The 261,710-nt window shown below is 54.1% G+C and overlaps 61 protein-coding genes across 61 annotated transcripts; 36 read left to right on the top strand and 25 right to left on the bottom strand.

Annotated features, from left to right (window-relative positions):
• The first annotated feature begins 1,028 nt into the window (after positions 1 to 1,028).
• On the top strand, positions 1,029 to 3,281 carry GGS23DRAFT_527644 (putative glucooligosaccharide oxidase). Its single transcript, XM_051514698.1, has 6 exons — positions 1,029 to 1,055; positions 1,191 to 1,509; positions 1,582 to 1,589; positions 1,657 to 1,856; positions 1,917 to 2,042; positions 2,109 to 3,281. The coding sequence occupies exons 2-6, from the start codon at positions 1,259 to 1,261 to the stop codon at positions 2,946 to 2,948; spliced, it is 1,425 nt and encodes a 474-aa protein (XP_051372029.1). The 5' UTR covers positions 1,029 to 1,055; positions 1,191 to 1,258; the 3' UTR covers positions 2,949 to 3,281.
• A 2,950-nt stretch (positions 3,282 to 6,231) lies between these two features.
• Positions 6,232 to 6,952, bottom strand: GGS23DRAFT_566410 (uncharacterized protein; the record flags this gene model as incomplete). Its single annotated transcript, XM_051516268.1, has 1 exon — positions 6,232 to 6,952. A coding segment is annotated over exon 1 (620 nt), but the record flags the coding sequence as incomplete, so codon positions are not given.
• Positions 6,953 to 8,486: 1,534 nt separating this feature from the next.
• GGS23DRAFT_527683 (voltage-dependent anion channel-domain-containing protein) lies at positions 8,487 to 10,193 on the top strand. The gene is made up of 2 exons (XM_051514699.1): positions 8,487 to 9,533; positions 9,610 to 10,193. Exons 1-2 carry the CDS (start codon positions 8,624 to 8,626, stop codon positions 10,077 to 10,079), a joined length of 1,380 nt encoding a protein of 459 aa, XP_051372031.1. The 5' UTR covers positions 8,487 to 8,623; the 3' UTR covers positions 10,080 to 10,193.
• Positions 10,194 to 13,763: 3,570 nt separating this feature from the next.
• On the top strand, positions 13,764 to 16,819 carry GGS23DRAFT_604933 (subtilisin-like protein; the record flags this gene model as incomplete). Its single annotated transcript, XM_051519684.1, has 8 exons — positions 13,764 to 13,892; positions 13,958 to 14,314; positions 14,365 to 14,486; positions 14,542 to 14,573; positions 14,682 to 14,740; positions 14,796 to 15,440; positions 15,498 to 15,592; positions 15,646 to 16,819. The coding sequence occupies 8 exons, from the start codon at positions 13,764 to 13,766 to the stop codon at positions 16,817 to 16,819; spliced, it is 2,613 nt and encodes an 870-aa protein (XP_051372032.1).
• A 487-nt stretch (positions 16,820 to 17,306) lies between these two features.
• Positions 17,307 to 18,530, top strand: GGS23DRAFT_566427 (bola-like protein). Its single transcript, XM_051516269.1, has one exon. It carries the CDS (start codon positions 17,638 to 17,640, stop codon positions 18,163 to 18,165), a length of 528 nt encoding a protein of 175 aa, XP_051372033.1. The 5' UTR covers positions 17,307 to 17,637; the 3' UTR covers positions 18,166 to 18,530.
• A 3,178-nt stretch (positions 18,531 to 21,708) lies between these two features.
• On the top strand, positions 21,709 to 22,875 carry GGS23DRAFT_566432 (uncharacterized protein). The gene is made up of 2 exons (XM_051516270.1): positions 21,709 to 22,364; positions 22,462 to 22,875. The coding sequence occupies exons 1-2, from the start codon at positions 21,962 to 21,964 to the stop codon at positions 22,539 to 22,541; spliced, it is 483 nt and encodes a 160-aa protein (XP_051372034.1). The 5' UTR covers positions 21,709 to 21,961; the 3' UTR covers positions 22,542 to 22,875.
• Positions 22,876 to 25,813: 2,938 nt separating this feature from the next.
• Positions 25,814 to 27,552, top strand: GGS23DRAFT_604934 (sugar transport protein; the record flags this gene model as incomplete). Its single annotated transcript, XM_051519685.1, has 8 exons — positions 25,814 to 25,887; positions 25,957 to 26,180; positions 26,210 to 26,244; positions 26,275 to 26,598; positions 26,639 to 26,756; positions 26,786 to 27,076; positions 27,133 to 27,291; positions 27,395 to 27,552. 8 exons carry the CDS (start codon positions 25,814 to 25,816, stop codon positions 27,550 to 27,552), a joined length of 1,383 nt encoding a protein of 460 aa, XP_051372035.1.
• Positions 27,553 to 35,057: 7,505 nt separating this feature from the next.
• GGS23DRAFT_528181 (amidase signature domain-containing protein) lies at positions 35,058 to 36,717 on the top strand. Its single transcript, XM_051514702.1, has 2 exons — positions 35,058 to 35,362; positions 35,431 to 36,717. Exons 1-2 carry the CDS (start codon positions 35,273 to 35,275, stop codon positions 36,568 to 36,570), a joined length of 1,230 nt encoding a protein of 409 aa, XP_051372036.1. The 5' UTR covers positions 35,058 to 35,272; the 3' UTR covers positions 36,571 to 36,717.
• A 1,213-nt stretch (positions 36,718 to 37,930) lies between these two features.
• GGS23DRAFT_528159 (histidyl-tRNA mitochondrial precursor) lies at positions 37,931 to 39,745 on the bottom strand. The gene is made up of 2 exons (XM_051514701.1): positions 39,480 to 39,745; positions 37,931 to 39,424 (listed from the first exon to the last, which is right to left on the bottom strand). The coding sequence occupies exons 1-2, from the start codon at positions 39,584 to 39,586 to the stop codon at positions 38,095 to 38,097; spliced, it is 1,437 nt and encodes a 478-aa protein (XP_051372037.1). The 5' UTR covers positions 39,587 to 39,745; the 3' UTR covers positions 37,931 to 38,094.
• A 645-nt stretch (positions 39,746 to 40,390) lies between these two features.
• GGS23DRAFT_566445 (uncharacterized protein) lies at positions 40,391 to 41,929 on the top strand. The gene is made up of 3 exons (XM_051516271.1): positions 40,391 to 41,261; positions 41,329 to 41,467; positions 41,564 to 41,929. Exons 1-3 carry the CDS (start codon positions 41,060 to 41,062, stop codon positions 41,679 to 41,681), a joined length of 459 nt encoding a protein of 152 aa, XP_051372038.1. The 5' UTR covers positions 40,391 to 41,059; the 3' UTR covers positions 41,682 to 41,929.
• A 4,245-nt stretch (positions 41,930 to 46,174) lies between these two features.
• GGS23DRAFT_528251 (uncharacterized protein) lies at positions 46,175 to 47,213 on the top strand. The gene is made up of 2 exons (XM_051514704.1): positions 46,175 to 46,762; positions 46,873 to 47,213. The coding sequence occupies exons 1-2, from the start codon at positions 46,260 to 46,262 to the stop codon at positions 47,066 to 47,068; spliced, it is 699 nt and encodes a 232-aa protein (XP_051372039.1). The 5' UTR covers positions 46,175 to 46,259; the 3' UTR covers positions 47,069 to 47,213.
• GGS23DRAFT_528249 (NUDE protein) lies at positions 47,068 to 49,964 on the top strand. Its single transcript, XM_051514703.1, has 2 exons — positions 47,068 to 47,610; positions 47,734 to 49,964. The coding sequence occupies exons 1-2, from the start codon at positions 47,359 to 47,361 to the stop codon at positions 49,240 to 49,242; spliced, it is 1,761 nt and encodes a 586-aa protein (XP_051372040.1). The 5' UTR covers positions 47,068 to 47,358; the 3' UTR covers positions 49,243 to 49,964.
• A 6,204-nt stretch (positions 49,965 to 56,168) lies between these two features.
• Positions 56,169 to 63,201, top strand: GGS23DRAFT_604938 (acetyl-CoA carboxylase; the record flags this gene model as incomplete). Its single annotated transcript, XM_051519686.1, has 4 exons — positions 56,169 to 56,360; positions 56,418 to 56,683; positions 56,752 to 61,598; positions 61,664 to 63,201. 4 exons carry the CDS (start codon positions 56,169 to 56,171, stop codon positions 63,199 to 63,201), a joined length of 6,843 nt encoding a protein of 2,280 aa, XP_051372041.1.
• A 906-nt stretch (positions 63,202 to 64,107) lies between these two features.
• GGS23DRAFT_566460 (ERG4/ERG24 ergosterol biosynthesis protein) lies at positions 64,108 to 66,257 on the bottom strand. Its single transcript, XM_051516272.1, has 4 exons — positions 65,895 to 66,257; positions 65,462 to 65,766; positions 64,198 to 65,377; positions 64,108 to 64,169 (listed from the first exon to the last, which is right to left on the bottom strand). The coding sequence occupies exons 1-3, from the start codon at positions 65,963 to 65,965 to the stop codon at positions 64,281 to 64,283; spliced, it is 1,473 nt and encodes a 490-aa protein (XP_051372042.1). The 5' UTR covers positions 65,966 to 66,257; the 3' UTR covers positions 64,108 to 64,169; positions 64,198 to 64,280.
• Positions 66,258 to 66,662: 405 nt separating this feature from the next.
• On the top strand, positions 66,663 to 68,888 carry GGS23DRAFT_566461 (mannose 6-phosphate receptor domain-containing protein). The gene is made up of 3 exons (XM_051516273.1): positions 66,663 to 66,822; positions 66,917 to 68,298; positions 68,385 to 68,888. Exons 2-3 carry the CDS (start codon positions 67,375 to 67,377, stop codon positions 68,538 to 68,540), a joined length of 1,080 nt encoding a protein of 359 aa, XP_051372043.1. The 5' UTR covers positions 66,663 to 66,822; positions 66,917 to 67,374; the 3' UTR covers positions 68,541 to 68,888.
• Positions 68,889 to 69,263: 375 nt separating this feature from the next.
• GGS23DRAFT_566462 (glycoside hydrolase family 5 protein) lies at positions 69,264 to 72,017 on the top strand. Its single transcript, XM_051516274.1, has 5 exons — positions 69,264 to 69,741; positions 69,820 to 69,861; positions 69,926 to 70,028; positions 70,118 to 70,731; positions 70,857 to 72,017. Exons 1-5 carry the CDS (start codon positions 69,673 to 69,675, stop codon positions 71,580 to 71,582), a joined length of 1,554 nt encoding a protein of 517 aa, XP_051372044.1. The 5' UTR covers positions 69,264 to 69,672; the 3' UTR covers positions 71,583 to 72,017.
• Positions 72,018 to 72,693: 676 nt separating this feature from the next.
• GGS23DRAFT_528382 (DUF1760-domain-containing protein) lies at positions 72,694 to 75,102 on the top strand. The gene is made up of 2 exons (XM_051514706.1): positions 72,694 to 73,805; positions 73,883 to 75,102. The coding sequence occupies exons 1-2, from the start codon at positions 72,963 to 72,965 to the stop codon at positions 74,954 to 74,956; spliced, it is 1,917 nt and encodes a 638-aa protein (XP_051372045.1). The 5' UTR covers positions 72,694 to 72,962; the 3' UTR covers positions 74,957 to 75,102.
• A 492-nt stretch (positions 75,103 to 75,594) lies between these two features.
• On the bottom strand, positions 75,595 to 76,515 carry GGS23DRAFT_528384 (acyl-CoA N-acyltransferase). The gene has a single exon (XM_051514707.1). The coding sequence runs from the start codon at positions 76,328 to 76,330 to the stop codon at positions 75,716 to 75,718; it is 615 nt and encodes a 204-aa protein (XP_051372046.1). The 5' UTR covers positions 76,331 to 76,515; the 3' UTR covers positions 75,595 to 75,715.
• Positions 76,516 to 77,086: 571 nt separating this feature from the next.
• On the bottom strand, positions 77,087 to 78,864 carry GGS23DRAFT_528501 (uncharacterized protein). Its single transcript, XM_051514708.1, has 5 exons — positions 78,659 to 78,864; positions 78,317 to 78,499; positions 78,068 to 78,242; positions 77,876 to 77,996; positions 77,087 to 77,813 (listed from the first exon to the last, which is right to left on the bottom strand). Exons 2-5 carry the CDS (start codon positions 78,382 to 78,384, stop codon positions 77,371 to 77,373), a joined length of 807 nt encoding a protein of 268 aa, XP_051372047.1. The 5' UTR covers positions 78,385 to 78,499; positions 78,659 to 78,864; the 3' UTR covers positions 77,087 to 77,370.
• Positions 78,865 to 79,715: 851 nt separating this feature from the next.
• GGS23DRAFT_596522 (Ribonuclease/ribotoxin) lies at positions 79,716 to 80,318 on the top strand (the record flags this gene model as incomplete). Its single annotated transcript, XM_051518489.1, has 1 exon — positions 79,716 to 80,318. The coding sequence occupies one exon, from the start codon at positions 79,716 to 79,718 to the stop codon at positions 80,316 to 80,318; it is 603 nt and encodes a 200-aa protein (XP_051372048.1).
• Positions 80,319 to 81,238: 920 nt separating this feature from the next.
• GGS23DRAFT_528786 (glycosyltransferase family 1 protein) lies at positions 81,239 to 85,063 on the top strand. The gene is made up of 2 exons (XM_051514709.1): positions 81,239 to 81,314; positions 81,447 to 85,063. Exon 2 carries the CDS (start codon positions 81,526 to 81,528, stop codon positions 84,868 to 84,870), a length of 3,345 nt encoding a protein of 1,114 aa, XP_051372049.1. The 5' UTR covers positions 81,239 to 81,314; positions 81,447 to 81,525; the 3' UTR covers positions 84,871 to 85,063.
• Positions 85,064 to 85,236: 173 nt separating this feature from the next.
• Positions 85,237 to 87,438, bottom strand: GGS23DRAFT_596524 (cytochrome P450; the record flags this gene model as incomplete). Its single annotated transcript, XM_051518490.1, has 5 exons — positions 85,237 to 85,880; positions 85,982 to 86,530; positions 86,681 to 86,871; positions 86,970 to 87,198; positions 87,306 to 87,438. The coding sequence occupies 5 exons, from the start codon at positions 87,436 to 87,438 to the stop codon at positions 85,237 to 85,239; spliced, it is 1,746 nt and encodes a 581-aa protein (XP_051372050.1).
• Positions 87,439 to 88,015: 577 nt separating this feature from the next.
• GGS23DRAFT_596525 (alpha/beta-hydrolase) lies at positions 88,016 to 89,725 on the bottom strand (the record flags this gene model as incomplete). Its single annotated transcript, XM_051518491.1, has 1 exon — positions 88,016 to 89,725. The coding sequence occupies one exon, from the start codon at positions 89,723 to 89,725 to the stop codon at positions 88,016 to 88,018; it is 1,710 nt and encodes a 569-aa protein (XP_051372051.1).
• A 463-nt stretch (positions 89,726 to 90,188) lies between these two features.
• GGS23DRAFT_566484 (amidase) lies at positions 90,189 to 93,129 on the top strand. The gene is made up of 6 exons (XM_051516275.1): positions 90,189 to 90,244; positions 90,323 to 90,427; positions 90,579 to 90,852; positions 90,901 to 90,978; positions 91,061 to 91,665; positions 91,719 to 93,129. Exons 3-6 carry the CDS (start codon positions 90,797 to 90,799, stop codon positions 92,831 to 92,833), a joined length of 1,854 nt encoding a protein of 617 aa, XP_051372052.1. The 5' UTR covers positions 90,189 to 90,244; positions 90,323 to 90,427; positions 90,579 to 90,796; the 3' UTR covers positions 92,834 to 93,129.
• A 1,643-nt stretch (positions 93,130 to 94,772) lies between these two features.
• GGS23DRAFT_566494 (uncharacterized protein) lies at positions 94,773 to 96,126 on the top strand. Its single transcript, XM_051516276.1, has 4 exons — positions 94,773 to 94,896; positions 94,968 to 95,387; positions 95,460 to 95,604; positions 95,670 to 96,126. The coding sequence occupies exons 1-4, from the start codon at positions 94,798 to 94,800 to the stop codon at positions 95,849 to 95,851; spliced, it is 846 nt and encodes a 281-aa protein (XP_051372053.1). The 5' UTR covers positions 94,773 to 94,797; the 3' UTR covers positions 95,852 to 96,126.
• Positions 96,127 to 96,233: 107 nt separating this feature from the next.
• Positions 96,234 to 97,439, bottom strand: GGS23DRAFT_596528 (uncharacterized protein; the record flags this gene model as incomplete). Its single annotated transcript, XM_051518492.1, has 1 exon — positions 96,234 to 97,439. One exon carries the CDS (start codon positions 97,437 to 97,439, stop codon positions 96,234 to 96,236), a length of 1,206 nt encoding a protein of 401 aa, XP_051372054.1.
• Positions 97,440 to 98,604: 1,165 nt separating this feature from the next.
• Positions 98,605 to 100,609, bottom strand: GGS23DRAFT_620973 (uncharacterized protein; the record flags this gene model as incomplete). The annotated part of the gene is made up of 5 exons (XM_051521141.1): positions 99,784 to 100,609; positions 99,640 to 99,724; positions 99,382 to 99,560; positions 98,724 to 99,074; positions 98,605 to 98,652 (listed from the first exon to the last, which is right to left on the bottom strand). Exons 1-5 carry the CDS (start codon positions 100,456 to 100,458, stop codon positions 98,605 to 98,607), a joined length of 1,338 nt encoding a protein of 445 aa, XP_051372055.1. The 5' UTR covers positions 100,459 to 100,609.
• Positions 100,610 to 102,269: 1,660 nt separating this feature from the next.
• On the bottom strand, positions 102,270 to 104,314 carry GGS23DRAFT_528886 (FAD/NAD(P)-binding domain-containing protein). Its single transcript, XM_051514710.1, has one exon. The coding sequence runs from the start codon at positions 103,987 to 103,989 to the stop codon at positions 102,406 to 102,408; it is 1,584 nt and encodes a 527-aa protein (XP_051372056.1). The 5' UTR covers positions 103,990 to 104,314; the 3' UTR covers positions 102,270 to 102,405.
• Positions 104,315 to 105,033: 719 nt separating this feature from the next.
• Positions 105,034 to 108,003, top strand: GGS23DRAFT_566499 (FAD binding domain-containing protein). The gene is made up of 5 exons (XM_051516277.1): positions 105,034 to 105,814; positions 105,910 to 106,800; positions 106,898 to 107,063; positions 107,149 to 107,265; positions 107,319 to 108,003. The coding sequence occupies exons 1-5, from the start codon at positions 105,293 to 105,295 to the stop codon at positions 107,399 to 107,401; spliced, it is 1,779 nt and encodes a 592-aa protein (XP_051372057.1). The 5' UTR covers positions 105,034 to 105,292; the 3' UTR covers positions 107,402 to 108,003.
• Positions 107,531 to 122,618, bottom strand: GGS23DRAFT_620977 (midasin; the record flags this gene model as incomplete). The annotated part of the gene is made up of 3 exons (XM_051521142.1): positions 107,531 to 114,930; positions 114,979 to 115,296; positions 115,362 to 122,618. The coding sequence occupies 3 exons, from the start codon at positions 122,616 to 122,618 to the stop codon at positions 107,659 to 107,661; spliced, it is 14,847 nt and encodes a 4,948-aa protein (XP_051372058.1). The 3' UTR covers positions 107,531 to 107,658.
• A 306-nt stretch (positions 122,619 to 122,924) lies between these two features.
• GGS23DRAFT_566502 (ClpS-like protein) lies at positions 122,925 to 124,062 on the top strand. Its single transcript, XM_051516278.1, has 2 exons — positions 122,925 to 123,332; positions 123,404 to 124,062. Exons 1-2 carry the CDS (start codon positions 123,102 to 123,104, stop codon positions 123,731 to 123,733), a joined length of 561 nt encoding a protein of 186 aa, XP_051372059.1. The 5' UTR covers positions 122,925 to 123,101; the 3' UTR covers positions 123,734 to 124,062.
• On the bottom strand, positions 123,885 to 125,319 carry GGS23DRAFT_528945 (6-phosphogluconate dehydrogenase C-terminal domain-like protein). Its single transcript, XM_051514711.1, has one exon. The coding sequence runs from the start codon at positions 125,197 to 125,199 to the stop codon at positions 124,036 to 124,038; it is 1,164 nt and encodes a 387-aa protein (XP_051372060.1). The 5' UTR covers positions 125,200 to 125,319; the 3' UTR covers positions 123,885 to 124,035.
• A 545-nt stretch (positions 125,320 to 125,864) lies between these two features.
• GGS23DRAFT_528953 (CTD kinase subunit gamma CTK3-domain-containing protein) lies at positions 125,865 to 127,158 on the bottom strand. The gene is made up of 3 exons (XM_051514712.1): positions 126,781 to 127,158; positions 126,514 to 126,690; positions 125,865 to 126,437 (listed from the first exon to the last, which is right to left on the bottom strand). The coding sequence occupies exons 1-3, from the start codon at positions 127,150 to 127,152 to the stop codon at positions 125,997 to 125,999; spliced, it is 990 nt and encodes a 329-aa protein (XP_051372061.1). The 5' UTR covers positions 127,153 to 127,158; the 3' UTR covers positions 125,865 to 125,996.
• A 288-nt stretch (positions 127,159 to 127,446) lies between these two features.
• On the top strand, positions 127,447 to 128,616 carry GGS23DRAFT_566507 (histone chaperone domain CHZ-domain-containing protein). The gene is made up of 3 exons (XM_051516279.1): positions 127,447 to 127,868; positions 127,952 to 127,961; positions 128,036 to 128,616. The coding sequence occupies exons 1-3, from the start codon at positions 127,707 to 127,709 to the stop codon at positions 128,239 to 128,241; spliced, it is 378 nt and encodes a 125-aa protein (XP_051372062.1). The 5' UTR covers positions 127,447 to 127,706; the 3' UTR covers positions 128,242 to 128,616.
• An 867-nt stretch (positions 128,617 to 129,483) lies between these two features.
• Positions 129,484 to 131,895, bottom strand: GGS23DRAFT_529037 (carboxylesterase 3). The gene is made up of 2 exons (XM_051514713.1): positions 130,848 to 131,895; positions 129,484 to 130,786 (listed from the first exon to the last, which is right to left on the bottom strand). Exons 1-2 carry the CDS (start codon positions 131,478 to 131,480, stop codon positions 129,629 to 129,631), a joined length of 1,791 nt encoding a protein of 596 aa, XP_051372063.1. The 5' UTR covers positions 131,481 to 131,895; the 3' UTR covers positions 129,484 to 129,628.
• Positions 131,896 to 134,719: 2,824 nt separating this feature from the next.
• On the bottom strand, positions 134,720 to 136,345 carry GGS23DRAFT_529062 (putative hydrolase). Its single transcript, XM_051514714.1, has 3 exons — positions 135,937 to 136,345; positions 135,754 to 135,838; positions 134,720 to 135,662 (listed from the first exon to the last, which is right to left on the bottom strand). The coding sequence occupies exons 1-3, from the start codon at positions 136,200 to 136,202 to the stop codon at positions 134,844 to 134,846; spliced, it is 1,170 nt and encodes a 389-aa protein (XP_051372064.1). The 5' UTR covers positions 136,203 to 136,345; the 3' UTR covers positions 134,720 to 134,843.
• Positions 136,346 to 137,173: 828 nt separating this feature from the next.
• GGS23DRAFT_620991 (uncharacterized protein) lies at positions 137,174 to 139,787 on the bottom strand. The gene is made up of 2 exons (XM_051521143.1): positions 139,238 to 139,787; positions 137,174 to 139,158 (listed from the first exon to the last, which is right to left on the bottom strand). The coding sequence occupies exons 1-2, from the start codon at positions 139,650 to 139,652 to the stop codon at positions 137,453 to 137,455; spliced, it is 2,121 nt and encodes a 706-aa protein (XP_051372065.1). The 5' UTR covers positions 139,653 to 139,787; the 3' UTR covers positions 137,174 to 137,452.
• Positions 139,788 to 140,629: 842 nt separating this feature from the next.
• Positions 140,630 to 141,688, bottom strand: GGS23DRAFT_529116 (DASH complex subunit Dad2-domain-containing protein). Its single transcript, XM_051514715.1, has 2 exons — positions 141,285 to 141,688; positions 140,630 to 141,228 (listed from the first exon to the last, which is right to left on the bottom strand). Exons 1-2 carry the CDS (start codon positions 141,508 to 141,510, stop codon positions 140,933 to 140,935), a joined length of 522 nt encoding a protein of 173 aa, XP_051372066.1. The 5' UTR covers positions 141,511 to 141,688; the 3' UTR covers positions 140,630 to 140,932.
• Positions 141,689 to 142,268: 580 nt separating this feature from the next.
• On the top strand, positions 142,269 to 144,711 carry GGS23DRAFT_604956 (uncharacterized protein; the record flags this gene model as incomplete). Its single annotated transcript, XM_051519687.1, has 3 exons — positions 142,269 to 142,317; positions 142,383 to 142,836; positions 142,896 to 144,711. 3 exons carry the CDS (start codon positions 142,269 to 142,271, stop codon positions 144,709 to 144,711), a joined length of 2,319 nt encoding a protein of 772 aa, XP_051372067.1.
• Positions 144,712 to 145,391: 680 nt separating this feature from the next.
• GGS23DRAFT_529157 (vacuolar protein sorting-associated protein) lies at positions 145,392 to 146,654 on the bottom strand. Its single transcript, XM_051514716.1, has 3 exons — positions 146,419 to 146,654; positions 145,886 to 146,296; positions 145,392 to 145,742 (listed from the first exon to the last, which is right to left on the bottom strand). The coding sequence occupies exons 1-3, from the start codon at positions 146,485 to 146,487 to the stop codon at positions 145,620 to 145,622; spliced, it is 603 nt and encodes a 200-aa protein (XP_051372068.1). The 5' UTR covers positions 146,488 to 146,654; the 3' UTR covers positions 145,392 to 145,619.
• A 1,030-nt stretch (positions 146,655 to 147,684) lies between these two features.
• Positions 147,685 to 149,916, top strand: GGS23DRAFT_529181 (alanine--glyoxylate aminotransferase). Its single transcript, XM_051514717.1, has 5 exons — positions 147,685 to 147,834; positions 147,873 to 148,276; positions 148,372 to 148,997; positions 149,091 to 149,449; positions 149,507 to 149,916. Exons 2-5 carry the CDS (start codon positions 148,008 to 148,010, stop codon positions 149,588 to 149,590), a joined length of 1,338 nt encoding a protein of 445 aa, XP_051372069.1. The 5' UTR covers positions 147,685 to 147,834; positions 147,873 to 148,007; the 3' UTR covers positions 149,591 to 149,916.
• A 1,518-nt stretch (positions 149,917 to 151,434) lies between these two features.
• GGS23DRAFT_566549 (uncharacterized protein) lies at positions 151,435 to 157,607 on the top strand. The gene is made up of 5 exons (XM_051516280.1): positions 151,435 to 152,119; positions 152,176 to 152,633; positions 152,682 to 154,993; positions 155,110 to 155,889; positions 155,937 to 157,607. Exons 1-5 carry the CDS (start codon positions 151,954 to 151,956, stop codon positions 157,378 to 157,380), a joined length of 5,160 nt encoding a protein of 1,719 aa, XP_051372070.1. The 5' UTR covers positions 151,435 to 151,953; the 3' UTR covers positions 157,381 to 157,607.
• An 894-nt stretch (positions 157,608 to 158,501) lies between these two features.
• GGS23DRAFT_529332 (CRM1 C terminal-domain-containing protein) lies at positions 158,502 to 162,661 on the top strand. The gene is made up of 10 exons (XM_051514719.1): positions 158,502 to 158,709; positions 158,827 to 158,856; positions 158,923 to 158,995; positions 159,063 to 159,134; positions 159,197 to 159,918; positions 159,970 to 160,726; positions 160,785 to 161,255; positions 161,321 to 161,550; positions 161,608 to 162,173; positions 162,231 to 162,661. The coding sequence occupies exons 1-10, from the start codon at positions 158,644 to 158,646 to the stop codon at positions 162,472 to 162,474; spliced, it is 3,231 nt and encodes a 1,076-aa protein (XP_051372071.1). The 5' UTR covers positions 158,502 to 158,643; the 3' UTR covers positions 162,475 to 162,661.
• Positions 162,662 to 164,138: 1,477 nt separating this feature from the next.
• GGS23DRAFT_596545 (P-loop containing nucleoside triphosphate hydrolase protein) lies at positions 164,139 to 165,076 on the bottom strand (the record flags this gene model as incomplete). Its single annotated transcript, XM_051518493.1, has 2 exons — positions 164,139 to 164,207; positions 164,321 to 165,076. 2 exons carry the CDS (start codon positions 165,074 to 165,076, stop codon positions 164,139 to 164,141), a joined length of 825 nt encoding a protein of 274 aa, XP_051372072.1.
• A 1,364-nt stretch (positions 165,077 to 166,440) lies between these two features.
• Positions 166,441 to 167,512, top strand: GGS23DRAFT_529384 (uncharacterized protein). The gene has a single exon (XM_051514720.1). The coding sequence runs from the start codon at positions 166,731 to 166,733 to the stop codon at positions 167,280 to 167,282; it is 552 nt and encodes a 183-aa protein (XP_051372073.1). The 5' UTR covers positions 166,441 to 166,730; the 3' UTR covers positions 167,283 to 167,512.
• Positions 167,513 to 168,699: 1,187 nt separating this feature from the next.
• On the bottom strand, positions 168,700 to 170,051 carry GGS23DRAFT_529451 (uncharacterized protein). The gene has a single exon (XM_051514721.1). The coding sequence runs from the start codon at positions 169,812 to 169,814 to the stop codon at positions 169,095 to 169,097; it is 720 nt and encodes a 239-aa protein (XP_051372074.1). The 5' UTR covers positions 169,815 to 170,051; the 3' UTR covers positions 168,700 to 169,094.
• GGS23DRAFT_566562 (arad-like aldolase/epimerase) lies at positions 169,787 to 172,582 on the top strand. The gene is made up of 5 exons (XM_051516281.1): positions 169,787 to 170,618; positions 170,733 to 170,841; positions 171,004 to 171,216; positions 171,678 to 171,748; positions 172,147 to 172,582. The coding sequence occupies exons 1-5, from the start codon at positions 170,456 to 170,458 to the stop codon at positions 172,554 to 172,556; spliced, it is 966 nt and encodes a 321-aa protein (XP_051372075.1). The 5' UTR covers positions 169,787 to 170,455; the 3' UTR covers positions 172,557 to 172,582.
• Positions 172,583 to 178,282: 5,700 nt separating this feature from the next.
• On the top strand, positions 178,283 to 178,831 carry GGS23DRAFT_529499 (uncharacterized protein). Its single transcript, XM_051514722.1, has one exon. The coding sequence runs from the start codon at positions 178,413 to 178,415 to the stop codon at positions 178,746 to 178,748; it is 336 nt and encodes a 111-aa protein (XP_051372076.1). The 5' UTR covers positions 178,283 to 178,412; the 3' UTR covers positions 178,749 to 178,831.
• Positions 178,832 to 182,390: 3,559 nt separating this feature from the next.
• On the bottom strand, positions 182,391 to 183,356 carry GGS23DRAFT_529567 (uncharacterized protein). Its single transcript, XM_051514723.1, has one exon. The coding sequence runs from the start codon at positions 183,201 to 183,203 to the stop codon at positions 182,727 to 182,729; it is 477 nt and encodes a 158-aa protein (XP_051372077.1). The 5' UTR covers positions 183,204 to 183,356; the 3' UTR covers positions 182,391 to 182,726.
• A 7,920-nt stretch (positions 183,357 to 191,276) lies between these two features.
• GGS23DRAFT_566588 (uncharacterized protein) lies at positions 191,277 to 191,800 on the bottom strand. Its single transcript, XM_051516282.1, has 2 exons — positions 191,672 to 191,800; positions 191,277 to 191,586 (listed from the first exon to the last, which is right to left on the bottom strand). Exons 1-2 carry the CDS (start codon positions 191,681 to 191,683, stop codon positions 191,302 to 191,304), a joined length of 297 nt encoding a protein of 98 aa, XP_051372078.1. The 5' UTR covers positions 191,684 to 191,800; the 3' UTR covers positions 191,277 to 191,301.
• Positions 191,801 to 200,217: 8,417 nt separating this feature from the next.
• Positions 200,218 to 201,445, top strand: GGS23DRAFT_529686 (uncharacterized protein). Its single transcript, XM_051514724.1, has one exon. It carries the CDS (start codon positions 200,552 to 200,554, stop codon positions 201,203 to 201,205), a length of 654 nt encoding a protein of 217 aa, XP_051372079.1. The 5' UTR covers positions 200,218 to 200,551; the 3' UTR covers positions 201,206 to 201,445.
• Positions 201,446 to 205,980: 4,535 nt separating this feature from the next.
• Positions 205,981 to 206,877, top strand: GGS23DRAFT_566597 (uncharacterized protein). The gene is made up of 2 exons (XM_051516283.1): positions 205,981 to 206,702; positions 206,855 to 206,877. Exon 1 carries the CDS (start codon positions 206,209 to 206,211, stop codon positions 206,524 to 206,526), a length of 318 nt encoding a protein of 105 aa, XP_051372080.1. The 5' UTR covers positions 205,981 to 206,208; the 3' UTR covers positions 206,527 to 206,702; positions 206,855 to 206,877.
• Positions 206,878 to 208,893: 2,016 nt separating this feature from the next.
• On the top strand, positions 208,894 to 211,401 carry GGS23DRAFT_566603 (chaperonin Cpn60/TCP-1 family). The gene is made up of 5 exons (XM_051516284.1): positions 208,894 to 209,180; positions 209,266 to 209,332; positions 209,380 to 209,588; positions 209,644 to 210,872; positions 210,930 to 211,401. The coding sequence occupies exons 1-5, from the start codon at positions 209,156 to 209,158 to the stop codon at positions 211,020 to 211,022; spliced, it is 1,623 nt and encodes a 540-aa protein (XP_051372081.1). The 5' UTR covers positions 208,894 to 209,155; the 3' UTR covers positions 211,023 to 211,401.
• Positions 211,402 to 212,243: 842 nt separating this feature from the next.
• Positions 212,244 to 215,402, top strand: GGS23DRAFT_621021 (uncharacterized protein). Its single transcript, XM_051521144.1, has 2 exons — positions 212,244 to 212,934; positions 213,226 to 215,402. Exons 1-2 carry the CDS (start codon positions 212,561 to 212,563, stop codon positions 215,051 to 215,053), a joined length of 2,202 nt encoding a protein of 733 aa, XP_051372082.1. The 5' UTR covers positions 212,244 to 212,560; the 3' UTR covers positions 215,054 to 215,402.
• A 778-nt stretch (positions 215,403 to 216,180) lies between these two features.
• GGS23DRAFT_529841 (uncharacterized protein) lies at positions 216,181 to 217,321 on the top strand. Its single transcript, XM_051514726.1, has one exon. It carries the CDS (start codon positions 216,338 to 216,340, stop codon positions 217,238 to 217,240), a length of 903 nt encoding a protein of 300 aa, XP_051372083.1. The 5' UTR covers positions 216,181 to 216,337; the 3' UTR covers positions 217,241 to 217,321.
• Positions 217,322 to 233,307: 15,986 nt separating this feature from the next.
• Positions 233,308 to 235,803, top strand: GGS23DRAFT_566615 (argininosuccinate lyase). Its single transcript, XM_051516285.1, has 5 exons — positions 233,308 to 233,572; positions 233,631 to 233,848; positions 233,902 to 234,098; positions 234,155 to 234,638; positions 234,732 to 235,803. The coding sequence occupies exons 1-5, from the start codon at positions 233,512 to 233,514 to the stop codon at positions 235,176 to 235,178; spliced, it is 1,407 nt and encodes a 468-aa protein (XP_051372084.1). The 5' UTR covers positions 233,308 to 233,511; the 3' UTR covers positions 235,179 to 235,803.
• A 5,300-nt stretch (positions 235,804 to 241,103) lies between these two features.
• On the bottom strand, positions 241,104 to 243,239 carry GGS23DRAFT_621027 (phosphoglycerate mutase-like protein; the record flags this gene model as incomplete). The annotated part of the gene is made up of 3 exons (XM_051521145.1): positions 241,104 to 242,565; positions 242,657 to 243,112; positions 243,185 to 243,239. The coding sequence occupies 3 exons, from the start codon at positions 243,237 to 243,239 to the stop codon at positions 241,598 to 241,600; spliced, it is 1,479 nt and encodes a 492-aa protein (XP_051372085.1). The 3' UTR covers positions 241,104 to 241,597.
• Positions 243,240 to 245,269: 2,030 nt separating this feature from the next.
• GGS23DRAFT_596558 (DUF1168-domain-containing protein) lies at positions 245,270 to 245,944 on the top strand (the record flags this gene model as incomplete). The annotated part of the gene is made up of 1 exon (XM_051518494.1): positions 245,270 to 245,944. The coding sequence occupies one exon, from the start codon at positions 245,270 to 245,272 to the stop codon at positions 245,942 to 245,944; it is 675 nt and encodes a 224-aa protein (XP_051372086.1).
• A 228-nt stretch (positions 245,945 to 246,172) lies between these two features.
• Positions 246,173 to 246,838, bottom strand: GGS23DRAFT_530173 (uncharacterized protein). Its single transcript, XM_051514727.1, has one exon. It carries the CDS (start codon positions 246,774 to 246,776, stop codon positions 246,414 to 246,416), a length of 363 nt encoding a protein of 120 aa, XP_051372087.1. The 5' UTR covers positions 246,777 to 246,838; the 3' UTR covers positions 246,173 to 246,413.
• Position 246,839: 1 nt separating this feature from the next.
• Positions 246,840 to 253,886, bottom strand: GGS23DRAFT_530178 (uncharacterized protein). Its single transcript, XM_051514728.1, has 2 exons — positions 247,489 to 253,886; positions 246,840 to 247,425 (listed from the first exon to the last, which is right to left on the bottom strand). The coding sequence occupies exons 1-2, from the start codon at positions 253,504 to 253,506 to the stop codon at positions 247,207 to 247,209; spliced, it is 6,237 nt and encodes a 2,078-aa protein (XP_051372088.1). The 5' UTR covers positions 253,507 to 253,886; the 3' UTR covers positions 246,840 to 247,206.
• Positions 253,887 to 258,902: 5,016 nt separating this feature from the next.
• GGS23DRAFT_530228 (uncharacterized protein) lies at positions 258,903 to 259,504 on the top strand. The gene has a single exon (XM_051514729.1). It carries the CDS (start codon positions 259,131 to 259,133, stop codon positions 259,455 to 259,457), a length of 327 nt encoding a protein of 108 aa, XP_051372089.1. The 5' UTR covers positions 258,903 to 259,130; the 3' UTR covers positions 259,458 to 259,504.
• The last annotated feature ends 2,206 nt before the right edge of the window (positions 259,505 to 261,710 follow it).

Here is a 261,710-nt window from a genome sequence, read left to right on the forward strand (position 1 = left end):
CACGGGCCTCTTAGCGGTCTTGGATGGCACCACACATCGATTGTTAGCTGTTTAGCATGTCTAGCATCCACTGTCCAGCATCCACTGTGGCCCCCCGCCTTTCTCTTGCCTCGCCCTCCTCCCTCTTCCTCTCCCTCCCCCCCTCCGTCTTGGTCGACGGCCGCGTGTTCGTTAGCATGACATGACATCCCCGACACACCCATCCGCTGCCGTACTGCGGGCGGGAAATCAGGCTTCCGGTACCATCATGTCCTATCAGCGAGTGTGTGGTTTTCTCGGATGTCTGTCTATTCGAGCGGTTCAGAGCATGCCTGCCCCCGTCTAACCTACATAAACAGTCACAAGTTGAAGGCCCGATGACGAGGTCACCCGTCCGGCCAGGTCCGCACGTCTGTGGTTTGTCGTTTGTCCTGGTTGTTCGTATTGGGGCCAGTTGCAATTTCCTTATGCGTCAGGCCTCCGCCAGCGCGCAAGCGCTGAGGCGATGAAAGCGACGAAACCACGGCGCAAGCAAACCACCACATCACGGCAAACCCCCCCTGTCGTCGCCTATCCCGGCAACTGAAGGCATCGCGTCGATGGTGACTGGCCTATGGCCGGTCGAGGATCCAATGCGCGCGAGACGTCCGTCCAGACTTGTTAGCCTTTCTTCGCCAGGAGGTGCCGGGCTCACCGTAGGATTGGCTGGTCGACCTGGCCGGACGCCAACGGACAGCGACGATGACTAACCTACGCCGCCAGCGAATCCCGCGGGCCCGTCCAGCTGGAGTGGTCACGCTAAGAGAAGAGCCTGCTAAGAGCCTGCCGTACAATGCCAAAGCTGCGTGCAATGTGGATCGGTAATTAACGCGCTGGAGCTTGGCTGAGGGGGGAAATCCCCCTGGTCGAAAGCCCTGTCGCCCGTCGCCCCGTCGCCCCGTCGAGCTCCCCATTGGGCAAGTAGTTATCTGTCCCGCGAAACGACGATATTACCGACATGCCAGGGCAACCTAATCAATAAGAAACGGTGACGAGAACCGGGTTAGTTGGGTTAACGGGCAGACTGGGCTAGCCAGGTAGGTTGCAATCGACTTTTAATAAGTTGGTGCCGCCTCCCCAATCGCTTCCATACCTGTCGAGCCTCTCTCTTTCCTCAAGCTCCCCCTCCTCGCTCTTTTCCTAGGGATCGGGTTCATCTTCCTCTTCTCTAGAGCTCCTACCACCGCAGATCTCGTGCCTCCCTCCCCATCATATATGTCTTTTGTTGTTGGTTAGCATCATGGGACAAGCACCGAGCAATCCGCTGTCAAGCTGCCTTAATGCCGTCTGCAACGGCCGCAGTAACTGCGTGGCGTACCCCGACCACCCCCTCTACCAGATCTCCTGGGTCAACCGGTACAACCTCGACATACCGGTCGAGCCGATCGCCGTGACGAGGCCACAAACCGCCCAGGATGTATCGGATTTCGTAAAGTGTGCCGTCACCAACGATGTCAAGGTGCAGGCAAAGTCCGGTGGCCATTCCTACGCGTAAGCCCACCGCGTTTCCTCCCGAGCTGGCACGTTCGGATCTTCCGGGATTTTAGGCTAACGCGATGGTAGGAACTACGGTATGCACAAAGACAGACCGAGACGAGACCCCGCGCGGTGGAAAGGAGACTAACGCGTAGGTAATAGGCCTAGGCGGACAGGACGGCGAGCTTGTCATCGACCTCGTCAACCTCCAGGACTTCTCCATCGATCGAAATACGTGGCGAGCGACCATCGGCGGCGGTACTCGACTCTCCAAGGTGAGCGACCTGCTCCACGACAACGGCAAACGGGCAATCTCGCACGGAACCTGCCCTGGTGTGGGCATCGGCGGCCACGCGACGATCGTAAGTTGTAACGTGACCTATCGCCGCGCGCACGTTCTCTGCTAACGGCACCGCTGCAAGGGTGGACTCGGACCCTCCTCCCGCATGTGGGGGTCCTGTCTTGACCACGTTGTCGAGGTCGAGGTCGTGACCGCAGATGGCTCTATCAAGCGGGCTAGCGAGGCCGAAAACAGCGATCTCTTCTTTGTACGTCTTTCTGTCGTGCCTATCCTCCCCTCCTGCTCTGCTGCTCACACATAGACAACAAAACAGGCGTTGAAGGGTGCCGGCGCAGGTTTCGGTATCATCACTGAGTTCGTCGTGAGGACGCATCCGGAACCTGGCAACATCATCCAGTATTCGTTCTCGCTCACGTTCGCCAAGCACTCGGAGCTAGTCCCTATCTTCCGGCAATGGCAGGAGCTCATCTCAGACCCGAACCTCGATCGGCGATTTGGCACCGAGTTCGTGATGCACGAGCTCGGCGTCATAATCACGGCCACATTCTATGGAACTGAGGAGGAGTGGAAGGCGACTGGCATCCCCGACAGGATTCCCACCGGCAAAGTCTCCGTCGTCGTCGACGACTGGCTCGCCGTCATCGCCCAGCAGGCCCAGGACGCTGCCCTCTGGCTTTCCGAGATACGCAGCTCCTTCACAGCGCGGAGCTTGGCGTTCCGCCCCGACGAGCTGCTCTCCTTAGACACAACCACCAAGCTCATGAACTATATCGACCGTGCCGACCGCGGTACGCTTCTCTGGTTCCTGATCTTCGACGCGAGTGGCGGTGCCATCAGCGACGTGCCGATGAACGCGACTGCCTACTCCCATCGCGACAAGATCATGTTTTGCCAGGGTTACGGCATCGGTATCCCGACCCTATCTCAGAACACGAAGAATTTCATCGGCGGCATCATCGACACGATTCAGGGAGGTGCGGCGCAGGCCCTGACGACATATCCCGGCTACGTCGATCCGAACCTGCTAAATCCCCAACAAGCCTACTGGGGCCCCAACCTCAACGCTCTGGGTCAGGTCAAGGCCAAGTGGGATCCTAATGACGTCTTCCACAACCCGCAGAGTGTGAAGCCGGGAGCGGCGGCGAGCTCGTAAGGCGCAGGCAGATTTAGGAGTTGATACCCCTCCCCCCCCTCTTCACATTAATAATGTCGCAGTAGCACCTAAAGTAATGATATCTCCTTTGAAACATACTCTCGTGAACTCGCGAACCGGACGAGTGGTGATTCGTCGGCTAAAGGCGCGTATGCTCCCTCGTTGTATCCCGTCTGGGCCACCGAGGGTATTCCAGATGGATCATTTCTGCCTTCGTGGCGCCGTTAGCGATGCTTCTTCGTAGGGCTTGGTGGAATGTATACCAACGCGTTTCGTGCGTTCCGATCTCGAAGTTGCTTGCTCGCCTGCCTACCTGTATCGGGGAAGCCGGTTGACGAGGTGCTACTCTCCGCCAGGAACAGGTGAACGTCGATCATCACAACAGGGAAGCCGATTCATCCGGCGGCAAGGCGGGCGCCCATGCTTCACCTCTCATCCCTAGCCAGGTCCTACAATATCTCGACCAGGTAAGCTGATCAAGTCACCAAGTCGCTGCAGCGCTGCGCCACGTCGAGCGGGCGAGTCGAGTCGAGGGCGCTATACGCAATACACGAGTCGCCCCAAGACGGGACAAGACGGCATCGGCTGGATAATAACTCGGACACCGGCATTTTTAAGGTGCAGTCCTAGGAGAACAGCTGCAGGATGACGCTTCTACACGAAATATCAAAGATTTATCGCAATGTGTTGCATGGAGAGAATTTGACCGAGGAGGCCGTATAGGCTGACACTGTACCTTCGGTTGGACACAACAGTGACATACGGCGTACAGATAGCACACGGCATCAACTGTAACGAATACCACGTAGCAACAGACACCTGTGGCCACGGCACAACGCATAGTGTGTTCGATGTCAATACTCGCATGGTAGGTGGGCAATGTCTTAGCCATCGCACGCCGATCTCCTGACGGCTGTACTCCCTACGAGACAGTCGAGCTATGATCTCTAGGGGTATATGTTTCGTAAGGAGGGGGGGGGGCATAATCTCTTGCCCCTATTATTCCCTCCAGCAGAGCCAAACAAGTTTAGAAAGGACAGATAAGAAAGAAAGAAAAAAAGAGAAAATTTTGAAAAATTTTTGTCATTTTGGTGGACAGTGGCGAGATCAACGAAGAGCACATACCTGGCAATTTTAATAACGTACTCCTGAGTTCCGGGAAATATTCGTAACACGGCGAGGGGATGTGCTCGCTTCGTCGATGGACCGACCCTCTCCCACATCCCCCTTACTCATCGAAGTATTCATGCTCGCAGCAGAGATCGAAACGGAGTAGCGATGATGCCGTCTGGCTACACGTCTCTCTCGTTTGTATCGCCGCCTGCCGGTTCCCTCTCCATCTTCGCCTCTCTCTCCATCTGTCTCTCTTTAACATCACATACCGCGAACTCTATCGTAATTCTACATAGCAGGGACAGCTCGCGTCGGCTTCCCCTGTTGGGACGTGCGGTGGCATTGGCTACCTAACACAGTTCTGTACATATACGTACTTGCGGGAGGGGAGAGGAAAAAATATTTTTTAATGAAGAAATAAAAAACAAGCATTACCAAGACCTGGACGCCCACCGAGGTTGACGGCGCCAACTACATTTGTACATACATCTGTATGTAGGTGTTGACACTAGGCTGGTTGAAACTCCCGTCTTACCGCCTGGCGCTGGTTGTTGACGATTATAATGTAGGGGTCTCTGATATAGCGCCCTGCCCGACGATACGTTTCGTTCAAGCCCAATTCAATCCCTGCATTAAGCCAGCCATCTTAAGACTGAGAATATTCCTTGGGAACAGGTCCCGATGCAAGGGGCAGGGTCCCTCTTCTTCTCTATCTACCGGGATAATACCGACATGGTAGAAAACCAATCACCGAACACGTACTAGGTAGCAAGTATCATCGCCTTTTGGACCCCTCAACACCACGCCTAGATATCGCGAGCGGGACGCCCAGATAACGGAACCATGCCATCGAAGATGAGCCAAGTCCGATCACTTCCATTGCAACCCAACCAGGACGAGAAGGGAGGGGATACAATTACATACGCGCATAGACTCGGTAGCCGGTCAAGAAACTACGGAGGCGGCTTACCTGAGCACATCGTGCCAGTGTCGTTCGTGGCGGATGTGTCGGTCCCTTTGCGCCAAGCCCCTGCACATTCTGCACCGCCCTTCCTGAAGCTTCAGCTTTCACCGGGGGAAGGGGGGGGACACGTCTCCGCCAAGAATACCTTGACGGGGAGGGGGGCGGTTGTCGGTGATAGACCGATGCCAGAGTAACGTGCGGATTCATCGTCGAGTTGTATATGCGTAACGCAGGTATAGATAGCTATATAAACGAGCAGGCATGTGAAGAAGCCGCCAAGAGACCCTCGGTGGCGCTTCGGCAGGAATGGCCAAGGCCTCACATCCGGGAGTTATGCAACGGAAATGAAGTCGGGCGGCGAAGATGGAAGGTCGTTGTGGGATGCCGATGGTGCCGATCCGCGAATCCCAACGGCCGCCTGCGCTCGTTCTCGGGGAGAGGCAAACCAGTGGGAGCAAACAGACAGGATGCCAAGCGTGATTAACAGAGTGTAACTGTCCCTCCGCCCGCCTAGAGCAGCATGTAAGCTGGTCTGGAAAGGGGGAGGGGGGAGCACATTGGCCAGGCCGTTGATCTGACAGGTTGCGACGAGATGCAGTGCCAGCTATCCATTTCACTGATCGGCCTGTTTATGCGTCCGACTTCGTTGGCGGGCAGCACCGGAGAGCCTATGCGTGTGTGAGAGAAAGGAAGTGAGAGAGAGAGAAGTGTTTCGAACATGCCACTGTCTTCACACCTACCCACTATATCGATACGCACAGCCTGAGGATCTGCGCAGCTTCAGCCACCAACCGGGCGGGCCACAACGAGCAATATCTTTCGACGACAGAGAGACAGAGAGAGAGAGAGAAGGCTGTCAAACTCCGGACACTCCTGATACGCGAGAAGCGTCTACGGCGAACTCCGGCGGCCTCTTCCGCGCAGCAGTCGTCGCAGGGACGAGGAGACCCAGCGAATCGGGTCGCCGCGGTGTGATAACTCGATCCACTGTAGCACCCGCGAGTCCGCGCGCACGCACGGGAGAGAGGGTGGCTGACGGGCACGAACCTCGTCGACGGCGACAACCGTAGGTAGCATCGAGTTTCGGCTAGAACGTTCGCGGACGAGTGTCCCGAAGAGGGCAACGACAGCGAAAGCAGGGACGGCAGCGGAACTCGGAGCCCTGGTCGGTATCGAAACGGGGAGGAGAGGGGGGGAGAGATAGAGAGATAGAGAGATAGAGAGATAGAGAGATAGATGAGAGATAGATAGACCTTACTCATTCACACGTACAGAGAGAGCGACGGACGAGGAGGAGGGATAGAAAGAAACACATTGGTTCGCATCCGGGCCTTGGCACGCGTCTGGGCAATCTCCCGCGCATGAAGCTGGCTAGATAAAAATATCCCGCGCGCTGCGGGCGCGCCGCCAAGACGGCGCCGAGATCCACATCGAGTCTGTTTCGCATGCGAGGGCACTTCCCTCCCCCGGTCCTCTGCGCGCGGGAGGAAGAAAGGGAAAAGAAAGAGAAGAAAGAAAGAGAGAGACGAAAAAGAAGCTCGCAGGGGTCGCGCGCGCGACAGGGTCCCGGAGACAGTGCCGGCTCTTGCTGCCCGAGAGATCCACAACACCGCCCCCCTTGCCTGCTGCGACATGGGCAAGCCTGGAAGAGATCTACCGCCGCCGGCCGCTGCACGTGTACATCATGTACGTGTGCGAGCGTGTACGTGAGATAGAGGCTGGGCCTGCGTAGCGCATGTGTGCGCCATGCAGACAGGTACGTGGGTATGTAGGTATGGGTATACTGACGTGAGTGGTGTATGTACGCGTGTAGGTGCGCAAGTAATATACCTATGCGCGTCTGTATGTATGTATGTATGTATGTTGGTATTATACCTAGCATACGCACACGTCTTGCTATCCCTCGGTGCGAACTTGCGTGTTGTTCATATAAGTGCAGGCTAGTTGTACCTACATGAGTATGTCTAGAGGAGGCAGATCGGAGCCACTATTGGACGGCGGCCCAAGACAAGAAGGTCTTGGCTTGCCCACCGTTCATTGCCTCATTAAGCGTCGACCACGGTAGGACGGATGCCGAGCCAGGCTCACTTGTGGCTGGCAGGCAAGGAAGATTCCCAGAAGTTCGCGCGACGTGTGCTGCCTGGGTGTGCCTGTGCGTGTTGATTTGTTGAGCGTCCGTGTGGACTCGTGTAATTCGAGAAAAGCCTGTCGAGAAAGGTTCGTGACGCTCGTAGCCGTGAAGCATCATCATCATCATCATCGTGTGAGGGCCTTCCTGTTGGTTGCTCGTCGCCGAACAGGCCGGATCTTTTCGGAATCACCCTCGCCTTCAGCGACCCAACGTCCTCCCTCCCCCCCCCCCCTTTTTTTTCTTTTTTCCCTCCCGTCAACAACGCCCCATCAATGTCGCAGGGCCAAGGCGGAGCCAAGAGTTTACTATTATTGAGGCTCAAGCCCCCCCCCGGTCCCGGAGCCACACAACCCAGTCTCGGCCAGGGTAGTTAGGGCCGCCATCTCGATTTTCGTTGCGCCCAAGGTCCACCCGGCCTCAGTCGTCTTCACGCTTGACGTTTGACGTTCGCCGCCAGGAAACATCTGTTAGGATAACGATAGACGCGGCCCACTGGGCGTCTCTCGTCGCACCGTGAGGCTCCCGTGCTGATCTTCCTCGCGCCAAGAGCGCCATATGCTATCGTCACTGCTAATCTCTGACAGAGTAACGAAATGACCGACAGAGGGTGTCTCGTCTAGAGAGGTGTGAGTTGGGTATGCAAGTACGCGCGTGTATGTGTGTGTGTGTGTGTGTGTCCCGTGGGCCGTGGCTGTCGCGGTTTGGCGAACCAGAGAGAGGGACCGGGGAAGGGAGGGTTCTATTTTCGACGCTGTCGTCGTTTCTGGTACACAGTGAGCTTCATAATCCCCGTCCACGTCGTCGTCGTCTTCTCCTCATTCTTACCACTGCAGGTCACGCACAAGAGATATCCCGCAGCGGATGCTCGTCAGATCCGGTGAGGGCTAAATTGATCTCGACATGAGCCGGGAGATGGAATGTATGTCCAGGTTGGGTGGACGGTGGAAGCTTGCGGATCCATTCCACTACACATCTGTCTCATTGGGCACCGTCGAAGATCGCAATGGAAGCTCGGTCTTCTTCACGCGGCCTTGGCTCGACCACCTACCCAGGTCCTCCGGCATGATTCGGATCCCAGGAGATGCCCATCGTGGCCCATCGTTGGTTGTTTCCCTCTTCCCAGATATGTTTTCCCTTCTTGGCTTGTCCCAAACAAGGGGCTGTGGTCCCAGTCTATCACACAGTCGTCGTAATTGCCCACTCTCCTCGGACCTAATACCAAGAAATTTGTTTCTGTGGTGCTACTCGACCTTCTTTTGTTTTTGGGTATTTCATCTCGGGGGGCCGGTGTCCCATCTCTGGAATCTTTCCTGTTTTTCCCTTTTCCCATTAGCTCCTTTCCCTTCGTCTAATTCCTCTGGGTAGTTCGTGTGGCTTGTTTACCCTTTTCTTCTTCTTCTTCTTCTCTCTGCTCTTCTTTCTTGCCGGCCCCTTCAAAACGGACCGTTAGTATTCGTCTGTGTGCCAATGGAGCGGTCGCAAGACAATACTCCGTCCTCTGCTGAGGCCGTGTCGTATCCGGCATCAGGACACTCGTCGTCGCCCCCCGACTCGGAGCGGACGACAACGGGGCTATACATTACGACGTATTCGGACAATAAGGGACATGAAGGGCAGACGGCGGGCTCGAATGCCAACTCAGCCGCCAGCTCCATGATCGAGGGCAAGGAAGGCCATAGCAACAACTCCGAGCGAGGAGGCCGTGGACATAGCGAGCACATAGATATTTACGACCCGAATCGACCGAAGTTGGGAATCCGCCAGAGGCTGCACCATTTCACATGGGCGTGGTTTACCTTGCCTATGAGTACGGGCGGGTTGTCGTTGCTGATCCACGCCCAACCTCATCAGTTCCCCGGGCTTCGACAGATCGGCTTATTCGTTTACATCGTCAATATCGTCATATTTGTCCTCCTGACCGCTGCCATGTTAGCACGATTCTTCCTGCATCAGGGGGACTTTTACAAGTCTCTGTCTCACCCTCGTGAGGGCTTCTTCTTCCCAACGTACTTCTTGTCCATCGCCACCCTCATCACCAGCACTCAGCGCTACGCCATTCCGGAGCACGACACGCCGCTCGTATGGGCCATCCAAACCGCCTTCTGGGGCTATGTGATCATCACACTCATACTGGCCGTCGGCCAGTACAGCTTCGTATTCGCAAAGCACAATTTCGAATTGCAGACCATGATGCCGACCTGGATCTTACCCATCTTCCCCATCATGCTGTCGGGGACGATCGCTTCCGTCATCGCGCATACGCAGCCCGAAATCTCAGCCGTGCCTATTGTCGTCGCTGGCATGAGCTGCCAAGGGCTAGGACTATCGGTCGCCATCATGATGTACGCGCATATGGTCGGACGTTTGATGTCAGCAGGTATGTGATATTACCGGGTCCCCCCCCCCTCGGGGGTCAACGTGGGGATGTGGCTGTAACTAATTCAAGCCTCCAGGTCTTCCCAATCGCGAGCACCGCCCTGGGCTATTCATGAACGTGGGCCCGCCAGCATTCACCGCGCTGGCTTTCATCGGTATGGCGAATGGCCTCCCCGAGAACTTCGACAGGGAGATGGACGGAATTGTTGATGCGCATATCATCCGGACGTTTGCTCTCATCGGCGCCATCTTCTTGTGGACCCTGTCCCTCTGGTGGTTCTTCATCGCCTTCATTGCCGTGGTGGGCTCCCGTCCCAAGTACTTCCATCTGGGTTGGTGGGCCATGGTTTTCCCCAACACGGGCTTCGCTTTGGCGACCATCTCGATCGCGAACGAATTGGGAAATGCAGTGGTGCAGTGGATATCAACGGCGATGTCGATCTGCCTACTTGCCACGTACTGCTTCGTCTTGTACAGCCACATCAGGGCTGTCATCGTCCAGGACATCATGTACCCTGGACGAGACGAAGATGTCAACGACCATTAAATCACATAACACCAACACGCAGTTTGTTCTCATTATTTTTTTCTAGTCCTTAGCTTCGGAACGGCTATGCGGACGATGAGTGACGCCTTTTTCTACTATATCGCAGTTGTTTTTCGACCATCTCCTATTCAATGACGGGCTACCTCGGAAAATCAGTCGGCTGGTTTCATTTTCTGAGGGTTCAAGATATCCAAAGCATATTCTAGATGGGGATAGGTGATTGTTCGGTTACTGGTTTATGGGAAAATAGCCACATGGGCAAGACCCAAATGTGCTCTTTTCTGCATAATACCTTAGGGTTAGAGTGGTTATAGAGAAAAATACGAATATGTTACCAGCCTCAAACTCCTAGTGACCCACATACTTGGGAGCTACCGTAAGTATCGTATTGAAATTACCACGTTCGTGCTGCTCCCAGGATGATGTTGTGTAAATTCGCAGACAACTTGCAATAGCAGTTCCGACTAGTGTTTATATTCTGTTGGCAAAAAAAAAAAAAACGTTTCACATCTCCGGACCTTGGGCTGAGCAGCTTATGCCAGCGCCTGTGCCTCTTTCATCATATGTGCTTCAACGAGGACAGAGGAAGCGGTGTGAGAAGTAGAAGGGAGAAAAGAAGAGGAGGGAGAGGAGGAAGGGTGGAAATAGAGCCAGGAGGAGAAGGGAGGTTGAATCTGACAAAGGTACATCTCAGCAGAGTATCCTCTCCTTCTATCTCCCTTCGGACGAGTTGATAAAAGAAGAGATTCTTACGCCGTACTCAAGATATATATAAAATCAATGAGCGAAGCGGGCTTCGGATATGTCGCGTAAAACGTAGACGCCTACATTCACGCTTTGCGGTATGCAGGCTTATATAGGCTGGTTCAATTACTACGTGACAGGATAGTAGCAGTAGCAGCAGCAGCAGCAGCAGCAGCAGCAGCAGTAGCAGCAGCAGCAGTAGCAGCAGTAGTAGTAGTATTTAACGCCCGTGGGACCGCCTATGGCTATCCCGAACCTCCGGTGGGGTACTAGGGGCGTGCTAGTCTAGGATATTCACAGCATTTAGCTCCCTATTCAGGTAGTACCGAGCTCGCATTCTTGTGTCGCGCTTTTGTGCAGTTCAAGCTGTATCCTCCCTGTGAAGGCAGTTCCCAGTCCGTTTTGGTGGCTGTTGGTCGCAGTTTTTAAGGACGTACACGGGTCCCTGGTTTTAACCACAGCAGGATTCGAACCTGGGCTTCGGGTGGAGGGACTGTGAAAGGATAGTCCGATTATTTCCGCGAATCATATTACCTGCCTATATCGTCCTCCGAGTATTGTGGCGGCAATAAGAGTGACTAGGATTTCGATGGGTTGAAGTTGAATGGGTCCTTCTAACGTTCCGCGGCCCAGCCTCGAAGAAAAATCACTGCTTCTCTCACAGTTTATTGCAAGTCGCTCATGGCATGCAGGCCAACGAGGCTATACCTATCAAAGAGACTGCTTAGGTGGTTGTGCTCTCTAGAGCCAACTCTCTACATGCCCAATAACGGCGGGTACGCAGGATGTTCCCAGGGGCGGGGTGGCACGCGGGCACGTGCGAAAGCCATCGAGCGCTTATCGCGATTTTCACCACCAATACTACGGCTGGGTTTATTATTATTCCATTTCGACGTGGTTTACCGGGGGACGCCATAGGTATCTGCGTAGGTACATCTTCGCGTGGAGTCTCAGGAGTTAAGCAGGGAGCATCATTATTACCCACATAGGTAAGTATCCTTTCCTAAGCAGGCTCGGAGGCCCGAAAGGCCCTGTATTCTCACTCAGTGCCTAGATAGCTAGTTATCTCAACAAGCACGTTTCGCAGTCATCTTAGCTTCAGGGCGCGTGGGATAATATCGTCCCAAGTTGAGTGGGGAGCGCTCGACTCTGCCGAGCTTCAAAAGAGAGAAGTGGATACAGGCGGGATGCTTCGAGGGTGCCTGAGCATTCGTATCGATATAGGTAATACGCAGTGTACGTGTGAGTAAGCAGGCCAGGTTTACCCCAGACCACTCAAAACAAGCTTCTTTCTCGCGATGCCCAGGTGGGATGTTGACGCCGAGCCAGCGCCGCCTTCAATCGTTGGGTGCAAGGCACGCTCCGGTGCAACCTCGAATGAAAACACAGGGAAAGAGATCCAATAGGCAATTCGATTCCTGCCGGGTCTGCTTAACATCCCATGATTACAGGAGGGTTGCCGAGAGCGTTAGATCCTAGATCCTAGGGTGGGAGATACGCAGGAGGGTCCTCCGGGCGGCACATGCATATGCTGGCGGCGGCAGCGACGGACCGCGACTGGTGAAGTGGCAGATTTTCGGGCTTGGCTAGAGGCCTAATAACTTGTTCTCTTAGAGTCGTCGAAGCTGCTTCTCTAGAGTTGCGCGAGTTGAGATGTGAGACGTCGTTCCCTCGCGCCGCCCTAAGACGGGAATCGAATACGCCTGCCCATTTGCGATCCTCGCGATGTGATAATTCCCGTGTCGTAAGCATTGGCTCTTTGGGAGGGACGGTTCGTTCGTCGATCTATCCAGGCCATCTTATCTCAAAAAGGGCAAAGCACCGCATCAGGGTGCCATCGGAATTTCGTCTTGGCAGAATACCACCGTCAGGACCTGCATCTCGCTGGCACATACCTACGGCACATGTGTACACCAGTACGCTTTGGGCCGCTGGCTGGATAACCAGTTACAAGACTCTTATTACGTGGCTTTGTGTCTAACCAGCCAGATTCCTCACAGGCGTTGTTTTTGTTGTTGTATGGATGATAATAATGGCCTATCGGTATTCCGCCTAGGGTTGGCACGTTGCGAATCGACGACTTGCTCTTCGTGTAGGTAATCTAGAACCGCCTTCTTGGTTCTACTACCATTCCTTCCGCACCTATTCCGGCCATATCGCACGAATACACCCGGGAAGCTCTGCCCGATAGCTGTCTCAAGGAGGCATGTGCTTGGGTGCATCTCGTGCTGTGATGGAACCTCAGGCCCTACCTACTCATGCCATTCGCAGATTACGCCATGGTCTGTAGCGAGTAGGAACTTGTACAGGCCATGCGGCCCGGCAAGGGTTACATAACAACGGAGGAAGAGAAGATGCTTCCCCTCTCATAGCTTAAGCGCCGTTTCTATCCAAGCCCGATGCCTTCTTCCATGCGTAACTACTCGAGAGACTAGGCGATCAAATGTTTATGAGGTAAGTTCAGATGATTTCATTCAGATATTTCGTTTCTACAGTGTGAGATTCGGTCCCCAAACCGACGCGCTGCTCCCCTGCCAAGCTTCTCCAGAACTTGGAGTCGTTGTAGCCATCTACCCCCTTGTCCCATCTCCCATGCATCTTGACACTACCCAGAAGGTTGCATTGATAACGACGGTCCATCCGGGTAACCAGCCAGCTTGGGGAGTTTAAAATCTTCACTCGCGGTGCAACGCAATGGTGCAATGACGCGGCTAATCTTGCATACCTTGGCCGATGACCTGACAAGCCACCGATGCCCACTGCCCTTCGGCGACTACAAATACTCGTAGCATCTCCCGTTTTCAACTAGAAGAGATAGGCCCCTACGACCTCCGGCTCTCCCCACCAGCATTGAGCCAACTCGGGCTCCTACACTCATTCCCATCCTTCCTCCACGGATACCCTTCCGGTTGCCGGCTTCCGCAAAGCGGCTCATCGAAAATGGTTAAAGGCCGTACCCTGATGTCGCTGCTCGCTGGCGCGGCGAGCATACTCTCAGCCAAAGCCAGCGTGAAGCCAGAGCCGAAACACCTTGCTGGGTCCTACATTGTAGAATTCGAGGACTCTCAGGTATTTTAGCCTAAATATAGCCGTTGGTGCTGTATTCGTACTAACCGAGGACGATCCGCGGATAGAGCTCGGCAGAGTTCTTTAACCATCTCGGATCCAAGGCGGAGACGCGTATGAACCTGAACTATAAGCTGTTCAAAGGGGCGTCTATCCAATTCCGCGACCTCAAGACAGCCGAGGAAGAAGTGGGCAAGCTGGATTCCCTCCGCAGCGTTAAGCAGATATGGCCAAACAGGGTGTACACGCTCCCGAAAGACGAGGTTGTCTGGACCGGGCGTATTGGAGGGGAGGACTTCGTCAAGAACGTCAAGAGGCAGCTGGGAAATGACACATTCACCCCCCATGTGATGACCCAGGTCGACAAGCTCCAGGCTAAGGGTTTTACCGGGAAGGGGGTCAAGATCGCGATCATCGACTCCGGGGTGAGTTGCGGCAATTCTGGGTGACGGAAGCATCAATTGACGATTGGCAGGTTGACTACACTCACCCTGCGTTAGGCGGCTGCTTTGGTCGTCCCGATTGTTTGTTCACCTTTGGTACCGATATCGTTGGCGACGACTACGATGGCACCAATATTCCGGTGCCCGATGCGGAGTATGTTGCACCGGTCCTGGTGGCATCGTGGATCAAGTGTTGACCTTCTGGGTAGCCCATACGATGACTGTGGTGGCCATGGTACCCGTAAGTAACTTGTTCAGCTCATTAAGCCGTCTGCTATAGGCTATACATATCCTTCTTCTGCAGCCGGAAACTCGGAGCCCGGGGGATGCTAACCTAGGTCTCTCGCAGATGTCGCAGGAATCATTGCAGCACAAGCCAACGAGATGGGCTTCGGGGGGGCTGCCCCTGTAAGCCGACCAGACTTCAATAAACGGGCGGTTCGTAATACTGACAACGGTTTAGGATGTTGAGCTGGGCATGTATAGGGTGTTTGGATGCGTAGGTAGTGTCTCTAACGATATCTTGATCGACGCCTACATGCAGGCATTCGAGGCCGGGTCCGACATCATCACGGCTTCAATAGGAGGCGCCTCAGGTTGGAGCGAAGATCCGTGGGCCGTCGCCGTATCTCGGATCGTCGAAGCGGGCGTTCCATGCACTGTTTCAGCCGGTAACGACGGTTCGGCTGGTCTGTTCTACGCCAGCAGTGCATCCAACGGCAAAAAGGTGACATCTGTAGCTTCGATCGACAACGAAGTCACACCACTACTCCTTACCGAATCGAGCTTCAGTATCGACGACGGCGAGGAGCAGGACTTCGGGTATAACCTCGGGGATCCGGGTAGCTGGGCCAACGTGAGCCTCCCGCTCTGGACCCCGTCGTTCAACACCGATGACCCGGCGATGGCCTGCACCGCGCTGCCCGACGACACCCCCGACCTGTCCGGGAAGATCGTCTTGATCCGCCGTGGTTCATGCACCTTCGCCGACAAGTCTACCAACGCGGCCAAGTTTGGAGCTAGATATGTCATGTTCTACAATAACGTCCCAGTTGGAACGGTCGGCCCTGTGATTAACAGAGTCCCCGGAATTCTAGGGATCGGCATGGTAAGGAATTAAGCTTTGCTCCCCTTCCCAGACCTCGCCACTCACTGATCGACATAGGTAACTGCGGATCAAGGCGCGGCTTGGATATCCTCCTTGCAGAGCAGCTCCAATGTCACTCTTCACATGCTTGACCCCCTCACCGCGCCTGTTAGGTAAGAGTCGAAGAGGACGATTGCGGTAGGGATGGTTGTCTAACATGTAGAAGCTTGATTCAGCCGAAGAACACGATCACCGGCGGGTCCCCGAGCGTTTTCACAACCTTAAACCCAACCTTCGAGATGGACGTTAAACCGCAGCTCGCCGCCCCGGGCGGCATGATCCTGTCGACATACCCGACCTCCATGGGTTCGTATGCTGTCCTGTCGGGGACATCGATGTCGTGCCCGCTGGTCGCCGCTATCTACGCCCTGCTGTCGAACGCCCGCGGCACCCTTGACCCTGCTACTATCGAAAACCTGCTGTCGGCCACGGCAAACCCGGTGTTATTGAACGACGGAACTGGGACGTACCCGGTGTTGGCTCCCGTCGTACAGCAGGGCGCCGGTATAGTCCAGGCATACGATGCTGCTTTTGCGACAACACTGCTGAGCAAGTCGAGCCTCTCCTTTAACGACACCGATCACTTCGTCGATACGCTGAATTTTACCATCCGAAACTTGGGCACCGAAGCTGTTACCTACGAGCTCGGGAGCGTTGGTGCTGCCACCGCTTACACCTTCTCAAACTCGATCAACCCGGACCCGTTCCCTGGCTTGACGCTTACGGATGAATTTGCTACCGTCGCCCTGAGCGAGGCTGAGGTTGAGGTTGCAGCTGGCGGCGAGGCTACCGTCTCCGTGACGGTGACCCCTCCCGCCCTCGACGGCACCTTCTTGCCAGTATATTCCGGCTACATCACCATTAACGGCACCAACGGAGACAGCCTGTCACTTCCCTACAACGGAGCCGTCGGCAGCCTGCGTGAGAGGCAGGTTCTCGAAAGGGGCTATCTAGCGCTCTCGACGGACCAGAACTACGACCCTGTGGAGGGAAATACGACCTTCACACTGCCCCGGACGAACGGCACGATCGATACCACATACCCCGCTGGTGTAGCGATATTCTCATTTGGTTCACCGCGGGTTAACGTCCGAGCCGTGCCGATTAACAGTAGCCAGAACTCTAGTGCTGAAGGCAGCGAGATTTTCGGTTCTCCGACCTACTATGTAGCTCGAGATTTCCTCATCACAGCTTGGGACGGTAGACTAGCGGATGGCAGCCTCGCACCGGCCGGCTCGTACAAGCTACGCTTCGAAGCGTTGCACGTCTTCGGAGACGCCGGCAACTCATCCGACTACGACACCGCGGAATCTGTTCAGTTTTCCATCCGTTATGTGTAGGGATGCCTGGGAAAGGAACTAGAGGGAGTCGGAGGCAGAAAGAGCTTATCATAGGACCAATGCTGTTAATTTCTCAGATGTCCATAAGTAGGTAGAGTGTGAATTTCACCCACCAGGGGTTTTTATACATATACTTGCCTATATCTGTATGTGTGTACCTTTCACTTGGGAGTGTTATGAGGGTTGCTTGTTGTGATCTGGTCGATTGGTTTAACGCTGCGTAGCAAAGCATTGTGACACCCGTACCTAGGTAAGTATGTGTAGGTAGGTAGGTAGCTGTTTACCACGAGTAGACAGTGAGGGAGACTCAAGTCCTCATTGAATGGCCTCGTGGGTGGCCTCTAAACTGGGTGGAAGCTTGAGGTGGTTAGGAGGGGGGGATGAGAATGGAAGGGAAGGGTAAGGGAGAAAGACGTTGGCAAGGCTTCATGTTTAGGGCTGCCATCTTACGTCATTATATGGCACTGCAGGCTACTTGCTCTTGACGCTCGGTTGAATGTATATATTCTTCAATGGCATATTCATCACCTCCGCCTCCACTTTTATTTATTTTTTTGAGGACCACAATTCACTTAAGCAGTCTAGCCAATTGACAGCCTCCGAGACAGCAATTTTGAGCTTCGACTTGATCAAATCTTCAAGCTGCCATTTCTAATCCATTCACTTCCATCCGCCCCGCCGCAGCTGCACAGCATCCAGTCTCGTCACGACAAAGAGCATAAATAGGCGTCGACGTGTTTACCTTTTCCTCTCTAGCCTGGGAACCGCCTGCTCTCCATGCCGCCATCTCCTCCTTAACTTCCTGCCCGACTCCCGAGATGTTGTGGCACCAATGCCGCCGCCTTGAAACGGCGATCATCCGACGAAGCTCCCGGTCGGTATCACAACTACTCAGCAACCGGCCTATAAACACCTGGGCGATCAGTCATCGGGCAAAGGAGGTCATCTCGTCACCGGCAGGCAAGGGACACGGTTACCAAGCTCGATACCCCATCGCGCAGCGACTCTATTCCGCCGCATCCTCCGGCTTATCAGATTTGGGTCCGACAACGACGTCCTCGCTCGAGCCCCCCACGCCACAACTCCCCGAAAAGCCCGACTACCTCAACGACGCCGAGTCGGCGATATGGGACAGCCTGGTGGCGGCGTTCAGCCCGACCGAGCTCACGGTGCAGGACATATCGGGCGGGTGCGGATCGATGTACGGGATTGAGATTGCGTCGGAGAAATTTCGAGGCTTGAACCTGCTGAAGCAGCAGAGGATGGTCAATGCTGTGCTAGGCGACAGGATGAAGGACTGGCACGGCATCCAGCTCCGCACCAGAGTCCCCCTGGCTCGGACGTAAGAAAAGGGGGCTCGGGCATGCTCGCACGATCGGCCGTGGTGGTCTGATGGAGTATCAAGCCACGAGGCGTGGTGAGCATCGAGGATGTCGTGTTATACTCGGGAGTGATTCCTCGAGGAGGCTTTCACCGCCCTGCTCCCGACGGCAAGGCCTGGGACTCGGTAACATGGGTATGTTCATACCGCGTCAGCATAAAACTTGCACTTTACATACATACGCCGCCTACCGCCTGCCTACGTAATGTGTGTGTTGCGCGTGCGCGTGGGGTGGAACTTTTGAAGGTATTTACTACCTACCTACCTACCTACCTAGTTAGGTAGTCCGTAGGCGTCGAGGGGCAGCCGGAGATGTTAGCACGTTTAGGTACGTGACCGAGGTGCCTGGTTCCTCTACGGTGTACCTGCGGAGTGCCTCCGCTCCCCTCTACCCTAAGTACCTCTCTATAAGCAGGGTGCCTCCGATAGCTCCATTCAAGGCTTAGTAGGTACCTAGGTAGGTACCTAACCCACCTACCTACCTGGGTAAGGTACCTGTAAGCACCTCCTAGGCTAATTCGGGTACCTCAGCCATTACCTATATTGTTCCTGCTAGGGGTACCCAGGTAGGTATGCAGGTACCTAGGCCGGTATCCTCCAGGCTAATGCCGACGTACCGGAGGCGCTGCCCCAAGGGATCCCCTCTGCCCAATCTATCGAAGTACATTTGGGCCAGTCCATATATTGGAATGTACATGCTTGGGTAGGATCCGTCGCAGGATGCATTTCCGATCCTCCATCCTTCTGCGCTCTGAGTCAGGTTGGAGGTGTACCTAATGTGGTTACAATATGTAGGCGTGTACATGCGCTACCTCTGTCGCCAGCCAATCGATCCCGCCACATCCAGTCAGCACCGTCCGGGGCACAGAACATGCCCTCCTCCTCCACGCCTCTCTGCCGCCCACCTGTCTGCCTGGCTACAGAATCCAATGCCTGGGGCGCGTGGCGAGGACAAGGGAGGCCGTCTCGATTGGGTATGTATGCACCATGTTAGCATGTATCACCACGCATGCCATGCCCTATGACCAAATGTGCTCCCTACCGGCGCGCACTGAGATCTCGAGATCTCCGCCCCCTTCCCCGGCACCTGGCTCCCGGCGCCTTCGTATTCGCGCCGTCACCGTGCCACCAGGGTCCGCGGCTGCTAGGCACGACTTGCCTAGCAAGCAGCCCGTGGGCGGAGTGCCCCCGTTGCGCTCCATCGAGCGACGCCAATGGCAGTGTTGTCTCAGATCGCTCGGGGCTCCAGGTCAAGAGCCGATCTAAAACATGGTGATCTAGATCTAGCGCGCCAATATTACATGCCCAGCTGAATGCCAGATTTGAGGCAGCTGGGCCGGTCCCACGGCTACATGCCTGCTCTGCTACTGGCTCCCAGGCGCCTCCGCAGCATCGTCCAGGCCATGTGCCGACATCCTAAGAAGCACATCCTCACCGCCGGGTTCTTGTCCGCTAATGCGACCAATGCCTAAATTTAGGCTCCGGCTCCCCGGGTCCAGGGCGGCGGTATCGTCCTCGATGGCCAGACGTGTGTGTGCCGGTGCTCGATCGCGAGGTGGCAGTCCTATAGACTGTCTTTCGCCTCGTTGTCGAGAAGATGCGGTTCCAAAAAATGTCCGACGTCGTGCTACATCATATGATTCACAGGCCTGCCGCCGTGCCTTATTGGTTTCGGATGTGGCGTTGCCGCGGGACATTTGCTACCTGACTCCGGGCTCGAAAAAGGGGAGGGGAGGAGAGGCGACTGTGTACCGTCTGCCTGTGCCAGCGGGGGTTGTGGCGGTCATGTCTGGGGGGGGGGAGTGGGGAGGAGAGTCTCGGATGGGGCAAGTTGACGGACAGGTCAAGAATAGAGGCTAACATAAATGCGAGTGTTCTCGGACGCACTGCTTAATCCCGTATACCCGCGCGATGTGAGGCAAGGGATTCTCGCCCTCCCAGCATCAGCACCGGCGAGACAGCCTGCATCTTGCCCGGGATCCTCATCCTCATCGCCTCGGCCAGCAGCCACCTGCGAGACGTTGGTACGCCGATAGGTACATCTCGTCAGGACAACGTCAAACCCGCATTGTTGCGGCCGCCGAGCAGGTTCCGACCTGGCCCGGCGATGGATCGCCTCTCCAGGCCTTGCGCGAGGAACCGATATCACACCCTCCTGGCGAGCATCACAGGAACCAAACAAATAAAGTCGTATAAACAAACGCTCGGTCTCTATACATATATGCATGGCTGTCGACGTTGCTTGGCAAGTCCATCAGCGAAACTGGCATGGCTCGTGCCAGTCCTGTGGTTAAGTCGCCGATTCGAGCCGTTCGTGGATATAGGCACGGCACCCCCGTCAATTAATACGCCGCTCGGCCCAATAGGTCTAGAATTACCAAGAGCACCCCCCCTTACCCACCGGCTTGGCCTGCTCAGCCGATTTCTCGATCAGTCGAGCAGCATTGGTCTACCACAAGTGACAGATCTCGACGCCGTACATGGGCCCAATCACCTGTCACCTGGGGAGATACAGGGCGAAGATCGATAAAACATCGTATTGGTAATTAGACCTTGCAAGTGATGTTTCTGTAGAAGAGAAAAGAAAAAAAGGAGCCCCTGACGTAAGTGCCCGGGAATTCCGAGAGCCTGGTACCCCTTGCCATGCCCCCCTTGCTCCCTCTCTCTCGTGCCTATCGTCCACCCTGGCCGGGAGCCGCTGGTTATTGCTTCTTATATAGGGTCTTACGAAGGACTGACGTTCTCCTATTCGCGCTTCTACCAGATCCACAGAGACCCCAAGATCGTGCAATGGATAGGCGCTAGATGGCTAAGAAATAATAGGCTCCGGCCATCCCTGTTCAGTTGTACACGTACGCCCCTTTAATTTGATCATTGATCACTTTTTTTTTTTGCATTCTATTTTATCCTATATTTTTCTTCATTCCTTTTTTTTTTCCGGGCTTGGTTTCTTTTTCTTTTCTCGGCAGTATGTAGCTTTGCGTAGTACAGGGTTTCTTGCTAGTATTATTCAGTTCGAGGACTCTCCCATCGTTTCCTTGCTGATCACACACAGCCTTGGCTCCGAGCCTGAACATGGCCTGTTCCTCGACATCTCATTAGGAGAAGATCCTAACGCCATTTATCGTCAAGGGGGAGGGGAGGGGGAGGGGAGGGGGGGGGGGGGGGGGGGCTAGAGCGGTGAGGTGCGGGCAGGACCGCAATTGTGCGCATCGTGAAGTAGTTCCGAGGCCAATCGCTTTCCCGACCTAGTTAGACAACAACACTTCTTAACTAAATAATTTGCCTGTGTGGTACCTGTGTAGGGTCAGAGTCGATAGTTAATGGAGGCTCTACCTGGTATTGGCCCCGTCTGGGACTTGATTCTAATATGCCACAACTATCTGTGTTGTGTTTCTGGAGCCTCACCCCTGGCCTCGTAGCCTATCATGAGTGGTGATGGCTCTCTCACGCCGGCTACAAATGACAGATAGACGTAGGACTTTCCTAGGCGGGACTGATCCGGTAGGCACTGGGACGTTCTAAGGTAATTCATTGCGATGATACTACGGTGGGAAAAAAAAGCATCCCTGATGAGAACATGACCCTCGACAGACTTCACTGGTGTGACTCAAATACCTTTAAAAAGCCCCAAGGACATTTCCATCTAGATGCAACTATGCCGTCCAACCAAGCCAAGAAGGATCTCGATTCGCCACACACCTAGATAATCTAGTCTCTAAGTCCAGATTCGGATCGTACACGACATAAGCACCGCAGCCATGGTCACGGTAGAAGTTCAACCTCCCACACAAGCCCAAGCCGGGACGGTGCTGTACCCACCGCTGGTGGTTAGCTCCGACAGCAGCGCCGCCTACGACTTTGTACAGGTCGTGCTCATCGACCCGTATGGGCGAGTCCTCGAGGACCAGCTTTTTGGCACACTTACAACGTCCAGCCAGACCCTAGACGATAGGGCTGGCTCCCGAGGCAGTAGCAGCAGGTCGTTGGAGTATGCTGTGTTTCCCGACCTGGTCATTAGCTACGCCGGCTCCTACGCGCTCCAAGTGAGCGCCATCCGCATGGACTACAGCTCTCCCGACGGGCCAGCTGCCGTTATCGCGATGTCGACAATAACCACCCGAATAAACATCTATGACGAAAGCGTCGCCGCGGAGATCCCGTGTAAGTACCCACAGGCCGCTCTATGCGGTTCTTCCCCGCCGCCGCTACCCCCCCATTCCGTAGGAGAGGAGCGGAGTGCTAACCTGGTAGGTTCTAGCCCCTGACGAGCAAAGCCTACTGCGAAGACTGCGTCGCCATGGTGGTTTCGGCGTCCCGCGTTCCCCCCACAACACATGAAGATACAATTTGGGCATGACGAGTGGAATTGTAGGCGTATGGGTTATTTGGGAATCGACTTGCTAGGGAGCGGGTGTTTAGGGGCAACTCAGTGGGCATGGTATTGTGTAACGGGATATTTCCTTGCTTGTGTAAACTAGAAACTTATAGCATTGACTGCTAGTCATGTCGTTCGACATCACTGATATACTACTTGGGAGACTCTACTGGGCGGACATCTCGGAAATTTCAATAGCTAAAGAAAGTATCAGCGATGAAACCACCTCGCTAACCCCATTCGCGTCTTTCTTCTGCTGATTCTTCTGTCAACGATAGCATGCGCTTTAGGCAGGCAAAGTTTGCACATTCGGACTTTACTATTTCGAAAGACTGCCTATTATCACATTATCCACGTACGTATAGATGGGAAACTAAACAGAATGACACGTTTCGTTAGCTGTGCGAGGATTCATCCAGCGTATAATTCTCTTCAGCATCCATTACAAAGACTCGTCGTGTATTTACTCTACTTTTAAGAGAATTTCTACCCCGTGTTTCCGTTGTAGCCTGATCCTAGGCCCTTGTGAGGCTCCCCGAGTTAGTTCCTTAGCATCTGCAATGAACCGGCAACGGCAGTAAGGGTGGTTCGACTTGGTGTTGTATCGGGAAATAGCTCACGGGATTCGAGGTGTTAAGTGCTGACTTAATGGACCGACATTTTCACAAGGGACATCCCAGCACCTACCTACGTAAATACACCCATCCTCTTTAGGGCCCATTTTGGCATCCCGAATTAAACCCTGTAGCCGTTCGTAGACATTCTCGGCTATCTCTTCGCTTGTCTCGGGAGGCCGCTAGTAGAAGGGGCGGGAAAAGACAAGAGGCATCTTCCCGTGTGTCGATGATATCCACCAATGGCTCCCGGCCTCACGTAGCCTTTAACCCTGTCCTGGGCGCATTCCTGGTGCCGGCAGGGAAAGGGGGCGGGCATAGATTTCTTAAGGTTAATTGTTGAAGAGCTTGTTTTGCCCCTATTTCTCGCCATCGTGAACTTTTACCTAGCCTATCACGTGTGGTTCGCTTACAAGTGCCCAACAGCTGCAAATATTTCGCCACCACTGCAGTGCCTCCATCTCTAGACGGCGCATGATGCTAGGGGGCCAGGTTGGCTGTCTCAACAATACCCAAACGAGGGGATATCGAATAGGGATCTCGCGCAGAGTCATCGCGACGACCCTCGCCGTTGCGTTTTCTCGCTCCATCGTATGCCTCGCATCATAACTTTGGTTGACTGTTGTTCGATTAAAAAAATACCAAATACAAAGGTAATTAAAGAGAGCATTTTGGTGGCCTGTGAATACGGCCCTTCGAAATACCGTTGCACTCGGTAAGCTGCCTCTTTAGTTGAGTACAGATGCATTGATGCGTAATGAATCGATTTATACAACACATTATAGGTGCATATCTAACAATCCGTACCTGCCTTTTATAGAAGCGGAGAAGCGTTGACCCTATTATCGGAATTTCTTCGGGGATTCTGCCAATTACTGGCCGATTTGCTTAGGTGGTTTTAGGACCTACCTACCTACCTACCTTTTGATGGTCTTCCTACCAAAACTTCAACTTTGCACTCTCAACCATTCCGTGCCTCAGCTCTAATCTATGCATGTCCATCTCGAGAGCCTCTTGAAACGTCACTCTACTACCAAATCACGGCCATGAAAGGCCCGGTTACAATTGGTGCAGTACCCAGGTCCCGACGACCTGTGCTACGACGCCAATTGTGGGAGGTGTCGCAGCACCGCCCGAGCTGCTAAACGCACCGTCAATCCCCCTTCCATTGAACCTCTCTTGCCTCGCCATCCTGTGAATGAAGGCCACTACGGCCCAAGGATAAGTCGCCGTAAGGTGTAATGGCGACGGGCCCTGTTGGACCTACAGCGCTTCAAACTAATGGCACAGGCGACTAGAACCGATCGCGCCCAAAGGTCTCAACGCAGACGAATGGTCGCTCACTGACGCGTCCCGGAAGGGTGCACAGAAGCAAGCGCCTGGTCGTCATCCCCGTCCAGGAACCTGCCGAGACGTACCCAGCATCGTCTTAGTCGTCCTCCCACACAGATAAGGAAGGATAAGATGCAACCCGAGATGCGAGCTCCGGCTCTCTCCTACGCAAAGAAGGATAGTGCACTGAGGAGCACGACGCGGGTCTGCGGGGAATCAGACGTGGTCGGCAGTTGAATATCGAGCCTGAACACAGTAGTGGGCCGTCGGTATGCCGGTTGTGTTCACGTATGCAATGCCAAGAGCACTAGGTTACCAAAGCCTCACTGAGAAGTGCTAGGCCAAGAGCGATGCAGTAATACGGGCACCATGGGACGCTGGCCTAGGCGATCAGGACGGCAACGGTCCGAGGGGCTGGGTCAGCCCGGGCCAGCGACGTGGCGCACTGAGAAAAGCGGCCCCGGAAGTGAAGCCGAGGGCGTTCCCGACGATGGGCGACACGACAGTATTGCCGATGCCGTAGCGCCCGGCCTCTACGAATGGGCTGTGGAAATGTTGAGGGACGTACATCTACATGTCCACAATCGAGGCGCCTGGTGCAGGGTCGTCCATGCCGTTTGCGAAGATCACGAGGCCAGACGCTGCTAGTCGAATGCAGTTTATGGCGGAGTTGATGAAATCTCGTAGAGGACAGCGCTGTTTCTTGGCTCGGCCGTCGACGGTTGAACTGTCTTGACGTCATCAGACGATGGTTATTGTAACTGAGAGTTCGTCCAACGGGCGTCGCTCAGCGCCATCATGGGGTGCGGCGAGTCGATCCCGAGTTGAATATGTCTAAACGCTGCAACGCCGCCATCATTAGTGCGGAAAGGGGGAAATATCCTAGGGAAGCAAACGGGACTTGACCGCACATGCATATATGGAGGCGCCCATAATGATGCTCCAGGGTCGCTACGTTCGCGATGTTACCCGGATCCAGCCTACTAAAGATCGACCACATACAAAGTGCAGCCCGCAACAACGAAGGTAGGTCGTATCAAAGATCCGGACAGCGGGACAGAGATAAGTTTTCGAGGCTCCACGCGGATCTCGCGTGCTCAGCTGCGACGGAGCAGCCGAAAAAAGAAAGCCCGCCGCTAGCCTAAGGGAATCAGTGCTTCAGCTGCCCTCTGCCCTTCTGATCGTACCGACAGTATACATATGGTAAATTCGTTTCCTTACCATCCAGCACCTCGAAGCGACACCTCGCTCAGTTCACTTGGGCTCGTTCACTACGCCTTACGTATCCCATGGAGTTCTTCGGCCGGCTTCCTCTATATCCCAAAGCGAGTTACGCCGTGTCTTTCGCTGCGACGTTGTTCGGGTCTGTTCCCGCTGTTGTGCCTCGCTTACCGGTCGTGGCTGACGCCCCTTTTGCAATTTGGATACGGAGCATCGGACCATCGACGACAACGCCGGCCTTTCGACAGCACTTTGGTCACTTCTCACCTGCCATGCACGACGTGATCGTCTCCTCCTTGCTCCTCCCCGGAACCATATCGGCACTCTTTGGCGGCATCTTGGCTGATCGACATGGGCATATCCGCCTCATCGGTGTTGGAACGACGATCTATGGTGTTGGTGCCATAGTCGAATGCGCCGCCCCGTTGCTAGGGTGTCTTCATCCTTGGACGTCTTGTTAAAAGGGCTTGGTCTAGGGCTGTTTCTCAGCAACGTCTATGTCTAAGGCTCGGAGATGTCACCGCGTCAGGTCCGCGGCGTAATGACCGCTGTGCCACAACCCCTGATTGCCATGGGTATTGTGGCAGGCTACTTCATCCGCTATGGACACACGAGGCTTCAGAGTACCTCGTTATCGTGGCGGCTGCCTCGGACGATCGCCTCTGGGTTGGCATTCATCAACTCGGCGATCTGCTGGTGGGTTCCGTCGCCGTCGCGATGGCTCGTACGACAAGGTCGACATAGAGAAGCTCGACAAATTGCCCAGAGGTTGGGCCTGGACGAGGTCGAGCAAGATGAACTCCTATGCCAACCACTTGACGACGCCGACGCTTCCGTGTCCGAAGGGTCCCTGGTTGAAGCTCTACACCACACCCTAGTCAAATTTCGCGAAGCTTTTACGCCTCCCTTTCTACAACGGGCGCTTTTGGGGGTGCTTCCTTATGGCTTTCCAGCAATTTAGCGGCATTGACGGAGTGCTATACTACGCGCCGATCCTCTCCCGAGAGGCAGGTCTCAAGGCTCTGCTTTAGTCATCTTAGCGGTGGCAATACCGGCTACGCTACTTGCGGACCGATGGGGCCGCCGAACCTCGAGTATCGTAGGAGGTTGTGGTTGCTCGACTCTCATGCTGATTGTTGGATCAATGCATGCCGCCGATCAGGTCAAACCGGAGGCTGGTGCGGGTAATCGGGTGGTCGTAGCCTCCATCTACCTATACACATTTATTTTCAACGGGACCTGGGCCATCGGATTCCGAACATCCCTCATCGAAAGCGTACCGAAAGCAACAAGCAGCGCCGCTGGTCTAGCCCAGGCCTCTAACTGGGTGTGTTTGATCCATTTCCACCAACCCCTTTCAACAGCTTCTTATTCTTGACACGGTTAGCCAATTATCTCGTCGCCCTGATTACCCCATTGCTCATCTCCCAGTCGTCGTTCGGGGCATACTTTCTTTTCGTATCTTGTACTGCCCTATGCACTGTCTCTATTATTGTTTTCATGCCTGAAACGAAGGGACATAGTCTAGAGACAATAGAGCGAATGTGTATGGATAGGGGCTTGGAAGCAGGGATGTCAGTACTAACCAGTCAGAGCTCGACCCCCCCCTCGGAGCCACATCAAAGGTAGTGATAACTTCGTCTCGGTAGGCTGCTCAAAACAACCAGGACAACAGTTGGCTAGATTGCGGGCACAAACAGGCCATAACGGAAACGGCAACATATCGATCCCCATTCGTTCTACATGCGCCTCCCTCCCCCGGCCCCCATCTTCCATGCCCTCCCAAAAGGAGAAAAATGAGGGGTGACAAGGATTAGCCATGGTGTAACTAGAAGATAATGAAACCGGTCCCGTAAGTGTTCATCCGACAGTACGAGCGCGGAATCCGTAGCTCAAGAAATCCTGAAATGCTTCTCATACGAGTAGGTAGACTCTACCGTGACTGTTTAAGTCGTGGCATTATCTTCCTAAGTGGCGGGACAATCCGCTCAAAGGCCGAGAGGACGCACAGGAAGAAAAGTTAGAGTTGTGTAGAGAGAGGGGAATATACTACACGCCATTCACTCGGCTCGGTTCACGGGAGGACTTGCCCTCTTGAGTATGTCCGTAGATCTGTAGACATATCTGGCCACCAGTCAGGGTCTTGACGAGAGAGATAAGAGGTGCTTAAATAGCACCAACTCTTCGAGATGCCTTCCTGCTTACTTGTCTTCGACGGCCCATATACCAAACCCGACCGAAGCCGATTTCAGCTTTTTAACCTTGAATACCGTAGGTCAGACAATAGGGGAAGAGCCTCAAGGGGTCGCAAGGAAGTACGTGGGCGCTTGAAGACCCCCACACTGCCCGCCGCGACGGCAACAACAATCGTGTTCTCCAACACGCAGCATACCCCCCGAATCGCTTCGGAATGGGTGAACGCCTAACTTGGGAGGCTATCGCGGCAAGAGAATGCAACGAGCGAGACGGGAAAATCCCGAAAAAATGGCTGCTCCGAGACCCTCCCCCAGCAACGAGGAAGAACGTCATGAGCATCCCCTATGAGTGCGACATCATGACGCCTGAAGAGATACATATCACCGAGAAGGATGCCACCGAGCTTCTGCACCTGATCGCGACCGGGAAGCTCAAGAGCTACGACCTGACGCTGGCGTTTTGTAAGCGAGCGGCAATCGCTCAACAAGTGGCATGTTTATTTGCCCTCCCGTTTCCTTTCGCATCCCCTTTTATGCATGAATTAACGTGGGATGGTGTTACACGGGGATGGAACCCTGCGCTAACGAGTTAGGCCATAAAAGGTTAGGAGGATAATATCGGGCATTAAGGCCGTTACCTCGGCGATCTACTAAGGAAAGTCCTAGATAAGCTTCGGATAGCTTCGGTATTAAGGTATAAAGGTATAAAGGTACAAAGGTACTTCCGGGTTATATTAAAACGAAAAGGGAACGTAGAACTTAAAAGAAGATAAGGACCTAAGAAACCTCCTATAGAATTATTAATTAAATTAAACCTATTTTAAGTATATTCCTTATTATAAATAATTCTATATTACTCTTATCCTTATAACTTTACTATAAGTTAATAATAAAAAAAGCCTACGCCTAAGCCGGCGTTATACGTTAAAGCCGCTACCCCGGTATTATTACTACCGGATTAACCTCGACCTTTTATTAAAGAACTAAAGCCGTAGGCTTTCCTACTCCCGCGACTAGCCGCTTCGGGGATAGCGCCGATCTCTATAGCGGAGGTAGCTTAAATAGTAGCTACGATTAATAAACTAAAGGCCGCTATAACGGAATTAAAGGTAAAGAACGCCGAACGAATTACTCTAACGCCCTAGCCGAAGCTAACCCCCGAACTAATTAATAAATCCCTCGTCGTATATTAACCCTAGGAATATAAGGTAGTTATAACGAATACTCCGGAAATCGCAAACTTAGGAATAATTATACGTAATTCCCCGTAGTAAATCGTAAATTTATATAAGTAAATAAAATAAGTATATTAAAGCCTAGTAATATTAATTAATTAAATCGACGTAAGATACCGATAAAATACGATCCTAAAGAAGTAATACGAATAATTACGATAGCTTTACTAAACCGCTACGGTAATATAAACTACCGGTATCCGAACTACGAAAATATAGATCCACGAGTTCTAGAAATAAGTCGTAGAATAAAATACCTACTTCGCCTAGAACGTATAGGAAACCGTAGCTAAGTTTACCCGGTAAGATAAAGTACGAACGGCCGTAATAAACTAACTTCGAAACGCCGTATTATAAAACTAACGAGCCTTAACCTAGCTACGTAAAAAGTATAATAAATTAATAACGAACGTTAGCTCCTAAGCTACGTAAAAGGATAAATAGATTAACGAAATCCTTAGTAAAGAATACCTTACCCCCGGGGCTATAGAAGAAAAAACCTAGTTAATTAAAAACGACCTTAAGGCTTACGCGGCTAATTTAATTAAGGAATACTAATAACGACGATTAAGTAATAAACTAACGGATATTAAGTTTATTATCGTAAAAGCTAACCAAAGAATAAGAACGCCTACTCCCGCGCCGGATATCCGAATTACGATAGCGTCTACCGGAAGATATATTAATAGCGAGGCTAAAATAAGGGAAATTATTTCCGACGGCGTACTTTAAAACGCCGCGGCTAAACGTACCGCCGCGCGCGTAAGAGCCCGTTTTTAAAACGCCGCGATAGGCGCTTTTATATTAAGAAGAGCCGGGTAAGAACTACCGCTATCCCTACGGATCCCGCGGAATACCTTAGGAAACCTAGGGAATTCTAACGACTCGGATAACTTAAAATCCGGGAACCTATAAAGGCCGCGGCGCCTACCCGGCGCCTCTAAAAAACCGCAGGAGCCTCTCGATCCGGCCGAGGAACGTATAATTAGGGCTTAAATTAAAGCTATAAATAATCGACGAAGCATTACGATAACGATTAATTTAATATACCTTATTAAACCTACGGCTTATAACGGTAAGGACTTAGTTAAGTTCCGATTATAATAAATTAAGGTTAAATTTTATATCGAAACTTATAAAGAAAGCTTTACCCGGGACGTTTAAAAGATTAACTAAATAAGATCGATACTTACCGAAAAGGCCTAGCTCTAATATTAATAACGGCTAGCCTAGGTAAAAAGGTTAATAATCGTCGATACTTAAGCGGGATATTCCTAAGTACTTTAAAAACGGTTTAAAAACCCCGCCGAACGATATCGTAACTTTAAAAAGATATAGAAACTAAAGTATTAAGGAGATATCTCCTAATACCTTACCGAGCTTATAAACCTTAACGATATCGTTTAATAATCCGGAATTACCTTCTAAAATTATATCGCCCGTACCTTATCCGACGAAATAATTAAGCTAGTTTACTTACGATTAAGTCGTATCCCCGAAAGCGACGAAGCCTTCCTTAAAGTAATTAAGGAAGCTAGTTAAATCTACGAAAACATAATAACTAACCCGGGAATTTCGGAAAAAGAAAGGTCCGCTTCGTAAAAGAAGCTTACGAAAGCGGACTAATAATAGCGGTAACCCGTAAAAGAAACTCGCTCCCGCTTAGGTTAACCGATAAACGAACGTAAGGAAAAGGATAATAAGAAACCCGTACCGGCTAAGGACTTACGATAGGTAGGTAATAAGGAAGCTTTAGCTAAGATTAACTAAGCCGCTATCGATTAACGAAAGAAGGATAAAAAGGCCTACTAAAGATACGGAAGAAATAATTATTAAACCTTAGCCTACTTCGTAAAAAGGGACTTAAAAGGACGGGACTTACCGGCGCTATCTAAAAAAGTCTTATCGGGAAAAAAAAAAGGAAGAAGTCCGAGCTATTATCTAATAAAAAGACTAAAATCGATACTACTATACGATAAAAGGAAACTCTTTCCCGTATTATAGAGCTATCCGACTCCGATAAAGAACGGAATTTTTAAATGCCCCCCCGTAAGCGTTAACGGAAGAAAAAAGCGATAAAAATAACGTAAAGATTACGGCTATTAAGCGGCCCGGAACGCCAAAAGTAACGGAAGCGGTACCGATAACGAAGAAATTATAAGTTCCCTAGCGTAACTTAACCGAATTAAGGTTAAATAAACGGCTTATTTATACGATATAAATAAGATATTAAGAAAAAGAATACCCCTTACGAATCCTCTTAAATACCGGTAGTAAGGTATCCTTAATTAACGCCGCTAAAGTCGAATAATTACGCCTTCTTATTAATTAACGCTTTAGGGCTAAAACCTTAATAAGATTCGACGGCTCGGAAATCTCGTTAGGAGGACTTTAATATATAAATAAAACGAAGCTCCGTAGCTACGAATATATTTACCGTATCGCTTAAGAAGTTAATAAATTAAATAAAAAGGTCGATATTATCCTATCCTAGTAATAAATAAAGGAATACCTCCTTTAAGGATTATTTATAAACGGACGGCTATACTTTAACTCGCTACGGTACTAAAGTTATCGCTTACGGCTAACTCGCGTAGGAATAGCACGAGAAGTAGAGGCTCTAATATAAGTACCGGAATAATTTCGTAACTTCGTTCCTATTATAACTAAGGAAGCCGGATAACGGTTCCTTAATCGGTAACCGTAGGACTACGTTATTAAGCTCCGACCGGGAACTACTCCTCCGTAAGGACCTTTATATACTATAAGCGGACGATAGCTAGATGCTTTAAAACCCTAACTCGACGAAATAATAGCCATGGAAAGAATCCGAAAATCTAAGGCCCCCTATAACGCATTTATAATATTTATAAATAAAAAGGACCCGGGCGCCTTAAGACCGGTAGTAAACTACCGGGGGCTAAATAAAATTATAATACCCGTCCGATATCCGATCCCGTTAATTAACGAACTATAAAACCTATTCTAAACGGCGCGGTAGTTTACTAAGATTAATTTAAAATCTAGATTCTATATAGTACGGATTAAGGAAGGCGATAAATAAAAAACCGCCTTTAAAACGCGCTACGGGTTATACGAATATATAGTTATACCTATAGGATTAATTAACGCTCCCGCTACCTTCTAAGCTATAATAAACCATATCTTCCGCGACCTTTTAAACGCCGGAGTTATCGCTTACCTAAATAATATCCTAATTTATATTAATACGCTAGAGGAATATAATAAACTAATTAAAAAAGTCTTAAAACGGCTTATAGAAAACCATTTAGCGGTAGCCCTAAAAAAATATACCTAGCGAACGTAAGAAGTTAAATTCTTAGGATATAATATAAGCCTTAGAGGTATTACCATATCTAAAGATAAAGTAGAAGCTATCCTTAACTAACGTATCCTAGCTATACTTAAAGACTTATAAAGCTTTATTAGGTTCGCTAACTTTTATCGTAAATTTATACGTAATTTTTCGGGTATAGCTAGGCTAATTATTAGCGCTAATAAAGGAAACCGTAAGCTATGGAAATAAAAAATCGAAATAAAGAAGGCCTTCTAGAAATTAAAAGAAACCTTTATAAAGGCCTCGGTACTTATATATTTTAACCTTAACCGAGTTTTAATTATCGAAGCCGACGCCTCGGATTTCGTTATTTTCGCGGTCCTCTTATAAAAGGATAATAAAAGGAAATTAAAACTAATAGCCTTTTTCTTACGACGACTTATCCTAGCGGAAATAAATTATAAGATATATAATAAGAAATTACTAATAATCGTCGACGCATTCGAAAAGTAGCGATACTATCTCGAAGGTACTTAGCATTAAATAGAAGTATATTCCGATTACTAGAACCTAACGTACTTTATTACGGTAAAAGTACTAAATCGACGCTAAGCCCGCTAAACTTAATAGCTCTTTTCGTATTACTTTATAATATATTATCGCCTAGGGAAGTAAAATAAAAAGGCCGATATTTTATTTAGATTACTATAATATCGCCTTAAAAAAGGAGGAGCTAAGGACTAGCCGATAGTAACGGTCCTATAGGAAAAGCATTTTTTAAAAAATTCAGGCTTACCTACGGTAATACTCTTTAACGTACGACTAAGTAACATCCTAATACCCGCTTAAATTATAAAATTCGTTAAATAAGTTAAAACGGTAACTATATAGGACCCGGAGTACTAAGCCTAGCTAACTAAATTACTCGGTAAGGAAATAAAGCTCTAGGAAGGCCTTTTCTATTAGCGAAACCGTTTCTAGATACCTAAGGACCTATAATAAAAAGTAATTAAATCGAAATACGATACTAAAGTAACGGGATATATAAGCATAAATAAAACCATAGAACTTATTATTCGTAACTTTTAATAACCTAACCTAGAAGTAATAATTAAGGAATTCGTTAGGAGATACCGCGAATACTAATAAAATAAAATACCCCGATATATCCCGTTCGGACTACTATAGCTTATGGAATTATATTATCGACCATAATAAACGATCGCGATAGACTTTATTACGGACTTATTAATATTTAACGGCTACGATTTTATCTAGGTTATTATAAATCCCTTTACTAAGATAGCGTACTTTATCCCGCTAAAAAAAGACGGTAAAAAGGCCGAAGACCTAATACCTATCTTTATACGTAATTATTAACGGCTATATAAGATCCCCTTAGATATTATCTCCGACCGAAACTCGCGATTTACTTCCTATATATAAAAGGGCGTCTTAAAACTCCTCGGCGTTAAGCCTAAAATAAGTACCGCCTTTTATCCTTAAACGGATAAATAAACGGAAAGATTTAACTAAATACTAAAAGTATACCTACGCGTCTTCGTAAATTACGAAATAAATAACTAGGAAAGCTTATTACCTACTACCGAATTTACCTATAATAATACCGCTTTAATAACTACCGGTATATTATCCTTTTACGCTAACTATAAATAATACCTAATAATATATAACCCCCCTTTAGGTACCCCTAAGAATCTAAAAAGTAACCTCTATACTTACTAAATAACTCGGGTATATAACGAAGCTAAGTAATATTTAAAAAAAGTACGGTAACGGATAAAAGAATAAGTAAATAAATACCGAAAAGAAGAACCTCCTTTAAAAGTCGGATAATTCGTTATATTAAATACCCGTAATATTAAAACCAAACGTCTTATAAAGAAGATAAATAAAAAGATATTCGGTTCCTTTAAGATCTAAAAGGTCGTCTTCCCTACCGCCGTAACTCTAATACTCCCGAAAGGCTAGCGTATTTATAATACCTTCTACGTATTCCTTATCGAACCCTACCGCGCTAGTAATTAGGAATTACCTAACCCTAATTAAGTCTTACGGAAGGTAGCCCCGATCGAAGTAAAAGACTACGAGATAAATAAGGTATTAAATTCCGTAAGAACCGGAAAAGTTATTAAGTACCTAATAAAGTAATAAAGCTAACCGATTAAGCGCTACTAGACTTAGGAACCGTAGGAATACTTTACTACCGAAAGAGCGAAGGAAATCGTTAAGTTATTCTACCTATAGAACCTTAATAAACCTACTAACCATCGGACCTAGGTACTACGCTTAGGAACGAACTCCTCCTAAGAGGGGAGATAGTATTATACGGGAATAGAACCCTACGCTAACGAATTAAGCCATAAAAAATTAAAAGGATAATATCAGGCATTAAGGCCGTTACCTCGGTAACCTACTAAGGAAAGTCCTAAATAAGCTTCGGATAGCTTCGGCATTAAAGTATAAAGATATAAAGGTACAAAGGTACTTCCGGATTATATCAGAACGAAAAGGGAACGTAAAACTTAGAAGAAGATAAGAACCTAAGAGACCTCCTATAGAATTATTAGTTAAATTAAACCTATTCCAAGCATATCTCTTGTTACAGATGGTTAGGTCAATTGTCTGACCCAAATCTGGTTCGAAGAAGGACTACAGCGTGCGCGAGAGCTCGACCATCACTACGAGACACATAAGACGGTCGTCGGCCCCTACCACGGACTGCCGTTTTCCATCAAAAACCAGTTTCTCGTCAAGGGGAAGCGCACCTACTCCGGCATGACCGCGTGGGTAGACGAGGTCGCTGCCGACGATGCCCCGATAGTCAAACTCCTCCGCGACGCAGGCGCCGTCTTCTATTGCCAGACGGTGAGGTCTACACACAGCTCCCCAAGACGCGAGATCTCCCAAGCTGATGAATCCGCGTGCCGCTGCAGAACGCGCCTCAGACGCTCATGTGGCTAGAGACTAGCAACAACGTCACCGGCCGGACGCTCAACCCACTGAACCGCGACTTGAGCCCCGGCGGGTCGAGCGGCGGGGAGAGTGCGCTGGTTCGCTTTTTCGGCTCCCCGATCGGCTTGGCGGCAGACGGCGGCGGCAGCATCCGCGGGCCTGCCGCCTTCACGGGGTGCGTAGGCTTGAAGGCTACGGCCACCAGAATCCCCCACACCGGATCGAAAGCCCCCATGAAGGGGTACGATAGCACTCCCTATGCCGTCGGGCCCATCTGCCGATCAGTCCGAGACAACGTCTACTTCATGGAGACGATCATCGGGCTTAAACCATGGACCTCGGAGCCGTACGTCTCTCCGCTGCCTTGGCGGCCGGCCGCCCCGCCGTCGGCAAGCAACAAGATCACCATCGGCGTGTACACGGACGACGGAGTGGTTCGCCCACACCCGCCGGTAGTGTCTGCGATCTCCCGACTGGCCGCGGCCCTCGCCAGGCACGCCGAGTTCGAGGTGATCCCGTGGACGCCGTTCGACCACGGCCGGGGGTACGACGTCTGCCGGCAGCTGTACTATCTTGACGGGGGCGCGGTCAACGCGGCGCTGATGGCGGCGGCGGGGGAGCCCGTGCTGGAGCTCAGCGCGTGGGTGGTGAGTTCGGACGTGGTGCGGCGGCGCTCGATCGAGGAGATGTGGGCGCTGAACACGGCGCGCGACGCCTTCCGGCAGGAGTACTTCGACCACTGGCGGCGGGGCCGGGGCGACGGCGCCCTCCGCGTGCCGACCGTGCTCCTCGGGCCCTGCGCGCCCGCCGCCGCGCCCCGCCACGGCACCGCCAAGTACTGGGCCTACACCGCCGTCTTCAACCTGCTCGACTACCCCGCCTGCGCGCTCCCGACGGGCCTCGCCGTCGACCCGGCCGACCCCGCGCACGCGCGCGATGCCGCCTACGCGCCGCGCCGCAACGAGTTCGACGCGTCCGCCGCGGCGCTGTACCGCGACCACGGCCCCGAGGGCTACGCCGGCGCGCCGCTCAGCGTCCAGCTGGTCGGCCGCAGGTGGGACGACGAGGTGGTGATGCGCGCCGCCGCGGCGGTCGAGGCGGTGGTGAAGGAGGGGATATGATGTGTGTCTCATCTTGAGGGGGAGGGGTGGGGGGAAGCGGAAAGGGTGTGGTAATGGCGCAGTAAGTAGCACGACGGCAGGACGGGGAGGTAACCGATGGGTTCTCGGATGGCGGAACAGGCACCCCGAAGTCTCTCGCTTGCGAACTGGGCCTCCCCCCCCCGGCGTATTTACCTACCTACTTATATTCTTTTTTTGTTTCCCAAAGGGCACTCCGGTTAGCAACGAACTAGTTTCCGCCCCACGTACTGGCAATTCGCGTACGTTGTTGGCTTGTTTTTTTTTTTTCTCGTCATGCCGGAATCGGCGATTTTCTCCTGTTCTAGCCCCCTTTCATCAACAGCCAGGGAGGGTAAAAGTCTACTATGCAATCCCACGGGGGCCAATTTGCTTTTTGTCTCAGGTATTTGCGTGCTCATTTTAATCGTACTTTCGTCATTGTCGTTTTGGTATCTGGCACGTAGCAATAGTGATTACTGTATGTTTCATAGTATTGCTTATCGCCATGTTGGTAATTACCTACCTTTCCCATGTAGGTACTGTGAATAGGTAGGTACCTACCTCCTATATAGGTACCTAATGGGCATTAGAGCTTTAAACCTTCACATGCGACCATAGGATCTGGAGAACTCATAGTCGCGTTTATATATATGTAGGGCTTTTGTAGGGCCTCTGTTTTTATATTAAAAAAATAACCCTAACCTTTTTCTACATTCCGGCGTCCAGTGTCCAGTGAACCCGGGCCGAAAAAATCCAAAAACGGAGCCGATGTGGCAGCCCCTTTTCGGCAGCACCGTTACTTGAAAGACGGAGAGGAGCACCGGTCTTCTCAGACACCCCCCCCCTAGCTGTCTTCCTCGTCGTCTCCCCGACCAATCCCACTGCAACAACATCATAGCCAGATTTCTTCTTTTTCACCCCTACCTCAGCCATCAACAGCCCCCTAGCACCTGGCGGATAGTTGGGAAGGGGAGCTGGGTGGAAGCTAACGCGGGAATGCAGCGAGGACTCCCGAGTGTCGAGCACAAAGAAAGCGACAGCGGCCTGTATCTTTGTGTGTGTAGCCCAGAGACCCGAACCTCCTGCACCGTGCTTCGATACCCCTCACCCCATATTTCGGTCCCCATCGCCCCACGATTTCGGTGCCCCGCGCCCGCATGGCGGCACATCGTATCCTGACAGATGTGCAACACCATATGACACGCGGCTCTTCAGAAAGGCCCGAAGCGCTTAGCGGTGCGAATTTCGAGTGAAGAGTTCAGTTCGCCCGACTCCGCGATTGGATTAGGCCTCACCCTAGCTCACCGGCCCCGGAATGGCCTGGGGGCAGCCTTCTGGGACCCGTAACGGTCTTCCCCCCTCGTTCCATCAGCTGAGACGCTGGCATCACCAACAAGATGCATCACCAACAAACAGCATGACGCATCACCAACATCCCAAATTATTATTATTTCTTGAATGTGGCATCAGCTTTTGGGGTAACAGAGATAGATGCCGTTTATCTACATTCTAGACTAAGACAAGCTAAAGAAGCTTTTTAACCTCTGTAACCAGGTTGTCCTTGGAAATAAGTTGCCCCCGATCTTTCTCGTCAGTCTCGCCATCACCAGCCCCCAAAACCTTCAGCCTAACCAGACCATCAGCCAACTCGTCCTGGCCGATAATCACCGCAAGAGGAACGTCCTTGGCTGCCTTGAACTGTTGAGGCAGCTTGGCTTTGACCTTAGCAGCAAATTCAGCTCGGATGCCGGCATTCCACAACTGCCGAGCGATCGCCATTCGCTCAAGAAGTAGTCCGTCCGTGTCCTTGCCGCCGAATGCCATGACGTAGACGTCGATCTCACGTGTCAAGACCCCTGCCTTCTTTCCACGTCGAGCGTCTAAGATCGTGAAAATTCGGTCAACCCCAAACGAGACTCCAATACACGGCATAGGGCGCTTTCCGAACATGCCCACGAGGTTGTCATAGCGGCCACCTGCAGCAATGCTGCCAACTTGGCTGGACAGGCCGTCGCTCTTGGCCTCGGCGGGAGCCCCAGGGCCATATTGGCTGGGCGGTTTTGTCAAGACTTCATAGATAACACCAGAATAGTAGTCCAGGCCTCGAGCAAGCGAGAGGTCGAAAGAAACTTTGTCGATAACGTCCAACGCCTCCAAGTAGGGGACGAGAAGACCCATGTCTTTCAGTCCAGCTTGCACCTTTTTATTTCCGGATAACGTTTCGTCTGACTGAAGCAACTCCAGTATTTTTCGCAAATCGCCATTGAGTCCCACATATTTGCCAATGCGATCGGCAACTTCCTCGGGCAGGCCTTTTTCCTCGACCATCTCTTTCTTCACGTCATCCCAGGGTGCTTTATCCAGCTTGTCGACGGCTGAGCTGATGAGACGGACCTTTTCGTCTGGGACGCCCGCAACGGCGAAGAGGCCGTCTAGAATTTGTCTGTGGTTGATTTTGATCGAAACCTCGAGCTCTAGCGCCTCGAAAACTTCGATGATGACCCGCAGAACCTCGGCATCAGGTATCATGGGGTCGTAAACCCCAGCAATGTCGAAGTCACATTGGTAGAACTCGCGGAGCCTCCCACGAGCTATCGCAGGTTGGTCCCGACGGTAGACCTTTGCAATCTGGTAGCGCTTGATCTGTGTGATGTTGGTATTCATGGCCAACCAGCGAGCAAACGGAACGGTGAGATCATATCGCAAAGAGCAGAGCTCCCCACCCTGATCTTCCAAATCGTATATAAGACGCGAGTCCTCTCCATATTTCTCTGTCAGAATTCCTCTAAGTTCGAATACGGGCGTATCCAATGGGGTGCCGCCATGACGCTTGAACACGTCGCTGACTGTCCGGCTATTCGCACATTAGTGAATCTATTGAGCCATCGAATATAACGTGCAAACCATACAAGATATGTTCACGAAGGACAAGGTCCGGACCAACCCAGTCCCGAGTACCTTTTGGCGTCTTCAGCTGCACGTTGGAACGAGTTGACTTCGCCTCACTAGTTGCCATGTTGCTGCCTCCTTGCCTAGCTTGGAACCAGAGGCAAGCTAGGTGTCGGCAAGGCCTGACTCTACCATCAAATATTGCTAGATATCGTGAGGTCTGATGGGTGGACTAGAAAATATGTCGGTTGAGTCATACCTAATGTACATATGTATGCGGGGTAGGGCAGGACTCCGGAATCCGGCGCGAATTTAATCCGATCAATATCCTTCTATTGCAGTGTCTGTATACACAGTGTATCGCGTGTAACCTTATAAAAGTGCCCAGTGTAAATCAGTATAATCAGTATAATTAGGAACCTAGGTATATATCTAGCTAAGGAATATGCACTTTATATGATCTTTCGTCCACTATATATAGGTTAAAGTCAGGGTTTATACTGTGTAGAGTAGGTAAATTTGAGGGACCAGAAGTTTCTAATCGTGTGTGATAGATAAGGTGCTTGCTTTAACGCTTTTTCTGCTTTCAGGGCTTACACCTAGCTAATAGTTTGTTCTATGACCAGATATCTTCAGTTATGACAGCAATCTCACGGTAGGTAATAATTTTAGTCTGCCTCCAGGCGCAATCTCACCAACCAGGTAAGCAGGGGTACCTAACAGATGCCACTGGCACCGCCAGATAATCTGGGGGGGTCATTGTTTAGGCGCCTGTCTTTTTTGTTGGCTAATGCTGATTTGTCGCCCAGCCAATGTTAGCGCCCCAGTTCTTTTTGGTGTCAATCAGCGGTGCTTGGCATTTTCATATGCAACTATGCGTAAGTGTAGATTTCACAGTTTCACAGAGTTTGTACTCCTTGCTATAGCAGATGCTGTGACGATGGACTGTAACTCAAGTCTTTCCTATTCTAATCCTGGGTTGGGCCACTTGCTTTCTGTTTATAGCCACGTTTCCTCTGTAGCTTTGACCATCGAGCCATCCAGCCAAGTCATTCGGAAATAGCGAAGTGCTATGATTAGCAGTTACTGATAGGGGCATTCCACACCTGGAACCAACAGACCAATTCACCCTGGCAAAGCGTCTCTCAAGCTATGGCCCCTGCATTTTACAGCAACTCTCTTCAAAAGCAGCCGTTTTTAGCTATGGTGCGAAGACCTTTAGCTGGTACTGATGATGCAACTATCTGTACTTGGGGCCAACAGACCTAGCCACCCTAGTCAAGCGCCTTACTATAGAATGGCTGGTCCAACTGCTAACCCGGTCGTTGCGGACTGTATAGCCGCTACACCCTGAGCATCCTGAGGTAGTCTCTTGAGGCACAAATCCTATTCGTCTCCTGACGCTGGTAGCTCTGGGCCCCCATGGCCTTGACCGTGGGCTGGCGTCTCCGTGGCCGGTGGCTGGCGTCTCCTTGGTCGACAGTCGCGGACAACGGTCTGGTTGTAGGCATGGAATCTCAGGAATTCGACATGGACAACCTCCAAGCAACTGTGTATAAAACCCAGCCTACTCTCGCAGCTATCATGGTGCTGTCTCTAGATGCCACAGATCCTTCAATTCTTCAGCTCCAATCCTGCCTTCGTATCATCAGCCTCATTGACCAACATGTCTCAAACCTATAGCCCTCTCGAAGTTTCGAAGCGAACGCTCCACGAAGCGTGGCGTCGGCGAGACCAGGCAAAGCTTGATCTCGAAGATGCGAACGCGGAGTATCGGTCGCTATATAGAAGGTGCCAGCAAGGTTAGTATTTTCTAGGGTGGCTCATCTTACTATCTGTCGTGCTGGCGATCTGACTGGGTTGTAATAGGAAGAGGCAGTTCCGTACAACTCGATGGTGTGGCAAGGCGTGTGCGCAACCTTGAATATGCGGTAGAGAACAAATTGCCGGCTGCTATCGCGAGTGCCTACGAAAGATACCTGTGGGACTTCTACACTGAACACGGCTTGTAAGTATCCAACCTCGAAAACATTTCCACTTGCCCCTGCCAATCTTGTCTTCGTTTGGTTTTGATCTTTGATATTCTAACACAAGGTCTCCATAGGGGGCCATTGCCTTATGACATCTCTGAAAATACCTCGCAATATTTGGGTGATCGCGCGAGGCAGATTCGGAACCAGGTGGAGGCGCAGTACCTCAGAGAGCTCCAGGGACAGCGCTGAGGCCCTAAGGTTCGACAACCTTCGCTACAGATTTAGGTATCAATTCCTATTTTGGCAACTTCTAGTGGTGTTATTCTTTGCGTCGACAACACCCTCCGGAGGCACCTAGGGAATGTGGCATATATACAGCAAGGTCTTGGTTTCGAGCTAGGTCGTGTTAGATATGGGTATTTGTTTTAGTTATATAACGTCAGATATAGAGAATGTGCGGGCCAGTTCTTTTCTCATTCACCTAATTTCATGAAGACGCTGTTCACAATTCGCTCCTAGGCGTAGGCATGTTAGTCCCAAACCCTTCCGCTAGCGAACGGTGGCGTGACAGCGGCGAATAGGAGTAGGTTACGAGGCATCACGGCCTACCTCTCCAGCGAGCGACCGGTCTGGTTGCCAGTCAGAGGTGCGAGTTTTCCATCTGTGCATGAAATCATCGGTTGAGACATGGTCGAAATCTGTCTTGTGTGTTGTTTACGAAACGTTCTTAGTCTGTCGTTCTTGAAGCCTACCCTGCCATTTTTTGGAATCTCAAAACTCTCTCGAGAAGTACAAGGCGAGCATAACGGAATCCACCCCCTGCTCGGTCATCGACTCTACTTAGGTACTTCGTTGGTCAGTAGTTGGAGTGACGCAAATTCTCAGGACTATAGATGAAGAGTTAGGGTTTGATGCGCTGGCTAGTAGGGCTCCAAAGATGCATTGATTGCTACGCCGAAGGCGCAAATTCACTTTTGCTATTCGCTGGGCGCAGTCCGCTCCCGCAAATTGGTGGAGCAAGACCAAGAGGAGAGACAAATGCACCTAGATATACATGGGACGTTACGATGGTGTCGTCCAAGCACAAACGAAGGGGCAGAGAAATTGTATAAGCCCACCCCCCTAAACCCGAGATGCGGTTAGCCGTCTCCGTCTTCTTTTGGCGCCTACGGCTTTTTCCCAGCCTTAGAACGGATGAGAGCAGCGTTAAGGCTGGCTCTTCCTAAGGGACTCTCCGGCAACATACCGGAGAGCCGTTAGTTACACGACTTGGCACTTATAGTTGAGGAGACTGTAACTGGAACGGAAAACGGCATGTTCTCTTCTTTCTTAGTGATTAAGCACTAGCGTCATTCAACACCCCTCTGGTCGTACCAACAACTCTCATATTTCAAGAAATGAAAAACAACATTAGGCAATTCCTCTATTGCTACTGAATATTGGTTAAATACTCAAGTGACCAAATATCTCTGTATACACTGTGCGCTCCCCCCAAGCTATAAAGTGAGGAGTACAAAGCCTAAAGTAGATATCTAGCTATACTACCAGACGAGATCAATAATTGCCGATATGAGGAAGGTCAGTAGCGCCAGAGGCCTCCTAGTATGATATTCCTTGTTAAATCGAGCTATGATTAGGGTGGTGCAAGGTGCAAGCGTCTAATATACCAACGAAGATAAATGGGGGGGTACTGGCGGACTCCTCGATCACCACCAAACTTGAAACGGGCACAAAACACCAGGCAAGTCGTAGTTAGGCGCTTGAGGCTTAGAATTGTTCTGGTAATGATTGAGATAACTGGGGACTGTCTCGCCAATGGCAATTCATGCCCTCTCGACCCGTCTGCATGGTGATCCGGCGCTGGGCTACCCCAGCGGCTAGCCGGGTGCTCCCGTGAACATGCCGTTAACACCGGGATTGATGCCGATCCCGCAAGACACGTTGGGTTGTCGGTTGCCATTCGGCCGCTGCATGGTGCTGCGGGCATACCCACATACATAGAAGACACCCGGATGTCGTATCTATGATGGAACGCCAACATGAGAGAGACGGCGTTTAAGGGGTGCAGAAGAAGAGTTCATCTGAGCTCTACCTTGCAGCTCCGAGACCCGGATATCACCATCCAACATGTTGAGATCCGGCGAGAAGCCGTCGACAACAGGACCATTCATCTCGCAAGCGGCGAGAGGCGGGGGGGCCCACAGGAAAGCCTGGTTGGCACCACGAGGACCCTGCGGACCACCTGCGAACTGCGAACGACATATGTGGGGTCTCGATGAGTCGGATCACGACAAGCTGCCCGGGGTTAGGTGGGTGGTAAGGGTACGGTGAGGTTAACAGACCGACCTTGGCGCACCTCGCGAGGCCCCGATCGAAGAATTTCATCGCAGGGCCATGACCGAGCACCGACTAGGACATCTAGCTGTCGCCATCCCATCTCTCTGGGCTGTAGCAGCAACGAACCTGGCCTGGGTAGCCAAACGCGCGCTATCAGACCGCAAGACCGTAGGATGTTGTGTGGCGGGGGCCCTGGGGAGAGTGGGTGGGGGTCGAGACTGCGCATCGCATCGCATCGCCGAGGGTTGGATGCGGCCGAGCGAGAATACCAGACTTTCCGGCTCGTGTACACTCCCAGCGCTGCCCGTCTTTGGCCTGCCCAATTCCCCGCAGAACGATGATCAGAGAGACGAGTCTACTCATACGTGTAGTCCGTGTCTGCGGCAGCGGCGGGTCCGAAGTCCTATTGGACGGGATGATGGACTCATGTGCCATTCCAGTCATGCCTCCATTTTGAGAGAGAAAAGGTCTCTCTATCCTTACCTAATTGGTACCCCTCGACGGCAAATCCTGGTATATGAAGGGCCCGGGCGCCACCAGACTACTACATAATACTGCGTAAGGTGCCGGCTCATGCCTCTCTCTGCATCTGGCATTTCCCGTTTCCCTGGGCCATGTTCTCTTGTTGCGCACACCCCCAAAAAGATACCCTGGTCATGGGAACAGGTAGATATGACCCCCCGGATCCCCGCTAACCCTAACACTGCCATCGGGTGGTCGATGATGATGCGAGACTTTGTTGGCAAATCGACCCAATTTCGGCCCAAGAGGATGGATATTCCCTAGCATAGAGTGTCTCTTGAAACACACATTTTTTTTTCTTTTTGGAGGAGAGAGAGAGAGACACCCATCCACACACACACACACACAGAGCACGCATGATGGGCAGTTCTGGTAGCGTCTCAGGCTGTAGCCCGTTAAGCGTATGCATGAGCCTTGGTTCGTCTGATCTTACCCTGCTCGACCTTACCTCGATGCCGCTGCAGCAAGTCTACGTCCTACACAGATCATAGGGGTATTGCAGATGTAGGCATGTGCATACGACCGAATGCCTGTCTGCATTGAACGAGCGCAGCAGTTTGACGTGCAGGCTATAACGGAGGACTGCATATATAAGGGGAACCGGCATGAGGAGGCGGTGTGATTTGATGCCTTTTTCCGGCCTGGCTGGTTTCGTGTTTGACCTCACCCAAGGAGGCAAAGCGTGGGCGTGCGCTGTATGTGCTAGCCAAATCGATCCGAGGAGCGTGGGATTGCCTTCCGCCCATCCCCAGCTTTCGTGCCTCGTGCCTATGCCTGATGCCTCGACGTGCCCCCTCCCTCTGGGCCGTCGGCCATTGAAGTCTTTACTTCTCGAGTAGGCTTCTTGGGGAAGGGGGGGGAGAGTGGGAGGAGAGTGGGAGAGGGCATAGGAGATGGATAGATAGATATACCTATAGAGAGAGAGGGGGAGAGGAATGCAAAGAGGCAGCGAGGAGGTGCCTACTTGTAGGTGCTTGAGGTACGTACTTTACGCATTGAGGTAGGTACCTACCAAGCCACTTAGGTACCTGTTTCTCCTAGGATCGGAATGGCTATTAATGTCCATTGTTTGAGGACCTAGAGCAGCCTCTTCAGGCGGTGCTGACGATTGGGCAATCCGTTAGGAGGGATGGTTTTATCTGATGCCTGAGCTGAAGTGGTGCTAAAACAATTACGCGGCACATATACAAGAGGCAACTTTGGGTACCTCAAGAGAGGCCACCTGGTTGGGATGGGATATCGGAAGAGGGAGAGAAAGCGCCTCTCCCGCTACATAAGAAGATATCTTCCGAGTCCTCGGCGCTATTCCCAGGTTTGGGCGGCACTGTGCCTTAGGTAGGTAGGTACATGGGGGTAGGTACTCGTCTACACGTAATGTATACCTATACCTTAGAGCTCCGTGGGTTTGATAATAGAGGATAGGTTCGATTCCTGACAGCGCTACTTGGTAGTCTCTATTATTAAGCCTATCTCTTAGGTACATTAGGAGATTAGGTTAGGTACCTCTATCGGGCGCCTTTCTCAGATCTGTGTTTACAGGTGTGGCATGCACATATGCACATGAGATAACCACCAGGCAGTCCCGAAGGTGGTAGTGGTGGGGCGCCAGGGAACGGGTAATCCTGTCCATATACCTCCTACCTAGGTACCTAGGTGTATACCTCCTAGATGAGGTATGCAGAGGTACACAGAGGTACACAGACAGACAGACAGAGACAGACAGGCAGGTCGGGGAGGAACGAGCGCGCCATGGGTTGTCATGGTAGCGGGCAGGAACACATGTCCCGCGCTAAACCCCGACGGGGCTAGCGGGATGCCGAGAGAAGGGGGCAGAGACGGTGGGAGAATGAGTGTTGATGCTGGCGACAGGCCGCTGCTAAAAACTGCCACCAAGAAGCCAGCCCGGCCTACGAGTAAGTACTCTTGGTCGCCCAGCCCGCTTTCGACTCGACTCCTGTTGTGTGTTGCATGTTGCGTGGTGCGTGTGTACGTGTGTGTGTGTGTGTGTTGTATGTATGTATATGTGCGAATGCGAATGCCTGTGTATATTCGTGGGTGGTGTGTAGCTTGAGGTACGTACAGCCTGCCTGTACCTACCTACCTACCGCCTATGCCCATCCACCACCGCTGCCGTTCTCGTCCGCCATCCACTCATCCCTCCCTCCACCGTCACCCGTCCACCTCCATCTCCATCCCACCCGAGTCGGTTGTTGTCGTTGTCGGTCCACCTCACAACAACAACGGCAGCATAACGGTAAGTCAAGGGAACAACCCCGACAGCATCAGCAGCATCGAGCGCCTGCTGCCTGCGACAGATACGACAAGACGAGAATTGCGAACGAGGAGCGGACGAAGATAGCCTGCCACCTAACCCGACGGTTATTCCAACCTCCCACATCTCGCCCTCCTCGCGACCGGCTCTCTCACCTACACTTCCCCCATACGCCTAGACGGTTACGGAAATCGGACGTGTAGGCTGCATACATGTTTGTTGTCTCTCCGCATCGTGTTTCTTGCTACGAGAGACGCGCCGCCAGCAGAGAGAGGGACACGACATACTGACGACTCGGAGAAAAACAAGAGGAACGCACCCACTACGCTACACACCACCTTGGATTCGATCAACACCATTTTCCCACGCCGCTCACTGCTTTACCACCACTTGGTTTCTACCGCACAACAACCACCACAACAACGATCCTTACCGTTTGTTCTCCTTTGTCACGATACGACCCTGTTTACCTTCTCATTCTAGAACGCCGGCACGATTCATCTGAAATAAAGAGAAGAAGAAGAAAGGAAAAAAAAAAAAAGGAAGAAAGGCGGGAAAAGAAGCAGTATCGCAGAGTTTAGCACAGGTTGCCTATCGATTGCATCCTGCCGAAAGAGAAGGCGATTCAGAAAATACCCATAAGCTACTTAACACCACTGCTACCGCTACCCCTACGAATACGCCTTCATATCCCCCCTCCCTTCCCGCCTCCCTCGCTCGCGACTAGCCGACCCCTCACACCGCCGATGCGCCATCGAGGATTCTAATCTAGGTTGATCGTGCACGCCGCACAACATGCGACCCCGTACGAACTCGGCCATGACCGAACCGCCGTCCTCCCCTCCGAACGGGGCCGCCACGGTCGAGGAGTCGCTGGCCTGGTACAAGAGACAATACGAGCAGCTCGCCGACGAACTTGCCGAGTTCCGCGAATCCAGCCACGAGCTCGAGGCTGAGCTGGAGAAGGACCTAGATGCCGCCGACAAGCGACAGCGCGATCTGCAGCAGAAAGCTGAGGGGCTTCAGTTCGAGGTCGACGAGTGGAAGGTACGCTTTATTCACATCTGACGCTCTGCCCTATCTGCTTGTGAATTCACCAACGCGCTTCCCTACCCGTCTCGCGGCCAGGTGTAAACAAATCGCATCGCATCGCTAACTCCGAGTCTCCAGGAGAAATGCCGGAAGGCCAAGACCGAGGCAAACACAGCGCAGAATACACTGGAGAAGGAGATTACCGTTCTCCGCGACACCAACCGTACCTTGCAGCTGCGGTTACGCGACATAGAAGTGGCAAACGACGACTTCGAGCGACAGGCGCGGAACACGACCTCGTCCCTCGAAGACTTGGAGTCCAAGTACAATGTCGCCATCGAGAGGATCGTCATGATGGAGGAGGAAATCAAGATAGGCGAGCAGGAGCGAGAGACGTTGCGAATAGAGGCCCAGCGGTTGCGCGAAGAGTTGTCGGACCTCAAGATTGAAGCCGAGATCATGCAGGACAAGATCAAGAAGGCGGAGAACCGTCACCTTTCTACCATCTCTACAGACATCTCCATCCCCGGCTCACCTATCTTCGAAGACTCGCCCCGCTCCATGGCGAGCTCTCCTCTCACGGTGCCTCCCGACGACGTATCTCTGCCGCGAACTAGAAAGGACGCCCCTATCGTTAACGAGCCTCCGTCACCCCCGATGTCCGACGCGTCGGCGCCTCTCCCGAAACTTTCCAAGGTCAAGACGCCCGCGCCGCAGAAGAGATCCCGCCTACCCTCCGCCGATCACAGCATCACGCCGAAGCCGAAGAGTTCCGTATCCGGCGGCATGCAACCGCCGAGAATGCGCTCTGCCACCAACACGCGCACACCAGCGCCCCCGCGTACTTCTACCGCCCGGACAGCTTCGCAAAGGCCTCCCGCGCCGGCCTCTCTTAGCCATATCCGCTCCCTCGCCGCCCAGATGCAACGACTAGAGGCTCGAGTGCAGTCGGCGCGATCTAAGTTGCCAGCTCCCACCATCACGCCTCCGCGGGCGTCTCCGAGGTCGTCGATAAGCGGCGGTCAAGTGCCTCCCTCGGTCACGATGCGCTCGAGGAAACGCACCATAGGCTCCACCACGTCTTCCGTAGCCGACGAGACCCCTTCCCAATCGAGCAATGCGTTGGGAAGCAAGCACGTCCCTAGACTCAGCACGTCGGGAATATCAAGACTGTCCTTCGGCCCATTGCCCAACCGAAGTAACAATTACGACCAAGATAGCTCCGGCATCGGCACGGGCATCTCGCGACCGAGTAGTCGAGCTAGTATGTCGAGCTACGCGAGACCTGAGAGACCCGCCAGCCGAACCGAGATCGCCCGCCCCATGTCCCGGACCAGCTTCTCAGGTGCGAGGACACCCTTAGGACTGAGGCCGAGAAGTTCTCTTAGTGGCAGCCTCCACGGACATTCTCAGAGCATGAGCCGGATGGACCCCGACGAGTCCATCGAAGAGGGCTTCGAGGACCGCACACCGAGTCGCAGGGGCACCTACAGCAAATTCGACGCCGACGGCTCCGCTAGCAGCATCCCGATGCCTAGGCGGCAGAGCGGTGGTATGCACTCGTCTCGCCGAACTAGTGGTAGCGTTTCGACGACGGAAATCACCGGAAGGCCACGGAAATTGAGCGACCTGGGGGAGACCTACTAAGTTTTCTTGAAAACTTCAACCCAAACTACGGCCCTTGTATTCTTTCTCCCCTCGTCGTTTCAATTGCGGTGTTCCAACGACACAGCATCGACCGGCGGTTGGTGCCATTTTTATACCCATGCTGAGGCGCTGAGCCGAGGTGTCACGATTTTACGGACGGATTTGCATATATCATTCTCGCCAGCATGCGTGCTTCCCGCACTCTCACTATCAAGGGGCGAAGAAGAAAGAACCGCATGGTGTTAGGCAAAACATATTTCTCGGGCTGTCCCGGTCAGGGAAGGGGATTTCCCTTATTCTTTGGATGAAAAACAACCGCGTGCGCGCGGGATTTGAGGCGGGCGTTCCGGGGCACGAGGAGGAGGCTGCTTTTCGGCCAAGCTGAAATTGTCTACCCCTTTCCACGCCTTACTACTAGTACTACTACCCACGCCGCTGGTTTTGTAGCCGTCGCCGCCACGGCGGTGGCGGCCAGCGGCAAGTAAGGTGATGATGACACTTATTTTCGCGCGGGCTGACGGAACCTTTGTACATACGCGGCCTAGACGACACGTTGTGTGTGTGAGTGTGTGTGTGACAGGGAGTTCGCGCGCGTGGTTCCAAGACTGAAGAGAGTCGGCAGGATCGAGAGAGAAAGATTTTGTAGTATTAATACGAGCCTAAACGGCAGCCCCTATTTACTCTTCTTTGTTTTACACAATACAAACCCCTTTTGCCCCACCCCCGTGGTCTCTCTCCTCCTGCACTTTGCTTGTGATAGGGGTGGCTGCTAATACACGTGTAACCCCCCCCCCCCCCCCCCCCAAAGAGACGATGCTCGATGAGAGACGTATATATACATATACAAGCGTCTACTCAGCTGTCTCTCGACCTATCCAACCTGCCCTCGGCGTGGCTTCGGGGCTAAGACTCATGGCAACGTATACGCGGTGTGTCTCAGATTGCACGTAGCCTAAGTCAATCTCGTTTCCTCTGCTCACTTACCTACTTATCTCCATATCGTCTTCTACTGCCTAGCCTTACCTGTCTGCTCTGGCCCTGCGTGCCGCCAGTAACAAGCACCTTCCTCCGTCCCTCCGTCCCTCCGTCCCTCCCTCGGAGACAGGCCACGGCTGTCCGAGCCGCGCGCGCGTACCACCGCGAGGTCGAGGCGCCACCGCGCCCATCGCACACCAGCGGCTGCCGCGGGGTGGGCGGTCCCGCGCCGTCTTGGCCTCGCAGCGCGGGCAAGCGCCGGATGCTGTCGCCCCTGGGCTAATGGCGCAAAGTTCCCCGGTGCAGCGGTCCGGAGGCCGACCTGCACACATACATACATACATACATACATACATACATACATACACATGCCTATATGTGCGGGCTGGTGCCCTAGGGTCGGGAAGGGAGGGGAGATATAGGGAGGGCGGGCGGGCGCGGCGGGGTTGGCAGGAACTCGCCCCCCCCCCCGTGTCGCCCCTCTTCTCCCCCCGAGCGTGTACGCAGGTTCATCGGCATAGTCGCTTGACTCGTCTCGGTTGGAAAAGGGGGGGGGGTTGCGCGGTATGCGGCGCTGGCGGCAGACGACGTCGCGCTGATCATCCCGGGAGAGTAGGAAGGGGGGGTAGGGGAGGGGGGTGCGTGCGATAGGAGCGGGTTGGTAAGAGGCTCTAGGGGCGGTCTACGGCCCGGATATCGACGAGAGCCTGCCTCCCTGCCCTCTGAGTTTTAGATTTCTCGCTCCTTCTCTACACGTGCGGCGGGCCGCGGCGATGGTTTGTCCGATCTACGGCGCACCGACCGAACTGGCTGCGCTTAAGCAGAGACGGGCTGGTCCGCTGGGCCCGAAAAGCTTCTCGGTGTCTACTTCTGTGCGTCTGCGAGATCGTCCCAAACCGTAACTAGCGTGGAGACGAATCTAATTATATAACAACTTTATTTCTTCAACGTACATCTATCCGGCTCTTCTCGTCCCGAAACCTCCTCCGCATAGCTAGAGTTTCTTCCGTGTCGCGTGCCGAGGTTGCGCACGTAGGGAACGCGGGATGCGAAACGCGCAGAGCCAGCTATCGGGGATGGCCGTATTCGTCGCGGCCGGCTAGGCTGACATCCTATCCGCCAACCATGTCTAGCGCGCGCTGGGTGCGTGCGACGTAGCATGGGAGCTCGGCATATGGAACGAGAGTCACTGACATCATCGTTCTCGAAGTTAGACGACCACATTCGACGGGACTTCCCCAATCGGGGTTGGGACGAGCCTGGCCATTACTATAGCTTATTCCTCTTACTACGACGGGACGGGTCCGTTACCCAGCACTTCGTTTCGTGCCAAGCTCCGTTTCGGTCCTCCTCAGTCGCATCCAGCGGAGAGCCCAAGGCGTATCTCCCTACGTCTGTAACTGATTTGCTGTAGGTAACTAGATAAGCCGCGTAGTAATGATGGTAGATATGTATGGCGGACACCCTCCGCTACGACGTGATGGGAAGGCGAGCTGGACAGATAACGCCATAAGTGGTGATAAGATGCGTCAAGATGCAGCCCTTTCAGCATAGTCGAGAGCAGCCCGATACCACGACATCCATCTGAGCACATAAGGGTCGAAACATTTGCCTAAGAAGAGTAAGACAGTTAAAAAGCGGGCGGCATCTTAGGATGGGAGCCGTAGATGTACGCTCTGACGCGGTGACCGTCGATATCATCGGAGGAGTCGGATGACGCGGGGTGGGGGCAGGTAGTAGGCGAGCAGGGGTGGTGGTGGCCAGCTCCGAGACGCGCGACTGAACCGGCATGTTCCCAACTAGGTAAGCGCCGTAACGTCAACTGTGCCGTCGACCATGTCGTGTGTGGTGCTGTGTTGCGTGCAAGCGTGCTCTCTCACGTCTCTACGACGCCCAAGATCTCACGGTGGATTCGATCAACAAGTCTGGCATGCCGCTGACCCCCGTTCCCTCGACCGCCGTGGCGTTTGGTAGATCGCGTGCTGACATGGGATAGCCGGAAAATCCTCCAGGAGTTTCTAGGCTGGGAATCAGACCAGTCGGTGGAGGGGAACGAGGTCCGACGGGTATCTCGCGAGGCGATAGGCGACGGTACGCGATTGGGGGAGAAGCACGGTGGGATGTGATATAAGAGATATGCGATGGGAATAAGGTGGTCGGCTTCGGCGATCGGCCTTATGCAGGCTTACGCATCATATCGGCATCGTGCCCTAGACGTTGCCGGACGTGAGGTTGGGGACATGCGACGAACGGATGCCCGGAGACAGAGAGCAGTCCCAATGTTCCTTGCTTATCGGCCTGCTCCCTCTCTCTATGGCCGGCGCGAGGAGGAAATGGAGAAGTGGAGAGGCGCCGTCTCCGGCCTAGAGAGGGGAGGAGGGCAGATGACGGGGAATAGGACTCGAGGCGGTTGTCTCTACTCGTCGGTTCTGTCTGTGGGGACGAAGCGAGTGGAGGGGGTATGTAGAGAGCGTGAATGTCCGAGACAAAAGGCAATGGACGGTCGTCAAAGCGATTAGGCGCCTACGGTAATGCGATATGCCGGGTCTGTACATACCTAACAGGTACCTAGGCGCCTATATTGCACCCACCGGATCTTGACTGTACCGCCTCTAATGCCGTCAGAGGTACCTTGGGATGGGCAAATCCAGGGACCTGAGCCAGGACGACAGCGACTTGCCTCTGTGGGTCCGGCTTAACGCAGGTGGGCTCGCCTCTGGTCCTGTCGGCCGTCGCACTGCGACGGCTACCCCAACAATTGAGCTTAGGTTCTGCTCAGCCCGAAATCCGACGATGATGGCTAACCGTCCTAGGATAGCTTGGGAGGGTTCTGCGCGCGATGATACCGCTAACTCCCGGATCCCACCTACCTATCTCTAGTGTGGCCCTGGGGAGTTGAAGGTGGCTGCTGTTTAGCATACCCGGCTTACCTATCAATTCAGAGGCGAAAGAGGTAATGTGGTACGGAGGTGGAGGAAGACATTGACATCGACGACGACATCGACAACGGCACTAGCGGCAGCAGAAGGAATAGTAACGGCGGCAACGCGGATGCATCATAGCCGGGGGCATCTAGCGTGGACAAGAACGTGAGGTATTTACCGCTGTTCGAAAAAGTACCTATCTCGGACGCGGGATGACATGCGAAGTAAGCAGATTCCACGTCCAGTTTTTTTTTTTTTTAAGATGACAGGGCGCCGATAGTGCTGAGCAGGCAATGCACAGTAAGCAAGAGTGGGAGTCTGACTTCGTAGTGAGGTATGGCCAGGACCGACGCTAGAAATGTAGGGCGCTCAGCGAAGAAGGGAGCGGGAAAGGGAGAAGGGAGGGAGAAAAGAAAAGAGACAAGAGAGGATACACATCCAAGGGGAAGAGGCTAGGAGAAACTCGGCGGCGGAAAAGGGCACTATTTCCACGGATTTTCGATATATTCATTTGTCTCGGCTGCCAGGGCGTGGCCCAAATGGCGCCGCTTGGGTTGTTGAGCTTCCGGGCCACAAGTGGAGAAGAGAGCGCCCGGGCGAAGTGAGGGAAGATTGGGAAAGAACCGAAAAGAAAAAAATAAAATGAAATGGAGCAGAAGAGGAGGAGGGGGGAGGATGAGAAGAAGAAAAGGAAGAGGAAGAAGAAGAAGCGGGGGGGCACCGTAACCCATGACAAGGGTAGAAAGCGGAATCCGATCGCGATAAAAAACAGCGAACAAAAAGTCCGAACCCGATCGGTGGGTAGGTAGGTAGAGGTAGGTCTCATCCACGTTATCCTTATCGGGCCAACTCGAAATATACCGACGTGGGTTGCCAATGCGGTCTCACCTCTCTGCGATGTCTCTGTAAGGGGTTCAGAGCTCGAACCTGCTGCTGTGCAACTTGCTGCGTGCCTTTGTGCGTTGCTAAAACCGCCGCCGCCGGGATCGATCAATTTCACGGACGCAATAGCTCTCTCTTAACTTGCTCGCCCAGACACACACGTATTAGCCAGCTCCAGACTCAGGGGGGAGGGGAGCGGCAAGAACCAATTTGGAATATCCCGCCCTGAGTCCGATGCGGCTACGCCTCCACGCCGGCTAGGCTGGTTGATCCAAAAACCCAAGCTGTCGTCGCATGATGCCCACGCACACAAGAACGGTCGTGAGCAGATGGAAGCGAGAGCCTTCACGTCACTTAGGTAGAAGGTCGCTGTACTTACTATGGCGCGGTGGTATCTCGAGATGTAGTAAAGACGAATTCTTGGTCCTACCCTCTTGCCCACAGCGCACAGAAGCGCGCCGAGCGAAAGTTGTAAGCCGTTAGGTGGTAGGTACCTACCTAGGTACCTAGGTATGAGGTAACCTGCTTCCCAAATGTCTATAAAACACCCCGGTTGTGCCTAGGTTACCGGATGCGTCGCCGTTGCTGCTCTTGTGCAGTATGTACCACGTAGCAATTCCCTACGTCTCGGGGACGTCGAGTGCTACCTTAGGTAGCTACGTACATAGCAACCTGCCCGGTGGGCAAGGTTGTATAGACCCGAACCCGAGACGCAACGCAACGCCTCAAATACCCAGTGAATGTCCCCGGGTAACCTTCGTTTGGCTCAGACTGCCGTGGCTTGAACGTCGATCTCCAAACTACCTAAGGCACTCGGCTCTACCTTTTCCTCTTCCCTTAGCCGTGGGCAATTCCGCATTGTTTGCTCCTCGCGTCTCTGGGTTGAGTGCCTAGATACTTATGTGTGCGGGCAAAGTGTTCCCCGATACATCATCGCGTGGGTGCTTTAGCTGTAGGTACGCTGGGTATCTTGGTATCTCGTGACAGGTAACAACGGAGAACGTCGCGATACCAGGTACCTTACAAAGATGCCGGTGGGGACCTTAGCGGACCCGCCCAGGTTGGCGGCGGCATTTTGGTGTCCTGCCTCTACGTATCATAGGTCCTTGTTTCCGACTTAGCATTGCCGTTGCAGGTATTACCTATTACTACTATCATCGTCACCCGTGTATGCGATCTAACCTAGTCGGGTACCATAACTGTTTTTTTTTTTCGTCTCCTTTCTGCGCCCCGGTAGTAGTAGACGTATACCCACGTACCTAGGTACCCACCCAGGCACCTAAGACAGGGACGTTACGATTACCTGTTACCTCCGTAGGCTGTACCTGCCTACCTCCCAGGTAGCTATGTATATCTGATATGGGCATCCTTCAGCAATCTCAAAAAGAAACAACCTCCGTCCGACCACCTCGACTCGGTTCCCTTTTCTCCCCCTTCACCTTCTTCCGTCGCTTGCTCTACAGCCTCTGTCGGTGCTTACAGCCCCTGTTTACCTTCTCTCCATCGCTTCCGCTCCTTCGAGTCGATCTATGGATATTATCTGATACCCATCTCGAGACGACTAGTTCGACGCCTAGGTGTCCCCTGTGTAAGTCCCGAAACCCCGCCTACGTGAATACGTAGCTATTTAGACGGGTCCAACTGGCCTTGCTGGTTGCCACGGCACGGTCTCGAGAGCAGCTCAACAAGCTTGCGATGTGCTCTTTTTTTCCTTTCTTTACCTTTGTCGAGTGGATCAACCCCAGCCCATCGGAACACCCCACGCATGGCCAGATCTTCTGCTAATTTTATACCCTCTTGTCGTAGACCTACCTAGTCCGCCCTCCCCCTTCTTCTCTACTTGATCCCTCCTTACTCCCTCCCTGCGCCTACTGCGGACAGGATCGCGGGTGCTCAGCTGAGGCTCCCCCCGCCCGCACATCTACGCCCTTGCTTCTCATCCGCCAGCAAGCACATACGGGTGTCGATATCGGTTCTCCCCGCCGACCGATATTCCCGTCGACGACTGTGCGCTCCGCACAATTGCGTATCGGCAGCCGCTGTACTTGGATGACCCCGTCAAGTCTTGGTTCCGATTCTTCTATCCGACTCCCTCGACCTCCCTCGCCGAATTAATATATCCATTCTCCGATTCCCCCCTCCACCATGTCACAAACAAACGGCACCGGCGCCGTCAACGCCAACCGGACAGTTCCCGTCATCAATGGCAAAGCCACCTATGCCGAGAAGCACAAGGTAGCCGACCACTTCATCGGCGGCAACCGGTTAGAAAATGCCGCCCCGTCAAAAGTCAGGGATTTCGTCGCCACGCACGATGGCCACACTGTGATCACAAATGTAAGTGGCCGGCAATGTTGGGCGTGGGGGGGGAGAGTGCTAATACCCCGCTTCTAGGTTCTAATCGCCAACAATGGTATTGCTGCTGTCAAAGAGATTAGGTCGGTACGGAAGTGGGCCTACGAGACGTTCGGTGACGAAAGGGCAATTCAGTTTACGGTGATGGCTACGCCGGAAGACTTGGCAGCCAACGCCGACTACATCAGAATGGCAGACCACTACGTCGAGGTTCCGGGTGGTACAAATAATCACAATTATGCTAACGTCGAGTTGATTGTGGATATTGCCGAGCGGATGAACGTTCATGCTGTATGGGCGGGATGGTGAGTCTCTTGCCCCCTTCTGGCGCCTCTCAGACGCCCTACCCTGGGATCCTGACAATATTTCTTAGGGGACACGCCTCGGAGAACCCCAAGCTCCCGGAATCTCTGGCAGCATCGCCCAAAAAGATCGTGTTCATCGGCCCCCCCGGGTCCGCCATGCGTTCCCTCGGTGACAAGATTTCCTCTACCATCGTCGCGCAACATGCCCGGGTACCATGTATTCCGTGGTCGGGAACGGGCATCGATCAAGTGGAGGTGGACGACAATGGCCTTGTCACCGTCGCCGAGGACGTGTACATGAAGGGCTGCGTCGGCTCCTGGGAGGAAGGACTGGAAAAGGCCCGAGAAATCGGATTCCCCGTCATGATCAAGGCGTCCGAGGGCGGCGGCGGCAAGGGCATCCGAAAGGCCTTGTCCGAAGAGGGGTTCGAGCAGCTTTACAAGGCTGCTGCGAATGAGATTCCCGGCTCGCCAATTTTCATCATGAAGCTGGCGGGCAACGCACGCCATTTAGAAGTGCAGCTCCTTGCCGACCAGTATGGTAATAACATTTCGCTTTTTGGCCGAGATTGTTCAGTGCAGCGTAGGCACCAGAAGATCATCGAAGAAGCCCCTGTCACGATCGCCAAGCCGTCGACATTTAAGGGCATGGAAGACGCCGCCGTGAGGCTCGGCCGCTTGGTAGGCTACGTTTCCGCCGGCACAGTGGAATATCTGTACTCTCACGACGACGACGAGTTCTATTTCCTGGAGTTGAATCCTCGCTTGCAGGTCGAGCATCCGACCACCGAGATGGTGAGCGGTGTTAATCTCCCTGTGGCCCAGCTTCAAGTTGCCATGGGTATTCCCCTGCACCGGATCAGCGACATCCGCTTGCTCTACGGACTCGACCCTAAGTCGTCCACAGAGATTGATTTCGAGTTCAAGGATCCCCAAAGTGACAAGACGCAGCGCCGGCCGCATCCGCGTGGTCACTGCACGGCTTGCCGAATAACCTCCGAGGACCCTGGCGAGGGCTTCAAGCCTTCCAATGGTGTCATGCACGACCTCAACTTCCGAAGCAGCGCCAACGTATGGGGTTACTTTTCCGTCAGTACCGCTTCCAGTATTCACAGCTTCTCCGACAGCCAATTTGGCCATATCTTCGCCTATGGTGAGAGCCGTGCTGCATCTCGCAAGAACATGGTGGTTGCGCTGAAGGAACTCTCTATCCGTGGCGACTTCAGAACCACCGTCGAGTATCTCATCAAGCTGCTGGAGACTGAGGCCTTCGAGGAGAATACCATTACGACCGGCTGGCTCGATGAGCTAATTTCTAATAAGCTGACCGCCGAACGCCCGGACCCTATGCTCGCCGTCGTGTGCGGAGCCACAACCAAGGCGCACATTGCCAGCGAGGCTTGCATAGCTGAGTACCGCTCTGGGCTGGAGAGGGGTCAGGTGCCTTCCAAGGATATCCTCAAGACCGTGTTCCCGGTCGACTTCATTTACGAAGGGCACCGATACAAGTTTACCGCGACCCGCGCGGCCGTTGACAGTTACCACCTCTTCATCAACGGGTCCAAATGTTCGGTCGGTGTACGTGCGCTTAGCGACGGCGGCCTTCTCATCCTCCTCGATGGACGAAGCCATAGCTTGTATTGGAAGGAAGAAGTCGGTGCCACTCGCATCTCGGTGGACAGCAAGACTTGCCTGCTCGAGCAAGAAAACGACCCAACTCAACTTCGATCGCCCAGTCCTGGAAAGCTCGTCAAGTACACTGTGGAGAATGGCGAACACGTGAGGGCCGGTCAGACCTTTGCCGAGGTGGAGGTCATGAAGATGTTCATGCCCCTAGTGGCCCAGGAGGATGGTACGGTGCAACTCATCAAGCAGCCGGGCATCACGATTGAAGCCGGCGATATCCTCGGCATTCTTGCCCTCGACGACCCTAGCCGTGTCAAGCAAGCGCAGCCATTCCTCGGACAGCTTCCTGAGTTTGGACCTCCGCAGGTTGTCGGAAACAAACCGGCGCAGAGGTTCGACTTGACCTATAACACGCTGAGGAACATCCTGTTGGGCTACGACAACTCTGTCATCATGCAGCAGACGGTGAAGGAGATGATTGAGGTTTTGAGGGATTCCGAATTGCCCTATAGCGAATGGGCGTCCCGCCACTCCGCTCTACACTCAAGGATGCCGCAAAAGCTGGACGCGCAATTCACCCAGGTCGTCGACCGAGCCAAAGCTCGGGCCGTCGAGTTTCCGGCGAAGGCACTGTCTAGGACTCTTTCGAAATTCTTGGACGATAATACCCCGCCTGGTGAAGCTGAGAGTCTACGGGATACTATCGCGCCTCTTATAGAAGTTCTAGACAACTATGCCGACGGCCAAAAATCGCGGGAGCTTAATGCCATCGCCAGCTTGCTCGATGCCTATGCCGACGTCGAAGCCCGCTTCTCGGGTCGGCGCAGCCAGGACGAGGAGGTAATCCTCAAGCTCCGCGAGGAGAACAAGGAGGATTACATGAAGGTTATCCAGATTGTCCTGTCTCACAGCCGTGTTGGTTCCAAAAACCACCTGATTCTGGCTCTTCTCGAGGAGTACCGCCCAAATAAGCCGAACGTCGGCAACGTTGGGAAGTTCCTCCGACCTGTTCTGCGGAAACTTACCGAACTAGAATCCCGCCAGACAGCTAAGGTCTCTTTAAAGGCTCGAGAAATATTAATCCAATGTGCACTCCCGTCCCTGGAAGAGCGGACGGCGCAGATGGAGCACATTCTGCGTTCCTCTGTTATCGAAAATAAGTATGGGGAGACTGGCTGGGAACATAGAGAGCCCAACTTCGATGTTATTAAAGAGGTTGTCGACTCCAAGTATACCGTGTTTGACGTACTGTCGTCGTTCTTTGCTCACGACGACCCTTGGGTGTCGGCTGCCGCTCTTGAGGTTTACGTCCGCCGGGCCTACCGCGCTTATAACTTCAAGAAGTTGGAATACCACAACGACGAATTGGACACGGCGCCGGCGTTCCTATCCTGGGACTTCTCTTTCCGAAAGATCGGGCAAACCGAATTTTCCGTCCCCGTCCAGTCGGCCAACCCCTCCGTCCCTGGCACTCCCACCACAGAAGGCTTTCACCGGATAAGTTCCGTTAGTGATATGTCTTATCTGAACAGACGGACTGAGGAGGAGCCCACCCGCAAGGGCGTCGTCGTTCCCTGCAAATATCTGGATGAGGCCGACGAAGTGTTCCAGAAGGCTCTGGAGGTACTACCGACCAAAAGGCAGCGATTCCCTGGGCTTATTCCCGACCTCAGCGGCAAGCGCAAATCGTTTCCCGTGCGGGCGGAAGAGGAAGAACTCACTAATGTCATCAATGTTGCGGTCCGTGACGCCGAGTCTTATGATGACAAAGACATCCTCGAACGCATCAACAACTTGCTGAGCTCGTTCAAGCAAGAACTTATCGCACGCCGCGTTCGCCGCGTGACCTTCATTTGTGGCCACAACGATGGCGCGTACCCGGGTTATTATACTTTCCGCGCGCCCGAGTATTACGAGGATAGGAGTATTCGTCATGCTGAGCCGGCGCTGGCCTTCCAGCTGGAGCTCGCGCGTCTCGCCAAGTTCAAGATCTCCCCGGTCTTCACGGAGAACAAGAACATCCACGTTTATGAGGGCATTGGCAAAGGCGTCGACGCCGACAGGCGATATTTCACCCGTGCCGTGATACGGCCTGGTCGTCTTCGAGACGATATCCCGACAGCTGAATACCTCGCCTCAGAGGCTGATCGGGTGATCAACGACATCTTCGACGCCCTCGAGATCATCGGTAACAACCACTCCGATTTGAACCATATGTTCCTCAACTTCACGCCGGTCTTTCAGCTGCAGCCCCAGGAAGTTGAGCAGTCTCTCCAAGGCTTCTTGGACAGGTTCGGCCCTCGTGCCTGGCGCCTTCGTGTCTCCCAAGTCGAAATTCGCATCATCTGCACAGACTCAGCCACCGGAATGCCTTACCCGCTGCGTGTCATTATCACCAACACATCTGGGTATATCATCCAAGTCGAACTCTATGTCGAGAGGAAGTCGGAGAAAGGAGAAATGGTCTTCTATTCCATTGGCGGCACCACCAAGATCGGGTCGATGCACTTACTGCCTGTCTGCACGCCGTACCCGACGAAGAACTGGCTCCAGCCCAAGCGCTACAAGGCGCACCTGATGGGAACCCAGTACGTGTACGATTTCCCAGAGCTCTTCCGACAAGCTGTCGAGAACACCTGGGCGAAGACCGCCAAGGAAATACCGTCCTTAGCCGACAAGAAGCCTGCGCAGGGCGAATGCATCGATTACAGCGAGCTAGTTCTCGACGACCACGACAAGCTGATAGAGGTTTCCCGTGAACCTGGTACCAACGCATGCGGTATGGTCGGATGGGTTATCAATGCCCGCACACCTGAATATCCCAAGGGGCGAAAGTTCGTCGTCGTCGCCAACGATATTACTTACAAGATCGGGTCGTTCGGCCCCAAGGAAGATCACTTCTTTAACAAGTGCACGGAATTGGCTCGTAGTTTAGGTATTCCTCGCATCTACCTCTCGGCTAACTCGGGTGCACGACTGGGCCTGGCGGAAGAGTTGATTCCCCATTTCAAAGTTGCTTGGAATGATCCGTCGCGGCAGGAAGGTGGCTTCAGGTATCTCTACCTAGATGACGCCGCAAAAAAGCGATTTGAGGACGGCGCTAGGCGCGACGTCATCACGGAGACGGTCACTGAAAACGGGGAGACGCGTCACAAGATCGTCGCCATCGTGGGTGCTGAAGATGGCCTGGGTGTCGAATGTCTAAGGGGGTCCGGTCTTATTGCCGGCGCCACGAGCCGCGCATACAACGATATATTCACCGTCACCCTCATCACTTGCAGATCCATCGGTAAGTATATCCCCTCGGGAGGCGGGCCGGGTGTTCGCTCGCGTTACTGACTTTGTTGCGATTAGGTATTGGCGCCTACCTTGTCCGCCTGGGCCAGCGTGCCGTTCAGATCGAAGGCCAACCCATCATCCTGACTGGCGCTCAAGCCCTCAACAATCTACTTGGCCGCGAAGTTTATACGTCTAACTTGCAGCTCGGCGGCACCCAGATCATGTACCGAAATGGCGTGTCCCACTTGACCGCCAACGATGATTTCGCCGGCGTTTCCAAGATTGTGGAATGGCTATCCTTCGTGCCCGCTCAGCGCGGTCTCCCGGTGCCAATCACACCTAGTCTAGATGTCTGGGACCGCGAGGTCATCTACACCCCGCCGAACAAGCAGCCGTACGATGTCAGATGGCTTATCGGTGGCAAGGAAGACGAAGACGGATTCCAATCTGGCCTCTTCGACAAGGACTCTTTTGTCGAGAGTCTCGGCGGCTGGGCCCGAACGGTTGTGGTGGGCCGCGCTCGTCTCGGTGGTATCCCGATGGGTGTTATTGCTGTGGAGACTAGAACCGTGGAGAACGTCACTCCGGCTGACCCTGCCAACCCCGACTCCATCGAGCAAGTTACCAACGAAGCTGGCGGTGTCTGGTATCCTAACTCCGCGTATAAGACCGCGCAAGCCATTAACGACTTCAACTATGGCGAACAGCTTCCTCTCATGATCCTCGCTAACTGGAGAGGCTTCTCCGGCGGCCAGCGCGACATGTACAACGAGGTCTTGAAATATGGCTCTTACATCGTCGACGCTCTCGTCAAGTATGAGCAACCTATATTTGTGTACATTCCGCCCTTCGGCGAGCTACGCGGCGGTTCTTGGGTCGTCGTCGACCCTACGATCAACCCCGTGGCTATGGAAATGTACGCCGATGCCGAAGCCCGCGCTGGTGTTCTAGAGCCGGAGGGTATCATCGGGATCAAATATAAGAAGGAGAAGCAGCTGGAGACGATGGCCCGCCTCGACCCGACTTACGCCTCACTCAAGAAGCAGGCGACCGACAACAATCTCTCTAAGGAGGAGCTCGAAGAAGTTAAAGAGAGGATGGTGGATCGCGAGAAGGCGCTGCTTCCCATATACGCACAGATCAGTCTACAATTCGCTGACCTGCACGACCGCGCTGGTCGCATGAAGGCCAAGGGCACTATTCGCGAGGTGCTCGAGTGGAAGAACGCACGCCGGTTCTTCTACTGGCGTGTGCGTAGACGTCTCAATGAGGAGCATATCCTCAAGCGCATGGCGGCTGCGGCGACCTCAGCGAAGGCCACTGACTTGAACAGCGCCGCGGCTACCGAAACCCGCCAGCACCACCTCCGCCTGCTAACTGCCTGGTCTGGTATCGCCGACTTTGGGCAAAACGATCGGGATGTGGCGAACTGGTACGAGGAGAACACCGAGACAATACAGGCCAAGGTGGATCAGATCAAAGCAGAGACCGTCTCTCGCGAGGTGGGCGACCTCCTGAGGGCAGACAAGACTGCCGCCCTCAAGGGCCTTAAAGACCTCTTGCACATGATGCCTGTCGACGAGCGGGATGAGGTCTTGAAGTACCTGAAGTGAAGGACGGCGCCGTTTCCCAGGCAAGATACTCTACAACAAGATGAGAGATGACGGAGGTTCGGTAGAAAGGGCTCTAGACGACCTAATTTCCGATTTTTCCTTCTTGTTTCGGGGGTCAAGGGGTGGTGGATTTAGCCTGTATTCCTGAAAAAAAAAAACACTGGGGGGATTACGTGGGTTTGGCGTTCGTCGACGACGCTTTGCCACGGCGCGATTTTTCCCTCGTAATGGGTGTTGCTATCTGTTCGATGCCATTTATCTCTATACGTATGCCAACATCGACTTGTACAGGCGCATGGGGTGGGCGTTTATATTCTGTTCTTGTGATATTATACAACATATGCAGCTATATTTGTTGGTGAGAATGGAATTGAACTCTTTCGTTTTCACCAATCTCGCTTTCCAAGACCTAGCGTGGCTCACGATGGTTCCCCGGAGCGGTCGCTTAGAACCGTTGGGTCCTTTTGCCAACGTAACAAAGAACTGCATACACGTTGCGCCTCATATGAGCAGGATCTGTCTAGACCCAAGTCTTCCTTGCTATTTGCTATATTCTCTCACGCATGTGCAATATGTAGTATATCGACGTCTCGGCCTACCTCCGCTGCGCAGCTGCTCACCCGACTGGTATCAACCGTCGGCGACACGGCGGAATTCGAATCCTCGAAATTCCTAACTGTAAAAGGAGCTTTACCTAACCTTAGGTAGTAGGAGTGACGGTGATGCTCGGCCAGCGTGTTCCTCCGCAAAGGGCCCGATGGCAAAAGGCTGGTTCGGCCGACCGCCAGAGCATGGGATAAGGAACATCGATAGCATTGAGCTAGCTAGTGAATAAGTCCGTGGTTGCATCTGGTCCTTGGTACCGTGCATTATTACATCTCCCACACGCCTCCCCGTCTTCCTATTATCCAATGGCTTAGCCCCCCCGCTTCATCACATGTATTTTCGCAGTCTCTCACACACACACTCTCTCTCTTTCTCAGACACACACACACTCTCTCTCTTTCTCAGACACACACACACACTCTCTCTCACTCTCTCTTTCTCAGACACACATGTATACACATACTCGCTGGCGCCTAGTAGATGCCGGGGACGATCTTGTACTTGACGATCTTCTTGTACTTCTCCCAGTCCTCGCCGTACTTCTTGGAGCACTTGTCGTCGTCGCGGCCGTCGCGGTGGACGAGCAGGACGGCGAAGTAGACGATGTAGAAGTAGGTGAAGAGCATGCCCCAGTACTTGGCGGGGCCCTGGACGACCTCGCGGCCGTCGAGCCTGGCGACGGCGCCCTCGGCGCCGCTGCTGCCGCCGGCCGCCAGGATGGTGTAGCCGGCGAAGCCGGTCGGCAGCGAGTACGGCCAGGCCTGCAGCCAGTCGCCCAGGTAGTTGATGTGCCGCGCGACGCCCCACCAGCCCGACGTCATCAGGCGCGAGCCCGTCTTGGTCTCGATGTAGCTGATGTGGGCGACGCGCGGGTCGTCGGGGTTGGTGCGGAAGATGTTCTTCTGCAGGTTGCTGAGGCGGAAGACGGCGAAGCCGGCGACGAGGACGACGGAGACGCCGGCGATGCCGAGCCAGCCGAGGGCGACGGGGTGCGAGGCCAGGTAGCGGGTCTGCTGGCTGTAGATGAAGGGGACCCAGGCGAGATCGCCGAAGGAGAGCATGAAGCCGAAGCCGTCGTTGGTGATGTCGATGGTGGTGAGGATGGCGGGCTCGAGGATGAGGCAGTCGATGACGTAGACGGCCTGCACGACCGCGATGAAGACGATGCTGTCGCTCACGAAGCCGAACGTGCGGTACTGCTTGGCGACGAAGGCGCAGTTGAAGAGGATCCAGCCGAGCAGGCCGGGGCGCACCTCCATCCACTCCTTGATGTCGATCTCGCCGATGATGGGGATCGTGACGCGGGGGTTCAACTCGCGTCCCATGTAGAAGTCGTAGATGAGATTGCCGGAGCAGCCGCCGGCGGCGAGCAGGCGGTGCTCGGGGTTGCCGGGCTTCACGGAAAAGCTGCGGACGTAGACGAAGGCGGCGACGGCATAGGCGATGAGAATGTCGGCGGTGAGGATCTGCAGGTAGTTATCGGCGATGAAGGTCCAGAGGGGGAACTCGGCGCCCTGGGCGATGGTGCCGGCGATGCATATGACGAGCGTGAACAAGGCCGAGGCGAGTGCTGTTATCACCCCCCCCCGTGCGCGTTAGCTACCCGCATGCGCTGCGACGGCGGACGTGTCACACATCGGCGCGAACAACCCACCATTGAACCTGTACTTGAGCCTGCCCCCGGTCGACAGCACGGTGCCCTCGACCTCGGTGGCGGGCAGGATGCGGTAGAGCAGGGCGCTGAGGAAGAAATACGCGACGGTGTAACCGGTAGCCTCCCAGCTGGCGAGGCCCCAGATGCCGTCCTCGGGCCAGCCCACGTCGGCCTTGAGGCGCTCGAGGGTGAGGGTCTTGGGGCTCAGCAGCGACGGGGCGGGGCAGCCGGAGACATCGTTGCAGCCGAAGGCGAAGACGTAGCAGAGGATGGGGAGGCCGAAGGTGATGGCGGAGGTGCCGAGCCTAGGGGGGGGGGGCGCGTCGCGGTTAGCAAGGGATGATGGGATGGCCCCCCTTCCCGACTCGCGCTGCGCAAGCGAGGACAGGACGGGGGGACGCTGCAATCAAGAGGACGAAAACAGCAAACTTACGGGCCGCCGAACTCGTAGCCGTGGGCGAACCCGGACGACGGCTGCTTCGCCGGCTTGGACTTGGGCGCCATGCTGGACGGCGGTTGTGGTAGTGCGGAACGGCCGTGTGCGAGCTGGGCGAGGGCGAGCTGGGCGAGGAGAGGGTGATTGACCAGGGAACTTGATTGCCGAAGCTCTCGTGGGTGGTGCGTAGTTGTGTCGTCTGTCTAGTATGTGCCTTTCCCCTCCCTCCTTTTTATAAGCTGTGAGGCAGCGCGCGGCCAACCCTCGAAACGATTGGGTATGGCCTCATTCGAAGAAACACGGTTGGGTCCAGCCGGTATTCTTAGCTTCCGGGTGAGACGATTTTCGAGCTGTTCCCTTATGGGCAGGCATTAAATCTCGTTCCGTCTTCTTGTCTTCTTCGGAGGGCTCTGGGATGGGGTACGAGGGGAGGGCCGACGTTTATCCGATGACTACCTACCTATATATACCTAGGTACCTAGATATACGCTAACAGGTAGGTACGTACCGGCGGACATCCTTTAGCGGAGAAACGGCGCCTTTAGGTACATACCTGTAACCTGCTAATGTACCTATCACGCCCTAATGTGCCTGCGTAGCGCACTTGTACTTTATGTAGAGGTGGATAGGCACTTGTACCTATGTATAAATCCATCAGGTGAGAGCATATCGGGCCTCAACATTCCATTTAATATGGCATTCCAAGTACGAGTATCCAGAAATTGACGTAAACAGGTATCTGGGGTTGCTCAGTACACGTACATTCCTTAGAGCTTAGTGGGTTAGATAATAGAGGACAGGTTCGATTCCTGACAGCGCTACTTGGTAGTCTCTATTGTTTAGTCTATCTCTTAGGTACCTAATCTGTACCTGCCCGGTTGGGAGGTACCTCTATAGGTACCTAACACATTGTAGGTGCCTGGATGTACGTGTTATGCACAGCACAATCCCGCCCACCCATCATCCACTTCTCCTCCACCACCACAGAGCATTACTACTAACGCTGCACTTACATATAGTACAGACATACTGTACGCAAAGCCACCTGCTAAATTTAGCCAAGCAAATCCGAACAAAAGACAGCAAGTCGACAACGGGAAAGTCGGCAGCTTGGCTTCTTACCCGTTACGCGTTTTCGAGCAGCTGAGCGACGACGCGAAGAGAGCCGCCATCGTCCCTCTCGAAAAGACAAACAGATACAGACAGACACGCCCGGTGAGGAATATAGTTGGAGTGTTTTGGCCCTCATCCTGCAGTGTATTCCTATCCGCCGCCGACGGTCCCCTCCCCCCTGAGTCGTCCGGAGGCTCTCTCTGCCTCCCTCTTGCGAGTCCATGCTCCAGGCCGTCCCGAGTTCCCCGTAGCGCGACGGGCGCATTTCCCGACGACAACCCTTACCAGAAATTACGACGCCGAAAACGATATAACACGATCCAAAGTCCCCGACACACTGCCTGTGCCGCCCTCTCGGTGAACGATGCGTTTCGCTTCTGAGCCGTGGCCCGTGGCTTCAGCGCTGCTCGCCCTCCTCTCTCTCCCCTCCATCTCGCTTGCCGCCGACGCCGACAAGACCACCACCACCTTGCCCTGTACCGCCACGTCCGTCTCCGGCGCTTTCTTCGACCTCCGACCTGACATAGCCCTCAAGCTGAATCCCGACGGTTCCAAACCCGCCCACAGCAACGGCGCACCCCTAGCAGATTACCACGCCAGGGGCTACGACTATGGGTCGAATTTCACCCTCAACATCTGTGGCGCCGTGGTGGAGCCGGTCGAGGATGTGATCGGCGTCGACGAGGGCAAATGGCGGAACGTCAGCGCGTACTACGTCTCTAAGGGCGACGTATACAGCCTGGGTTCGCAGTCTACTAACCTCGTCTCCCGAGGCAAGGAGCTAGTGCTGCAATACACGGGGGGCTCGCCTTGCGACAAGGGGAGGAAGAGGAGTCCGGGCACGTCGAGCAGGAGTATCGTCCACGACGGCGCAGCCCATAAGGGGTCTGACTACGAGCGCAAAGATGACGTGCCGACTCCCACGAACACCAGCGCCGCGAAGCCGTCCAAGGAGACGGAAGAGCCGAAGCGACGGAAGTCGACCACCATCTTCTTCAGCTGCGACCGAGACCCGGGCGCCGGCGCCGCCGTCGCGTCCTTCATCGCTACCGACCCCGAAGAATGCGCCTACGTCTTCAAAGTCAGGTCGCAGCACGCCTGCGCTGGTGTTGAGCCGCACACGCCCGGCAGCGTGGGGCCCGGGTCCATCTTCGCCATCATCTTCGCCATCGCCGTCCTCGTCTATCTACTCGGCGGCATCTTCTACCAGCGGACGGTAGCCCACGCGAGGGGGTGGAAGCAGCTCCCCAACTACTCGCTTTGGGCTAACCTATGGAGTCATATCTGTGTAAGTGTGGCTTTCTTTTTTTTACTGCCTCTTGCGAAATTTCGGAGACGAGCGACGTGACACGAAGGGGCTAACCGCCATAACAGGATTTCTTCGTGCTGGTCACCTCGTCTTGCGCTCGGTTTCTCCCGAGCCGGAGAGGGTATCAGTACATCGCGGGCTCGTCGGGTGGAAGGGGCCGAAGTACCCGAGAGGACGAGAACCGACTTATCGACCAGTACGACGAAGAATGGGAGGATTAAAAAAAGGCATTGGCTTGTCTTGTCTTCTTTTGTCCCGCCGGTTGCTTGAGTTGGTTTACCTTGTATGAATGCGGCCATGTTTACTTGTATGAATTCTTACGCGCGCGGGGCTATCGTGAGGGTTCTCGCGACAAAGCGCATCTCGGCGACATATACGATATATCGATTTTCTGCTGTATGCACGGTGGAACCAGGTTCAAAATGACTCGGACACCGAGGGACCGAGAGGATCCTATGTAGAATTAGGTAGAGAGCGAGGTATATAGAGAGAATAAAAAAAGGAACGAGCGTGCGCATTCGTCATTGAATGGGACAGGGGACGACGAGTGGGTTAATCGAGGATTTTCTAGACGCAGCAGGGCGGCACGGGTGGATGTCTCGGGAAGCTGGGAATATTAGCACGTTTCAAGGTCGCTCACCAAGTTCGGTTCGGGGCCCGTCGTTCGATCGAGAGAGGCCTGGCCAAAAAAAGAATAGTGCCCCATGTATAGTGGCCAGGGGCGAGAAGCCTTCGGAGAGCTCGCGATACCCGCCGGCCCAGCTCACCAACCGTACCACCTACTTGTAAGAGGCTAGACTGTGCACCGCGGGCGTTGGCTTCTGGCTCGCCAGCCCGAGACGCCGCGTGTTTGAACCTCCCAGAAAAGAATGCTACTCTCGATCGAGGAACGCGGCCAACGGGGGAGCGGGGGGGGAGAGGAAAGGGGGGAGGGGGGAACCCTGCGACTGGCCAGATAGATAGATGGACGATGGCTCGCCGCTGCAATAAACGATCCCGACGCAGATTGGATCGTGACGATGCGCCGCCGTAGCCCGTAAGGTGGGCAGAGGGATCCTCGAGCTGACCTGGAGGCTTGAGCCTCAAAAAGCTCATTGCTTCCTGTTTCTCATTTGATCTTACTTTGTTTCTCTTCTTCTCCTTCTGCCATCTTGTTTTCATCATTCTTTTTTGCTTGCTCATTCGTTCCGTCCCTCCTCGGCAGGGCCTCTTCTATTCTCACCTTCTCGTACTGGTTGCGTGCGCCTTTACACATCCCGTCGAGGCCTACTGGTTTTCGGCCTCCGCTCGTTTTCGACACGCTATACTGTTCTTTTTTTCTCTTCGTCTCCTCCGCCTTGTAAGCGCTTAGCAATGTACTTTAAGAACGTAATCCCACTCCTGGCCGCGGCACCGGCTGTGCTCGCGAAGGTCCAGTTTCTGGTGCGTTTTACGCGACAACGACGGCCATGTCCCTCGTAGCAGACAGTAGGACTAGATATACTAACATGATGCTTGAAGGGAGTCGCCATAGCAGGAGGCGACTTCGGGTGCGAAATCGACGTAAGAACTATTCGCTTCCGATATATAATACTCAGTATTCAAGGAGTTAACGGGATTGAATAAGGGATCGTGTCCGATCGGCTCTAGTCAACTTCCGCTAAACAATGACGGGATCGCACAAATAAAGCACTTTGTCGAGGACGACGGCATCAACTTGCTAAGATTACGTACGCTCGCCGCCTTCTCCTCCCCTGGCTATATATCCCCATCGCGAGCGGTGGTCACGAAGGTACCGTTGGCTAATGAACGGACGCAGCGATATCATGGCAGTTTCTCGTCAATAACAAACTAGGGGGTAGCCTCGACGGCGCCAACCTGGCCAAGTACGATCAACTAGTCCGGGCCTGTCTCGATACCGGCGCGCACTGCATGATCGATATCCATAATTTCGCCCGCTGGGACGGCGGGATCATCGGCCAGGGCGGGCCCAGCGACGACCAGTTCGTCAGCCTCTGGCAGCAGTTGGCAACGAAGTACGCCGGCGAGGACAAGGTCATCTTCGAGCTGATGAACGAGCCGCACGACCTCGACGTCGGCTTGTGGGCCCAGACCTGCCAGAAGGCCGTGACGGCGATCCGGGAGGCGGGCGCGACGAAGCAAACGATCCTACTACCCGGCACCAACTTCGACAGCGCGGCGACGCTGCCCGGGACAGGCGGCGGCGAGGCCCTGCTAGCCGTCACGAACCCCGACGGCACGACGGACAACCTGCTCCTCGACATCCACAAGTACCTCGACGAGGACAACTCGGGGACCCACGCCAAGTGCACGACGGACAACGCGGACGCCTTCACGAAGCTCGCGCAGTTTCTACGAGAAAGGGGGAGGAAGGGTCTCGTCAGCGAGACCGGGGCCTCGCAGGATAGTTCTGTAAGTAGTGATCACCATCCTCACTTTTTCTTGTTTTTCTTCTTTATCTGCCTATCACTCCATCCATCTCTCTCTCTATATATGTAGCAGACGAGAGGCAACATCTAACCACGCACCCATCTTAGTGCCTCGCTGCGTTCTGCGCCCAAAACGCCCTGATCAACAAGAACTCGGACGTGTTCGTAGGCCTGGTCGGCTGGGGCGCCGGCGGTTTCGACACCTCGTACGTCCTCAGCCTGACGCCCTCGAAGCAGAACGGGCGCCTCGTCGACAACAAGCTCATGTCCCAGTGCCTCATTGGGCAGTGGGTCGACTCCAACTCGCCAACAGCCGCGAACACGACGACGAAGAGCTCACAGTCATCGCCGACGCTGTCTCAGTCTTCCATTTTCTCACCCTCCACCGTCTCCGCCTCTACCACCGCTTCCGCCTCCGCTACCGCTGCATCCACCGCCGCCTTCTCCCCCGTCTCCTTCTCGACGTCGACAAAGAAGCCGTCGACGACCGACTTGCCGGCGGCATCGGCCGGCGGCGCTGACGAGCAGAGGACGGGCACGGAGGAGTGGACGATCACGCTGGACAAGACGAGCATCCTGCCGACGGCGGCGGTGCCGTCGACACTGACGATGCTGCTGGTGGCGACGGGCACGCCGACGGTGCAGCCGGCCAGCATCGCGCTCGTGGAGGCGTCCAGCTCGTCGTCAGCCGCGCCGTCCGCCAGCGTGTCGCAGGCCGCGCCCCCGGCATCCACGTCGGCGCCCGCCACGGCCGGCGCCCCCTCGTCGTCGTCCCCGGCTGCGCTGAGCCTGCTCCTGGGCTGCGCTGCCGCGCTGTCATCGCTCTTCCTGTAAGCGGGCTGCATCAATCGGGAACCACGATACCTACCGACCTGCCTACAGGGCGGCCCCGCGGTGGGGCGGATAGGTGTGCTGGAGAGGGGTATCTATGCCGTTTGGCGGGTCGACCGACGACACGAACAACACAAGGACAGATGGGGGATACTGAAACCCGGCCCCTGCGTGGGAATACGAGATCGGATATCTAATGTACGGAGGGTTTTTTTTTTCGGGTTTTTTTTCCCGCACTCTGATACAGGACGTGCGCGCGCGCGCAAAGACTGAAATACCGGGGGAGACCTATGGGATGCGGAAGGGTCGGCCTTGTAACAATAGTGATCGTAGCGAACATGACGGCGATGAAATTCTTCGGTAAATATTACTTACAATTCAACAGCGATGTATATACTCAGGCAGATAATGTCAATGCAGATACCTATATCTACGGATGCGACGGCTCGGTTGACAAGCGACGCAGCTCTATAGTGGGGAGGGGAGGTGATTGGTGTCGGCATTCTCTCGGTTGCTATTATTTTATTCAGCTCTACTCTACCCGGGCTCTTTTTTTTTTGTTGGGTCTCGTATTCTAGACACTGTTGAGACGAGGAATAGCAGTGCAGCGGGAAAGAATACGGGGTACGAGACAACATCATCGACACGGAAAACCGAGGCGAGCTTCGAAAGCCGAATGGAATGGGATCACCACTACCGCATCGAGAAGAGGGATGGATGGCACATCCTTGGCCGACCATACTGGCTGACTCCTGTCACCTCGAGTCGCTGTAACACCGGAGGGATCCCATCCTGCCTCCCACCGACGCCCTACACAGACTATGTCAGTGACCAAGAGGGGGGAATATACGAGCGGCAAAGCTCTGCCTCCCTGTCGCCCTCTCGTACCTATCTCATAAGCTGGGTGATGAATGATTCCTGGTGCAGTTGGCTGACGACGATGGCCGCTCCGCGCCGTTACGCTCCACGTCTCGTACCCAGAGCCCACGATGGACAGATACCTAGGGAATATTTACCCGTCTCCCTGCTCTGCTGCTTGCTAGCCGTGCCCTTACTAGCGGAGATGGAGCAGCTTCTGCTCCATTGGCTTACGCGAGCGAGCGGTTGCTGTGCGCACAGTGTCCTCCTACTGTAAGCCAGCACTGTCCCCTCCTCAATTGCGTTGCTTTCGCGCCATCAGCATTCCATGACCCGGACGCATCGCCACCGTCTGGCCAAGGAATCTCGCCCAGCACTTACACCCAACTGCCTGGACCGACACACGAGTGCCGGCTTCCGCATTAGACCGTAGGTACACTGCGAAGGGCATAGCAGAGAGCAGAGAGGAGCAAGAACATACGTACGGCAAGCAAAGGCGACACAGAGAGAGCAAGAGACAAAAGAATGGCCGCACTGTCGGACTCGATCCAGGCCATACGAGACGGCGCCAAGGAGGACCGCTTCACCTACCTCACCATCCTGCAGTACCATGTCACATCCCCCGAAGTCCTGCCGACGCTCAACGAGGTCCTCCAGGATGCCGAGCTCACGCAGGAGATCGGCTGGGACCTCGTGCAGATGCTCCTCGACGTAGAGGGCTCCGAGGCCTGCCTCGAGACCGTCGCCCGCCTGGGCAACCCTCGCGAGGTCGTCATAAAGGTCATGGAGGCCCTCGCCGGGCTCACCGTCGCCTGGCAGGACGAGGACGACGTCGACGGCGAAGAGCCCGGTGCGGCTCCCGGTTCCAAGATCCCGGCCAAGTTCATCACGCTGCTCGGCATGCTGGCCATCCTGCACGGGCGCATCAAGACCAAGTACCCCTCGCGGTTTCTGGGGCCGTCGCTGGCCAAGGTCGTCGAGGCCTACCAGCCGACGCCCGAGATGACCGCGTCCGTCATCAACCTGGTCTACTCGCTCTCGGGCCGGAAGCGCCCGCCCCTGCCCACGCGCACGTCCAGCATCAACGTGCTCAACCCCGACCAGAACGGCGACACGTCCAAGAACGCGCCCGATCCCGAAGCCGAGCAGGAGGACCCGAAGGAGGAGGCGATGCAGCGCAGGCTGCTGCAGGCCTTCGGCACCTGCATATTGCAACGCTACGTGAATGCGCAGGGCATGCTGTGGTCCCCGCGGCTGCTCGAGATCTATCGGCCGGGGCGGAACGTTCCCGGCAGGAAGACGATGACCGAGGCGTTCCGCGAAGACGAGGTGCTGCAGAGGCGGGATTCCGTAGTCGGACAATTAGTTGTAAGCGCGCCCCCCCCTCCCCTCCCCCGGCTCGCTTTCTCCTGCTGCCCGTTCCCATCGATGCTGACATCGACGAGGCCTTGCTGCGTGATCTAGGGTTAGATGAATGCTCGGGCCGGTTCGTTAGGGACATCTACGAAGTACCGGAAAACACTGACCCGTTGGCGACCTTTGACGACTTCTCCTCCGTCGACGACATCCGCCTGTCACCGGGCGGGGCCGTGTGCCTGGTCGCGTACTGGATCTTCTCGCGGGACGTGTTCGGCGCCGACAGCCCGGCGCCCGAGATACACGTCTTCCCCGAGCACGCAGCGATGCTGGGGCGGTTCCTGGGCCGGAACGCGCAGGCGGAGATCGCGGCGAGCCCGGGGATCGCCGACGCGCTGCTGGCGATCGGTCTGGGGCTCGAGCACCGCGGGCGGGTGCGACTGGCGACCGGCGCGGCGGCGACCCCGGCGGACGCAAACCTCATGGCCTACCACCACAACCTCACGCTTATCTCAGTCTTCCACCCGGATCTCAAGGTGCGGAGCGCGGCGACGACGCTCGCCGGGTCGCTGCTGCACGCCGAGCCCGACGACAACGTGCGTCTCGACATCCTCGAGGACCTGCTCGAGAACTGCATGTTCGGCTCGCTCAAGGCCTGCGCCGTCACCTGGCTCCAGGAGGAGCTCGTCGCCGCGCGCGCCGCCCCCCCGCGCCGCCAGGGCCGGCTGTTTGCCTCGCCCGAAGTCATCGAGCGCCTGCAGTACGTCCTATTCCCGGACATGCTGTCGCTAAACGAGGCGGGCGCCAAGGCGGCCGGAGCAGAGGTGGTGGTGAGAGAGGAGGCAGAGGCCGGGGCGCCAGTAGGCAAGGGAGACAAAGGGGAGAAGACAGGCGAGGACGAAGAGGGTGCGCTGGCGGACTTCTGGGCCCAGAATCACCATTTCCTGCTGCAGGTGGCCAACTTCGCGTACCTCCTGTTCGCGGGCTTCCGGGAGCTCGTGCCGGACGGCATGGGCGCGGCGGTAGGGCAGCGGTTCGTCGAGCCGCTGGTGGCGGCGGCGGAGCGGCTCCGGCGGGCGCAAGGGGGGCAGGGGCCCGGCCCCGAGGACGAGATGCAGCTCGCGATCCTAGTGGATCGGCTGCGCGGCCTGGGTTTGCAGTGACGGCGGCGGCACGCCGTGGAGAGAGGCAAGGGAGGAGGGAGGAAGACATTGCGACGAGGACGGATTGCATGGGTATACCTAGATATATATGTGCATGTGTGCGTCTGGGCATCATGGCCACGGCCACGGCAACCGGTAGCTGGCCACCTGGGAGCACGCGACGACGAACTGAACTGAGGATTGAACGGCTCGGGTCGGGTCAAAGGACGTGGAATTAATACGGATAGCACTTCGTACGAGTCCGTGCTACTGACTTCCCGTGCTTTACACCGGCGTCATATCAAGAACAGAATGCTTCTCGACGTGGCTCTTTTCCCGGACTGTATACCACACCTAGTCAAGACTACCACGCGGCCTTCAAGTATGCAACCTCTGGCTAGTGAGGATGCCGTGCCTACGATGAATCCGGATGTCGAGCTCGGTGCCTGCAATGTTACGCTGTCGCGCGGCCTTCTCTCCTGGCCTGCGGAAACGATGCACGATACGTGCCTATCTACCGGACACCGGACCTGTTGAGTATCTGGGCGATCTTAATCTGAGATTCGCGATTATTAACGTTATGACCTCTGTGCGCGCTACGACTAAGTCGATTCGGTAGCTTGTCGCTCTAGAGCTAGCTACGACGTGAGTCATAATACGAGGAACTTGGTGTGTTACAGTGGCAGGCGATACATCGCCGAAGCAGCGGATTTAGATTCTCGATATTATTCTTCAAGACCCGGTATCGTCGGGCCGGATGACTGCGCTGATCTCCAAAGTCTACGCCGTCTTCTCTGTGGACGGCAACTCCTCCTCCTCGCCACTGCCCTCCCTCGGTTCCTCCCTTACGAAGCCGTACATGATGTAGTCCCTCACCTGGCCCCTCTTGTAGACAGCCTTCCTCCGCACGCCCTCGCGGACGTAGCCCGCGCGCTCGAGCACCCTCGCGCTGGCGGCGTTCTCGCCGTGCACGCCGGCCTCGATGCGGAGGAGGTCGGGGAACTCGTGGAAGGCCCAGGCGGTGAAGGCGGCGAGGGCGCTGGCGGCGATGCCCTTGCCCCAGTGCTCCCTGGCGACCCAGTAGCCGACCTCCCAGGTGCGGTACTCGACGTCCTTGCCGGGGGTCAGGCCGATGGAGCCGGCGAAGGCGCCGTCGGGCGTGCAGATGGCGAAGTTGACCGCCGGGCTCTGGCCCGCCGCGAAGTCGACCCAGAACCTGGCGTTCTCCGCCGTGTACGGGTGCGGGAACCGGTTGGTCATGTACATCGAGATCTCCGCGTGGTTCGCCGCCGCCGCCAGCGGCCCCACGTCCCGCGCCGCGAACCCCCGGATGAAGCACTTGTCCGTCGTCACGATAGGCGCCGGCGGCGACCGCGGGGTAGGGATGGCGGCCATGGCGAGGTGCGGTTCCGTGCTCGCCCCGCGCTCGCTTGCGTGATGGAGAGAGAGGGCTGGCGCGTAGTAGGTATGGTGGCGAAGCGGGGAGACGGGGTCAGACAGATGATCGGGCTGGCCCGGCGACTCCCAAGGTTAAGGACGAGGCTGTGGGAAGGTAAGTATGGAGGATTGGAACCTCCAAGTTTCCTCCCGTCCCCAAGGGGTTCTTATACAGCGCACACGTCCGTCCGGCTCGCTGGGTGACTCACCCCCAGCTCTGCAGGAAGCAGACGAGCGTGGCAGACGGTGATGGGTGTTTTGCTCACAACTTCTTCATATAGCAAGGTGTCGCAACCGATATGACTGAAGAAGGGACCCCGGAGGGGGTATGCGCAGGGTTCGAAGGTGGGTCACGATTATGCTAGCATATATAATCCCGTATCGCAACCTATCCAGTCAAGCCATCTCGGTCGGCGTGCCGTTGGAGTCAGAGCCGCGACGCAGCCCCCCGTCGAGACGCCGACAAGCTATTCGCGGGTCCCAGGCGACGGCTACGTGTGGTTGTTTGAGTCGGAAATCCCGCCGGAGAAGCCGGTCGTCGATACGCATACGCAGCAGCCAGACTCTTTGCTGGGCCACGAGAAGCTGAATATGTAGAGACCTGGGCGATCTCGTAGCCTCGACCGGAAGGATGAGCTGGCAAAGATTCGTAGGACTGACAGTCTTGATCAAAGTGGAGCAGCTGGTTCAGGGGTTTATCTCTCGTGGCTGGGAGGTACCAGCTCAGTGGGTTAGATAATAGAGGACAGGTTCGATTCCTGATAGCGCTACTTGGTAGTCTCTATTGTTTAGCCTATCTGTACCTACCTAGGTAGGTAGGTAGGTACCTACATTTAGCAGGGTGTGTGGCTTCATGTGGCTCACGCAGCGGTGGCGCGCAGGTGGGGTACAAATCGATGGCTTCCATCGCAGGGGTTTGAAGATATTATCCGACATGCTTTACTACGGAATAGGTAGGTAGGTACCTAACCTAGCATCCTCTCATCTCATCGCATCTCTCAAGAAGCGTCGGCGCTCTCGATCTGACTCATCCTCTCCACCATCTTCCTGGCCACGTCTATCGTCTCCCGCCTGACCGTCCCGTTGAGGCTGCACACCCATTCCGCCCTTTCCTTCCACAGCTTCCACCTGCCGTAGCTGAACCCCGGCTGGCCCGTCCATAAGCCGTCTCTGGCCTGGAGACCGAAGGTCTCCTCGCAGTTGTAGATGGCCTCCCCGGCATGCAGAATCCACTGCGACGCGATGGGCACGTTGACGTTCAGCCTCTGGATGTCGCCTGCTTTGAGAGCGGAACCCGCGGCCGGCGCCTTCTCGAAGGCGGCGTAGAAGTCGAGCTCCGCCGCTGACAGGAAATCATTGGCGTCGACAAGCTGCCGGGCACAGAGCTGGGCGGTAAAGCCGATTATCGCGACCTGCTCTTCAGAGTAGGCCAGTTCGTCCCCTTTCGTAGCGTTAGATCCTCCATGCATAGAGAGGCATGGATGCGAGAGGATGGTCACGTACGGTCAAACACGTTCTCTCCCCACAGCTCTGCTAGTATCGGGAGTTCCGGCCATTTGACAGCCGTTTCCCCTCGGATTGCGAGGTCGGGAAGCTGCCGAACGGCATCCACCAATTTTACCAGCTTCGAGAAGGTTAGATCACGACGGCAGGGAAGGAGGACGACCGTCCCGACGCTCGGGGGTGATGCTTTACCGTAGCGTGATGTTCGGGGAATTTTCTTGCCGTGTCCTCGAGCAGCTTCCACATCCCCCACAGGGATCCTCTGCTTGCCTCGGCGGTGCGAGATGCGCGGATGTCGCTGGTGAATCTCGCAGCCGCCTCCTCGGGAGTGATGCTGCCCCGGAGCAGCTCGCGGATGGCATTCGCCCTGTCGGTGGGTAGTGAGCCCCGTAGGCGTGGGAGGCGGGCCAAGGAGAAGGAGGGGGAGGGGTGACAACTCACTCATTGCGTGTCGGACCCCATCGGTCCGCGATCCTCTTGTCAAAGAATGCATCGATTGACGGCGCCATTTTGCGGGGGACACTGAGCAGTAGACGGGGGATTTTAGGCCAAAGATGGGAATGATTAAACGAGAGCCTCCGAGAAAACTTCGACGGCGATGATTTAAAGAGAGTCTGTCGAAAGCTGCGCCGCTTGAGCGATTGAACGGCGCGGGGCCGTGTTAGTATAGGTGCTGATATTGTTGGTATACGCCGCACTCGAGGACGCATATGGGCGCAACTCCTAGGTACCTAAGGCAGGTAATACTAGGCGTCTAGGCAGCGGGTAAGATCAGGCACCTACACTGGAACATCCGCAAGGTGGTCGCCAAGTCTCCGCCCAGTTGCTGGCGGGTAAGCATTGACTAGAAGTTGAGAAAACAGAACAGGATTGTAGGACGTAGATGAGGGGGAGTGGCCCCGCGATATTTCAACCTACGATGCGGCGGTGTTTGAGATATTATTAACAAGAAAGGATAGATGGTTTGCTATGCAACAGATCCTCCGCGTCCGCGGCGCGCTCTATCGCCTATCGTTCGAAACATGGGAGAGGATGACAGCGGCTTAGCCACAGCGAGAGCCGGCAATATATTGGGGATATCGCCTGGGCGTTCTCTATTTACGGTGTCTTACGCCCCAAACTAACCCTTATAGGCAGGCAGCTTGCTCGCTTTTCTCCAGGTCTGTCGCCTGAAGCTCTCCGCTCACGTCACGGTGCGCGACGAAGGCGATCGATCGGCAGGGCTGAATCCGCTCAGCTCCCCTATTCATCTCCCTTGATTGTTGTTTTCAGTTGATTGTTTTTAAGGACGGGTCGCGGGTCGCGGAAGCCTACCATGACCAGCCGTCATTCGCGTCGTGTACGATGGCCCTCCGCGAACACCTGCTATGGGGATGAAGGATCGAGCCCGATAGATGGTGAGACGGAATGCGCCCTGTCTTGAGGATGGAGGAAAACCAAAGGCGGTGCGCCGTTACCCACGTTTGCACGGCAGTATTGGCTGGCATGCCCCAAGTTTGATGGCCTCAGCCCGCAAACAGTAGTTTCTCTTACGAGTGAGGACTATTTTGGTAACACTCCTGGGCGGAATCGAGTCGCTCCCAAACAGAGTCAGCGGATCTCGGGAACTCGACTCGAGAGTGGAAATGGAGACATCACATAGCTAGGTTATCCTACCTTCACATGATACCTATATAAAGGGACCATATCACCCTCGATTGTCCTCATCGTTAGCAGCAGCAGCAACAACCAACAACGTCCATCAACCGATACCTAATAGCAGCAACAGCAGCAACATCTATCAAACCAGTACCTAATATCTCTTTTTTTTCCTTCTTTTTCCTTGATCCAAGTTTTCACCATGAAGGCCATCAGCGCACTCCTTGCCACTGCCCTCCTCTTCTCTCTAGGGAACAGCTTGGCTGTGCCCGTGGAGAACGGAGTCGACGTCCGGGACGTCGAAGAATTTGATGTCCGGGGTCTCGAAGACGCGCTCGACGTCCGGGACCTCGAGGACGCGCTGGAGATCCGCGACGACGCCCTGCTCAGCGACCGGGCGGTCAAGCCCAAGTTCACGTTCACCAACTTCCCGCGGACGGCGACGTGCGCGCGGCAGACGTACACGGCGGGCAACGTGCGCGACGCCGGCGACCAGGCGGGCAAGCTGCAGACGCGGCGGAAGCAGGTGGGCAAGAACAAGTACCCGCACGTGTTCAACAACCGCGGCAACGAGATCAAGAACTTCGACCGCAAGTGCCGCGGCCCGCTGTACGAGTTCCCCATCCTGCAGAACAAGAAGGTCTACCTCGGCACCAACCCCGACGACCCGGGCCCGGACCGCGTCGTGGTCAACGTCTCGGCCATGAACAAGAAGACCGGGAAGGTCACCGTCACCTTCTGCGGCCTCATGACCCACACCGGCGCCAAGAACCGGAGCTCCTTCACCACCTGCAGCTGGAAGTGAACAGCGCCGGCCGCGCGCCAGCGACGAGAGACCGTGACGGGTGCTTCGACAGCGTCGGGAGCCCCCGCGCCGGCACGGAACCGAGCATAGGGAGGGAGTTTTGGGCATGTATATAGGTGCATATGAGCAGGACAAGGTGCATTGGGTAGGGGGGGCATTAGCATCCTTTTCCATCTCTTCTTCTTCTGGTACATTTTTTCTTTCTTTCTTTCGCTCTTCCTCTTTTTTTAGATTTGGGTACAGATAGATGTGGCAGGCATGGCAGGACCAGTCCACTGGGTTTAGGTAGTTATGGACGTTGTTTGCTCCTCTATCGCCGATGTCTTCTCCGTGCTAGATGTACCTGCCTACCTCGGGTACCTACAGCCTACAAGTAAAAGAGACGCCTAGAGGAGGTATCCACCTGGGTGGTTACCACCCTTAGGTACTTAAGGGCAGGTGCCTACCTAGGTATCTAGGTACTTCTTATCTTCAACCACTTTGGCTTATACGTGCCTACCTCCTATATTACAGGTAGGAGGCACCCTTGCCAAGATCCTCCAATGCGAGGTATCCCCTGGGCTAATCGGGCAAGCGCCGAGCGGACTGGTGATGTCATCGCACCTAATGCTGGCAATTTAGCTGCGGGAAGTGACGATGGCGACGGCAAGAGTAACATGCCCGCCTCCTCCAGTACGTGGCAGTGGCGACGCGGGAGTGTCGATCCGCAGCCACTCCCTCTCTCCCCTGTATGCCATGAGAGACAGTCTCTACTTTGGTATCCATCTCCGTCTACCTACCTCCGGGAAATGTCCCCCCCCTCTCGGGGACGTCCGCCATACCTATACACCATGTACTTCCTACGAGATATCCTGCAACGCTCCAGCCCATCTAGGCCTGCGCCTTTGCGCTCGACTCCGACCATCACGCCAATCCGTGAACTCGAATAGCTCTGCCCTGCTTTTGCCGCGCCCAGTCCGGTCTGACGGTGATTGAGACCCGATGTGACAGTTGGCGGTAGGTTTGACGTCACTACGCCCAGCCACCCCGTCCGGCTGGAGGGCTCGCTCGTTCCCCTCTATTACGCCCACAAACCGCGAGGTGACTGGGGCTATTCGGTCGCTAATAGCTGTGCTCCTCACCTCGCAGCTATACTCGTACCTCGAACTGTCGGCGCTGACATCCGCCCGAACGCCAGTTCTTGTTCCTGTCGGAATCCCGAGTACTGATGCCTTCCACCGAACTTAATGAGCCGCTGGTGGCTCCTGTAGACGGTTGGGAGTCCGAGGAGGCTCGACTCCAAGTACCCCATGCGGAGCGTGGTGCCCGTCGCGGAACTACCTTACGAGATCCGCAAGGCCGTCTCATCTACCCCAACTACGTCCCTCCCGGCGTCGAAACACCCGGTCCATCGCCTTTGTGCCAGAATCTTTCCTTCGTAAGCGCCCTCGAGCAACCACTATCCCCTGGCCCTACTACCCCTATCGATGCCCATCGGAAGTCTAGCTCACTGCCCGTTTTCAACCAACGCCCGAGGCTAGGGCAGTCCTCTACCTGCAATCCTGCCCGCAACGAGCGTCAACCTTCCGCCTTCCTTAACTTCCCTACGTTCAAGCGCGCTGGCACGGATATTTTTACTCGAAAAGGAATTGTTCCGGAGGATACGCGCGATTCTATCAGCGACGATGGCACATCCGATTCACCTTCGTCGTCGGAGACAGAAAATCCAGACACCCGCACCGATAGGCCTAAGGGAAGGTCGCGAGGATGGCCCAAACCGGATCCCTCTGGTGACAAATATCGCCGTTTCCAGGCGGCGAATGACCTTTACACCACCAAAGGCAAGGTTTCTAAGAGGGACGGCCGGTTAAATATCACGTTGAGTAGTACGAGAGATTACGGATACCTTGCCAAGGCGTTTGGCGCTGCTGTCAAGAAGGTCGTCCGTAGGAAAAGCCATGACGCAAGCCAACGGCCGGCCGCCTCTCCGTCTTCTCCGGCCGCCGCCATAACACCAGGTGCGGGAAGGAGACCGCCTAGGCTGAACATAGTCATCATGGTAATCGGCTCGCGTGGCGATGCTCAACCATTTTTGCGGCTCGGCTCGGTTCTCAAAGAATATGGTCACCGCGTGAGAATTGCCACGCACCCTGCTTTCCGCGAATTTGTCGAAAACGACTCGAAGCTGGAGTTCTTCTCCGTCGGAGGGGACCCGTCGGAGCTGATGGCGTTTATGGTCAAGAACCCTGGAATGATCCCCACGATAGGGGCAGTGAAGGCTGGCGACATTGGGAGGAGGCGGGCCGCCATGGCTGAGATGTTCGAGGGGTTCTGGCGAGCTTGTATCAACGCAACCGACAATGAGAAAGACACACAAAATTTGAAAATGATGGGCCAGAAGGACCCATTCGTTGCAGATGCCATCATTGCCAACCCGCCTAGTTTCGCACATATCCATTGCGCCGAAGCCCTGGGCATTCCTCTACATCTCATGTTCACATTCCCCTACACGCCAACACAAGCGTTCCCCCACCCTTTAGCGAGTATCAAGAAGTCGAATGTGGACCCTGGTTATACCAACCTACTATCTTATCCCCTCGTCGAGACCATGATTTGGCAGGGTCTCGGAGACCTCGTGAACGAATTTCGGGTGAAGACGTTAGGGCTTGACCCGGTTTCAACCCTCTGGGCGCCGGGGGCGACGTATCGCTTACACGTGCCATTCACGTATCTATGGAGTCCGGGTCTCGTACCCAAGCCTGACGACTGGGGACCAGAGATCGACGTGTCGGGCTTCGTCTTCCTCGATCTTGCGTCTTCCTATGAGCCGCCGGAGAGTCTCGTGAAGTTTTTGGACGCCGGCGAAGCACCGATTTACGTCGGTTTTGGGTCCGTTGTGGTCGATGACGCCGATCAATTTACCGACATGGTTTTCCGAGCGGTGGAGCAGGCGGGCGTCCGTGCCTTGGTGTCTAAAGGTTGGGGCGGCCTAGGTCAGGAAAACATCCCCGAAGACATCTACCTACTCGATAACGTTCCGCACGATTGGCTGTTCCCCAGGGTCCGGGCCTGTGTTATCCACGGGGGTGCTGGGACTACTGCTATTGCGTTGAAATGCGGCAAGCCGATCATGATCGTGCCCTTCTTTGGTGACCAGTTTTTCTGGGGCCCTAGGGTCAGCGATGCAGGTGCAGGGCCGGTACCCGTACCATACAAGAAACTAAGTGTCGAAGCACTCGCAGACGGTATCAGATTTTGCACGACAAGCGAAGCGGTAGCGGCCGCACAGAATATCGCCAGAAGCATCGAGCTTGAAGGCGACGGCGCCAAAAACGCGGTCGATGCATTCCATCGCAACCTGCCGCTTTCCGGAAAGACATCCATGCGATGTTCGATCCTAGATGGCCGTGTAGCGGTTTGGAGGGTCAAGGGAACTGTTCTGAAGCTGAGTGCCGTGGCAGCTGATATTGCCGTGAGTCAGGGCCTGGTGCCCTGGCGAAAGTTGCGCTTAATCCGACATAAGGAATGGAATGATTTCGAAGGGCCAGGTGAGCCCATCACAGGGGTTGCCGGCTCCCTGATGAAGAGCATTGGCGGGTTGGTCAGGGGGATTGGCAATGTCCCATATCGGTTAGCAAAGACGTCTTACGATAGGGCCAAGCTCAAGAAGAAGAAGAAGGCGAAAAAGAGTCGCCGAAGAAACGACGCGGTAGTTGAACCGTCCAGTGGATTTCCCTTTCCAGAGGGAGGGGATGGAAATACTGGTCCCACCGTTGGTCTCGCCGAAGATGCCCGGAAGCCGACGGCAACGACACCTGGGTCGGTACCCCTCGAACCTGCGCCAGAAGAATACTTCAATGATATACGGGAAGGGGTAGGCGATATAAGCCGATCCTTAGTCCATGTGCCGGCCGACTTCTTCCTCGCTCTAGCTCGCGGATTCCATAATGCCCCTCGCCTCTACGGCGATGACACCGTTAGACGTCCGATTCGCATTACCGGAATACGGTCAGGGCTTAAGGCCGCAGGCTACGAATTTTTCTACGGGATATATGACGGATTCACCGGGATTGTGCGACTTCCGGTTCGTGGCGCTAAAAACGAAGGTGTCAGGGGCGCGTTCCTGGGTGTCGGCATGGGGCTTACCGGGTTTGTGCTGAAAGACGTAGCGGCAGTGGTCGGCCCTATAGGCTACGTTCTCCAAGGAATCGTCAAGCAGGTCGAAGGCAAAGACCAGCCCATGAAGTACCTCCGCCGTGCGCATATTGTCCAGGCGCAGCGCGAGCTCCGCGCGCTCAGCGAAGCCGAACGCAAGACCACGGTGGATACAGTTCTGAAGGGATGGCATATCATGAACGGGTTGGCGGAAGCGATCACGCAGCAGGAAGGGAAACGACGTCTCATACCGCGAATTGGCGGCGATGGAAGCGGGAAGAATAAGAGTGCCCATATATTGAGAAGACACGGCCACGATCCCATCTTTGAGAACGTCCGAGGGGCAGAGAAGGCCCTCGATGCTGTAAATAGGGGTGAGGATATAGGAGCTGTGCTCGCTAAGCACAGGGGGACGTAGATACGACGAGAGGACAACGAAGGAGCGAGCTAATTTTTTTTAAAAGTCGGGATCGCGATGGCCCGGAGTAGTTTCCGGGTGACTCGAAAACCCTGCATTAGACAGGCGGAGGGGGGTTCTGCAACAACAGGAATTCATTACGCCCAGCCTAGCATCCAGACCTATCCATTTTGCCCACAAATATAGGGAGTGTGAGAAGAAATGTGCAAGAGGATACCTAGCATCACTAATACTAAGCCCTATTGAGGTGCGTGTAGATGTGCGTAGATGTGCGTAGATAGGAGGAATCCCCAGGAATCCGGGATGCTAGTGGCATACCTACCTCTTTAACCTTGCTAATTGTGCCAAGTTGGTGGCCTGCTCTACTCACACCACGCCCTGGGTCTCAGCCGTGGCGATGGCCGCCTCGTCCAGGAGCGCGACGAGGTCGACGTGCTCGTAGTCGTGGCGGTGCTCGGCGAGGAGGTCGCGCACCCAGGGGCCGCGGGGGCGGAACACGGCCCGGAACGGGAGCGGGCGGAACATGACGTCGTTGTTGCAGGCGGTCTCGGCGGCGAGCTCCTCGACTCGGCGGGCGCGGCGGGCGGCGGCTGCCTCGGGCGTCCCGGCGTCGCCGTCGTCGTCGTCGTCTGCCAACTCGACATCGAACGCCCAGAGCAGGCGCGCCGCCGCGATGAAGAGCCCGTTGCGCGCGACGTGGCGGCCGGTGCAGATGCGGCGCCCGAAGCCGAAGAGCGTCAGCGGGAGGTCCCGCAGCAGGACGCGAGCCTCTTTCTCCTCGTCCCCCCGCTGGGCCTCGGGCTCGTCCGGGGCGGCGGCGGCGAGCCAGCGCTCCGGCACGAACGAGTCCGCGTCGGGCCCGAAGACGGACTCGTCGCGCGATATGGCCCAGTAGTTGGGCGCCACGATGGACCCCGCCGGGATGCGGTAGCCCATGTACGTGTCTTCCTTGAGGGTCGCGTGGGCCACCGCGCCGGTGACGAACGGGCGCCAGCGCAGCGTCTCGTTGACTTGTCGCCGTCGGGCGCACGCGATCAGCGACGGGGACACGTGCGGAAGAGAGAGAGGGGGGGGGTGGGGGACGAAAGGACGAAAAGAGTTCATGACCTACTGATGGCGTCGATATATACCAGGCGCGGCCGGTCATCGTACGTCGGAAGCCGGCCGCGGCCGACGACCCGGTCGAGGACGCGCTGCGCCTCGGCCATGTGCGAGGCACCCCGCGTCACCCACGTGAGGACGAACCACTCGAGCGCGGTGGCGGAGGTGTCGAAGGCGGCGTCGGCGATGTTGCCGATGTTCCAGGCGACGGCCTCGGCGGACAGGTGGCCTTTGCCGTGCGGCGGCTCGGCCTCGGCGGCTGCGGCCGCGCGGCTGATGTGCTTGGAGAAATTCCAGCCGGGGCGCGCCAGCCCCCGGTCGAGGTTGCCGACGTGGTGGGCGTGCTCCGCGGCGTACAGGCGGTCGCCGCGGGCCTTCCAGGGCGCGAGCGCGCGCGGCAGAGCGTTGAGCGCCGGAAACAGGTCGATCAGGTGCCCGCCGAAGGCCGACTCCTTCACGAACGTCTCCTGCACTTGGATTGCGCGGATGAGCCGCGGCTCCGTATCCGTATGCAGCCGCTGCCCGTAGAGCAGTGCGTAGATCATGCTAGCTGCCGTTCCTACACAGGGGGATGGAGGACGCGGGTCGCCGTCATCGTCGATCGTCAACACGCGCCGTTAAATGGGAGTGGAAGTTGGCGAAGGTAGTGCGGATGGCAGATAGAGGCGGCGGGGGGACGAGATGAAAAGATAAAAGGGTATGAGCTCACGTTGAAATAAGGACATAGGAGCCAATCCTTTCTCTCCGTCCCGATCGTATCCCGCTAGGAGGTCCGCTAGTAGTTGTGTCGACTCGATATCTTGGAGAGTACGGTAACGGGCCGCGGCACTCGGATTGAGCAGCGGTGCGTGCAGCCGCTGGTGGAGCCGGAATGTGTCGTCATATGGCTGGGCTGCGAGGCTGACAGCGGGGATTAGCGGCTAGGTTTGAGAGACAGTGGTGTGGGTATGTGTATAGGGAGGCGAGAAGGGGAGGTGGGAATTGGGGAGGCTATTTACTGCATGCCCCGAGTAGCGAGGTCGTTGAAGAAGATAGATCGTGGGCGGTCCGAGTATCGCGCGCCACGCTTCGAGAGCAAGTCCTGCGCCGCGGCGTATGTGGATAGCACGACTATCGGCTGTCCAAGCATATCTAGATACATCACCGGCCCGTAGGTCTTGCTCCAGCGATGGAACTCCAGCCATGGGTGGCTCTGGACCAACTGGTGCAGGTTCCCGATCAACGGCACTGCAGGGCGAAGACGACTAGCATTAGTGATCGCTCGTATGCGTACGACCTGCGAGTCTCGAAAACGTATCCCGAGAACACCGCGAAGAACTGCCGGATCTACTCACGTCGTCTGGGGCCGGGCGGGGGACTGAGGTGCTGTCGTCCGGTGGCGAGCCGGATAAGACGGACGAGAATATTGAGGAGGAGGAGGGCGAAGAACCCGACAGCGGGGACGACCAGCGGAAGGTGGTAAGTCATAATGGTGATATCGGTGATTATACTATCGAAAGGGGTAGATTGGTTGCTCACATACCTCGAGGTTTCTCCGTGGGGGTCTAGGTCTATATACCCTTGGGCATACCACCCATTAGGCCTGCCTACGCAACCCATACGGATGGGCAGAGATTTGCTACTGGCCGGTTATCATGGCCGAATGGCTAAACGCCCACATTGGAGTCCCATGAGCTGTCGACAGGGTCCTTCCGGACGTCTCTGACTTTTGTTAGTGGCGTAAGTGGTGGTGTATGCCCGCATAATCTACAGTTGCTACTCTACCCTTCACCAATCGCGCGCGGCCGGGGGCTACTTCAGGAAACAAGATGCGAGAGGGCTGGCCGAGTGGTTGGTCGCATGTGAGCTCAGCGTATGAAGCAATGCACACTTTGCATATGAGAAGAGTCTCCAATTGGAGACGAAGGTAAGCGGGGGTTTCACGAGGGCCTCGACAGCGTCGAGTTATATAGTATGTACGCGTATGTATCATATCATAGGTATGATACCCCGAGGCTAGGTCAAGCCTCCTCGTCGCCGAGGTAGGTGGTGAGCGAGGGGTTCCCTACTTCACTCGGCGCCTCGGAAACGACTCGAGACTCCTCTTTAAGAGAACTGACTGGCCCCACGGAGGGCCAGGTTTGTTATTAATAACGTCGTATGTGCTGTTGGCTGGTACCACATCCCACTGCATGGTCGAATTTCCTTGGCGATACAAGCTCTTCTTCGAACCCTTCGTGGCATATGTCTCGTCCACGACCCGCTTACCAGTCTCGACGTCGAGGCCTTTGATAACCCTCTCGAAGTACTCCAATGAGACCAAGGGTTGGTAAAAGGGCACCTCGTGGCCGCTCTCGTATATACGGGTGAAGCTGAACTTGCCGGCTTGCTTGACCTGGCCGTGGACAACGCCATCGCTCGTCTGCAAGTCCACGTAGCCGGCTTTAGAGAATCCCGGTGCTGCCACTGCTTCAGCCACGGCCTCGTTCCCCAGCCAGTTGCAGTTGTAATCTGCGTCGCCAGCGAAGAGCGCAACCGTGACGCCCTTGGATAGCAGATACCGGATATCCTCGATCGTGCCCATCTCGCGGCCGTCATCGCCGGTATTGTCGAACGCTTCCCCCACAGCAAAGTTGCTAGAGAAATTGGTAAACGCGCCAATCGCCGCCTGCACCTCGGCGGTGTTCAGGTAGTCGGTGTAGAAGCTGTACGGAAACGGATCCGGGACAAGCTCCCGGACGTCGTACTCGCTTCGGCCAAGCACCGTGTCATATATGAGCTGCACTACCGAGGCGCAGAAGTTGTCTGCGTTTTTGCACACCTCATTCCTCCCGGTGGCCTTGCAGTCATTAAGTCGGTCGACGCAGTTCCCCGGCCCGTACAAGTTATTATAAAACATAGCTTCAATTGATGAGTTAAAGGGCGCATAGTCGTACGTGTTGCCGGGAAAGACGGTAAAGTTGTAATACGCTTGGTACTGAACAATGGGGTCGAACCAACCGTTTCCTATCAGGACAGACTCTAGCTGGATCTTCTTGGCGCCCGGGATGTTTAGAGCGTTCTGCTTTTCGAGATACGCGTTAAACACGGGCCCGTAGTGGCCACCGTAGCTTTCCGTCGCGAAATGGAATCCGTTCCGCGAGTACTGAGGGAAGGCTCCCATGAAGCCCTGCAACGTCTTCCAGAAGTTGGGGGCGGCGTTCGTCGTCGAGTTGGCCGTCAACGTGATATTGGGATAAGCGAAGGTGCCGCATGAGCCCGGTGGCGCGTAGTCCGGGCACGTGTCATCGGGCAAAGCGACAATATTCCCGTCGGCTGATTTGTAGGCGGAAACAGGCTTCGAGTAGGAGAACCCGACCTGCGAGGGCTGGTCGATGAAGAGCATATTGCTCACATTGGACCAGGAATAGGGGTTGTTGTAGACCTCGCCGAAGTAGTCAACGCCGCAAGGCCCGAGCTCCTCGAAGAGGCCGATCATGGAGCTCGAACCAGGCCCGCCATTAATCCAAACCGTCAGATCTGCCTCGGAGGGATCCTGGTTACGGGCCTCAAAAAACCACCAGAATATGTGCTGGTCCTCCCCGACGTCGGCGTATCCCGAGTAGCTCTTCACGTCAGGGTCCAGTTCACAAGTCCCAGCAGGGACCTCCTTGTACCGAACAGGAATTCCGGCATAGCCAGTGGCCTCCTCGAGTGAGGTAGGTGGCTTGACCCACTGGGCGAGCCCACGGCGTGCGATAACCCCTAGGAGTAGTAGTTTCACGAGCAAGGGCATGGCAAGGGTAGCACCGCAGCACAGCACGAGGAGGAGGAGGAAGAGGAAGAGAGCGAGGGGACGAAAAAGAAGGTGGGTGGGAGCAAAGCGTGCCTTATAAGTAACGGGCGATATAGAATGAGGGTGCCTGGCTGCAATCCTACCGTGCCTGGAATTGGACCTGCAGACAAAGGCCGGGCCGGACCAGGGGGCGGTGGTAAAAAGCTGACGCCATTGGCAGCGGCGCTATTTGCCGTGTCTACGACGTCGTGCTGATCGGCGCCACCCGCTGCATCGTCACGTAGGTACCTAGCTCGAACGGGCATCCCGTTACCTCATCTGCACCGATACCAGGCGGCGATGGTGGGTTATCGCTGTCGTATCGATTTTACCGTGTCTGTCTGTCTTAATCTCGAACTCCCGCTCGCTGCGTGCCGTGTGCTATGTGTGTGTGGTGTGTACGCGTCTCCTCTTCGCGGTTGTGTGCTGATGAGCGGCGGAAGAAGAGAAGAAGGATGGAGATTCGGCGCTCCAGCGGCTCTGGGGTAATTAGTCAGCACCCACTGCATAGTCAGGTACCCAGGTACCTGTACATTTCAATCGGATGGATGTGCCCACCTGGTTAGGTACCTAGGTACCTAGGTAGTTTAGGTACCTCTGTGGTTAGGTGGTAATAGGAGGCAGGTACCTATAGCTTCCCCCCCCTTTCGTGCTCCTTCCCTACTACAATGGAAGTTAGGTACTTGAGGTAAGTGTTCCATATGGCCTTTTTTTTTTTCCCACATAGGTACCTTACACCAAAGCATACCTTAGGTTAGGTACTTAACCTACCTCCCTTTACTTCGGTGAACAATACAGGTAAGAGGTTACGTACCTGTACCTGACCTAACCTCTTAGAGGAGGGATAAGGACCTCACCTCAGGTAAGGTACTTAGGTATCTAGGTACCCAACCTTACCAGACAACATGCCTGTACCGTATTCCGAACCTCTCGCCCTCGCATACCCTTCACTGCTCTCGGCGCACACTTATCTTGCCAATATTCTTCAGCCCTCCCTTCGAACGGCCCGACGCGCGCTGCCTCTAAGTCGCTATGGGTTCTCGCAGCCGTGAACAGCGCTTTCTCCTCTATCCGGAGCCGATACGGGCGTGAGTTCACGTCGTGAGAGATGAGACCTGCGATGCTGACCGTAATAGACCCTCAGTGCCATACAAAAATCGTACGAGGCCCAACCCCACGCTTACCGGCTGGGCTCTGGTGATCTCCGCGTTCTTGTACCATCCTCTGCCCTCTCCCGATTCTTGGCACTGTGTCGTCCCAGGGTCTATCAGCTAACTTCAGCCGCCTTCTTCCTAGGATAGACTGGCTTAGCTTTCTCCGGCGGATCGTCTGGAGCAACGCAGGATTGTCGTCCCTTCGTTCCATTAGAGAGCATCTTCAGGATGTCGAACAGCGATTCGATCCCATGGTCGTACCGCTCGAAGTCGCCGAGGCCGTAGAAAGTCACGTAGAAGGCGATCCCTTGCCCTCGCCCTCGATGTCAGATAAGCCAGAAATCCCGAAGAATTCGGTCGCGCACTACCGGTCTCTCTATCTAACCGGCGAGCTCACACCCCTGGCCGTGGTTCAGTCCGTCATCCCTCTGATCCGCCGTGATACCTCACCACCCGGCGAGCACTCGGCGGCATGGATCGAAGTCAGGCCGGAGCTTGTTATTGAGGCTGCTAAGGCTTCGACGCTACGATACAAGGAGAAGCAGTCGCTGGGACCTCTGGACGGGATACCGGTAGCGATCAAGGACGATTCGGATGTGGAGGGGTATGCGACGACTCTCGGTTCCGTACACAAGTATGAGGATCCCGATCGAGACGGCCATGTAACTGATAACTGGTGCGTCGCCAAGTTGAAAGAAGCTGGTGCAATCATCATGGGCAAAACCAATATGGTTGAATATGGCATGGGTACGTATCTGGTCTTGAAGCTCTCAGCTCTCAGCCATTGCTCACAGTAGTAGATGCCTCCGGTAGCAATACTACGTACGGCACCCCGCTCAACCCCTATAACAGCCGTTATTACACCGGGGGCAGTTCCTCTGGATCTGCGTATGCGGTATCGACTGGTCTGGTTCCCATCGCAATGGGGAGTGATGGCGGCGGTAGTGTTCGGATTCCTGCCTCTTTTTGCTCTGTTATTGGCCTCAAACCAACTCACGGCCGACTATCATTCTTCCCGGGTGCGAACCATGCCAACACCTGTGCGGTCAAAGGGGCCTTGGCAGCCGATATGGCCTCACTCGTGACTTTGTATTCTGTCGTTAGCGAGCCACACCCTACCTCGCCCTTCTACGTGCCGTCAAAGCTCCCCTCGCCATCGCGCTTCACGGTTACGAGTTTAGCTGGGGGCGTCAACCGTCATAAGACAATCGGTGTCCCCGAGGCTTGGTTTCGGCGAGCCGCACCGGGTGTCCAAGAGATTTGCCGCGAAAGCATTAAACGACTCGCAGATCGCAAGGGTTACGAAGTCGTGCCCATCGAGATCCCCTTCTTCACAGAAGGGCAGGTCGCGCACATTATAACGATAGTCGCAGACGCGTCGTCGGCATTGACAGGCGCCAGCGGCATCACGGCCTCTATCCGCATCATGGAGGGATTAGGCCGGGCGACCCCCGCCACAGATTACCTGCTTGCCCAGAAGCTGCGCCACGTGCTCATGCAACACCTCGCTTGGCTCTGGGAGACGCATCCCGGGATGGTCATCGTCACGCCGACGACGATGTGTGCCGGCTGGCCGATCCGCTCAGCCCTCGAGCTCAAGTACGGCATTAATGACGGAAACCAGAGCTTCGCAGCAATGGGATATACGTGGATGGGCAATTTCTGCGGGCTCCCGAGCATCAGCCTGCCCGCGGGCTACGTCGTTCCTGAGGGGCACCCGCGCGAGGGTGAAGTCGCCAGCCGAGACACGGTAGGAAAGGTGCCCGTTGGAATCATGGCAACAGGCGAGTGGGCAAGCGAGTCCGCGCTCGTGCAATTCGGCTTGGACGTGGAGGCGTGCTCTGACGAACCATGCCACCCCCCCAGATGGGTCGATGTCGCAGAGCTAGCGCGGCGGAAACCCAAGGACCAGTAACGTAGCGTTCGCCTGAGGAGGTGGTTTTAGTAGAAACCCCGTTCCAATCACGCGAGTGTGAAAGGTAACGGCTAATCACACTGAGCCACTGTCCCGAGAAACTGAGATGAGATGAGATTAGATTAGATTAGATCAGACTGAGGTATTGTGGGGCTTTCTCGGCGCCTGCCGGCCCGGATTCGTAGACCTCTGGTTCCCCTCAGACTACCCGGGAGAGGGAGGCTATAGGCAATTTATATACCAACCTAGCTAAGGATATAAATATGTTGCGATATTCAGACATTCGTCACATTAGAGACCGGATACCAACCCGAGGAGAATATCCCACTCGGGGGGAGTCATCCCCTTTACAGTCCTTGCAGAGAATGTACCGAGCTTTAGGTGCTTTGATCGTATTCAACCTTTTACTAATTAGACACTTCTTATAAAGCGGCATTCGTAGACATTGTGGGCAGATGAATCAATCACATCATGCCGCAAAGCAGATGGGGTCCCGGAGCGGACATTGGAAGCTCAGGTACTACTACCTATCCTTCACCCTAGGATACGGGAGCCAGCAGAGTGAGCAATGTTATAGAGATGACGCCCACAAAACCAGCGGTGAAGTATTGGGCCGCAATCAAAAAGAGCCCTGCCTGCCAACGTCCCCTTTTCCGAGCGCAAGCAGGCTCCTGTGAAGCGATGCAAGAAAGCCCACCTATGCTTGAAGGAGATGCAAGGGTGGATCCTGCTGCCACCGATGGGGGTTTTACTCTCCTACCTCAGTTTGGGGGCCCTTTCACACAGGTATTCTAGAGCAAGCAGTTCTTTGCTCGTTCCATAAGGGGGAGCGCGGTAGAATACCAATCCAATATTCCATCCCTCTTTCTACACCATTCAGGACTGCCTTGGGCAGAGAAAGTAGCTGCAAATGGGACCCAACCAAGGACTAATGCAGGCAGGCGAGGAGCAAAGGTTCTCTGCTGCAAAGCGCGCGGCGGACGGCGACTTGAAAGAAGCGATCTCAAGACGCCTTTGGGCCCCTCGCGGCGTCTGGGTGTCCAGAGGGCGGCCCTCTGGGCGAAGAAGGGACACACGGAGGGGCCACACCCCGAGCGCGGTTTGGATAAAGAAAAGGGGGTGCGATATATGGGCGGCCGCCGCACCACCATGTCCAGCACTCTCGCCAGAGGCATTCGCGTTGGCAGCCCGCATCGCCCAGTGCCAGTACGATACTCTGCGAGGGAAACGCGCGCTTTCTTGCTGCTCCTCGCACGCAGAGCCAGTGATACGCGGCCGCACTGCTCAGACGTAGCTCCAGGTGGCGGCACGGACGCGACATAAGATAGGTACAGTCGAGATGAGGTGGCCACTGCAGACGACGAGCCTTGGCGCGCGTTGCAGAGCTCGTTCCGTTGCGCGCTTCCACGGTAAGTCCAAGTGCCCTACTCCAACGCGCTGAGGTTGGTTTCTGTTTGGCATCGCTAGCGCATCTACGATCGGGAGGGCCGCCTCTTCCACTGCTGCTGCTTGTCGTGTTACTTAACCTACATCGTCGGGAGGGGGGGGGGAGGTTAGGGCTCTTGGTTATCTCCCCTTCCCTTCCCTCCCCTCCTTGAAGTCGCTACGGGTCCCGTTCCCAGCATCGTGGCTTTATCCTGCTTGTTCTCGGCGTTCCTCTCCCGATATCATTACTTGTTCCTAGCCAATGCCGTCATCGCTGTACGAGAAGTAAAGCGTGGACGCTCTCAGACACACGCGATTTCGGGGGGGTTCGTTTTAACGCAAAGACCTCCGGCGTAGGTCCTTCTGTATTCGGTCACGACTCGGCCCCCGTCAGGGCGTTGCCGCGGCGAAAGGATTACGGGTGGACTACACTGTATGGATCTAAAATCACGCAAGTTCCGCCAAGGTACCCGGGAGTGCGGCGGTACATGGAATACCTCGAAAACAAAACAGAGGGACTTGCTACGAAGTGGTGGCAGATGCGGCAAACTCCCGACGGCGACTGGAGAGTTCAGGAGACAGATCTCCCGAGCACGGGCTCCGCCCCCGCCGGTAGCCAGGTCGATCATATTCTTCCGGTAGGTGGTATAGCACCCCCGCAGCATCCGCAGACGGTATGCCAGATAGGCGCTGATGGCTCGCCGTCTAGCGAGGGGTGCTGAGCCGGTTTGCTGCGACAGCCAGCCATGGGAGGCTGTGGAGAAAAACGGATTTTGAGCATAGCCACATCTTCTCACCACCTACCGGGGCGGAAACCGAAGCTGGTTCTATTCCGGAATCTTTTTGGACATGCGTATGGAACTGCCCGCATGCATTGCCGCCTAATCTCCCCCCGGTTGGATCTTTCTCGGGAGACATTCGCCGCCCCGTGGCGCGCCTGTATGAGCGAATGGGCTCAAACACTAACCTGACACCGCTCGTTGTCCTTGAGGGTGGCATTAACGGGTCCAAAGGGTGTCTAGAGAGCCTCCGTCAACCAATAACGAATGCTAAGTCCCAGAAGAAAGTCGGGCAAGCAATCGCGAACACCGGGGCGTCTCCCGAGGAGTTCCTAAAGCATCTACGTTGGGTATGGAAAGGTTGCTCGCACGCCTAATGAGGTGGCACATATTTTTGCTGGTAGCTGATATGGGATCTCCAGGCGGTGGGCGTGTTCGAGTACCTGCGGAGTCCGGAGATCGTCAGGCGAAGGGGGGATATCGTTGATGGTATTTCCTCCGACCTGAAGCTCATCGAGCAGCATACCGAGCACAGCAAAGGACTGGCTGCAATTTGGGACCAGTTCCGTAAGCCCTCCACGCGGTGCGCGCCGTCTCTGGGGTATTATGGCTAACCGAAATCGACTCTCCAGATCCGTCTTATTTCGCTCAGGCCTCTCGGCTTGCACGCGATTGGGTCATGAACTGGGTTAATTGTACCAAGGCTAAATACTGCAAGGCTGAGTCCCCTCCACCCAATCGCGACTACGTACTTTCCGAGCTCGGGAAAATCGAAAAGAAGATCGATATGATGAGATACCCATTCGAAGACTGACCCAACGGCGGAAACATCACGCTACGTCCCATGCCTGCCGCCCGTTTCTGAGACCCGAGGGGTGTGTTGTCGCCGCAGAGAGTGGTTACTACTGGGGGCTGGCTAGCCACGACAGCAGGGTGGAATTACGTGGCATTATCCCTGATGACGGCTAATGGGGAAGAAGAGGTCCGGTGTTGTTACTAATACACTAGTTTTGACAGCTTCAAAGTTGTGATACCTACGTCTTTGTTGGGAGACCTGTGTTTTTGTGACGAAAACTGGTTAAAAATTGCTTGCCTATCTATGTCACTATGGAGGTGGCGAGCAGTCGCCCGTTCTTAAGAAATTCTTCCCTTCTGCGCCGAGGACCATCCCGAGGCGATACCCATGCGCGGCGGTATCATTGCCGACCATACTCGGAATATCCCCGAGGGTAACCGTTAGTATCTAGGTCGGATAGGAGATCACGATATGACGACGCCGTGTCACGGAGTTCCGTATAGAGTATCGAGCACATATCGTCCGTTGTGATCCTCGACCAAAAGAGGTCGAAGTCACGGTCGGGGATGTGATCGAGCTGCTTGTCTGGCCACTCCCCCCCATAGCGGTCGAGGATACCCCTCGGGGCCCAAACGATGTAGACCCAGCCTCGGTTGAACATGTCGAGGGTCGAGTTGAGTACGCTCCTCAAGGATCGCTCGTCAACGACGATGTAGAAGACGTTTCTGACGTCATGCTGTCTACCGTACCCAGGGCGTAGGACCGGCAAATCGCTCTCGCCGCGCACAATCTCGGAATCGCTCGCGCCACGTGAATTCTCCGAGTCACTCCCGCTGCAAGAACTCTCGGAATCGCTCTTGGCCGGCGAACTCTCCTCGATTTCACTCTCGCTGCACGGGTTCTCCGGATCTATCTCGTCCCACGAACCCGTCAAATGACAGTCGATCCCGTCCCATGGGTATAATGAGTACGTCGTTTGACTTAGATACTCCGCCCAGCTTTTGTCTTCGTCGGGATGCGGCTTGCGGTTCTGCCATTTCTTGAACCGGCGGTATATGTCCTTCGGTGACGCGCCGTCAAGGTTGGCTCGGTCCTGGACGATGGGCCACTCCATCTCCTCCAAAATCTCGGGGGTGGGGAGGGAAGCTGTGTGGAAGCGTAACATCTTCATTATGTGGGTCTCGAAGGTCTCCCACGCCTTCTGGTCGCTGTACGTAGTGCGATAGATATGAAGCCCCCATTTCTTCTGCCCGTTCAAGAGCAGGGTCCTCAACGAAGTTGGGCCCGTGTCGCCGTAGCATCTCGGAGGCTCGGGTTCGGGGACTCCTGGTACGTCGGAACGCGGATCGCCTCCATCACGTGTTGTAACGCCGAACGCTGTCTGGTTGAGGCGCCAGGGAGCCGGTGGCGGTTCGTAGCTCGAAAACACATCTACATCGTACAATTTCGACCGGTAAGGCGTCCGGTGGAAGGCTTTGCGGGAAGACGACATAAGTGTTGCTGCTGGCAGGGATTTGGCCGGGGCTTTCCGCTGGAGCCGCCAGAGCCCCGATGTCAGGCGAGGGGAGAGCATTGGCAGACGAGGGGTGGTAAAGCGTAGGGGCATGTTGATGGTATTTAGTTTTTTGGGTGGGTGTAGGTGTGATCTGAAGTGGTTGCAGAAGAGGGAGAGAGAAAGAAGAGACAGGCCGGCGAAACTTCCGATATTTATTTCATCTGCTCCAAGTAAATATGTTATAAGAACAATTAGCCCCCCGTCCCACCCCTTTCCCCCCCGGTTTCTGCGTGTTTGTCAATGCAAACAATGGCTGGGCTGTGATTAACGGTGAAGCATAGTGACTATTAGTTTGGCCTTGCTTGCGAGCGCCGAGATATTCTTGATAATAGTGAATGATTACCCGCCGGTTTGCTTATGCGGAGAGAAGGGGAGAGGTTTAACGAACTTGACCAGTTCATCAGAACTGGCTAGACCACCAATACGACGTCGCTGTTAATGTAGAATACAAGCTCAGGGTATGGTGGGGTCAAGAGCCAAGGAATAGCTTAATCTCATTGAATTGTCCTACGAACATGAGAATATTCGTCGAACCACTCCGCTTCGCTACTAATAATTCAAGTTCAGCTTCTCACGTTTTACATGCCTTATTACTTGAGGCAGCAAAGCAGTAGGAGTAAACCCAGCTAAAACGCCCCAACTAAAATGTACATGGCTATAACCGGTAAAAACGCGTATATAAGTATACAGCATTGTTATTAGGTGCAGCTTCATTAGCAGTAGGTATTAGATAGGTGCAGCCCCTATTAGCAGGCTCCTCCTATTGAGTAGTAGTAGTAGGTATAACCTTGTTAGCAGGTTTCTATTAGGTATAGAATTGCTGTACCTAGGTAGGTAGTGAACTAGTAGCAATCCGCTCTTTTCTCTCCTTGAATCTCGAAAACGACAATAAGACGAAAGTGAGGCTTACATCAACCCAGCTTTTCATATCAACCAACAACGAGTTAAAATATACGAACCAACCAACATACTATTTGCTAGACAGGCAACATAGATGTCCGAGTTCAGTGCCTTGCCTTCACTCCTAAGCCGACGAGCGAATGATCAGGTCTCATCTGGTGCCCTTACCTGCGTAGGCTGTCTAGAGATGGGAAAGCACGAAAAGGAAGGAATAAGCACACCCCCATTATCCTACAGAACTAGAATTAGACCGATCCCTGCACTCAGAACACCCCCTAACAGCGCAACGCGAGGGACAGATCTGCGGGCACCTTGGCTAGAGGAGGAGGAAGACGACGAGGTCGTCACGAACTAATATCCCGCCCTGGGTTAGCATCGTCGTTCAGAAACGACCCAACGAGGGGCTCTCTATCAATATTTTTCGATGGGACTTACCGGGCCCGGGGCAGTAGTAACGGTCGACACCACGCCGTCGGCACTGTTAGTCGCGACGGTAGTATACGTTCTGGTCTGCACGACTCCGCTGCTCCCGGATAGGGACGTCTTCGAAGCATTGCTATGCCCCCCGTAGCCGCCCCCGCCGATTATTTTCAAAGCATTACCATGCCCTTCGTAGCCGCAGCCGCCGCCAATTATTTTCGGAGTGTCGCCATAGCCGCCGCCGACGACGATTGTCTTCGAAGGTCCGCCTTGGCCCCCGTAGCCGCCGTCGCTACCGGTTATATTCGAAGTATCACTATGGCCGCCGCAGGTTGTCTTCGAGGTACCACCATACCCTCGCCACCGCTGCCGCCGGCGGAGGAAGGCACAGTATAAGAGGTCACGAAAGACTTAGTGCCGTGTGGCTTCTTTTGGAGGAATTCATCAGGTTAGAAGTGACCATCGCACACGATGCTTCAGATGTGATTGGAAATACGATCGCTAAATCGATTGGGCAAGTAAAAGGCTGGGGTAGGGCGGTGAAGGGCGGGATAAGGAGGTGAATACTAGCGCCGGGGGAAGGCGGGGATGTGAGCTCACAAACTCATCGCCCGGCGATGTTGAAGTCGAGCTTACATTTGGGCAGATTTCTGTCGAATTTCTTTTAGCCAACGCAATGGGAAGCGGCGTCACCGATACCCTCGATATATCTGATGTCGGCGGTATAGACGTTGTCGACGTCGTATCGGTTGTCGACGTTGTCGGTGTCGGCGTTGTCGGTGTCGGCGTTGTATCCGTCGTTGAAGTTATATCGGTCGTCGGCGTTGTCGGCGTGTCCGTTGTTGGCGTTGTCTCACTAGGTGTGTTCGTGGTAGCGGGAGGGGAGGGAGCGGCGTTCGACGGAGGGAAACAAGCGTCCTGAAATTATTACCGGAGTTAGTGACCAAAATCTCATTATCAGCGGGGCCTATTCGGCGACAATAGGGAAACACATCGCGCTCCAGGGCACGACGACCCTGGAGCGAAAAGGGGGTCGACCTTGGCAACGGTGCCGTCGAATGCGAAGCCGGCTTACACTGCAATTCTTGGGGCAAAACGCGTCAAATCCACGGCCTAGAGCGCTAGCAATGCTCGAATTCAGCGAGTTGAAGGCTTTGAATCCATAGGTGTCACGAGCGAACTCCTCCTGGCCCCAGTGGCTCTGAATCCCATCGAACACAACCCAGATCTTGGCCTGGATCTCGACTATAGCTCCCTCGACGATGCGACAGCCGCGGAGCTCCCCGATCGCGCCTTTGCTGGTGATAAGTTGGGTTACAAGCGCATCAATAGATAACCTGAACGACTCGATCTCCCCGTTGAGGGACTGCAGCTCCTTCGACTGGAACGAGTCGACCTGGCCCAACGAGGCGGAGACGTTCTTGATCGCGGTCGATAGAGATTTCAGCGTCGCGTTCACCCTATCGATGCCGCCACCGCTCTCGATGCTCTTTACGGCACTGTTTACCTTGCCGACATGATGGTCCGCCAAGTGTATGGAATTCATGACAGGATCAACCCCGCCGGCGCCGTCCAAGCGTTCGTCGCGTGTTGACTTCCAGAGAGGGTTACCGTGATGCATGTGATGTCCGCCTGGATGGTGGGTAGCGTCGCCGGGGCTCTCGTGCCGTTCCGCGAAGACGATACCCGGATACATGGCAATGGAAAATAGGTATAGGGCGAGAAAGAAGGCTCTCATGGTGTTCGCCATGGCGCTTAGAGACTCTAGAGACCTGAAACTGAGAATAGGCCAGGGAGGGACCGGTCTGGGAGCGAGATGATGCTAGCACGAAGCTCTGAAGACAGGCTCAGTGGGGGTAGAGTGGACTGTGGAGGATCCGCTGGGTTGGAGCGTCGGACTGAATGTCATGGCGACCTCGCGGTTCTCATGGCTTCGAATCCGACACCTCGACAGCACGTGCCGTCGATATGGAGATGGCGAAGTCGTCGTCGGCCCAGACGACCGGGCACCCTAAACACGGACACGAACGTAAATGAGGCGGCGGGATAGGGACGACCCACCCATGGTCGGTGGTCCGCCGGGGAGGGTAGAAAGGAGGAGGAGTAGGTGTAGAGTGGAAAGGTTGGAGGCATATCTGTAACCTACTTACTATTACCTAAGGTGGCCACTTCCATGCTCGTTTCGCGCAACATCCGTTGGATAGGATAGAGTTGCTCGGTCGGAAGGCTCGACTGACGCTATCCCACGCAACCCCCTTCCATCTCTCTCTGCTCCTCCTCCTCCCTCCATCTTCATCTTCAACAGTCCCTCCGTCCTCTACCCTTTCTATCTCCCATTTTCTACGTGCCAGACCGTTCCCCGAACACGCACCCGCCAGCCTCCTCCGCCCCGATTCAGTCTTTTCGCATGAGCGAGACTAAGGCTATTGTGCGTCTCGTTTCGGATAGAGAGTCTTTACCCCCGCCACCCCCGTTTAGCAGAGTTTGAGCAGTCCGACTTTGGTATGGGCTGGCGGGAACGCGCGGGGCTGCGATCGCGATCGCGATTATCACGGTCGTGATCGTCAGGTGTTGGTCCCACGGCGAATTCTATTTTAGCCTCCAGCAGTTCGTTGCCGCTCCGATAGTCCGGTCGGTCCGGCGTAAATAGCTTTCGAGCCAGCTCCTGAGCACCTCGGCGCGTCTTAGCCTTCAGAAAGGTGTGGCACACCGTCGACGAATGTAGGGCGAGATGGGCAGACTCTACGCTAGAGCGCCTTATGTCGTCTAGGTCCTCGAGAGAAATCGCTACTAGATCGAGAAACAGGTAGGAAAGCCCTTATTCACGTTAGAGGCGTACAGTCACGACTCTGCCTGCTCTTAGCACCCCGTGCCATCGTGGGGTCGCGCACTAATAATACCTAGGTGGCGAGACGTTCTACCGCGCTTGGTAGTTGTATCCTCCTTAACTGCCGCCGACGCCTCGAGACATATACTCCGTGCGAGGATATAGATAAAGGTGGTTGCGTCCAGTCAAACCAAACACAGGATTATGACGTGGCATAAATGCCACTTCCTCCCCCCCCCCCCTCCTCCTTTTAAACCCCTTACTCCAAGAGACAGAGGATGGTATACGTACGAGATGTGTGCACCCCTATCCTGTCTGCCGTCATATCGACTCGCATATGGTCGCTGCGAACTCCGTCGTGGGCACTTCTGGATCGGCCCAGTGCCCGTCCAAGCAGCGTTGGGGATTGCCGAGGTCATGATGTCAAATTTGGGTTGAAATTATTAGGCTTCGCATCCCCCCGAAGCGCCGCAGATCGAAACCTTGAAAAATGCCTCGCATGCCTACACGTGGCCCCTTGTCGATCGACATGCTCTGGGGGGGGAGAAAACCCGATGGCGTGAGAGCCGGGACGCTGGGATAGTATCGGGAGAATAGCAATCGTGATGAGTCTAGGTATGGGATTTCTCTGCCTGCAAATATGACACTAGATCTAGTAGTAATACAACCAGCCTGCCCCGGCCAGATCACAGAAGAATAACAGAACTGCGGATCGCGCCAGTGAGCGTGCCTGTGTCCGTGGGATATCGTACAACCGATGCACCGCCATCGCTCTCCCACCGCCCTGGAGCCAAACGAGGAAGACGTTGAGGCTTCTTCTTCCCCTCAAATTCTCTCCCCCGCCATCATAGCGTTGGCGCGCTTCCCAGCTCAAAATCTCGAAATATCCCTGCCGAAGATCCACGAGATGGCCCAGTAGAAGGGTACTGAGATCTTGTTGCGGATGCTCATGCTGCGCGTGAGGTAGGCAGTGCGCCACAGGACCCAGGCAGCCCAGCCGGTCAGCTCGTCGGCGCTGCTCTGGTGGATCGCCTTCCAGCCGCCGAGATACGTCATCGTGCCCCAGTTGCGGAAGCGGAACGGCTTCGCGCCCACATCCGCGCCCGCGTTCACACTCGCGCTCCGGTTCAGCTGCCGCGCGAGGTGCGCCGCCTGCTGGCTCGCCACCTGCGCCGTCGCTGGCAGCCCCAGGCCCGCCACCGCCGCGCAGTCCCCTATGCTGTACACGTCGGGCAGCGGCACCGCTCCAGAAGACGCCGCGGTCGCGCCTCGCGGCGCCACCTTCGCGCGGAGGTACGCGTCCGTGGCGATGCTGCCCGTCTTCGCGTCCCTCAGCAGCTGCATCTCGGCGGTGCCGTCCTCCGAGCCGGGCAGCGCGAAGGCCTTGGTCCCGAGCTTCTGGAGGAGCGGGTTCTGCATCAGGCCGGTGCTCCACACCACGATGCCGGCGCTTACCTCTTCATCGCCGTACTCCCGGATCCTGAGTTTGAGGCAGCCCTCGGTGTGCTCGTCGGGCCGGACGCGCGTGAGGTGGTGCTCGGTCTTGACGGAGATGCCCTCGCGCCGGAAGCGGTCCATGGCGTAATCGGCCAGCTTCTTGTCGAACATGGGGAGCACCTTGGGCGCGACGTCGTAGACGGTGATGCGGACGAAATGCATTAGCTCCGGGTACGTGCTCTTAAGGTCGTCGCGGATTAGGTCGTGTAGCTCGGCGGCGAACTCGATGCCCGTCGGCCCGCCCCCGACGATGGCGAAGTGCAACAGCTTGGCGCGCTCCTCGTCCGTCGTCACGGGCAGCGCGGCCTTCTCGAAGCTCTGCAGCACCTTCATACGGATGCGGCGGGCATCGCCGACGTCGCGCAGGAAGTTGGCGTGCTCGCGCACGCCCTCGATGCCAAACGTCTGGCTGTAGGACCCGATGGCGATGACCAGCTTGTCGTACTCGACGTCGAACATGGCTCCCCGCCGCGTGCCGCCGTCGCCGTCCGGGCGGTGCGCCATGGCGGCCTGCGTCTTCGACGCCAGGTCGTCGGACGTGTTCGCCTCGACGCGGATCGTCTTGCGCGCGAAGTCGATGTCGTCGGCCCAGCCCTGGTGGAAGCGGTCGAGGCCGAGGCGCCTCACAGGCTCGAGGACGGTGCGGAACTCGAGCGTGCCCACCGCCGTCCCCGCGAGCAGAGGCGTGAAGACGAAGTAGGAGCGCGGCGAGATCATGACGCGCTCGAACTTGTTGGGGTCCAGGCTGCGCGCGAACCCGTAGCCAGCCCACCCGGACCCGAGAATAACAACGCGCTCTTTTCTGCGCCCGCTGGCAGTGCTGGCCATCCTGTGCCTATCTAGAATATTACATCGTAGCACGACGGGACTCGGACGGCTCAAGGACGTAATGACCCGTCTTGCCCCCGAGATGCGGCTGCTCGTCGCGATGGCGCTCCGAACGGGCGGTGTGGTCATAGTCGGCGAGGGCGAGGATAGCAAGGCGAGAACAAGGAGGACGCCGGCTGGGGCTAGAGGTGAGACGGTGACAGGATTTTAGATGCGTGCGGCCCCCATAGTAACAAACGTGTCAATATGGCGCGACGAGGGGTGAATGTGGGCGCGGTTGTCCTCTGCCAGGAGCACGCGCCAGCTGGATGGCGAAGCGGTGAGTCCGGGTGACGTTTGGCTGACGAAAATAATGCGGGTGGTTCGGATCCGCCCTGACTGGCGCGCCGTCAGCCAGGCCACGATTTGCAGCCAGCGAGGGCGTGGTGAGGCACCTGGTCTCTGCGAGCCCAGTGAAAATTCTGATCTTGTTTACTCCGGGTCGCCGAGCGTACCCAGGTATCTACGTATCTGTCCGAATCGGGAGTAGGGTCCTAGCTGGGCCCCGCTGGCGCCCGCGAAGGTGCCGCCGACCGCGCCGGTCCAGCCGGGTCGCATCCGTGTCCTTGGCTCGGATGGCTCGGAGGACCCGGGGCGAGGACGGACCCGGTAGATCCACTCCAGCGCCGGGCTCGGCCGTGCGCAGAATCAGCTGGTGCGGTTCTACTTGCGTCTGGCATATTGACATTCGCGCGTTCTGTCGCGTTGCTCAATTAGAAAATCCACCTCCTCCCTCCACTCACTTTCGTCCCTCTTGTTTTTGTTTCTTTGTTTTTTCTGCAGCTTTGCTTATCGTTATCGTGCCTACGTTTCCACTTCCCTTCGGCGTCTTCGTTTGAATACGCCAACATCCATCCATCTTCGCTTCCTTCGACCCCTTCTTCTGGGCAGCTCGCCCTAGCACTGCCACGTTGGCCTTACTCTCACGGATAATAGCCTCGTTGGGGTAGGTATTGTTATTCGTAGGTAGATGCCGAGCAGCGCGCGCGCGGGGTTGTGGGCTGGCGCCGGGAGCGCTATCGGGTGTGGTGGTACCTATCGCCATCTACTCGCGTTGATACGATGATCCTGTGTGTGGCGCGATAGCGCGGTCGATCCCATGGCCGCGTGAGCGCGGCAGTGAGGGAAAGCCGACGACAAATCCCGTCACCCTTGGCGGCACTGCATGTAATAAACACTGCCTCCCCCGCATTCCCTGCGCATCGGAGCCGAGGCACTCAGCGCGCCCCTCATATCCGAAGCCTCCCTACGAGGGCGCTCGAAGCCCTATATTATCACCTAGTAGGGCGCATCCGTCTCTTAGTAATAATTACAGTCACTACAGTCGCATATCTCCTTAGCGGTCGCTTTCGCCAAACGAGTCGTGCTAGGTAGGCATCACCCTCGTCTCCCCATGGCGCAGCAGGTCGACGTAGTAATCTGCGGCGGGGGCTCGGCCGGCCTTTGCGCGGGCGTCTGGCTCGCCCGCTGCGGCGTCAGCTTCCAGATCCTCGAGCGCGGTACCGGGCCGCTAGAGAACGGCCAGGCGGATGGGGTGCAATGTCGGACGGTGGAGTTGTTCGAGAGCTTCGGGCTCGCCGACGCGCTCCTCAAAGAGGCCTACCACGTCACTGAGATCACGCTCTGGGCGCCTGATAGCGAGCGCCGCGGCGGCATCCGGCGCACGCATTTCACGTCCGACAAGCAGCGAGGCTTGAGCCACCAGCCGCACGTCACCCTGAACCAGGCCGCGATCAACAGGATCCTGACCGACGAGATGGAGCACGCTTCTGGCCGCCCCTGCGTCGAGTACGGCTGCGAGGTTCTGGGTGTCGAGGTAGATGGCGAGACTGCGCGGGATCCCGATCAGCACTGCGTTACTGTCAGAGCGTCTAAAGACGGGGTAGAGCGACTGTATCGTGCGAAATACGTCCTGGTAAGACGAACTCTAGAGTTGCACTTTAGCTATCACTTCCGCCCCCCAAAGAGAAAAAAAAAAACTCTCTTCGTTGGTCTAACGCGCTAGGACAGGGGAGCGATGGAGCGCATAGCATTGTCCGGAAGTCCCTCGGATTCCAGATGGTCGGCGACACGACCGACGCTGTATGGGGGGTGATGGACATCTACCCGCGAACAAGCTTTCCGGACATCCGTAGGAAGGTTATGGTGAATTCCGAGGCGGGGAACGCACTAATCATACCTCGCGAGGGGGACTACATGATCCGGATCTACATAGAGTTAAAAGGCGCGGCCGGAAAGGATGTCACACTGGACGAGATCATGCGGCGGGCGCGCCTCATCCTGAGCCCGTACACGCTCGAGGCCGCCGAGACGGTCTGGTGGTCGGCGTACTCGATCGGCCAGCGCCTCGCAGACAAGTTCCACCAGGACTACCGCGTCTTCCTCGGCGGCGACGCGTGCCACACGCACTCGCCCAAGGCCGGCCAGGGCATGAACGTCAGCATCCAGGACGGCTACAACATCGGCTGGAAGCTCGCCGCCGTGCTCCGCGGCCGGGCCGGGCCCGAGATCCTCGAGACGTACGTCTCCGAGCGCCAGAAGGTCGCCGCCGACCTGATCGACTTCGACCGCAGGTGGTCCCGGCTTTTCTCGTCGACCTACCGGCGCGAAAACGGCGTCACGTCGGAGCAGGTACACGCCCAGACCGTGCTCCACGCCAGGTTCACCTCGGGCATGGCGACCCGGTACGAGGACTCGTCGATCGTCTCGGCGGCCGCCAGCGAGGCCGCCCTCGCCGCCAACATAACGGTCGGGATGCGGTTCCCGAGCGCCGAGGTGATACGGCATTGCGACGCGCGCGAGACGAGGATGGTCTTGGCCATGCCAGCCGATTCGCGGTGGCACGTGGTTGTCTTTGCCGGCGACATCCGGGAGCGCGATGCTCTGGAGCGGCTGCGAAATGTGCGTACACGCTTTCCCCCCCCCCCCTCCCCCCCCCTTGCGCAGCCCAAGAATCTCCCGCGAGAGCCGCCGCTATTGCTGACCAAAAGATTGGCAGTTTTCAATCGGCCTCGAGAGTGTCATCGACGCCGTCACGCCGCCCGACGCCGACCGCGACACCGTCGTCAACCCCTTGCTTATCCTCTCCTCCGGGCACACCGAGACCGAGCTGGACCAGGTCCCGCCCGTCTTCACGCCTACCGTTTCCAAGTGGAGAATCAAGTGTACGTGCTCTTCGGGCCCCCGGAGGCGGATAATATGACCAAGATTGCTAATTAACAACGTCATCATCTCCATCGTCGTCTTTAGCTTTGCTCAAGGTCTTCGTGGATGAGGAAGGCTACCACTCCCCCCACGGCCACGCATACGATATATACGGCATAGACCCGGGCCGAGGTGCGGTCGTGATAGTCCGTCCAGACCACTGCAAGTAGCCCCCGAACGACCGCAAGCGGAACGAAGCACTGACCTGAAGCAAGACATCTCCAAAATATGCTCGTTGGCCGACATCGGCGCCGTCAAGGATTTCTTCTTCGGGTTCATGAAGCGGATAGAAGAGTAGGGCTGCCCGTCTACCACGCGTGATATTACCCTGGGATGATGGTTATTAGAGGGCATTATTATTACGTATCGGATGTAATTAATATTCGTGTTGAGCCGGTCAGTGAGAGCAACGTTTGTGTATTATACGCAATCACGAAACATGTATCTAAAGTAACTAGGCGAGGAAACAAGACTCCGGCCTACGTGCGAGAACCAATCAACGCCAATACATATGACTGAGAAAGAAGAAGAAGAAGAAGGAAACCCCCCAGCACCTCAGGAGTTGACCTCGGCGAACCAGGTCCTCAGCAGCCCCGCCAGAGCGCCGGGCAGGTCCTCCAGATTGTGCACGATGAGGTAGTATTGGAAGGGGAACGTGTCGAGATAGTACTCGGTCTTGATCTCCTCGTTACCCAGGAAGCGCACCTTCTTGAGGTTCACGACGCTCTGCGGCTGGTGGTGCTCGCCGTTCGTGCCCGACCTCGACGTGGTGTCGTCCATGATGATGAAGACGAGCATGATGCGCTCCTCGGCCGCCTCGCGCAGGAGCAGGCGTATGCGCTCGTGGGCGGCCGAGGGCGTGAGGCCGTCCGACAGGACGAGCGCGAGCTGCCAGAGGTCGTCGCCGCCGCCGTCGGACGCGCGGCCGGCCTGCGGGCGGCGCGCGGCGCGGAACCGCGCGATGGTCTGCCGCACCAGCAGCTCGACGTCGGTGCGGTCCTGGCCGAAGGCGAACCGCTGCAGCGCCTTGGCGCCCGCGTCGTGCGACGCGAACGGCTCGCCCAGCTCGTGCGCCGCGAACACGTCCGCCCCGAAGCCGAGGATGCCGATCTGCCCGGCCTCGAGCATTGTCAGCGCCCGCGAGACCATGACGAGCGACTCCAGCGCGAGCGTGCCGGCGCTCGACTCGCCCATGCTCTTGCTGTCGTCGACGCAGAGCAGGATCTGGTAGGAGCGCTTTGTCGGGACCGCCCTGCGCATCCATATCTTGTCCCTCTTGTAGCTGGAGGCGATGTACGGGATGATGCGCTTGATGTTGAGACGCTTGCCCGTTCGGTAGGACCCCGATAGCTTCGTGGATTGGGACGGCGTCAGGATGAGCCGCAATTGAGAGGTAAGAGCGAGTGAGAGCGAGTGTGTTTTGCTCTGGAACGAGGTCCATTGTTGCATGGATTCCCCGAAGTCTCGGAGCTCAAGGTTCGACTCTGAGAGATGGGTAGTTGACAACTGCGTAGAGGTCTCCCGGATCCGTCCCTCTTCCTCTTCCTCTTCCTCTTCCTCTTCCTCTTCCTTCGAAGGCGGTGTACCACTTTCTGGGGGCGCTGGATCGCGGTCATACGCCCCCCGTCGCGTCGAAACCCCGGTAGGCTTCTCTTCTTGCTGCGCTTCCTGTTGGCTTTGGGAGTCATGAGGTTCCGAGACGTCCATTTTGTCCTCGTCGACGATTTCTGGCTCAGCCTCCTCTCCGGGGGGGATCTCGCCATTCGGGGGTTGTTCCTCGTCGTCAATTGCCATCGACTCGTCAATCAGCTGCCTCTGCTCTTCGTTGGAGGTTCCCATGGCCTGAGTATCTGGGGCGGAGTCGTCGTTTTGGATATGTTGATATTCCTGGATAGCTGATTCGTCGACATTTGTTTCCGCATCTCGGGAATCTTGCTCTCGGGCTTCTTTGATATCCTGCTGACGTCTGTGCCACTTTTCGAGGGCATCTCCCAGTGCCTTAAAAGGCTGATGGGCGGATGAATCTACACTACCATCCGGTTCGGTCTGGGAAGGCTGGTTTTGGGCCTCCGAGACGTCGCCTTTCTTGCCAATCGACGTGTCCTGATCGGCAGCGTTCTCGCCCATCTGCCCATCCTGCTGCGTAGCGTTATTCTGCGCGTCGTTCGCATCTTCTCTCTGATCGGAGTCCTGATCCTGTCCACCATTCTTCATGTCACTTGGCGCAACGTCCTCGCTGCTCGCGTTGATCTCATCAGAAGAGGGTATTTGCGTCTTCTCGTGGTCCTCTGGCGACCCGTCGGGCTTTTCGTCTGCCTCGTCGTCTTCTTCAGCCTTCGATTGCTCTTCATTTTCAGCAGACTCGTTCAATTTCTCGTCGTCATCGTCGACATTCGCGGGCGCGATCTCCGTCTCTTCCTCTTCACCATTCTCGCTTTCCCGGTCACTCATCCGTTTCTCATCCCTCTTTTCTTCAACGTCGGAAAGCTTATCAATATCATCGTCACTCATAGAGGACACCGACTCGTTATCGTCGCCATCGATATTCATGTCATCGGGCAATGCCAGGGTATCCTGTTCCTCGACATTTTGATCCTGCCTATCGGCTTCATCTTGTTGCCTGACTTCTTCGTCTTCTTCGGCATCGGGGTTCTCCTCAAGGTCTTGGTCGCCCTCATCGCCATCTTCTCCGGCATCGGCGTCCTGGGTATCGCGTCGCGTGTCGGCGGCTACTTGCTCGTCATCTTTCTTTTGCCCCTTCGTATTCTCCCCTTCCTGCGACTTTTCCGCCTCCTCTTCGTTTTCTCCATCCCACATCTTCTCGTCGACAGCCGACGGATCCAGGTCATCGACTTCGCCAGCCTCTTCGTCCAGCTCGCCATCATTCTCATCCTCATCGCCAGATTTCGATTCTTTCTCCTCCTCTTCACCATCTATGCTCTCCATATCACCCTCTAGCTCTTGGTCAGCCATATCTACTGCATCCTTTTCGTTCTCCATCTCTTTCTCAGACTCTTTATTCCCCTCTTTTGCTAATTCGGATAGGTCCTCGTCTGGCTGGATATCCTTACTTATATCCTCCGCGCCTTCTCCCTCTCCAAGACCAGTGCCACTCTCCAATTGCCCGTTCTCACCTGATTCCTCCTCGGACTTCTCCTTGGGTGTGCAAAACCCCTGCGACGCGAGTTGGGTGAAGCTTGTACTCAGCCTATACCCGAGCTTGCAAGCGCTCCTGTGGGCATCAGCAAAGGATGCGATTGAGTGAGCGCAGGTGGCCTCATATTGTTCGATAATCGGAGCCACAACAGCCATCAAAGCAGTGGAAGTTTTATTGACAACGTCGTCAGCTAAGTCGATCCGCGCGAATAAGTCTAAAGTCTCTTCTATGCTCCGTTCAACTTTGTCCATACGTAGTGCTCGTAAAGAGGCTGTCATGACCCCGCTGTGTTTCATCAACCAACCTGATTCTTCGTGGGAAGCGGGCAGCCTGGTCACTTCTTTATTAAATTGCTCGATAGTCACCAGAATCCCGTCGCAGAGACTTTTCGTGGCGTCAATCAGGAGATCGATCTGGTTGGTAGGCAGGTTCGGCGTATATGGCTGTTCATCAATAAACGTCCAAAGTTGAATTTGCTCGAGCAGGAATGCCAAACCAGGCCACATTTGACTCGCAGCACTTAGAGCGTCCCGGAATTCAGCGAAGGATGACTTGACGGCGTCCTCTAGATCTAATATTTCGGATAAGGCGACCCCACGTGGAAGAATGGGGATCGATTTCCATTTGGCGGATAAAGCAGACATTCTCTCTAGCCAGTTGCCGAGGAAATCGAGAACCTCTTTACTGTCGATGTTTCCAAGCTTGGTGTGAATTTCGATTAGATGTATGCCGACCTTGATGATTTCGACAAGCCATATAGAAGCTCTCTCGTGATTTCCGCACACCACCTTAGGCTTGACCACTCTGCCGTCTTTCAGTGTGCCAATAGTCCGAACCCTCTTCAAGCCGTTCGACAGTGCATTGTGTTGCTTGAGTGCTCCGGCCAACTCACGCCTCTGACCCAACGTGATGTAAAGTATACCCTCGAGGAGCCCGATACTTCTATCAACTTCCGCCATGGTCAAGTCATCAGAGTGGTCTTGGGAGGCGGCTCGCACTCGAGGCGCGAGATCAAGCATCTTGTGGAAATAGTACTCGGTACCCTCTAGGTCGGTGGAAGTATAGGATTCAAACGTCTCCGAGGTAGCGAGGATTGTCGAGAGCGCACCTTGGCGAGACAGGATATCCGTGCTCAGGTTATATTGCACTCCCATTCGTCTGGCTTCTTTCAGTGTCTCCGCAAATAGCCCCCGCTTGCGTGACTTCAGGTGCTTTACCAGAGCCTTATTTTCGTCGTTAAGGATCCGGGGAGTCTCTCTGCGAAGCTCGAGAGCCGACGACTCGATGTTGGACAGGAACGACTCAATAGCTTCCCCAGCATTTATAGAGAATTCGGGGATACGACCCAGCTTGCACATGATATCAACCGTTCTCCGCGCATTGGCCAATCTCCGGTAGTCCTCGGTCCAGCGCGGGAGGTTTCTAGAACACCATTCGATGGAGGCGTAGTCGATAGCCACTGACTGCGTTGGCAATTCGATGGCTGTTACATCGTTGTGTGTTTCGTCTGGCAAACCACCTTCAATTATGGCCTGCATCGGCCGATTTAAGGCATCTCGAAATTTTCGTACGATCCTGAAAAGCTTTTGGTGAGATTTCCGGGCGCTTTCTCGCAACGCGGCAATATTTGTGTCTTTCCAGCTTGCTAACAGGAGTATATCTTTCATCTGTTTCTCAAGAGGAGCTCTACCAGCACGAATCGAGTCCTCAACAGCTTTCGTGTATCGAGAATAATATTTGACGAAGTGCTGAAGGCTATCGCGCACAACAGATATCGAAGGGTAATCCGTTGCGAGAGATTCCAGTTGCTTGCATAATTGCCTAAGCAGGTTGAGTCGACCGACGAATTGCCCAACAGCCGCGGAGGAGAAATACGCTTCCAATTCCTTGAGGAGGCCGGAGGCATGTAGGGAAAGATCCCCTCCCTCCTGAGCCAAGGTTAATGGCACGGCTATGATAGCTTGGTAAGCAATGAACCACCATGAACTCGCATCTTCATTGCTCTTCTTGACCTCCATATCGAACAGCCTTCCCCATGTCGCGAGCTCCAGCCGTCGCCAGCTAATGAGAAGACTTGTTAATTGGTTGTAGAGTGGCAAAACTCCGTACGTCTTGCTTGCCCAACCGCCAAACTGCCATTCGTAAACGAAGGCATGGAGCTGCTCTACTTTCGGTATTATCTTAGCCAGCGGGTCGGAATGACCCAAATTGAGAGTTTTCTCGCAAGACGATACAACATCGGTCAAGGGTTGTAGGTGGCCAATCTCGTCGACCTGTTGAAGTTGGCGGAAGCGGGTTCGAATAGAGTTGACCAGACTAGTAATCTTCCGAGCCTCAAGAAGGTTGCCGTCGGTGTAGAAGTTATAGTCTGCTGGGTTGGTCTCCGAGTTGATTCCTTGTAACATCTTGTCTAGTGCTAATATCACAGAAGGAAGCATACTCCGGTCCGTGACAACGCGTGATACGTTTTCCCTTTCCGATAACTGCTGCGCGAGAAGTGCAGTGACGTTCGTGATACTTTCTGATGGGTCTCGCGGTACGAGGAAAATATTCTGATGAATTCGCGTCAACTTAATAGCCAACGCCCGAGCATCGCTGACTTGGGGCTTTGGCGCTTGATCAAGCTCGTTATCTGTGTTAAAGCTTGGGAACAACTCGTCGAATTCTTCCTGTTTCGCTGCCTCTTCTTCATTCAAGCCGCCTCGATAACGATACCAGCTTCTTTTGGCCGCCTCGGCTTTTTGATCCGCGTCAAGCTTCTGGACCCATTGATCGTACAAGGCGTGGATTGCTTGGAAGGCGTCTTCTTTGACTCTATCAAGTCCAGCCGACCCTTCTACGGAGACAACCATAGCAGCGTAATGAAGAACCTCGAGGTTATGAGAGGATAGCGCTGATCGCTCAAGGGAAACATCGAGCTTCCCCCCGAGGAAAGGCGCAAGTCTTATTAGTGTCCCTGAAGAGAGCTCACCGTCCCGTACTCGTATGCCAGCCTGTTGTCCCAGATAAATGCCGAGTTGCAGGCAGTAAATCATATTCACAACTGGCAAAGTAATATCCTCGTATGCACGGAACTGCTGCTTCAGGCGGAGGGCAATCCTTGATAGGTTTTCGTAAATGACATATAATTGTTGCGTGGCGGTCTCTGAACCGGAGCAATGCTGGAATAGGATCAAGCTAATATCTGATTCGAAAACGACTTTCAGGAGACTATTGAACTCGGTTTGGATTTTGGGTATCTCGGATTGTAAGGGGCGATATACAACCTGAACTGCACTAGGGGGAGGTCCAAGAGATTCGATTTCTTCCTCTAATAGTTCGCATCGCAGATTTGTAGACTGACCAGTCCAGAATTCCTCAAAATCCCGCAGGGATCGGAGTTCATTTTGCAGAGTAGAAGCAAGCTCGCGATGGCTTTGTAACTCGATCTGAGGACGCAGTTGTGGATCATACGCCTTGTCTGGGACGAAGAGCTTGATGAGCGCCAAGGAAAATTGAATCCAGGCGTTCGCAAGGTAAACACGTCGTGCCTCACCATCTTCCGCAGCCTTCAAAGATACGAGAGCGGGAACTAAATGGCCAGTAGTTATTCCGGAATTGCATTTGGTATCGAGGATCACCGCGTCTGGTAGAATGGCCCCGATATTGAAAGATAGGCCTTGTCTGCTAAATCCCACTGATTCGCGTAGTGCTGTCCCAGCCTCTCGAGCAGAGGCGAATATGGCCATCAGGGATGCGTCGTAGTTGGCCACCACGTCCATCATGAGGCGCCAGAGAATATCGCTGAGCCCGCTTAGGTGGTCGCCTCCAATTGCCCCCGTGTTGGTGCATATCTGTGCCGCTAAAATTGGCAATTCTGCTTCGAGTAAAGCCAGACAAGCAAGATTTGTTGAACCAATTGCTCTAATCTTCGATAGGATTTCGGCCGATACGTTTTCATCCCAGTGGTGGTGAGTACTATTCTCCTCAACTAGATTCTCGATCGATAGCAGGCACTTTGAGGTGTCGGAGGCGCTATTTATGCGCAGCCTCGTGGTGAGCGGCAGGTTGGATAGCAGCATTGTTTCCTTAAACGCCCGTGGGAGGCTGACTTGGCGCGACATGCAATCAAGCATAACCATCTGTCGTATAGACTCAAACTCGGCAGCCATAAAAGGGGGAATCGGGGCGCCACCATCAGCAAGTTTACTAGATAATTTGTCAATCTCGGACTCCAGGACCTTTAGAAGGCCCTCTGCGTCAGATTCACCCTGTCTAATGAGCCCATATGCTTTATCAAACGAGACCATGACCTCAGAAAGATCCGCTGGCGTTGCTTCAGCCCGCCATTTGATCGAATCAAACTGCGAAGCTAGTTGTTCCATACGGCGAACGTGGGAGAGAAGCGATTCATTTCCGATCGGGGTAGGTCTAAATACTTTCCAGAAGATATCTATGCTGAGGCCCGTCGTCAATTTGAACCCAGACGTAAAGCACTCATCCATTCCTCTTAGGACGAGTGAGGCAAGCTCGCGTGTCTGGCCGTCAAGTCGGGACATGTGGCTAGATAGCACAGTCGATATATGGCCTAGATGGGCTTGGAAGGGCGCTTCTTCGAAAATAGGGCTGGTGAGATACCGAAACGTCCTCCACCAGAAGTGAATGATGTCTCGACAGAGGCGTTTTTGGTCCTACCACAATTAGCTGTTGCAAAAGCAGGTCGCGCCTCCATTGCTCACCTTCCAGGAGTCGGGATTAGAAAGCTGGGAGGCCATGTATGAATGAATCGCTTCCAAAACACCAGCAAGAAACTTGGACGCGCCGACGGTAGAATCTTTTGAGACGGCCGCAATAGTACCGAGAGCATAGGATCGCTGGAGGCGATTCAGCTGCGACAACTGAACACCATGAGCTAGAGACTTCTGTGTCTCCATAGATGACCACGCCTCAATGATTTCCCTGTGAAGATCGTAACAACTTCCTAACCAAAAAGGAATATCCACAGACTGTCCTTGCAGTAGTGGAACCACCACCGAATTTTGCAAGGGATGCCGTGGCTAAAGAGGAGGTTAGATGGACCGTGAAGAAAAATTAAAATCAATGGCGATGGGTCGGCACTCACCAGTATGCACCCAAGACTAGGAGCGGCATCATTAGGCAACGCCGTGTATAATTTCCGGATCGAGTTTTGAATATCAGTCGTGATCGGCGATTTGATAAAGGAGTCGATCAGTAAACGGTTGAGAGCAAGCGGGGCGGCCTTCCTCTGTAGCGGTGCTGGCACAGAGTTAATACAGTTGAAATATCTTTCGAGTAGAGGCAAGTCGCTAAACGATAGACAATCAACGGCCACAGAAGCTGTCTTCGTCTCGTTGACGGCATCGAATGATATCACCGAGGACATCAATTGGAATCTCTGTAGACTCGACTCAACTTCAGTAACTCGACTTCGCCAGGGTGTGGGAGCTGCATTGTGTGGTTCGACGTAGATCTCAATCGCACGATTCCTCATTGCTCGCGAGAGTTCTCCGTACCGAGGGTCGACAGTTAAGAACACCCTAAAGTCAGGATGCGGCTTGATAACTCGGGGTTCGCCATCCGGACCGCAATGCTCATTGATGATTAGATGGCCATCTAGCTCGAGCAAAGAGTTCAATCGGTCAAGGACGGATGCGCTGCAGAGGTTTGCATTGTCGAGCACAAGCCAATGTCCCTTCTGGAGCGCTTGGACGATAACGCCATCCAGCCACTCAAATCTCGGGTTTGAAATGGTCGTAGGCCGTTGAAGAAGTGCCTGAACACTCGAGAGCATGGCACCTAGCCCCGAATCGATTGAGATCTGACCTCGAAGCTTTTCAATGCAGACCAAAAGGTCTCCACGGCCGTCAGTTGGGTCCTTCATTGAGTCAAGAATATTTAACAGGTCGGCCGCCGGCCCCGGGACGCCTCCAACCAGAGCATCCATCGTAGACACTTGTAATGCTTCTTGCAATGCCTGGAGGGCCGTGTTTATCTCACGCAAGGGATCCGATTGTTCAAATCCTCCCACGAGATCCATAGTGTCTATGTCAGCATTCAAAGGGAACGTTATTAGCTCTTTCCCAGCCGACGCCGCGACATGCTGTAGGAGCATTGACTTCCCACTGCCTGATGGTCCGACAAGGATACACGGAATGTTCTGCTTGATGCAGATCATGAGAGACTCTATTTCCATAAGGCGAGGGACGATGTCCATACTAGGAAAGTCCGACGGTTGGGTAAGTTGATTTCGCTGCATCAGCGCCAGGCCGACTTGGAGTGATAGGGAGCTCATCCCATGATACAGTTGGTGGGATCTCGGCGGTGCCCCGAAGACTTCCGCGAAAAGCCTGTCAACCTCGAGTCTATCCTTCTTCGATCGAAAACGCTGTCGAATCGCTATGCTCAAAAAGTCGTCGACCGTGCCGGTACCAAGTAGCAGATCTGGTGACGTGAGTAGGTGTAGCCAACGTAACGTATCGCGAAGATTAAACTCCCACGGACTGCCTTGGGAACCGAAGGTCCTCTCGATAAGGATGCGCTTTTCGAGGTCGGATATGAAGTTGATAATCCGTCTAACTGTCTCTGCGGGGACCGCAGGGAAGTTGTGTTGGGCGATCAACAAGAGATCCTCTTCGCTGAATACGTCCGCGTACACGACTATGAAGCGATTGACGAAGGAACTCGGCAATCCTTTTCTCCCGCCACCCTGATGGTGCGGGTTCTGCGCGGCAAATAGACGAAAGTCGGGATGTCGTTTAAAGACTTGGTCGAGCTCCGAAACGTATACTTCTCCTCGATGGTCCAAACAGGCATTGAGACCTTCTAGGACGGACTGCGACGCCAGATTCATCTCGTCGAGGAGTACCCATTCCCCGTTCTGCATAGCGCGGAGGAACGGTGCGTCTCTCCAAGCGAAGTGCCCTGCATCCGCTCCCTCGACGGGCACATCGGTTCCGAAGAGGTCCATGAGGTCAGTCTGGTCCGAAAGGTTGATTCTCGTCAGAGGCCGTCCGCATGCGCGAGACAATGCGCTGACGAGCGTGGTCTTCCCTACGCCTGGGCTACCTTCTAATAGAATGGGCTTCTGAACCTGGAGCGCGCGAATAATTCTCATAGCATTGAGCTTCGTTGTAGGCGCATGTAAGGCAAATCCCGTCTCAAAGCTCTCATTGGCAGTACGACTAATAGAGAAGTCCCCGATTTGAAGCTCGTGAGCTTTGACGGCTAATTGTAGCGGCGCTCGATAAACTACAGTTGCATCACAATGAAGAAGCTCACTCAGCTTGTCTAAGCATCTCTGTCGTTGCGCATCCAAGTCCTTCGGGTCAAGGGCGATCAGTGCAGACGGGTTCGCGCCAAGAGTATCGATGAACACGGTCGCGGCGCCATGAATAACGGCGGAGACCGGATCCTGAAGTTGACTCTCGTCGACAAATTTAGCCCAAACCAAAATATCCCGGATGGAGAAGGCTGTTGAGGCGGTAGACCTGAAGTTGGCGCCAAACCAATAAGAGAAATCAACGATGACCCGAGAGAATGACCGAAGTGCGGGCTGGAGCTTGGAGGAGACGATTTGCAGTACATCTTCATTCTCTGACAGAGGTGAGACCCAGATTTCAGTAAATCGATTCCGCAATGCCGGCGAAAGCTCTTTCTTGCCGAAGTCCCCTCCGGGGTTCATCGTCGCTAAAAATTGGAAACCCTCGGAGGCCTGGACGAATGAGTCGCTGATGCCCTTCTCTGCAAGGAGTAGCGAGCGCTGGGGTTCGAGAACAGAGTTGAGTCTCTCCAGTACGGAATCGTCCGCCAGCGATATTTCGTCGAGAAGGAAAAATTGGCCATTCCGCATAGCATGAACTAAACTCCCGTCCGCCCACTCGAAGAGAGCCTTGCTCTTGGTCTCGTTATCGGAAATTCTTCTTCGCAGCTCTACCGGCACTACAGATAGAGTCGAACTATCTAGGGAATGATACTTCTCTAGCAACTTTTCCGCGTCGCCTTCAGTTGTATGGCCAAGCCGCTCTAGGGCATCGATAAGATCTTGGGTTAATGTGTCTAATACGGCGCCTCGGTTTCTAATTGGCCTCTGGGACCCGATGAGGTCTCCGGTCTCAGTGTTCTGGTGAGCATTGACGATGTGAAGTTCTTTGCCAAGCGATTCCGCCAAGAGTTGGCAAACAGTGGTCTTGCCGCAGCCAGTATCCCCTACCAGGAGAACAGGCTCGTTGTGACGAATCGCGCTCGCAACTAGAACGTACAGGCGACGCATGGTCCGGGTCCAGACAACTCCCTGGCTGTTATGAGCGGGCAGAGCTTTGAGGTACGGCGAATTTCGTATATCATAAAGCTGATCTTGGTCGATTTTGACTCTGAATACGGCCTCAATCACTTTCTTAACGGCCATACGCTCTTCTTCGTTCCGCACACGCTCGGCAAGAAGCATGAAACCGTTGGCTGCGATCTCTTCTCGAGTTTCCGCGCCTCTCAGCGCCCATCTAAAGAGGTCTCGTAACGTCGCAAAGCTGTCCTTGTTTTCAAAGAGCCGACTCGTCTGGCGTAGCCTCGAAAGTTCCTTGTACACGCTCACGATCCTCTTGCAGTCGGAAGGAGCGGTGTATAAGCTGCGCTTCTGGAGGATGATTTCGAGTTCATCTTCGGGGATATCGTCAAAATGAAGCTCGAGGAATCTGTTGCGAAATGCGCGAGACAGGACTTTTCGGCCTCCATACAATCCAGGGGGGTTCTGAGTCGCAAATAGCATGAAGTTCTCGTGTGGGCGCACCACCTCTTGGGTCTCGGGTATGAGCAATTCGCGATTGTCGTCAAGTAGACGGTTGAGGGCTTCTAAGACATCAGTTGGAGCGAGATTGAGTTCGTCAAGCACGATCCAATGGCCCTGTCGGAGTGCCTGTACTAGCAACCCTTCTTGAAACCGCAGCTTGCCGTCAGAATCAGAGACGTACGTCCCTAGATATTCTTGAAGATCTGTGTGTTCGTGATTGTTTATTCGCACGAACTTGTTGCCGCTAAAATTCGCGAGATACTCAATCATGCTTGTCTTGCCCGCCGATGTAGGACCTTGGATGAGTATCGGAAAGCGTCTCGTCGAAGTGGCTCGTACTAAATTTAATAGGTTACGCTCTATATAAGAGGTGATGATGTAGTCGGTTCGTTCAATGGGCGCTTCCTCCCCTTGCAGCAGCCAGTACTGGCGATCCTTGTTCTTGTTCATGAACTTCACGTATCGTCTTCCGTCATCAGGGTGTCTCGGTGGCTGTGAGAGTAAAGACTTGGCTCCACCGTGTCGGTCGAGGAGGTGGTGGTGGATCAACGGCACCAGTGTCTCTTCAGACGCTCTGTCTAATAGTGTCAGAAACCCCATCGAGAACCCCTCGAATAAGGCTCTCCGGAGTCCATAAAACGGGGAAACGTCGTTTACGTAGCTCAATACACGCGTGAGTGTTCGTAAACTGAAATGGGGCACTTCATTGGCACCATCGACCAGACGTTTCTCCTCCGCACGCGTCTTCGTGTTCATGTAGAGCCTCGCGATATCGTCAGCGGCCTGCTCATCCTTGGCGCTTCTCCCGCTCAGGTAGGCTTTGATGATGGTGAGAAGATCTTTCAAGTCCTTGTCCGGGCTGCCAACATAAAACTCCGTGAAGCGCGACCGTAGCCCGAGAGGAAGATCACGTTTCCCGATATCTGTGGCCGGGTTCATGGCACCGAAGATGCGGAAATCCGGGTGGGCCTTGACTCGTTCAATATCCCCAGTCTCGGATAATAGGATTGACGGCTCATCATTTGGCCCAGAAGCAAGGAGGTCGGCTATACTCTCTAGCGTGTCCGGCGATGCGAGATTAATCTCGTCTAGCAGTACCCAATCTCCATTCCTAGCGGCTTTGACGATGTTGCCTTCAACGAAGGCGAAAGCGAAGCTGCCTGACCCTCCCGAAATTTGAATATCGAATTGCTCAAGGCTCCTAGCAAAGGCCTCCCAGCGCGGTTTCAAGTCGAGAAGCGACTGCAGTTTCGATTCTACTTTACGTCGCTTAACGGCTGGTCGGCCCTCCGGGTCGGGTCCGTTGCGAGCATCGGCTTGACTTTGAAGGTCGCCAACAATCTTGTTGAACATCTTCGGCGCTTCTTGCCACAACTTCGACACTCTGGTCCATTGGCCTCTCGCGGTGCATTTCCCAATTTGCTCAAGATATTTCTGGTTCTTGGACGCGGAAATCCCGGTAGCGGTGAACAGGTCTTCGAACTCCTCTTTCAAGGGGATAGCGAGGCTCCGCGCGTTCACGGGCTTGAAGCCTCCTAGAAGGTCTCCAGCCTCGCTCTGCTGCGACAAATTCACAGCCACAAACTTGCGGCCGAGCGATTCGGCGAGTTGCTGGATAACAGTCGTCTTGCCAATACCAGTCTCGCCCACGAGAAGCACCGGCTCGCGGAGCTTGACGGCCATCGATATCTGCTCAAGCAGCCTCCTCGAGTGGCTAGTGCTTGCAAACGGCCTTTTTGGCTTGGCGACCCTGTTGGTGTGTTTTCTTCTGGTCAACATAACTCTTCCGACCTTGAAATTACCAGGGCTCTCCTCCAATGGCGGGACACGGGTTTTGATGTAATGGTCCACAAGTTGCTTCGGGAGCTGCACCTCCTCTGCTATGCAGTTGACAAGCACAGCTTTTGCCTCTGGCTGGGGAAGACTCCCACAGAAACAGTCAACCGCGTCCATAAACATCCAATCTCTTGTTGTCTCGCTGATAGGCTCGTCGCCTGTCTTGCAGCCCGAAGCTACCAAGGTCTCCCTTAGCCGACGGCACCACTTCAGGACGTCCCGGGGAGTTATCGTGCGTTCTACGGCGCTTCGACCAGCATGAGTCACAGAGGAGACACCGGATAAGTTGCTTAGTCGCCTATAAACCGACATGATCATTGGTGTATATTTGTGCAATAGAGGATAATTCCCCACGACGATCTGCTCCAGCTCAGCAGGAGGAGGGACTTTTACACTGGACAGGTGCCAGAATCGCTGGCCTAGCATACTAGGGAGGCTCTCTTGGCCATTCATCCCGCGAGTGGTTCTAACCGTCGCAAACAGTCGGAAACCACTTGCAGCCTCGACCGTCTCCCCACGGCTGGGAATAAACAACCTGCCATGTTCCACTAGCGGCAATAACATGCTCATCACCTCGTTAGGAGCCCGGTCTAGATCCTCGATTAGAACCCACCGTCCTTCGCGGACAGCGGTGGTGAGGACGCCGGGGCGCCAGGAAAAGGAGCCGGGCTTCGAGCCTGAAGAATACAGACCAACGAGCATTTTCGCATCAGTTTGTTCGTTAAGGTGTAGCGTAACTAAGCTTGACTCCGCGCCAAGCTCGCGGGCCAGTTCATGAACAATGGAGGTCTTTCCGGACCCGGGTAGGCCATGTAGGAGTACGGGCCCTGGCTTTTGGAGATTGTGTGCAAGGTTCTCCAGGTTCTCTAGAGTCGTTGAGGTGTGCACCAGACGAGGCGGCAGGCTCGGCTCGCCGCTCGGTCGGGGAAGAAGCGTCGCGTTGTACCGAGTGACCAGCTTAGTTAAACTCTGGAGAGGGAATCGTCCTGGATCGGAGCCTTCTAAACCAGCTCGCGTTTCTTGACGAAATACGTCCAAGTCTATCGCGCGTCGACGCTCAACTAGGGAGAGAAAGGTGTAATCGATGGTCACTCCGTCAAAGCTCGCCTCCAGCGACTCGCCGTCTCTAATATGCTCGCGGATGAGCGCTTCCAACTTGGCATCGGAAACTCCTAGCTGGCGGCAGAATGCCCTGATGGCAAGATATCTCACAGGCGCATGAGGGTGCTTGAATAGAGCCTGCAATAGAGAGGGCTCGACTAATTGGCGAAAGGCCCGCCTGTTAAAATTGAGGAGCCTCCAGAATGCTAGTAGGGTGGATAGCAAATGTCCGTCCGAAGTCGCATGGGCCGCCTGGGGGGAATTTAGCGAGTCGATCCTGGGGCGCGTCGATCCGGGGTCCAGTGCGAGTGAGGTTTCTCTTAGGTGCTGTTCTAGGAAAACGGAGAGGTAGGGCGCAAACGGGAGTATTCTCGCAAAAGAAGCGATGATGGAGTCCCGGTCGTTTACGTCTCGGGGCCTTAGCAGCCATCTGGCGCAAAGGTCGGCGATCACATCCTCGAAGTAGACGAATATGCGGCCGGTTGCTTGGGGAATCAGCGCGGCCGCCGCAACGGCGTCGAGAAAGTTGGCGGGGGTCTGGCTGCGAATAACTTCCAATAGATCGGGCGGTAGTTGACGAAGCAGATTATCGTCACTCAGCAGCTGGTCCCGTCCGCGGGCCACATCAACTGCTGCCATGGCCGCTGCCCGCTCGACTCCGTTGCGAAAAATGGAGGAATGGTGGTAGGTTTGTCCTGGGCTGGTTTGGTAGATTTTCCTTACCCAGTCTTCCTTTTGTCCAAGTGCCCACCACAAGCGCGCCGCAACTTTTTCTGCCGTTTCTCGAAATTTAGGCGGTGACGGCCTCGGAGAAAACGCTGGGCAATACCGACATTACCTAAGCGGGAGCTCTGACACTTGTTAACACTTGTCAGCCAGCTGTACTCTCCTTACCTAAGGAAAGCCGGCGGGTTGGTGGCAGGTCCCGCTCGAGCTCAGCTAGTAGGGAAAAGGAAGAAGAAGAGAATCGCCAGGTTCATGCCACCCACCAAAAATCTCGAAGGGCAATCCCCATCGCGAAGTCGTTCCTCGCCCACTCCGCCAAAGCCCGTCCCCGTCTCCCCGCCTCTGCAGCCGATCCGCAGTTTTGGCTCGCGATAGCGCAGCTGTCTGTCTGTCAGGATGTCGGCGCCGTGCAGGTATGCAGCCAGAGGTTGCGCGCGATCCCTCCGCCCCGGCTCTAGCAGTTCCCTCCGCACATCTGCCTCGCTCCTCCCGAGCGCAACCTCTCCGACACAGCGCCGGCACGGCTCGACAGCGGCAGCCGCCTCGAATCCCAAGATCGCCAATATCGTCGACCAGATCAGCCAATTGACCCTGCTCGAGACCGCCGACCTGGTCGCCAGCTTGAAGGTGGGGCTCCTCGTGGCTCCCCTCCACCCCCCTCTCGTCGTATGCTAACGTTGGGGACCTCTGTGCTGCAGTCGCGCCTCAACATCCCCGACCTACCCGTCGGAGGCTTCGCCGCTGCTCCGGCTGCAGCGCCGGCTGCAGCAGCTGCTGAAGAGGCCGAGGAGGCCGCGCCGGCGGCCCAGGAGAAGACGCTGTTCAGCTTGAAGCTGCAGGCGTTCGACGCGGCGTCGAAGGCGAAGATCATCAAGGAGGTCAAGGGCCTGCTCGGCCTGAGCTTGGTGGACAGCAAGAAGTTCGTAGAGAGCGCGCCCAAGACGATGAAGGAAGGCGTGCCCAAGGAGGAGGCCGAGAAGATCATAGCCACCATGAAGGGGCTAGGCGCCACCGTGACCATGGAATAACAGGTCGGCCTGGCACGATCGGGCCTAATCAAGCGAGAAGGCGGAGAGACAATTCTTGCTCGCGCCAAGAGGGAAGAGAGGGGAGCTCGAAACTCGCGAGCGTTGCCGTGTGGGACTTGCACATGTAACCTAAGGGAGCGAAAAACCTGTATAACAAAAACACAAGAGAACATACAAACAAGCCTGGCGATGCCAGACACACTTGGGAGAATCTCTCCACAAAATAGGCGTTTCTGTATGTTCACGTTTTGTGTCTATTCGTATATACATATAAATAGTCCGCCCCTGCCCCCTCCTCCAAATCAAGAACCTTCGCCCCCTTTCCCCTCGCTCGCCCCCGCCGCTGCCGCCGCCTTGGCGCGGGAGACAATCCCCTCGTTCAGCCCCTTGGCGAGGAAGTATACGGTCCTGAGCATGGGAACGGGGACGCGTTCCTGGCGCGCCATGCGCACGACGTTGCCGACGATGGCCTCGACTTCGAGGGTGCGGCCCTGGAGCGCGTCGGCCAGCATGCTCGGCTCGACGCCAGGTGGGTCGCGTGCGGCCGCCCTCGAGGCCTGCCGCGTGACGAGCTCTGCGTCTACATCGGTGTACCCGCGCGCCCGCGCCACCGCCGCAATCTCGTGCATCACGTCTTCGATAAACTGCCTGCCGTCATCTTCCCCTCCATCCTGCACTCCACCAAGAGAAGACGGGGGCGGAGACGGAGACGAGGAAGAGGTGGCATCCAGGAACTGGCGGTCCCGCAGCCGCGTGAGCGCGCACACGGGGTTCCAGCTCGCGTTGACTAGCAGCTTCGCCCAGCGCGAGCGCTGGATATCGTCACGCAAGCGGGCCGTGGCGCCGGCGGTCCCGAGCAGCGCGACGAAGCGCTCTGCGGCCTCGCGGTGCGCCGCCGGCGCCGTCGACGGGTACGTGCCGACCTCGAGACGCTCGACCTCGGTGTGGCGGACAACAGTGGGACCAACACGAGTCGCCGGCAGATACGCAACGGCGCTGAGCACCGCGTTCGCCGGTTGGAACCGCGCAGCGAACGTCGCCTCGATCCCGATCCCATTCTGCAGGAGCACGATCGCCGTCCGCCCTGGGACGACCGCCGGCGCAATCAGCTCCGCCGCCGTGGGCGTCGTAGGTACTGCCTTGGTGGCTACGATGACGTAGTCGAAACAGGACGACGGGGACGACGATGCCGTGTCGGATATCGTATCTTGTTGCTGTTGCTGTTGCTGTTGCTCCAGTCGGAGCTGTCGCACGGCGTCAGACACGGTCCGCGAGACGCGAGGCCGCACGTTGAGGTTATTGCCCCAGAGCTCCGAGTTGATCGTGAAGCCGTTTCGGCGCGCCTCCTCGTAGTTCGACCGACAGACGGCGGTGATATGCGACGCCGGCAGGACCCGCGAGAGCACCCATGCGTAGCACGCGCCCAGGCTCCCGGTGCCGAATATGAGCACTCTTGGAGCAGACATGGCTTGGGAATTTCCGGGAGCTGAAAGCGGCGCGCAGTTCTATGTGTCGGATGGAGAAATGCGAGCCCCAACCGTAAATTGGACGAAGGATCGCAGAATGAGAAGGCAACCCCGGTGCTGATCGGAACGGAGCATAGGTATCTATGTATGTACTTAGCCTGGCCCTAAAATTGCCAGCGCCGTCTTCCCCCTAGCTCGCCGTCGGTCCTGTTCTCTAGGGCGTAGCGAAGCACACATTTAATGCCATACTCAGGCGTGCGGAAATCAAAATATCATCAACCCGTACCCCACTTCCCGAGTAAGTGCCGAAAGCGGGACCGACAGGTCAGTAGGGTAAAGCTCCGTGTAGGATCGGCTTGTTCGTCCGACGCAGATTCTCCAGGAAAGCCAAGCTGCGTCCCACGGCCTTCTTTGACGTTGGCTTTTAAACACGGTAAGGCGGTGTTAACCGAAATCAGGAAGGATATCCGCCGCGTCCAAAGTACGGTGCGAAGCCAGTCGTCCATCATAGGGCGTGCCAAGGCGTCAAACTGAGGAAATGAAACCTGTTCGTGAATAGGCCGAGCACCCGGGTGCCGGTCCTCGCCCTCCGTAAACAGCAGTATCACACCAAATGCTGCCTAACCTTCCCCGACAAAACGGATTCATTCGTCTCACAGCGACGCCTAGGGGATCGCGTAGCAAATTTTAAGGCTACTCTTATCGTTTGCTTCTAGACGACGGGAGATTCTTCATCTCTGCCGTATGGGCAGCGAGTTCCGATTGGGGCTCGACAGGTCTCCCGGGGCCGTCGAGCCCTAATGCGACGAAGTCCCGTTCGTCCTACTACGCCCTGAGTGACGACAGCTGCGGGCCGCTTCGGCGGCACTCTGCTGCATCTCGTCCAGCTCCTCGTTACCGAGAATGTGGTCGTCCTCACCCAAGTCGCTCGTGTCCTCGTAAACCTTGGCCGCGTCTTCTTCGAGAACTGCGGGGACGGCCCACATGCTCTCCCGCATGCGCTTATGCCGCTCCCTGTCTTCTTCGATCCGTTGCTCTATCTGGCGTTTATCTAGGCGATTGGTGCTGCCGTGGCTAGTGCCATTGCTCGGGCGGGAGGGGGCGGAAGTCTTGTCGCCGTTGGCAGGCGAAGAAAAGCCGAGGTCAGAGGCCGAAGTGTCGCGGTCTTTGAGACAAGCCTCGATCTCGATTACGGTCTGCTCGAGCAGTATGGTCTTGTTTTTGAGCCCCTGGAGGACCTGCAAGGGGCCGTCGTTAGAATGTGCGCTCGTACCCAGACCCGTCGATTTAGATTCGAGGGGCGGCATCTCCTACCTTGCGAACAACCTTGACATTGGCCGCGCCAGATCCATCCTCGGGGCAAACGGCGTCGACAACTCGAATGATATCCCGCTGCATCATCCGGATGTACTCGTTGCTACGGTCCTTAGAGGCCATCTCGAGAAGGTGCTCGATGAAGTACATGATGTTGGCACGGGTGTTCATGCTGGTCTATTATGGAATCTCATCTTAGCCACCTTTCCGGGAGGACTGGGGGGGAGGGCAATCGAGGCATCTAGAGAGCGGGGTAGGTCGGCTCACCTTCTCCAGCTGCTCGAGGATGCACGAATGCAGGTCCTCGTCCATGTCCTTGTACTTGAGCGCATACTGGGCGGCTTTCTGGGAGGAAGTGGTGCTGGCATTGAGATGTTCTAGCTGGGCACTGAAGCGCATGCGCACCTCGAAGGGGTCTGCGGTGGCCATGGCGGCATCACTAACGGGCACGTCGATGCGGCTGCGGTCGCTGTTGTTGTCAATGCCACTGCCGCTGCCGCTGCCGCTACCGTTGTGGACGTCAGGGGACGGCGAGTATGGGTGAAGAGCTGTCGACGGAGCTTGGGAGGATGACAGGCCTGGTTCAGCTGCACTGGGACCACTCCAATAAGCGCCCTGACAAAGGTCGACGCGATCCATCTTTTCTTTACGTAAGGCACGGCATGAGGCAGGGCACAGGTGCGGCAAAGGCGGTCAGATTTGGTGCTGGCAGAATCAGATTAGGGTGGGTCCAACCTAGCCGGAAGGAGCATTGGTGAGTGGAGCCTGTGTGTTCCTGCCGTCGCTACCTGGAGCAGTAGCTCTGGAGACAGAAGCTGCAGCTTGCAGCCAATAAACAGTACTAGCAATTGGTTTTCTTTTTTTTTTTTTTGCCCTCCAGTTGCCTCGAGCATTTCCGTCCCTCTTTTCTTTATTTTTATCCTTTATTTTTTTATCCCCCCCCCCCAACTCTCTTCTCTCTCCAACCAGGCCTGCCTTCACCTACCCACCTTCACACACACGTACCTCACTCTCAGCCCGTCTCGAGGCCCCGGCTCAGTCTCCTAGACTTCCCGCCGCCATTGATCAATCGCACAGATCACCTTAGCCCCGTTCTGTCTGGATTACTTCTCCCACTACCACCAATCTTTTCACCATTCCACCCACCTTCACTAACACACCCTCACCCCAAAGTCTCTCCCACACTCGCCACCATGTCTTCCGGAGAAGGTTCTACTCTCCCCCACGATCCTACCAAGGCTGCCTCCGAGGAGCAGGTGCTCCAGACCAAGGGTAAGGGTAAGGCCGCTGAGGATGTCGGCGACACCTCCATGAACGAGGACGACGACGATGATGATGAGGACGACGACGAAGAGGTAAGCCTTCCCTGTCCCTGTCGACGCTTCCAAGCTGGCTGCTTCTCGTAACTGCCGGATCACGGAGCTAACGTTCATCCTAGAATGAGGCTGGTAAGACAACCCGAGGCCACCACAACTCTCGGACTGCTCCTCCGAGTCATAAGAACTGACATTCTATTCTGCAGGTGACGATGATGCTGACGACAACTTGGACGAGATCGACCTGAACAATATCGTCGAGGGCGGCCGACGAACCCGTGGCCGCGTCATCGACTGGGCCAAGGCGGCAGAGGAGAACCCTACCGGGGACGACGATGACGACGAGGATGAGGACGACTACCAGCCCGCCGTTGAGGTCGAGGAGGACGGAGACAAGATGGATGAAGACTAAGGAGGGGGAGAGGAGAGAAGCCACTCCTACCCCCTCGTTCCGTCCAGTCCTCATACGCCACTCTCCTCCGTTAGATACGAACTAGGCCCAACTCAGCTTGAGCAGACTGTCACGTCAATCCAGTCCAGTCTAGCCACGTCGCGTTCTGCCCATCACCCGGTGTTTTGACGATTTGTATTTCCCTTTCCTCATCTCATCTCCGGCGCGCTCGTGTTTGAGGGCAAGTCTGGAGACCGTCGTGATGGATCGGGGGGGACTACATACTACTACTAGCTTAGATTAACTAGACGCCTCGGATTACTGCACGCACGTCAGTGCAAGGCACGACATCTCTAAATGCGGATGAGCACACAATAAACGGAAAGTCCATTGCAAGCTTCGTTTGCACCCTGCCAACACTACCCCGGGGAAGCCCTCACCGTAAATGAGGTGGAGGTGAGTTACGCGTAGATGGTGATCAGGAACTGCCGGTGCTAGCTGGTGCTGGTGCTGGTACTACTACTACTCCCGCCGCCTTCTCTCGCGGGCTCGTATTAATTATTCATTCTCATTCTCAACTCCAACGTGTCTTCCGAGGATGCACAGCGGGCGGCCCCCGACTCGACCGCCAAATGGGACAGGGCCAGATGGAAATCAGGAGCCCGGCCAGTCGGCGTTCCCGCGACGTTGCACTCCGCTCCTGCAGCGGCCGCCGCCCTCGGAAACCAATCGCCTAGGGAATACAGGTGTTCCTATATCCCCCCCCCCCCTTTCTCTCCCCGCCCTCCTCCTCCTCCTCCTCGCGGCGCCGGCCAGTGGCGGTCGGCCGTCTGCCACGTATACTTCGCGGAACGTCTCGTTGTAGGGTAGCATATTCGGACACGTTCCTCGAGCCGTACGCAGGCAAGCTTATGGTGATTCTACCAATAGCCGTGTCTACGAGTGCCTTACACCAAATGCAACGTGCCAAGGAGAGCACGTAGGAAATCGCCTGTTAGCTATTAGACATGTAGACGGGTTCCACACAGGCACACGCACACATATAGGTAAGTATTGTTCTATGCGATCCATTCCCAACTCCGCCCATGCCAAGATGCTATAATAGTTCGTAACCCTCATGACGCTCTCACCTTTATTTCTAAACGTTCTGCTGCCCAAACGCCAATGCCATCAGCAGGCCTCCCTTCCAATCCGACCCAAGGGTATCATAACATAACGCAAAACGCTCGACTCTTCTCCTCTCCTCGGCTCTCCCCAATAAACACCCGAGTATATCGGCGTCACCTGAACCACTTCCTGACGTCGTGCGACCAAAGTCGCAGATGCCTGGGTGAACGCCCGGCTACACCATCTTCGTACATTTGTTTATTCCCAAATCCTCATGTCTATCTCATGGGAAACCAGCACCTCATAACCTAGCCTTCGTAGTTTGATTCGTCGCGATGATCGTGGTCCCGTTGCCGAGTCCCTCGCTTAATGGCACCTTGGAGAACCAGAAGCGGCACTGCTCTGTTTCTCGGTCCGACAAGCGGGATGTCTGCGCCACTACGCCCTTGTTCTGGCGCCCGCGCGTCCCCATACGCTCGTCGTTTCCTTGGCCGAAGAGCAGGATGTGCCCAGTATCGTTCGTGCCGGCGGTGCTGTCACTAACAAATGGACTGGCGAACTTCGGCCAGACGACGTCTGTTGTATCGTTGCCACCAGATACCGGATTGGGGTCTCCAGTGACTGCAAACCGAGTCCAAGATCCAATCATTGCGTCCGCTATCTCGACGATGCCAGGAAATCTACCAACAGCCCCCATGTCGTGCGCGACGACGATCGCCTCGTCGCCGTGATCAGCAGCGCCACGCGCGTTCGAGCGGGCAGCGTATTGATAAGTGTAGACGGGACCGGCGCGCTGGGCGGTCGAGGCCAAATGCGACGTCTGGAGCACCGGGCATATGTATGCATAGTGTGCGTAAGCATCATCCAACCTCCAAAACTGCGTCCCGAACCCCGCAGGGGGATTAGTGATATACAACCTTTGCCCTAAGGAGCTGGAGGGGTCGGGATACAAGGTGTTTAGAAACTCGAGATCGGTGGAGTTGAGCGCAGGCACGATGGAAGACATGAGATTGCGCAACGCTGTCGTGTTACTTTCTCGCGTCGGGACGAAGGTGGCGCCTTCGTTCGTGTTGAAGCCCGTCAATATAGGTATGCGTAGAGCATTTCCTTTCTCCCACGACCTCAGTGGTAGATCAGGTATCACCCCACCAGGCCCGTCGATGACAGGTTGGAAGGGCCAACGCAAGGTCGAAGTCCAGCGTCCCCAGACAGAGTTTGACGCTGCCACAATCGTACTTAGAGGGAGGGCACGGAGCTGTGCAAACAGCTCACCGCTCGAGGTTTTCTCTAGCCCGCACCCCGTTAAAAACTCTTGGAATTGCTGTTCGTGGAGTGGGTGAGTAGCGGCGAAAGTAGCGCGAGCAGTCGATCCGCCAGACTCGAGGATCGCTTTCTGGAAAGGGACTGGGTCCGAAGTCAACTTGTTTGCCGGGGAATATGAGATGAGGTGATGCCCAATCTTGACGCTAGGCATTAGTTTCAGATGACTCAAACCCTCTCTAGGCATGGTGCGAGCTTACCGAGTGAGCGCCGGCGCTCAACCCCATCAAAGTGATGTTGTTGGGGTCGCCGCCGATATCCTCCGCATTCTTCTGCACCCATCGGAAAAGGAATTGTTGGTCCTTGAGCCCGAGGTTCAGTGCTCCCTCCTCCGCAGTCAAGCCGCTCGGCAAGAAGCCCAGGGCGCCGACCCGGTAATTAAAGCTGATTCCGATGATAGGAGCCTCAGCCCAGGCTACGAAACTCGCCATATTCCTCTCCGCTCCGCTCCCGCTATTAAACCCGCCACCGTGGACGTAGATAACGATAGGAAGCTTCTTGCCGTAAACGCCGAGCCGAGTCATCTCGGCGGCGGCAGACTCCGCGGTATCACCGAAGTGTGGCCGGTAGATATTCAGGTTCAGACAGTCCTCCCCCTGGTTGGAACCGCCTCCATTTTGGGGGCAGACGTGGCCGAAGGCGAGGGCGCGGTTTAGGTTGAACTTTATGCTGTTTAGCGGCTGGGGAGCTCTGAATCGGTTTTGGCCCGTGGTCGATTGTGCATACGGTATTCCGCGATAGACTTCGACAGGGCGCGGGGAATTATTCTGCGATTGAATCTCGCCGAGATAAGTGCCCTGGTTCAGCTCCAGGGGTAAGGTTTTCTGTGGCATTGTCAGCTCCTCTGTGATTGGAAGCACGAGTGGCCGTAGACAACAGAAGCGTTCAGATGCCGGAGACAAAGTCACGCGTAAACCTTGAGATATAAGAGGATTCAAGATGGAGATGCCAAGATCTGCCGGGAGGGGAGCTCGACCGGATCATCCCAGTCCGAGGGTAAAATGGAACACGGGACGGGTCGGCACCGGGAAACACAATGCAATTTGCCAACGGCATACGGAATGCCAAGAGCCCATTGGCGGCACATAGCAACAACGTGCAAAGCATCAACATCCTATCGAACTGCCACCCCCCGTCTCGCGCGTCTTCATCGGCTTGTCTCTTCCTCTCTTTGTACGTACCTTGAATGCGTCGGTCAAGCGGCCGCTGACACCGAGACCAATGAAGATGGCAGGGAGGGCAACGACAAGTATACCGAAAAATACGAAGAGGTTTCGGCGTGTGCGACTGGATCGAATCTTGGCAAGCTCGGTCCGCAGCCACAGGAGAGGCTTCTTAGACGTGGTCTTCTGGCTGGTAGGCAGAGACAGGCCACTTTCGGCGTCGGTGTCAGATTTGGAGTCCATGGCGTCGAGGCTTTCCAGAAGCCTGCACTGTTCGGATGGCTGAGAGGGAGAAAAGAGGATATCTACGGAGACGAACGCGGCATTTTCGACAGTGTTTTCCATATGCCGGCGTTAGGAATACCGCGGAGCCGTCGGGCGTCGAGCTCAACCCTCAAAGAAGGGCAATGCGAAGAATGGGTCTAGGTGCCGGCTTGCATGTGTGGGTATCCGAGGGATGGCGCCTAGGAGGCGTTCACAGGGTCCCCCTCGTGCGTACCACTAAGTGCGTTTGTTCGATGATGGATGGACTCGGGTAGGAGATTTGCGGTACGTAGGTGAGGTCACCTCCGAGCAGAAGCGAGCCCGTGAAGCTGGCCGGGGTTCTCCAGTTCTCTCTCTCTCTTTTTCTTCCTCTCTCTCTCTCTCTCTCTCTGAGCGCAGGAATCCTGCCGAAAGTCGGGTTAGCTGCCGGAGATGAGAAGAGAGTCGGGTCTCAGTCTGCAGGCATAATATGTGGCAGGCATCGAGGTTAGGCCGGGTACGGGCACGACGAGCTCTCTCGTAGTGGAGGGAGGCGTGGAAACTGATATATGAGACAGACGATGTCTCTGGGGAGGAGATAGAGGTGCCGTGACGGAGACACAATGGCACAACGCACATATACATGTGCAGGCAGGTATACATCCGGGTCGATACTTCCTGCCTCCTCCCGTCTGCAGATGTTACCATCGTGCCGCTAGGTACCTGGCATCTGGCACATCTACGTGTACATCTAGAGTAGGTACGTGTATATAGAGTACATGTGTATATACCCGGGCAGGTACCTTCTACGTGTAGATGCTCTGCCGGCCCTACCTTACCTGGTAGGAGGTAGGTAGGTAGGTAGGTACCTTGTGTACCTGGTAGCTACCTCCCACCTTTGGTACCTACCTAACTCATATACATGCGGGCAGGACTAGAGCAGGGTACCCTATCTGAGCACGATCGATGCTACCCCGAGGCGAGCAGGTTTTCCTTGGGTGCCTCTCGCCAGGCTAGGCTAGTGCCAACCCGACGGGCCATGGATCTAATCGATGGGTACGTGCCAGGCGGACGTGATACGCAAGTGTGTCGGTTGACCGGCGATCCTGTGTCAGACGCGCCTTTTGCAGGTTACTCGGACTCTCGTATGGACAGGTCCGCGGTCCCGTCTGAACCTGCCCTTTGGCGTCGGAGATTCGGGGAAAAGCGCTCTTTGTGGTTTGGGACTGGGGGACGAATCTGGACCTGTCCGGGCCCTGGGCCTGGAGGCGAACATACAAGCGCGTTATAGCACGGGCCGACAGGGGGGCCTCCAGCGGGTGGGTCAGGAACGCCGGAGTTCTTTGTGCCATACACACTAGTAGTATAGCCTGGGCACATACGTAACAACGCGTGGCACGATACAGCTGATTATGAGGTACTTGACCTACCCCCCTACAGAGGAATTACGTAGGTACTGCCGGCCTCTTCCTACCGGGTACCTACTTACAGGCAGGTAATAGCTCCTAAGGCGCCTTAGGAAACTACGGTATAGAGTAGGTCGAGAACGAGAGGTGCGCTATTGAGAAAGCGCCCTGCCCTGCCCTGCCCTGCCCTGCCCTGCCCTGCTCTGCCCTGCCCTGCTGCACCTCGCTAACCTAGGTAGGTAGGTACTCAACCTATACTTATAGGGGGTAGGTACCTGTATCCAGCATACCTGAGGTCTAGGTAGGTACCTAACTTGAGCGAACCTAGGCGTTCCATGTACCTAAGCTAAGCTACGTGCGGCCACCGATAGTGCCAAACTCCTCCCTCGTCCCTTTCGGCTCGAAATAGCGTAGAGGGTCGAGGTCGACTGGGTCAGCGAGACGCCTGCGTAACCAGCTTTTCCCCTTCTGGCCACATGGCTCCATCACCCCAGCACCATCACCCCAGCACATCACCCCCCCCCCCCCTCCCCCTCACGGACACTCTACCACTCTACGATGCCGCGCCGGTCGTTCCATCTCAGGCCCAACTGACAACACCATGCCCGGGCAGCCGTAGAACGTTTTACTGCGTGCTCGCTGTTCCATGTCCGTCTGAAGATACGTCCAAGCTCTGGCCAGAAACGAAACAGGAAACAAGACATGGCCCCGACGGGTCCTCTCATGCGCCCTCGCTGCCACACGGACCCGTCACCACCCAGATGTCACCGCCCAAATTCCCGCACACGATCCCCGTCACGACCGCGCGGCAGGCTGCGGGCACAGCTGGTGGCTGACCTACGTGTTCGGCTATACGCGACGCCGTCGACTTCGTCCATCGACTTACGCGAGGTTAGAGTCGGTCGCTGACGGACGGATGCATCGCCCCTCAGACCTGCCTATGTCGGCGTCGCGTCACAGCCCGACCAGCGCTACTACCCAGGGAAACGCAGTCAGACTCGGTGACGGGTCTACCGACGACAGCAAGCTAACCCATTCCGACGGCATCACGCTGCCTTTTCCAATTCCATAACCCATCCCGCAATCCTGCTCCAGAGCATGCCTACATACGGAGTGGAAATCGGAGGCCTTATGCATGGGGTCGCTTCTTGGGTTGGTCTAGCACAACACGAGGACACACCCCATTCCGTGTTGCTGGGTGGTCTAGATCACCACCCACCGTCTTGAGCGCTTTTCCGCCATCTGATTTGCCGCCAAACGAAATCAAGCTTTGAGATCCCCCCCCGTCAGCCAAAGCCACTGTTGTGCTAAACACCCCCATCTGGCCGAGAAGACCTGTCACCCCTGCGAGCACGTTGCCCTATGGTCCGGAACTGGCCAATCATCACATTACCATGCAGCTCCAAGCACAGGTCCCCCGCCGCGCTGTGGAGATTGGCACCTCCTCGCCGCCGCTCCACACCTTGGCTATTCTTCGTGTTGCCGTTATGTCCTCGTACGGCTCCCCATCGACCAGCACCAAATCTGCTCGTAAGCCAGGTCGAATCCGACCCCGGTCTAGGAGATCGAAGTGCTGCGCTGCCGCCGACGTGGCCGCCCGTAAGGCATCCGCGGGGGTCAGTCCTGCCCGCACGAGCAGTTCCAATTCGCGATGGAGTGACTCACCGGCAGCGACTGAGACGATGCCGCTGTCGTTCGCGTCGGTACCTGCTAGGATGGGTATACCCGCCTTGCGCATGGCCGTCACGCTGCTGAGGGAGACTCGGAAATTCCTATTCTGCCTCAATGTTCGCAGGATCCAGCCCAGGCCCCAGAGGATCCAACTATTGGTCATGGCCTCCATCATCGTAAGGGTCGGCACCGCAACCGTCTTCTGTCGGACCATTTCGTCTAGGACCTTGTCGTCGAGGGCCTTATCCATAGGAACGTGGGTTAGGACGTCGAAGCCCGCCTTTAAGCCTCGCTCGAATGCCTTGTACTGTGCCGCATGCGCAACCGTCCGCATCCCGTGCTTCTTCGCCTCGTCCTGGATTCTGTCCAGCACGGCCTGCTCGTGGCCAGGCTCGTCTGCGATGATCTTGATGTAATCAACACCCTCGTCGACTCTGTTCTGCACGAATTTCGCCGCCTCGTCTACGTTATGGACCGCGTGGTCTGCCGTTATCCCGAGGAATTTCATGAGGATTCCATGCCTGGAGTTTTCCTGGTTGCACAATCCGAGTCAGCGGTCATCGTCGTTATCAAGTGCCCAAAGGGGTGTGAAAGGGCCGGGAGTCGATTCTAATATCACTAACCTCATATGCGGGAAGACCCGAGGCCAGCCATCGCGTGGGACCTTGCGCCGCTCGAAGCGCCTGGTATGACTTGAGCGGCATACACCTGGGCGAATAAGTAAAATTTAGCTTCGCGGACGTGCGCTTGATAGCCTCGATCTTCTCCGCAACGACGGTCGTAGAAGCTGTGCTGTTGCTACTCACGCCATATCGCAGACCGTCGTAACCCCGAAGGACGAGCACGCGGCCAGCTGCTTGGCATCGCGGATGTGCACGTGGCAATCGAAGAGCCCGGGCATCAGCGTGCGGCCGGTGCCGTCGACGACGACAACATCTTCGTTGGCTGCGAGCACGTCGTCGCTGCCGTCGGCATCGCCGATGCGCGACCCGTCGATGACCACCTCCTTAGGCCCGCTGACGGCCTCGCCATCGAAGACGCGGACGTTCTTGATGATGGTCAACCTGCCCATGGTCGATAGTCTTAGCTTAGTCTAATACTCGACGTCGGAGGGCCACCTTGCTGAGTATATACGGCTCGTTGGCGCAGTCTGTCAGTCTTCGAAGCGAGTCTCAGCCGTCTAGCAGGTAGGGACGTAGGCAGGTATGGCTAGCAACAGGAGTGGGCACGCGATCTTTCAAACGAGCCTCGCGGTAAGTAAGCGTAGACAGATATATGGATCTCTATAGATAGACGTCGGCAAGCGCGGGTAGGTATAGGTACAGGGTATATAATGTCAGTATTGCCACGGCAGATAGGATGCGAATGGATGGCTATTGGCAGGAGCCTATACCTATAGGTACAAAGAAGAGCCCACGTGTAAATGACTACTGTGTCTCGCCACGCACGGCTCGGCACCTAAATATACATATAAACACGCCGCCACCGCGCAACCTCCTACACGGCGGACGCGACGTTCCAAGCCTTGGCTGGGTGCTCGCGCAGACAGATCGACCCGCCCGGAGGACAGCTGCGCCCAGGTCGGCAGTCGGCACGAGGAGGCGCCGACCAGCCGAGGCTAGATGCCGCGTCTCGCGTATGCAGGTAAGCAGTGCCAATGCCGGCACCTCAAGTTGGTCCCGCCTCTCTCGCGGCGGCGCCACTCTGCCGTGCCTAGCCCGTCCGCGCCTGCGCAGGTGAAGCCGGCATAGGTAGGTATAAGCGTAGGAGCTGGGCAGGTAGGCATGATGCGTCGACGGCGAGCCGGCGCGGTCTCTTAGACAGAGGCAGAGGAGAAGTCCGTAAGCTCCCGTCGCAGAGGTGCGGCAGGCAACTGAGAAAGGATTCTTTCGCATTGACGTCTACACTAACGGGCGCCTCTGCCGAGACCGGTAGCCCATACCTGTTAAAACCAAACAAGCCAAAAAAAAAAGAGAGGGAAAAGCGATGCAAAACAATAACAAGAGCCCGACGTCTGCAGAGACTATGTAGTTAGTCGGGGGGTATAAAGCATGTTCCTCCCCCTCCGCGACTCCGTGGCTAGCGACGCACACCGCCGTCTCTCAGCGGCATCTATATCGCCGCACAGCCAAAAAAAAAAAAAACGCCTGACCTCGCCGTTCCGCGGGCCGCCAGCCCAGCCCGGCCCTTTTTAGAATACCGATGCGACTTCGCAAAAAGAATACCTAGCCCTTCTTCCCCTCCTCCGCCGCCCCGCCTCCTCCTCTCCTGGCGACGAACTACCTAACTCGATGCTTCCTCCCTTCCGGCGGCGCCGCCCTGTCACGCGACGACGTCGCGCAGCGAGCCGACCGTCGCGCGCTTGCGGGCCTGCCGGGCGGCCCACTCGCGCGACTGCTGGCGGGAGCGCTCGGCCGCCTCCTCGCGGGCGAGCTTGGCGAGGGCCTCGCGCTCGCGGCGCTCGCGTTCGCGGTCGCGCGTGCGCGAGTTGTCCTGCTTGTAGATCTCCTGGCCGCGCAGGCGCTGCTGCTGCACGTCCTCGAGCGACACCGAGCTGCGCTTCGCGCTGGCGCTGCCCGACGTTGAGCTCGACGTCCCGCGGCTGCCCTGCGCCCCCGCCCCCGCCCCCTCCACCGGGTCCGCCGGCCGCAGCCCGCGCCCGCGCGTCTGCGACGCGTTGCTCGCGCTGGAGAGCGGGGACCGCGGGCCGGCGTGCGCGGCCGCGGGCGTGTGCTTGCCCGGCGCCAGCTGCGACGGCGAGTTCTCCGCCGTGTTCGCCTTGCCGTGCCGCGCCCGGCTCGCGACCGTCTCCCGGGGCGGCGCGCCGGGCGCGGGCGGCGGCCCGATCGGCCTCGCCTTGAACTCGCGCCGCCGCCGGTCTTCCTCCTCCTGCGCCCGCAGCTGCGCCTCGCGCTCCTCGCGCTTGCGGCGCGAGATGGCTTCCCCCGGCAGCTCGAAGGTGGGCCGCGTCGGCGCCCGCACCGACTTGGAGCGCCGCAGGCTCGACAGCGTCGGCTTCGTCGCCTGCTCCATGGCGGCCTGCGCCGACGCGCGGGCCTCGCGCTTTTCCCGGAGCTTGCGAGCGAATTCGTCCCCGGGCAGCTCAAAGGTGGGAATGGTGGGTTTCTTGCTCGACTTGACGGGCTGCTTCGGCGGGAGGAGACTGGCTATGCCCTTGCCGACCGACCGCTTCGGCGGGGCCTGGGCGGCGGGTCTCTCCTCGCTTGCGAACCTCGGAGGGTTAAGGAAAATCATCGATGCCGCTTTGCGCACCGACCGGTGTCGCGGCTCGTCATCCGATTTGGCCCCGACAGCAGCGGAGCCTGGCTGGGTTGGAGTGCTTTGCTTCGGCTGCGGCGTGATGGGTCTACCGGTGTCGTTGGCCTTCACGGACAGGGACTGCATGGTGGATCTCCTCGCCGAATCCGGACCAGGAGGCGACAGCATCTGCCTGAAGCGAGCGACTTCGTCGAATGCCTCTAGCTGTTCCTCTAACTTGTCAAGTGCCTCTACGGAGTCCTCGATTCTAGCAATAGGCTGTATCCCCGCGCGTCTTTCCTTGTCTTTAGCGGGGGCAGACGCTGGCGGAGTTTGCTGGGCTCCATCTTCCGGTGGCACCCCTTGCTCCTTTGCTGGCGTAGAATGATTGGGCTGGGGTTCCGCAAGAGCCATGTTTTCTTGACTTAGGGATGCGCTGTCGCCGTCGCCGTCGTCCAGCAGCTCCTCCCCGTCGGCCAAAGGAGAGACTAGGAATGTGTAGAGGGGCGTAGCGGGCTCCCTTGGATCCCGTTGGTCGGCTTCTCGCTGTATTGGCAAGAGGTTGCAGCCGAAATGGACCTCCTTCACCTCTGGCGCAGCGGTGGCCTTGGGAGTAGTAGACGTATCGCTACGAGGCGAAGCAGGTTGGATGGGCACTCTCACCGTAAGCACCCATTCGAAGCGGCCTTCGCGATGTTTCGCCAACTGCTCCTCAGCAGCGGGAATGTGACGCGCAGCCTTACACAAGGGGTGATCCGAGTATTCCTCAGCTGTGGCGAGCACGATGTTAGTACGGTTTAACAACGAGGCCTGCCAGTTCTGCCGACATAGCTGGTGAAGATTTAGTACCTGAAAGCTCGTGGCTGCCCTGCGTTTTATGGGGGACGCTCGTGGCCGAGGCTTTGAGCGCGGGTTTCGGTTCGTCTTCGGGCACAGTCTCGAGGACTTCGAAGGTGTTTGCTGTGATAACCGGTCTGACCAAGCGACGCCGACCTTGATTCTTTCCAACGGTCGTCCACTCGGGGCTGTCGTTGGCCTGGGTCTCGGTGTCTAGATGCAGCTGTCTGATCCGGGCAGTGAGAGAGTCGACGGCAGGCGTCGTTGAGCTCGCGGTCGTCGGTTGGCGATTCTGAAGATGTGAAACAGAGAGATCTCGGAGGGGAGAGTTTGGCTGGGGGCTATCTTGAGGAGAAAACCCATCCTCGCCGGAACTCGTATCACTGAGGATCTCAAATGACGCCCGAGGCCGCGGGACGGGGGCCATCGTCTGGCCCTCGGATTGGATGCAATTGACCAATGGCCGAGAGCGAGACAGCTAGGATGCACGGGCTCAGGGGTCCAGTGCGAGCAGGGGTTTGATGAGAGTCTTATTAGTCGCCCCGGACTTCGCCCACGAGGACCAGTCCGAAGCTATTGGGTAGCAGGGTGACGGACGGTGGGGAGATTTGACATTCGTGCTGAATTGATCGGCAAGAGACCCCAATAACGAGAACTAGCTAACCTTTGCTTTCCAACCGAGTGATGGGTAGGCTGGATGGAGATGATGGATGGGAGGAGAGAGAGAGAGGGGGAGAGAGAGGAGAGAGGAAGAGAGGGAGAGGGAGAAGAGGAATGTGACGAGGTCCGGGGGCCGTCGAAATTATGCCTTCCTCCCCCCCGTGCATTCCTCCTTGAAATGCGTACGTGCGACGATGGTATATTGCGGCCGTGGTGCCTCGCTCTGCTGCTACCTACCTACGACGTCGTACTCTACACGCCTACCTCGCCTTGCCTGCGACCGTTGGCTATTAGCTGGTGGGAAGTCGCCTTGTCGTCTGCCCGGGTCGAAATCACCGAGTTGGATCGCCAAGTTGGACCTTGTCGCGCAGCCCTTGTTGACTAGGAAGTAGGTAGCCATGGATGTCGCGCGCTACGTAGTATGTAGCATTCCCAACAGATAGCAATATCCTTAACTGCTACGTAGTGGGCTTGGCTTGTGTCGCTAATGCGATGCCGAGCTTCTACAGCGCCATTGGCTTCATACTCATATAGATAGCAGTGGAAGATCCTCACCAACGTTCTCTCTCTCCGTCCTCTAACTTGGCCTATTATCACAATAGGTTATTTCCCCACGGCAACAGCTTACTAAGACACACGGCATAGCGCGCATCTCGACGCGAGCTTCCCCCACCCCCCATCTCATGCGCGTGTCAGCATGTTCTTGCAGGAGCTGAGGGCCGCGACAAGACGAGGGGTGCCCTCCTCAGGATCACGCTGTAATCCGCACTTTATCCGGCACAACGACTATTTATGTGCGCGCGTGTAGGTGTTAGGAGGTAGGTAGGGATGCACACCAAAGATATGACCGTAAACTGCCACCGGGACCAGGTTGCTCTTTATAGATAGGCAAGCATTTCACGGAGCTTTGGTGGCCGCGATGGATGCTCGTAAGCGGAGGGCGAGCGCCAGCTTGAAATCGCATGTCGGAGAATGAGAGACCGACGAGAAGTGAATCTCCGGAATTCCATTGTTACCTGCGGTTAGAACCTTTCTCCGGTCGCGCACTCAGGAGACTAGCGAGTTGTTCTGGTCGCTCTCCATAGCTCCCTCGGTTTGCGCCTGCAACGCTGGCGCATGCTCCGTGGGTATCCGGACCAGTGTCTGCGGCAGGGGAAGCCTATCCTCCTGGGCTTTCGACTCGGCCTCTTCGGCATTCCGCGGGCTCGGTATCTTGGCTGTGAGACGAGTCAGCACCAACCCACTCGACTCACCGGACGAGCTGCACGAAGCTGCCAACCTACCCGACGCCATGTTGATGGCCCGTAACACGTTGTGCCAGTTTCCTAACACCGTCGCGATTGCTGTCGTGTCTGCGTTAACCAAGCGAGCCGGCCGCGACTTGCGCGGGCACTCGTACCTTCAGTCCCATCGGATAACGTGGCAAGTTTCTGCTCTAGCGCCTCCATCTGGCTGGCCACGGCTGCGCTGAGGTCCCGCAGCTCTTGCAAATTCTCGAGCTCTGCCCTCTTCTCGTTGACCCGGGCGAGGAGTGCTGGCGATTGTCCGACGGGTTGAGCTGTTGGGTTGGTTGAAGTAGAGCCTTGTCGTAGGTGGTTGGGAAGAGCGCGAGAGGGAAACGCCATCGCGGTATCGGAGGGAGGAAGCGAGCGTGGCGGCCGGTTCTAAGATGCGTTTGCGTGTCTGGCTGAGGATGGGCGAGCGGGTGTGTGTTGAGGGGGATGGGATCGATGAAATCATAACGTGCCTACACGTAGGTAGGTATGTGGGCAGCAATGAGGGGTGGATGTGTTATACCCTATCCTACCCTTCGTGAATTGTGAAATGTATGGATGTTTATGCATCTGCCAGAGTGGAGGAGGATTAGAGCTGTCCAGGATTTATGCAATTTTATAATTTCACATTTTGCCTAGGTAGGTACTTGGACTCGTGAACAACGACATAACGGGCGATGTCCACGCGGGTGCGAGTTATTCGTGCCAGCCCACGGCAAGCACACGAATCTGTGCGTGCACAAGCCGCGCTTGTCGACCTGCATAACTACCCGAGGTACGCGGGTACATAGTTATGTCCATATGGCGGGCGCGCATTGGCCGTGGCGCGGTAGCCCTAAGCCCTATTCGGAAGTTTGTTGATATTCCAGGTGGGGACGGGATTCCCTTGTAACTCGTTTCGCCGGCCAAAACTTTTAGAGTCCCTGCTCGCCTCACCTACACACCGCAACTACCTAACCACTGTCTCTCGATCGCCTCGCGTCTTCTCGCGCATGACAGAAGTAGCTTTTCCATCGGTTCGCGGCTGGCAAAGAGCCCCTACATACTCTCTGCCCTCTACACCACGGCGGCAGCAAGTAATTGTTGACATTTCCCCATGAACCGTCACCATGGCCCGACTCAACGAGCCCATGGTGTCGACAGATAGCGTGGAAACGCGTAAGTCACGCGATTTGGGTTATGTCGTCGCCAACGACCGTCTTTAACACGTTCTATCATCGCAGTGCGTCGAAAGTTCTTACGCCAGAATCGAGACATCGCCCGCGTAAACTCGACCCAATCGCTTAAGATACGCAACTTGGAGAATGAATGTGTCCGCCTCCTATCCGAGAACCTTGACCTCCGGGGACAAATTCTCCGACTCCAGACCGAGTTGGAAGAGAGCAGAGCCCAGAGGATAGCCGACCACGCCCTCGAGATCAAGGAGAAGATGGAGGCCCAGCTGATAGAATGGGGGGCTATGCTTGCGAGTCTAGGACACGAGCCCGCACCTAAGAATCGGTCGCCGAGAGAGTCGAAGAAGGTGAAACGTAGATCCAGCATTGGCCGCACTAGCATGTCCGAGTGGAGGAGGAGAGATACGATGACCTCGATGAAGGACCTCGAAGCTGCCGCACTTCAGGAGGGCAGACTGCCGCCGATTTGGGAAAATAAGACATGTCCACGTGAGACGTTAACGTGAGTGGCGCCCCTCGTGTGATCGAAAGAGGATATATATATGTTAACGGCAGTAACAGGCGCGATGAGATCATGGCGCTGCGCTCTATAGTCGACGAGAACACCGAATCTCCAGATCTTGGCCCTCCGCCGGTGTCACGTTTCGTTGACGAGGACCCTGTCAAGATTGACCTGCCTCCTAGGGCCGCTTCGGCTACGTCGGAGGGATCGCCTATACGGAAGGAAACCCCGAACCCGGAGACCAAGCTTGATCCGCCACCACTACTATTGAGAGACGAAAAGAAGCCTCGAAAGTTTAGCGAGGTGATGGAGACGGACGCTAAGCCTAGAGACACCAGGACAACTCCGGAAGCCGAGCCCGAATTCTCGAATCAAGTTGTTAAAGCCGGCTTGAAGAGGAAATCGAGAGAGGATGACGAGAAGGATAGTGCTGCGGCGTCCAAGCCGTCGACGCAGAGTACTGTAGTCGCGAAGGATCAACTCGAGAAGTCCGCCGCAGTCAAGGGTCGACCGATCAATAGACCAATCAAACTTCCCTCAAACCGCAGAGATTCTCGGGGAAGGCCATCCGACTCCATCGTGAGAAAGCCGCTGGGAGCGAAGAGCTCAAACGAGAACATGCAATCGCCAAAGAAGATGGCAAAAACCACAAACATGGAGGAGACCACAAAGGACATCCCCAAACCAAAGAAAATGAACATATCTCCACCGGTCGAGATCCTCGCCCCCCCAAGCCCGCAGCCGGTACCTGTTGCCAGCATAGAAATCGAGCCCGAGAGACTCTCGACCGAACCTCACCTGGGCGCGCCGGATACGCCGGAGCCAGCGCCGCGGGAGGAAGTTCGGGACACGCCGCCGCCGGCCGACATCTCGGCGCGAGGGGAGACGTCGCGGGGGAGCCGCCGGGCTCGGGCTCCGGTCAGCTACGCCGAGCCGAACCTGCGGGATAAGATGCGGCGGCCTACGAAGCAGCTGTTCGACGCGGTGTCGGGCGAGGGCAAGCACCTGCGGCGGACGAGCCAGTCGAAGCGGGACGAGCTGCCGTCGTGCCCGTCCTCCGCCGCCAAGTCGGAAGAGCGCTCGGCGCCCTGGCGGGACGCGCCCTCGGCGGCGGGCGGCAAGCCGGCTCCGGACGCCGCGGCCAGCCCGCTGGCCCAGAAGGGCCCGCGCGCGCCGGCCGCCGACGACTTGCCGACGAGCGGGGTGACGGAGCGGAGGAAGCGCACCTCGGCGGTCGCCGCGGCCCCGGGCGCGGGGGGCTCGGAGTCGCCCCCGTCGGCCCGTGCCGGCGGCAGCCACGCGAAGCCGGGCGCGCGCGCGACGAACCGCCGCCGCCTCGACGAGGTGGCGGCGCGGGAGGCCGAGGCTGCGAGGTGGTTCGACGACGCGGAGCAGGACGACGAGGCGGAGCAGGACGACGAGGCCGAGAGCGAGGCCGACGACGACGGCGACGACGACGGGCCCGACGTGTACGACTTCCCGAGCTCGTCGCCCGGGCGCGAGGCGAAGAAGCAGGGCGCCGCGGCCGGCAAGAGGCCCGGCGGCAGGGGGGCCCGGCGGTCGCGGTCGCGGCGGCCGACGGCGGCGCGCGAGGAGCTGGACGCGGACGAGGAGCACCGGCGGGCGGCGCCGCACCGCGCGGAGAAGGCGCTGCCGCCGCCGTCGCGGCCCACGCGCCGCGCGTCGGCCATGGCCTCCAGCAACGCCGCGGCGCGAGAGGCCAGCGGCGACGGCGCGGCCCACGACGGGTCCTCGGTCTTCGAGGGTGACAGCTCGCTCAGCAGCAGCAGCGGCGGGTCGTCGTTTGCGGCGGAGGTGGAGGCCGAGGCCGCGAGGGGCCGCGTTTCGATGAGGCGGCGGAGCATGATGTTATGAGTATAGAGAAGCAAGAGGAGGAGGAGGAGGCGGGGGAGAAAGGGGACTGGCCCCGGCTGGTTGGCCGTCGAAGCCAGCTAGTCGGCTATGCCGGGCGAACGATCTGCAGATGCCTTTCGTCGGCTCACAGGGATATGTATTAGAACATATGTACTAGAACAGGACGGGACGGGACAGGTTGGGCCAGGTAGGGTAACGATTCGTACGACGCGCGTTGCAGCTAGCAGCAGTTTTTTTGTCCTCGCGTCTTTCCGTGCTGCCGCGGTTGCGTACGGGGCCTGCTTTGGTGGCGGCTGCCCGGAGTTCTGCGAGGAGCATAGCATAGCATATCTTGTTCAGGGTTCAACACTACGTTTTAAGACTACTGTGATCGAGCAAGTCATTGCCACGGGATTAGAGCGCGGAGAGGAAGAGGCCAGGAAGAGAGGGACGAGGAAGAGCATCGGCCGTTAACCTGGTTCGTTCATACATTCATCTAGTATCGAGTTTGATGCAGGGTCGCTTACACAGCATGTTCTCTCGATGCATCCTGCGGTACATCTCCATTATTACCAAGCCCTCGTTTCCGCTCGCCTTTCCCATCGGCCCTGGTCAATATCTGCGATGTCCGGCAGTCAGCAGCAAAAGGAGGTATGTATGTAGCTGCGGAATCCTCGGGAAATGCGAGGGTGCCGCGCTAGTGTCGGCGAGGAAGGTAGGCAGGTAGGTAGGTAGATAGCTAGTCTGTTCCGGAATTGGGTATAGGATATAAGTTGAATATGAGCTCGGAGGGGGAGGGGTTATCCGAGGTTGCCGGGGAAAACATATTGTCTCGCATCGTGAGCAAGTCTTCCTCGCAAACGCCGTGGTATATATGGAATAGAGTCAGGTACTCCAATTCCCCCCTCTATCGATGACGGCCTGAAAGGTTACGACGAGTTTCCCGTGGGTGCTACGGGTTTTGTGTAGGTCACCTTTTCTACGGCGACGTTCTCGCCGCTGTCGTCTTTCCGGAGCTGGTATACGTAGAGTGTAAGTGATATGCCTTGAACCTGTTTGCCTCGCCGTCAGCGTATGTACGTATAGCTAAGCAGAACTCTCAGAGCATTGATGTTCCCCTGTCCCTGGCCTCTAGGAGACACTTTGAATCTCAAATAGCGGCACGCGGTAGAGGGGGAGCTGAGCCAAGACTCACATCCATCAAGCAGAAACTAGGCACCATTTCTTCGCCCTCCTTGGTCCAGCCGGTAGTGTAAGCGCCGGTGGCGCTGCCGGGATTGACAAAGAATTTGTCCATGTACTCGAAGGCGTCGAAGCGGTGAGTGCCGCCCCAGCAGAGCACGTCGACATCGAGCTTGTTGGCCTCGGCCAGCAGTAGGTCGGGTTCGGTGGAGACGAGGGTGAAGCCCTCGACGAAGCCGATGCGCAGGGACCCGTGGGTGACAACCTGCGACAACGGTAGCGATGCCGCCTCGACGTCGAAGCGGCCCTTGACGATCTTAAGGTCTGGCGCGATGGACCGCAGGTACTCGTAGGTGTGCTTGTCCGTCAGATTTCCGAGGCACAGCGTCTGTCCGATCTTGCCGGGCGAGAGGAGTTTCTTGAACTGCAGGATTTTGCGAGAACGTTAACAAATAGAGATTCTTCAATGCCTGTGGTGTGGTGGCGGCGGCGGTGGTGTGAGGTGTAGTAAAGCGTGCTCGGGGTGGAGGAGAATAGCACTCGCACCTTTTGCGGTATATCGAGGGCGCGGTCGGGGATGTAGAGGTCCCCAATCACGAGGATGAGGAAAGCCATTGATTATGTATTACTAGAGACCCTAGATCCGGGTATGTATCCCTACTACCGGCACTTCTAGAAAGCCAGGATCGGTGTCCGGGTGCCTTTCAATACCACTGCGGCGTCGGTTATTAGAAGGGGTATTCGATATCCGAGGGAGGCGGACAGGATTCGGTGCGATAGGCTACGACGGCGGAGGAGAGAGAGATGGTCTGGACGGGCGTTTGTTCTTGAGAAATAGGGCGTATCATTCGAACGTGAGCGTGTTCTGCAAGAATCGGCGGGAGAGCATACGCGCCTATATGCTAGCAAGATGCCGGGAGATCAGAGTCGAAGTGGAAGCTATCACAAGCTCAGGTAGCTAGCTGGCTGACGCCTCCGTATCTAAATAAACACCGTGCTAAAGGTAGGTAGGTAAGTCGATCATGCGAGGCTGACATTTTCTGCCCAGTAAAATCCACGGACGGGGCAACAGAACTTGGAGTTGAGCCCCCGCGGTTCCAAGCTACCGCTGTATCGGTGCGGGCCTACTCGCGCTATTCACAGGTACCTACCTATGCAATTGACCGGAATTCTTATATGTACCAGCGGAGACAGCGGGAGGTGTGAGAACAACCAACACTCACTACGTAGGTTACAGGTATTATCTCTTTGCAGTAGACTTAACTAATTACGCGACCAGAGCCCGATTTTAGCTTCCAAAAAATGGCGACGACGTAAACGAATCTGTCGTGGTACGAGAATGCGATACCACCCCTCGGGTCATCAAGAGGCGACCGAACGCGGAGGCCGCAAGGCCGATAGCGACATATCGACATCTGTTTCTCTATTCCCACGCTTGAACGATACCGGGCTGTACAGGGTAGGCCTGCTAGCGATGGAAGCTCTGGCATTCTCCCTTGCGCATAGCGATTCCAGTCACATCGCATCGCTTAGACAGCCTGCGCACTTCCGTACCACGTTGAAGAAACGGTCGGGGACGCTTACCGACTCGGGCATATCTGTGGCCCCTGGCCTGGCTACTACCTAGCGTCTTCGCCTCTAGAAATCGGGACATTAGTAAATCGAGGTCCGCAGACCGCCTGGCCAGGACACGGACTTTCTCGCATGTACCTACTTATTCCACGACAGTGTGTGTCGGTAATTTGGCTGAGCTGTTGTGCTGCTAGGTAATCTACCGAATGGGGATGCCTCGGCGAACACCGTCTGGGTTTTTTTTTTCTTCGCTGTTTATGCCTCTTGGATAAACGGCTTAACCTGCCCACCTACACAACATATTACCACCTAACCTCTTAACCAACCTACCTGAACTTCAAACCTACAGAAGGGAGGTGGCCTAGATTAGGTACCTCGCGTTCCCTTCAGGTACTAACTTACCCGCCTAGGATCGCCGACGGGCAGAGGTACTTAGGGTGGACCCTGAGTTCGTGCAGGAGAAGCGCCTGCGGCATCGTGCATCTCCGTACTCTGGCGGTACCTCTCTAAAACTGGCTTACTCAACAGCGTTGCGGAGGGCTGCCGGAGCGGTGGTCGGCGAGATGCCCCACCGAATACTCAGCACCAGCACATCCTCCCCCGCAGCTCGCGCCTCGATTATATCGCGGCACCTCCTGGGCGGTGTCCAATCTTCTGCCCATTCCACTCTTTCCAGCAACACCCTCCCCATCCAGAGCCGTGCCATCTCCTCCACCTCGCCCTCCACCTCGCCCTCCGCCAACATGTCCTCGCAACCAGAGCACCCCACCCTGCTCATTCCGGGCCCCATCGAGTTTGACGATGCCGTCTTGCAGTCCATGAGTCACTTCAGGTCCGCATGTCCCTGCCCCTCTCCGCTCAGCCCACGCTTGCGTGCCGGAGAACGCGCGTACGTGGTGGCACCCTTCGCTGATACGCAGAGACCAGCGAGTCCCATGTCGGCCCGGGATTCGTCGCGACCTTTGGCGAGGCCCTATCCATGTTGCGCAAGCTCTTCCAGACCACCTCGCCGACCTCGCAGCCCTTCGTCATCTCAGGATCCGGTACGCTCGGCTGGGACTTGGTCGCGGCAAACCTCGTCGAGCCCGGCGAAGAGGTGCTGGTTCTTAGCACCGGCTACTTCAGCGACGGTTTTGCCGACTGCCTCAAGATCTACGGCGCGAATGTCGACCTCCTCAAAGCGCCCGTGGGCGCCCGCCCGCAATTGCCCGAGATCGAACAGGCATTAAAGAGCAAGAAGTACAAGGCGGTTACGGTGACACACGTTGATACGTCGACAGGCGTGCTAAGCGAGCTATCCAAGCTCTCCGAGACGGTACAACGGGTTTCGCCCGACACGCTTCTCATCGTCGACGGCGTCTGCAGCGTGGCCAGCGAGGAGATCGACTTCGACGCGTGGAGACTTGACGGCGTAATAACGGCAAGCCAAAAGGCTATCGGCTGCCCCGCGGGCTTGTCTATCTCGATGTTTAGCGGAAAGGCGATGGAGGCCTTCAAGGCGAGAAAGAGCCCGCCCGGGTCTTACTTTGCTTCTATGAAGAACTGGACACCGAGTAAGCCACAACTCTCCTCCCCCCCCTTCTCCTTTTCCGAAGATCCTGCCGCGGTACCGCGATAGCAAGGACAGGCTTTGATACCCAGCGCAGTCATGCAGAACTACGAGGCCAAGAAGCCGTCGTACTTTGCGACTCCCTCGCCGCAGCTCGTCCACGCCCTCCACACGGCACTCTCCCAGATCCTCGTTAAGCCCCTCTCGGACAGGTTTGCCAGGCACCAGGAGGTATCGGACAAGATTAAGCAGGCGGTGGCGCAGTTGGGCTTGAAGCAGGTTGCACTTAACCCGGACGACCAGGCTCACGGCATGACTGCCATCTACTTGCCTGAAATGGTCAAGGCCACAGATTTGCTTCCAAAGCTTGCCAAGAGCGGCGTTGTGTTCGCCGGGGGTATCCATAAAGAAATCGCGGCCAAATACGTGCGGTTCGGGCATATGGGCGTCAGTGTGGTATGTTTGGGTTCCCGTATCCTCTGGCAACCGAAGCCTGAAAGCTAACGGCATTAGACCGATCCCGCGAGAACGGACATCGACAAGGCAATAGCTGCGCTGGAAACCGGCCTAGCCGAGTGTGGTTATCAGAAGGCATAACGGTCTCACATAGCCCTCCATGCCGATCACTAGTGCGTGTCTTCTCACTAGACGATAGTAGCGCGCAAGAGCGGCAGCGGTTTTCTGAGACCTACCATTCTCGATGAGGTATTGGTTGGGTCCCAAAGGGTGGCGCGTCATCGTCTCCAAGTTAAGAGATGCGCGCAGAAAAGTAGCATACGTGTAACGCTCGGGGGATAAGAGAAGGGGGCAAAAAGAGGGAATACAGAAAAACAAAGGAGGAAGCGGCGCTTCGAACACCACCTGATTAAGCATTCGCCTCATTCGGCGAAACAAATGTGATATGTCCTCGCCCACGTCGCCAGATTTGACTGCCTTGCTGTCCCTAGATACGGGCCGATTGGGGTAACATGTAGAAGAGGACGGAAGCAGGCATTTATCATAGGACCTGCTTATGACCCGGCGGCAGCGGCAGCGCCCCAACTTAATACCTAGCGGCGCCCAAGGTACCGAATGAGGAATAGCCCAGTAGCCGGGGACAGGTCGTTGGTCTCGAGAAGAGTTAACAATGAGGGAGGCCGTGTGCGTAAGGACGGGGTAGTGCGGTAGTTGTATTACTATGTAAGTAGTTGGTTTATTGACGAAGCCGGAAAGGCCTGGCATCTGGAATCCGGGGGAACGGGAGGGGTGCCTAGGCCGTATTTGACCTAATGCCTCGGTACCACGAGCCGGGACCTGACGATAGCGTCGTATAGGTATATACACGCAGCATCGGCAGATACAAATACATGCATGTCCTTCTCGACGCCTTCGCCCAAAATGGCCCCATGAGTAAGTATTTCTCCTCTCCATATTTATTCAAGCATTATTATGTTAACATTGTAAATCCCTTTTATGCCTCTACAGTAGTTATAGAAACATACTTATAGAAAATATCAAATTTATTTAATTTTAAGTACTTTAGTTATCCTTGTTTTATTATAAGGTTTTTACTCTTTCATGTGTATTCTCTTTTAAATAAAGAGTATAAAATTTTAATTTTAAAGAAGAAGCTAATTGATTTTTTTCTTTTTTAACTAGCTTAATAGCTACTTTGATTTCTGTAACCAGTTTTCCTATAGCTAAATAGAGCCGTAAGAGCATTCTTACTTTCTGTAATATGTACGGTATGCCTACAATAGTAATAAGGGTCAGGTGTATCTCACAACTGCAAAGTTCTAAAGGCTTTAGCTTGTAAAAAACGGCCCTATAGCTATCAGTAGAGGCAGCGTGTTTCCAAAAGTGTGGGAGTTACCCACTCTCAGCTAGAGCTGTGAGCCCTGAAGGACACCAACGTCCTCCGCCACGTACCGGACGCCCCCTAGAGAATTCGCGGGGTGAGTGCGGGGGACTTAACTCTCTCCCGCCGCTGAAAGAGGGCTTCTACTGGTGCGATTGTCTAGGAGCTAATTACCTACCTACCTGTTTATTAACACGATGTATTCTAATACAGTTCTTGGACGCCATGTGCGTTTTGGCTGGTCCGCTTCCTGTGATCCCACGATACCAGTTGGTAAACAACAGGTACCTAGTGTGCGAATCTTTAGGGTGCTGAACCTGGGCCTGATCTATTAGGAGGATACGTAGGAGCTATAACTGCTAATTGAACAGCTAAATTATATCAACTGGGTTCAGGTGATTACTGCCGTTTTTTGCAGCGAATATCGGCCTATCTCTTAAGGTGCCGCTGGAAGTCAATATGGTGGCAATATGCTAGTCAATAGGATGGTCTATGAGGGGAGTCCGCTTCGTTGGTACGAGGCGGAATAGACATCCGCTCTGGTGAGAGGACGAAACAAAGTGTTTGTCGTGTTCGACGCCCCTTTGATCACGGTTTGCATTGCGGTAAGACGCGTGTACGCACAGATGAAAAGCCCCCTAACAAATAAGAGAGCAAGAGATCAACTGACGTTCAGTGCCTATCGTCTCGTCTTCTCTCTTACCCCTCACCCCCTTCTGATCTTTCGATGGGGTTGGGGTCCCTTCTCGTCGCACATTTATCAATATGCACTTGTAGGGCGTCTTTGGGCCGGCCAATCGCCTCAGATGCATCCAACTAGAATATCCGATGCGAACATTTAAGCAAGATGCTGATGGAATTTCCGGGAGCATGCAGCTGCAACCCCCCGCCAGGCATGGAGGCCCGACGTGGACAAAAGGCGGCCGACTACATGAGATGACATTTCCTCCGGCTTCGAGTGATAAACAACTTTGATAACTTATTAATGGTACCTACCTCTCAGGGGCGATCGTCATTCCATAGAAATTAAAAAGCTTTCGAGGCACAACCGCAAGGAGTGGACTCATCGTTACCACCACCAACTATAGAACAGACGGTCATTCTGGTCTCCAACTACGGGATAATGGAGACTTCGAGTCATCCGGATGATACCTTGAGACAATGGAGGAGCTCCTTGATGCTTCGAAGAGTTGACGTTGTCGGGGACTTTGCCGGAAAAGAGCTCTTCGGTGTCCACGGAGAGGCGCTCGTTGCTCATTGCCTTGCCCTAGCACAGGTCGACTATGAGGGTGGGTTTAAGGCACGCGCCGTTCATTTCAAGACGGCTTCGCTAACTACGAAACAGATGGCTTTCAACTGCTTCATACTGTGTATGCCGTAGAGCGCTTCCTAAGCGAACTCCAGCGGTGTGGGTGCAACTTTCATATCCTTTGGTTCGACGACTGTCGGAGCGTATCCGTGCCTCATTCTGCCAGCGCCCAGCCAGCCAAATACCTCTTGACGCGTGCGGTTCTGATTGAGCATTTTCGAAACCCGCCCAACCCGACCTGCTTAGAGGGACACGAGAGTACTCTCCACGCCTCCCGCCATAGCATCAGCTTCGTATTTCCTTCGATCTTCAGCGACGAGTTTCGTCAATATATCGGCGCGAATGCTCTGCATTTCATCCTGTGTTCGGATGCCGAACCAGGACAACTAGACACCGACGATAGATTGACAAATCACCTAGCAGCAATGTATTCGTTTATGCAGACAGGGCATTCTCTAGGGTTCGTCAACGACATCGAGTTTCAAAGTACCAAGGTTAGCCATCCTTCATTCGGCCACGCAGAGTCGCTGTTAATAAGCTAGGTGTACACGAACGTCGTGATGCCATCACGATCCCCCTTGCCTCTTTCAACAATCAAGTTCAAGAACTTACAGCAGTACATGCCAGAACTAGATTTGTCACAGACCTTCGAGCGCCTCAGCAATCACCCATGGGCGACCACTCGCGACGTCAGCGTCCGAGAGCAGATAGCCGTTGTCACCTGTGCGTCGGTCTTGTCAGCAGAGCCCAGTACCGAGAACCAGAAACATGTTGCAGCCTTCCTCATTCATGTTGCCTTACTAGAGCGTACCAGTCTCTCTCAACGGTCATACCCAAAACCGAAAAGGGACAACAGCCACGCCTGCGAACAATTCCTGGAAAAATATTCATACATCGCCACCAACATAATTCAGAGTTGGCACAGGTTTTATAACCGACATCAAACCAACATGGATGTTTTTGACTTGGTTGACGGTCGGCTCTATCAGCACGTCCTCAACTGCTTAGACACGTTGAACTTGGTCACTGAAGTCTCTCCTTACATTAGGGTAGTGAGGGATCTGGTCGGCTCGGATGTGCTAAGCGGCCTACTCGACTGTACCGCAACCCTCAGCAGCCAGAAAACTCGGCAGTCCGACTCCATCGTCGAGAAGAACACTGCCGAGCCACGTGAGCCATCACATGCTCTTCTCCCCTTCAACCATCCCGTTTTCGACAGGTATTTAGGTGATATGCGACTACAGACAGACTCGTCCTGGAAGCCTCCCACGACGTCTCTGATCTTCCAGGATCTGACCCACTGGCACAATGCCAAAAAGCCGGTTGATCCTAAACATGTCAAGAAGCCTCTCGGATATTTTGCCAGAAAACGAAATCAGAAGTTCATGGCCGATACGATTGCATATTCGGCTAGTTTGACAAACGCTTCTGGCAAGAACATCGATCCGGAGATTATTGCGGTTCAGGTTGATAACGGAAAGCACTCGGGTTCAAGCCCCAAGATCTCGAGGTCGAAACAGCCACCCAAACCAGTCAAAGGAAAAACGAAGCCTTCAGGAAAGCAGGCAGCCCGTGAGGCGGCTATGGCTATCCAGACGAGACGAATGGAGAACAAATCTTCAGCCGTGATCAACTTCTGGCAGGAGCGCTGCAAGGAGTTTCAGAGGGAGACATCCTTAGTCAAGCGGTACTTGAAGGCTGCCAAGTACTTCTCTAGCCTTTCGAAGTCCGACGTGGATACTATCGGTGCTGAAGTGCTGTTGTTTCTGTGCAGCACACTTTGTCTTCTCCGCGAGTCCTCCAGGAATCCAACAGACACAACGAGTTTAGGTATTGTCGCTCTGGCTTGGGCAAACGTCCTGGAGATGCAGAGTTTACCGATGAATATAGAGACTAGACAACATGCGGAACGGCTTGCTACTGCTCTCAAGCTGCCGCTAGGCCCGGCTGCCCCGGGATGTCTGCCCCGACGGCTGCCATTTGAGATCCTTATCCGCAAAGCAGCAGTAACATTGCCAATGAACGAGATCGAGTTTCAACTGGAGCACTGTGGCCCTTATCTCGAGCGAAGCTTCGATTCCGCACCCGACCCACGCGTCCCGTTCAACCCCGATGCTTGGCAGCGAAGAGTGCTGGATGCCATCGACGAGGACAAGAGTCTGTTTGTCGTTGCCCCTACATCGGCGGGAAAGACATTCATCTCCTTCTACGCGATGAAAAAAGTCCTGCAGGCGAATGATGACGATGTTCTGGTCTACGTGGCTCCTACCAAAGCTCTCGTCAACCAAATCGCTGCTGAGATCCAGGCTCGATTCTCTAAGTCGTACCGCCACGAAGGACGGTCGGTTTGGGCAATCCATACGAGAGACTATCGTGTTAATAACCCAAACGGTTGCCAAGTCTTGGTGACCGTCCCACACATCCTGCAGATCATGCTTCTGGCTCCGTCGAATGCACAGGTGCCAAAATCCTGGGCTCGTAGAGTGAAGCGAATTATCTTCGATGAGGTCCACTGCATCGGCCAAGCCGAGGACGGCGTTATCTGGGAGCAACTGCTCTTATTGGCTCCGTGCCCTATCATTGCCCTGTCTGCAACGGTTGGGAACCCGCTAGAGTTCAAGGAGTGGCTGGCTGGCACACAGAAGTCGAAGGGCTTCGACCTTATCATGGTGACACACTCTGCGCGTTACTCCGACTTACGGAAGTTTCTATATACGCCGCCGACTGATTTCGAGTTCAAGGGTCTAAAGACCGTGGAGCGCTTACCATTTTCAGGTCTGGATGCCCACGGCGGGAGTTCCCCCAGCGGCTCTAGGTTTGCCTTTGTCCACCCCATTGGCAGCATTGTAAGCAAGTAAGTCAAGGCTTGCTCATTCTCTTTGGAGTCGTCAAGTATATTTACCCTAAAACTTTCAATAAATAATACTATCAGCCCTGTTTATAGCATAAGATCTGATATCCCCTCTCTAGGGACAAAGCAACACTAGACGACGCCAGTCTCGAACCTCGAGATTGTTTTCGGCTCTGGCGAGCTATGAGCACTTGCGAGAATGAAGCCTTCCCCCTTGACCCTAACCTCATCCCAGAACGATTTTTACCATCAAACTTCAAGAAATCGAATGTTCTTGAGTGGGAGCAGGGTTTGAAGGGACAGCTATTCTCGTGGATGACGAACCCTGAGTCTCCGTTCTCTGCTTGCCAGAAGATGCTCCGTAACGACGACCCAGAGGAACCTACCCAGGAAAAATCTACCCAGGAAAACAGGGCCTCGACTTTTCCCCTGCTTGTGGACCTACGGAATCTTGGCGCCCTCCCAGCTATTCTGTTCAACTACGACAGAAATGAATGCGAGAAGATTCTTTTCACAATCACCGAAATCCTCGAGACCGCCGAACAGCAGTACCGAGAGACGAGCTCCGTTTGGAAGAAAAAGATATCAGACTTTGAGAAGTGGAGAGTTGCAAATTCAAAGCCACACGCCGCGTCACCAAAGTTAGTGAAACAATCCGAAATGACCAAGGCAGATATGGTTCGTGAGATGGCAACCCAGGAGAAGAGTCCTTGGGAAAGCTTCTATCCCGATGACCCGCTCAGCGAGTTCAGTTTCGCGGACGTGACCAAGATCTCGCGCGATGAGTTGGAGACTATGCTATCTCCGTTGCGTTCATTGGTCCGGCCGCAGTTCATCGATGCTCTTCGACGGGGACTAGGGGTGCACCACGCTGGTATGAATCGCCAGTACAGACAGGTGTAAGTCTCTTAAAACAGCACCCAGCTTTAACTGACACTTAATCAAGGGTTGAGCTGCTATTCCGTCGGTCCGTGCTCACAGCAGTCATCGCTACCGGCACGTTGGCGCTGGGTATAAATATGCCTTGCAAGACCGTCGTATTCACGGGCGATTCTGTGTATTTGACAGCCCTAAACTATCGACAGGGTTCCGGTCGTGCTGGTCGTCGTGGTTTCGACCTTTTGGGAAACGTTGTCTTCCATCGGATTCCACCTCACCGAGCCAGGGAAATAATGTCATCTCGACTACCGGACTTGCGAGGAACATTCCCAATATCTGTCACCTTGATACTCCGTCTTCTTGGCCTTCTGCACGGAACACAGAATTCAGACTACGCTGTCAAGGCGATCGATTCTCTCTTTACCCAGACTCGACTTTACCTAGGCGGCCCAGCATCGCAAATGTCTATCACCCATCACCTACGATTCTCTCTCGAGTACCTCCGACGGCAGGACTTACTTTCAGAGGAGGGAACCCCCCTGAACTTCGCTGGCCTCGTGGGCCACCTGTACTTTACTGAGAATGCAGTATTCGCCTTTCACTCACTGCTGAAAGAAGGCTATTTCCATGAGCTCACTTTGGAAATCAAAAACCGGAGCAAGCAGGGTGACATACTCCTCACATTAGTGAGAGTCCTCTGCCATCTGTTTTGCCGTGTTCCATGCCACCGGTATGCCGATAACGAATGGCTGTCGAAGGTCGTCCACTCGTCAACATCCATTGTCATACTACCTGAGCTCCCCCAGTGGGCCAAGGATATACTCACGGCACATAATAAGGCGACACTCGGCATATTCTCATCGTATGTCCATACGTACGTCCAGCAGCACTTGAAAGACGTGGTTGATACGAAGCTTCCATTCACGAAACGGCTCGCCGAACCAAAAGAACCAGTTGACATTGCCAATATTGGTGTCCCTATCCTACCTGCGCCGATTATACGCTCTCCGTTTGCCGCTCTTTCAGGCTTGACGGATGATTTCGGCAGTATTCACGAGCTGGTCACCACCGCCCGCACCGATGTGTTCCTTGACCAGTCAGCAATCCCATACATCCCCATCTACCCGGAGGAAACAAACAACGTGCCCTTCAATGCGTACATATTCGACTTTTTCAAGCATGGCGATATCCACGCTCTTGTCCGCGACAACGGCATTAGACGCGGCGATGTGTGGTTCTTCTTGAAGGACTTTTCGCTCATACTAGCGACCATCGTGGTCAGCTTGGAGACCTTCCTCAGTCAGGACGCCAAGCTTGACGATGCCGCTATGGCTGACATCCAAGATGTGAGTGACGCTATGGAAGAAGGTTCGGACGACGAGGAGTACGAGGATGCTGGGGTTGGGGAGAATACTTCTAGTATGGGGAAACTAAGCGTCCTGAACGTTTACCGGGCCTTTAAACTCCTACAGTCGCAGTTCGACGAGAAGTTTAAGAAGGTCTGGGCATGATCGCTTAGCTTCAGTCTGTATTAGCTAGCTCAGGGATAACCTGCAGCGAAGCTGGTTCCTGATATAAAGTAGAAGTTGGCTACTAATGATTGTGATAATGCACTAACTGAGTTATCAGAGGGGACCGCCGCAATGAGTTTTAGGAGTTCCGCTCGATCTTATAAAATTTGAATAATATACTAGTTATTTTGTTTATATTTTTTAACAAAATATATATAATCTCTAAATGAGAGACTTGAAAATAAACCGTAATTTATTATAACTTATAATTAACTTTAATTATATTTTATATTTTTAAATTAGTTTATTAAAAATAAGTATTTAATTATTATGATTATAATTTTTTATTAACTATAAATAAATACGTAAACTTTTATACTTAGATAATAGTAAATATATAGTGTATAAGTTTATAAATGAATATAACTTTTTCCATTTATAATTAATTCATTTAAATATAGGATCAAATTTCCTTCTACTACATTAATGTCTTAATACTACTAAAGATATGTTGGTATCTATACACCCAACCTCCCTCAACCCCCCCCCCCCCCCCCTTCTTTATACGGTATTTAAGGTGTGGGCATCCAGGTACCTACTAGGCACCTCTAGGTGTTGTATTGGCGAGAGGCACTATGGCCGCCTACCTACCGTACATAGGTGCCTAAGGTGCCCTGACGCAATCCTTAAAGGAAGTACCTACCTACCTAGGTACCTGGCAGGTAGGAGGTACCTACATCTGTGGCGAGGAGGGTACACGAAAGGGAACGCCGCCAGCGGGTTCTTCTACGTGGTAGGAGGCAAAAGTAGATTACCTAACCCGCCGAATGTACCAAGTTGGTCCTGGTTGCTCACAAGCCCGGCAGCTCCTCGAAAAAAACCCCACTCCCCGCGCAAAAACACAGCACCAGTAGCAGCCAGCAACAGCACGCCGTTATCATCTCGCAGACCCGAAGCCCGCTTGTCTGTTTCTCTTTGATTTGGACTCTGGTGATGCATCTTTCCCACAACCCGCCTTCGAGCAATCCCAGTCTTCCACCTTCCACCACGCAATCCTCCCTGCTGAGCCTGTCTCTTCCTCTCGACAACCCCGTCTTCATCGCCCTGTCACCTCCCGTCCTGCCCCCTCTGCGCGCTTCTCCCAACCTTCACCCCCGCTCTGGCCCTCGACCACCATTTCCCCCGTCAGACAACTAGGGCGATTCCTGTGGTTTCTTGGGCGCGTAGCCTGCCTCACCCCTCTCGCCGCCACTCCTCGTCGACATGGCGCCCAGCATTGCCGAGCTGGACTTGATGGTCCAGTCCTTCTACGAAGCTCGCGGCGAACAGGTGAGCTCAATCATCCTCCGCCTCTTCTCATCACCCCCGCAGCCGGCCCGTCATCGTGGGCCATAGCTCCAGCACTCTATCCATCCTGCTAACGCCTGTTTTTTTCCCCGCCGCTAGCAAAAAGCCGCCCAGACTGCATTGAACCAGGTAAGCAGATGCGCCGTCGTCCCCCCCGCCGTCGAGACTGGCCGTTGACGTGTCGTGTGTCTACAGTTCAAGGAAGACCCCGATGCCTGGCTACTCGTCGACTCGATCCTGTCCGAATCAAAGCATCCTCAGACCAAGTGTATGCCGCGGCTGGCCCCCCCCCCTACAATGAGGGTACATCGGGGCCGGAGGCTAACGGGTTACAGATCTCGGCCTACAGATCTTAGATAATGTTATCATGACAAGATGGAAGGTCTTGCCCCGAGATCAGTGTCTAGGTTTGCCATCTTGCCTCGCGGAGTCATGGTCCCGGGCATTTTCCTGACTGACCGCGGCGCAGGTATCCGCAACTTCGTTGTGAACTTCATTCTCCAAGCCTCTAGCACCGAAGACTCGCTGCGAGCCCAGCGCACCCTCTTGAACAAGCTGAATCTAGTGTTGGTCTCCATACTGAAGCAAGAATGGCCTCACAACTGGCCCACCTTCATCAACGAGATCGTCGCGGCCTGCCGCACGAACCTATCCATCTGCGAGAACAATATGATCATCCTCCGTCTCCTCTCTGAAGAAGTGTTCGACTACTCTGCTGAGCAGATGACGTCAACCAAGACCCGAAACCTGAAGACCACCATGTGCAACGAGTTCTCCCAGATCTTCCAGCTCTGCCAGGAAATCCTCGCTACGGCAGACCAGACGAGCTTGGTGAAGGCCACTCTAGAGACCTTGCTACGCTTCTGCAACTGGATTCCGCTCGGGTACATCTTCGAGACGTCGCTCATCGAGACGCTACGAACACGCTTCCTGGAGGTGCCCGAATTCCGGAATGTGACGCTGCAAGTCTTGACGGAGATCGGTGGCCTGGTCACCGGCGGTCCCGGGCAGCCAAATGCATACAGCGAGCAGCTGGTGAAGATGTTTGTCGACGTGCTCACTACTATCGCCACCATAATTCCTCTCGAGCTCGACCTGAAGACCACCTATCCTCAGAGCAACTCGAAGGATCAGGAATTCCTCCAGGAATTGGCCTTGTTCCTATGCAACTTCTTTGGCCAGCATGTCGATGTGAGTACGGGCGCGCAGGCAGACCGGATTCTTAGCTAACACTTCACCTAGCTCGTGGAGAATCTTCCGAATCGAGATTTCCTCACTCACGGCCACTTCTACCTGATCCGCATATCCCAGATCGAGGACCGCGAGATCTTCAAGATTTGCCTCGACTATTGGCTCAAGTTAGTGCAGGAACTGTACGAGGAAATGCAGTCGACGCCTTTCCAAGAGGCAAATCCGCTCATGATGGGCGCAGCCGGCGGCGCAGTTCCCCCGGCCATCCTAGAGAACTTCCCGTTACGCATGCACAAGTACAAAGAAGTACTGTCGAATCTTCGAGTGGTCATGATCGAGAAGATGGTGCGGCCCGAAGAGGTTCTCGTCGTCGAAAATGACGAAGGCGAAATCGTGCGAGAGTTCGTTAAGGAGAGTGACACGGTACAGCTGTACAAGACTATAAGAGAGTGTCTTGTTTACCTGACCCACCTCGACGTGGTAGATACCGAGACGATCATGACCGAGAAACTTCAGAAGCAAGTCGATGGTACGGAGTGGTCGTGGCACAACTGCAACGTCCTGTGTTGGGCAATCGGTTCGATCTCCCTAGCCATGAACGAGGAGACGGAGAAGCGTTTCCTCGTCACCGTGATCAAAGATCTGCTAGGCCTCACGGAAATGAAGCGAGGAAAAGACAACAAGGCTGTGGTGGCTAGCAATATTATGTATATCGTCGGCCAGTACCCTCGCTTCTTGAAGGCACACTGGAAATTCCTGAAGACGGTCGTCAATAAGCTCTTCGAGTTTATGCACGAGTCACACGAGGGTCAGTTGGCTGATGATGAGGTTCAGGGACGAGAGCTAACGGCATGGTCCTACTACAGGCGTTCAGGATATGGCGTGCGACACTTTCATTAAAATTGCGAGACAATGTCGGCGGCATTTCGTTGCTTTGCAGCCCAGCGAGAACGAGCCGTTCATCGAAGAGATTGTCCGGAGTCTCCAACGCATCACATGCGACCTCACCCCCCAGCAAGTGCACACGTTCTACGAGGCTTGCGGATATATGGTAGCTGCGCAGGGGAACAAACACCAACAGGAGCGGCTGCTGGCTGAGCTCATGAACGCCCCGAATGCGGCTTGGGACGAGATCATTCGGCTAGCAGGACAGGATCCTCAGATTCTGCAGGACGCCGACACGATCAAGATTATCGGGAATATCATGAAGACGAATGTATCTGCCTGCTCATCGATCGGGCCGTACTTCGGCCCGCAGATCGGCCGGATATACATGGACATGCTTCAGATGTACCGTGCTACCAGCCAGCTGATCTCTGAGGCGGTTATGCGTGATGGTAAGTTTTGGAGCTTGCCTCCCTTCTCTCGACAGTACGCAGTATGGGCTAACTGGATGACACAGGCGAGCTTGCCCCCCGAATGCCCAAGGTCCGAGGCTTGCGCACGATCAAGAAGGAGATCTTGAAGCTTATCGAGAGCTACGTCGACAAGGCAGAAGACCTGCAGGCAGTTCGTCAGCAGATGGTACCACAACTCCTAGACTCGGTCCTGGTAGATTACAACCGCAACGTTCCCGGGGCCCGGGATGCGGAGGTTCTCAAGGCCATGTCTACGATAATTACGCGGCTGACGGTGAGCATTTGCCAAAGGGAGTCGTGTTGCCGCGGAGCCTTGCTAACTATTGTCTAGGGTCTCATGGAGGATCAGGTCCCGATCATCATGCAGAACGTCTTCGAGTGCACGCTGGAGATGATCAACAAGGATTTCTCAGAGTTCCCCGAGCACCGAGTAGAGTTTTTCAACCTGCTTCGCGCCATCAACCTGCACTGCTTCCCCGCGCTCTTGATGCTAGACAACCGTCAGTTCAAGTTTGTCATCGATGCATGCATGTGGGCAAGCAAGCACGACAACCGCGATGTCGAGAGCGCGGGTCTCAATATGTGCCTCGAGCTCGTCACCAACATCGCCGAGAAGACGGACGTGCAAACGTCCAACGCTTTCTTCCAGCAATTTTTCATCAGCATCCTACAAGATGTCTTCTTCGTGCTGACGGATCCGGACCACAAAGCAGGGTTCAAGACGCAGTCTCAGTTACTCGTACGAATGTTTTACTTCGTCCACCCGGCGGACGGTTCCACCCCCAAGATTCAAGGCCCCGTGTACATAGACCAAGCTCCGGCCGGAACTAGCAACAAGGATTTCCTCACGGAATTCGTCGGTGGCCTGCTCCGCAACGCTTTCCCTAACCTCCAGGTGTAAGTAACCCCCCCTGTCGGCATGCCAATGTCGTCGAGGCTAACCGGTCCCCTTAGTGCGCAAATCAGTGCCTTCATCGATTGTCTCTTCACGCTCAACGCAACGTACGAGAGGTTCCGGCTCCAGGTCCGAGACTTCTTGATCTCACTCAAGGAATTCGCCGGCGATAACGCCGATCTCTTCGTCGTCGAGAAGGAACAAGAGGCCCGAGATAAGCTCACAGCCGACCACGAGAGACGATCCAAAGTTGGTGGCTTGCTGAAGCCGTCGGAAATCGAGGTGGAGGACGATGAGCTGTGACTACGGGAGGAGTTCCGGAACGAATTCGCTCCCCAGCACCGGTCAACGGCGGTCGACCCACCTAAGCAGCCTTCGGCGGACCACTTCGACGGATGGGAGGTCTACGGGCTCTGAGAACCGCTCGACGGCATTCGGATAACGGATCGCGGCCCCAGTTTCTCGTTCCACCACGTCTCTTTGGCTCCAATTCCTAATTATTTTGTACGTGATACCAAGATAGAATTGTCGTGGCCGGCAACTGCAGCTCCACTGATGGTCCTCTCGTCATGTGATCAGATGTTCTCGTGTGGATACAGTCTATCAGTGGATGGATAGTGCGACAGCAAGGTAAGGGAAGATAGCAATACGTTTGTGTCTTCGGCCACAATCCCCCTTTCTCTCCGAAAAGAAAAACAAGAAAAAAAAAAGGAAAGGAAAATCAGAGAGGGGACGCAGGGGAGGGAGAGAGGGGCAGAGAGAGAGAGAGAGAGAGAAAGGAGGAGAATAGGAGGATAGTGAAGGGGCAGGGAGGAAATGTGTACCTTTCTCTAATCTCTGCGGTTTTGACAAGAGGGCGGGCGTTACGTCGCTTTTCCGGCAGGCTACACTACACCACGTAACGCATATGCTCGGGATAGGAGGAGGCATTAGTGATGCGCCGACAAGGCCAGGAGTAAAAGAAAAAAAGCCCTCACGCCAGGGAGATAGGAAAAAAAATTACTCGTTTCGTACCGTGGCGCATGATCTTTCGCTGCCTGGGCTATTCGCGGCGACGGGCAAATAAATTAGTTGATATTAGTTGATAGACGTGTAGGTAAACGGTGTTCGTTTATGCGGCGTCCCGTTCCTCCTACAAACACCGACGGGTATTATCGGTAACGCCACGATCGAAGGTGTTGTCAGGGACTCGGCTGAGAAGTCATCCGGGCGGTTTATCCATTGTGCTATAGCCGAAAACAGGAGAAACTGAGGTTAATTGGTAGCTTGGGCTATTTCGCGCTCCCCCCGCTTCCCCCGGGCGCTCGAAGGCTCTAGGTATGTTTCTCACTCACCACCTCGACACTTATTTACTCATACTCAGGCACCTAACCTAGGTAGCACATACACTTCCCAACACGTACTCCCGCGGCTCCCAACGGATACCAATGCCTACGATGCTATTTATGATAATAAAAACAGCGGGGGGGATGACGGGGAGACGATTCGCTTGTCACCGACGGGCTCTACTCCTGTTACCAGGGCCGGCAGCCAATCATAGGCCAACTCGCGCTACGAAATAGGTAGGGAGGTGCCTAAGGCAGGTTACCGCGCGTTACCTGACCCTCTTGACTTCTCTCTCTTCTTCAAAACACCCGTTACCTATATCGTGAGAAGTCGACGTTACTCAGTGAAGTTTTCAAGTAGGAAGGAAAAAGACGATATCTGTAGCTGAGAGCCCTACGAGTCCGTAAAAAGTGCCACAGATGAGTAACTAATCCGTGTGTACGCTATGAATCCAGCAGACATCGTTTCTTTTTCGTTATCTTCTCTTGTCTTTTCGGGTTAATTCCCGCGTTTTCTGTTGTCCGCATGCCTACTCGAACCAACGAGCCAGATGGTGCTAATTACCGTCGTCTTTTCCGAGGGCTAGTCCAAGCTACTCTCCTCTCTTTTGTCGTCGCAACCACGCGCCAGTATTCATTTTCCTACGCCGTGATGTAGTCCGGAGGCAGCGAAGCGAACGGGTGTTCCGCCTCCCACTTCTCCTTCGCGAGCTGCGAAACTCGGCGTTAATACGGCTCTGCTCCACCTATTGCCGCCCCTTCGCCGATAAGCAACCCAAAGCACGCGAACGGGGGGGGGAACTTGCCTGAGCGTGGGAGACGACCTCCCGGGTGACCGCGTCGAGGTCCCTGGCGGCGTCGACCCAGACGACGGGCACGTCGGCGTCCTCGAGCGCGCGCAGCATCGCCTCGCTGTCGGCGCGGGCGCGGGCGACGCGCTCGCGCACGCCGGCGGGGTCGGCGTCGTCGGGGCGGCCGGAGGCGCCCGCGCGGCCGCGGACGCGCGCGCACGAGGTCTCGGGCGGGCAGTGGAGGTAGAGCGCGCAGGCGGGCGGCGGGAGGCGGGCGGCGGCCCAGGCGGCGACGTGGTCGCGGGAGCGGGGGAAGCCGTCGACGACCCAGACGGCCTGGCCGCGGGCGACGCCGGCGCGGACGGCGTCGCAGACGAGGCGGGCGCCGGCGCGCGCCGGCAGCAACGGGCCGCCCCGCGCGCCCGCGCGCCGCGGGAAGCTGCTCACCCACGACCCCGGGATCCCGTCGTGGTACCGCGCCAGGTCCCCGTACGACAGGTGCGTCGCCCCCGGCAGCGCCGCGCGCAGCGCCGCCGACGCCGTGCCCTTGCCCACCCCCGGCGCCCCCAGCACGAGCAGGATGAGGGGCGGCGCCGCCGCCGCCGCCGCCGCCGCACCGTGCGGAGCCGCCTCGGGCGCCGTCTCGAGGCCCCTGGGCCGACGGGCGAAAAGCGATCCGACTCGCCGCCACCGGGGGAAGGGGATGGCGCGGAGGTGGGAGAGGTTGGCTGCCAGGACGGCGCCTAATGCCGCTAGTAGGGCTAGATACCAAGAAGTGTTCGTCGCCATTTGCGGGTTAGCTCGAGGAGAAACTAGTGGCTGGATGGTAGGTATGTATGGGATTAGGGTAAGGTGTTAGGTAGGTAGGTATGATAGTGAGCCAGATACAATCCTCTTGTCTTCGAGGGGCGGCAGCTGCAGCTTCTTATACGCGCGTCGGAGAGCTGGACGCCGTGCATGTTTATCGGTGGTTTCTTCTCGAGTCGACGAAAGAAGTCTCGGAGGCTGTCTCTAATACCCGCCGTCCAGAACCTTCATGGCGCACTATGCCACGGGACGGACCGAGGGCCAGGCCGCAGGCGCCCGGCGGCAGCGGACGAATTCCCGTACTGACGGACGGGCGTCTACCGCGTTCCATTGCCTGCCTGCCTGCCGCCGTCGGCCAGACGGGCGGAATCCTCGCTGACGTGAGGTTGTTTCGCGGTGGCGTAAACATGTCACATATCACGGACCTCGTCGTTTGGTTGCAGGCCGATAGGAAGAAACTGTGGCGTTGTCTCGCAACGACGCGCCGTCATTTTCCACAATATCGCCAGCTCCCGCGCTTCTTCGTTTGGCCTGGACGGTGAATCGCAGCCTTCTCCCAGCTAGCAATCGCGGAACCTCGTCGGTACGCAGCGTCTGGAAGCTGACGAAGAAGGGCTCTGGATGTGACAGTAGTCTTACGAGCCAAGCCGCTCATGTCTAGGCGCAGAGGGCGTCGCGCACCGTTGCGTTGGCCCCTCGAGCCCCGGCTATTATTCCAGACAGTCAGACTCGCGGAATTCGCAAGTAGAAAAAAGTGACCAAAGTGTTTTTCCCGAGAGGCATCCCAACGAAGCGCTCACGAGAGTCCCGTGAGGCTGGCCAGCACCGCCACGCGAAATGACCACAGGTCATTTATGCGAACAATTTCCAGCGGATCACCAAGAGGCCGCTGGTCCTTGTCTCGCTCCTTTCGCCATGCAGGTAGGAGGACTGGCGGAGCGCTCTTCGCCCAAGTCCGCACGCCAGCAACTTGTTGGCTGGAATTACGGAATCCTCGTCTAGGCGCCTGTTGGCAGCACTCGAAGCCGCCTCGCGGCAAGCGAACGACCCATTAGGACGAAGGCGTGAGAGAGCGCAGACGCGCAACTAAATATGCCTCGAGACAATGTCGGACCAGGGTCCGCCTCCCCCTGGTCCTGTGCAAGTGGATATAGGTAATACCTACAGAGCTGCTTGATCTGGTCTAGTTCCGGGAGACCAGGCCCAGGCAGGGGGAACGGCTAACACACTAAAAGCGACAGAAAGGTCTCATCACCAACAACCTCCTGGTAGACCTTCAAGTAGGCGCCTATATATATTATATTTACGGGCGCCTACATACATTATATATATAGGTGGAAGACGATCTTCTCTTCTTTCCCATACTCTCCACTACTTGTACCTATACCATTTCTCTCACCCTTGTTCTCGCCTCGGATCACCGATATACAAACACTCTCAAGAATCCTCATCAGCTACCGCGTACCAAGTTTTTCCTGCGGCCTTCGCGTCGAGAGGAAGCCCACCCCGCCGAGCGCACCCGCAGATTCGCCCACTACACGCCGCCGACATCGACCAGAAGTCGGCACAGCGCGCCGCGCGAGCGCGAGCCTAGCTCTGCGATTCGCGCCACGCCCTCGCCAGAGGCACGGACGTCATGGAGGAGGCCGTGGAGGAAGTCGAGCAGCCGGCGGCGGCGTCGGCGGCGTCGGCGGGAGGACGAGCCGCGCAGCGGGCGATCATCATCTCGGGGTGGCCGTGCGTGGGCAAGTCGTGGCTGATCAACCGCGGCGCGATGGAGGGCTACGCGATCCTGGACCTGGACTCGTCGCGGTACTCGTTCCTGGCGGACGGGCGACGGAACCCGCGGTTCGAGGAGGACTACATCGCCGCGATCCTGCGGCGGGTCGGCGACGAGGTGATCCTGATGGTGTCGGCGCACCGCCAGGTGCGCCAGCGCCTCGCCGACCTCGGCCTGTGGTTCGCGCTCGTGATGCCGCGCCGCGAGCTGCGCGAGGTCTGGCTGCAGCGCATGGTGTCCCGCGGCACCGCCGACATGGTGCCCTTCTTCCGCGACAACTGGGACACCCTGGTCGCCGGCTGCGTCGCCCAGCAGGGCTGCGACATCGTCTATCTCGGCTCCGCGCAGTACCTCGAGAATGTAATACTCAACATCGTTACGAAGTTCAAGCCCCCGGCGGCCTACTAGCCGGTTAATGCTAATAAATTCCTACTTTTTGTCCTGCGATCCCTTCCGCGTGAATCTATACACCAGGAGCGGGGGAGAATACACCCTCACGCGTAGTTGGCGAGTCCGTCCGTCGGCTCGTGAGGCGCTTCGCATAATCCGAGCTCGCGTCTAGCCGGCTATTAGAGTGTACTTACGTATACGGCAATACCCGAAACCGCACCCAGTTTGGAAGTTAAGCGACGAGGCGTAGCCCGGCTCGCCGGGGTGTGGTGGCCAACCTCGTTTGGATATGCAGGCCGGCGGTGCTCTTCCCTACGTGACAGGCGAGTAGGCAGTCGGCCTCCAACGTTTTGCCGCTGTTCGTATATAATTACGATGAGGAGAAGTGAGAAGTAGGTAATATGGAGTGGGCTCAAGTAATATAGGTAACCTACTGCAGATTGCCTCGTCGTAATACTGACGATTCGCCTTCGACTTGATGCATACAGGGGCTAATTCTTACATAATATACCTACCTGTACATATTCGCGGGTATGTATTTTATAGGCATATATATATTGGGTATAGAGACTTATTACATATTTATTGTGGTGCTGAAAGCTATATAAGTGGATTACATTACTCCGTAGGCAGAGCGTAAGCATCTACTCTTTCCCGTAAAAAGCTATTTATACATCGTTCTATGCTGGATTTCTGACGGCATTAAGAGACGCCCGCGGACGCTTCTAGCAACAGGTAGTATATACAGCTCCATGTGTAAGTTTAGCAGCCTCGTATGGCACCGGAACCTGTTGGTAAACAGAGGTCAGGAAAAGAATTCGCATCTGACAGGGCTGATGTGTACTAGATGTCTAGGTGATGTGGAGTTATTACACGGTAAGCGAGCTAGTTCAGCCTGGTGCCTTCGTGAGGACAACGTCGCGTAAGGAATCCTATCTCCGAGCAAGGCTACAAGGCCCAGAAGGGAGACGCAGGTGTGTACATTTTCACGTGGCAGGAGATACGAAAGCAAGGGAAGGCTACAGGCACACTCTCTCATGTTAGAATAGGTACTGCAGAGTTGAAGCGCGTGGGCAGGTATACCTATGTCATGTGCAGAATAGGCGGCTATCTGGAAGCTATTCACTTCCGCAACGCAACAAACCGCACGATACCACTTGATAACCACTTGATCCACCTAGATATGAACAATGTCAAACTGGCTGTCCTTTTCATAGTCCCATGACCAACCAACCCTCCCATCACATGCGCACACATGCCAACCCTTAACCCGATCATATGCGAAGGCCACGAGCGAGCATGCGAGCGGACGCCCCCCTCGCGTGCCGCCGTCCCATGCACCCGGATCCGATAAACCCACGCTAGCTGGGGAGTTCGTTAGGGCGAGACTAGGCTATCAGTTGGGGAGTAGGGAAGTTGGCTAATATATCCAGAGAGGAGATGTACATCGCCAGCCAACAAGAAAAAAAAGGCGAGCAGAGAAGAGATAAGGCAGACGCCCTCTAATGCCTTCCTGCAGGCTGTCGGTAGATCAGAGAGAGAGAGAGAGAGGAAGAGCCCGGCCGTGTCCCGATACGCCGGCGAAGCCAAGAAGCTCGCCAACAAACCGGTTAGCCTGCCAACGCCGCTAGGCTGGGGCACGACGTTCGCGTAGACAGGGAGAGACGGGCAAGGGGGGGAGAAGCCAGCCAGCCAGCCAGCCAGCCAGCCAGCCAGTCAGCCGCCGGTTGAGGCAACCAACTACCCAACCACCCAACGGCGCCCTCCTCGTCCTCCTCACTTGGCCCACGTAGTATAGGTAGCTCTTGCGCCCTCCCGCGACGCGCCGGCCTACAACTCGAACGCCCCCCTCCAATCGCCTAGCCCGGACGTCGACAGGTCCCCCTCCGGGCCTCGCGGCTGGACCTGCCCTCGCCGAGCAGGCGGCCGCTGCGCTGCGTCGCTGGCATCGCTGATACGCGCGCGGCCGTCGCTCTCCGGCCGATGCTTCTCTCTCTCTCTCTCTCTCTGCGCCCGCGTCGTGTGGGTGTATGACAGGCGCCGCGCTTCATGGACTACTACTGCCTCCCTCCCAAGGCGGCGAACCGGACGCGCGGGGACACGTCGGCGCTGTGGCGCTATGCGCGCCCGAGGGAGCAGGGCCTGCAGGGTCGGAGTCGCACAGGGCCGGCGAGTGCCCGTGGTTTCTGCACCGCATATATCCAGAGAGAGAGAGGTATAGATAGGTGGAGTTGTAGATGTATACAGATGCAATACACCCCGAATTGCGCCCGACGAGGCCGAAAGCCCACCTTTTGAATACACTGTAGCTCCCCGCCGAAGGTGAAGGGAAAAAAAAAAAACCGGGCTATTAGTCGCCGATCCCGGAAGCGGGCGCCGGGGGAGAGGAGCGAGAGAGGGGAAGGGGTCCCTCTCCACCCCTCTCGGAGACGTCGAGCCGAAAAGCAGGACAGGACAGGACAGGACAGGCGAATGGATGGAGGATGGACGGCGGATCCTTCGCGCTCCCCTTGGCCTGCCGGTGCTGGTGCTGCTGCTGCGGGTGGACATGGGGATGGGGACCTTAGTATGCTTGACAGACCTAGCGGCCTACAGCAACCTATCGAGGGCATTCCCGGGCTGCTCCACCCCCCCGGGCAGACCAGACAACCGTCGAATGCCCTCTATTACCTATCGCCTCGCCCTCTCGCCCGCTCTCGCTTCCCCGCCGGGGGCCTTATCGTAGGTGCCCGATCCCCACGGCGTCCGCTGCCGCGCTCCACGTCCAGTGCCCGTAAAACGAAGAAATAGAGCAAATACATAATATCTATCGATACATATATATCATTACCCCTCTCCGCCAACCCTACCATTCACCGTCGTCCTCCTCCTCCTCCGAGTCGGAGGGTCGAGAGCGCTTTAAGGTCCCTAACCGCTCTAGTCAGCAAACAATAGCAACCCTAACCGCTCATCTTGCGCTTCTTTTTTTTTCCCTCCATCTCGTTTGTATCCCTCGACCCTCTGCCACCGCCGCCGGTCTCGACCTAGCGCAGGGCACGGCCCAGACCACCTACCGCATAATAATCCGCAGGCAGCGCGACGCGGCGCCGACGACTTCGAATCCAGGCCGTCCCGCCTACATACCTGTACCACCACCGCCGCGTCGAGAAGGGAAGAGAAGAAGAAGAAGGAGAAGAAGCGACGAAAAGGCCATGGCCCCCTCCGCGATCACCGAGACCGAAGCGGTGCCCCCCGCCGGCGGCCCGGCCGCGCTCGAGGCCCCGCAGAAGCACGCGGCCCACGACGCCGTCGTCGACGCCGAGGGCCGGGAGAAGACGCCGCTGGAGGCCATCTCGCACGGCATCGTCATGCCTGGTACGCCGCAGCCCTATCGTCCGCCAACATGAATATTTTCTCCTTGTAAAAAAAAGGAAAAAAAAAGGAAGGGAAAAAAACAAGGAAACGCGAGAACTGACCGAACCGGGCAAGGCATCCCCACCTTCCCGACGTACACGGCCCACCGGCGGCACGTCCTCGTGCACATGTCGGCCATCTTCCGCTTCTTCGCGCGGTCGGGCTTCACCGAGGGCCAGTCGGGGTGAGTTCGCCTCCGCGCGCAGGCACCAGCCACACACACACATATATATATATATATAACACGGCGTTGTTCGCTGACACAGCCTGCCCTCCGCTCCTCCCCCTCCCCCTCCCCACCGACGAGGAGAGAGAGAGAGAGAGAGAGGGCGATCGGTTCTCGCAGACACATCTCGGTGCGGGACCCGGAGTACGGCGGGCTGATGTGGATGAACCCGCTGGGGCGGCACTTCGGGATGCTCGCGGCCGGCGACATGATCTGCCTCGACATCGCGACCGGCCGCGTCGTCGGCGGCAACACCTCGCGCCCCGCCAACGCCGCCGGCTACCTGATCCACTCCGCCGTGCACAAGCGCCGCCCGCACAACATCCACGCCATGTACGTAAATTCTTTTTTTTTTTTTTGGTCCGGGGACGGGCATCTTCTTCTTCTCTCTCCCCCCCCCCATGCGCTACCACCCCATCCAGCAGGAGCATACCTTCCGATGTCCCCTCCCCTCCCCCCAACCCTTTTCCACCTTGTCCTCTCTCTTTTTCTACTTTCTCCCCTACCATCCTACCCCCCCTTACCCGCCTAGGTGCTATGTATGCACGTACGCGCATCGGACGGACGTCGTAGTAGTAGTAGTAAACCTGTCGGGTTGGGGAAAATTAGGAGTGGGGGAGGGGAGGAGTGTAGGTGGGGGGTGACTCGGGACGGCAGACACTGCGACGGTGATTCCACACGCGTATACCACCAGCCTCCCCCCCCCCCCTCTAAAAAAAACTCCCCCCCGACGCAAGGAGGAGAAGAATCATGCTAACCGCCTTTTCTCTGGCTTCGCCTCGTCTTCCTTGCAGCTGCCATGCGCACTCGAACGCCGGCCGGGCGTGGAGCGTGTTCGCGCGACCCCTAGAGATGCTTAATCAAGGTGGGTTTTTATTTCTCCTTTCGCTCATTCATTCCCTCGCTGGCCCACCTCCACCACCACCACCACCACCACCCTATCTCTTCCTCCCTCTCCCCCTCCCCCCCCCCCAACGTCCCATACTTGGGGGTCGAGCGGAAACCACTGTTCGGTTACCTCTCGGGGGTCCCCATCCGGCCGAGGAAGGAATCGATTCCCGGTCTCTCTCGCTCTAGGTCTCCCGCTTTTTCCGCATCGGGAGAATGAGAACTCAAAACCGACGCGAGGAGAGAAAGAGAGAGAGAGAGAGGGAGAGGGAGGGCGGAATGGGAGCAATGCATTGATTTCTTCGTCTTCTTTCCCTTCATTACCGAGTCCGGAAGGGGGTCGACCCAGGCTAACCTGCAGGGGCGGGCGCGCAGACGTGTGCAACTTCTACGGGGCGCAGGCCGTGTACGCGCGGTACGGGGGCATCGTGTTCGCGGCGGACGAGGGCGAGCACATCGCGGACGCGCTGGGCGCCGCGAGCAAGGGCGCCATCCTGATGAACCACGGCCTGCTCACCGTCGGCGCCACCGTCGACGAGGCCGGCTTCCTCTTCGGCCTCATGGACCGCGCCTGCGCCATGCAGCTCCAGGTCGAAGCCGCCGCCGCCGCCGGGCTCCCCAAGAACATCGTCAGCGACGACGAGGCCGCCTACAACTTCCGCATGGCCAGCGAGCCCAACGCCCTCTACCGCGAGGCCCAGCCCGACGTCGAGTACGAGCTCGAGAGGGCCGGCGGCGAGCACGTCCTCGCCAAGGGGTTCGAGAACCTGCATCTCTCTCCGTAGGACAAGGGGGGAATCTCCCGCTGTGGGGGGGAAAGTAGAGAAGGGGGGGGAAGAGGGGGGGGGATGGCACCATTGCACAACACACGTACCTACGTGTAGACACAGTAACCACGGAACGCTCTCGGGCTTTATTTACCCCCTATCTCGCGCAAACGTATGTCCGTAACAGGCGCAATTAAAAGAAAGAAAGAAAGGAAAAAGGAGAGAGAGACAGAATGCTTGCGTGCCAACCTCTAAGTCGCCAATCTCGGCGCACAGAGTAATCAACCCCGACCTCGATGCGTTACTAGCACTGCTACCCAGGAAGATGCCGTCGAGGTAACCGTCGCAGGGACCGTTGCTACCGCTACGCTGTCACTGCCACTGTCACCGCCATGCATGTATGTATGTACATATGTACTGACACCGCTGCAAGCTTCGCATCCCGGCCAAGGCCCGTATGCAAGAAAGACGAAATACTCAAATAAAATAAAAAAATTTCCTCGTCGAGTTGGCCTCACTGCCGAGCGGGTTCGCGCTGTAAACAGGTTAGCGCTGGGGGCGCGGAGATGACGGGACCGTCCCGCGCATGCCAGGGACGGCCCGCAATTTGCCTACTACGTGTTCTCTCGAGCCAGGGGTTCGTCGATGAGCAAGCGTGGGATCGCCCGATTATCGAAAGGTGAGCATGCCTGTATGTATAATGCATGTAGCCCCGTGGAGTTTCGCGGCCAACGACTGGTCCGGTCCAGAGGGATTGCGAAATCCACAACAACCTCCTTCCTCTCTAGACACGGCTGCTTGAAATCTTCCCGCTCGTAGATCGGAGAGGAGGGGGGGACTTGTTTTGATGCCGATGTTTCACGACAAGATCGAGCCTCGCTCGATGCTCACCAAAAGAGAGATAGATGGCAGGCCAGTCCGAAGGGGGGGGGGGGGGGGGGGGTCAGGCTTTACTTTTAACCTGCCTACTCCTGTTGCCTACCCCTTTACACCGATTGGCCAGACTTAGATGAAGGCATAGATTTGTGGGTGAGAGAGAGCCAGCCAAGCTCTGCGTTCCTCGACCCCGAAATCTGCCTGCAGTCTGTCCGTTCTGCGATCTCGCAATGGCAACCCAGATAAGACCTCTCACTCAGAAGCTGGCCACTCGGGCGAGGTCCGCGGCCAGATCAATACGACGATGACTGTTCGGATCAACCTGGGCCAACTTCGATAGTCTCGCCGTCCACGCTACCCTTATTATGTATTTAAACCCCTCAAAAAAAGGGGAGGCTCGTCCGATCATCGTCCCTTTTTTAGAAATAAGCACACTATCTGCATCGAATTACGTGCAGGATTCTCGGCACTACTGCGCTAGATAGATCGGCAGTCCTTCGCGCGTAGCTTCTATCACCGGTCCTCGGCGGTGCGCCAGGGGACAGGTGAATAAGCCGGACTCTCTCTCGACTCGTCGATTCGGCTGCGCGATAGGTGCTCATCTCTGAAGGGCCACGCTAGGGGATCGGTGATCCCGCGCAGAAACGCTGCGTTTGACGCATCGAAGAGCGCATGGCTGCCTGGACGAATCCTCGGCATCTCATGACCGAGGCTGTCGTTGACCCAGGCCGTACAAACGTCTTGTCGAGCAGGTGGCTGCAGCCGGCTTGTCTCATCTCCTAGGTATTGAGCACGCACCGAGGCTGGATGCTAAGAGATGCGGCTTCAAATCACACCCGAATGGGCGTGCACCTCGTGTTTACACACTGTACGGCTCGGGTTTTGCCTAGGTATGAAAGGTGAAGGAAGGTTAGGCTCCTCGGCCCGGGCCAAAAGAATAACGCCTTGCCCCTTACCACGCAGGACCTACTACGTGCATAACTCGACCCGCGAAAAAAAAAAAATTACACATTCCCCTATCCACCCTTGATCGACGGTTTGTGCCGGCATATACGGTATGCGACAAGCCATGTGCCCCCAACACCGATGCTGTTATGTAAAGTATCACTATCGGACTGAACCAATTTCGTCACGGTTGTCAGCATTTAACCAGGACATGTGGGGTGTGACTCTCTTCTTGCCGCAAGGTTCAGGAGCACGGTGCCAAACAGACGGGGCCTGGAACAAATAGATGAGCCAGTTCCAGGCTCGCCGTCTGTATGAGTTCAGCATAAGTCACGCTTCGGTGAGTCGCCTATTGAACTAATGTTCCTGAGGACCGAGACAGGGTCAGCTCCACCGGGAAACCCCCACACGGGCCAGAAGCGACGGGGAGGTGGGAAAAGAGGCGGCAGAATTCCAGACGTGGGATCATTCGTCTGCCGTAGGACCGCAATTTCCAAGTCCAGCCCCCGCCACGGCCCAGTCGGACGACCCAAAGTGGCGGCATACCTGTCTTTCCAGGTGCGCCGGCACCACCAGGACATTCCAAGGACAGGATAGCTCCCAGCCGTGGAATGAAGGCTAAGACAAGGACGAGGAGCTTCTCGAAAATTCCCAATCTCGCCAGGCCTTGCTTCTCTGAGACTCACTAGTCGCCGACATCGACGAGTCACCGTCGGCAGATCTATGGGGTCTCATCCCAGCCTGATTGCGCGGCCCCATCAGGGTCAGACAACGCCCTGATTGTCGGACCCCGTCACCGGAGCACACGGTACTACCGGGGGGGAGGGGGGAGGAGAAGGTGCCCGGGACGGAGAATTAATGACGACCTAAGACTGTTTGCGTGGAACTACTGGAAACCCACCCGATTGCGTGCCGTCTCCTTACCTACCTAAAGAGCACTTGGGACGATGCATGTAGCACCTCTCACACGGCAACGGCTGTAACTGATGGGAAGCCCCTGGTGCCTGGATCCATGGCGGACATTGCCTCGTCGGTGGGCTCGGAGGTGCGCGGCCGCAAGTAAGACATTGACGACGCTGTCGGGGCCTTCCGCCACTGGCGTAGCTGGGAGATCGGGCACGACGGGATCGTGGAGCGCGCTTCCGGCCGCTCCTAGCGTCGGGTCTCTAAGGCGCAAGGAATGAGACAGGGTCCACGGAAGAAGGGTCCGCGGCGGGACGCAAGGAGGGCCCGCAGCTGCCTCAGGGAAGAGCCGGCTGGGAGAAGCTCTGAAACGTGGCATAACAGAAGGCCTAAGAAACATGCTTTGATGATGATGATGATGATGATGCCAAGACTGGGATTAAAAGGGGCTGCCGGAAAGCGAGGCCGCGACTATTGGGTTTGGGCCCGGTCTCGGTGGGTGCTTTTTTTTTCCCGTTCTTCTCTTGTCGGAAAAGTCCCTCCCTGCTTGGACACGTCGTCGACGTGGATTGGTCGGGGGGAAAAGTCGTAACGGAGCACTGACGGCTTCGATGACCTTGGTCTCGGTATCGCACGAAGCACAGTGGCCGCCCCAATGCCGGGGTGGGAACGCCCCGTAACCAGGCACAAACTAGATGGATATGCACATGTGAGGTCGGACGTGGGACGGAATGCCAGCCGGGTGCGGCAAGTGTAAGATCTCACGATGGTACCTATTCGTTGGACGAGTAGGGGATGAGGTTTCTCGCACTGGTAAAACATCATCATGCAACACTAGCACCGCACTCCTTGCGTTTCCAATGCCGTGGCATCGACGACGGACAGGTGCTAAGCAGCAGAGCATGGTTGCTAGCTTCTCAGCGCCATTGCTGTTGCTATTGTTATTGTTGATATTGTTGTCCAGCAAGCCTCAGCATCCCATCAGGTAGGTATGAGCAGGTATGTCTCAGGAGGGGGTTCGGTGGCACCGGATGGCGCTCGACAGACGCCGTCGAGACTCTCAGAGGGTCGAGGCTCTCGCCGAGGAGAGCGAGAGAATGGGGCGGAATGCTCCTCAAGGGACTTTAATCTTAGCACCGTCCTGAAAATCTAATAGTAGCATATAGGGGACAGGGAGCAATAGTAAGTGCAGATAGGCACTGTCGGGTTAGGAACGTCTAGCAGCCGTCGACCGATGGATTTGTAGCTATTTGGAGAACGGGTCCGATGGATTGAGGGATGTCCTAGTTAGCAGGGAAGGCTGAAAAATGTCCCGAGAGGAGTTTTCGGCCAGTCCTTGCCTGGGCTCCTGTCCCCGTACCTGGGTACGTGCGTGACTAATATCGGTGTTCGTAGGTACCTGCTTTAGCACCTTAAATGGGGCAGCCTTAGGTACCCGCGCCATTCCGCGTTGGTATGTGGGCGCATATGTCTACATTAGGTACCTACCCAAAGTACCCGTGTGGCGACATGTTGCTGGGATATTGCCCAAATTGTGGCCTTAGGCAGGATGGAGGGGACCCGTAGCTGGCGAATGGGGGGTCCGGATGTACCCTGCCCGTCTAGTTGGGTAGGCAGGTACACGTACGTCGATAAATGGGGCGTCTCACTCCCAGACCTTGGTATTTGGCAGTTGAATCTCCGCCTGTTATGTTTCGTGCTGGCCGAGGCGAATCCAAGCGAGAGAGAGAGAAAAAGCCGCGACTCTCGAGAGGCGGCGTCGTTATGCAAGCGGTTCCATTCAGGTGTCTACCGAAGCTTCAGTCTTCTTGGTTAGCATGTATAGCTGGTGCTCTATGCGGGGGACGCTGTCGCTTTCCATGCAATGATCTAATCCGTCTCCCGCCCAAGATTGTCGTCTCTTCCCTCTTTGTTTTTTTTTTTAAGGCCATCCTTTCCGGTTTTTGCCTCGCACCTATCAGCAGATTCGTCACGTTAATATCGACGAGGGTGGTGGGGGTCACCCTCTCTCATCTCGGCATCAAATCCGTGCCTACACACTCCCCCCCCTTTTCTCTCTCTTACCGTGGTGAGAAGATACGACAGGCCGAAGCCGGAAGTCGGAAGCATCCTCGATACTCCTCTGCCGCTGGTGGGGGGTTTTCCTTTTCGACTCGATGAAGCGATCAATCGATCGACGACGCACGGTACCTATAGCAAGACCTATAACCTCTCTAGCAATTCGCGCAACTCGCTATGAAACAGGCTTGCAGGAAGTCTCTGGTGGATGCATAACAGCACAGCGCAGCAAGTCAGCCCGTTTTAACTCGTATTTGGTTCCCTACGTAAGAGTGCACAGCACAGTAGATATCGCGTCAGTATCGCGTCGACAGGCTGCCGATCTCGACGTCGACGTCATATCCCATATCTGGAATCTTCTTCCGTAACATCGCCTCTTCTTCGCGAGCCGCTAATCTTTTCTCGGCCTTGGGCTTCTTCCCCCCACCTAAGCCTCAATCCGCCTTTTCGCCTTCTTACTACGAAGTAGCATTCTATTGCTTATTGCTGTTTATATAGGATTGGTCTGGAGTCACACTAAGCTGCACTAGTTTACCAAAAAAAACGAGTGCGTGTCAGTCTAGGTTATGCCAACGTCTCTCGATGCATCATACGGTTGTTAGTCACGGATCGAGGCTGAGGGCTTGGGAAAAAAAAATCTTCTCTTTCCATCACCGTTAGGTCTGAAACATCGATAGAGTGCTATCATGTCCCTTCGTACCGGTACCGCATTAAACAACAAACAGGGTAGATTGCCGCCCTGCCCGGCGTGTAGGACTCGCTCAGAGACAAGCCTCTTAGACAATTCGATTCTCCAACCCTTTCTGGTCACAGGCAGCCTGCCCGTTGCCATTTTTGACCTGCCCTGTTGGCTGCCTGATCTGGGACGGCCGTGACATCTTTTTCTGTCATTGTCCTACCGGATGCTTACCGGATGTTGTCCCAACAGAAAAAAAAAATTTTTTTTTCTTCCCTCTCATAGCCTGCCTGGGTGCATGGGGGAGATCGGTTGCTCAAACTTCCCATGGATAAAAGGAAGACGGGAATAGTAACGAGGTAAGTCAAGAACGACAAATATAACGACAGGATCAACAAGATCAACATCCCGATCCGATGGGGGGTGTGCATGTTTGGGGGTTACATACGTTTGGAGCTGCAACGCCTCTCTTGTGCGTTCTTGTGACGAGGCACGGAAGAACTCTTCCCAGTTTTCTCGTTTTCTCAACTACTGCCATCCGTCCATCCGCTTCAATGCAATATCCCTCGTCTCAGTTCCGTGGTTTCTCCTTGTCTCTCTCTCTCTCTCTCTCTCTTTTCTTTTTTCTCATTTACAGTCCTGTCATCAAAGGAGGTTACAGGTTCTTTAATAAGAGAATTATATATGCAAATACACGGCGCTGCGTATGCAATTCGTCGAGCGACGTCCGTGTCCCTTGCATGCATGCATGATAAAAAGACGTCGTAGGTCAGATAGGACTTTGCCCGACTCCCGATGCCGGGGGTCGGCCTCCAACCGCTCAAGCGCATAATTTTGATATGACGACTCCTAGGATGTGGCCTCGATTGCGTGCATACTTCGATATGCCAGGTATTTGTAAGGCAGGCGTCAATAGGTATGATAGGAGGGGGAGGTAGATTACGTGCGGCATCCTATGGCATAGACGTGCCACTGCCTATAGGATACAGGGCGTGTATACGTGTATACGTGTGCATAGATGCAGGATGGCGTTGTGCTTACAGTGATAGGGACGACTTGCCGTGCAGACAGACAGCCCATCCTCGCTCATTACTACGTCCCTCCCCTCCGGTATACCTGCATACTTGGCATGCACGTACGCCGCCTACCTCTTGCTTATCTACACACAAAGCAAAGCGCAATACTACCTGCCTACCTCACGGGCGCCTCTATAGGATGATAAGTGTCTTCGGTGCGGGTGTAGACACTTTTGTATGAGTACGTATACACATATCGCGGGACAAAAGATGTATGCGACGGGCGGCACCGAGGAATGGGCGGCGTTCAGGTTTGACAGCTGCTCATTGGGCCGATGGCCCGCCGGGCGTCTCGCGCGGGAGAATGTGGTTTCATTGACGTATGCGACTCGGGAAATCGTGCAATGGGCCCTAGGGTCGGGCCACTCGTCGCAGCATGCTCTGGTGAATTCCAATGGGTTGCGCAGGTGGAATGCGCGGGTTGGGGAAATGGAAAAAATGGAAGTGTAGAATCGCCCGTGCTCTGCTCTGCGAGAGTACCGGGCGACACGATGTAGGTAGCATTTTGGGGGCATCTGGGCGAGCACGGCGGGAGCGTGTAACTGGCAAGTTGTGTAAGTCAATGGATTACCGGACGGGTTTGTGCCAAACACCAGTACGGCTTCCCTCCCGCTTCCTCCCGCCGCGAAGACCTACACCAACAGCATTTCCCCCCCCTTGGCCTGCCTACCAGGCACACCAGGCACGTATTATACCTGCCTACATACCCCCGTATATAGACAGGCGTGTAGTTGAGCTTTAGGTGTGCATCGACCTCGTAAGCCCTGCCCGCGACCCCCCCCGCGGCCCCGAGTCCGAGTCGTGTCTGGTTCTGTACGACGTTGATGAGTTGAAGCGAGCAGGGACGCGGGTGTGGATTGTGGATTGGATGGATGTCAATATCTACCTATCTACCCAAGTACCATCTACCCACCCATACCATGGTCCGTCCCGTCTTGTCGGAACATAAACGGAATTACACTCGCCCATAGTTTACTTGTTGTATGAGAGGTAGGAGGTAGTCCGATGGACGTTGTGTAGGAGGTACCTAGGTGTGCAGATGTAGGTAGGGTATAAAGAAGGGTCTTAGATTAGCACCTCCTAACCCCTATTAGAGATGCCTGCTACCTCGCTATCTGCCGTACATATATCCATGCCTTATGCATATATATACCTACCTATATATATACATACGCATTGCATCTCTAAGTAGTAGGTTGGGTATGCCTTACGGACAGGACGGATCCGCTTTCGGCCTCTCCACGTAGGCACTTGGGTTCGTCACCTACCCTCCCTCCCCCCTCGGGGTAATCTGGCTGTATGAGTACTATGTCGGTATGTAGGTATAAGCCCAGCCGATGGTAGGTAGGGACGCATACCTACCTCCTATATTGTGGCCTCATACTCAGCAGATCCTCCCTCCGTGTGTGTGTGGCTGATAAGCCTCGAAACCTGCCCTGCCGGCGTCACCGCGCCATCTGCCATTACGCGATTATCCGTCTTATTCTTCTTCTTACCAATCTACTACCTACCTACCTACCTACTTGCTACCCTTCTCCCTCTCCCTCGCCTCCCTTCTGCCGCTACCGCTATCGCTCTCCCACCGCATTGTTCCTTATTTCCGCAGGGAAGCACGGCGTGACACAGATGACAATACACGTATGCAGCGCCTCCTCCTCCCCCGTAGACTCGTGTAGGCCTGGCCTGCATGGGCCTGCCGAGACGAACACTAGCCGTAGGCAGCATGTCTCAGCACCCGATCTATATACGTATACATACCTGAGGTGCACGCCTCGGTGTCCCGAGGGAAACGAGCAGAGAGAAAAAAAAAGAAAAGAAATTCTCACTAGAGAAAAACGCCACAGCCAAGTAAGACTCATGGTTTCGCATTGCGGTACCTACGTATCCCTCCACACACCTACCCTCGCCCCCCTCATCCCCCTTCCATAGGGCTCAACGCCGACGGCGATCATGGCGTGCCCTCAAAGGTCTATCCCTGCACGGAGAGTTGATAGGACCCAATAGCCGGCGCCCAGCGTGGTGCTATGTAAGCAAGCGTACAGGTATTGGAGATGGCATTCTGCCTCCTCCTCGCGCCGGTCTCGAGGCCAGCCAGTACCAGCACCGGCCGACGTAGCGCTGGCGGCGTAATTACATCGTAGTAGCACCTACATACATACCTACCTAACCTACCTTACTTCCTCCATACCAGCACAGCACGCCGCAGAGTCGTAGCCACGGATCTACGCATGTGCGGTGTACATGAGGGGCCAATGCACGTCCATTAGTAAGTTGTTCGACGAAAGAGGACTTAGGACAACGCCAGAGGGCGCTTCCCGCTCCGTCCAAAGCGAGCTAGGAGCTCGCCTTGGCGATCAGCTGTTGCGCCTCCATCCAGATGGTCTGACGATCACATCTTAGCATATCTGGCCGGGGGGGCGGATATGGAAATTGGGAAGTCGAACGAAAACGACTACTGGGAAAGGGAATAGAAGAAAGAAAATTTTTTTTTGACGAGCCCGGCATGACTTGTCCCCTAGTTACTAAGAAACAATCTACCCCCACCAAGAAACAACTTCAATTTTCGATGTCCCCCTGCAGCACCCAATACGCTGACCAGATAGGTTGCCTCTCTGCCGTACTATGTACCTACCACTTTCGACTCTATCTTTTTCCTCCTTCCCTCTCCATGGGATGGTTGATATGGGAGTTCCCCTCGTAGAGTTAGCATCTGTGATTGCTGTATCGGGAAGGTCATCTTAACGCCCTCGTTGCAAATCCGGCAGTGCCGGGGGGGGGCCAGCATTCTCTCGACGAGTTTGTCATTTTACTTATCTAGCATCATGAAAGCATCAGGAGTAGGCACAATTTTCAAAGAGGAAGGATGATGGATGGTAGTGTGAGGGGCCTGAACTGTTTTATTGTATTTTTTCGGGTGCTCTTGTGAACCAAGCTCCTGTGACTCCCGCGCATTTCGGCGTCGGTCTAGAGAAGGCAGTGTCATGCTAGTTTAGCCCTGGCTGCCTAAAAACGAGTACCAAGTCCCATCAATCCACGCGCTGGTGGATGAGCCGGCGGTCCCAGGTGTAAACCTGCCCACGGCTGCAAATGCCTTGTCCTTTTTCTTAACGCCGTCGCCTCTCCTCGGACGACTCCCAAAACACGAAACCGCTCATCGGAAGCCAGTGTGATCTAGCCGACTCTGCTCTTCCCGTGCCTGTCCCAGAAACCCGATCCCGGCATTGACGTGCCATGCAGATAGAAAAAACCAAGTGATATCTCGATATTGTGGTACAGCGCCCTCGCCCACACCAGTTGAACCCTCCCCTAGAATGTGCACCCGCGCGGTCCGAAGCGCGAGGCCAAGACAAGAATCCCGAAATGACCAAAAACTTTTATGATGCTGTGCTCCGGAAGATGCTCTTGTACAAAGTAACAGATGGTGTAGAAGTAATGGTGGTAGTAGTGGCGGTAATGTGTGGTGAGTATGTTTGTTTGTTGCTTCGTGTCGACTCGTTCTGATCCAGAAACAAGGAAATAAAGATGGAAAAAAGAATGAGTCGTGTGGTGGACGCTTGGAGCTGGTGGTGGCCATCAGCTTAGCGGGTATAATAAGTGGAGTGTTCGATGTTCATAATCGAGGAGAGGAAACGTCGTTAGGTCGGTAGGGCCCGTCTAGTAGGATCGTCGTCGCTGTTGGAGGCGGGCGTGTTCGAACGAGCTAGCGTAGTCTCTTAATTGCTTCTTGGCCTTGTCGGACAATTGGGTTCCTTCGCTTCCCGACGCCGACGACGAAGACGTGCTGCCGAGAGAGCAGAGGCTGCTGTGGGAACTGGATGGGGTGAGTACCCGGGCGGAAGACCCCGACGAGGACTCGGACCGTTGAGACAGATAGGACTGAGGCAGCGGCGTCGAACCGTAGGGTTGGGCATTGCTGAAATCGTAGGCGGGCGGCAGGTGGAACTTGGCCTGTGATCTCGGGGCTGTCCAGCTGTAGCCAGCGAGCCCCGGAGAGCTGGCAGGCGTGCTTGCTGACGCAGACGTCTTCTCGAAATCCGATAGACGGCACGACTCGGAGCAGTAGGTAGCGCCGTCTGTTTGCCTGTCGCAGGCAAGACAGAATTCGGGCTCCCAGGACAGGTCGGCAGACATGGCGTCCAGCTGGCGGGTGTGTGGTGGTGGTGGTGGTGGTGGTGGTGGTGGAAACTTGCGTGTGAAGCGAACGAGTATCGCTGTCTGGGCAGTCGAAGCCAACTCGGCGGTGCAGGAACTGGCAGACGGGGAGACGAGAGTCGGTTGGAGGCGATGCGTCGGTCTCAATGTATGGCGAGACTATTCGAGCACGCTGAGGCAGTAGGTGGTAGGTGTGTCTACCGTGATGTGTGTTTGTGTGCGCGGAGGTGGGTTGTGTAGAGGGCCGAGGTGAGGTGACGAGCGCGAGGGGCGTCAGGTTGGTCTTTATACTCTGGTTGCGGGTTGGCAAGATGGTATCATGCTCTGGGCGGTTGCTGCAATGGATCTACGAAGCACGCAATAGCGGAGTAGTCGTAGCCTGAAGGAGAGTTGAGGCGGTTTGAAGTGCAGAGCAGCGCTGGTAGAGGGCTTCGTGGGAAGTGGTCTGGCGGAGAGGAGCTTCATATAAGTCCAACTCGCAGACGAGAGGGATACGTAGGTACAAGGAGGTTTCTGCGTTGGGATCGATGCAGACGGTCACATCAGCGAGCGTTTCGATCAGCGAAGACAAGGGTGGGGCCTCTTCTGTGGAGCCATTTGCAACTCTAGCTTGCAACCCGAAAGTGCAGTGAGAAAGTGGTACGAAATACATGCCACCGTGCATGGGTACATGCAGGTATACTCGTACATCCCGTAGGTAAGGTACCTAGGTACCTTGCCCAATGCCCGGCTGGCCCTGGGTGCGTACCTGGGTAGTGTCTACAAGCATAGGTACCCATACGCAAGCATGCACGTGGAGGGTATGCACTTATGCGCATGGCGCGAGGGGCAAGGGTCGAGCCCTGGCTGGCCAGGCCATCCCTGTCTGCTCAGCATATCTCTACAGGCTAGGCCGTGTTTGAGCTAGCGCCGTAGTCGCTGCCGATCTTACTGGCCGTCCGTACCTAAAAAGGTACGAGGGTACGTACATGCGATGCCAGGGCCTTCCTCTGCACACGCCCGTCTCCAATGAGATACGCACCCAGGCATGTACGTATATGTATGAGTAGCGCTATTGCAGGGTGTGCAAAATGGGAAGAGGCCAAGTTGTGCTGGGGTGGGGCTTGTGATCTCTGCTGCTCCGTTTGTTTTATACAACACGCACACCCCTTTTTTTTCTTTCCCCCCCCTAGGGACTTGCAACACGCAACACGCAACGCTGATTGCTCATACTCTCAAGTACCTACGCTGCTGACTTCGTACGCTGTCCTTTGTGACTATTCACGGCTACCTAGGGCTTCTCGTCGTCCACAACAGGAGCTGGAGTCTGGATGCCTCTGTTTACACGATAGGTATATACTTATGAGTACGCAACGCACGCCTGGGTGTCCGGCACCTTGATGGGCCATGGCCAAATCGGCTGTGGGTAAATTTCCAATGCGTAGCTGCATATACCCTCCGTACTCCCCCGCCTGCCCACGTACAAGGGAATCGTTCGTGATAGGCCCTCGATATGTGCATCGTCCTCGTTCTATGCTGAGCTGTCGTCTGGTTCGTCTCGTCTCGTTGGCTAGTCCCGACCAAGGGGAGCGAAAGCCTCGTAGGCCTTTTTCAAAAAGTCCTTTTCTTTCGTCTTCTACCACTTTCTTCTCTCATGCTCGCCCCCTTCTTCAAGTCTCGACGACACTGCTACCCACACGTAAGGCCCTCTTCTTAGCTGGCACCTGGCATGGGCAGAACCCAGTGGTTGTCCCCCTTCTCCGTGCTGTGATTTGATATCGGCTCTCGCAATGATAAGAACATATATATCTGCCGTGGTTGAACTACATACAATGCATACGAGAGGGCTGTGGGTGTCAATGCTCCTCCACACTTGACCGATCCTGCTCATATGTAGGTATTGGGGGTATCGGGGGTATTGGTTGGTGCATAACTCCAAGCTTGATGGCCTGATGTTTTCGCATCGAAATATTACGGGCCATCACTGCCGATTTTCTGTGTCTTGAGACCGTCTCGACTTCGAGAGAGCCTGTATGCATGCATGTATGTGTGTACGCATGTGCGCACGTATGTTAGGTACTGTACGTGTAAAACACTCGGATATATATGTACGTACACACCTACAAGGTTCCAACTGTACCGACTGTATGAGCATGTCCGTAGTCGTCGACAGGCCGTGAGACGGAGACGGAGATAGAGTGGAGCCCGTGGGGGGTGTTGACAACCTTCAACCACGGTTGGCACCTCGCGAAGTGCAAGATCGCCAATAAATTCTTTAATAACCACCCGGAATTTTCCATAGGCAGGAAAAGGCGGTGCTCTTCGCATACGGCAAGGGATGACTGTCCATCAGGAGATTTCGGGTTGGGCTGGCCGGGAGATACCTGAAGCCTGGCAGCCAACTATAAGATACCTTAGGTACCGATCCGTCTACCTCTATCTATCGAGTCGACATATTCCGTAGGCGAGAGTACTACCGGTTATGACGGTCGTACTGCAACTGTCTGGAGTGCCATCAACCCTACATTCCCTCTGCTACGTCTGCGCGGCGTATGCGGATGTGTGGGTGCCTCTTACGTCTACCCGAGCGAGCGTCTAAAAGGATTCCGTAGGGTATCGTACATAGATAGGTAATCAAGGTAGGCCATGCGCACATATGCCACGGAGGTTAGGCAGGCTAACCAGCTCGCGGATGGAGGAGGCAGGTATGGAATTAGGAAAGTGAAGGGAAGAGAAGGGAGGGGAAGGGTAGGTTGGAGGTCGAAAGGGAGCGAATGAAGGCGCTGTGCCGAATTACGTGCATGACAAGTAAATGAAATCCGAGAGAGAGGCTGGAAATCTACGCTGCAACAGGGCCTCGCTGCGGAGCAACGCGCCGATAATTATGGCAATCTGGAAGAGGAGAATAGATGGAGGGAGGACTCGGGTAGATACGAGGTACCTGGAAAGCCGATGAATAAGGAGATAGAGTTAGAAACATTGCGTTTCGAGTTCCAAGGTGTGGAGATAACCTCAAATCCGCACGGGCGTCGTCGGATAGGTCCCGCCGAGCTCAGGGACCGCATCTAATCTGCCTCGATGCCGCGGTGCCTACGGGAACGCTCTCTCTATCTCGGGTTAGGCTAGGAGGGAGGATATCGAGTTCGAGGGTGTCGAGAAATCGCATGATGGGATTTTGCGATTCTGGATTTGGGGAGGAGAAGAAAAAAAAAAAAAAGAGGTAGGCCGCCGGCTCAGCACTAGCCGAAGGGGGGAATGCTGAGCCGTGAAGGTCGGACGTGATGGCGATGGTATTATAATCGAGATAAATGAGATAACCGTAATAGATGAATGGGCATGCGCAGCGAGATTCCCCATCCCGGACGACTTGGTCCTGATTCTTGTTTTTTGGCTCTTGTCCTCGGTATTCTCGACCTTCTTTCTGCGGGGAAAACGTCTGAGCCGGGCTCGCTCTCGCACGATGATCAAGCCATAATGCTAATATCGCCAATGTTCGCAATGTCGCATACAGAGAACCCTGGCTGCTCCCAAACCCGCTCCCTACCCGCCCAAAAACCACCGCAACTGACCATCTCGATCCCATTTCCACACCCACATGGGCATTTTATACTTAGCTGTGGGGTGGTAGTGGTGGCATACGACCTACACACCTGAACTGCCCACCTGCACCTATGTCGCTATCGTGCACTTCTCGCATACTGCGCCAGCGCTCGGTGGGTGACTCCCTGGTCCGAGACCCGCCGCCGGATTGGCTCCCTGCCTCTCCTCCCACTGAGCCACCGGGGATGGGCAATTTATGGAAACCGCCTAAGGTGCCATCGAAATTACCACCCATCATGATCGTATTCCAATCATTGTCCTCCTCTCCCCGCAAACTTCCTTCTCGAGTTCTTCGCCTGCGCTGCTACCCCTCTCCTCCACCGGTCCCTGCGGGCGTCATTATGTGGCCCCCGATGGAAGATGCCGTCCAAGTCTGTCCGACGACGCGACGCACCTCCCTAGCAGCCAGACCGTAGCCGTAGGGTGGCTCGGGCATCGCCCAGCTGCTGCAATCCCCAGCCCGAGTCGCCGGCATGACGGCTGCTTGGCCTGGCTACCTCTTTACTTGCTTTACCTGCTTACCACCTCCCCGCCAGCCGCCCCAGACGACCTAGGTCGACGAGTTCGGCTTCGACTTGGGGAGCTGGCCGGTCTAGCAGGTGTGCGAGTGAATGAATACAGGTCAAGAGATGTAGGAACGGAGGAGCCGGTCCCAGCGATCCCCCGTAGCCCCCTTCCGCTTCTGACATCATCGTACTTGATCCTACTCATCCCCAAACCTGACGGTTACAGCGACGCTAGGTAATTTTCGCTGAGCGGGAAAATCCTTGGGCAACGCCAGCGTGCGTCCCTCTCCGCGGACGCTGTCTCCTACGCACGACTCCGGCCGGTACCTTACGTCGGCCGAGCAGTTGACCAGTCGTTTTTCCCCATGCCCCTCTGATGGATCACGGGGAAGACTTGGGACGAAGGGGAGGGGGGTGAGAGCTAACTGGTCGTCATCTCGTCACCATCACGGGTTTCCCGGGGAAAAGAAAAGAGAAGACGACACGCCGGCGCACAATTAGATTTGTCTGGCTGCCGGCGATCCAATTAGGACGGCAGCTGACGCCTCCCACGCTCTCCACCCGTGTCTATACTACCCAAGCGTACTGGCCGTATGCGCTGCGCGGGCTGCATGAATGCTCTCCCATCATCCTTCATCTGTATCATCTGTCCCAGTCCCCGAGGCCTATACCCTCAACGCGACGATCAGCATTTGGCGTGCTAAATTACTACGTACAAGCAAGCCCCTTGGGGACTATGGTGGATCTACGTGTACGGAGCCGGCGGCGTCGAGTCTGGGGAAGATCTGGCTCCTGACAAGTTTGATCGATGTGTGTGGACACGACTAAACCGCGCGAGAACGGCACCACCGGCTAGCTTTGCGCGTCCCCTCTTGGAGATTCGGAACGGACCCCTTTTTGCCTTATTCCCACACCGTGCCTAGTTTCGGGTACTGGACCAGTCGGGAGGGCGCTGTTCGTTCTTCTTCTCCTTCTTCTTCTCCGTCTGCTTCTCCCGCTTCTTCTTCTTCGCCGCGCGCTCTCTCTCCCTCTCTCCTGCCTGCCCCCACCGACTTATCGAATCAAGGCAAGTGGTTCCATCGAGGGCAGCGGGTTGTCGAGAGATGTCGCTTGGCGAGCAATACGGCAACGGTCTAGGGTGGCCGAATATGCGTCCAGCCCGACGGAGGGCTTCTGGGTGTGGCAGCTATCAGCAGGACGCTAGGCTGGAAACGATTTGACCTGCGTCGAAAAAAAGGCGGGGGAATCTGCTGCAGGTTGTCGCAGCAAGTTGGAGCAAGCTTGGGCCAAAGTGATTCTCATCGGTTGGCCGCTAGCTGGCGACCGGGGGGGGGGGGGAGGGGGAGGGCTTAGCACCAGGTGCGAGTGCGTGCGTGCATATAATGCATGCATGTGAGTATGTGCATATCTATGCGTGTATGCATGTATGCATGTAAACTATATCTATCTATCTATCTATCTATACAAGCCTGAATACCCCTTTATACGCATATATATATATATACTATGTACATACATACCGATATATGCATATCTACACATGCATGTTGTGGCGTGTGTGGTGTGTGTGTGGGTATGGGGAGTCTGCGAGCCACCCACACCTTTTTTCTCTGTCCTATCTGTCGTCGTCCTATGGAGCGCCCACCCTCCTACCTACCTACCTACACAACTCGCTCGTACCGAGCCTGCGCACTCCGACAACGATGCCTTTGTGAAAATTGGGGTCGGCAAGGTACTGTCGACAGTCGTGCGGGTCGAATCGAACGAACCTCTACCTCCAGAGAGGACCCTGAAATATGCAGGCCTACTAGTCCATTCCCTCCCCATCTCCGTGCCATGCCATCACCCAACTCCACTCGGCCGATAGAGTACAAGCTTTCCTAGGGACCGCGTGGTCGTCGGGGTGCTGTGCGCGGAGCGCTACGGCCGCGCACCCAGCAGGATAGCGTCTACTGCGTAGTAACCGTTCTCGACCTTGTCGATCTAGCACCGCAGGCGACGACGACGACGGTGCGGCGAGAGGCTGGGGCTAGCCCGTCTTGCTCGCCTGGTCTGGACTGGAAGAGTAGTGCGTGTCGCCCCCTACGCAGTTCGGTACAGGTGGTACGAGGGGAGAAGATGGCGACTACATTACGACTACACGCGTACTATGACTACCACCACCCCCTCCCCCGCCCCCCGGGTAGACCGGACCAGACGCGACGGTATCCATAGTCTCAGCCATCTTCCCTTGCAGTGACATACATGATCTCGAAGAACGTGACGCGTGCCACAATTAGACAACGCCATGAGGTTATCGCGCGTAAGGGACGAAAGGAGTTAGGATCTTCGGCGGTGTCGTGTCCAGCGTCGAGGAGTGATGTTCGGCTAGCGAGATCCAGGAGGAGAGCGACGACGTCCCCAGCGACGTCTACGCGCTGAAGTGTGCGTCGAGCATCGTATTGTCCTGTCACAAGCTGGTTGGCTCATTGCCTTGGCTGCCATGCGCGACGGTGCTGCGTATTACCTACCTACCTAACCCCAATGGCACGCAATACTGGAGGCCTGCAAGGCGTTTCTAGCCCTTTTCCTGTTACTCGCCGGAGGGAGGGATGGGACGCGCGCGCAACAGGCGTAGACGCATAGGACTGTCTTCTATCGTTACCCCCCGACGTGCCAGGACCAATCGACGCAGCGGGTTTCCCTCAACGGATACCCCGTCTTCTCTCTCTCTCTCTCTCTCTCTCTCTCTCTAGCTAGGTATATACGGTGGATGATGCATGGCAACTCTCGACTCTCGACCCCCTCCTTGATTCCTTTTATTATCCTTCCTCATCAGGCTCGCACGACGCCTCCCTCCCCGGCTAGTCTCACGGGAGAATTCGAGTTGGAAACTCGAAAGGAGGGTCCGCGTGGGATGCGTATGTCTCGCCTTGGGTGGTTATCTTCCTGATGCGAATAGGCATGCGTCCAGAGCATGTGGAATGTCTGAAACTCCTGCGAAGAGGGGGGGCACCTACTGCCTGTATAGCGAATAGGTACATAAGGTAGGCACCCAGGTATCCAGGTATGTACTGGGCAGTAGTAGATCTGAGGGAGATATACTCGAGAACATGCCCCCGAATGCATGTATCCATGTTATGTAAGTATGTATGTAGGGGGGGTAGGTGAGTGCGGGACACAGAGGGGGCGTCGTGTGAGTGGAGCGGCCACCCCGGCCAAGAATCGATCACATTAGACTGCATACTACCATACGCCATACGCCATACTCATACGCATGTCTGCCTGTACCTATGCATTCTACCCACCTAGATCTTGGTCATCGTCTCGGGCGACTGAGGTTAGATGTGACTGACTTCCCAAGCCTGTGCTGGATCAATCTCCAACAAAAAAAGAGCCGTCGGCCGTCGATGGTTCGGCGTTCGTCAAGACATGCCAAGCAAGCCTCTGGGTCCGGCCTGGTGTTGTGCCGCTTGGGAGAGCACAGCAGCCTCTCTAGCCCTGCAATCTGATCACTGGGTCTCTTTTTTTGGTAGTCGTTCAGCCCCCCTAGGCTAAGACAGAGGTTCGCCATTTACACCCTGCGCGTGCTCTCCGCCCGTATTTGGAGTCGATCCAGGCTCGGAGGTTGTTGCTAATATCGCGAATCCTGTGCGGACTAAGAGCGCACTACCACATCTGCTCCATACCTCCCTACCTACACCCATGCCCGCGCGCGTATGTACATGACCACGTACGTATGAATAGGGGAGATAACTGCATAGGCGGTTGGCGGCAGGTAGGCAGGTGGTCCACGGATTCCTCCAGCAAAACTATCTGTCTATCGGATACCTCACGGGGATTCGGCGAGTCGCCAAGGTCACATTAACGGCACCGCTGTATTTGCGCAGGTAGGTGTGCATTCATATGCGGAAGCAGGCCATGTTTACGTGCGATGTCCCTGCGACGGCATCCCTGCGAAGCAGCCTACCTCTATACAGGATAGGTAGGCAGCAGGCCGCTCACCCAGGATGTTATGTAGCATGTTGCCATCGGATAAGGGGGGTATACAATAGGTAGGGAGATATTTGCGCAGAGGGATGTGGACGGAAGACATGCCTACATCTACATATTACTGCGTACATACATAGATAAGGGGGTGGGTAGGGTAGGATGGCCTGTGTAGGTAGAGTGGTAAAGATAGACCAGGGACTATAGAATATGTACCTCATAGTGGCGCCAGGCGCCAGAGACAAAATGTGGCTTAGCCAGACCCAGGTGGAGCCGAGCCATACTATGGGATGTGTGTACATAGGTACCTAGGTCCATCAGAGAAAGTTCCGGGAGATAGGTACCTAAGGTACCTGCAGTATGAGTACCTAGGTACTTAGGGACCTAACTCACCCTACCCTCCATCAGCCCTTTGCAGGAGCCGAAGTCGGCTGCCAACCTGCTAGGCACCTGGGCATGCGTTTTCACTTCTTGCTCGCATGTTGCTCGGCGCTTATTGTACTCATATATCGTGATATTGTGTCATTTATATAGAACCGCCGGTGAAGAGGAACCCAAGGTAGGTAAGGTTGTTATTGGTGGTGGATTGATCATATACCTTAGGCACATAAATAGGTAGGCTAGGGTTTGTACCGATTCTACATATAGGTGGAGAGATGCCTGATACCTAAAGGAAAGGTATGCGTGCCGTACATGCATGTAGAGGGGAACGGGATATGAGAGGGAACACTTTATCTATCACATCTCCCCGACATAGATGGACGTGTTATGCGAACACCCCTCGATCAACCAACAATCGCCAGGCGACGGACGTGGCGTCGACGGGCAGGTAGCTCAGCCGAAACAGGACCGGAAGAGGGAGGGGACCCAGAAACCAGACTCGGCCCGTAGACAGGACAGGAGGGTGCGGACGCTATTGCGATGCTACATACTGCATCGCAACTATAGCATATCGCAACAGTGTCGCAACAGTATCGCAACAGCTATCATGCAACAACCGGCACGCACCGGCGAGACGACGACCAACAAGGTCGGCAGCTCTCTTCCTAGCTACTGCTACTCTGGCGAACCCCCACGCGCAACTTTCGTCATAGTTCCACGAGGCCTCGACCTGAGGTTGACGCGATTATCCTTTCTTTAGGGGAGAGATGCGCCTAATATCCCGACCCAATCCGGTTGCCCGACTCCCCTGGTCTCTTCCCAGCTCTTCATATATGTGTGTGTGTCTCTCTCTCTCTCGTACCGAGACTACCCTGTTTTTTTCTCCTTCGATAAGGGATGCCGGCCGATGTCTGCAGATGATTGGCCTTGCCGCCGTTCCCTCCCCCCGATCAGAAAAAGATTACCTGTCACATTTCCATTTTTGTTAAGCGAGATGCCAAGTTCGGTGAGGTCGGCAGAGGACATGTGCATGAACAAGTGGACGTGTCGTGGTACCCAATAAGCGGCGAGGAGGCAGCAGAGCCAAGAGGCCTGCGAGGACTTGGATGGTGAAAAGTTGGGAAATTTGCCGTCATGATGGCCCTTGACCTCTTTTGGGGCCGAAGACGCTGGCTCCGAGGCTTCTCGCAAAGGGAAAAGTCGTATGACGGGACAGCAGCGCCAACGGGGGATGGCCTGAGGGCGAGATTGCCTGTGGCCAATTCCCAGCGCCAGAGGGCGACGGCGCGTCGGGAAGTGTCTGAAACCCGAGACCGCCCCCGTCTAAGGCTGGGACAAGAAATAAAATATATGCATATATGCCTCCAGATTAGCACCAGAGGGCAAGATTCGTCTACAAGGGACGGGACGCGGCACTGGTGGAGTTGTGTGTGGCCCGTGGCACGGCAATGGGACGTAACAATCGTCATTTTCGAGGATATGGTCCCTTCGAGGCCTGTCCTCCCAAGAGCCCCCACCCCCTTGGCCCTGAAGCCCAGGGAAAGATATCCTCAAAACTAGCCCTGTTCAGGGTAGCCCAATCCAGGGGGCCGGCCAGCAGTCTAAGCGTCTCCAGGGCATAGAGAGAGAGAGGATGAGACGAAGGGACTTTCGTCAAACCGTCAATCGCCAACGTCGCCGCTAAGCGTCCCGAGATTGCCTAGCCAGCGAGTAGTCTGCTCACGAGCGCGCTAGATGGCCAATCCCAAGTTCGCGAACGGCTACGACGAGCACTGCCCAGAGTGTCGCTATTCCCAGAAGAGCTTGGGCATAGCAGTCCTCGAAGCCACGTTCCTACAACGCGACTCGTCGGGTATGCGAAGGGCCGCTCAGCTGGCTGCGAAGATACCAGACGGTCAAAAACGGAAAAAAAGTTTTTTTTCTGGTAGCAGCTTTCAGCTGCCGAAGTGGCGGCAGGCCGACTTGCCATTCTCACCTCAGAACTCCTCGATTGGGATCGTAGGAAACAGAAACGTGGGCGCCTAGTCAATAGTTCGTCTTCTCGCCAACCCTCGACAGCCGTCTCCCAGAGAGTCGGGTCTGCTTATTGTCGTTGTCAGCACTCGTGCACATCCTACGGGCTGTCACTCCCTGGTCGGACAAGGACATCTGAGGGCGGAATTCCTATATGTGACCGATCTTCCGTGACGAAGAGTAGGAGAGGACGGTCCAAAGGATTCATCCGGAGGCAGGATTCGTGCCAAATTCCCGATAATCAGTGCACCATCCACATGCTCGGGACTGAGCCGGGAATATGATAGGATCAGCTACCAGGCGGGATTTGGTTGGGCAGGGCGGGCAGGGCTAAATCCTCCACCGTCTTCTGGACTTCTGGAATAGGCTGCGCGCCAGGTTCCAAAACAGAGGTCCCTATACCTACCTATGCGGTCAGGAGGGAGAAAGGGGGAGAAGGGGAAGGGGGGCATTTTCGTAATCCCATCAATGAGCGATCGCTACATAGTCCGCCAGACGAGCTGGCGGAATTCTAGCGGGCGGAAGACGACATCGTCAACACTCGGCGCGAGCCATTGCGCCATTAGCACCTCTATACACGTTATCGCCCTGAGGCGGGTTTCATATGCAGGAACCAAACAAACGGTGCCAGCATCCTCGGAAGGTTGTGGTGTTCTTAGGGCTACGTACCTACATAGTTCACCACCTCTTCAAGACCCGGCGTGTCTGGTCATCCCGGTTCAGCCTGTGTCGGATGCTGAACTCGACTACCTGCTACACACATAGTGCGTTGATATGCTTACATGGTACGGCATAGACATGGGTATCTGGGGGGATATTGCAGGTGAGATTTTGCGATGATTTGAGGGAGAGGGGGGGAGGTTGCTAGGACGGTAGTGCTTAGCAGTGCCGCCTGTTTTTTCGGCCCTTGCAGTCAAGTCGGAACAGCCAACACGTTCGTATCACCTCAGACGATCCGCGGTCGCGAGGTCGTGGAGGATTCCGCGATAATACGATTGGGAGGGACGGCATGTGATGCCTGCGCGGTGGGCTGCAGCGAGAATCGGTCACATGAGCATCGCCATATCCCACGCCATCTCCCTCTCTCTGTCTCCCTCGTCCTCCCCATGTCGGTGCGGCACAGCCCAATATATATGACGAGATACTACCCAGATTGCCGGGTAAAGGAGTGGCAGGATGACGCCGTCCACCCTGTCGGAGTCGGATTCCTCCTGACTGGACAACATCACGCTAATACGACTTGGACCAAAACAAGATGGTATGTATTTCGCAGGAGCGGTCGAGCAGGGCCTCCAGGCTTCGGTCAGCGTCGACAACGAGTTACAGGTGAATGCGCCTGTGTAGCCAGTCTTCGGGGGTCTCCCCCTCCCTCTACCAGATGGGGGTTATAATACATGCCTACACACACTTACATGGACGGTTACGCAAGAGTGTCAACATATGGAGTATTATGCAAAGTTCCGTCTCGATCTAGTCTAGGATCGACGGATTTCACTCTCATACTAGTACTATCGAACAGGCTCGTGAGTCGATGAACGAGGCGATCTCCACCCCATCCCCCTCTATCGTGCGGCGACACCCCTGAGATCCCCTATATTCGAATGTGCATTACCTACGTACGTATCTACGCACGTATGTCGATGCAGAGTGTTGTCCTGGGGACTGACGGTAGCTCCAGAGTACCATCGTGGCCCCGTACCAAAGTCCGAGCTGGTAATCTGGTGCACCCTTGCTCAGTGACAGGGTAGGATAAGCCATGCCTTATGCACGTAGGCATGTATCGACATCATACAGGCCTACATACATATGTGATAACCAGGTAGCGACTGTGCGCGTATCGTAGATAGTATATACGATACGTACATAGGGAACGCCAGGTTAGCAGGTTAGGCGGTTTCGCGAAGGGCCAAGATATGACAGAGATGGGACGCTGGAGTCCCGAAGGCTCGCAACCGTTCTTCGTCTCGCGATGGATGCGCTATGCCGGAAGCGGTGGCCTACCATGTCTCATTAATTCGCACACACAGACGGAATCTATGCAGCTGTCCATATATACACATACACACATACGTACACATACATGCCTATACGCATGCACAGGCAGAGACGAGCTTGGTGCTAATTGGTATCCCACGTGGAGCGGAGTTCAGAAAGAAAAAGGGCGGAATCATCTGGCAACCCCAGACTTTTCCCTCCCTGCCTTCTCCTTTCTTACTCGTGGTTTATTCTTGGCTTCGTCGTCTCTAATGGTCGGATAAGGGCCCCTGCTCTCCTTTTTCGCACCGGGGTATTGCCTAAAGCAGAGAGACGCCCCCGGGCGATGATATCGGCCGAGTCGCTAATCCTCTCCCTACTCGCGCGACCCCCGGGCCGCCGTCATTCCAGCAAATTGTGTTTCGACGCCCGTAGTACTGACACGAGCCAAGAGCCAAGGACGAATCGAGTTAGGAAGATCTCGAGAGATTATGAGTCGTCGACTTGTTGGGGCGAGGGGGCCAAAAAAAGACCCAAGAGCTTCGCTGCTGGGTTGCTTAGCCGCTGGGTAGAGAGATACCCATGCCCATGCCCATGCCCATGCCCATGCTGTACTGCGTATATGCATATACGTCCATAAACATACGTGCGCAGGTATGGATGTTTACAGGACGGGAGGTTTCTCTCCCCCCTGAGTTGTCCTAGCGAAAAAGAAGGAGTCCGAGCGGGCAGCGCCCAGCACCGCATCGTAACCAGGCCATACCTACATATCTACGATACCAGCATCCACGTCCCGGGGATTACATCACCCAAGAGGGGGGCGAGGGATAACCTCCAAGATCCACCGGAAGAAGCCGTGGGGAAGCAATCTCGCTAACACGCTAGACGCCCCTCCTGAGGGACTCCCTGATCTAGGATCGCTCTCAGACGAGGCTTGGGGAGAGATGCATTCATTCACACGTACTATACCTATGTAGAGCGATAGGTAGGTAGGTAGGTAGGTATGTCGGTGTGGGCTATGTAGACAGGGAGAGAGAGGGAGAGACCGTGCGACAATGATCAACGGTATCATCTTGTAAGAAATGTGATGCGGCGATCATTGACCTGGGGGTGTTCCTGAACACGGTTCCACCGAAGAGCCTCGATATGACTCGTAGGCTGCTACCACCAGCGCCGCTTCTGCGAACCACGATTAATTACCGTCTACTCATACAATATGTGCAGAGGAGGCACAGCTGGTAGAGATGATACCTTTTCTGCTTGATTGCTTTTCTGTTTCACACCGAACAATGCCAGTTCTGGACCGTTCGAATGTGGAGGTAGATGCGGCGCGCGCACCATCCGCCTTCGTTGCCATCATAAAGGGGGAGAGGGGGGAGGGGGGGGTGAGATGAATCCTGGGGTTTTAGCATCCCGAGCAGAGCCTCCCGGCAGGCTCAATCAAACCGGTTGTGCGTCGTGCGCGTGCCCGTCCTTACTCACCAGCGTCCGTGGGCTTGTCACCAAAAGGCCCTGGCCCGGCTGACTCGATGCCGGGGGGGGGGGGAGGCCACGGAGTTTCTGCGCTTCTGCACACACATCCGGGATTCCTATCTGGACATACATGCATTATACTAGCGGCAGGTAGCATGTATGTATAGATGGTACCTCTATAGCTACGCGCACACCGTCTTTACTATCACCATGCCTACCTACCTACCTGCTTACCTGCCTACAGAGGTAGGTAGGGAGGGAGTAGGTTAGGGGCCCAGAAGCCAGAGCAGCCGTACACAGTATAAACAGGTTGCGGTGTTATCGGCGATGATAAAGCCCCATGGGGCGCACAGAAACCGTGCGATGCCCCGGCCAGGCCGTGCCACGCCATGCAGGGCGGACGAAGCCAGCGGGCGGGCGCCCTGTTCGCTGGCTGCTGCTGCTGCTGCTGCTGCTGCAACGACATGCACGACGGCGCGCGCGGCCGAGGAGAGCTCTAGAAGCGCGCAAGTCGACGGATATCCGACGGGGCCGGGGCCTGGACGGGCGCGCTGGGCTAAGCCCCCCCCCCCCTCTCCTCTCTCCCCCTTTCGCTGCACCTGACTAGGCGAGGGGATACCCGACCTCTGCGTGTGCAGCCAGCCAGCCAGATAGACAGACAGACAGACAGGCCTACATCCATGCCTTGGGTACCTAGCATGCATGCGTGTCCGGTTCAGGGCAGGATGGGAAATGCACACATGCGACGATGCTGCCCGCTATTAGCGCTAGCTTCCCGCAGAGCCATGTATTAGGTAAACATGGGCTGCGATGCGGCGATGCTGCCGGTCAGGTCGGATTGAGAACAGAGCGTGCTATTTTGCTGTGTGTTGTGCCATGTTGCGTTGGGTACTTTCGTTTTTCTTTTATTGGGTGTATGCAAGAGCATGTCTATGTGTGTCCATCTAGGTAGGTGAGACATAGAGCCAGTCTGTCTCCCTCTCTCTGTATCTCTCGCCCTCTCTCGCCCTCTCCTTTTCCCTACGCAGTAGGTATGCCGAACGTAGGGGCGCTCCTCCATGGTGAGAAGACTTCGCCCATGGAGCCTGGACGGATCTAGCACCTGATAACGGATTCCGTCTACCTAGATATACCTATATCCATCCCGTTCCCATGTATGTTATAGAGTATAGGTATAGAATATATATGTAGATACCGTATAGATAGGTACCTGCCTACGTGCGTGTATGCACAAAAACAGGCACCCGAGGCGCCCAAGGGTATTGGGTTTGCGGGGAACGCGCTGTTTCGGTTTACTTGCATGCATGCAATATTTGCCAAGTTGGGGACATTAACGAGCTGATGCCAGAAGAAGGACAGGAATGGGCCTATCCATGCAGCAGAGCGTCGCATCGACTAAAACCCCGCATTTCTGGCCGACGACGACGTTCTTGGCACCTGACGAGTTGGCTGCGACCTGATGTAGTCGGGTACCTGGCTCGACTACGTAAGCAGCATGCAATCCTGCGACGTGGCCTGGGGCTAACGTACCTGGGTACCCGAGTAAGGTACCTGCTACCACCCTCGGGCTTCTGAGTGGATGTATATCCCTGCCGCGGACAGGTACCTGGGCCCAGGACACCCCTCCTCCTTGCACGAGGCCAGGTACCTACATAGGTACGAGTTTAGACACAGGCTTAGGCACGGGCTTAGGTACCTTGGCGCCGGCCGTGGTATTGTAGGTACATATAGGAGGTGGGTATGGAAAATAGCCCCTTTTGGGCAATGAACGTACCTAGGTAGTTAGGCCTAATATCACATCCGCCCGGCGTGTCGGAATGCCCTCTTCTTCTCTCTCCCTTTTCCGCTTTTCTGCCCTTGACCGAAAAGAGCAGACCGCAACTCGAGACCCAGAGGCGACGTCGAACAGGTACACCCCCGTCAGCCTCGCTGTTGGCGATCTCCCTCTCGCTGTCTAAAAAAAGGGATTGGTCTCCGGACATGGCCATCTGTACGGATTTCCTAATTCGCCCTCCTGCTTCCTATGCTGAATCCCAATGGAACCGCGAATGAGATGATCAATTACGAGCTGCACCTCCGTACATACTTACGCACACACATACACCCACGCCCCTCCCCTCCCCCTCCCCCCTGTGGGATCGAGCCCGTCGCCATGGTTGAAACTTAGCCTGCCTTGACCAGCGACGGTGACCATACACGAGCGAAGTCGATGGCAGCACCATGTTTCGAACCCTGCCAACAACCCCAAGTGCTAGCCCGGCAAAAGGATTTCCGCGCATCTGAAAATTCAATAGAAAGGTTGCCTCTTACCTACATGGCGGCGCTGCAAGGTTACCGTACCTATCGCCACCCTCGCCGTCCTCTCCACCCCCCTGAACCTACAGTCCTCTCAGCCTTCTCAGGCTGCATAACCTGGCCACAAGTTCAGCAAGGTGTTACTACTACACAGTAACCTACTACTACGCAGTAACACGCGCTTCCACAAGACGTTAGCGCTGCCAAGGCCCGGAGGGCTAGACCCAACAATCAAATGCCGTTCCTGGACTTTGCACTGGTCTGGCATGGCGACAGGTCATGTTCCACGGGGACTTGCCCTGGTTACCTGGCTGCCGCTGACCACGGACGATGAGGCCAGACGATGAGGCCAGACGCTGCTTGTGTGCCTCGGGAAGGTTTTGCTTGTTTGGTTTGCGCATAACAATACCGACGTGGGCTGACTAGACTCTCGCGTCCCTAACCGATGGCCGGATGGCTGGCGAGTCATACGGCACTCTAGCAGTGTCACTCGAGGAACCTGTCTCGAGGTATCCGCCCAGGGGTGGCCAGAGGCTGCTGCCCGAGGTGACGACAATCTATGCGTCCCTCACGCAACCTACCGTGCGAATCGAGAAATCTAGGCCGCCTTGCTGCAAGTAATCGCGCTGCTGTGTGTCGCTGGCGGCCGACCCCCCCCCCCTCTACGCCACACCCTCGCGCTCACGCTCACGCTCGTCTGCCTAGCCCTCTCGCGCGCACCGTGTCGCTCCGAGGGCGAGGCAGATAAGTCGGTCGAGATGGCGGGACCAGACGGGTTGTCCGTGTTACGCCTTGTCCAAGCAAATTCTGCATCCGTCCATCCGTCGCCCCATCCGTCGCCCGGCCGTCCTACCAGCTGGTATGTCAGGTAAATGACAGAAGCGACGGAGAATTCCCCATTGCATATGTGCCCCATAGATGAGGCGCCCAAAGCTGTATCTGGCATTGGCATTGGGCATATTCCTATTTTTCGCCTCTCCGCAGGATCGAGACGCTGCAGGGCCATTTCCTCCCAGCCCACCCGAGGCCCGGCCAGGCGCTTGATGAGTCGCGCACTAGTTAGCTATAGCGTCGAGGGGCGAATTCGATAGTCGAGGGGAGGAATAGCGAAAGCAACTAGCTACGAGGCGCACACTAATGCGTGCCGTATGTACGCACGACTGTGTCTCAATTTGCTTTCCCCCTTGGACGAGACACACGAGGCTCCCACGTTCTTCTGGCGATCCTGAGCAGTTAGACAAGACTGCATACCAACAGTTCCCTTTCGTAGGAAGAGAGGGAGGCTGTTTCGTTACGGGGTTTGCGCCGCCAATAGTCTTCGACGTTCTGTCCCTACGTCAATCCCACGTTATTCCCAAACGTGGTTGCGACGCCCTGCCGCGTGGTCACGCATCATTCCTTGTCGATGCCGCACCCCCCCTCCTCTTCCCTCACTCTCTCACCCATCAGCGAGACGTTGTGGCTTGCGGTTGGCATGACAGGAGGATCCTGACTTTCTCTCCCATTGGCCTCTCCGCACCGGCGCTGCGGTTCCTTGTTTCTCATCACATCTATTCTCCTGCGGCAGACACTTGTATATCCACTAACAACCACGTAACGGAGCCTGGATCGTACATGGTGAGTTTTCAGGGCATTAGCGCGCCACGCATTGCCGTTGGTTGTGTTCCTTACTCCCCTCTGTGGCCGGCCGCTAGTGGCCTAGAAGGGCGGGTGATGACTTATGGCAACCCCAGCAGAAACATTCTCACCCTGACAGGAGACGTGCCATACATATTAACGTTGATGTTTTAGTTGTTTCTGTTCGTAGCCATTCTCAAGGGAGCCCGGGTTCAGGCTCCCTAGGATCGGCCCTAGGAGGGTCCATCCCAATTGACCAGGGCCGTCCCGTCTGGTCGGTATACAGGAAGCATTCCTCGAACCCCCCCCCCTCCCCCCTCTCCACCCATACAGACGCACTCTCTCGCCCTCCCTCTCAGACCGCCGGACAGGAGCTGGTTCCGGACGGGGACCGGCGCGCCCGGCGCTGTGATCTACCATGGGAAAGGGGGAGCTGCAGTCCTGCAGTACCAGGCCGTCGAAATTGTCCGTACCTGGGCCCCGATGGTAGGCATTGGCCCGCACTGCCGAAAGGGGGCACGGGATGGGTATATTGGGTTCACCACGTACGGGTTGGGAGTAGGCCGCGGTGTTGGCTTGTGGGTAACTCGTCGAGAGAGAGGACCAATCTACGTACTGAGCCAATGCAACATGGCCATCGTATTCCTGCAGAGGCATGCGCGGCCTGCGCGGCCGATTGGCAACTAGGCCGGTAGGGGAGTTCTCAAACGAGAAAAAGATTCCCTATAGTAGTGTCGTTCAGGAACCGACGCGCTGCCACGACAGCTGCTATAGAGCCTCCAATCGTATTCGCCATTCCCACAGGATCACAACTATCAGTCGATGTGCTCCCCCCAGAATGAAAAAAAAATTTTTTCTCTTTTTTCCTGGTTTACACCTTCTCTCCTCTTCTCTTCTCTTCTTTCGATACGTCGTCGTCTGGAGATCCGAAGGGGCGCCAGCTCACAGCAACAACCTGCGAGTGGATGCGCAACGGGATGGATTCATCGCCTACTCGCCGCACGCGAAACCCTATCCGATCCCGAACTATCCTACCCTGTCTGATGGGTATCTACGCGATACCACCCGGCATATCTTGGGCCTTAATATCAGGCCTAGAAGGGGGTTGAAAAGGGGGGGTGGGAGAAATGAAGGAATAGGAGGAGGAGGGGGGGCTCTTTGATCGACGTAATAGCTTGTGACGCTATTCTATCTCGAACTAATCGGCGCTCGAGGTTAAAGAGATGCACCTATCCGCATAAACTCGTGCGGTTGTGGCACAGCGCCTCACTCTTTTTGTGGTTCCCTCCTCCATTCCCTCCACACCCGAATCTCTTCCTCCAGACGGGTAATAGAATGGCTCTTGTGCGACGTCGGTAAAATGCCTCCTCCTGTAAAGAGAGCAAGAGAGAGGGTTGAGTGGAGGGGTGGCGGGTGGAGGCCAGAGGACGCGATAGGTAGTTGGCGATGTGTCTACGTGTGCTCCGCGGAAGAGACAGGTAGAGAGAGAGGAGAGGCTGAGAGGATAATAGTGAGAAAGGGTTACAGAGAGCGATCGCGATCCGGATCGAGACGAGATCATCTCTGCCAGCGGATGATTAAAAAGAAAAACGAAATCAGAACACGCCTCTCTCCTCAGGTGCTGGTGCCCGCCCTCTCCCCTCCTCTCTCTCTCCCCACTCACTTTCATTTTTATCTTCTTCAACGTTCCCCCTTTTCCACCAATCTCAAATGGCCTCTGACGATGGCACCGCCGTGAGTGGACGGTAAGAACTCACATACACAAATACAGCAGCAGAATTAAAAAAAAAAGAAAAGAAAGAACCAAATTCCCGAAAGGAATAACACCGACAGTTGCTTTAACACGACGTCGCGTGTGGGGTGGTGCTGGGCAGTAAACGATTGGTCTATTAGTAAGTAGGATGAGGATAGGTATACGCGCATGGAGATAGATAGATGGATTGGATGGATGGACGGGACGGAGCGAGCGGCTGGGCGAGCGAGCGATCATGACCATGGGCTAGCAGGTAGCTTAGCTAGCTGGCAGCTCGGTAAGTGCCGCCAGCCACGACGAGACGACGACGACTACGACGAAACAACGAAACGGCGACGGAGTCATAGGACCGCGGGCGTATGCACCTTGCCGCGCCAATCTGTCTGTCTCTCGCCACCCATCCACCCGCCCGTCCGTTCGTCCGTTCGTCCGTCTGCATGCCGCCCGCAGCCACCACCATCGACGCAGCGAGTAAGGGCGAGACGGATAGGGAGAGAGGCGTTGCTTCACAAAGAGATACACACATAGGGGGAGAGGGAGATAGAGGGAGCGTGCCTCCTCCGAGACCGCAACGCCCACCGCCCTGCAATGCCACGCTAGTCTTACGCGTACGAGGTTCGGGTCGGGTCAGGCCGCTCTGCTCCTCTCTCTTCCATCCTGTCTGCCTGTGTTATGTATGGCTATATTTGCCGTAAGCCTCTTAATATTGCTTACTGCGCCGGCTGCTGCTGCAACGACGCCCTACTGCTGCTCCTCAGCGGCTCCTTCTCCTCCTCCTTCCTGCATCAGCGGCCGGCTTGCGGATAAGGCAGTCGAGATGGTACCCGAGGGTGGAGGAGAGCGATATGCAGATAGATGGGTAGACATCTGGCCGCGTGCCGCCTATCACGGGGGGGTGGCCCCTGCGTGCTCTCCGAGAGCCCGCACGCCCGCAGCCCGTCGTCGTCATCGTGGTGGTTGTCGGCGCAAGAGTAGGTACGAGCGTCGGGAGTTGTCTCCTCATCATCATCCTTCCTCCCCCCCCCCCTGTGCCCAAGACATGCAGCCGCACATCACATGGTAGGTGGTCGAACGGCAGGCCGCTGCGTGGCTCCGAGTACCGCCCGCGCCCCTCCCTCCTCCCACTCCCAAGAGAGAGAAAAAGAAACGCAGCACGCAGGAAAGCGGGAGGAACAAAAAAAGAAAAGGGAATCGAAATCACCAGACGTGACGAGGCGGCGCCGCCGCCGCCGCCCTGCGCCCAGGGGTGGCGCCGAGCACCCTGTCCCTCTCGCAGTCCGTTGCCGCGCGTGCCGAGCTCCCCCCCCTCTTCCCTTCTCCTTGCCGGGGCGGGGGAGGGCCTCTCGTGCTACGGCTCGCAGCGATCTGCCGACGGGCGGTCGAGTGCGTCGTGTTGCGTGCTGGCGCCCGCTCGCTCGCTCTTCGCAGCGTTAAGACGGGGTATTATGGCGAGGGCGCTGGAGGAGGAGGAGGACGGGGATAACGACGGGCTGCGAATGAATGCAATAGCAGCGGGTAGTATACATATATATATATATATAGCTATATATTTGCGTGTTCATCAGGTGTAATATTGTGTGTACGTGTGTGTATGCGCGTGATTGCGACGGTGCCGGGGGCTGCATGCTGCGGCTTATGGAGAGAGCGAGGGGAGATAGAGAGGGAGTCTCAGTGGGTAGCCTACCTCGGCCCAGCCCAGGCCGCGTCGAGTCCAAGGCCCGGAGGCCCACACCCCACCCCCCCTTCCCCGGGGCGAGCGCCGCTCCGACCGCGCCTCTCTCACGGGGCCAGCGCCGTGGTCGCGGTGGAGCCGGACACCGGGTCGCTGCGAACTTGGGTTGGACAAAGCGAAAACCGGAGCCCTAGGGCCGGAGTCGGGGGGCGCTGCTGTTGCAGTAGCTGGCGACCCGCCTGGCCCCCTCTCTCTCGCCCCAAGAGCTGCTCCCCCAGCCGTTCTTCTTTCCCTCTTTCCCCGTATGCTTTCTGCGGAGACGCGACAAGAAGCCTCTCGGCCGCCGTGATGCCGTGGGCATGGGCACACGAGCATTTCGGCCTCAGCGGCAGGCACGGACGCACGCGCGGCCTAGCCTCCTCGACTAGTTCTAGGGAGCCGGGGCGGCTAATAGCTGCTGGCCCGGCGGTGGTGTGTATCTGTGGGTTCTCGAAAGCGGAGGCGTGTCTGGTAAGGTCGTGTGATATCCCGCCGGGGCGCTCTCGTCCCAGTCGTCATTGTCCTCGTTTTCCTGATGACCCCCCCCCCCCTCCCCCCTCTTTTCACTACCGTCAGCGCGCGCCCCCGCCCCTGGAACCGCGGCGTCGCGCCTTCGCCCCCGCGGACTCGGCGCTGCTCTCGGCGCCGTACGCCGCCGCCGGCTCGGATCGGACGCCGTGTGGTTCCCGGCGCCGTCGGTCTCGCGCTCCGCGAGCCGTAAGTGCGAGCCGAGCAGCTCTCTCCGTGCATGAGTATCGTGTATGCGCGTTCGTCGTCAAGCCATAGGACAGGCTCTTGGGTTTCCTGGGCCGCGTATCAACTTGGCTTCCTCTTGTTTCTCTGAGGGTGCGAGTTCGTATATATACGAGGCCTAAAAGTCCAGGTTAGATGGTGTGTCATCGCTGATTAGAGAGCGGCAATACATGGATATATATCTCTCCCTGGGAACTCTCCATTCTGTGGAAATACTGATATTTGATCACGTAGAGGTCGCGTTGGCTGTTGGCCTTAAGACGTGGAGTGAAGGAGGGAGGAACACTTTGGGTTGGCGTGTAGATAGGGATATGTTCTGTTAAGATACGGCGATATAGACGACTTACATTGGTTGGGGTCAGGATAGCTAATGTCCTCCTCGACCCTGTTCTATTCTTCTCCCATCCATTCCTTTTGCTCCTCTTAGGGCCTATGCGGGTGGCCCTCGCCCGTGTTCTCCCCAGTAGGTATAATCTTCGTTATTCATGTTCGGTTTCTAAACGTCACATTTCAGAGGGATTTTAGGCTTTTATATTTATGTCACGTAGGTATATCCGTTCTGAATATGAGCGCTTGGGTCCTAGGTTGGCATATCTGCTTCGTGGGCTATGCAGGCTTATACCTATACGTAGGATTTCCTACGTGGCACATCCCGATAATGAGAGTAACGACGGCATCTCTTCTCATGGACTCTCTCTCGACCTGTCGGATGGCGATCCTTATCGGGTCTAGGGGCACCTGGGGAAAATGGTAAAGGGTCGTAGGACTTCAGGAGTTGCTCCATGGCCCGTGCTTGCACTTGCACTAATAAACGTTTGGCCTCCTCGTCACTCCGTCTCTCGAAGCTCTCTCAACAGCACACTATCAGACTTGAAATATGACTTGGAATCATTTCCAAACTTAAGTATTCGAGTCTAGGATACATAGTGACATCCATCATCCCAACACCCCGGCCACAGGATGAAATTCGTCCTGACAAATAATACGTTGGCATCCCGCCCCCACATACCTAACGTCTATCTTCCCACGGTCTCTGAGCTCCTTGATCTCTGCGGGAAAGAGCACTCACGCGGGAGTATCACCCTGCCGTCGGAATCGCCGGTCCTCTGGGTCAAGTACGGCTTTGCGATATACTGGAACGAAGTGGTGGCCCAAGCTACGGCGTACCACGAGCTGCGGCGCCTCGGATCCTCGGTGCGGGCACCGGCAGTCTTCTACACCTTCAAGTCCCTATGGCTACAGTGTATTCATCGTTATGGAGTACATCCCAGGAAATAACGTCGGGAAGTGTTTAGACGAAGCCAAAAGCGAGGCGGAAAAGGAACTCATCATGAACCAAGCTTCGCCGCATCCCTGTTGTTGCGGGGTCTCGTCCAGCCGCCGTTGGCGGGGGTTATGTTCGGCATACGCTTTTTGGCGAAGGAGCGCCAAGGCATTACGAGAACGCCGATCATCTAGAGAATCACCTTAATAAAGTAAGTTTCTCTGCTATTAACGACGTTGATTCTGCTTGACTCTAGAATGCTACGTACAGGTAAACTAACAATACGCTAATTAAGCCATCGCTAGTTTTTAAAACGGGCGAAGGAAACATAGGATTGCGAACCTTTCACTCGAGCCTATGGCCTTCTGCCAGCCAGACCTGTGTCCTGACCGATGACACTGGCCATGCTATAGTCATCGATTTCTCTAATGTAAGCATTCTTCCCTCTAACTTCGCTAGGTGCTTGTTAATACACAACAACAAGCTTAGATTCGACACCTGCGAGTGAGTATAGATCTCGAGTACGGAGGGCGTTGATAACACTCAAATACTTCTTGCTGTCATCAGCCGGATGGTGACGGGGCCGGGTTATTTTTCTCGCATGGATGAGAGATTACCGGGAGGAAACGTGGAGACTCGGGATAGAATCGCGAATTTGATCAAGGGTCCTGATCGATATTATGTGTGGTCGAGCATGGTGCAAGTCTCCGCCGGATTTCACCATGTCGCTTGTTCTGACAATATAAATGGAGACCTGAACATCATTTGCGGCCCTCTCCATCCGTTGATGCACAAATGGCGATGCACCAAAGTTGACCGATACCCGCGTATCAACCACCTGCCTCTGAAACGACACGGTTGGGTATAGCTGTCCACGCACGCCTCGACCGTAGCCCCTAGTAGTAGACTGGCATGCTGTACGAAGCCAGCTTTAGCTGAATTATCTGTACGCTTACCTTCTTCGAGGCCATCCTTGGTGAAGAAGACTGCCTGGCCCTTAATGTCAATGCCACATCCGATAACAGCATCGGTCCTGTATCCCGGACCGTAGTCCTTGTTGTTGTTCGCTGTGTAAGCGTCGTCGCCGTCGGCATGGTATCCCCATGAGCCACCGTCCTACTCGATAAACGTGTTGAGGGATACGTGCTCTTCGGATACTCCGATGCCGACAATTCTGGGACAATATTAGCTCGCTACTTCTCTGTGATGAGAACGGGGAAGGAATTGGGAGGAAACCGGGAACTTACGGTCGATCTAATATGCCTGTCGTGATCTTGATCTTGAAGTAGGAAAAGCTGTCCCTGAAGGGTATACAACGGTTTTCACGAATCGACCCTGTAGGGAAGCCGTCGAGACCGGTACCGCTTCCTTTTCGGTATCGGAGTTGTATACAAACCACAACTACCAACAACTGGTCCAGGGTACCGATCAATAGGAGCAGCAACTGCAACGGCAGTTGCAACAGTTGTGACTGACGATCGGCCAGCTGTAGATGGCTTCAGGGTGAAACAAGAAAAAAACAAGAGAGAAATTAAGGAGTATATATGCGTGTGGATATCTGTATCCTATATCTACGAGTATGCCAGGGCCCCCCCTTCGGGGGGCGGTAGGGGTATAGGCACGTAGGTACGAACGCTGCAGACGTAGGCGTGTGGCTTCGTGTGGCTTTGTAGAGCGGCTTACGTGATTATGACCGTTTCGCCTTTTTAATGGACCAATTAGATTCGTAGGATTCTGGACTGTGGCGCAGGTTTGATCATAGTATATTAGATGTTGCGGTAGGACTAGTCCTTGCAGGGTTTATGCTGTAGGTATTATATTTACATGGGTCTCGTACACATAGATATTTTCAGCTTCTTTTCTATATTACATAGTGTGATATTATCACACACATCTATATTGCGGCTACTCATTTATACACTTGATCGTCGTCTCCTTATTTTTTGAAGCATAACAATTGGATCCCTGCTCCTCTGCTATCAACTGAATAGCAGAATTGTGCCTAACTCATCCCTTGATCCTGTTATTAGGTCACGTGACCAACTCAACCTATGCTCCCTTGCGTACGCGTTACTTATCGAGGGGTTTTCCTGGCGAAGGATGAATGAACTACAGTTACGTGTACGAAAGGAGTAGTTTAGACTAAGAATGATACCTAAGCTCTTCTTTCAGGGCAATATCGCCAGTCATGACGGGGATGTTCGGTATCTGGTAACCGCCAAGCTGTTTACAAATACCTATAGAGAGAGGGGTACATGACGACCTCAATGACGTCGTCATACCATCCCCGCACAGACCTCCCACTCTTGTATGTACCTAGGTAGATACCTTAGTACCTTGGTGGGGTGTACGGCAGAATAGTATTTTCCACTCCCGCGGGGGACCTCCAGCTCCCCACCCAGGCAGCCTGTGGACATCCATAGGTCCCTCTAGTACTCAAGCTGGCGAATCTTTTCTGCAAAAATAAAAAATAAAAATACAAAGTGCTGGTCCGCAAGCAACCCCAAGGCCTCACTCAGAAGCTTCCCAACGCGATAATTTCAGGACGGCCCCTATCATTTCGCGTAGCTTGTAGGCCGATATCGAATCCCGTCCCGCCTGCCACGGTCGAATATTAAATCCCACTCTGACAACTCCGTCAAGATGCAGGCCCCCGTTTTGGTCATGAGTGAGAGTCCCTCCGTACCTACATGATGAGCCTGGCTTCGAGGATGGAACACCAGTGACCGCGGGTGGCTGACGATGAGACCCAGACACCCAGAGCGGTGAGAGACAATTTGGCCGCAAAGCTCAGCTCTCTAACATTGCCGCCGCCAAAACGTACGAGCCCTTCCCTCCCGCCATCCCCCACTGACACCGATCCGCAGTGTTGCCGATATTATTCGATCGTGCCTCGGGCCTAAGGCTATGTTGAAGATGTTATTGGATCCTATGGGCGGCATCGTGCTGACGAACGACGGCCACGCCATCCTGCGAGAGATCGAGGTGTCGCACCCAGCTGCCAAGAGCATGATCGAGCTCAGCCGGACGCAAGACGAGGAGGTGGGTGACGGCACAACAACCGTCATTATCTTGGGTCGGTGGGTCGACATGTCCTCTACCGAGCGTCACGGCTAACGCGTTGGAACTAGCCGGCGAGATCTTGGCACATGCCCTCCCACAACTAGAACGAAATATACACCCCGTCGTCATCATTTCCGCCTTCAAGCGCGCGCTGAAGGACGCGCTAGAGATCATCGACGAGATATCGTTGCCCGTTGACACCAACGACGACAAAGCCATGTATAACTTAATCTCCTCCTCGATCGGTACCAAGTTCGTCTCGAGGTGGTCCGACCTCATGTGCAGCCTGGCTCTCAGTGCCGTCCGGACCGTCGCGTGGGACGCAGGGAACGGCAAGCGAGAGGTTGACATCAAGCGGTATGCCCGCATAGAGAAGGTTCCGGGCGGGGAGATCGAAGACAGCACAGTACTAGACGGAGTCATGCTTAACAAGGACATAACCCATCCCAAGATGCGAAGACGGATCGAGAACCCGCGGATTGTGCTTTTAGACTGCCCCCTCGAGTACAAGAAGGGAGAGTCTCAGACGAATATCGAAATCACAAAGGAGGAAGACTGGAACCGCATCCTGCAGATTGAAGAGGAGCAGGTTAAGGCTATGTGCGATTCGATCTTGGCTCTCAAACCTGACTTGGTTATCACGGAGAAGGGTGTGTCGGATCTCGCGCAACACTTCTTCGTGAAGGCCAACATCACCGCGCTACGCAGGGTTCGGAAGACGGACAACAACCGAATAGCTCGAGCTACTGGCGCTACCATCGTAAACCGGGTGGATGATCTCCAGGAATCTGACGTCGGAACTAAGTGCGGGCTGTTCGAGATCGAGAAGATTGGCGACGAATACTTCACCTTCCTAACCAAGTGCAAGGCGCCTAAGGCTTGCACCATCCTGCTGCGGGGTCCCTCTAAAGACATCTTAAACGAGGTGGAGCGGAACCTTCAGGATGCCATGGGTGTAGCCCGAAATGTCATGTTCCACCCCCGGCTCTCGCCTGGTGGAGGGGCAACGGAGATGGCAGTCTCGGTACGGTTGAATCAACTAGCGAGGAACATCGAGGGCGTGCAACAGTGGCCCTACAAGGCGGTCGCCGAAGCCTTGGAAGTCATCCCCAGGACCCTGGTCCAGAACGCTGGCGCCAGTCCAGTGAGGGTCCTCACCGAGCTTCGTGCCAAGCAAGCGGAGGGCAAGAGCTCGTGGGGCATCAACGGAGATACGGGGACCATCGCGGATATGAAGGACTACGGCATCTGGGAACCGGAGGCGATCAAGCTCCAAAGCCTCAAGACTGCCATCGAGGCAAGGCCTCGGCGAATATCCCCCATCTCTCGACTCGCTTACTAATCTTTGTCTTAGGCCGCGTGTCTGCTCCTGAGAGTTGACGATATCTGTAGCGCAAAGAAGGCGCAACACGCCGGAGCTCCCGGGTTGGGTGGAGGAGAGGACTAAAAATGGGAGATAGGGGAAGGAAAAAATATTTGACGAAGCCGCTGGGCGTGCCCACGAGGTGTTGGCATTCGAAGAGGACATACCCCATGCATCAACCAACGACTAGACAAAAGGCCGCATGAGATAGACAAATGATGTGGCTCTGCTGCGACGTCTACAAGGACCAACATGGTTGTCGTCCTACCCTCGTAGCTGCGTAACATAACTGACGAGGGATCGCGTAGCCCATAAATGGTTCTCTAGGTCGTTGCCCCTTGTTTTCTTCGATTTGGGGTTGACTGTCCTGAGGTAAGTTACCGAATTGTAGATTGCCTTCATCACAGCTTTTCATGTTGCGCTTCTTGTGGCCATAGTCAATTTATACCCCCTTACTTTTCCCGATTCGTCACCCTTATTTTCTAGTGCAGTGACTCAGAGGCTAATAGTATTATATTATCTCCGTTGCCAGTTCATCCTGAATGACAGTAATAGTCGCCGGCCGTGTTGGCGCGTTGAGGAGACTTAATACTCTCTCTTCCCGTGAACTTGGTAACATAATCCCCCAATTCCAGGCGAGGCAGGAGGGGTGACAAAGATTCTAGCCAATACAGGCTGAAGTTTACCAGCCGCTTGCATCCACTTTAGAGTCGGTACTTATTTGGCAAGAATCACAGGACCTCGTCCGCTCGGCTTCACAACATGAAAAACGTAGTGGTTGCGACTAACTTCTCCATCTGTAAGAAGTCGCTTTCTGGTCGTCGTCCTGACCACGCAGTCTTGATAGCAAATCATTTCGCTTCCACATCGGCCAGTTTCATGCGGCCTCCGGTGTGAACGTGACTTGGATCACGCAAGTTGGTATTCCCTCATTATGTACGAGATATACAGCCAGAGCGTAAACGGAGATCTCCACTGGAACCGTCTTCTCGAGGCCCCCTTGTTCGAGTACCCCTACACATGCCGCCGTAGGTAGGTAGGTATAGTGCTTCAAGAGGTGTCGATGTGCGTATGAGTAGACTTATATAATAGCATTAGTAATAAGGGACTGGTATAGTAGTAGTAGTAATGACGTTTGCTACATGTATCCTTGGTTATGAAGTTTCCCAGTGCCAATTTGAATAATAGCCCCCCCTCCCCGCCCCCCTTTTCTTTTCGTTGCTGTGCGATGATGGCGACTGCCCATTGCTATATACACCTCGTTGCCCGGGAGGAAAGGCATAGGTGGAATATCACAATTGAATATCACAATTGAATGCCATAGTTGAATAACACACAGGGCAAACAACACAGTGAGAAAATTCATTTTTCCTCCAGTTTCCGATTCAACTGTGGGAAAAAAAATATTTAATGGCAAATCCCCCGCGCCTCTCTCCCCTCCTACTCCTTTCCCTCTACCACACACAACATTCAGAGTAATCGTTGCACGCACATTCATACCCGCACACACATACAGACACGCCTCTCCGTGGCATCGCAGCCAAAGCACCAGTGATCCTCTACCACATCATCGTCTCTCTGTCCTTTCACCCCATATTGTCATACCATCGTCCGTCGTCACCATGGCACCTCTTACCCGCAAGCGCAAGGCGGAGATAGAGGCCGCCGAAGCAGAAACAACCAACATCTCGAAGAGGGTTCGTCTTGACAGAGTGCCCAAGGGCCCTCAGAGTCCCGAGCGTATCCGGCCCTTCCAGAGAACTGACCCGTTCCGTCCTCTTTCCCCCCGCCCCAAGGAGGTCCGTACCCGCAAGCTTTCCTACCCGGTGAAGTTGTGGAAGCTCAATCCCAAGACCGTCGAGCCTCCGCGCCCGCTCCCGATTGTCTTCTTCACTGAGCCAATGGAAAACCCCATGAACCAGCTTTCTGCCAAGTCTCGAAGCAGCCACGATGTCGATACTATCCTGGCGATGAAGTCGCTTTATGAACACGCCCAGTAAGTCATCGTCTCATTAAAGTCTTGGCATTCCATGATATACTCCATCGTACGTCTATAGATGACCAGCTTTATTTCTCGTCTTGTGTCACTCCCGCGTCACCTGTACCTTAGTTCCATGCCGTCTTCGTATCTCCCCAACGCGGTCTCGTGTGTCTTACCCGAGTTCCACCTCGCCTTACGGTGGCTTCATTCCCCTCCTATCTCTAAGTTAGGAAACGGCAACGTGAACATGAGACTCGACGACATAAGTATTATCTGCGTAACATGCTAACCTAGACCGCGAATCAGCAAGTACGGAGCAGTCGCGTTGCCGACCAAGGACACTCTTGAGTCCTGGCTAGAGCAGAATAAGGACAAGTTCATCCAAGCTCGCAAGTCTCAGAGCAACGCCCGACAGCCACAGCCACCTGTGCAGCGTAATAACAACGCTCCCCGCCATGCTGACCCGATGATAGCGGCTCTTCCAGAAGTCCCAACTATGGAGCACCCAGCTGTCCGGCGGCGCCTAACAGCGGCGACCATACTTCGGAGATCGGCCAAATCGGCCTGTCGTACCGCTTCCCGCCTCGTGCGCGCTACTAGACATCATATAGCCACGGCACTCGAGGCCACCGCACACCTAGTCCGGGGAGTTGAAGGGCCAGCACCAGAGGTCGAGTTTCTCCGTGACATAGAGGATCAGGAGGCGGAGGACAGTGCCCGGCGGACTGCTGTTCTTGAAGCAGTCCAGGCCGGTGAAGCGGAGCCCCTCCGAGTCCGGCCAATCGCACCGCCGCTAGACACTCGCTTCTTCCACCCGAACGGTCAGCTCCAGACGGTCTACAAGTATCTGACGGCACAGATTCCCCTCCCGCGACAATGGGTCGACTGGGCGGTCAATAACGGCATCTACACCGTAGAAGGTCGCGGGGATATCCGGGAACCCGGTTGTTACGTGGCTGAGGATACGTTTGACTATGACCATCTGCATCTTGCGATTCATCGCGGTAGCTTCCGGACCGGACGTCGAGAGATCGACAGTTTCCCGGAGCATTGGCCCATTGCTGGGGGGCTCAGAGACAACTACACGCTCGATCTGAATCTGCACCGCTTCACCGGCCATTCAACCAAGCGCATAGAAGGCCCTGCGGAGCTCGAACAGGGTGACACAGGCAACAGAACGCAGTTGGCTGTTGCAGAGGATCTCGAGCCCGAGCCTCAAGTCCTCTCAGAACCAGCGACTTCCGGGGGACTGGCATCAGAACCATCGTGTATAGCAGATTCTTCCCCTACACCGTCTCGAATGCCTGTCACATCGTTGGCCCCTGAGCTTTCCCCACATATTCTCCCCAGCTCTCGTGGCATATCCCAGTTAGGGACATATTCGCCTCCTGCTCAACGATCGGTAGCCCTAGCCGAACCAGCTGCGACCCCACCACCTAGTGACGAGCCAACAGATGTAGGACTATCACCTATCTTGGAGGTTTCTGAGACCCCTCTCGGCGGTTTGGCTCCGAATAAGAAGCGAGTCCGGTTCGTACTGCCCGACACTCCGGGCGCATACCCGGACTGGCCTGCCAGTAGTAGCCCGCGATCCCCAAGCCCCTATCCTACGCCCACACCCATATCCCGAAGGGATCTTTGGCGCCAGGAAAACGACGTCTCTGCTTCTCCTGCCATGTTTGGGCTCCCGGAGGACTTCTATGACACTAGTTCGGAGGGTTTCCCAAGCCCCATCCTGAACCCCACGACGGCACGACGCGCCAGGACAACAGCAGATGAAGAGGCCGAATACGATAAAGATGAAGACGGGGAAATACCCCTGCCGGAGACCCCGCCGCCGCCGCCTCGCCCTTTCACGCCGACTCCTAGCCCCGGCGGAACCTTCGGCCTGCCCGACGACTTCTACGACGGTTCAGACTCAGATTCCAACTACAACAGCAGCGGCCCTGCTGACACTTCGATGCTCGAAGGCGCCAGCTTCGGCAGCGAGCTTGAAGAGAAGAGTCCAACCACAGAACGACAACACCAGAGTCAGGAATACCTCCGCCAAGCGCGTGCGGCACTACGTGGTGAGATTCAGGATACCGGGTCTCAACGACGAATTGCCTCGCCTAGATCTCGGCAGTGGTCCTGAGTTTTCCGACGAGACAATTTGGTCCTATTGCCGTCGCTGTTGACGATAACCCTAGTGACTCGGAACCAGACAAAGTAGGCTCTATAGCCACGATAGTAGTCCGGGAGGAATGTCACAGGCATGCAGATAAGCAAAGCGAAGCAGCATTCTGCATTGAAACCTAAGACAGACGGGTCCGGGCCGATGGAGAGAGAACCAGAAAAGGAAATCCTCCATGCATACTTGGTACTGGTCCATCCGGTGCCTCACGGGAAAGCTGGCGCTTCCCTCCCTTTCCATCATCCCTACCCAATTAGCCTTCACAGGCTCTGTTGGAAGAATGACCTCACCTCACCAGCCGGTCAGTTATATGCGTCTTTCTTTCTGAGCACCTCGCATACGACACACACACCTCTCACACCAATACGGACCTCGTTGACCCTCGTAACAGGTCGGAATTGTCAGGCCACTCGCAAAGGGAGGGAAATACCCGGATTGACTCCTGCAAGTCGGTAGTAGGAGCGATACTGGGGCAGGTATACCTTCGTGGATCGATGACGACCCTTCACACACACATCACACATACCTACATCGCCAGCATTTATTACGTTCAATATTTCGCCAATACTGACCCTCATTAGTCGGCGTGGCTATGCGGAGATGTTGGTCACCACCTCCTAATGAACCCTTCGGAACTCCCACTCACAAGATGACTCGGATAATCATTAGTTTTTTCTGCCCCCTTTCCCCTTCCCTGCTTCTTGATTGTCAGTTTTCGAGTACAGCCTCCGCTTATTCTTTCTACAAAAGCATGCGAGAACTAAATATGGACACGGACCGCCTCAGCTATTGTGAGATATATTCACCGCCGAACGGTCGCTATCTTGTCCTTTTAAGGAACGATGCCTATAGTGGCATACGGACTCGATCAAATATGAACAGGGTTGACCTAATTTGGATCAACCAAGAAGTCGAAAGAACGTTCCCGTGAGGACTTGTTTAATGAGTATCAAGGCAAGAAGTCATTCGGTGGTAGGCTTCCCGAACAGTCATCATTTCCAGCTACCCAACGCTCCTAGCGGGCTTTAGCACCAAGACCACGGCGTCAATCTGGTCTCTAACGGTGGACCAACGTGAGCGTCTCGGTTTGAACGACGGCGCTCCGGAGGGCGGCAACCACCTGCCTGCAGCAAACGCACCGCTAATTCAGACAACGCCTGGCCGCCATGACAGGAAGTCTAAGCAACGACAGGCGTGATGGGCTGATCCGACGCCGGTCTTGAGAAGTTGGCCGTGTGTGTATGTATGTGTGTGGGTGGGTGGGTGAGCTATCACATTCCCCTACGCTTATTCTCCCTCCTTCTCACACTCTCCACTCACACATCAGACCTTTCAGCGCCGTCGCAAGTTGATGCACAACGGATTACCCCTCACAGTCCAAAGGGCTTTCACCATCTTCCTCTACTATCTTCGGGTCTCCACTTCAGAAGGGGTCTTCCGGACGGATATGAACCCCGTTGCGGAACCCGAAGACATATTATAAAGGCTGGACAAGTCGACTTTATTGCCACGCCTATACCATCTCACTGCCATCCTCCCGACCGACACGCCCATCTGCTTCTTCTCCACATTCAGACGGCAAGCACATACGCTAGCGGGACCGACGGTGACGTGGAGATCGTAAACGTAGCTAAAGAGTTACATTTCTCAATAGTCGTCTATGATAAGGCGCATACGCCGAAGAACGAGAGATCGACGACGCATAAAATGATAGCAGCCCTCAAATTTGACAGTCTCCTGCTGAGTTCGGCGACTCCCATGCTCAACCACTGCAGAGATAACCTGGTATACCTCCGCCTCGCGTTCTGGGATCTGCCGGCGATGCCCGTGTTGCCCCCGGGAACGGACCCCGCCGACCTCTACCGCGAAGACTGGGACCCATACTCGCCGCCGCCGGCGAAACCTACATCCTCTCCGTCCAAAAAGTTCGTCCCCGAAGACGGGTACAAGCCCCTACTCTCGAGAGACGCCCCGGCCGGCTCCCTCCGCCACCGTCTCCTCACCGCTTTCAGGGACCGCAGCTTCGGATGGTGGGCTCTGAGCCCGCGTCTCTTTAGAACTACCGCCCGACGGCATGGGTGGAACTACGACTCGCAATCCATTCTAGAGTCAGTGTTAGGCCTAGATGGCTCTTCACCCCTCGTCTAAGTCAGGTCCGACATGTCCTCCGTATTAGGTCTGGGCGCCATTCAGCCATATTCTCATAAATTAATGGTCGATGTTCGGCCTGGATGTGGTTATCACTTACTACTCATCTTCTCTCTCGGAGATCCGTGTCAGGACGTATCGTCATCCGCACCCCCGCTCTCTCTAGTACCGGTATTAAGCATGGGAATTTCTCTACCCGTACCCAGTACCTCGTCCTTGATTAGTGGCAAACCAGGACTTCACCCTGCCGGCATATTATGTCCGGCGATACTTCTAGTGGGAAGCCCGAACGAATACTGCCTTTCTATCACCCAGACAGTTCACGACTAATGGTAGACTTAAAATACCAGTGCGCAGAATCTCGTTCATCTCGTCAGCTACGAGCCTGGAATGCCTCCTGAACTTCCCCCCTTGGCCCCCTGCCCCCCACCTACGCCAACTCTACGAGCCCGAGAAGGATCCGGGCGGCCCCCGTCCCGGCACCTACCATTGCTACCCCGGAACCCCCCACCGAACAGCATTCAGGCTGTAATGCTTCCCGAATCTTGCCCTCGGGAGCGGCAGAACCCTCGCCGCCTTAACAGGCGCTAAACCGCCGCTAAGCAGGACGGGCACAGGGTGGCCACCGGGTGCCCCACGAACATGGTTTACTTAGCCCAGTTGATGAGATCTCTATCGCGAAACCTTGGCAACCTCTGGGAAGCCATAGAGGTACGCGGCGACACCACAGCCAGCCCTGTGGCTGCCGTTGCTCCACGGCTCCTCTGTTTCGGGCTCCCTCGGTTGGACACGACAGAATTACAGGTCACGAGTAGATAAGGCCCACCGAACAAGAGCAATCATCCAGAGGATGGATAGAGCAGCTCCTCAGATAACAACTACAAGTATTAAGCTTCTACAAGCCACGAGCATTCTCGAAGTGTTAAATAGGCCCTATTGGTCAATCCACATAGGAAGACTAAGGACTGTACGTAGTTTAGGAATCTAGGAATATAAGGCTTGGAAACGTAGGGTAGTTGTGAGATGGAATAGAGCATAGAATTTAGGGTACATATATAGACTATCTTGGGATTCAGGGTGCTGGGAAACCAGTAGGAAGTCGGAGGGTGCAGGGCATCAATAGGAATTAAACAATATCAAAGAATGTAGAAAGGATATAAGGGATCAAAGGATACAGGAAATCATAGGATGTGGAAAATCATAAATTCCAAAAAAAAACAGAGGATGTGGGAAATCATAGGATGTTAGTAACCATGGGGTTCTACTGGGCCCTAAAGCTGTGGCGAAGTTTCAGCTGACGAGGTTGTCAGAGAACTGTAAACAGTTCCCGTGTTGATCGAGACGGAGGATCCAACTCAACCACCATCGACCAAGCTATGCCACCCCAGCTCAGCCGCTTCAGCTCCACTTCTCATCCAATGAAGCTCGAAAAGCTCTCTCGAGTTAGAAAGCTAAAATGACAGCGGATCTAATATTATCCTGGCGATCTTTTGAACATTCTAATTCGAGAGAGCTTCTCGAATGAGATTTTTAAAATTAGATTTCTCGTCCGAGTTTGTAATAGAGTCGGCCCCGGGTGGCTAGTGCCGCAGCGCAGCTACCACCGCTACACTGGCGACTTAATAACGAGCGCCATTTAATACGCTAGCGTAGTAATTGCAGAGTTTTTATTTAGCTTTGCAGCTAATATACTACCTATTAGTATACTTGTTAATCGTAAGAAAGTTGTGTAGATAGAGTAATTTTTATTGCGTGATGAATGCCAATGGCAGAAACAGGCGAATTCGGTGGCGATTTGTCCGAGGGAATCTCTCTATCTACAGCAATGTTGGCCAAACTCTAGATACTTCCTATTCTTCCTCCTCTTGCGATGTTCTTTCTCCTATGGGTGTAGACTATTGACGTCGCGCACAGTGTACCTAAGCATGGTATGATGGAGTCGGCGTCTATGGAAACTACTCGTCTATGGACTCGCCGTTATTGTTGCTGTTGTGGTCTTTTTTGCTAGGCATCTTGATAACGTCAAATGCTAGTGAATAGAAAATCGGGTCGACGGGGCTTAATCTTCTTAAATGTAAAGGTGTTTACTGTACTAAGAAATAGGTAGTTACGGTGCACCATTAGTGCGTATCCGATAAAACGATTTTCGGAAATCGAAAATCGGTTTTCGCGAATTGAAAATCGACCCAAACGTAAAAGTGGGGCTACCTAATTAACTTATTATAAAAGTCATTAACTTCAATTATATATTATTAAATTAATTAAAGAGATATAATTAAACGAATTTTATATTTAAATAAATAAATGCTTGATTTATAACTATATTTAAGTTATATATTACGTAATATAATATCTAAAGACTTATAGGTAGTTAAAAATAGGTAATATTATAAAAGTCATTAACTTTTATAATATATAATAACGTTAATAAAGAAGATATAATTATGATTTTTTAATATTGAAATAGATGAATGCTTAATTTATAAGTAAATATAAATTATTTCTTATATAAAATGAGGTTTATAAAGAAAAATGTAACTAAAGTGGATTATTATAATAAAAGTTACTAACTTTAACCTTATATTTATAGGTTAATTTAAAAGATATAATAAAGCTTATTTCATATTTAAATAAAGAAGTACTTAATTTATATGTAGGTAAAAGTTATTATTTATATAATGTGATATTTATAAAGAAAAATGTAATTAAAGTAGATTGTTATAATAAAAGTTATTAACTTTAACCTTATATTTATAAGTTAACTTAAGAGATATAATAACTCTTATTTAATATTTATATAAGAGGTTGCTTTATTAATAGTTAAATATAAGTTATTATTTATATAATGTCACGTAGGCATGCATCCCTAGTGGGAACTACCTAGCTTACCTAAGCTAGCTAAGTACTACTATATGTACCTATAGATCGCTCTATACTCTCTAATAGCTTTCCTTCTTTTCTAGTTAGTTAATATATACCTTCTTACCCTTATTCTATTACTTTCTTTACGAATAACTTATTAACTTAAGCTTAGCTTTCGCTAGTTACGTAATAGTTATAAGCCCGGGGTACTTTTAAGGAGCTATTATTACTTAGGTTATTCTAGCGTAAGTAAGTAATATATTTATTTATCTTTTAGATCTTACGATTATACTCCCTTCTTATTTCTAAACCGGTACTTTGCTTTCGTATCTAGCTTTAAATAGTTACTTATTTATTTCGTTATAACGATTAATACTTCCGAATTCTCCTTGGATAAGATTTTAGTTAACGTTTACTTACGAGTTTACGATAAATAACTACGTTAGTTCCTAACGCTTAAGTCGATAACTACTTAGTTCAGTATTTAGAAAGACGTTAATCTAAATGGAGCTAAGTTTAACGTTACTCGAGTCGTAGTAAGTATTCTTAAGGAGTATATTACTTAAGAGAACGAACTTCTTAAAGAAAACTATAAGAAAGCCGTCTACGAGTAGGCGTCGATCCTAACCGAAGACCGAGGAAATTAACTATTAAGGCTTAAGGTACGAACTCGAGAGTAATAAACGGTAGCGTATAATAAGTTCGTTTCCTAGTAAATAACGATCGAGGCTTAGGTTATAGCTATTAGTAAGTAGCATAGGGTTTTCTATGGCTGGATTTTCGCTTCTATTTCTATAGGCTTTCTTAAGGTAGCTAATATGGAAATATAATTCCTAGATCTCGATCCGATTATTTAAAACCTCGTAAAGATCTTCCGTAAGTAGATTACTCCTACCGAAGCCGCTATTAAGACGCTCGTTAAACGAGAATATCGTAAGGTACTTTAAAGAGTAAAGGTAGGTACTTATAATCCCAAGTAGTTTTATATTATATGGTGTCACATAGAAAGCCACTTGTACATGGCTCCCTACTCCTTCTCGAGTTGCTCGCTTACCCAACATAGCTCCCAGCTCGCTTATGTAACATAGCTCGCAGCTCCCTATCGTCTATATATAGGTAGCTCGCATCTCCTTTGTTGATCTCCTTCCTTCTTAGATAGTCAGTCAATTCACCTTCTTCTTCCCACCTTCCGTTGCTCCCAAGAAGCAACCTCAGTGCCCACGTAGCTCTCCCAATCTACGTATCATATGGTAATACGCCTTCCTTTACGCTCGCGCTTATTATATTAACGAGATTAAGGGCGTTATAGGAGCAAAGGATTTCCTCGAAGTAGTTAGGGCTAAGATCGTAATCGACTAGGCTATACGGGTATTAATCGCTCTTATTAAAGCTAATAAACTCGGCGAATAACTAAAAACCCTTAAATAACTAGGTATCGTATTTAGCGCTTTCGCTACCGAGAATAAGTAGAAAGGTAAATTAGGTTATAGAATTTTCGTAATAGCTTATTAAGGACCGACTCTAGGAGCGAAATTAATTAATAATAGCGGCTAAGGAAAACTAACGAGCTACGAATACCCTTATAAGTTTAGAGGTAAATCATACTTATAGGTAGCTCGCTTTTATAGAATCCTATAGAAGTCCGTTACTAGTTAGACTATACGTAATTTAAAGCCGATCCCGGTTAATATTATGCGAAAAATTAAGGCTAAATACGACTTACCTAAGTACGTTAAGCTCCGAAACTAGATTAATCGCTAGGAGTAGGACGTTCCCGTAAATAATATACCTAATAATCGCTCCGGGAACGGGGAAGGAAATAACGTTATTACCTAGCTAATTAATATTAGCGTAATAATAATCGACCTACGTATTATATACCTATCTACCTAAATTAGGATTTACTTTATTATAAACCTAATCCGATACTTATTATCGGAAAGTACCGTCTTCGATAATTATAGAGTAGTTTACCTAGTTAATAATCGTAATCTTCTAGTAAAGGGGTTATTCGTTCCCGCTAGAGACGGATAGACGGTCGAAGCTAGTACCATAAGCTTTCCTATAGTTAGTACGGGTCGTAGGATTATCGAGAAGTATATCTTAGATTAATCTAGTAAGCCTGCCTTTAATTTAAAGCTTAAAGACGTCGTATTTATTAAAGATTTCTACGTTAATATTATCTCTAAGGCGAAACTTCGTAGTATAGGTATTTAGTTTTACGGTTTAGATTATACTTTAAGGAATGAAACCTTCGAAAAAAGCATTATAGTAAGGAAGCTAAAGTGACGCTTTAACCTAGTCTTTTTTAAATTTAAGTAGTTCTCTTTTTATTCGTAAGTCTTATTTATAATATTATTTATAATACTATCGAATATTCTATATAGCGTAACGTCGATCGTAATAGTATCCTATTTCCCGGAGAGAAACGTCCGGTAAAGAAGATCGAAAGATACTATTAAACCGAAAGAAAATTCCGAGGTATTCTAGTATTAACGAGCAAGGCATTTTAGTCCTAAGGCGCTTAAAGCCTTCGTTAAAAACGCCCGGAACGTTAAGATTAACGGTATACCTATAATTAAGTACGAGTATTATAATTAAACGATAAGTAAAAGAGTAATCTCGCGCCGTTTATTAATATATCATTCGCTACGTTCTTTTTAAAAGGTATATTAGGATTTATTTAACTACCCGGAAGGTTACGACGGATTTAAATAGCTTATCGTAATTAGGAATAAATTTAACGGAATATTATAGGTTAAGACCCTAGAAAGTAAGTAAGGTTTATTAGTAATAAGAATTCTTCGATTCTTTAAAAGATAGGTTCGGAAGTAATTCCGATTCTTAATTTATAAGATACGCTACGATAACGAGCGTTTAGTAATAAGTATTAAAGGTATATCCGGATATAAGATCTAGGTAATAAAAGAGGGCATTAATCTCGAACTTCCGCCGGTTAATACTAAGGAGCTAACCGGTAGGAGTAAGAAAACTAGATAGACTATTATCGTTAAGTCGATTAAAATAAGGATTAAAGCAAGGCTATTAAAGAAACTATAGCCGGAAACCGTTAAAGCCGCGGTATATCTAATTAATATTAGCCTTAACTAAGCTTATAATCTTCGTATACCTTACGAGCTTTTAAATACCTAGTTTAAGTAGTACTTTAGATAGTATATTTTAAAGGTAATAAAGGAGCTAACGAGCGACCTACGACCGAACTAAAACGGTATTTATATATACGGGTATTACGCGTATCCTTTAATAGGAGAACGTACCTAGGATCTTAATAAGAGAGGGTTTAAGGTAAACCTACGAGCTTATATCGGGTATTTAGTAGGATATTATACTAGTAACCTATACCGAATTTAGGTTCCTAGGCTAAGTAAAGTAATCCTAACTAAGGATATAATCTTTAACGAAGAAACGTTTTATAGCTAAATAAATAAACTAAAAGCTTAGTAACTCGAACGGGAAAAGATTAATCGAATAAATCTCTCGATACGTATAAGTAATAACGTTACTTAATTAATTATCGAAGTACTAGACCTATAGGATTCGCTCGTATTATTTAATCGAGAGCTAAGTAACGAGTTAATTTCCCTCGGAAGTAGCGAGCCTACCTCGGGTAACGAAAATCTAGATACGACTTAGTCCGCCGGTCTTAGCTCGGGGGAGGGGTAGCCTTTAGAAGAAGAACTAAAGATAGATTCCGATAATTTAAAATACGAAACGGCTAGGTCTAAAGACGAATAACCGTAAAAGCTAATAAAATTATTCGAATTAATCGAATAAGAGATATAAAAGTAACTCGAAGCGGAAACCTAGGAGAAATTAAACGAAGAAGCGGATATACCTTACGGGCTCCCGAGTTTAAGACTTACTTTAATCGTACCTACGGAAGTTACGGGAAGTAAGAATATTCCGATAAGGAGTATAAAGTAATTAAAGTTAAGTACGGTTATTAGTAAAAGTACCGAAAATCCGGAGCGGCGAATATACTTCGCTAACGGAATAAATACTCGGAAATAGCCTTTAAAGTAATTAACTAAAGAAACTCGTACTTCCTCCGAAGAAGAGGAGTAATATAGCCTATCCCCGTAAACTATTTAACGTAAGTAGCGTAAAAGAAAGGTTTATTCTCCTATTATCCGTTATAATAAAAGGAAGAAAAGAGAAAGCCCGGAAAGGAATGAAGTAATAAATAGCTTAAGTATTAAAGTTTACGTAACATCGGATAACCTAACGGCTAGAAATAACCTCCTAAGAGATCGCTAGTTCGACTTTATAATAACCTTCTAGCTTAATTAATTAAAAGGATAATAAGTAAAGAGTTACGATAAGTATATTACGTTATATTTAGTTTTCGTAATAGCCGTTAATTAAACGAAGGCCGAGCGATTAAGCGTATCGCTTAATAAGATAAGAATTTACCGCGACGATTTACTTAAACCGCTAAAGATATAAAAGGACTTAGATAAGTATTTATTAAGAAAGCGATTTAAAGAAAACGCTAAATCTAAGATTAAAGCCTTCCTACGTACTAGAGTATGGCGTATTATTAATCGCGAACGGATAAGAATAAAGCTAATTCTATTAATATAAGTCTTCGATTATAAATTCGACGAAGATAATTTCCTTATTACCTATAAGTCGCGCTTAATAACGCGAGAAGATTTATAGCTTAAAGAGTTACTCGAAAGTACTTACGTAGCTACGTTAGTAGTAAAATCGTTCCGTATAATGATAGCTATCGTAACTTAATTCGACCTCGAAGTTAATTAGTATAATATTAAAAACGCGTTCCTTAACGTAATAAAACCGGAAAGCGACCTTATACCTATAAAGTTACTAAACGGGTTTAAGGAAAAGGGAAAATACGCCCTCGTTATAAAAGTAATATACGGGTTTAGAGATTTATCCCTACTTTGGTTTAAGGAGATCGAGAGTACCTTTAACCGCCTAGGACTTTAAAGCTCTCCAGAAGAGCCGTACTTATTCTATATAGAAGGACGAGAAGTCTTCGTATTAATATACGTAAACGATATATTAGTTATAAATTATAAAAGCTTAAAGGCGATGATATAAAAGGTAGCTTAGGGGTTAAAGGATATTTATAAAACGAAAAAGCTTAGACCGGTAAAGTAGTATTTAGGGATTAGGGTAATACGTAATCGTAAAGCACGAACTATAACCTTAATATACGACGCTTATATCGAAAAGATTACTAAACGCTTTAAATTAGCGGATAATAATTAATTTCCGATAATATTATTATTAATTACCGAGCTAGTAAAGTATATAGGCGTTACTTCGAAATAATAAGTTAAGGAATATTAGGAGAAAATAGGGTTACTTTTTTATAGCGTAATTATAATACGCTTAAACGTCGCTTTCGTAACGTCCTAACTATCCTATTTCCTAACTAATCTAGGACCTTAATATTTTAAAGCGGTTAATTAAACGATTAAATACCTATATATTATTCGCTTCCTTAGCATAAGGTATAAAGGTAAGAATAATAACGCTTAAGTATTCTTAATTAGTAGTAACGCTTCGTTTATAAACGATTCTAAGTTAAGAAAGTCGTCTTAGGGATACGTAATATCCTTATTTAAAGGTCCGATTATATGAAGAGCCGCTTACTAGGATATAGTATCGATATCGACGACTAAAGCTAAACTATTCGTATTAAAGTATATAACTAAGAAAACGATAGCTTTTAAACGTTTCTTTAGGGATATTACCCTAGAGCTAGGAAAACCTTAGAGGATATATAGCGATAACTAATAAACGATAAGACTAATAATAAGAAAAAATAAAGGATTAATACTAGGCTACGCTATATAGATATATAGAATATATAGCTACGTTAGGAGTATTAAAAAGGTACCTTCGAAGTAATCTACCTCCTTATTAATTAAATACTAGTAAACGGACTTACGAAAGCTTTATTACGTTAGTCGTTTAAGTACTTTAGAATATTATTTAATCTATAAAACGCTCGCGGAGAAATAATTATAATAATACTTAAAGAATCGCCGTAAGTACTAACGGTACGTAAATTCTTTTCTTAATTAATTAATATATAAGTATAAAGTATTACCGCTATATAGAAATGGTTTTTCTTACCGCTAAATACCGAATCCGTATTACTTATAGATCCTAATATAGAAAGGTTACTTTAAGATAAAGAATTTAACTACGGAAGTAGTAAGCGCGATCGGACTAACGGAAGATACGAGTATTAACGGATTTATTTTAATATTCGATAATCTTTTCGTATAAGCGGTCGGTCTATCGGTATAATACTTCGCGTAGGTATTACTCGAAAGAAATAAGCGCGTAAACGCGAACGATCTTAGATATTACTTCCTTAAAAGATTACTCTTCGTCCTCGGAAGTCTCCTTTTCTCTTTCTCTTCTTCTAACGTTTTTTATTTCTATATTTAACTCTTATTCGGAGGCGATAGCGGGCGAGGCTACGTTAGGTATTACGGTCGATAAACCGGCGGAAGCGTTACTTACGCCGGCTAGAGTAATAAAAGGGCTAGTAGGTATAAAGCTAAGAACGGATACGATAAAGGCGGTCGATAGTTCGGTAGCCGAAGGACTTACGCCTAGTTAAATAAACTAACCGGAGTTAGTTACGCTTCGTCGCGACTTTACGGTTTCGGGAACCGCGGGTATTTACTCCTTATTTTAATAAAAGGTTAGGAGTTTTTTTATTATCGTAACGAACTTAGGGGCTTATAAATAACGTTAGCGAGTATTAAATAACGCGGAATAAGGCTTATATATCGATAAAATCCTCGATATAAGCGACGATAAAATAAACGGCCGGTAGGATTAAAGCGTTAGCCTTATATAATATTAGCTTTAAACCTCGACGTACGGAAGTAAAAGTACCTATAGAAATACGTAAGTATAGCCGGATAAGTAGCGGTAGTAACGGTCGGTACTTTAAAAAAAATCGAAGTATTCTTTAATAAACTTATTCTAAGCCGTATTATATACGTAGCTTAGGTAAGGGATTATACGGTAAGCTCCGTATTTTCGATTACGAATAACCGAAGTAATTCCTAGGGCGACGGTAATAAAAGCGGAAGCGGCCGGTACGACGGAGGTATTAAACGGAACCGCCGGAACGGTTAAGCTAAAGGAAGTAACGAAGGCGGTAATAATTCCGGAAGCCGAGAAAGCGTTACGGCCTCGTCCTTATTTTCGTCCTTATCCTACGATATTATTACGAGTCGGAATAATAATAATAACGGCCGCTTAAGTTACGCGAGTAACGACGATATTATTAAAAAACGTAACCTAATATACGCGAGTTTAGGCTCGGGTTTTACGCGAAGAAATTTTACGAGTAATTAATATAATTAAACGGTCGCTTTCTTCGATTACTTCTTCGTATAAAAAGGAGGAGTTTTCCTCGGAGGATTCCTTCTTAAAGAATTTATCGGTAGAGACCTTAATAATTCGGGATACGGTATCTTAAGGAGCGCGAGTAACTAAGACCTAGGTACGTTATATTAAGGCGCTAGGTACGATTATATCGACGTCGCTTTCGTCGATAAAGGAGTCCTTAAAGAACTAAGCGATAACTAAGGCCCTAGACCCGGGAGTAAAGGATATCCCTCTACGGCGAGTAAGGCTACCGGCCGAAGTTCTAACGTTATTCCCCGTACGAATACGGGAGGTAGGTTAGGAACTCGCGGCGGAAAGGCCGAATATCCTTTACTCTAGCGAGGTTACGATACCTTAAAGCGCTAGTACTATTTTACGAAGCTTTTAAGTATCGGATATATTAAGAGATCGTTAATTACGGTATTATATTACTACCGATAAATAACGAGTAAGTAATAAACGGATTATTTCGAATAACTTTTTATTTATTAATATAAAATAACTAACGGTCGTTTTATTATCCTAGGATATTTTAATATTAAGAGTAATATATTAATCGTAAATAATAACCCTTACCGTAATAAGCTAAGCTATTATCCTACGGTCGCTTAATAAGAGTATATTACGATTCGTATAATACGCGAGCTACGTTTTACGTAAATTATAAAGGAAGCGGACTTACCTTACGATAATAAATTAACGAAGCTTTATTAGTTATATTAGCTTATAATCGCGTAATTAATGGAATTACTTAATTATAGTTAGAGATATATACCTATAATAAATAACCTAGGGAAGAAAAGGAGAAAAAGAGGCACGTTTAATTCGAGAGTAAGAAATCCTAGATATATTTATACTTAACCGCCTTCGTAAGAGAAACGGTAGAATCGGTTAGTATAGGTAACGCGCGCGAGCGCGCGCGATAATAATAAAGGAGATTAAATCTTAGTATTAATACTAGAGGTATTACTATTATTATTATTATATTACCTATATAGCTAACTACCGCTTAATCGAAAGCGAGTAATTATACGAATAATTATACGAGTAATTATTTTCATTTATAATAGATTATAGAGTATTAAATAAGGGATACGAAAAGTATATAACTTAGGAGAAAATACTACTAGTAATAAACCGGAGTATATACGGATAAGGGAACATAGGAAAGCCCGAGATAGGGCATCTAGTAATCGATTAACCTTAACGAAGCATAGCGAGACTAAGGAATAACCCCTTAGCTTATTATCGTAAGTAAAGGATTATAGTTAACCTTACTATCGTAAGCTTAACTAAGGGGTATATTACGTAGGTATATACCCCTAGTAGGAACTACCTAGCTTACCTAAGCTAGCTAAGTACTACTATATATACCTATAGATCGCTCTATACTCTTTAGTAGCTTTCCTTCTTTTCTAGTTAGTTAATATATACCTTCTTACCCTTATTTCATTACTTTCTTTATGAATAACCTATTAACCTAAGCTTAGCTCTCGCTAGCTACGTAACATATAATTTATAATTTATAGATAAAAGTATTATTAAAGATGTTATATAGTAATTAAACCAGCCTATATAAGCCTATATACTACAAAGCGTAAATGTAGGCGTTTACGTTTTATGCGATAAAAGATAAATGTTGTAATGAAAGCTATAAACTTTAATTATATATTATAAAGTTAATTAAAGAGATATAATTAAAATAATTTAGTATTTAATTTAAAAAATTAATAAATGATTTATATATATATTGAATAGGAGTAGCGTAGGTACGCTATAATAGAGGTACGAAATAAGAACTGCCTAACTGCTAATAACTAGCCTAGTGCCGATTAACTAAGATTATAGCTGTAAATAGCTATAATCGGTTAATCGGCTAGCTGAAAACGGTAGTTAGGAAAGGGGGACTAGAAACGGGAACGAGGAGGATGGCTAGAAAGGTATAGCAAGAAAACGAATAAATGGTTATAGGTCGTAGTATCTATAGGTCTAAGTCTAACTAATGAAAATATAAGTACGCGACCTATATAAATATATATCGAAAAGGCTACGTGGCCTAGATCTACCGTATTACTATAGCCTCCTTAGTTTAATTAATCCGTAAGAAGTAATTAAACTCCTAATAGTAATAGGTACGGTAGCTTTCGTTCCTATTTAACCTAATCTTAATCCCGATTAACCTTAATTAACTAAAAGCTAGCTAGTTTAATTAAAGGCTAATAGAATGAGTTAGGAAATAAGTTAACTAGGAACGATTATAATAATAATAAGTAGGTAATAGGTAGGTGATTATAACCCTACCTGATCCTGAACCTAAACCTAATTAATCCCGAACCTATTTAATCGCTATTAATTAAGAGCTAAGCTAGTTTAATTAACGATTAATAGGAAACGGTAGGAAAGATTAATTAATAAGAATAACTAAGCTAACGGAGCTATAACCTATAAACTAACCTAATTAACCTATTCCTAATTAACCCTGATTAATTAAGAGCGAGCCAGGTTCATTAGGGCTATTAAGAAATAATAGGGATTAATTGGAAAATAGGAACTATAACGGGTAGGTAAAACAAGCGTAGCTCCCGTAAGAAATAAAGAAATAATCCTATACGATATAACGTAATCTCCGTTCTTTTCGTTTATGGCTATCTTTTACCGATCCTTTTTAATTAATTCCTAATCCTATAAACTAATTAATATATCCTATTCATATCCGTTTCTATAATTCGTTTTTAGTAACCGTTCCTATATTCGTCCGGCAGTATCTACCGGGCTTCCCTTAACCCTCGATCCCTCCCTTATACGTAGTTCTAGAGGCTCTAGCTCTTCCTATTAACTATATATCGATAAAAGCGATAAGAGGGGTCTCCGGGTATTAACCTATAACTATTCTATAACTATAACTGTTTTTTTTTTCTAGGCTATCTTATTTAATATCTATTTAATTCGTTCGTATCGGTATCATTTATAGGTTTATCGCGTTAATCGGTAGGTCCCGATTAGGTTCGTAGGTATAAGGTTTATCGGTATCTTATTATAAGGTAAATGAAGGTATCGTAATACTTATCGGTTAAAGAGAAACCTCCCTAGGTACCGTAACTAGCTAGGATAAATAAAGGTAATTAAGATGGTAAGCCTCTTACGGTTAAAATAGATCGATCGGTAAAGAATAGATGCCTTTAAGCGCGTACGAGGTTATAAAAAGGGGTAGTAGCGGTAACGGAGTTAGGTTAACTAAGAAAACGGCTATTTAGGTACTTGAAAAACGACGGAGGTAAAACCAAACGAAAACGGATATAGCTTCTTTAAAAGAAATAATTAAGAAACGAGAATAAGATAGATCTACTAATCGGCGAACGAGCTTTTAGGTAAGCTAATTAAAAGCTAATGGGAGGGCGTAGTTATTAATAGTCGCTATGATTATCTGCCCTTCCTATTAATCTAGCTACCTAAAAAGGCTTAAAAGCTAAAAGCCATGAAAAACGGCTCTAGAGCTACGAAAATAGCTCCTAATTAACTAAAAAATAGAGAATCTCCTAATCGTCGTATCCTAAACCTAATAACTATAAAAACGGTTGCAAAAGGTTACTTTTAAGACTAATGAGGTTACGGCTTAGGCTACTAGGTAGTCGCTATTAAATAGGAGTAGCGTAGGTACGCTATAATAGAGGTACGAAATAAGGACTACTGAGGAGGTACAGAGCGTACGCGATGCTAGAGACCCGGATATGTTTACTCGAAAGTGTACTTTATCGAAGACTATAATACGTACGATAGTCTAGGATGGATGAAACTAATGTCGCTATATTAATTAAGAGGCAAGGAATCTAATGTAGTTATCGTATCTTAGCTATGCCCTTTAGTCGTAGAGATATAGTAGTCGCTAGCCCGAAGGCATAAGAGGTAAGGGAAGAAAAGGAGTAAAACGTAAAAGTTACTTATTCGGCTATAGCGGTACGACGAAGTAACTTAAGCGCCTATAACTAAGATAGATATACTAATCGGAGAACGACGAATCTAATGATAAAAACGAATCTTTAATTAAGGTAAAAATAATAAAAATAGCAATCTAGTTAGGCGATGAATTAAATAATAAGCATAGCATGTCCCGTACTTACGGGAGCTATGGTTACTCTATATAGGCATAAGGCCTATCGTAGCGTATTACGTAATACATCAAGAGGGCATGTCTTACCGCACCACTATACTACTTAACTACTAATAACTAGCCTAGTACCGATTAACTAAGATTATAGCTATAAATAGCTATAATCGGTTAATCGGCTAGCTAAAAACGGTAGCTAGGAAAGGGGGACTAGAAACGGGAACGAGGAGGATGGCTAGAAAGGCATGGCAAGAAAACGAGTAAATGGCTATAGGTCGTAATATCTATAGGTCTAAGTCTAACTAATAAAAATATAAGTACGCGACCTATATAAATATATATCGAAAAGGCTACGTAGCCTAGATCTACCGTACTACTATAATATAGATATTAATATTTACGTAATAAAGAATTATATATTTCTAATTTAATATTTATTAAATAATATACTATAGTAGTATAGTAAGACATATTCTTTTAATGCATTACGTAATACGTTACGATAGGCCTTATACCTATATAGAGTAACTATAGTTCCCGTAAGTACGGGTTATGCTATATTTATTATTTAGTTTATTACTTAATTAGATTACTATTTTTATTATTTCTATTTTAATAAAAGATTTGTTTTTATTATTAGATTCGTCGTTCTTCGATTAGTATATCTATTTTAGTTATAGGCGCTTAAGTTACTTGGTCGTACCGCTATAACCGAATAAGTAGCTTTTACGTTTTATTTCTTTTCTTCCCTTACCTCTTATGCCTTCGGGCTAGCGACTACTATATCTCTATAACTAAAGGGCATGGCTAAGATACGATAACTATATTAGATTACTCGTCCTTTAATTAGTATAGTGATACTAGTTTTATTTATCTTGGACTATCGTACGTATTATAGTCTTTAATAGAGTATACTTTCGAATAAACCTATTCGGGACTCTAATATCGCGTACGCTCTGTTCCTCCTTAATAGATAGATTATTTAAATATAAAATATTTAATATATTTAATTTCATTATTAAAATTATCCTTTTAATATAATGTTATAATTAGAAACCTTTATTAAAAACCTTTTCTTTATTTAAGTTTTTATTTATAAATATTATATTATATAAGTAATGATATATATAATAATAAACTATTAATTAAATTATTATATTTATTTTATTATATCTCTTTAGTTAGCTTTATAATATAAGGTTAAAGTTAGTAACCTTTATTATAATAATCCACTTTAGTTACGTTTTTCTTTATAAACTTTATTCTATATGAGAGATAATTTATATTTACTTATAAATTAAGCATGCATCTATTTATATATTATATAATTTTCATTATATCTTTTAAATTAACGCTATTATATATTATAAAAGTTAATAACTTTTATAATATTACCTGTTTTTAACTACCTATAAATCTTTAGATATTATATTACGTAATACATGATTTATGTATAGTTATAGATTAAGCATTCGTTTATTTTAATATAAAATCCGTTTAATTATATTCCTTTAATTGACTTAATAATATATAATTGAAGTTGATGACTTTTATAGTAGCTCAATAAGGTGGCCCCATTTTTACGTTTGGGTCGATTTTTAATTCGCGAAAATCGTTTTGTCGGATACGCACTAATGGTGCACCGTAGGTAGTAAGCGGGGTCCTTACGTGACACGTGAAACCAGTGTCAGCCCCACAAACTTTTCCTATGACTACCCTCAACTGATCGACCAACTTTCATTCCTCAAAAAACTTTTCGACCTTGATTACTTACGCCCTTGATCTCGAACGCCAATTGGTACAATTACGCGCCATATGCTCCCTTGGTCTCATCGATCCCATTGATTTCATCGGCCTTGAAAACGCAACGAACGCCACTCACAAATATTTCAACATGGCCGAGAAAAAGGCAGACGCCCCGGCAGCTGGCATGCTCTGGGGGGGCAGGTTCACAGGTTGGAATGTCTCGGGAAACAAGCTTCAGATGCAGTATACTGACCTCACGGTGCGCAGGTGCGATTGATCCTCTCATGCATAAGTACAATGCCTCGATCCAGTACGATAAGGCTCTTTACAAAGAAGATATCCTTGGATCGATTGCTTTTGCCAGGGCCAACTCAAAGGCTGGCATCATCAGCGAAGACGAATTTCAGGCGATTGAGCGTGGTTTGCTCCAAGTGATGGAAGAATGGAAGCAGGGAACTTTCGCTATCATGCCGAATGACGAAGATGTGAGAGGTCACTCAATTCTACTCAACTTCTCGAGGCTAACACAATGGACCAGATTCATACGGCAAACGAACGTCGCTTAGGAGAGGTTATCGGTAAGGACATCGCGGGTAAGCTGCACACAGGTCGCAGCCGCAACGAGCAAGTTGTCTGTGATATGCGCATGTGGTTACGCGATCGGATCCGCGAAATCGACAGCCAACTCGTTGCATTCCTCAAGGTCATTATCACGCGTGCCGAGTCTGATGAAATGTAAGCCTAGCCCTACCTCTGGCCAAAAGCGGCCCCCTGCTAACTGACAACCTCAGTAATTATATCATGCCTGGATACACCCACACCCAACGTTCCCAGCCAGTTCGGTGGTCTCAATGGCTGATGTCATATGCCGCTGCGTTCAAGCAGGATCTCGAGCGGTTGCGCCAAGTTTTCGAAAGGGTCAATGTAAGTCCACTTGGTTGTGGCGCTTTGGCCGGCAATCCATTTCGAATCGATCGAAATATGATAGCTGAGGAGCTTGGGTTTAGCGGAATAACCTTGAACTCCATGAATACTTCGGCCGACCGCGATTTCCTAATCGACTTCCTGGTCTGGAACTCGATTTTCACCAACCACGTCAGCAGGTGGGCTGAGGACCTCATCATGTATTCGACATCTGAGTTCGGTTTCGTGCGGCTGGCCGACGCCTATTGTACGGGTAGCTCTTTAATGCCTAATAAATTCAACGGGGACTCGTTAGAGCTTCTGCGCGGCAAGTCAGGGCGTGCTTTCGGTCAAATGGCTGGGTTAATGATGGTGAGTCCTCATATTGACATCTCGGCCAGTTGCCTTGGCTTTGAGGGTGACCAGGAGCGTATCGAGAGTAGCGACTAACTATTCACTTGGAAGACTCTGAAAGGCTTGCCATCTTGCTATAATAAAGATCTCCAGGAAGGGTGGGAGCCTATGCTGGATTCGGTTCGGACTGTGTCGGATAGTCTAGGCATAGCCAATGGGGTCATTGCTACATTGAAGGTGCGGCCAGAGCGGATGGAGGCTGCTCTGGACAAAACGATGCTAGCCACTGATGTCGCAGAGTGGTTGGTGAGGAAGGGATGTCCGTTCAGAGAGGCTCACCACATCTCTGGACGCGTCGTTGCACAGTCTGAAAAGCTGGAAGTTTCGATGGACAAGCTGACCCTTGAGCAACTGCAAGCCATTGATTCTCGGTTCACAGCAGACATTGCGGAGGCATTCGAATATGAAACGAGTGTCGAAGCGAAAACGGCTAAAGGCGGTACCAGTCGATCAAGCGTGCTGGAGCAGATCCAGGTACTCAGGGCTATGTTAGATTAGGGGTTTGCCTGGTGCAGGATGCGGCCAGAGCAAGGGAATCTGGGACGGACATCGCGAATAGCCCGCTTCATTCTGTGGAAAAACATATGATTCAAGAGCGACGCTCTTGAATGAACCAAAAAGTTCCAAAAATGACACAATGTTATTAGAGAACTCGAACAGGACAACCGCCGGGCGAGCCGGACATGGGAGGAGTCGTTGTCGATCAATAAACGTTTAGTCTTGAAGGCATCTTCCTATGAATGGTTGAGTTCTTGAGAATCGGCAGTCGAGACGCCGACTTGCTGCCAATAGGAATACGCAGAGGATGTTTGTCTAAACGAGCCATTGCAAGCAGTAGTCACTAGCTATGTCTACTATAGCTCCCGGGATGTTTCATACAGGATCAGCTACAACCCCATCTCGTTACCGTCTCTTGAGAGCTCGAACGCACGAGGTGGAACTACAACTCTATTAACCGCGTCAGTTTGCTATGCCATTACCACAAGGCGATACAAGCCTATTAAGGGGGGAATTTAAAGGGCCTCCAATACTGGAAAAGCAATACCTGTAAGTTATCTACTTGCCTAGCTTATCTTGCTTCTATAATTATTTGAGCTCTATTAAGTATATAGTTTATCTTTACAGTGTCTTGATGTCCCATGTCCTTTATTGAGAAAGAATTAAGATAGTTAGATTAGAAAACGATTCCTAGATAACGAGTACTAGTTAATAGTAAATTAATTTTACAGCAACAAAGACAGGGGGAGTAGAAACCATACATATTGTACATGGGGTCTAGAAACTAACCCCTGTAAGTTTGGGCCATTTTTGGCATTGCAGCAACTTTAACCGGGGTGGCAGATTGAGGCTCCCAATACTGCCATAGTCAGCAGGCCAAGCACACCTACCACACACCCACCGCACACCCACTGCACAGGTTAAAGCAGCAGCAGCACCGGCCCTCTCACGAAGAAGGAAATGGGCGAGGGCAAGATTCGGGCAGCATTCTAGTCTGTATTGAAGTATAAAAATTTCCAGCTTCGGTGGTGGACGCTCTGCCCAACGAGTCGTGCCGCCTTACGGTGGTAGTGGTCTTAGAGCAAGTGTTCCTACGGCGATATATGACTGCCCAGATCCCGCTACCTAACGGGAAGTCCCAAGTCCCGGGAAACGAGTCTGCTCGCGTCACCCAAGGTTGGTTGGATCCTTTCGCGATCAGCTCTACGTTAAAGCCAAGGACGACGAGGACTAGGCCGACGCCCGCAGCGGCCTGGGCAATCTATGAGACCGTTGGCTCTGTTAATGTCACCTGGCGTGCTCGTATCTGGCGACTTCGCCCAGGTTGGCGCATATTTTATCTCGGGGGCAGCGACTGTCATAATGAAGAGATGGTATCCTGGAACCAAAACGACGTCCCATGGGACCAACCCATTCGAGCACGTGGCACATCTCCCCGTGTGAGTTCAGTGTCGACAGTCAGACCTGAACCTTATATCAAGCTCGTATTCAGCGGGCTTTGGTATCTTTTTGTTGCGCAAGTACTGCGTAGTGTTAATAGTGACGTGTGTGCGTCATGACCACCTACGAGTCGATCGATGTTTTGCTACGCAGGACAGGACTTTTGAAGTCGGGTTCCTGTGGGCGCGCAGGCACGCAATCGGTCACGTGCAGCCACAGGATGAGCCCTGCCCTAGTGGCAGCCAATCGGGGATAAAAGGCACGGAAAACGGCTCGCAAAAGGCTACGCAGATAGCTGCAATCCTTCAACTATTCACCCTTTCTTTAGACGGCCACAGTTCCTAAATATTTCACAGTAGGAGCGATACTGGGGCAGGTATACCTTCGTCAACCGATGACGAACCCCTACTTAGTCCCGACGGCTGGCCCATATCAGCTACTACACCAGCTGATGCTGGAGCGTATCGACGTGGCGACAACGCTGGCGACTGTCGGCGAGAAAGCTATGACGCGTATGCCATTCCCTGTTATCTCCCATCCAAGAACCCCCCTTTATTCTAGGGCGAAGTACCTAGGCCTGAATGGAAATTCAGTACAAGGTGAAATCATTTTCGGGATTCCTCCCGAATCAACGAGTGGTGGGATCACAGGGATGGCGAAGAAGTCTCAACTTTACTAACAGCAGCCAGTAGAAACTACAATCATCACAATAGCACCTCTTACCCTCGCTGTGGCTCCAGCTGGCCGCAGCATCAGCTATAGAGACACCTCTCTATCCATGTCATGAAGACAACACATGGGCCCCGCGGGTGTCTTAAGAGCAGCGAGGCCTTCCCACCGTTGCCTAGCCGCCGCGTTCAGTGCGTCTCTCTCTGAATGCTGCTAGCATTCGCCTAACTCTAAAGAAAAAAAATGAGAGGTCGTCGACGCATAAACTTATCGCCGCAATCAATTACGATGGTCTCCTCCTCAGCTCGGCTACACCAATGATGAATCACCCCAGCGATAATCTGGGGTATCTCCGATTTGCCCGATTTCAATTTGCAGGCTGGCGGTAACCACCTCCCAACCCTCTGCCGCTCCCCCCTGTGAGGCACACCTGCCTCGACAGACGGGGGGACGGGGACGAGAAGGATCCGGGTCGAGCTCAAAACACATGTGGCACCCCGGTATACCGCGAATTCTATGTAGGCGGTCCGGTCGGTCTGAGCGGCTGATTCATGCTCGTAAACCGCCATAGAACCACGAAGCTCCACGCCAAATATTACAACGAAATGAGAACCAACGTCACCGACATAAACGGCGAAATCAGAACGAACCTTATGGAAGCTTCCTAATTAATAACGCTGCGACGGCTGCTACTGTCCGAGTCTCGAGCCACTACGATTACATGATTATCAAGGACATCTTATAAACCAACATCAACTTGCTGCCGACCGAGCCTTTCGTGATCAACGAAACGCATTAAATACTTTCTAAACACGACGTTAAGCTGCTGCTAATCATCGGCATCCAAAGGGGGGCTATAACCCCTCCATCTTTCGACGTGTTATTTTTACCGGGACTTATTCTATAGTCGAAGCCATTTTCGAATACCTATAAATAATAACGAAGCAACACGATTACGACAATCCTATCGTCAATCCAGCGGGGCCTCTAGTATCTAACTGTACCACGAGACCCGGTATAGAAGGTGTAAAAGGAAGCCCCAGGTATATACAGGCGGCAGGCGTCCGTACCGGCAACAAGGATGAATATACCTAACAATATCGACACCAATCTCCGTCTGAAGAAGCGACGCCAACGGACCTACGGGCTAGTGGCAGCCACCTCCTAACCCTCCGCCGCCGCCGCCGCCTCCCCGCGAGGCACACCTACCTCGACGGACGGGGGGTGCGGGGACGAGGGGGATACGAACAGCATACTAATATAGGTGTATACACATCCGTGTATGTGCACCTATACCCCATCCTCTCAACATACAGCATACAGAAACTACTGTTTCCTGGGGTGTGGATATGGTAGTACTCCCCCTGTTGCCCCCTCCCAGCACTGAAAGACATCCCCGCACCTATTGGTGCCTCCTCGCGGAAGATACATCCGCTCCCGAGACACCCAGATATGACTTCGATATCGAGACCTACGCACAGGAATTTACACACCTAAGCAACACAGCGGCCATTCGCCGAGCGTTTAGTTTACAGAAGCTGTGTTGGCTCCGTACTACTAGCCTCTTACTCTCTATGAGCGACGCCGAAACTGAACTCGAGGAGATTCTGCGTGCGGCCTTGTGCACGTAATATCGGTCACGCTGTGTTGTTGATCCTGCTTAATTGCCTCCTTTGGACTGATCCCACGCACTGGCTGATCTCGCTGGCTGATCCTATCAGCTCCCATTATAGTCTCCGCCTCGCCTTCTCCTCCCATGCTCCCCCTTTCTCCTCTTTCGCCGACTTACCACCTCTTCACCTCGCCCGTCAGCACCATCAATATCATCACCATCAAGCTCCGTCGTCCCGTCATCTCGTCCCCTCTTAACACACTCTGAGCCGCCACATCCCATTCTCCCCTATACACCTCTCCCGCAAGTAGAGCGCAGGCCGCTCTTCGTGTCTCTGAGCCGAGCCCCGACTTTCTAGCGCCTCTAAGAGGTTCCGATCTTCTCGACCAAGAGATACTAAATGCTGATTAGCAGCCGTCTGCTGAGAACCCCACCTACAGATATAGCACATCATACCTACATACTACCACACTACGCTACCGCTCTCGCGCGGCCGCGTAACGGTGTACAGCGCTCGAGCATTCCAGCTCTTGGCAGGACCCGACGGGAACTCTCTCCCCTTCCAGCTCTCTCTCGCACCGAAAGAGCTTAACAGGACTGTATAGCCACTTGTCACCGCCACCGGGGATCGGGGGCGGGTTGGCTAACAGCCAACTCTCCGCATGAAGATGTACAGGGATATATACGTCACGTACGGGATGTCCTTATGAGCCTACATCAACAAGTCGTAGGATGTAGGCGTCTACGTCTTACCCAGCACAACACCACCAGTGGAGGTGGTGAGCCGCCCACCGCCGTCACGAGCGATCTGCCCGCCAGCGGCCCCGGCCCCTTCACGGCCGCTCAGCTCGCCCCTATTGCCGCGAGCAATCCTTCTTCTGCCCCTACTGCCTCAGTAGCAGTTGCCGCCACCCCCGGCTCAAGGGCCACTCGCGTAGCGGGTAGGGTCGCGCCGTACGGCAAACCCCGTATCACTCGTTAGCGCGTTCTAACCGCAGCGAGCACGGGGCACACCGGGTACAGAAGCCTATATATATACAATCTACCAAAGATCGAACTAGACCGCCAGCAAAAGATGTCAGCCCTGGTGGCCTTCCTCACATCTGATCAAACCAACACGAAGCCGCGCAAGCAATGCCAAAACAAGAATTCGCGCGGCCCATGTGAACAATACACCTATTGAGACACGTTAAAGCACTTCAACGGCGCCTGTTCCAACTGCCAATTCTCCAGCACCGCATCGGTTTGCTCCTTTTACAACGGGAATACCGAGTGACACGGATATGAATAGGATGAGGGAAAGAAACATTACTTCACGGAACGAAAGTGTACCAGTTGTCGGACGACGTACCCCAACATCATTATAGGGGGGGCATTTGGCAACGGTGCCTTTTGCAAGTCTCACACTCGGGTAGTGGGTGGATTCTCCATCCCGGATATATTAATAACAACTCCAACAATCACTGCTCGACTACTTAAAGTTGTCGAGCAGTCTCGACGCCAAGGCAACATGGACGGCAAATATCCAGACGAGACCTCTGACTACGGAGGTAGAAGCCTCGTCTAAGTAATAGCAAAGGGCGGCTTCGCTTGCCTACGGTGGTGGCTACCTATTACTCCATGACGTTCCGGATTCGTAGCGTCAGAGGTCCTCGCGGCATATTTCAAGTTCCGTACCTACGTGCTTGCCAGAGCACCGAGCCATGGAGCGCTTTTCGAACCCCTGGAAAAGCTCGAGTTAGGAAATGAGGAGTATAGAAGCGTATCTATCGTCACTACATCAAAGGCTCTCATTACCGCCTTCCCCGAGTATTTTAAATCTTAAGGCAACATACGAGGGCGAGAAGAGGTACCTCTCGCTATCTACGGAGGCATGAGACAGGGCAATTCGCCTCGTCAAAATTTACCTACTATCGCCGACGTCGCGTCATACCACCCAAATACAGCTTTACGCAATTGGGGGCCCCTCTCGCCCCCGCGACTCTCAGGACCCTCACCGAGGACTCTTTTCCGGCGGGGAAGGGTCCTCGTACCAGATAACAACGACGCGGAGACGGTCAGCGAACCAAGACCCCGCGCCAAACCCCGATAACGACCTCCTAAACCAACAGGAGTCGACGGTTAAGGCTCAACGGAAGGAGATAAGCAGCCTTATCAAGGAGACCGTAAAAACGGAGGACACCTGGGCCTTAAAACGAGCTCGAGGCTAGCGTCACGCGTCTATAGGAAGAAATACGTGTGTACTGCGCCTTACGACAAGGCTAGATATATATAGGGCGGGGGAGGGTTGTGTTGCGACGACATGTCGATAACGTAGATGGGAAAAAGACATACAACAGCATACTGGCATACAGGGGGGGTTATGTTGCGACGACACGTTGATAACGTAGATAGAAGAAAGACATACAACAATATAAATACTGTGAGCCCCGAGTTGGTTCTAATAGTGACTGATGGCACAGTAACGCAAATTGACTGCCCATCGCTCTTATACCCTCGTCACAAACAGTAAAAAAGAAGTCGGTCATCCGTCATACTACATAGTCCCAGGGGACCTTCTCATATTTGCTCTCTCTATCCGTAGTTATGAAGGGTATCGCTGCCGTGTTCTGAAACGATTTAAAAACCACCCGTCCGGTACAAGCGATCCAGGCCAGGCCATATACAAAAAGAGCCTGCCTGCCCGCCCGCGCTTGCTTTAGTACACGCTTCCTCTTATACTCTTATCCTCCCTCTCGGCCTTGTCGAGGTCGTCTTCAATCTCGGCCTCGTCGCCTCCTTCCGACCCCTGATCCGAGTTCCCCGGGGCGTCCCCGAGCCGATTGGCGTGGGCGTGGGTGTGCCGGACGCTCGGGTGCCAGGCTGGGCCCTTGCCGTTCGCCGTCGCCGTCGCCGTCGTCGTCGTCCCGCCGTGCTTAACGCGGGCAGCCTTGGATGCGAGACGCTCGCGAGCGTCGCTCTCGGACAGCTCCTCCTCCTCAGATGCATGTCCCGAATAGGTTCCTCCAAAGTCGCGACCGACGTGAAGGAATGTGTGTATCTGAGGAGTCTTGAGAGCGTTTCGAATCCGGTCGTCGACGGTGATGAATGAAGGGGTTCCATCGGGCGAGGAAACGACTTCTTCCTGTGCCTTGGTAACGTCGATGTGTGGGGTTAGCTTGCCACGGGGGTCATCAGAGTCATCTTCAGAGTTGGTGGGGCGTTGAACACGCTTGCCTGGGGCTCTGCGACTGGCTATAGTGGCGTGGGCGTCGGGTACAGCATGAGCAAAGCCGATCTTGGCATCGTTTTCGTCATGCAGCCGCAGCTCAGCCAAGTCACGTCGTATCTTGAAGGTCTTGCCGTGGTTGCAGCCCTGGGGACAGCCGCCCCATCTGCGCATCGGGATGGGGACCGAGTTTTGCCTCTCGAGCTTGTTGGGCGACTTCTCCTTGCCGGCATCGGCTAGGCCCTTGGCTTCGTCCTCCTTGGCCTGGAGGGCGGCCCGCTCTCGCCGCAGCTCCGACCAGGTTCGGAGCTTGTTCTCGAGGTCGTATTTGCCGCTGTCTTTCTGCTTCGTCATGATGAGAAACTCGCAGTGGTTGACGTTGCGCAGGTCTTCGAAATATTCGACTGAGAAGTGGTACCACTTCATCAGGAAGACGCGAGACATGAGTCCGTGTGTTACTGGGTGCGAGTGCAACTTGTCAGTCGTTCGCCGATACCGCAAGACAGAGGGTAGGAGAGTGTATTATTGGGGGGGGCTACGGTAACATACCCAAGACACAGACGCTGGGGAAGTCTTCTTCGCCGAACTGGCGCCAGAGGCTCTCGTTGAAGCCCGAGACACGATCATATGCGTCAGCAGCGCTCTCGCCATTGGGGATACGGTAGAAAAAGTGACCGTAGTCAGCACGCTCCTGCCACATGCGCTCCATCTCGGCGCTGCAGGGTTGGAAGTTGCCAAAGTCCTGCTCGCGCAAGCGGGGCTCCTCGTAGATCTTCATATTGGTCCGCTTGAAGGGGGACGGGTCGGGGTCGTCCGAGGTCAGCGTCTCGAGGATCCCTTCAGTGGTCTCCCTCGTTCGTTGATACGGCGAGGTGTAGAACTGCAGGGTATCGTCAGGGCGGAGCATGGCGCGCAACCGGCGGCCGGCATCGCGGGCCTGCTGCCATCCTTCCGGCGTCAATTTGACCCGGTGGTCGGGGATCGTCTGGTGGATCTCGCGGTTCTCTATGCTCGTGGTTAGTCCAGCGGTCCGTCGCGCGCACGCAGAACGGTAGGAGGAGAGGAGGGGGAGCATACTGTTGCCCTCGGACTGGGCGTGCCTGATGAGGATGATGAGTCTTGGGCGGCCCATGGTGGAAAGCGAGAAAAGGCGAGGAAGGTTAGGGGAGAAGGGCGAAACGGTGCGGAAAGATGTCGGTACGGCAGGCGGGTATTTCAAGGCAATATAGAGGCGCGACGGTTGGTCGAGGCGCGGCTGGGATATGGGCTGGTCTTGGAGGGGTGACCAGACAGGGGAGATAGGTCACCTCTTTTTTGGTTCCTTGCGGGAAATGAATGGTCGGCGGTGGGGCGGCGACGAGGCGTGGCAGACAGGTTCGTACGACACGTTGGTCGTTGCTCTTCCCAGCGATCAATCACGGCGAGTTACGAAGCAGGGCTGGCCGGCTGAGGCATATAAGAAGGGCAGAGAGCGGCGTTGCGTCGCGCACAGCCATGGGAGAGTAGCCAATGGCGGTGACTCTGGTCGACGTCCCGTGGGCTTGGGCGTATGTGCGTAGGGGTGTCGGCATGCGAGGTGCTGTCGTCGGGGAGGGCGATGGCGTGAGTGCGCATGCGCGGGTGAGCTGAGCGAGTGAAGCGGTGCGTGTGCCTGCGTGCGCCTGCGTGTACCTGCGTGGACGGCGTTGAGCGCGGTGTCGTGGGTGGCAGAGGCAGAGGGGAGAAGCGAAGAGGGTGGAGGGAGGGAGGAGAGCAGAGAGAAGAAAGAGGGTCGAGGCGGTGCCCCGTCCGACCGGATGCCACTGGTGGGCCTGGGCAGCACCGCCGGTAGTACCCGGTACGTGTCTGTGCGCGTGTGCCTCTGCCCAGGGGCATGTACCGACTACCTCCGCCAGAGATCGGCGGCTTAGAAATCGGCGCAGGCGCGGCCTATCGATGTTACGGCCGGGCGGGCGTCGTTTGGGTAGGCAGTTACCTTAGGCAGTTCTAGGTAGTTAGCCGCGCCTGCCCTCTTCTCGTCCGGGCTTGTTTCCTTCTGGATACTAGGCAGGTACCCAACACTACAGGTACCTGCGTGTACCTCCTAGAGGAGATTGGGTACCTAACCTTAGGTACCTGACCCGGCGTACCTCTCATATGTCGTTGGCCGCCCGTCGCGCAATTTAGCCGTCTGCCCGGTCCACGGAACCTGGCCGTCCCGGCGGCTGCGAGGTATCGCGCAGGTAGCGTATGCGTGCGCACGTGCCGGACGCACCAGCACGGCGACCTGGGCGGGTACGCAGGTGTACAAATTGCACGCACCAGGTACATGGTACCTCTAGCCTACGCGAGCAGTCACAAAGTGAGGTCACCAACGCTGGCACCCGCTCCCCACTCCTCGCCTTTTTTTTTTCTCGAAGCCCCCCCTGTCAGCATCGTCCGTGCCTTTTTCCCCATCCAGCCTCATCATCATCATATGATGCCCACCGCATCGTGTCCACCTCTCGCAGCTCGCAGCCTCGTCCCTGCATGAAAAACAAACCACCACGAATGTTCCCCCTATCGACCCGGCACTGTCCATCCGCTCGCCAGCTTTCTCCATCCGTCGTCTATCGTCCATCGTCCAACCGTCTCTCCCTCGACCCGAACTTCTCCTGTCAGCGCGCCCTCCCCAACGCCAGCGCCTGTTAGCAGCATCCTTCTCCCCCCCTCCCCCTTTTTTTTTTTTTCCTTTCTCGCGCTCGCCCGTCCATCCCCGCCGGTTCGCCAGCGTCGGGACCGAAAATAGAATTGTTTTCCCAAAAAACGGACGAGGCGCCGGGCATCACGCCACCAACGTACGACCGCGCCCGAACCCGGCCTAGGCGTCGCGAGCAAGATCCCTCGACGACCCCTAAATCGCGACCAGAGCCAAGCTTTCGGGCTCTCGCTGGCCCACCGGCTACCACCCGCACACGCGCGCGCGATAAAGAAGGAGGGCACGTGGGCTGAAGAAGACGAATCTCAAAGCAGAAAAGAAGTAGAAGGACGGGACGTAGGAGGAAGCCGACAACCAGGTCACGCCAGACCGAGCTAGCGGGACGACCACACCCAACCCACCCAAACCCACCTTCTCCGGGGTTCCCCGTCTGCCCCCCCCCCTTCCCCTCGCTCCCCCACACCCCATCCCACGCCCAGCCAGCCATGTCGGGCGAAGGACCCGAGAGCATCCCGACGTCGGCGGACCCGCGGTCGAAGCGCGCGGTCAAGAAGCGGGCGCTGACGCCGCTGTCGGCGCAGGCGCGGGACGTGGACGCGCTGTTCGCGAAGCCGGAGCGGGAGATCGCGCTGCCGGCAGCGGCGGCAGCGGGGGGCGGCGCGTCCGGCTCGTCGTCGCGGAAGCGCGACCTCCCGCTGCCGCCCGAGATCGTCACCAACGTGCAGGGCTCGAGCGCCGGCGCCGGGTCCGGCGAGTTCCACGTGTACAAGGCGAGCCGCCGCCGCGAGTACGAGCGCCTGCGCCGCATGGACGACGAGGTCGCCCGCGAGCGCGCCGCCGCCGCCTTCGAGGCCGCCCGCGACCAGCGCGAACGCCGCGACGACGACCGCACCCGCCGCAACCGCGAGAAGCGCGAGCGCGCCAAGGCCCGCAAGGACAGGGCCAAGGCCAAGGGCGCCGACGGCGAGGGTGGCGACGCCGCGGCCCCGACGAGACCCCCCGCGAAGCCCGGCGTCAAGCCCAGAGCCGATGTCACCAGGAGGGCTGACGGCGGCGGCGACGACGACGACGATGATGGGGTGGCGGGGTCGCCGCGAGGAGAGAACGGGCTAGCAGCGGCAGAGGAGGAGCCGAAGGGGATCGTCATCGAGGAGGATTAGACGGCCGCCGGGACGCGGAGGGATTGATACGGATAGGGAAAAAAAATAATAGATACCCCCAACCAACCCTTTTTTAATGATTGTCTACCGCTAGTATGAGGACAACTGTACTCCGCCACGGAGGTTGGCCATGCGTAGTTCGGAGTAGTACCTACTATCTTCGCAGGATGTCGAGGGGCCGCGGTTGGTCCTCGCATTAATATAGCCTTTGATATAACTATATATATACATGTACGTGAGAGAGCGCGCGCGCAAGATAGATAAATGCCAACGCTGCGTCTGCAGCAATTCTGCCTGTCTCTCAGGTCCCCGAGACGCCGCCTAGGGAAATCACGTCATGAAACGGGGCTGAATTGATGATGGCAATGATAAATGACGACGCTCTCGCATCGAGTCGATCCAAGTAAAAACACCGTCCCTGTCTCCCCTCCTTCTCTTATCCCGGCCTGCCTCCCCAGCCATCGCTACCCTACAGCCTAACCCAGCCTATACCAAACCCGCTTGCCAGACAGCCGCCGTGCTTAACAACAAAAAAACGAGGAAACGAGAAGAAAAAAAAGAACCACTCGACTCCAGCGCACCGTGCGGGGGGAGTAAACGCCTTTATATGTGGAGAGAGAGAGAGAGAGAGAGAGAGAGAGAGAGAGAGAGAAGGGAGGAGGAGGAGGAGGAGGAGGAGGAGGAGGAGGAGGAGAGCGGGGAGGATAAAAGAAAGCATACGTGCGCACGTCACCCGGCGAGGAGAGCCACCAGTCAGCCATCCCCCAGCTGCACTGGAGCCAGAGGCCGTCTCTCCCTCCCTCGTGTCCCTCTCTATCAAACAAGAAACCATGTGTAGCCGCCGAGTCGTAGACGCACGACGGACCGTTAAAGACCCAGATAGCCGCCCGCCCCTCCCCCCTTCCGCCCCCGGCCTCACCGGACCTATGGTTATTGACCTGGATTTGTACAAAATGTGACTGCCTCCTCGAGTTTTACAGCCCTCCCCGCTTATACCCGGTCGAGTTTCCTCCCTCAACCGCTTAACACGTCTTCGTCCATGCCCGTCCCCGTTTTACTGGTACATGTGTCATCAAGTAGGAAAAAATCAGAACGGTTCGGCCTCCAGCCTCGACTGGTCGGCGACGCATTCGGGGTTCGTAACGCTCTGGTTCTGTTTTCCTTTTCTCTTCGAAACTCTATCTCCCGAGAACGCCGTGCATATGCATTGAGAGAATGCCCCGCGAGTAGCGGCCGCTGTAGATTGACTCGCCACCGGTCAGTCAGAAGAACTTTGACATTGCCGTACTTAGTTCGACGAAATCGACCGGCTTCGTGACATAGGCGCTGAACCCTGCTACAGTGCACTTTTCCTGGACGTCCGACATGACATTCGCCGACAGGGCAATGATGGGCAGTTCGCCATAATTGCGCTGCCTCTCCCACTGCCGAATCTCCCGGCAAGCTTGATAACCGTCTTTGCGGGGCATATGGAGGTCGCACTATCGTCACGTCAGCCTTGATGAGCCATGCCGCGCCCTCGATACCTCGCCAGTTCGACTCACCAGTATCAGTGAATAGTAGCCCGGCGGGTTTGCAAACACTTTTTCTGTACACTCAACCCCGTCCGAGGCAATCTCTACCTCGATTCCCACTTTCTCCAAATATCGAACCAAAACTTTCTGGTTGACGGGGTTGTCTTCGACGAGGAGGACCATGTATCCCTTGTTGCCAATCCGCTTCTCGACGTCCAGGTAATTTTGCTTTTGGTTTTCCACCATTTGTGCGGCGCTGGAGCGATTCAAATCCACGCTTAGGTCGCGTTCTCTCGCCGGATCGAAGATGACCGCAAACCGAGACGGTTTCACAGGTTTGTAGACAAAGATGATTCTTCTCTCTGACAGCAGTTTCTGGTGCTCGTCATCTGAGGCTAATTTCAAGACGGCCTGTCGCTGGACCGAATCCGATAAGATCAGAACTGACGTTATACTGCCCAGATTCGCAATTATCATGTCGACGACGCCTACGATCTCTTCGGCTGAGGGGAGGTTTAGGACTACGTGGGTCAACGCGACGGATTCGCGGCCCCCAATCACCGCTTCGGCCTCAGACACGCTTGCCATCGCTGTAATCTGGTGTGGCACCTCTTTCGGTAGCGTCATTCTGATGTGTTTTGTGGTAGCTTCTCTGCTGTATTTCTGAGGGCAGATGACGAGGATCGAATACAGTGGCGGACGTAGTCGTGCGAAGTCTCCCCCTACCCTGGAGTCGTCGGGAGTAGGTATTATCCGGGGCGATAGTGATCCGGGTGGCATCTCAAGCGTCATCTGAGAGAGGTCTTGTCCACTTGCCTTTGCAGCTTCGCCGAAGTGAGCGAGACCAACATTCACCGATGAAACGGACGATCTCGTGGTGTTTTGAGTATGGGCAGAGCGCAGTGAAGGGTCAGAACTGGGGGACGACCCCGGAGTGTGCGACACGGTTTCGGCATCGGAGCCGGGACTGGCGGTTGGGATAACATCCATCTCTCCGTGGAGTAGAAGCGGCTTGATGACCTGTGTTGACTTATCTGCTGGCAGCTGAGCAGACGCCGTCATCGGCGGCGTGCCGGTGATGCTGGGGTGGTCATCGGGGCTCGGTAGGTGAAATTTTGCGGTAAACGTAAACGTAGAGCCTTTCCCAAGAATGGCGCTCCCGTCCATCTTACCCCCGTGGAGCTCTACAAGCTGCCTCGAAATCACAAGGCCGAGCCCGCTGCCGCCGTGCTGCCGGGTACTGCTCCCATCGATCTGGCTGAATGGCTTGAAGATGAGCTCAGCTTCTTCCTTCGTGAACCCACGACCCGTATCGATGATTGAGAATTCGAGCATAATTTGATGTTCCCCGAGCTCCGCCTCGTTATCCGAGGAGACTCTGCAGCGGCTGAAGACCTCCCCTGAGGTAGTGAATTTGATGGCGTTTCCGATGACGTTAAGCAGTACTTGTCGAATTCGCACCTTGTCGCCTTTAACCCAAGAGGGCACATCCTCTTCGACGATATAATTCAGCTCGAGCCGCTTTGCGATTGCCATTGTCGAGACCAGTTCGTTGACATCTTCGATGAGCGATCTCGTGTGAAACCATTCAAATTTTAGCTTCATCATGCCAGCGTCGACCTTTGACAAGTCCAGAATGTCGTTGATAATCATCAGGAGACTCTTGGCGCTAGTTTGTATGGTGTTGGTGTAATCCCTCTGCTCTTCGTTGAGTGTCGTATCTTGCAGGAAACTCACCATCCCCGATATGCCGATCAGGGGAGTGCGAATCTCGTGGGACATGTTGCTCAAGAATCTACCTTTGGATTCCATAGCCTCTTTTAGCTTGGCCTCTAGCAGCTTATGGTCATTGATATCGGTTGCCGAGCCAAAGTAAGAACTCTTCCCGTCGCCGAAGCCAGCGTTGTCAATCTCCACACATCGAACCAGATGCCATCGGTACTCGCCAGACTTCGATCTGAGTCGGACTTCTGTGGTGTAGGAAAGTCGACCGTTGCTATCGGTAGCTACTTTGAGAATGCCCTTCTTCGCCAAATCGCTCAAATCGGTACTGACCGGATTACGGGAGGAAGGATTGCTGGACTTCTTATTCCGGTACAATGCCTCCAAGTATCCCCTGGAGGCGCCCGTCACGGTAGACGCATGTTCGTTCGGAGCCATGGTATCAGTGCCAGGCTTTAACGGGTCAGTCTCTTCTCTCCCATCCGAGAAGACGGACGTGAAACGATTGGGCGGTAATCGGCATTTCGCCAGATCGTCCGGATGCACAAAGTCTATAAAGCCCAGGCCCAGCGCGGCTTCGTCAGTCTGGCCGGTGTAGGACAGCCATTGGTCGTTGGCGAATGTAATGCCATCATTTTCGGTTGCGGTGAATATTATCTGGGGGATCAAGTTCGCCAGGAGACGGTGCTTGGCCTCCGAGACTTGAATCTCTTCCTGGCGAAGCGCCATGAATTCCGCCACCTTTTGGTCGTGAATATCCATGTAAGAGCCGATGAATTGCACGATAACACCCCGTTTATCCCTTGACGCTACTGCACGGGCCTGATGCCACCGATAGGCACCGTCGAAGCGACGGAGGCGAATAGTGTGGGCAAATTGATCCCCCGACCTAAGGGAGTGAGACCAGGCGCGCATGTAGTCCTCACGGTCTTCCGGGTGAAGGCTACCCCAGGGATCCGAAACCAAATCCGCCAGAGTCTGGCCTCTATAGGTCAAGTATCGACTATTGACCCAGACAATCTCCCCGTGTACCGGCAGCGCCACAAAAACATGCACCGGTAGCAAGTCTAGCATAAGACCTTTCAGGCGATCCGAAGGCGGGAGCATGGTGACCTGCGGCGCGGACGAAGACCCCGGCCGTGCGGGCGTGGCGATTTGGGATGCATGTCTCGTAGGCAGAGCAGCACTAGACGGCAAAGACTGGAGGGTCGTCGAGAAATCGCCGCCGTATGAGTGCAGCATAGTATGCCTCTGGCCTCCAGGAGACAAACCCGGATTGGATAACCGTTTGCGGCCGTCGTCAGCATCCTGATGAGAATATTGACTCTCCGTCCCGTTGTGTAGCTCTATAGAATCTTTCGACGGGGCCCCCTGCCTTAACGTCCGATAGACGGTCGCCTCATCAGGCGCACCGACATGACGTACAGCGGCATTCGCGCCTTCGTCCTCCCTCGTGAGCGAGCTCTGGTCTTGTTGATGATGTAGGAGACTTCCTGTTCGTTTCGGCTGTCTAGGGAGAGCAGATCCGCTCTCTTTACCCGTTCTAGGAACACGCTGGGTTAGCGCGACTTGGGCGGAGGAATCTACGGTAACGCCCGCGGTTCGAGGTACAGAGCTAAAATAGCTATCGCCGCCTGCCTGGCTGGGACTTGTCCCCGTGGTCCGCCTCTCAATAACTAGACCAAAAGAACTAGGGTCCCACAAAGGGGTTCCACTCGGTGAGGCGGTCACGCTTCTCGAGTGACCAGAATACTCGCTAGGGCTGGTAAGACTTCCAGAGACTGACCGTCGAGAGACACCCTCAGGTGACACCGGGTGGAGGTGGGCGAGCATGACGGGATCGGCTGCGCGTCCGTCCAGACCAACAGCACCAAACCCGCCGGTAGGCGGTCGTTTCCGATGAAGCCCCATCACTTCCGTTTCGAGACTTGAATAGTGGCGACAGAGCGAGAACGTTGCTGCCAGGTGAGGCGCCAAGTGCTCGAGGGAGTGACGTAGATTAGAGGGATACGGGATAACGGGAGTCAAGATCGATAGTATGGCAATAGGCGAGTGTCTGCTCCTGTGAGGTAAATCCTCGGAAGACGGTCGCTCGTGTAATGTCGCAAAATCTGTACGCAACTCAGAATTGTTATTGCTGCGTTGAGTGGCTTTCTGTTCCAGGACGGAGGGATCCAGCTTGAACCTGTGAGGGGGCTTCGAAAGGAGGATATGGTTAAGGGGGACATGGAGAACAGTCCAGGAATTGTCAACTCCAATAGTTTCGAGAGGCTGCGCGGAAGTGTAGTCATGGGGACTGGATCCAGGATTGAAGGATTCCTCGTCAACAACAGCGTCTCTAAAGAAGGGGTTTTCGGACGGATCAGCGCGGACGGCGGGTGAAGGCGCCGGAGACTGAGACCAGGGTGAAGGGGGGGCCTGCTCGTATTCCTCATACTTCGGTGTAGGGGGTCGTGGCGGAGTGTCTTCTATAGCCGAGAATAGGCTGGAAACTTTCTTCTCTATTGCTGACAGCGATTTCCTGCTTTGGCTCTTAGATCGGGGTGCGCTCGCGTTGGCTAACAAGGAAGATAACTTCGTTCCAGACTCAGTCCTGGTAGGCTTCCTCGAAAACCTCCTGGATTCCTCCGGCAGTGGCGGCGGCGGCCTCGCACTCTTAGTTTTCTGCTGCTGCTGCTTCTCTTCGCACGTAGGGTCGAGATACGGGTACGTTCGAGTGAGAGCAATCACTTTCCCTCGCTCGATAACGCGGGTGATGCCATTGTGGTCGATGAGAGGGTCCGCTTCGAGGTCTAGGCTCTGTAATACGGGTAGTACGCGGCCCTTGGCTTCCCTTTGCGGCTCCAGTTTCGCTTCCCAGACGGGAACGGGCTGCTGTTCCTCGATAGCGTCATGCTCCGCGAGGGCTTCCCTTTTCAGCGCTAGATGGGGGGAAACGGGGCCGCGTCTATCTGAATAGTGACTTTTACTCCTCGTGATTAGTCCAGGTCTCTTCGAACTAGAGCCGGCCGCTCGGCCGGCGTCCGGTGCGGCAGACCCCTTCTTATCCTCGTAAGCGGTAAACGAGTGTCGGCTCTGGATCGACGGCCGTATGGGCTTATCAACCTTTGGCTGATGTTGCTGTTGTTGAAAGCCCCCTAGGTCCGATGCGGACAGAGGTTGTTGTTCGTCTGTAGTGTTAGCAGAGAAGCTACTTCCCCTCGCAATATATGCCATGCTCAGATCATCTTCTTCTAGGGCACTGTAAGTGGCCTTCTGGCCCCAGGGCACATTTTCAATATCCGTCGGGTCGGCTGGTACCGAAAGCGTTACCCTCTCCGCCTTGTAAAAGACCGTCATGATCTGGATGACACTATTCCACCACGCATCCAAACCCGGCTCGGCGGAGAGCATCAGTGTTAAATCGTAGAGGGCAGGGGTAGGAAAATCGATGTTAGACGACCTGCTGGTAGCAGCTCCGGCGGGAAGAAACGTCATGGCGGATGCCGGGGTCGACGGGTCCGACCTTGATTGATCATGTAGCGTGAAACTGCCAGACTGCGCGGCCACCGCACCGGAGGCCCCACCCTTGAACGGTTGCCCAACAACGTTCTGTAGGTATGCCGGGGGGAAGTTTGGCGTGCCCATGCGCGGGAAGGGGTACGATGGTGTCGGGGCTCCAAGACCTGGTGTCATGCCGCCGCGGACGGTTCTGTTAGATTCGCTAGAGGTAGTCGGGATGTCGGACCCCGGAGTTGGCGAGGCCGACGAGTTGGTCTCCTCCTTGATGGGCGAGACGGCCGACTTCTTGAGCGCATTGCTCGAAGGAGACGGGGGTTGCAGAGCCGCCTGTTCTCCACGCTCCATCTCTCTGGCGAGCCGCTCCCGGTATTCCACGATGGACGGCCTGTTCTCTACGGCGTCAGATGAAGTCGCCGGACTGCCGAACTCCCTGCCCTTCCTCCTCGCGTCCGGGCTCGGTCCTGGTATCCGTTGGGGTAAATCATTCTCCCGCAGATGTGCATCGCCAGGGGCGGAGGGCGACTCCACGACATCGAGCAGGCCTTTTCCGCCGCCTCGCACGTTGACGTGGCCGATACTCGACGACGCGACGGTCAGCCACGGTGCATCGGGATTCGTCGACCCTACCGAGCTGTCTTGGGAAGTTCTCATGGAATCAAAGGTGTCTTCAGGCAAAGTCGAGCCGGGTGAGCTGCTCGGTTCCTCGGTCTTCAGTGACGATTGACAGGAATCCGGGGCATAGCCGGCAAGAGGGGGGGGAGGTAGGGCGTCTAGGCAGCGCGGTCCGTCCAAGTCCGAGGAGTGGTGACGCTGATGGGATGGCATGCCTCATTCACGGCGCCCCCATGCGGCAGTGTCGGGGACGGATCTTACTACGAACCCGTGATCTCGGCATTCGCATTCGCTGGCGCCCCAAGTGGTTCGTCGGTAAGGGGGCGAGTCGACAGCACACGACTGAAAGCAGTCAACCAGAGGTGTGTAAAATGCCGTTGTTTGGTGGTGGGTGGTAGCGAGGAATAAGGATGTGATTTCTTTTTTGGCTAGGACAGGTCAAAACCGGTAAGTGGCATCGCCTTGTGTCGATTGCAAGGCTCATCGGTGGTCAGCGGCCGGTTGGGTCAGGTCCCTACGTCAGACAGTGCCGCGGGACCGGATTCGATACGGCCCCCTAGTTGCGATGCGGGTACATCCGTATCCAGGGACGCTGCTGCGATGGGGATGGGACGGGATGGGGTGGCTTAGGGACGGGCGGGTGTACCTATAGGAGATTTAGGGCGGACGGTAGGAGTAGCACTAGCCGCCAGGCCAAGAGGGAGGAGGGAGGGAGGGAGGAGGATGGGATGGGGGATGGAGGATAAAGCAGGCAGGCGGGTTATAGCAGGCAGTTAGGTACCTGTTAGCAGGTAGGTCGGTACCTAGGTAGTTAGTGGTCAGTTAGTAGTGCATGGGGAAGTGCGGAAGCTGCTGGGCGGAGAGCAACCTGGCAACGCCATGGACTTGCCACGGGTCGGAAACCACAACAAGCATGTACTAGCCCGGAGGCCTAGATTTTTATACTTTTGGCGTTACCTTCCTTATACACGCACATGCGATACGTGCGATACGTGTACATGAGGAAGGTACCTAGCCTTCACCTACAACCTGCCTGCCTATACAGGTACATGCCTACCTCCGCACCTAAGTAAGTACCTGCCTCAGAGGAGTAGGTACCTCCTAAACATATACGTGTCTAATGTGCCTATATACCTACCTACGCAGGCACCTACCTTATATATAAGGTACTTACACACATACGTATGTGCGCATACGGAAAGGAGAAAGGTGCACCGAATCCACAGGGGCACGCAGCGCTCGTCCGTCACATCCTACAGGTACACAGCACCACCCCCTATGTGGGATACGTATGCACCTACCTAAGTGAGGAGGTACCTTCCCAACGTTGGTCTGCAGGCGGGTTGCGCACAGGCCATGGCCCACTGGGAAACATATGGGGTACGTAGGTGTGCGTTATATGTACCTACCTACCTACCTACGTGTATGGTCTTACTGCCTACCTACCGCCTACCTGCCTTCTAGTCTACATACATGTACGAGAGCAGGAAACATCGGCAGCCGCCAAAATCGCGATCATCGCCGTCAATCCGTTGATGGCTAAACTGCCCGGACAAGAACCTCATGTGATGGGCAGAAGGGGAGCGTGGCGTGCCGTGGGAGAGTCGCACTGGTGCGTACATGCATAGGTACCTCCTACACTGGCCATTAAACACGTACATGCTGTACGTACAATTGGGTTCACTTCAACGAATCACCCGCCTACCTTGGCCGTACCCAAGGTACCTAAGGCAGGGTATGTGCCTTCATACGCCAATGCGGCAACCTGGGCACATAGGTACCGACACAGACACGTCGGGGGGGACGGAAGAACAGAGGCAGGATGCAAATTTTTTACGACGCAACACAATACACAATGGAAGGGAAAGGAAGACATTAAATAACATTCCTGCACATACTGTATGATGTGCCATACGCGGGGGCGGCCCTGGGCACCTACATACCTGATCCATGCTCAGGCATGGCCAGTTGTCGACTTCGATGTCTCGCGGGGACCAAGGACAGAAAAAAAAAGAGAGAGAGGGAAGAGGAAGGGGGGAGGCCCAGGAGGAAGAGGGAGCAAGGAGGGGAAAGAGGCAGGTTTAGGTGGGTGTGGACGTCGCCGTCTTGTCCCTAGACCGTCGATCCAATCAAGATAGGCATGTGGGACCCTGAACAGGTTAACGACGCGATGGTAATCTTTTCCCCCGCCCAAGCCGGCGCGGGACAATGCTTCCCACTTGTCCCATGTCCTGGATCTTCATCTCTTCATTTACAGCCCCGAACCCCAAAACCCAAAGAAGCAGAGACAGCGAGACCAGGGACCGGCACACCAATTCGCATATATTTAACCACTCGACAATCCCACCCACTTTTACCTTCTCAGCTGCTGAGCGAACTGCTCCCCCCCCCCCGGTAGCCTCCCATCTCCCTCATGTGACTCCGCCCTGCCACAAATCTCTCCTCGTCGAGCCGGCCACTGGCTCGGGGCTTCGCAAGATGGCGGCCTCGATCGAGCTAGTCCGGAGCGTGGGAAAGGAGGCAGAGGAAAGGGAGGGGGGGGGCAGGGTCTCGTGACGGTCGATACGCTCCCCGTCTTCCATCATACCTGGGAATGCCTACATAAAACACCCTCGACAGCTTGTCTGTGATCTGACATATTGCTTATCGACGCAAGATTGTGTCATCAAGCTCGACGATGCGCCCTTGTCCGGAATAAGAGCGGTCAAGCACACGTATAGTGTGTAAAATTTGCATACGTGAAATACGGAGTGGGGACAAGTTAGAGGGAACGGGCTTCTTGACCGGCCGAATCTTCCCATGATCACCCCCCCCCTTCGCAGCCCCCATCAGCCAACAGCTCGATGCTGAATGAAAATAGCTGGTCAATCAACGTGGGGTTCTCCCTCGAGGACCCCGAATATAATTACGGAGGTATATATATATACATACATATATATAGAATAACCCCATCTGCGTAGATTACACCGAGGGAGATTAGGGCGAGTAAAATGAGCAAGATACGAAGTTCCTCCCGGCCTAAACAGCCCAGCATAACCAAGGTTTGCGGATGGGATTCCTCACGCTCGTGCCCGGGGCCCATCCTCCTGGCCTGCCTACCTAGGTACCTACCTACATACTACCTGCTCAGCGGGCACACATCCTTTAGTACCTGCATTGATGCTCAGAATTGGCCACGATAGCAGGCAGGTACCGAGGGGGGTTCGTAGATTAAATTATATCGAGTACTCGTAGTGAGGTTGAGCTTAAAAGGCCTCCCAGACAGTACCTTAGGCGGGTAGGTACCTTAGGTAGATAGATACCTGCCTACCTACCTCTAACTCCCTGACGTACAGTGCCAAGGTTAGCTGGCTAGCATGCCTGCCTATGTACCCAGGTATCGCCGTTAGGGTCCAATCCCTCTCGCTGCGTGCCGGGGCTCGCTATGTGTGGTCAGTGCAATGCAGGCTGCCCGGGGGTGCAACGCCGTGCCGGCGAGCTAAGTACGTCATCGCATTGTGTACGTCATTCTCACCTGCAGGGCATTGTTAGCCTTTGTCGCGGTCGCTCGCTCGCTCGCTCGCTCGTTCGCTCTCTCTCGTGCCCGGGACCAGAACCAATGTCTGGGGCAAGATGCGCGCCAACCCTCCTCTGCGGTGCGGCAGTTTTCAGGATGCACAATTATCGGTCCATTTGGCCGTATTGAAACCACACGCGCAGCTCGACACCGTCTCCGGTACTGCTGGGGGAAAATGTGGTCTCACGTAACACCGTCCGACGAGACAGGACAGCTCGGCGACGCTAATCCTCCCGTGACGAGCGCGAGTCTCGATTCTCGCGCATTGCGTGATGGTACCATTCTCACCTGCCTTGGATCCATCTCCAGGATGGAGTTAGACGCATAGATATCTGGGCACGCCCTTGTGCGTATCTCCCGAGTCCTAGGGACCTCGGGCAGTCCATTATGCTGACATGCCTGCCCGCCTGTAAGATACCCTCATGTAGGTACAGCCCATATCCATGCTCGCCCACATGTCCGGGCATGTACGTGCTTACATTGGTCGGGTTTGGTGCCTTTCTACCGTCCACGGGTACGTTGTCGTCGAGTGCGATACCTTGTAGGTACCTAACGCGCCCACCTAAGGATGGCTACCTAGAGGAGGTAGGTAGGTAAGCTATAGGCACGTAGGCACCTAACCTCCTACGGGTGTGCCGGAACCAGCAGGTACCTTATATTAACGAGTTGCTACCTCAGGTACGTTAAGCACCCTAAGCACCTAGGCACGTACCTAACCATCCTATAGGTTTTCAAGGTTCCATTAAGGACCTATGCAGATGTCCCATCTGATGCCCGCTTCGAAAAATCTCCCCGGGGAATGCAGCGGGCTTACTCCCTCACCTAAATCCAGTCTGCCAGCCCGGAATCTGATAAGATGCAGAGTGGACATGCCTATGGACGTCATCCCCGCCGGTTTACCTTTTATTGATGTACCCATGTGTCAGGATATCCCGGGCGAGGGAGCGACGGTAGGTCGATACAAGGCGTGGCATGTTATTGATACAACCTCGTGGATCCGAGTTGCGGTAACTGTTTCGCAGCGACGAATGGCGGATTGAGGGGGGTAGTACGACAGGCAGATTCGCTATGTCCTCACCTACCTGCGATGTTGCGATGCTGTCGTGAACTGAAACCCACCCACTACGAGGTAATCATGCTCACGGTAGAGTCTTACCTGAACCAGGAGAGCGATAAGACTGGCTTATTATCATTATTTTTGGAGGCTCACATCTGCATCGTTGCATCGGTACACATGGATTGCTGCAACTGCTCGTCCACCCGCCCATACGGGTCCTACTCTTCTTACATGCCTGCCTAGGGCACGTCGCGCGGCACACCTACCTATTAGCATTCGCCCAGATCCCGCCATACACTCCTTAATAGCATCCTCCTGGAATCAAGGAGAGCAAGACTGCAGAGAAGCTGTGGGGGGTGCCGGGCAAGAGAGGTATACTGCGCAGGCAGGGCATCCAAGATGGACAATACTTTGTAGGTATTATGGCACTAACTTTCGTCCTAAGGCTATTAACGGTTACCAAGGCAAGAGACGCAGCAGGCAAGCAAGTCCAAGACTCGACTAATAAGCCCGATGCGCCAAGACATATTTCGAAATATATATAGCACGGCCCCGTGCGGCATGTGTAGATGTGCGTATATAATATCGATCGACGGACGCGTAGTATAATACTTACCTCGGCGGGCGAGCGACGGCCAGGTTATAATCCTCCACACCCCAGTAAGCCTGTCTCCGGACACTGCTTTTGCCTCCTACCCACGTACACAACGGTAAGGGAGACACCCTCCCCCCTCTGTCTCTTTCTCCCTGTCCCTCCATACATACTCCGGTCTCGCTGACAAGGAGGGTAATAAAAGGGGGGGGGTAATAAGAAAAGCAAATATACCCGTAAACTTGATCTACTACTCTATTACTACGTAGTACATACACAGGACCGTCCAGAGTAGACGAGGTTAACCCCGGTATAATCCTGCCAATATCCTATTTCCTATATACCCTCTGATGGAGTAGGAGTTGCACGGTCGCGGAACCGTTGCCGGCCGAGTCATCTTCCACCTTCTTGCCCACGCCCCGTAAGTCCCCCTTCTTAACTCGCAGCCGGCCGGCCGAGACTAGCATCCCCACGATGCCCACAGCAATCCGCTTCGACGACCCAGTAGTCGGGAGCGGCGCACGAATCAGCCCACCATCCACACTACCTACGTACATTTCTACCGAACAGCTATCTCGAATAGAACCCACGTCGGCGCGGAGAATAGCTCGAATGGGCTAGGGGCGTGGTGGATGAGAAGACGGCGCCCGCTAATAAAGCCGCTAAGGGTGAGCTCCGCGTATCTTGCGCATGCCTGCCTGGCGACCGTGGCCACGGCGTCACCGTCGACAGTCAATATTCGACGGGGATGGGTAGGCATACGCATCGTCCGCCTGCGAAGAGCGGAAACCCGTCGGCCTGTTTCCTCGTCGGCCGCCCAAAAAGCACCGCGCGGATATCATCCAGCCTACGTCATCCCCATACGGATCGTCCAGGATAGATATCGTATCTGCATTGTCGAACAGCGTCATCGACAGACACCAGAACACAACCAGCGTGGTTTCGGCTGCCCCCGGTGACACGGTGATGGAATTGGGAGCCACGCGAGGTTTATTTCACTCCCCATCTCGCCCCTTTTCTTATTCTTGACTAACCAATTCCCACATAGGCTACCTAGACTACCGTGCAATACTGGCATCCGCGTGGAGCTCTCTCGTGCATACTAGTTAGCATCGTGCCTTGGGTTGCCCATCGGTGTTCGTCCCAGCCCAGGACAGCCTGCCTTACGCTCATCATGTCCGCCCAATGCCAGTTTCTACCAAGAACCCAGAAAACACGGGAAGGCATGGTAATACCAGTCTTTGATATGGAAAACCGCTCCCCGGTGACTTCTACTGGGACAGATGTATGTCACTCGTGTCCAAGATGCTTGGGACCAAGCACGAAAATAGTCGTCATCTAGGTACATTGCTACTAATCGCCGTCTAGTCCGGGGGGCTCGATCTAGGTACGTGCTAACTAGCACTCTCGCGTCCAAAGCCAGATTCTCGAGCCCCCCCCCTCGCCGCCCAGACCTTCAGCTAACCGTTTCCGCTCGCAGAACCTCGACGCCGAAGCTGTCGAATGCGGGGTTTAATTCCGACAGCGAGCACCGCTCGCTACACAGAATCCGATATCGTAGGTCACGCGGACCGAATGGTCGTTCACCGTGCTTAGATGTTGTCTGCCTTGCCTCGTTCCCTGGTTTTAGGAGGTCGTCATATAGCACCGTCGGAGGATGCTACTAAGAAGACAGACGGGCGACTATACACATCGCAGCTCTCCCTAATCGCTCCACATATCGGCATTAGATCGCCCGCCGAGCGACTATAGCCTGGCTGGATCGCGACCTAATTGCCCCGCCTTGGCTCCCTTTCCGCGTTGTATCAACCCATTCTTGTTGAGTCCCAGGAGCGTAATCCAGCAGGGTGCGCCCAGGTAGCTCCCACTCAGCCGTATAAAGGTGCGGATACCAAAGCGCGGCAAAGCAGCTCGCGGCAAAGCAACACTAGTCATGGCCAGCCCACCGCTCTAGAATGGGACGCGCCGACGAGACTCGGCATTCGCAGCGTCACTAATCTCTACAACAAGGAGACCGCACTAACCACGTGTGGCAGGCTAGTGGGAGGACAAACGGTGCATAGAACGAATCCCAGGCAGCATTCGTCACGGTCTAGGGCGGACGCCGGTTATGAATGTAGACGCCAACCGGATAGCAATGGAGAATGGGTAAAGCAGTTGTTTGTTCCTGGGTTTTACAACCGACCACCCGACTCGTTAGCGAGTGGATTAACATCACCCCGGTGGTATTCGTAGTAACTCTGAGCGTTGAGGGAGTGGTCGTGACGATGGTTGTGGAATGAGCATATCTTCTCTGGACAACGCAACCTGCAGTCGCTAGTTTATATATACTCTCCATTGCCGGGAGTCGTCGTAGGATGTTTAAGTCAGAGGAGCGTATTCCCAACCCTAGGCCTCGACTTACTCGCTGAGACACCCAAGGCTTATCTAAATAAGGAGCGTTATATATTTACTTAGCTATGGAAACCGAACGTGACAAGAAATCACCGGCATAAACGTGTATAGCGTGTGGAGTGCTTCTGCCGCCCTCATCTCTTTAGGCCGATCGGGCCAGGAGTGAAGTCGCCACAGGCTATGGAAAGCTGGGGGTTTGATCGATGGACATCCTCTACTATGGTCACTGTCTCCTTTTGACCCGAGCTAGTAAGCCAGAAACAAGTAGGCCAGTAACAGTAAGCATCTTGTTTAATCGTTACTATTCTGCCCCCGTTGTACAACCCTCGAATCCGATCAGTCGAGTAGCTCCCCACCTTGGGTAGTGAGTAAGTATATTAATACAACTGCAGCCCCGCCCCGTCCCCGAAGCCCGGATTGCCGAAAGGGCGTGTCCGTCGTAGGTATTGTGTCAGGGACTCCTGTTGGGTTTCGAGATGGCGAATTGCGGGCCGACTGACTGACGGACTGGCTTTCTTCTACTTGTTGTCGTTCTTCTCCTTCTTCGCGTTTGATACAGGCTAAATTTGCAACACATATGCTGTTGGAACTTGCCGTTGACCGAGTCTGGTGGGCCAAACTGTCAAGGTGACACTTTGCCACTTGACCCGGCGTCCGGGATGGCAGTCTATGCCGACCTTCAGACGTGGGCGAACCAGCAGCAACTTGTGTACTTACTTCTATATCGGTTAATTCATTACCGCCTGCCCCACCAAACGTCAATAATTCTTCCAAGGCACTCACTGCAACCTTGTCATCGCCACTTGGTTGTCCGGCGC

This window comes from Durotheca rogersii (genome assembly GCF_024521655.1).
Source record: "Durotheca rogersii strain YMJ 92031201 chromosome Unknown GGS23scaffold_9, whole genome shotgun sequence".
Lineage (NCBI taxonomy): Eukaryota > Fungi > Ascomycota > Sordariomycetes > Xylariales > Xylariaceae > Durotheca > Durotheca rogersii.

What these genes read in the sequence shown, in the direction of transcription:
- GGS23DRAFT_527644 (XM_051514698.1), top strand. Translation starts at nt 1,259, where the DNA reads ATGGGACAAGCACCGAGCAATCCGCTGTCAAGCTGCCTTAATGCCGTC. An exon ending in TCGGCGGCCACGCGACGATC is followed by an intron (nt 1,857 to 1,916) that starts GTAAGTTGTAAC and finishes CACCGCTGCAAG; the next exon opens with GGTGGACTCGGACCCTCCTC. An exon ending in AAAACAGCGATCTCTTCTTT is followed by an intron (nt 2,043 to 2,108) that starts GTACGTCTTTCT and finishes ACAACAAAACAG; the next exon opens with GCGTTGAAGGGTGCCGGCGC.
- GGS23DRAFT_527683 (XM_051514699.1), top strand. Translation starts at nt 8,624, where the DNA reads ATGGAGCGGTCGCAAGACAATACTCCGTCCTCTGCTGAGGCCGTGTCG. An exon ending in CGGACGTTTGATGTCAGCAG is followed by an intron (nt 9,534 to 9,609) that starts GTATGTGATATT and finishes TCAAGCCTCCAG; the next exon opens with GTCTTCCCAATCGCGAGCAC.
- GGS23DRAFT_566427 (XM_051516269.1), top strand. Translation starts at nt 17,638, where the DNA reads ATGTTGTGGCACCAATGCCGCCGCCTTGAAACGGCGATCATCCGACGA.
- GGS23DRAFT_566432 (XM_051516270.1), top strand. Translation starts at nt 21,962, where the DNA reads ATGGTCACGGTAGAAGTTCAACCTCCCACACAAGCCCAAGCCGGGACG. An exon ending in CGTCGCCGCGGAGATCCCGT is followed by an intron (nt 22,365 to 22,461) that starts GTAAGTACCCAC and finishes GGTAGGTTCTAG; the next exon opens with CCCCTGACGAGCAAAGCCTA.
- GGS23DRAFT_528181 (XM_051514702.1), top strand. Translation starts at nt 35,273, where the DNA reads ATGACCGCGTGGGTAGACGAGGTCGCTGCCGACGATGCCCCGATAGTC. An exon ending in CCGTCTTCTATTGCCAGACG is followed by an intron (nt 35,363 to 35,430) that starts GTGAGGTCTACA and finishes GTGCCGCTGCAG; the next exon opens with AACGCGCCTCAGACGCTCAT.
- GGS23DRAFT_528159 (XM_051514701.1), bottom strand. Translation starts at nt 39,586, where the DNA reads ATGGCAACTAGTGAGGCGAAGTCAACTCGTTCCAACGTGCAGCTGAAG. An exon ending in GTCCTTCGTGAACATATCTT is followed by an intron (nt 39,425 to 39,479) that starts GTATGGTTTGCA and finishes ATGTGCGAATAG; the next exon opens with CCGGACAGTCAGCGACGTGT.
- GGS23DRAFT_566445 (XM_051516271.1), top strand. Translation starts at nt 41,060, where the DNA reads ATGCCACAGATCCTTCAATTCTTCAGCTCCAATCCTGCCTTCGTATCA. An exon ending in ATATAGAAGGTGCCAGCAAG is followed by an intron (nt 41,262 to 41,328) that starts GTTAGTATTTTC and finishes GGGTTGTAATAG; the next exon opens with GAAGAGGCAGTTCCGTACAA. An exon ending in TTCTACACTGAACACGGCTT is followed by an intron (nt 41,468 to 41,563) that starts GTAAGTATCCAA and finishes AGGTCTCCATAG; the next exon opens with GGGGCCATTGCCTTATGACA.
- GGS23DRAFT_528251 (XM_051514704.1), top strand. Translation starts at nt 46,260, where the DNA reads ATGTTGCGTGGTGCGTGTGTACGTGTGTGTGTGTGTGTGTTGTATGTA. An exon ending in CGGTTACGGAAATCGGACGT is followed by an intron (nt 46,763 to 46,872) that starts GTAGGCTGCATA and finishes GAGAAAAACAAG; the next exon opens with AGGAACGCACCCACTACGCT.
- GGS23DRAFT_528249 (XM_051514703.1), top strand. Translation starts at nt 47,359, where the DNA reads ATGCGACCCCGTACGAACTCGGCCATGACCGAACCGCCGTCCTCCCCT. An exon ending in TCGAGGTCGACGAGTGGAAG is followed by an intron (nt 47,611 to 47,733) that starts GTACGCTTTATT and finishes CCGAGTCTCCAG; the next exon opens with GAGAAATGCCGGAAGGCCAA.
- GGS23DRAFT_566460 (XM_051516272.1), bottom strand. Translation starts at nt 65,965, where the DNA reads ATGGCGCCCAAGTCCAAGCCGGCGAAGCAGCCGTCGTCCGGGTTCGCC. An exon ending in GGCTACGAGTTCGGCGGCCC is followed by an intron (nt 65,767 to 65,894) that starts GTAAGTTTGCTG and finishes CCCCCCCCCTAG; the next exon opens with GCTCGGCACCTCCGCCATCA. An exon ending in GCTCAAGTACAGGTTCAATG is followed by an intron (nt 65,378 to 65,461) that starts GTGGGTTGTTCG and finishes GGGTGATAACAG; the next exon opens with CACTCGCCTCGGCCTTGTTC.
- GGS23DRAFT_566461 (XM_051516273.1), top strand. Translation starts at nt 67,375, where the DNA reads ATGCGTTTCGCTTCTGAGCCGTGGCCCGTGGCTTCAGCGCTGCTCGCC. An exon ending in ACCTATGGAGTCATATCTGT is followed by an intron (nt 68,299 to 68,384) that starts GTAAGTGTGGCT and finishes CCGCCATAACAG; the next exon opens with GATTTCTTCGTGCTGGTCAC.
- GGS23DRAFT_566462 (XM_051516274.1), top strand. Translation starts at nt 69,673, where the DNA reads ATGTACTTTAAGAACGTAATCCCACTCCTGGCCGCGGCACCGGCTGTG. An exon ending in ACTTCGGGTGCGAAATCGAC is followed by an intron (nt 69,862 to 69,925) that starts GTAAGAACTATT and finishes GGATTGAATAAG; the next exon opens with GGATCGTGTCCGATCGGCTC. An exon ending in CATCAACTTGCTAAGATTAC is followed by an intron (nt 70,029 to 70,117) that starts GTACGCTCGCCG and finishes GAACGGACGCAG; the next exon opens with CGATATCATGGCAGTTTCTC.
- GGS23DRAFT_528382 (XM_051514706.1), top strand. Translation starts at nt 72,963, where the DNA reads ATGGCCGCACTGTCGGACTCGATCCAGGCCATACGAGACGGCGCCAAG. An exon ending in CCGTAGTCGGACAATTAGTT is followed by an intron (nt 73,806 to 73,882) that starts GTAAGCGCGCCC and finishes GACATCGACGAG; the next exon opens with GCCTTGCTGCGTGATCTAGG.
- GGS23DRAFT_528384 (XM_051514707.1), bottom strand. Translation starts at nt 76,330, where the DNA reads ATGGCCGCCATCCCTACCCCGCGGTCGCCGCCGGCGCCTATCGTGACG.
- GGS23DRAFT_528501 (XM_051514708.1), bottom strand. Translation starts at nt 78,384, where the DNA reads ATGGCGCCGTCAATCGATGCATTCTTTGACAAGAGGATCGCGGACCGA. An exon ending in TGGGGTCCGACACGCAATGA is followed by an intron (nt 78,243 to 78,316) that starts GTGAGTTGTCAC and finishes ACCCACCGACAG; the next exon opens with GGCGAATGCCATCCGCGAGC. An exon ending in TCCCCGAACATCACGCTACG is followed by an intron (nt 77,997 to 78,067) that starts GTAAAGCATCAC and finishes ACCTTCTCGAAG; the next exon opens with CTGGTAAAATTGGTGGATGC.
- GGS23DRAFT_528786 (XM_051514709.1), top strand. Translation starts at nt 81,526, where the DNA reads ATGCCTTCCACCGAACTTAATGAGCCGCTGGTGGCTCCTGTAGACGGT.
- GGS23DRAFT_566484 (XM_051516275.1), top strand. Translation starts at nt 90,797, where the DNA reads ATGGGTTCTCGCAGCCGTGAACAGCGCTTTCTCCTCTATCCGGAGCCG. An exon ending in TATCCGGAGCCGATACGGGC is followed by an intron (nt 90,853 to 90,900) that starts GTGAGTTCACGT and finishes TGACCGTAATAG; the next exon opens with ACCCTCAGTGCCATACAAAA. An exon ending in CTGGTGATCTCCGCGTTCTT is followed by an intron (nt 90,979 to 91,060) that starts GTACCATCCTCT and finishes CCTTCTTCCTAG; the next exon opens with GATAGACTGGCTTAGCTTTC.
- GGS23DRAFT_566494 (XM_051516276.1), top strand. Translation starts at nt 94,798, where the DNA reads ATGCGGCAAACTCCCGACGGCGACTGGAGAGTTCAGGAGACAGATCTC. An exon ending in TCCTAAAGCATCTACGTTGG is followed by an intron (nt 95,388 to 95,459) that starts GTATGGAAAGGT and finishes TGGGATCTCCAG; the next exon opens with GCGGTGGGCGTGTTCGAGTA. An exon ending in TGCAATTTGGGACCAGTTCC is followed by an intron (nt 95,605 to 95,669) that starts GTAAGCCCTCCA and finishes TCGACTCTCCAG; the next exon opens with ATCCGTCTTATTTCGCTCAG.
- GGS23DRAFT_528886 (XM_051514710.1), bottom strand. Translation starts at nt 103,989, where the DNA reads ATGACCACACCGCCCGTTCGGAGCGCCATCGCGACGAGCAGCCGCATC.
- GGS23DRAFT_566499 (XM_051516277.1), top strand. Translation starts at nt 105,293, where the DNA reads ATGGCGCAGCAGGTCGACGTAGTAATCTGCGGCGGGGGCTCGGCCGGC. An exon ending in CTCTGGAGCGGCTGCGAAAT is followed by an intron (nt 106,801 to 106,897) that starts GTGCGTACACGC and finishes AAAGATTGGCAG; the next exon opens with TTTTCAATCGGCCTCGAGAG. An exon ending in TTCCAAGTGGAGAATCAAGT is followed by an intron (nt 107,064 to 107,148) that starts GTACGTGCTCTT and finishes CGTCGTCTTTAG; the next exon opens with CTTTGCTCAAGGTCTTCGTG.
- GGS23DRAFT_566502 (XM_051516278.1), top strand. Translation starts at nt 123,102, where the DNA reads ATGTCGGCGCCGTGCAGGTATGCAGCCAGAGGTTGCGCGCGATCCCTC. An exon ending in ACCTGGTCGCCAGCTTGAAG is followed by an intron (nt 123,333 to 123,403) that starts GTGGGGCTCCTC and finishes TCTGTGCTGCAG; the next exon opens with TCGCGCCTCAACATCCCCGA.
- GGS23DRAFT_528945 (XM_051514711.1), bottom strand. Translation starts at nt 125,199, where the DNA reads ATGTCTGCTCCAAGAGTGCTCATATTCGGCACCGGGAGCCTGGGCGCG.
- GGS23DRAFT_528953 (XM_051514712.1), bottom strand. Translation starts at nt 127,152, where the DNA reads ATGGATCGCGTCGACCTTTGTCAGGGCGCTTATTGGAGTGGTCCCAGT. An exon ending in TCCTCGAGCAGCTGGAGAAG is followed by an intron (nt 126,691 to 126,780) that starts GTGAGCCGACCT and finishes ATTCCATAATAG; the next exon opens with ACCAGCATGAACACCCGTGC. An exon ending in ATGTCAAGGTTGTTCGCAAG is followed by an intron (nt 126,438 to 126,513) that starts GTAGGAGATGCC and finishes GGCCCCTTGCAG; the next exon opens with GTCCTCCAGGGGCTCAAAAA.
- GGS23DRAFT_566507 (XM_051516279.1), top strand. Translation starts at nt 127,707, where the DNA reads ATGTCTTCCGGAGAAGGTTCTACTCTCCCCCACGATCCTACCAAGGCT.
- GGS23DRAFT_529037 (XM_051514713.1), bottom strand. Translation starts at nt 131,480, where the DNA reads ATGCCACAGAAAACCTTACCCCTGGAGCTGAACCAGGGCACTTATCTC. An exon ending in TGAGCGCCGGCGCTCACTCG is followed by an intron (nt 130,787 to 130,847) that starts GTAAGCTCGCAC and finishes CCTAGCGTCAAG; the next exon opens with ATTGGGCATCACCTCATCTC.
- GGS23DRAFT_529062 (XM_051514714.1), bottom strand. Translation starts at nt 136,202, where the DNA reads ATGGGCAGGTTGACCATCATCAAGAACGTCCGCGTCTTCGATGGCGAG. An exon ending in ACGACGGTCTGCGATATGGC is followed by an intron (nt 135,839 to 135,936) that starts GTGAGTAGCAAC and finishes TTATTCGCCCAG; the next exon opens with GTGTATGCCGCTCAAGTCAT. An exon ending in CGGGTCTTCCCGCATATGAG is followed by an intron (nt 135,663 to 135,753) that starts GTTAGTGATATT and finishes TTGTGCAACCAG; the next exon opens with GAAAACTCCAGGCATGGAAT.
- GGS23DRAFT_620991 (XM_051521143.1), bottom strand. Translation starts at nt 139,652, where the DNA reads ATGGCCCCCGTCCCGCGGCCTCGGGCGTCATTTGAGATCCTCAGTGAT. An exon ending in GGGCAGCCACGAGCTTTCAG is followed by an intron (nt 139,159 to 139,237) that starts GTACTAAATCTT and finishes TGCTCGCCACAG; the next exon opens with CTGAGGAATACTCGGATCAC.
- GGS23DRAFT_529116 (XM_051514715.1), bottom strand. Translation starts at nt 141,510, where the DNA reads ATGGCGTTTCCCTCTCGCGCTCTTCCCAACCACCTACGACAAGGCTCT. An exon ending in GTTATCCGATGGGACTGAAG is followed by an intron (nt 141,229 to 141,284) that starts GTACGAGTGCCC and finishes CAGACACGACAG; the next exon opens with CAATCGCGACGGTGTTAGGA.
- GGS23DRAFT_529157 (XM_051514716.1), bottom strand. Translation starts at nt 146,487, where the DNA reads ATGGCTTTCCTCATCCTCGTGATTGGGGACCTCTACATCCCCGACCGC. An exon ending in CCCTCGATATACCGCAAAAG is followed by an intron (nt 146,297 to 146,418) that starts GTGCGAGTGCTA and finishes AAAATCCTGCAG; the next exon opens with TTCAAGAAACTCCTCTCGCC. An exon ending in CTAGTTTCTGCTTGATGGAT is followed by an intron (nt 145,743 to 145,885) that starts GTGAGTCTTGGC and finishes CGAGGCAAACAG; the next exon opens with GTTCAAGGCATATCACTTAC.
- GGS23DRAFT_529181 (XM_051514717.1), top strand. Translation starts at nt 148,008, where the DNA reads ATGCCCCACCGAATACTCAGCACCAGCACATCCTCCCCCGCAGCTCGC. An exon ending in TATGAAGAACTGGACACCGA is followed by an intron (nt 148,998 to 149,090) that starts GTAAGCCACAAC and finishes TACCCAGCGCAG; the next exon opens with TCATGCAGAACTACGAGGCC. An exon ending in GGCATATGGGCGTCAGTGTG is followed by an intron (nt 149,450 to 149,506) that starts GTATGTTTGGGT and finishes TAACGGCATTAG; the next exon opens with ACCGATCCCGCGAGAACGGA.
- GGS23DRAFT_566549 (XM_051516280.1), top strand. Translation starts at nt 151,954, where the DNA reads ATGGAGACTTCGAGTCATCCGGATGATACCTTGAGACAATGGAGGAGC. An exon ending in TCGAGTTTCAAAGTACCAAG is followed by an intron (nt 152,634 to 152,681) that starts GTTAGCCATCCT and finishes TTAATAAGCTAG; the next exon opens with GTGTACACGAACGTCGTGAT. An exon ending in AATCGCCAGTACAGACAGGT is followed by an intron (nt 155,890 to 155,936) that starts GTAAGTCTCTTA and finishes CACTTAATCAAG; the next exon opens with GGTTGAGCTGCTATTCCGTC.
- GGS23DRAFT_529332 (XM_051514719.1), top strand. Translation starts at nt 158,644, where the DNA reads ATGGCGCCCAGCATTGCCGAGCTGGACTTGATGGTCCAGTCCTTCTAC. An exon ending in ACGAAGCTCGCGGCGAACAG is followed by an intron (nt 158,710 to 158,826) that starts GTGAGCTCAATC and finishes CCCCGCCGCTAG; the next exon opens with CAAAAAGCCGCCCAGACTGC. An exon ending in GCCCCGAGATCAGTGTCTAG is followed by an intron (nt 159,135 to 159,196) that starts GTTTGCCATCTT and finishes ACCGCGGCGCAG; the next exon opens with GTATCCGCAACTTCGTTGTG.
- GGS23DRAFT_529384 (XM_051514720.1), top strand. Translation starts at nt 166,731, where the DNA reads ATGGAGGAGGCCGTGGAGGAAGTCGAGCAGCCGGCGGCGGCGTCGGCG.
- GGS23DRAFT_529451 (XM_051514721.1), bottom strand. Translation starts at nt 169,814, where the DNA reads ATGTCCACCCGCAGCAGCAGCACCAGCACCGGCAGGCCAAGGGGAGCG.
- GGS23DRAFT_566562 (XM_051516281.1), top strand. Translation starts at nt 170,456, where the DNA reads ATGGCCCCCTCCGCGATCACCGAGACCGAAGCGGTGCCCCCCGCCGGC. An exon ending in CCGCACAACATCCACGCCAT is followed by an intron (nt 171,217 to 171,677) that starts GTACGTAAATTC and finishes TCTTCCTTGCAG; the next exon opens with CTGCCATGCGCACTCGAACG. An exon ending in CCTAGAGATGCTTAATCAAG is followed by an intron (nt 171,749 to 172,146) that starts GTGGGTTTTTAT and finishes GCGGGCGCGCAG; the next exon opens with ACGTGTGCAACTTCTACGGG.
- GGS23DRAFT_529499 (XM_051514722.1), top strand. Translation starts at nt 178,413, where the DNA reads ATGGGGGGTGTGCATGTTTGGGGGTTACATACGTTTGGAGCTGCAACG.
- GGS23DRAFT_529567 (XM_051514723.1), bottom strand. Translation starts at nt 183,203, where the DNA reads ATGTCTGCCGACCTGTCCTGGGAGCCCGAATTCTGTCTTGCCTGCGAC.
- GGS23DRAFT_529686 (XM_051514724.1), top strand. Translation starts at nt 200,552, where the DNA reads ATGCGTGCCGTATGTACGCACGACTGTGTCTCAATTTGCTTTCCCCCT.
- GGS23DRAFT_566597 (XM_051516283.1), top strand. Translation starts at nt 206,209, where the DNA reads ATGAAATTCGTCCTGACAAATAATACGTTGGCATCCCGCCCCCACATA.
- GGS23DRAFT_566603 (XM_051516284.1), top strand. Translation starts at nt 209,156, where the DNA reads ATGCAGGCCCCCGTTTTGGTCATGA. An exon ending in AACATTGCCGCCGCCAAAAC is followed by an intron (nt 209,333 to 209,379) that starts GTACGAGCCCTT and finishes ACCGATCCGCAG; the next exon opens with TGTTGCCGATATTATTCGAT. An exon ending in AACAACCGTCATTATCTTGG is followed by an intron (nt 209,589 to 209,643) that starts GTCGGTGGGTCG and finishes CGTTGGAACTAG; the next exon opens with CCGGCGAGATCTTGGCACAT.
- GGS23DRAFT_621021 (XM_051521144.1), top strand. Translation starts at nt 212,561, where the DNA reads ATGGCACCTCTTACCCGCAAGCGCAAGGCGGAGATAGAGGCCGCCGAA. An exon ending in TCGCTTTATGAACACGCCCA is followed by an intron (nt 212,935 to 213,225) that starts GTAAGTCATCGT and finishes ACCGCGAATCAG; the next exon opens with CAAGTACGGAGCAGTCGCGT.
- GGS23DRAFT_529841 (XM_051514726.1), top strand. Translation starts at nt 216,338, where the DNA reads ATGTGTGTGGGTGGGTGGGTGAGCTATCACATTCCCCTACGCTTATTC.
- GGS23DRAFT_566615 (XM_051516285.1), top strand. Translation starts at nt 233,512, where the DNA reads ATGGCCGAGAAAAAGGCAGACGCCCCGGCAGCTGGCATGCTCTGGGGG. An exon ending in CTGGGGGGGCAGGTTCACAG is followed by an intron (nt 233,573 to 233,630) that starts GTTGGAATGTCT and finishes CACGGTGCGCAG; the next exon opens with GTGCGATTGATCCTCTCATG. An exon ending in CGTGCCGAGTCTGATGAAAT is followed by an intron (nt 234,099 to 234,154) that starts GTAAGCCTAGCC and finishes TGACAACCTCAG; the next exon opens with TAATTATATCATGCCTGGAT.
- GGS23DRAFT_530173 (XM_051514727.1), bottom strand. Translation starts at nt 246,776, where the DNA reads ATGGTTTCTTGTTTGATAGAGAGGGACACGAGGGAGGGAGAGACGGCC.
- GGS23DRAFT_530178 (XM_051514728.1), bottom strand. Translation starts at nt 253,506, where the DNA reads ATGCCATCCCATCAGCGTCACCACTCCTCGGACTTGGACGGACCGCGC. An exon ending in GCTACTATTCACTGATACTG is followed by an intron (nt 247,426 to 247,488) that starts GTGAGTCGAACT and finishes ACGTGACGATAG; the next exon opens with TGCGACCTCCATATGCCCCG.
- GGS23DRAFT_530228 (XM_051514729.1), top strand. Translation starts at nt 259,131, where the DNA reads ATGAGAAGACGGCGCCCGCTAATAAAGCCGCTAAGGGTGAGCTCCGCG.